The 253787-nt window shown below is 42.0% G+C and overlaps 2 protein-coding genes across 6 annotated transcripts; both read right to left on the bottom strand.

Moving 5' to 3' along the window:
• Positions 1-17103: 17103 nt before the first annotated feature.
• Positions 17104-212101, bottom strand: LRP6 (LDL receptor related protein 6). Of its 2 annotated transcripts, XM_074936305.1 has the most exons (23): positions 211812-212100; positions 199453-199846; positions 118209-118406; positions 99828-100024; positions 98906-99037; positions 88603-88999; positions 87348-87519; positions 65531-65747; positions 64233-64522; positions 61696-61922; positions 58273-58457; positions 57477-57803; positions 47617-47819; positions 45393-45604; positions 43804-43994; positions 37055-37264; positions 35403-35528; positions 33020-33256; positions 29890-30000; positions 27825-28055; positions 26321-26457; positions 25003-25100; positions 17104-20161 (listed from the first exon to the last, which is right to left on the bottom strand). In XM_074936305.1, the coding sequence occupies exons 1-23, from the start codon at positions 211864-211866 to the stop codon at positions 19870-19872; spliced, it is 4839 nt and encodes a 1612-aa protein (XP_074792406.1). In that variant the 5' UTR covers positions 211867-212100; the 3' UTR covers positions 17104-19869. The 2 variants fall into 2 exon arrangements, with proteins under 2 accessions (XP_074792406.1, XP_074792415.1); XM_074936314.1 differs by lacking the exon at positions 29890-30000 and having other exon boundaries at positions 211812-212101.
• A 13914-nt stretch (positions 212102-226015) lies between these two features.
• On the bottom strand, positions 226016-251242 carry MANSC1 (MANSC domain containing 1). Of its 4 annotated transcripts, none has more exons than XM_074948957.1 (5): positions 241353-241389; positions 240576-240618; positions 235372-235686; positions 234245-234385; positions 226016-227343 (listed from the first exon to the last, which is right to left on the bottom strand). In XM_074948957.1, exons 3-5 carry the CDS (start codon positions 235592-235594, stop codon positions 226514-226516), a joined length of 1194 nt encoding a protein of 397 aa, XP_074805058.1. In that variant the 5' UTR covers positions 235595-235686; positions 240576-240618; positions 241353-241389; the 3' UTR covers positions 226016-226513. The 4 variants fall into 4 exon arrangements, with proteins under 4 accessions (XP_074805058.1, XP_074805077.1, XP_074805068.1 ...); XM_074948976.1 differs by lacking the exon at positions 241353-241389 and adding an exon at positions 241263-241279; XM_074948967.1 differs by lacking the exons at positions 240576-240618; positions 241353-241389 and adding an exon at positions 251150-251242.
• Positions 251243-253787: the final 2545 nt, after the last annotated feature.

Below are 253787 nucleotides of genomic sequence, written 5' to 3'. Positions count from 1 at the left end.
GAAGTGCAATCTATGCAACCTAGGGCTCTGTGCTCCAAAATTTGCTATCTGCATAACATCATGTGATCACACCTCTCCTACCCACCCATCTCCTTTTCCTGTGTGGGCGGAGAGCTCTCCTCGTGTTTCAGTGGTTGGCAAATCAGCAGGATAAAAAAAGAGAACTATAATGAATTACTGGGGGGAAAGAAACTCAATAGACCCCATTGCCTGAAAAGAGGATGTACTGGCTAGACCTAGCTCCATAAAAAGGCTCATGATCTGGAACAAGTGTTGGGTTAAAAGTTCACAGCTAATTGAAAAGAGAGAGAGAGACACACAACGCCCCACACCTGCATAAATCCAGCTGTGAGCATTAGGAGGCTTTGTGTAGGTGATGTGCTATACATTGCAATTACATCAAAAGCACAAAGGGGGAACGGGGGACCTTATCCTGACTGGGGTTACTGTAATAAAAATATTAAATACTAATCAACCAAAGCTCACGTTGGAGAGTCCGACCATACAGAGTTCTGCCACGTCCCATGACTTTCTCACAGTGGGCACAAGCTGCAGCCACAACTGAAGAAATTTCACTACTCCGATCTGGACAGTCACCCATGAAGTGTCTTGTTTTCTGTGGTGTTTAATGCCCCTAAAGTGTGTGAGTGGCAGCACTGATGCTGAAAAAGTGCGTTCCTACTTGACCCAGCACCATCTCCTCTAATGGCCCTGCTATACCTCACCCACAGGAGCGGTGGAAAATATCACAAAGGTTGCTCTGGCTATTTGCATAGCGCAGATAGAGGTAGGGATGCTGTTATGAGGAAAGGGCTGGACTGCAAGTGTCTCTAGGTGACTTGAATTTGCCATTGCCCAGCTCCTCTGCTCATACAAAAACTACCTCCTCAGCAAGTCTCACCTAGCTTAGAGGCAGCATGATGAGCGCAGTGGTGAGCTGGAGCCGATTCGCGCGAACCAGTTGTTAAATTTTGAAGCCAGTTTAGAACCAGTTGTTAAAGGGGTAGCCGTCCCGCGTGAGCTCTCAGCTGGGGAGGCTCCCCTTAAGAATTTTTACTCACCCAGCAGCACAGCGGGCCTTCGGCAGCACTTCGGCGGCAGGTCCTTTAGTCGCTCGGTGCCGTCGGTGGCAATTCGGCGGCGGGTCCTTCACTCGCTCCGGGTCTTCAGCGGCGGGTCCTTCAGTGCCGCCGAAGACCCAGAGCGAGTGACGGACGTGCCGCCAAAGGCACGGAGCGACTAAAGGAACCGGTTCTTCAGCTTCTGGCAGCTCATCACTGGATGAGCCCCTATACCAGCAACAGGCTCAACTAGCCCCACCCCACTGTGCCTGCAACCAATGCCAAGCCTGGAGGCGGAATAAAAGTAGAGAGGCTGGCCCAGTTCAGGGCTGACTGGCTAGGAAGGAGCTCTGCCTGAAGGGAGCTTTGCTTGTAGCTGTTCCCAAGCCTGAAGGAAAAGGCAGGAAGGCCCCATGGGAGAACTAGTGGGCAGCCCAGTATTAAGGTGGGTTTGCTTTTTGTTTTAGAAAATTTTGGGGCTAAGCCCCTCCACACCTTTTCCCACTCCCACCCAGAAGAGGTAGGACTGAAGGCACAACTACCCCATGGGCTAAAGACCACCTCAGTGGACACTGGAGAGATTTCTCTCCCCATGGTCACATCCCAGTCCATAAGGGGATGCTGCTCCAGCCACAGGCAGGGCACACAGAGAGGCAGAGTGGGTGAGAAAGCGGATTTTTTTTTCTGCTAACTGACTGCCCCCATGGAAAACAAGTGCCAAAAACATCCTGCTCAGCATTAAATGAATTCAGGTGCCCACTGTTTTCTGTCTGTATTTACCATGTGGTTAAAAAAAATCCCTGGAGATTTCAAGAAGCTGAGGCCTGGTCTGCACTTAAAACTTAGCATCACCTAGCTACACTGCTCAGGGCTAGGAAAAATTTCACTCCCCTAGTGCCATAGGTAGGTCGACTTAACCCCCTTTCCCCCTCCGTGTAGATACCAATAGGTCAATGTAAGAATTCTTCTGTCAATCAAGCTACCGCCTCTCTGAGAGGAAGATTATCTACAGCGATGGAAGAACCCCTTCTGTCGCTGTAGAGAAGTATTTATACTAGCGGGCTCGAGTGGCACAGCTGCGGTGTTATGGCGGTGCTGCTATAGTGTAGACACACCCTGAGTCTGGTTGGCTGTGGCCTTTGTCATTGTTTGTTAGTTAAACTTGTGACTTTATGGCTGGGATGAAAGCCCTAGAGCCTGAGGGGGTCTCTGTCCAAAACACAGGGAAAGCAGGGACAGGCTGTGTGTCAGGCCTTTCTGTCAGCAGCTGGGAGAGCAAAGAACGTGCTATAGGGCGGGGACACGTTAACTTCCCTAGGCATGATCACGTTGCAGTTCTAGAGAGAAGGTGGGGGTGTCCTTGTGAGTGCCCTTCTCTAGCAGAGCTGCAGGCCACTAGGAGGAGCCAAATCCAGTCTTTCTGCACCCCAGTGTTGCCAAACCCCAAATTAAAAAAACATGTTAGCACTCCTCCCATGCCACAAAAATCATGGGATGTTCTTTCCGGTTATTTTTTAAAGTTCGGTTCTTTGTATTTGCCTTCTGGATCTTGATCCCCTTGGGTGTGCTTGTGGAAAAAACCCATAAGGACTAGGAACTCTTTTAATGAGAGAGCTGTGATTCTCATGCAACCACAAGACTCCAGGAGCTCAGGGCAAATATTGTGAGACTCATGATAAAATCACAAGAGTTGGTAACACTCACTCCTATTCTGTAGTAAATGTGCTGGAGTGTTTTAGGGGTGGTGTAACCAGGGAGTTGGGGAAAGGGTTTCATTACTCCAGCCATATTTTTTGAACTACTTATTTAGGAAGTTTTTACAAGTTTCCACATCCTTGCCCTATATGTATCAGAAACAAAACAAGCGTTACAAGTTAGCTTTCATTTAAAGAGACATTATAGCAAAATATAATCAGATCTTTCTGTTTAACAGGGTGTCACCATATTACAGAATAGACATCATTACAAAACCCATGTCATTTTTCTAGTGACTATTAAATTGAGTGAAATCTCCATGCACATTTAAGAGAGCAGGTATGTCTATCAAATGTTAATATTCAAATATATTGGACAGGTTGCTGGGCAGGTTTTGGCAGGTGAATGTATTTTGACTACATAAAAGGGAAAAAAAAAGGTAAGCAAATATCTGTCTATCCAACTTCTGTTTACTTTGCTGGGTCCGCAATTGGTGTGTTAATTTTTCCATAACCACAAGCTCCCATTTTTGGGGAACAATTTCTCAATGGTTGGGCTATTTTTCTTTTTCAAATGAGAGGCGGGCAATAGCCAAGCAGCTACTAGGAGATGAGAGATGAATCTCTTGATTTCCTTTTGTGTGACCATTTCCACTAAGAATCCCCAGGAGGATTACCAAGGGAGCATTTGGTAATATATATCCAACCATTTGTGATCTTTGTTTAGGGATTGCATCCTAATACTCTCTAATGACTGGAGACATCCATCATATATGCATAAAATCTCCTCTTTCATCACAATTTCTCCAGCATTTATCACCATTCTATCTCTCTCTATATCTTAATCTGACTGGTGTGAGGTGCTATTGGAAATAGTATCTTAAAGATATTTTCTTTTATTGTGCTACAGGCAGAGGTTACTGGTCCTCCTTTCCAAATCAATCCCCATTTCTCTGGGGTAATTTGTCTATCCCATCCTTTTCCTAGTGTGTCGTATATAGACCGATATAAATTAGCTGTAATTTTTTTGTTTCCTAGCTGACCAGACAATCGCTTCTATTGAAGTCATCTTTCTGTCTAAAACAAGTTTTCTAGAAAGTTGAGGTACGTTGCACCTGACTTGAAAGTCCTGGTACCAGGGGAGTGTGTGCCAGGTTTAAGTTAGTTTTGATCTCTCAATAAGTTAGAAAGGTTTCTTTACTGAATAGCTGGCCAACTGTGTATTCCAAGGCTCCCCCAATCTTTGAAGCTCCCTGGTTCACGCTTTGGCTTAAGAACTGGATTATTTGCAATGGGTGTCATCAGTGAGGGAAAAGAACTGATCTTATCTCTAGTTCTATCCCAAACCCACCAAGTAGCCTTTGCTAAAGGATCTGTGTAAACTCCTGGAGGGATGTGATTTTATTTTTTTAATTAATCCATGGCAGCCTAGTAATGTTTACATTGCCATGATTTTCTTGTTCAATAAAGACCCAGTGTTTGTCTGAATTAGACCACCCCAATCCATCACCATTTTGAGCTGGCTGTCCTCTCTGAATATTTGGAATGGTACTCCAGCCATATATAAACAACTATAAAATAAACACACTGCAAACAGGGATTCTGATGCTTCCCAGAGAAGCCCAGGGTTATGAGGCACCTTGCTACCACTTGCCCGCAGCATGAGGGAGCCTTGTCTATGCCTGACAAGGGTCAGCTCCCCAATTCCACCAGCCACAGGCAACACAAGCCCTCCCCTCTCAGCCTAAGTAGGCTCTGCTGTCCCTTTGCAGGTTAATGACAGGCACTGTCCAAGAACCGCCCTGGCGTATCCACCATCTGTTCCATGGGACAGCTGCTGTATTCACAGAGTCCCTGCTCCTGTTGGAAATGTATCCTTCAGCTTCCTAGATAGACCTCAGATCACTGCTCTGCTTAGCACACAGCACTTAGATATCTATTTAACAAAGAACAGAGATGCCAGTGAGAGCAAGTAGAAATGTTGGAAACAAATGGCTACATATTAAATAAAATCCTAACGTGCTTTCTAGAGCCTAGACAATTAACAAGATAGTCTCATCTCTAATCAGGTATTGCTCACCAGCGCTTTTCATCCAGGCAGTCTGTGATCCCTTGATCATGAGACAAGCCATGCTGTCACTTTGTCCCCTAGGTGTTTCCTGGCATTTTTCTGATATACCAGACCAACCCTTTGATCTTGTTCCCTCCTCCTGTAGATTTTGGGCTCTCTTGTCAATTTTGCAGTCTTGATTACCTGGTGGCTCAGTATGCAGACATGCTTACCTTGGAAGCCACACAAAACACGACCAGACAGAGATAAGCATTTACTACCCCCTGCTTGAATGGAACCTGTCCAAGGCACATCACCTCCTGGTGAGCTGCCTTCAACTTCAAAACTTTAAGAACATAATTTTCACTATAGATGCATAACTTCTTTGGGAAATGTATACAGGGACAATATTAAAGATTATGATGACCAGTGGGCTACTGGCTGTCAGTAGAGACCTTACATGCCACCCTTTGGTGAGTTATTGTGCATATATGTGGCCCAGGGGATCCCTATAAAACTCCTTGTCCCACTGTACCTTCTGCCAGTGGCACAAAGAAGTTCCTGGGTCATAGCTGTTGCTGACAGGAACAGGACTAAAGTCAACAGAGATAATCTACCAACAGCAGCTCAGACAGGGTGGTGGCTCTTCTAGAGAATAGGGAAGCACTTACCAACTTCTCATGTCCTGGGGTAGCCACCTACATTTCAAGGGCAAAAGACAACTTTATGAAAAGGACTTATTATGCTACATTTGCCTTCAACCTCTTCCTTGTCCCCCAGTGTTTCATTAATGGGATACAAACGTATAGATTTATACCAGTGTAAGACCTTTGTATGATTACTACTGAAATATAGAACATTGTGTGTTCCACATTCATGTTAGCCCTACACTGTAGCAGTGACTGTGTATGTGAAGAACTACCCTCTACTGGATGCTATGTGGGAGCAGCTTACCACTGGGAGGTTGTCCAATGGAGGAGCAAAGTAGTAATTATTATAATTGATGATTGCTGAAGTAATAAGGGCTTGTGTATTTGGAGCAGAAAGTCCCATGTTTGGTTTCAATTTGTGACCATAAAGATCATGGATCAAACGTTCAAAAGTACCTAAGTGACTTAGGTGCCTAAATCTCAAAGACTTTCAATGAGATTTAGGCTCCCAAGGTGGCAGACATCCTCGATGGTATTTAGGCACTTAACTCCCATTGATTTAAATGCAGTAAGGCACCTATATGCCTTTGAGGTTCTGGCCCTACATCACTTTTAAAAATGAGACTCCACATGGCTAGGGTGAGCAACATAGAAGAGAGCTATGAAATAGTTTCCAGCTGCAATGGTATCATCTAGCCATGATCTCCTCTTGATTCCAGCAACTGTACCAACACAGTAGAAAGCTCAACACCTGTTCGCCATTCTCACCAGTCTTTATGCAGAGTAAGGTCAAGCCTACTTGTCCCACAAGCTTTATTTAAGCACAAAGAGCCCCTGTGGACCTGGGAAATGTGCTTTCTTTAAGTGAAAACCACTTACAAATTTCTAGTTGCCAAACTTGTTTTTTTATGTGTGCAACCCAAGCCCAAGCGTGAAATGATGCCTGTGGTTTTAATTAAGGCAAATGCAAGTCAGGAAAGACAATATCCCATTATTGCGCAGGGACCATAGTCTTTGTCATGTTGGACGCAGTTTCTGCATTCAGTTAAAGGAGGCAAATTAGGCCCTAGTGCCAGAAGGAAAACCAAATTGAGAGCCAGTTTCATGGACCAAAATTCAATGGGAGACCGGAAGAATTTATCATCTCCACAAAAACTTTGGAATACGCAGTGGAAACACACTTCAGAAATCCATGGAAAGGCTTTGAAGAAGAGTGACTCATGGTCACTTTGAAGATTCAGTTTTCTTCTTTCTTTCCATTTATGAAACAGGTTTTAAGAGTCCCACACCCTATTTTGCTCTAGTTGGGAATCCCAGTTGGTAGGTTCCCCCTTTATCACTACCTCAAAGGCCACAGAGACAGCTTTTCCTTGTAGCTTAGAAGTTGGGCCATTCAAGAATGACACAAAGCACGCCCTAGCTCCCCAAGTGTCCTGTGTCGCTAGCAGTAGGAAGAGTGATTGGGCAATCAGGGGTTGGGACCACATTAAAAATAGACCACAATTGGCCATACATCTACCCATGTGGAGTATTATTAGTCAACACATTTGCTATTGCCCAATATGCAATCCGGTTTGTAGCTAAAGTGCTTAACATGAAAGGAACATAGCTAATTACTTTATGGCCTAGGGTTGGGTCTCTAGTGTAGCTATTGACTTGTAAAGTTTGGAAGACTCAAAGGGTAGGTCTTCATTGCAAAAACAAGCAAACAAAAAACTTGGCAACAAGTCTTATAGCCTAGGGTCTACAGATTTGGGCTCGCAGGGCTCGTGCTATGGCACTAAGAATAGCACTGTAGACATTCCCGCAAAGACTCTGAGAGTCACCCTCTCGCTGGGTTTCAGAGCACAGGTGGGAACACTGACACTGATAATTTGAGCTCTGGAGTACAAGCCCCACGAGCTGCAGTCTGTAGACCCAGGCTCTGAGACTCAGTGCTGCGGGGCTGGGGTTTTTTTTGTCTTGTCTTGTTTTGTTTTTAAGTGTAGACATAGATCTTAGATATTGCAATGGTATGTTTTTGCTGTAATCCTTTCCTGGAAGATGGGGGTAACCATTTGTCAGTTTCTTTGCATACACATGGAAATAGAACAAGAGATAAAAACCATATAAACCCAATAACTCTATCCTTTGAAAAAACTGCAATGGAAATTAACACAAACACCGACAATGAAACACTAAGAGGCAGACTTAGATACAAATGGGGTATCTGCAGCTCTTGCTGGAGTCATATAAAATGGAATAAGTTACAGATGGAGAAAAAAACCCATCATTAAATACAGCCTCCTTGGAAGAACAAGACATGAGAGTCAACACACATTTTCAAGCTGTGGGGTGCAGCCAGGAATGGTTGGCGGGACGTGCCTTCTCCACCCCAGGTCACCTCAGTGGGACACCCAGTCTGTAGCGGAGTGTCAACATCTGCCACTGCCGTGCTGATTTCCACTCCCAGTAGTCTCTGCACCCAGTGCTAGCTCCGCCCCCACCCTGACAACCCAAGGCCAGAGGGGCAGGCATTGTGTCTAATTTTGTCTGATACATTGCAAGGCTAAGATTGAGAATATTGTAGTATCAGCAACACATGCAGCGTTAGGGCCAGGGTACAATTTTACTGTTAATATAACATGAATTTTATGTTAAAAGAGTTTTGGGGCTTGTGAGTAACACAGCATCTTTTCTGGATTTGATTTTCATAATGCTCCTCCTATTTTGCATATGAATGTTCCCTATTCCAGGGTAGCATTTTCACTCCTATCTGGCAGAAAAGCCTTTACAAACTTAGAGTGGGGAGCAGGAATAGAGTTGTCCAGAAATCATTCCAAACCTGAAATGGTCCCATGCTCAAAGAACATTAACATGCCTAAAAGCCTCCACAACTAGAACAGTCCAGTTTTTCATTATTTAAAAGTGGCTGTCAGCAGCACTGCAGTTAGGACACAGATTCTGCCAGTACACAGTTAAAGCAACAGCAGCTAATCATGTGAAATAGCAAGACAAATGCCAGGTAATGAAAAACAAATGTCAAAGGCTTAACTGGGTGTGCAGTAAGCAAGGTATCTTGCCTCTCCAGCCACAATAGTTCTACGGGTGATTTGCAGATTGCTTTTTACAGCCATAGTCAGAGGTGGGTTTGAGTGCTGATTTAAAGTTAATTTAGGAAAATTAATAATAAGGGCACAATGATTCCCCCTCCCCCTTTCATCTTTGTTCTGCTTTTAGGAGAGATGTAAAGTGCAGGATGATTCAAACATCAACAAAGGGGGGTTGGGGGGGATCAACCCCAAAGAACAAGGAGCAAAATGTTATCAGGAAAAAGCAACATCCCTTCCATTAGTCCCCCTCCACCCTGGGCATACACAGAGGGGAAGGTTTAGAGTCCACATTCTGCTCCAACTGAAAACCAAGAGCTTACCTCCCCAATCAGTGCAGTTTACCAAATACATTTCCTTGCCTAACCCCAGGCTGTGGGGGAATTTATAGAAGGGAAGGGGTACTGGAAGCAGCAGGGAAGAAAGTAGTCAGGACTCCCCTCTAGAATCTGAGGACTTAAGATGGTGGACCCGCAGCAGCCCTACTCATCGAGCCCTTGACAAGTGCTGATGAGGAAAAGAGAAAGTCCTAGCAGGACACACAGAAACATTGCCTTCCCAAGTCCCAGTATAGTTCCAATTCATATAAGCTGAGGTCTGGCTTATGCTCTTGGGTTTTATTTAGTTACTAAAGTTTAGCTGGGGTCAGTTCTTTTGTCCAAACAGCAGAGAAACCCCAGGATGTAGAGAGGTAGGTGCGCTGAGGGACTTCTCTCAGGCTTTTCACTGTGCCATAGGTGCCCTGCCTCCAGTCCCCAGATGCATGTCCCAAATTCCCCCTCCCCCCCGCTGTGCAGCACTTACAACCACTCCCTTCCATCACTGCACCTAGACCAGACCAGACCCCTTTCAACCCATAAACCCTTTTTCCACCCACCCACCTAACTAGTACCCTGACCTCCTCATACACACAACCACCAAAACCTGTTTTCAGCTTCCAAAGTGTGCTTGTGAGCTGGGTTTTTTTTTGGGGGGGGGGGGGGGGTAGGGAGAGGGGGTAAAATAGGAAAAGTACATCAATGGATGTCAAAGCATCTGATGCATCATGAGACGTTAACACATTTCATTTTCAGACAGCCCTGCTACCCACAGTAGGTGTTGCTTTCTGATCTTTTCTGCCTTTACTCTTTAATTCTTGGGATATTTGCATAAAAGCTGGATATTTATCTCCAGATGTCACCTGCTGCTCACTCCCCACCTGAAGTCAAATAACCCTGTTTGTATCATCATGCTCATTTCCACAGCAACCAACTGTGATTTCACAGACAGGACAATGATTGCTGCAGTTGAGGAATGAGCCACAAAAGCATATTAAACTCCTTAGGAAGCCAAGATCTGGTTTTCATTAAATACCGCAAGTAATAAGAATCAAGAGAAGTAAAATGCAGGAAAGACTGGGGGACAGCACTGAATAATCCCCTGAAAGCTGGGCCTATGTACTGTCTAAGTGAGACTACATCAGGGCTGACTTGCGCTTAGCAGGACAGGGACCAAATTGCTCCTCTGTTGAGGTACAAGGCTTACAACAACAAAGATTTCCCCCCCCCCCCCATCGCTTGATTATATCCCTCTATCTCTTCCTCTAGCCAGATCTCCACTCCAGTGTGTCCACAATGCTGCCACTATTGGTATGTTTAATTATTTGCAATACAGTAGCGCCCAGAGAGGCCAATGAGATCAGAGCCCCATTGTGCTATGCACTGCACATACCCATAGTGAGAGAGGCAGTCCCTCCTATCCTAAGGAGCTCACAGTCTAAACAGACGAGGCAGAGTAAGGCTGGGAGGGAGACCAGAATCCCAGAGAAGTGGCAGATAGATTAAAAAGTCCAGCTCTGATTTCTGGTCTGTATCGTATTACTCCACTCATCAGGTTATACAAGAAACTTGGCTGATTTCTTTCTCTTTTGAAAAAAGAAAAAGTGCAGGAAATGTTTCTGACTAGAGAACAGCTTCTCTCACTGAGTCATCATTGGGTCCCACATGTTGAAAGGAAAGGCTCTGTTCTGCCCTCATTTGCACAAGTGCACTGACTTATGGAACACAGCAGAACTGGGCACCACAGGTTCCCAAGGAGGGGTGAACAGTTCTCAGAACTCCTTTCAGAACAGCTCCTTTCTTTCATGCGCCTTTTCTCCCCTGCATTTTCAGGCCCTGTAACTTGCCAACATCTGTCCTTCCAGCTGAGAAAAGGTGGTGGGAACACTACCACCTATTTCTAGGGTGCCAACTTTAAATAAACGTGACAGACAAAGGTTGGAAGGGGAAACTGAGGCATGGGGAGGTGAAATGACTTGTCCAAGATTGCACAAAAGCCATGGACTTGAACCAATATCTCCCGTCAGTCCAGTGCCCTATCCACTCACTATGATGCCTCCCCATCATCTTTCCCACCTGCCTTTCACTCTGTCACACTCTTCTCTGAGCCCCTCCAATTGTCTGTCTTACTGTTAGAAACAAGCCGTCAATGCTCTGCACCCACTCTGCCCTGACCTGTAGCTCTGCCTTCGCTTCTGTCACATTCCTCCCTTTGGCCAGCTATCACCACCTTCTCCAGGCCCCCTATACCCAGAACCCCTCCTATCCAGTTGTCTTCCATCCTGTCCGCAGTCAAGTCTCACTCTACCATATTGCCTAGGAATTCATAACTAAAGGAAGAGCCTGAATGAGGAGCTGGGAGGTCTACTTACTGTAACCCTGAGCCTCTCTCATCCTACCCCCTCCCCACCGTTTGTTACTCCGACTTGCTGCAGCACAGCTAAAATTAGACTGGATGTTCTTTGGGGCAGAAACCAAGTGTCTTGTTGTGGGTGACTCCTAGCACACCAGTGGGTGCTGCCAATAGAATAAAGCTGGAAAGAAAGTGGGCTTGGCCTGGGGAAATGACGGGGGAGGAGGAGAGAAAGGGTAAGAGCTTTGACAATATTGGCAAATGTGGGGGGGGGGGGCACTTTATGGGATCCTCCCACTTACACCAACTTTAAGATCCTTCCCAGCCTCCAGACAACCAGGCTGCCCTGTTTTACTGCAGTGTGCCCCCACCCACCCATAGCCCTAAGAGCGCGGCTCAGATCCCAGCTGAATCTGAGCTAGACCCCAGCATGGAGCTTTCCAGTTCAAATATTTTACGTTCTTCCATGAGATGGAGTCTGTAGGGATGCAACCCCCCCTAAAAATTTGGAAAGACTACACTTGCTGCCACCACAGGTGCCTTCTAGTGCATGGGTGTGTGGAGAGGGCAAGGCAGGGCTCACATACAGAGGTCTGCAGCAGCTTAGCTTGGTTTTAAAGTCACTGAGCCAAACACGTATCTCGTGTAGGCCCCCAAGTTGCCAAACCAGGAAAAGCCAGGCATTCAAAGGAGCACATTTGTGTTAGAAATGTACAAAGTGTAATTTAGTTTCAAGCTCTGAGCTTTCCCTTACCTCGCTCTACTGGGCATGCTAGGATTCCTGTGCAATCTCCTGCCAGCTAGGTACAGAATTCCCCTGCTGAATTTAAAACAGGTTGAACAAGTTCAACAGCAACCGCATGAGAGAACACAGGATTTCACATTCCCAGCTTCTTAAAGAAGCACTGGCACGATTGGTGGAGCCCAAAATCTCATCGCTTACCCTTTCACAGCAGCCCAGGCCTCTTCTGCTCCCCCTCCCTCCCAGAGAGTGGTTTTCCCCCGCTCTCCTCTGATATAAAACCAGTTGCAGCATTCCAGCACTCGCACTCAGCTATGCACAATGCAAGAATCATAATTGCGCTAAGGAAACGGATCCATTTCAGGCTTCCCATGGGTCTTATCGGAGAGGCAGGAATATTTTTGGAAGTTATTTTTTACATCAGCCATCCCCAGTGCGCCTCGATTTCATCAGTCCTGCTATACTTTTGGAGGCTATAACTGGTGCAATGAAGAACCATGGTAGGGCTGCAGCAGATCCACAACTTCAACTAGTTTGTTGGCCTGCAATTGTCTTGCCTGCTTATTATTCGCCTCAAGAAGGGGCAGAGGGTGGCTTTAAAAAAAAAAAAGGCAACTCAGAAATGGCCCAGAGGAAATGCAGACCAGTTATTCTGGGATCTGCAGCCTGCCATGCCTCCCTGTGTTGTTTCCCTGTAAGAAATTACTTTTGGGAAGGCAGCTACATTTGTGCATCAAAGCACAACACAACTATTGTGTACATTAGCATACATGAGGGGTCACTAACCCCAACAGAATGTGAACGTTATAAAGTGTCTTCCATCACCACTGACTCAGCACAAGGGGCTGTCACCTTTCAGAGCACAGTCTCTTCTCAGGCTGTAGTAGTGATTTACTAGCCACTAAAGAGAGAGAAGCACAATACTCATCTGGCCCCACAGAGTGAAGGCATGGGTTCACAACAGAGCACAGAAGTTTGTTACGTAACTCCCCCAAACAAAATAACTTTGCACTGTCTTATCCAAGAATCTAACACCATTTTATAAACACTCATTTTCACAGTATTCCTGTAAGACTGGTAAATATTGCCCCCATTTTACATGAGGAAACTGAGGCACAAGAGAGGAGGTGACTTCCTCAAGATCACCTAATGTGGAAGAACTGGGAATAGAACTCTGGAGTCCGGCTATAGCTAATTCCACACTAGTCACACTAGGCCACTAGTTGGACTCATCGGGGATTGGGAAGGGGATTCCTAAGCCGGGTTTTAAAAGCTCACTACACGATGACTGTCCCCACACTTAGCAATCCTTTCCAAACCCACTTCTTTGGCATGGTATCAGGGGTTCTTTGTTTTGTTTTAAAAGTAACAGTAAGGTATTAAATCTGCCTATGTCCCTGATCCTACAAACACTTAATGTCAAGATTGGATATCTTTCAGAAAAGATATGCGCTAGCTCAGCTGGAAGTTATAGGCTTGATCCAGGAATCACTGGGTGAAATTCTATGGCATGCGTTGGGCAGGAGTCCTGATTACATGATCATAACCACCTCTTCTTGCCTTAAAATCTATGAACTCTAAGCAGAAGCAGTCCCCTGGAAGAGAGAGGAAGGATGGTCCAGTGACTAGGATGCTACTAACCTAGGACTTGGGAGCTCTGGGTTAATTCATTGCTTAACCACACACTTCCTGTGTGAACTTGGGCAAGTCACATAGCCTCTCTCTGTCTCAGTTCCCCATCTGGGACAATAGCACTGCCCTACCTCACAGGGGTGCTGTGAAGATATATACATTAAACATCATGAGGTGATCCAATATTATGGTGAGATGGGGTGAGGGGGAGAACAGGTAAGTACCTGAGAGAGATGGAGATTGACTGCAATGGAAGTCAATAGGACGACTTGACGTCAATGCAATTCTTTTTGGGTTTTAAATTAATCATATGCATTAGCATTTGCAAAATCTGGGCCTGTACAATTAGAGAGTTAAATTACATTCTGACATTTACTGGAAGCCAAACCTACCTCAGCTGTTACATTCCTTCCTCTTCTCCCACACAATGCAAAAAACTGAAGTTACTCTATTTTTTTCCACTCAGTTTTATTATAAAAATCAACATTTCATTTGTTACAACTCAGTTGATAGTAATAATTGAAAAGGGATTTTTGTACAAGGTTTATATACAGCTTAAAAGTAAAGCACTTTATTTTACAAAAAAAAAGTTAGTGAATGAGTGGATAGGGCTGACCAAATGTTGGCCATTATAATATAAATACATCCTTGCAAAGCACCATCGTACCAAAGTTGATGAACAAGAGACACCAGCTGGCTTTAAGACAATGACAAACAGTGATTAAAGCTTACAAAAAAGGATAAAAACAAATAAAAATAAAAAGATTTAAAATCTGAAAGCAGCACCAGATCCTTCACTTGCAAACAAGGCTTGTTCAGCTTAAGCCTGGTGGTATCCTCTTTACAAAAGATGCTTCTCTTTTCCCTTCTTGACTCTTAACAGTTTAGCTTAAGGCTACAGCTGCCTTAATGAGTCTTTCCCAGCTTTTCTTCATTTAAAAGATGGGGAAGTATGCAGGATAGCTCTTCAACAATCCCACCCCGCCAGGGTACTTTACTAAGATAACTTCTGGATGGAATCTAGTTGGCAATTGTGCCCTGCATAACTTTGGAGCTGGATTTCCCAGCTCCAATTAATTTTGCTTTAGCATCATTCAGAATCCATCAAGGTTTTCTTCCCTTATTTAAAAAATTACTAAAGAAATTTGCCCAACATTCTACAATTTCCAATAGCATTTGAACCATTAATGCTTAAAAAAAAGTTGAAATATTGTGTGCCTGCCTTGTACTTACTAGCTACAAGAACTATTCCTAATTCATTTTATTTATGCATACTCCACGTGGCAAATAAATTGAGGCTTACGTTTCAAGTGAAATTCCCCCAAAAGCAAGAAAATTCCAGGGTTAGAAAACCTGCTTTGCACAATAATTTAAAAATTACTTTTGCATTCAATAATCAGTAACACATTTACTGATTCTTTCTGGTAGAGGTAATCCACTATTTTTACATGGTGTGTGCAGAAAACAGAGATTCTGCCCGTAACTACGTCATGTGACCTTCACACTAGGGACAAATGTGACATGGAAAGTAACTGATTACTTTTCAGAATGAAATTTTTGAACTGCACCAACTGATCCAGGAATTTCAATTTTAGCATTTCCCTCTAGAATAGGAAAACTTAAAATTCATTCAGGTAATGTCTATCAAGCTGATAAGACTGGAAATACTCACGATAGTTGCCTTAAAAATAAAATTTAGATAGATTGGACATATTCAAAGAAGGGGGGGGGCAATAAAGCAGAACTCAGTTCGGGTGTGTAATTCATGCAATGGACCACTGATAGAAAGCATTCATCATAAAGGTAGGGGTAATGTACAACTTAGAGACCAGAAACCCAACCATCACCAAAACCCAACAATGCAGGAAATGAGATATTCTTCATGCGCCAGCAACGGAGTGTAATATCTGCTGGTACCAAGCAGCTTAAAGGTACACTCATTTATCAGTAAGTGAGGCCTGACAGACTGATTTCCGTGTAGCTGTAAAATACACAGAAAATTCTTACTAATTTGCATTAATTATCAAACTAATGATAATATATCACATAATGGAATTTTTCCTTTTTATTATCAAGTATGACAGAGCATTAGCTTCTTGTAGATATAGTAGTAAATGTTCTGTAGTATGTTCTGTAGATGCAATAAAGTCTAGGTAATATGAGAACACTACAAGCTGCCATTAGCTCTTTGCAGAGAGGCAGGGTGAGCCTTCTGGATTATTAATTATTATTGGTGGGAGTGGGGGAGGAGAAAGTTATTGGCTCTGTTGATCAGGCATCTTCACATTAGCAAAGCTCTGTGTACACACAAACAGAGTTATATTTGGGATTTAGAACACAGGAAATAGTAAATTACAGATCCCACAGCAAATCTCATCCTTTGGTATAAATTGGTTCAACTGCAACTTCTATATTACCAAGTTTCATTTAATGCCTTAATATGTATGTAGGTAGGCAGCTTGGCTGAATTTTGGATTCACGGAAACTAGAATTTTAAGGTTTTAAAATGCTATCAGTAGGAAATAGAATTAAAATGTCCCATCAAAGTAGTTCTTTGCATATAAATCTCCTGGCTTTTAAAAATATGAGGAAAAAAACCCATGTATGTTCCTTTTAGCATGCAACAGGATATGGCAGGTATACATTTGGAGAACCACAATTCAAACATGCAAAGCTACAGATAAGTGTAGTGACCAGAATGTACACCTAGGGAAAATTATACCCATGTTTACTGAAATGGGCTATGTGGTTTTTAAAAAGCTATACCTTTCCCTGCTCCCTCCAATTCAACAAGATGAATTTATTTCCATGTGCAGATATTCAGCTACAGACATTCTGATGCACAGGCAGGATAAATTACACATGGTGCACTTGAGGAAAATGCCCCACTGTATATGGCTCTGATTCAGGAAGGCACTTAAGAGAGCCTAAATTTAAGCATGCATGTCAATGGGACTACTTACGTGCATGCTTAATTTTCAGTATTGAAGCACCTTGCTGACTTGAAGCCAATGTTCAGTGGACTTAAAACTTCATTTCTCAGTCAATTTCAAAGTAGCAAAGCGCATGCTCCCTTATGTGGGATTAGAGACAGCACAAGAAATGTCTGGTTGATGGGAAAGGAAGAGAGAGAGATTGTTCAGTCTCTCTGTCAAATCAGTCCTTGGCTTATCCACCAGGAATGTTCCAACAAGGACGTTTTTGTAGTATGGACATCTACTTAATGGGAACTTCCTTAATCTTAAATCAATTTAAGATTTCCACTTTAGATTCATGTCAAATATCTATGATTGCAAATGTAGGTCTCAACTTTTCCAGCAAAATTCTTTGGTAAATCGGAACAGGAAAAGGAGCTCATCTCCCCAGTTGGTCTTCATCATCTGACAGTCCCCCCCACCCCCCCCCCCCATTAAAATAAAAGCAGCAGCAGCATATTTAAGTACATGCTGCACACAGTGAGAGCCACAGTTCAAATACATTTGGTCAAATTCTGCATTGACTTAAGTTCTCCCTCCCCCGCCCCGCTATTGACTTCAATGGAGTTGTATCTGGGTGCGAATACAAAATCTGGGCATTACTGTCCAAAGCCAGAGAGCTAATTCTTCTAAAACAAATCCCTCCAGTTGTCAAGTTTAACAAGCATGTTATCTGTAGAAAGTCCTTGTAAAAAGTCAGTCTCAAAGAGACAGTCTGACGCTCCCCGTAAGAGGATACCACAGCTTAAGTTGAACCACCTCAGAGTTTTTCAGACAAACAAATTGGCACACTGAAGCATTCTGCAAGTAGAGACCATTGACATCGCAGTACAAGCACTTGGACTGAGATATAACAATGCAATATTCTTCTGAGTTCATTAGTGCAAGTTTCCACATGTGAACCCCACACGGAATGCTGCACATTTAAAAATGTAAACAATGTAGAAGTCTCAATGCTGATCAGCACCCCAGCCTCTGCTCACCCTCTCCCGCTCTTCATATAAATGGATTGGATTTCCCTTTATAGCTCACAATACCTTCAATATCCATCCTACTGGAGACCACAAGCAAGTTTCTTCACCAACAGGAAGAGCCAAAACTTTCTTAGGTACCTAGAAGACAGCTCAAGGTATCAGCTGGGTTAATGTTTATGCAAAAGTTAGTGCACCTGACCCAAAGGTCAATTCCAATTGTCTGAGGATCATTCAGAATTTTTTTTTAAATACTTTGCTCAAAAGCTTCCTTGGATATCTTCAATTATTAGAAAGGTAAAGCAAGAATGCCAAACTTCATGGTTTCCCTTAAAGCTGAAACCGAAAGAGGCTCCAACAGTCGAGCTGAAATGCAGCACGGGCAAGAATCACTCAAAACTTCATGAAAAGTATGGGATTTAAAACTAGAATGTTTTTAGCCCGCATCTCTTAGTAGAAACTGACTTTAACAGAGCAGTCAACCCATCTGGCCCTTATGAAGAGTTATTACACCAATGCTGAGCCCCAGTACCTCAATGCAGGAGTCCCTCAGTATCCTTTGTGAGGAGAGGTAAGATTTAGGGTCTGAACTTTGGAGGTGCTCCTGAAACTCCATTAAAAGCCAATGGAAATAGCAGATTGGTAACACATCCCCAGATCAGATCCATTGTGAGCTCCACTTGTTCAGGCTGTTGAACTCAAACACTGCACTGGAGTCAGGAAGAGTTAAGAAGATCATATGTTGCTCTTCAGTTCATGCAAACTGTTTTTAAAATGAATGCATACTATCCCTTTCTAATTGCCAAAGAAGCTAAGGAGATACAAAAATACAGGATGCTAATATAAAGTGATTTGGTTCAGAATCTCTTAAAATCTGACATTCACAGTGGTTAATACTAAAGTATTAACGCATGCCACGCAAAAGAGGAGGTATGTAGAAATCATACGGAGAAGACCGGCTTACCTAACATGAACACAGCATGAACAGTTAATACAGTAGGGGAAACATTTCTAATGATCAAAATTCCATTTCTTATAGATTGTGTCCCATCCTCCCATCGACAATGTTTAAATGCTTCCTTACTAGGAAATAATATAAATATATATATATATAAATGATTTGTATACTGTGATATTAACTATACACTGAAAGTATTGCAAGGAAACAGGATTCATTTACAGTAAAACTAGTAATTATGGTTAAATTTATAGTTTATAAATATGTTGTCTATATTATATGTGGTATAAAAATACTTGACATTTTGTGGGCACTAAATCAAAACAATTTTTAAGGGACTAAAACGATTCAGGTATATCCATATTACCCTTGTCGATTACATGAGAATTGGGCTGACCTGGTACAAAATGGAACCCTACAGTATCAGCTGAATAAAGAAACCCAAAGCATAACCTGGCACTGCAACACAAGGCTAATAAAAAACAGAGGATGAATTTTCATTAGCCCAATTCTAGAAGTACTTTAAACAAAGAAATTTGATTTAACAAAATGGCTCTGGGGGGGAAAGCAGAGGATGCAGGGGTGGAAAATGCAAAACAAATTAAAGACATTTTTAAAAGTGTACCCAACAAAATTATTGAACTTCTAGAAATGGAGAAAGTTTTAAAATGGGGGGAGTGATGCAAATGTAGGCGAAAAAAATTCAGATGCATTTTAATTTTTAAAAAGTGTGTGACAATATTTTCTAATATTTCATTATATTTGCACACACATATATAATAAAATATTATAACACATATAGTCACTGCTATGATTGCTGTATTCCTGTAGAAAACAAAGCCCTTTGTGTAAGGTTAATATCTGTCCTGACTGTTTCTTCAAGTTTAACTTTCATTGCTGGCCCTCCATAGTTAATGTAGAGGTTATTTGGCTACTTCCAAGTATCTATGGTATGCTGCTCTGAGACGGACTTCTTTTTTAAACTTTTTTGGTATTGACGAACCCCACACTTTGCCTCACTGGACAGTGACGCGTCCTGGTCCTTCCATTTTCTCATGTGCTCGGTCACTTCACTGGATTAAGGCATGGTTTTTTTGTTTCGTTTGCAAAAATAAAAATTTTGTACAAATTTCTATTCTTTTATACAAAAATTTCTTCTTATGGCACAAGCAGCAGATGCTGTTTAAGAAAATATATAAATATCCTTTTTTCTTCTGTACAAATACCTCCAGTATTCCCCACCCCATTTCATAACTTTTAACTGTACACTGTCCTGCCTCCTCCCTCTCCAATAGCTCCCTCCCCCCTCCCTGGTATGGACAATTTGTATTTACACTTTTGTAGTGGAGGAAGTTAAGGAAGGGGGCGGAGGGGCCCTCATGAGGAGTCCGTGCAGGGGGATGGAGGCGGCGGGTAGAGGTGATGGGAATAGCTCCGTTCTGTGTATGGGGAGGGCGGACAGCTTTCATAGTTCTCCTCTGCCGAGAGGTACTGGCTCCTTGGCGTCGGTGGAGGGGGCACGGGCTCGGAATCATAGTTCAAATCACTGGTGTAGCCCTTAGTCACTGCTGTTGTGACCCGCCGGCTGGGGGCGTAGTCGCTGTCACAAACGTCTGTGCTGCAGGGCGTGGTGGGAGGTGCAAAATGCCGGTAGCTGTATGGCCTGTAGCTATGTAAGGAAATTCATAGCAAAGATGTCAGCACTTAGAGAAACTATAAGCCAAAGAGTCAGATAACAGAACACAGGACAGCTGTACTGCCTCAAAGGGAATGCTTATTAGCAGAGCTGTGATTTTTCAGAGTACTGGCAGCTCCAAAACGAGGCCCAAAAACCCCAACCCCACCTGTCTGGGCACAACCATCCCAAAATTTTTCAGAATTTTCGCAAATGGAAAAGCTGGAAATTAATTCATTTCATGTCAAAAGAAATGTTTTGTTTCACTTTTGGGCATCTACTTTTCTTGTCTAAATAAAAGCAAAGGAAATGGAAAGCTACATTAACAAGAGGACTTAATGTGCCATTCACAAAACCAAGGAGGAGGGGCTGGTGATGGAGGTACAGCTGGTGGTGCCCCAGCTTATACCCAATAGCCTAGTGGTTAGGGCAGTCACCTGGGATGTGGAAGAGCCAGGTTCCAGTCCCTGCTTCAGAGCAGGGACTGGAACCCAGGTCTCCCCTCCACCTCTGCCTTGTTTTTGTGAATGGTGTCCAAGTCCCCTAGAGAATCTAGCCAAAAAAATTGAAATGTTTCTTTTCAGAAATGTCAAAACAAACAGTTTTGACATCTTAATTTTTTTTCTTCAACTGAAACCACTTGCCAAAATCAGCATCAATTCATTAAATGTTTCAGTTGACCTGAGTCTGCATTTCTCAGCAAAAAATTTCAAATTTTTGCTCAGTCAAAATATGTTGCCCAGCTCCACTAATTAGCCATCAGCTTGGTCTAGACATCACAAAGCCTCAACCCTGGTCAAACAGGTACAAAAGGGGTGGGATTTGGGGGGTTTTAGAGGTTGGGGGAAACCAGAGTGTGTGGAGTAGATGTTCTATTTCCAGTATCCTCTGTTGATTAATTCGGCACTGGATCAGAGTCCACAGACAGAGAAGCTAGCTCATGTGACTGTTTTACTGCAGCCAGGAGAATCGTCTCCCTGAGCAGCTACTGTAGCTGCAGTTCCCATGTGCTGCTATCAGAAAGAAGTTCTGAAGTGGGTGCAAGAAAAGAATCAAGTTGCACATATAGAGGAGAGCGACTTCTATTGCCCAAGACACTGAGGCTGTAGCAGCCACTATTGTCAGCACCTCTGCCCCAAAATCAAGATGGCCTATTTCTCTAGGTCAGTGATTCTCAACCTTTCCAGATGACTGTACCCCTTTCAGGAGTCTGATTGATCTTGCGTACTCCCAAGTTTCACTTCACTTAAAAACAGACATAAAAATACAAAAGTGTGACAGCACAATACTACTGAAAAATTGCTTCATTGCTCATTTTGTCTGTATGAAATTTTAGTTCGTACTGATTTCGCTAGTGCATTTTATGTAGCTTACTGTAAACTAGGCAAATATCTAGAGGAGTTGATGTACCCCCTGGAAGATCTCTGTGTACCCCCAGTGGTACACACCCCTGGGTTGAAAACCACTGCTCGAGGTAATTGTCAGAATGTGAGGAAAGACAAGATGATCAGAAGCAGCAATAGGATATATTTTTGACTGGGAGAGAAAGTTCTAGAAACATCAAACCCAGCACCACATGCTCAGTATCATTAATGAGATTCAAATGTCACATCAGCTAACAGTGATCAGAATTATCGAAGCTGGTGCCAAGCTTTGATGTTGGTTTGCTTTCTAAGTTGCCAGTCCCTTTTATAGAGTTTTCATAAGGCCAGAAGGGACCACGAGTCTGACCTTCTGCAGAACACTGGCCATATCTTCTGTTAAAGGAGAATACATGATTTTTGAGCCCCAATAATTTATTATCCACAAGCCCATTACAGAGAACTTATTTCTGACAGAGATACACAACTCCCTCTGGTAGTCAACCAGTGCTGCTTGTGTGTCTGGGGTGGGGTGGGGTGGGGTAGTGTAGGGGGGCACGGCCTATAGACTTGGAAAGGTGCTCCTTTTCTTTCATTTGTGGTAAAAACCCAAATAAATTAAAACATAAAATTATTACAGCAAAGAGACTAAACGTCCATCTTCGGGGGAAGGGGAGGGTGTGCATTAACATTACATTAAATAAAAACAATGGGCAAAAGCTTACAAGTCTATAAACAACAACAACAACAAGTGAAATAGGCCATAGTTTAAAAAGGGAGAAAAAAGGAAATATGTAAAAGTTTAACAGTGAAACCCCCCTTTAGCCTCCCCCCCGACCCAAAACAACAAAAAACAAATAGGAAGAGGGTTAAAAAAGGATTTAAAAATTTAAATATAAATACATATTAAAAAAAAAAAAATCAGAAACACCTCATTGTGGAATCAGAAATAATTATGTTGTGCACAAGCTAGGCTATGTATCCACGGTATCTATACAACATTAGTCTCTCTTCTTCCTTTCCTAGGATTTGCTTGTCATCTTTCTCAAGATGGCAAGGCCCAAATGATATATTGTGTGCCAAACAAATTATTCATGCAGGAAACTTAAAATAGCATAAGACATACTCTTCTAGAGTGAATGGCTCTCTCACTATCTTTCTGGTGTAAATGATTTTCAGTAATAAAAGTAATGGGACACCAAGCTTATGCAAAACTTAAATAAATAAGTTTTGGACAAAAACTGAGTGATGTCCCTCAATGACACACATTTGAGAGGAACACTGCTAACATACTTGTTGCATTTTGTCTTAAATTTTTGGCCCCAATCCTTCAAACACTTATGCACATGCTTCAGTGGGACTACCTTTTCAGGGCCAACATACCAAGCAGATCGGACCTGGGGTAAAGATCTGCCAACTGAATGCTGAAGGCCTCTCACAGTCCAAGTACAACTTCCTGGAGAAAATGGTGAAGATGACCAACATCGATGTTCTCACCCATGTTGCAAATGAAAAAAAGACCCGTTGCTACAAAATCCATGGCTATAAACTCATAGCCAGCAATTACCACCCAAAATGGAGGCTGGCAATTTACATCAAGCAGGAGATCAACAAATATGTGGTTCTACCTCCTACATTGCACAAACTACCACCATCTCTGTGCGCATCGGCAAGCTAACCATCATCAATGTATATAAACCACCTGGTACACCATGGCCTCAACCAGCTCTGCAGAAGGTGCAGGACCTTGCTTATTTGTGGGCAGCTTTAAGTCACTACACACAATGAGGCTATGCTGCAAACAATCTTCCAGGCGAAGAACTGACACACTGGACTACAGCAAATGATATACGCCTCCTTTTTGATGCAAAACAGGAGGTCACTTTCCACTCTGCAAGATGGGGCAGAGGATATTGCCCTGACCTGACGTTCATCTCTAAAGAGGATACAGGGCACACCAACACCTATATGCCATGGATCATCCTCAGTGACTTCCTGAACACTCAGGACAGACCCATAATGGAATTCAAATCCCAGTTCTCTACCCAAAACTAGCGCCAGGCTGGAACTTTAAAAAAGCAGACTGGGCCACTTTCACTATGATTGTGGAAAACACCATCTCCCGCATTCCCCCTTTTGACCATTTTACTGCACTCCTAATCTCTGCCATGAAGAACAACATTCTCTGGGGACACAGGTATACTCCCAGCTGGACTGCAAAGAGCCACAAGCTCCTCCACAAATATGATGAGCGTAAAGACCTAAAAACTGGAAACGCCCTCCTGGTGTCACGGGATGCAGTAAGGCAGAAATGGTGGCTTGAATGCGTAGAAGGTCTAAACTTCACACGCTGGAGCAGACATGGCTGGAACATTTGGGGGCTGCAAATCCAACGCATGCTATTAGGCCACAGGTGAAAGCCAATGCCATCGCTGCTAAATGTTTGTGGACTTCAAAACAGCCAGCGAACAGACAGTAGTGCAGACAAGTCGAGCATCAGCTTCAGCTGATGATGTTCACAGGTGCTGCACTGTCCCAACGGTCTGGGCCATTCAGAAGTAAGGAGATCGATACTGCCAATGCAGCCACGAAACTGGGAAAAGCAGCAGGAAAAGATCGTATCTATCCTGAGTTTTTATATAACGTGGATCCACTGGCATGGAAATGGATGATGCAGCTTTTCACCAACATCCTGGTGACTGGTGAAATCCCCCAAGTGTGGAGAGAATCCAAGGTCATTTTCTAAAGCCTCTGCTGTGTGTATTAGCAAACATGGAACTTCCAGCTATCAGTTGAGATAGGGCTACGGCACGAGAACTTAGATGCACCAAAGATTACCCAGAACTTCCCATCTAGCAGGTTATGGATAACATATCCTAACATCAAGTGAAATCGCGAAAACCACTGTGGACCACACATGACCACCTCATGTCTCTGGATCTAGCCAGGGAATGGCAAAGTATCTGGACCGTATCTACCGTTCCAAACAAACACATTCACACTGACCCAACAAGCCGCCCTTTTAGTTTTGACCCGCCATGCGAACTTTGGACCACACTTAACTGCATCCGAACCACCCATGGGAGACGTGGCTACTAGATTAACAAAGACTCCCCATCACGCGACTATGCCGAGAACATCCAAACTATCAATCGCATCATAGCGCAGCCCCCCAAATATGGATTCAAAGGTAAACTGGATGATATCCATAATATCATGGGGGAGGGGAGGTTGAAATGGCTTATGGATCTACCACTGCATCTATAGCATGTTGCTCTGCAGATGGCATGTGCGAGACAGAGAGAGTAGGACTATGCATGTGATTAAAATTAAGCATCTGTATAACTGTTTGCAGGATCAGGGCCTTAGATTGTAAACTCTTTAGGGCAAGGACTGTCTTTTATTCTACGTTTGTACAGCACTTAGTACAATGAGGCTTTGATTCCAATTGAGGCTACTGTACTAAAAAATTACCTGTAGGATCTATGAGTGGAAGGACTGTTTGAAGAATAACCAAATTCCATGGTGTAATGTGAGCGTTCAGTAGCTGGTGATGGCGGAGGGTTCAAAATCTAAAAAAAAAAATAAAAATAAAGAGGCATCTTTTTAAACAGCCACAAAAAAACTTAAAGAGGAAGAAAAAATTAAATACAGCCATGATGCTATTCCTACCCAATATTAAAGAAAACACTAGTGTGTAGTTCATGCATTTCCTTCTTGTTAAGGCAAAGCTCAGTACTGTACCTAGACAAAGCCATGGCCCCTTCCCAGCATAAATTCCTCTCTATAATCTCAACATCCTGCGAACCTCGCTTGTATCCATTTCCATCTAGGCTATCACTAAGCTTGCCTCCTAAGCAGCTGACTACTGTTGCTATTTTGAAGCACTTAATGCTGAAAAGTAAACCCAAACCAGGCAATTCAAGACTAGATTGTCATCAGATATACCGCTATCCTAGGCAAACTGACGGATGACTGCCACAACCAGCTCGCTGTTTCCAGTATTGTTATTTTGCTGCCCCTTGTTCTTTATATGGCTGAATGGATTCTGACTCTTAGAGGAAAGAGGATATTTCAACTGTAGTGAAATAAATATCCTAGGGGGAGTAAGTTATGAGGCTTCCGACATCATGGTCAGCAGTTCAAATTCAGCCCACATTGATAACAATTCAATTTATCACCACCTGATGGGCTGTTTTGTGTGTTATATATGAAGTAGTTGGTAGTATCAGTTGCTACTGGAGGACAAGATTACTTAGGATCTAGACTCTAAAGTCTTTTGGGCATGAACCGTCTTTCTGTTCTGTGTTCTAACACAATGGGGTCCTGGTCCATGACTGCAGCTCCTAGGCGCTACGTTAACAGCATGAAAGCCACCATTGCAACTGGTTCTCCTGCAAGGACTGTGGATAGTAGACTCCCCTTTAGCGAGGATCCCTCCGTGCCAAATTGGAGGTGCCGCAGTGGCGTCAAAGGGGAGAAGTTTTTTCTGCCTGTGCTGTATCTGTTCTATAGTTTAGGGCTTTTACAGTCTCTAGGTCAATCAGTCCAACACCTTTCACCAGCACTAAATCTACTAACTTTTTTAGTTTAGCAAGACATTCCTCTGCAGCTTTGGAAGAGGGCATGCTGTACACACACATTTCCTTCCAGTTCACCCGCTCCATATTCAACCAACCAACCAGATTTGTTAGACTAGAAATCCAAAACAAAACCCTTGCCAAACAGCTAACCCCAGACATGCGTGCTGCTGCTGGACTGAAGGATACCCACGCATGGAAGTGCGACTTACTGGAGGGAAGTAAGTGCCCTTGGTGCTCGAAGAACTACTGGAGGATGCCCCCGTGACATGGGCTCTGTCGTAGGGAGGGCCGCTACTTCCGGCCATAATGCTGAGGGAGCTGATCACAGATTTACCACGAGACATTCCTAAAGAAGATGACAGACAGTATGTACATCAGTATTAAAATCTTTAAAGCAAAACTGAAGAAGGGATGGGGTTAAAGCTAAAATCTCTCTACAGGATACAGGCACTATAAACACATGACTCAAAAAATAAATAAAAAATAAAGCTGTCTGCATTAAACAATCCTAGTCTCCTTGAAGGAAAAGCAAAATGAAGTTACTCAGGGGATAAACATGTTGGCTTAACATTCTAGCCACTGAACTCAGGAACCTGGCACGGGGCTGCATGAAAGCTTGTGCAAAGAGAAATGGATTCCTTTCACTTGAATGGCTTTGAAAGGCTTAAGAGAGAAGGCACTTCAGCACTCTCTCTATACTCAAGAATAAAACATTAAACTGATTTTGCCTGTCTCATGCGTGCGAGAGGAAAGAGATTTTGTTCTTTCTTTTCCACATAGTGAGTTTTTGCAACAAAGTGAAAGGAGACTAGGAGGGAGGTCTGGCAGAAGGGGAAGATGCATGTGAATGCATTCCGGACTACAGCGAAAATTCTGCTCAAAGCTCCCTCTTATGAAAAGCAGCTCATTACAGGAAGGCAAAAGGGGCTGATGCATTGATATAACGCCATAACAGGTTTGCAAAAAGCATTTACAGGTACCTCTTTTGCTCCAGTTAGATCAAAATAAAGCAGCAAGAGTATGGATTTTATTAAAAAGACTTGGCACTGACTAATGACAGCTCATTATTTATAAAGAAACAGATACAGGAGTCATGCACATTAATTAAGACTAAATGCACTTTTGTGACCAGCCTTAGTTTCGTATCTCATCGGATAGATAAGGTTACAACATATGGCTGCTGTTTGCATAATGCTGTTTAAAAGGGTTTACAGAAATGAGGCCATAATTACTCCTGGTCATTAAAGATCCCGCAGAACTCTCCTTAAGCACACAATACAGGACATTTGTCCCCGAGACAGGGCAATTCCCAATCAACATGAGTGACTATACTCCATCTAAATTCCTGTTGATTTAATTCTATTTCCTGAGCCTACACTGCTGTGTAGAATTGTTGGTGCCATTACACTGGCCCCAGAAGAGGATGAATTTCAGTAGTAAAAGAAGTGATCCCCAGGTATGGGTATATACAGTTACCAGTAGTTCTGCTTCTTGTGGATGACTCTGTTAGAAATCAAACAACTGAGTAATACAATTTAGAGGGTTAAATCCTGTCTTCCGAGGGGCAGGTGCCCAGAATTATGTACCTGGTACAAACACCTACTTTGCTGGTGAGCATGCGCAGGAGCATGCATTATAACTATATAGTGCCATTAAGAGGCAGGATAAGGAAACCAGTGTAGTTTTAAAATGCTTAGACATCTTGTTACTTACCTGGGAGAGACCCTGACAGAGAGCTTGGGTGAGGCACATAACCAAGTGGTACGGAGGCTGGTCCATGCACCACATAGTCATTAGTCATTGTTTCCCCATCCCCCTTCATGCGTGGGCACAGCACCCTCTGGCAGATAAAGTACATTGCTCCAACCACAAAAACAGTGAGGATCACTCCAATGATTGAGCCTATGGTATTGTTGGCTTGTGGTGCTGGCTCCTCTGTTGTGTCTAAATGAGGAGAAGGGAAATCAGATTCTGTAACTTACTTTGTTAGGTCCAACCACTTCAGACATGCTAAGATTAGCATTCATGCCACTCTCCCCAAAACAAAAACTGGAAGTCTATGCTACTGAGCTTCCAAGCCACTTACAACAGCCTTCTAATTAAACATGCAGCGTGAACAAACGCCCACTAGGATGACATTTTTACCTGCAATTAAAGACAGCTACTTTTCACATTTGACCTAAGTAGCATATGAACCTAGGGCAAAAGCCAGTGTTCTAATTAATACCATTAACTCCCACTCCTCTGCTTCATGGCCCAGCATTCACTGATGCTAAATAGGAGAACCATGGAAGCAATGATCAACTGTGTCTTGTGGCATTTCTAAAGACACCTAACCTGCCCCATGTGCACTTCCCATTGATGGTAACAGCTACATCTGATCATCTGTCCTAGAAGTATCATCTCTGCAAGGCAGTGCCACCCTGAATTGTTATTACAAGCCCATCAGCAGTCAGACAGGGATACCATTCCTGAAGGTACTGGACCGTAAGCAGTGATATTTCCCAGAACAATGGACAACAACCTGACTATGCCTTGAGAATCTGTGAAGACAAGCAGGTATCAAAGCATTTACCTATTCTATTCAGTGTCTTATATCACACCTATCTCCATGGTATCTAAGTGGCTACTCTTCAATCCACATATCCTTGTTCCCTGAAGTCTGCACCAACCCTTTAACCAATCTCTTTGGCTCCCATATTTTTTCATCTCTGTAGATTCATTAGATAAGACCCTGTCCACATTGGAAGCAGAACAGAACTAGCTACAAACTTATCCCAGTGAATACATTGACCTAACTTCCCTCCTCCCTCATTACAAAGAATAGAGAAGATAGGAAATGGGCTCAGGTCAGTGTAACATGCTGTATGTGCACGTTTGTGATCGTGCCTTCTGGCATCTGGCCCACAGGGAGGATAAGGCACCTACTATTACTGCCAACAAAGGGAGATCTCATTTATCTCTGAAGTAGATTTAGGAGCTAAAGAATTAGGGGTCATTCTGGGTTTACATTTGTGTGTTTTTATTCATTAATTGTGTCTGTTATGTGCAGTACATCAATTGGTTACAATAGGTGAGGAGATTTCCCATTTAATATTTCTAATAATGTAACAATGATGCCAGTGAACTTTAAGGCTGAAATCTATTCTGTTTGGTGTGTAGCTTTTTTTCTAGGGCCCTGGAAGATTTCAAGGCAGGCACGCCCAAAGGATATTATATTCTATAAACCATAATCTGCAACTATAAACCAAGAAGAGAATTACATAGGCTTTAGGCACAAAGGAAACTTTTTAGCATATTTCTATGTGCAGAGACAGGAGCACTCCTAAGGTTCTTAAAGTACCTCTTGTGAATTCTATGGCTGAGAGAACCATGAAGCAGAGCAGAATGGTTACAACAGCCTCAGGACATTTTGAAGAGATTCTTATACCACAGAAGAATGCTTCCATCCATGCATACAAACATATTATTAAGCAAGAGTTCCAAATTTTTAAATTTTTTTTTAAAATATAAGGGGCAGAATTTAACTGTTTTGAATCTGAGACACATTATCGAATAATATATTTTTAACTCCAAAAAGAGCTACATGTCAATTAGCTCTTCCCATGATCCCCAGGCATGAATTATTGGGCAGCAGGTGAGGCAGGAACACCCACCTTAAAATTAATGCATGTGGCTTTAATATTGGGCTGTGAGAGCGAATCCTAACTCACTGAGGAGGTAAACAATCATCTTCACTTGCTGCAACCATGTCTCTGATTCCAGATTTTACACTTACAGCATCCTTGCTCATCGGAGCTGTCACTGCAGTCCAAGTTGTGATCACATTTCTTGTTTTTCCCAATGCACTGGCCACTGGCGCAGCGGAACTGATCGGTTAAACAAAGCACTGGAGGGGGGGTAAAATGTCCAGAAATGTTCAATGTCACATACTCAAGAAAACAAAGACAGGTGATCAGGTTCAGCAGGAGGGTAATACAGTGATAACCTGAGAATGTTGTTTCCTATTTGCAGGGTAGTAAATATAGTATCCTGGGCTGAATGAACTCAGAGGCAGAAGGCCACAGTGTTTATAGGAAATAAACCCAGGATAAAATTAACAGGAAGCACACAAGTTATAATTACTATTAACGTTATCCATTAAATATTTGAATTTTGAATGAGAGAAAAGAATTAAGTTATAAAAACTTGTCAAGCTGCTAAAAGATAAAGTTATTTCTTTTCAAAGAGGTTACAAATTCCTTCCAACACTCTCATCAGACCCTTCCTCCTCCTCCCTCTTTCCCCAGCCCTGCCTTTCCCTCCCTCTAGGTCAGCAAATTTCTAGACCATTGGACAAAATACTTTTGTTGACATTTACATTTTAAACCTGAAGTGGAAGACAGAGGAGGGGGCTGGAACTCTCCCAATTCAGAGTGTAAACATGCATATGTGACCATTAGTCTGGGGAGAAGGGCCCTCCAGTGAGGGAAAGGAGTTAAAAGGGTTTAATTTACAAACAGGTTTGCTGCGCTTGATATCATATTCTTTGCTTTTGTTATATTTTGCTCTGTTTCATGTAAGTTTGGGAGCTTTTTCTTTAGCTGAGATGAGCGACAAGTTGAACCAGAGGTTTTGTGGCTATCAATCAGCTTGAAAATTCAGGGTGTAGGAACCAGTTTAAGGCACAGCATTATGGCAGACTAACACAGTAGAAAGATATGTATAGTCATTGTGTGGTTCTGGAGAAAACTAAACTGAACAATAACTATCCAAATACCTGCACTCTAGGTAATAATGGCTGTCAACTGATCAAAGTACAACGTTTCATATACTGTATGGTTGTAAAATCACTGTACAGTGATTATGTAACTATCAATAAGCGTGCAAGGAATTGTAGGACTAGGGTGTGACAGAGTGACAATATCTTGTCATATCCCAAACAAACCTGACAGAATTAAGATAAACTTAATTCAATAAAGTTAAACCTTATTGAATTAGAGTTAGTATCTTTGGCGTACATTGTATTAAAAATGCAATGATGTATGTGCTATTGTAGAACTGAATGTATCTTTTCTAGTAGGGAGGGGGGAATGCTAGTGAACGTCCTCTTATCAGCTTTGAAAGCCATTGGGGAGATATGCATATACTAGTTCATACTAGACTCTCCAGAGACCAACAGACAAAGAAAAGACTTTTGGATAAAAAAAAACTGAGCTTAGGCTGACTCAGGGGTCTTCTTCCTGATCCAGCAAATGGACAGGAACACTGGTTCACAGAGGGGCCCCAATCCTCATTGGAGGATTGGAAGGCCTTGGCCTACTGAGGCCTCATAAACCTGTGTGGTTGTTCTGAAATGAAGCTCTGATGAACTTGTAACCACAAGGTAACCCCTAGGGTGGGGTGATGCCTGGTAAGCTTATTAGAAGGTTTGCAGGCTCTTTTATTGTTTTTAATATGATTTCTCTGTAACACTTTTTACCTTAAGAATAAAGCAGGCTTGCTTAGAAACAGCTGTGTGATCACTTAAATCTGTAGCAATCACTCTGCTATCTGTCTCTGAAGAGGAAGCAAGCAGATTGTCCTTGCTGGAAATGACATTATCCTTGCTGGAAATGATATAGTGAAGGTAGGGAACTGTGCAGCCTGGAAACATGCCAGGCAGAATGGAGTAAGACGTGGGTCTCTGCCCAGGAAGGCAACATCTAGGGAGCTGGAAGCTAGGAGTTGGATGCCCTGGTTGAACCACTGAGGGGAAATACAGGTACAGCTTCCCTGAATATTGACATATCGGAAATACTATTCTTATTTTCATTAGTAACTGGTGAGCTTTCTTTCTCACACTAATCAGACAGGACAACGCCATATCAGTATGATGTTTTTTAAACCACCTGAAACTTTGCAGCCAGAAGTTTCTCATCCTAGAGACAAGTTATCAACAGAATCAGAATCTAATGATATGAAAGACTGGATGGCGTGGCAGGACTAGAAGTGGATAGGGAGACTTTCATTCCAAACCAGTCAGCTTGTTGAAATCTGGCAGAGATCATTAGTTTCCTAAATCATTCCCAACTGAAGACTGGCTTGGGGCCTGCATTCTCAGCCCTCGTCCTAGCAACTGACTTTAAAGCAGTCCCTTCAGATTCAGAAGTTTTTAAGGCCTCAGAAGAGGAAACTGATTGAACGGATGTGCGAAAATGGCTATCCCCTCACGCTCAGCAGCCGCCCCTCCAGGCCGAGGCTGAGACATACTGTCAGGGCAGTCAGATGGAGGAGGACAACTTGCGTGTGTTACACTTGTTTTACTGACACAGGACTTCAGACTCCAAGCAACTTCCAACCAACATGAAAATTCATTTAATTTATAAAAAACCCTCTAAAACTACAAAAATTGGAGGCTGTTCACATTTGGCACACTAGTATCACTTCTTTGCATGCTGCCTTTTGTTGGAGTTTGCAGGTGGAGGACATCTCCAAAACTCTCTCATCCATCTGCATTCTCACCCATCCACACTCACACGCACTTTAAATTCCATTGTATTCAGATATTATATAATAAATTAATAGTAATCTCATTTTCCCAGTTTCCGTTAATCAATAAGAAGCATTCAAACAGCTCTCTCAGCATACAATTAAACACAAAACTAAGTCCAATGCTTTGAGATTTTTAGAGCTTGAAATAAAATATCATCTCATTCTTAAATGGCATCAGTAGACCTCAAAGTGCTTTACAAAGGAGGTCAGTTTCATTATCCCCATTTTACAGTTGCGGAAACTGAGACACAGACACTTGCCAAAGCTCACACAGCAAACAAGTGACGGAGCTGGGAATCACATCAAGATCTGCTGGCTCCTAATCTAGTGCTCTATCAACCAGGGACCAGATTTTAAAGGTATTTAGGTGCTTAACTCTCAAGCATCCACTATACCTTCACAGTTCTTTTCATCTGAGTTGTCCTGGCAATTTGCCTCTCCATTGCACCGGAAAATGCTGTCTATGCACTGTCCGCTTTCACACTGGAACTGGGAGTCTGAACAGACAGGGCAGTTCTTTTCATCACTATGGTCTTCGCATTCAGTGAATCCATCACAGCGCCAGGCCACTGGGATGCAGTCAATCTCCCCCGTGAAACAGGTGAATTGCTGAGGGGAGCATGTTGGGGGTTCTTTTAAAAAAAGGAAACAAAAACAAACCCAAAGGAACACATCAATAATCCATGTCTACAAGCAGCACATCTTAAAGGAGAGAGGTGGGAGAACCCAACTCTTTGACAAACATACTCCATGCAAGGTATTTTTCCCCCCCTCAGTGATTGGTGCAGCTCTGAGCTTCATATGCCAGAGTGCAGGCTCATGTAACTGGAGTACAGTCTGGCACAAAGAGAGGACGAAGAAACATATGCACGCAAAATTCAAAGGACAATTCTCCACCAGCACAGTATACCCTTCCCTTGTACTTCATTAAGTCTTCAAAGGTTTTCACTTGAAGTCAACACACAGAGAGTGTTTCTCTTCCTCTTTTTCCCCTTTCCCGCAATCCCACTGTGCGCACAAAAAACGGCTCGCTTTCTTTTTAATGTTCAACAATAATTGTATAGAAAACATTAAAAGGATATAATGTGCTGCAGATGGATGTGCTGTGACTCAATGTCTAGTTATGTGCCCTCTATAACTGTGTTCAGCCAAACTTGTTTTAAAAAGACAAAAAAATTGCTCCATCAAGTCAACTCCTGCTATCTCCACACAGCTGTTAGCAGTTATTTAACATTTACTACAGTAACTGTTAATCTTATGTAGTAAGCGTGCATTTTTTTAAAATTTTTTTTTTAAACGAAGAGGCCCTTTTTTGGCCTAACATTAAATTTGCACTCAGAAAATATCTGGATTATGTTAGTTCTTTTTCCACTGCGTGACCACATGTCGCCTTGCTGGCTACAGAATTGCTCAACAAATCCACTCAAAATGTCAACAGAGAATGAAGCTCCTGAGCTCTCTTCTACCTCCCTCCTTGAGCCAGCAGGACCTGGCCAGAGGGGCAGCATCTTCCATTGCTCTATAATGACTCTCCCCCTCCGCCTCCAGCTGCAGTTTCGAGTGGTGTGCATGGGATGACTTTGAAGATGGAAATGAAGAGGAAGGAAGGAAGGATAGATGGTACACAAAGCAGAAGACCCCAGAATCAGAACAATCGACAACAATTTGGGGAAACAATTTGCTATTTTAAAAATTCAGTGCAAGAATTGTTGATCCTCCACCTCTTGTTTTCAGCAGGAGAGAGGGAGTCTGTGTGTGAATTTAGCAGAGGCAAGAAGTTGACAAATCAGCACCCTAGAGATTAAAGTCCTCTGTTTAGCCACAGATCAGGTACAATGAAGGCAAAAGAGGTTCCAGTTCCCCTCACAGTACTCTGCCTAAATTCTCATCTAGAAGAGCCACCTCCAAGCCCCATGGGTTAGTCAGTCCTTGGCCTCCGCTGAGAATACCCCCAAGGGTGCTAATTACCCACCTCTAGGGTGGTGCCAAGGAGTAGACTGAAAAACTCATTTGTACTTCCTGTTTATACTTATTGCAGAATTATGAGCCCCTAAACTGAACCTGCCTGAGGTAGTTACGACAATTTTTTCTATCAAATGTTAATCAGGGCTTTGAGTCTTACTGTACCCACAATGATTTTTATTTTTCCAAGCCACTTAGGCACAGTTCACAAAAATAGTGCTCTGTGCTCCCTCTTTAGCAGCAGCTAATTTAAAAATACCTCTCGCCAAGAGCTGTGTGTTTAGCACTGGTGGTCCTGGGGAAGCCACACAAAAGTGTTGTAGTGTGCTTTAAAGTAGCAGGTTAAACAAAACCAGCTCGATTAATTTCAGCTGTTTTCAAAGCCACCTGTGTGTCAAATAGAAAATGTCATACTAACAAAGGTAGGGAGGGGGAAACAGCTCAGCTTTCTCAGATGGTATTACAAACCACTGAATAAAAAAAAAAAAAAAAACCTGAAATAACTCAGTGTCCTTTTAGTTACTAAGGACAATGGAAATCTATCTTGAAAAGCCTTCTTGCCTCAGAGTTAATTAATACCACTCACTGGGACAGGTTAGTTGTGGAGCTATTGAAGAGACCAAAATGGTATCCACATACTCGGTGTGGAAAAGCATTGTTCAAGACATCTTATGCAGGAAAGCTCATCCCCTCATGGCACTTACCTTTCCCCCTCCAGAACTTCTCCCAGATTGAAGCATGTGGCTAACATGAAGGCCATCCTAACCATATGTTAGGGGTTCAACTAAGGAAATGCAGACAACTGGAAGGACTTACCTCCACAGGATAGTTCATCCTGAAGTAGAACAAGGTGCACTGGACAAGAACACCGGGTTGTACCGTCACCCTTCACAATACAAATGTGCGAACACCCGCCATTATCTTGAGAACAAGGATGCTGTCCTGCAATTTATAAACAAGATCTTTACGCAATATAACCCCAAACCCACATGTCTGGTTGAGATTATTTAGAGAGAAGAAATTAATTAGTAAATCTTGGGTAAAAAATAATCCAGATTTACTTTTTCAGGCCCTGATCCCATAATAAGCTCAGATGGGGTAGATCCCCTGCAGTGGGGCTCCTCATGGACACAGGAGGTTCACCTGCATGGAGCTCATTACGACAATGGCCTGCCTCCCTTTCTCCCTTCCCAAATGGAAAACCTTCAGGACAAGCAGCTCCAGAGTATCTTTTTTCCTTCACAGACATTTATAATTATTTGTGATCTGAAGCATCATAAAAAAAAATCACGCAGTGCAACCTTTTAAAAACAGGAAACAAAACCTAAAGGTTTGTTTCTTGGGAAAGGTGGAATTAGTTCTGGAAGAATACAACAAAGGTGCCTAAAATTTAATACTGCACTCACTTGCTCTCTCTAAGCCAATAAAAAAAAAGCAAACTTTTCTGATTTACAAAGTCTGAAGTATTTGCACTGCCTCCAAAACTCAAATGAATATGATCTAGATAAATATGTCTTTTCATTTTAATGTTTAATAAGGATGCCCTGTTTCTTCTTGAAATTCTTGACAGATTTACTGTGATTAATGGCAAACAAAGCTAGTAGTCGTCTGCTTTAATTAATATCCCCAGACAGTTTCCTAAAAAAATTCTCCAGTTCAAAGCACACATCATACTTATGTTAACGTGATTGCTTCCTCTATGATGGCTGTGGCTCCACTTGGCTGCACCCATCCCCAGCCAACCCCCCATTCATTTCAAGTTAGGAAAAAGTTTGTGCTCTTGAAAAAAAAAGTTTAAAAACTATTTGAGTGTATTTACTCCTGGTGAAAAGGGCTGAAGTCCTCTAAACAGACAAAGCATGTGGCAGGCTAAGCTTAACTACTTCACCCCATGAATGTGCCACAACCCTGATCCAAAGGAACCTCCTCTAGGACTAAGATGGTATTTTAGTCTCTATATCCACTCAATCCTTAGTGTCTGTCATAGGACTACCTATAAGGTTGCCCATTAGGGTATGTCTACACTGGAGCTGAAAGGTGTAATTTCTACCTCAAGGAGACCTGCACTATATCATTCTGATCAGGATCAGAACTCAAGGCAGCTAGCCCCTCCAGGTGCTCGCACCACCATGGCTTCCCTTCTCTTTAGTGTGCCAGCTCAATCAGAGCTAAAGTAGGTATGTCTCCTCAAGCTGGGTATCACACCTTCCAGCACCAGTGTAGAGACATCCTCTGTGACAAAACGTGATAGTGGTTTTTGTGATGGTCTCCTGTCCACTGGGAGTTGTACTGAGAAAACTCCATACAGGCCCCTTATCAGCCTTTTGGCCACTACTGATCTGGGGTGGATTTAAATCAGTGACATCGGAAGAAATGTCTCCCTATGCCATTAATAATCCCCTGTTGCGCCACTTCCCACCCCAACCCCACACCCCCAATTGCTTCTTGCTAATGGGGATGGTACTTACTATATTCCTGGATGTTTAGTTCTTTAACTGCATGTATGTCGCTGAGCTGTGCAATACGAGCCTGGACTTTCGTACGTCCTTCTCGACCAGTCATGTCAATTTTTTCAATCATTTGTTGTTGCTTGTCAATCCAGTACAGCCAGTTTTCAAATACTGTCAGCCCAACGGGTTGCAAGATATTGGAGTCCTCTAAAACTATTCGATTTGCCCCTTTGGAAAGGAGGTTGTGGTTTAACAATTGGAAGAGACCAAGATATCATCATGAACACATTTTACATAGATGTAAATAAGCATATTACACACGCACACACGCACACAGTCATATGTCCTCAGTAGTTGTCTGGATTTAAATTCTGCAGCCAGATCCCCAATATACACAGTACACCAGCGCGGGGAGTGGAAGCTCCAAGGTAGCTTCAGGGAAATGCAAAAAAATGGAAGGTGTTTTTAATTTTATATTACAGTGAGTAGTATAGTGAGCATAGTACCACTTGTGTTACTTTGATATTAAATTCAGCTTTACGCTGACTCAACTTTTTCATTTTGTACTGCAAATTGTACTGTACTGATAACTCACAACTGCATTCTAGAAGCAGCTAGATGTTCCAACTGCTGGAAGGGTATAAGGCATAAGAACGGCAATACAGGGCCAGACCAATGGTCAATCTAGCCCAGCATGCTGTTTTCCGACAGTGGCCAATGTCAGATGCTTCAGAGTGAATGAACTGAACCAGTAATCACTGAGTTATCCATCCCATTGTCTACTCCCAGCTTCTGGCAATCAGAGGCTAGGGACACCCAGAGCATGGGATCGCATCCCTTACATTCTTAGCTAATAGCCATTGATGGATCTGTCCTCCATTAACTTATCTAATTTTTTAATAACCTCATTATAGTTTTGTGCCAGGGCTTGCCCGGGCTGAGCCCAGGCATCTCTAGGCTTGGTGGTTCATAGCCCCAGCATCTCTGGGCTTGTCGCATCAGTTATGAAAGTAAAAAAATTGCTTGAGCCCTGGCACCTCTTTCATTACAAATTAAGTACGGAGTGCATTGCGTGAAGTACTTCCGTTAGTTTGTTTTAAACCTGCTGCCTATTAATTTCAGGGGACCCCAGTTCTTGGGCATCATGAAGGGGTAAATAACTCGTCCTTATTCACTTTCACCATACCAGTCATGATTTTATAGACCTCTATCATATCCCCTCTTAGTCGTCTCTTTTCCATGCTGAACAGTACTATTCTTTTTAATCTCTCCTCATCCAGAACCTGTTCTATACGCAACCATTTTTGTTGCTCTTCTGTGTATCTTTTCCAATTCTAATATATATTTTTTGAAATGAGGTGAATAGAACTGCACACAATATTCAAGATGTGAGCGTACCATGGATTTATATAGAGGCAATATGATATTTTCTGTCTTATTATCTCTTTCTTTCCTAATGGTTCCTAACGTTCTGTTGGGATTAGGTTTTCCAATGTGCATTACTTAGCACTTATCAACACTGAAGTTCATCCACCATTTTGTTGCCCAGTGACCCAGTTTTGTGAAATCCCTTTGTAAATCTGCTTTGGATTTAACGGTCTTCAGTAATTTTGTATCATGTGCTAATTTTGCCACCCATTTACCCCTTTTCCCAGACCCTTTATGAATATGTTGAACAGCACTGGTCCCAGTACAGATTCCTAGGGGACACCACTATTTACCTCTCTCCATTCTGAAAACTGATCATTTATTCCTACCCTTTGTTTCCTGTCTTTTAACCAGTTACTGATCCAGGAGAGGACCTTCCCTCTTATCCCATGACTGCTTAGGTTACTTAAGAGCCTTTGGTGAGGGACCTTGTCAAATGCTGGTATACCATATCCACTTGATCACCCTTGTTTTTTGACCCCCTCAAAGATTCTAGTAGATTGGTGAGGCATGATTTCCCTTTACAAAAGCCATGTTGACTCTTCCCCCAACAAAGCGTGTTCATTTAAGTGTCTAATAATTCTGTTCTTTACTATAGTTTCAACCAATTTACCTGGTACTGAAGTTAGGCTTACCAGCCTGTAATTGCCAGGATTGCTTCTGGAGCCTTTTTTTAAATTTGGTGTCACATTAGCTATCCTCCAGTCATCTGGTACAGAAGCTGATTTAAATGATAGGTTACATACCACAGTTAGTAGTTCTGCAACTTCTCATTTGAGCCCCTTCAGAACTCTTGGGTGAATGCCATATGGTCCTAGTGAATTATTACTGTTAAATTTATCAATTTGTTCCAAAACCTCCTCAACTGACACCTCAATCTGGGACAGTTCCTCAGATCGGTCATCTAACAAGAATGGCTCAGGTGTGGGAATCTTCCTGCATCAGTGTTCACGGCAGAGGATGTGAAAGAATTCACTGAGCTTTTTCAGCAATGGCCGTATTTTCCTGGAGCACCCCTTTAGCACCTCGATTGTCCAGCGGCCCCACTGATTGTTTGGGAGGCTTCCTGCATCTGATGTACTTAAAATTTTTTTTGCTGGTAGTTTGAGTCTTTGGGTAGCTGCTCTTCAAATTCTTTTTTGGCCTGCCTAATTATATTTGCCTTGCCAGAATTTATGCTCATTTCTATTTTCCTCAGTAGGATTTAACTTGCAATTTTTAAAGGATGCATTTTTGCCTTTAACCACTACTTTTACTTTGTTGTTTAGCCATGGTAACATTTTTTTGATCTGCTTACTATGTTTTTTAATTTTAAAATATGTTTAATTTTATTTGAGTCTATTATGGTGTTTTTAAAACATTTCCATGCAACTTGCAAGCATTTCACTTTTGTGACTATACCTTCTAATTTCCATTTAACTAACGTCCTCATTTTTGTGTAGTTCCCCTTTATGAAGTTAAACGCTACTGTGGTGGGCTTCTTTGGTGTTTTCTCCCCCACAAGGATGTTAAATTTAATTACATTATGGTCGCTATTACCAAGTGGTTCAGCTATAAGGCAGTTTGGGGTTTTGGCTCTCATGAGGTGATTAAGACTTTTGGCAAAGAGGAGGGGAAGTACTTTTTTTCCCTAACCCTTCTGGAAAGAATCAATAGCAATTTTAAGTTTTGTGCATGGGCTTGAACTCTTCGGCCTTGTCTTCATCAGGGAAAAAAGGGGAGTTGTTCATTCATCACTAATATGATGTAAAATCCTAGTGAAGACAAGGCACTTTGTAGTTTTCACACTAGTTAGTAGGAAAATGTAAACCCTTGAAGACTATGGGGGAGTTTACTCAACCTGCAAACTAGTGTGAAAATTATAAATTGCCTTGCCTTCACTAGGTTTTTACTTTGCGTTAGTTACCATGTGTTAGTTAATTTGAATTAGGAATATACCCTTTTCCCCAGTGAAGACTCCCTCTCAGTTCTCTATATTAGCAACCCTCGGCAGCGACCAGGAGAAGCACATTAGCTGAATGTTTATGCTACAGTGACAATTATTTAACAGCACTGACTTTTAAATGGTCATTATTAGATTTCAGAGTTAAAATTCCATTCAGATGAAAGGGAGCACAGTTCATACTTGTCTCAGAGCTATTGCTGAAGATGGCCTGTAAACTTACTCTGTGCTACTTTACATTGACTTTTTACATTTATTTTCTTCACAACTCTAGGGCTAGAAACTTATATTTAAAAAAACCCGCAAAGCTTAGATTACACTGCACAATTATACTGTGAATTTGGTGACCTGTAAACAGATTTAGTGAATTTATTATGCCCTACACTTATACTTACTTTTACTCACACACACTCATCACAGGAACTAAAAGTATAGAGAACCCACAGCTGGAATGTTTGGATCCAAATCCAAACACTGCCAAACCTTCCAGGGTGTTCAGGTCATTTCTATCTAAAACTTAAAAAACAAAACAAAAACAAAACAAAAAACCCCTACAGCAGGTAATAGCTTGTGAACATGTTCAACTACACTATGCTTTGCAAAAAAAGTAATTGACATTTTTGAAAAAGACTAGTACAGTGAACCACCACATATAAAAGGAATGTGTGGCCAAGATTTGCTTTTGGGACCAAAAAGTTATCTATTATTATAATGCCTGAATGTTTTATTATTTCATGTTTATTAATATAAATATGTTTTGCATTTTTATAGGCTTTCATTAGATGCTCTCACAGTGCTTTACAGTAAGTTAAACTAATTATCATCTCCATTTTAAGATGGGTAAAGTGAGGCACAGATAAGTTAAGTAGCTTGCCTGATGTCTCATCGTGATTAGCTGATAGATTCTGGCCTGGTCTACACTTAAAACCTAGAGAGTGACTTTCCTACAGTCCACAGTGGTGTTAAAAATCCACATCCCTGAGCGCCGCAACTATGCTGACTCTTAACCCCCAGCACAGACACAGCTAGATCAATGGAAGAATGCGTCCATCAACCTAGCTACCCTTGCTCAGGGAGTAGGAGTTCCTACAATAACAGAAACCCCCCATCTTTCGCTGTAGTCTATGTCTACACTGTAAGGTTATGCTGGCATAGCTAAGGTGCCATAGCTATACTGCTACAGTGCCTGTAGTGTAGACGTGTGTTCTGACACAGCACCTAAGAATCCTCCCCCCGCGGCTTTAAAATACAGACAGCGCTTTCACTTCTTGATCTGGAGCTACACCAGTATTGAATTTGGCCCTAGGAAAGATGTTAATGGATTCTGTAGAAGGACATATCCAGCTTGATGCAGAAATTACCAGGGTGAGGTTCTATGGTGTGTGTAACGCAAGAGGTCAACTAGATGACCACAGCGGTCCCTTCTGGCCTTAAAATCTATGAGTATGAGTCATCTGTTGCGGGAACACTAGCTGTGAGATGCCAAGAAGGGGGTGGAGAGGCGCACAAAGGGAAGCGTGACTGTTACTGTCAACCTTTACAAAAATAAAAAAGTTTTACTTCTTTGGACAGAGTTCTTTTATGATCCAGTGAGGAGGTGGGGGATCTACATGACATTTCTCAACATATTGCACAAACTTTTAGCTTAAAAATCTCAGTCTCTTAAATGTACCTCAGTTTTTCACCCATATTTATGACTGAGATTAATTTACTATTTGTGACTAAACCAAGACCGTGATATTTATCCCTCATATAAATAAGAAATCCTAAAGTGAGGACCACAAAGTTCACAAAGCGTCCACTAGTCCCACCAGGATTGTCATAAAGGAAGATCCTAAAGGCTTAGAAATCCATGTTTGCTGCAGAATGAAACAAGACTAACAGGACTTCTTTCCTGCCATTACTTCCCTCCTACATGGGGGAAACAGACTGGAATAGCCATTTCAGACTAGCTGCCTGTGAGGACACACAGTTCCAGAATAAAAGTCAATGTATTCCAGAATAATTAGTGTGTGTCCAAAATAAACTAATTATTCTGGAATATACTGACCTTTTATTCCAAACTAGTGTCCACATAAGGAACTATTCCAGTCCATTTCCCTGTGTAGACAAGCCTTTACTCATGTGAGAAGTCCAATTGACTTCAATGGGATTTCTATTATTAGGACAACACAACTGGGCCCCAGGTATCTGTTGGGAGCATTCTCCTCTCTCCTATCCTATCACATATATGAAGCACGCGGTCTCTCTTTGTAAGAGTAGCAGCATCTGCAGACACAGGAAGCAAGAGAGTTTTTAAGAACACAATGCAGAAAAATTATGCTCTCAGTTTATAAAAAAAAGGCCTATTAATCAGCATTCTTTAACTAGCAATCTGTCTGAACAGATCGGATTTACACTGATAAATTGCTGTAACTTATCTTGCAGTGCAAATGTCTAAAGATGAGTGTTCTGGAAAAAAATTCTCCATGTTCATGGAAGGAATGGTGAGGTTTTAATAAACAATACAAAAATCTGATGACAGCTTTTTTTTTCTTAAAGTAAGATAATTTAAAAACAAAAGAGTAGGTTTATAATTTACACCAGCCTTCGACTTTGGTGTTCTAAAAATTGACATAACAGATGCAAAAGGAGAAACAAGGAACGAGTAAGTTTCAGATGTCAGTTAAAACCTGCAGATACTGAATCTGTGGTGGTCAAGGTCATCCAAGGATACATCATACCAAAATTTCAATGTTTTAATGCACTAAGTGTGGTCTACTGGTTATAACACCCGATTAAGAGTCAAGAGTTCTTTTTCTGGATCTTCCATTAACTTACCGTGTGTCATTGGGCAAACTGCATACACTTGCAACTGAAATAATACCACTTGTCCTATCATACAGACATGTTATGAAACGTAAATAGAAGACGGAAAGCAAATTGGTGTCGTTGGATGGAATGCACTACAGAATTCCAAAGCATTATTATATCATTAATGAGCATATATCAATGCAATACTTTACTACCAAATTCATTTAGTTTCCATCACCAGTCTCTACTCTTACTCTCATATCTCATACATGCATGCAGATGGGGGAACGGACATGCATCTGAAGTACAAGGACAGACATTGCAGGTATTACATAGTTTATGTTGCCACAGGCACAGAAATGGCCAGTGCATGCCGACTTAACCCTATAGCACAGATTTTTCACCAACTGTACACTTCCTGGTTTGCCTGACAGGTACTAGTACTCCAAAAAAGTGATGTCCATGAAAAAGAGCAGTGATTATTTGTGAACTGGCTTTGAGGGAGAAGCTAACCAAGGTCTTGAAACTAGAAACTGAAGTGAACAGCACTAATATTGAGCAACTAAGAGTGCAAATGAATTTCTAAACATAAGTTTTACTTTACCTGAAAGGTCACTGCTCTCAATTCTCCGGAGTTCTGAATCAGCCCAGAATAACTTGCTCAGCTGGCTGTCAAGGGCCAGGGCTATAGGTTTACTCAAGCCACTGAAAAAGAGGATCTCCCGTTCAGTTCCATCCAGTGCTGCCCTCTCGATTTTGGGTGACCTTTCCTGCAGATTAGTGAAATACATGTACCTGTAACAGGAATAGTTAGAGTCAAACAGATTCGTAAATTATGCAGGTTTTTATTAAATAACTTTTTTCCCTCTAACAATGTCTCAGAGAGACAAACATCCCTTCTCACTACTGTGTGAAGCGGGAGGGAGGAGGCAGCTATTTAAGACAATAACTGATTTGGGAGTAAAAAAACCACATTTTCAATGTCAGGCTAAACTGTCCCTTCCCTTTTGCAGGTGCTCTGTAGGGGTAGGAGGAAGGGAACACAGGATACCTGGGCCTAGTACACATGCAGGAAACAGGCTTGCTCTATCTCTCAGCACTCAGGTGTGCAAGGTGGGAGGAACTGACCATCTGTATAGGAGCTGTTTCTAGGCAGGATGGGGCCATGTCTCTTGCCCTGCATTTCACCAGGAGGCGTGTGAAGAGGGCAGGAACGTAACCAGAATTCTCCTATAGCTGGGGCCCAGAGCTCCCTGCACCCAGCCCCACACACTCCCCCTGCTGCTCCCCAATACCCAGTCCTGCACCCAGCTCCACACATACTCCCCTCCAGCTTCCTCACACTCAGCTCTGAGCTTTCCCAACTGCACCCAGCCCCATGGTCTCCCTGCCCTGAAAAGCACCATCCCCACCAGGAGCCAGGTGGTTTTGGGAGCTCCAGGCCCCATCCTTCTTCTGCATCTCTACTTCCCAGGAAGCCCCAAAAGCTTGGATCCAATCCTCCCCTCTCCTGGGGACTAGGAGTGTTGCCTACTCCACTTCTTCCTAGGGACTGGGGTGCCCATGAGTGCCCAAAGGACTGTAAAGGTGGGGTGGGGGTGAGGAACATGGAGTTGCAACACCCCTCAAATCTATGGGGCAGCTAAGCCAAATTTGAGTGAGTAATGTTGTGACCTGGTGCATGGGGTTGCAGTGTCACTCAAATATGGCCTGGCTGCCTCTCCTTCAGGACAGAGGGGTAGCTGTGCCAAATTTCTAGCTCCAGTCCAAGGCCAAGTGGGGTGGGGTGGGGACGGAGGGAGGGTGAGCCCTCTACCCCCCATTGCACCCATTTAAAGATGTATCAAGTCCTGCCCTGTATTGGGCTTCTCCCCTTCTATAACACAACACTACCACCCTCTAATGGCACCGCCTCTCCATCCCAACAAGGCTCAGCCTCAGGAAGGCCATAATTGAACCCTGCTAACCTTTACCAGTGAAATCCTGGCCCCAATTAAGTCAGTGGAAGAATTCCTATTGACTTCAATGGGCCAGTATTTTACACTAAGAATTTTAGAAGTCTCAACCTTCAGCACCAATGCAAAAGTTCCAAAGACACCTTTATTTTGATGAAGGGTAGCCAGAAGCTAGAAGATTTATTAATAGGATCTCCAGGCTGGATTTTCCCTACTGTTCCACATTACAACTACATACCCTTTCTCTGGGTTCACCACAATGGCCCGGGGCCTGTCGTCTTCTCCTTTCAGCACCACGCCCATCGGTCTCCCATCCAAGCGTGTCACATTAATCACATTAGTGGCTTCACAAGTCCAGTAGATGTAGCGGCTGTAGATGTCAATGCTCAGATCATAGGGCTGCATGTCCAGGTTCTGATTGGGAACCGGACTCGTCACCACAGTAAGGCTCTGGGAAATCACCAGAAGGATATTACATTCAGTGCATCACCTAGAACTGGATCCGCTGTATGTGAAATTCTTCAAAGTTAGAAAGAGGCCTCCAAAATATAATCCTAAACCAGGAACACATGTTCAGTTGTTTCTTGCTCTCTCGGTCCCTTGGTGAGCAACAGCAGAGTGAGCAGTGGACACAAAACATACCCTGGCAGATTTAGGGGGATGGAAATCATACCATTTGGTTGCAGCTCAGAAGAACTGATGTTGTTGTTGGGCTTTGTGGGGGTATCAAAGGTGGCTGGGGGAGTGGCACCGACACTCCCCAGTGCCAGGAGTTTTGAGAGGCTATGAACGCTGTATGACTGGCTGTACTATGCCTTAAAGGACAATTCTTGTCTGCTGAAAGTTTCTCTCTCAATTCACCAACCCAAAACAGATTACATTGGTTAAATCCCAACCACTCTAAGAGAGGAGACAGCTAGATCACTAAAGTCAAGGTTTCCACTTGGAAAGGCACTCTCTGGGCCTTGGCATGGCACAGTTTTGATGTTTCTCTTCCAATTCTATCTCATTCTCTTTTTCTTAAACTCCTTAGACAGTCCAGTTCCTCAGTACACAGACTAATGTGAATACAGAACACACAGCTCTCTACAACAGAAAGTCCATGTCACCAATAATCCCTAACCCTGAGCAGTCTATAGGATAGATCAGGAAAAGAAATGTTCAGGAGACCAGCTGATGGCTTGGACAACAGCTCTTGCATCAATCCTCCTCCATCATTTTCATCACATATGTGAGGAGGAAAAATCACATTAGGGAACCCTTGTAATTGGTAGAGGGGATATCTGCTAGCACTGGTCCTTGGTCTAGGTATGAAATTTAGCACTTTGGAATTTTCCCATTTTACTCCCTTCTGAGTTTTCCCTGTTTTTCCAAGTATTTCAACTACATGTAATCCCCCTTTCTGGCCCTCTTCAATGTATAGAAAATTATTATGCAGACATTATAATCTCTCCACAGATAAGATCGAAGTAGTCTTCCCTGTGACAAACATGATTTACCCCACCCAGACAACTTCATTAAAGACATATCGATCCAGCTGAAATTCCATGTATCACATCTTAGCCTCCGACAGTCTCTCTGGAAAGCCTGGAGTAAATTCAATGTGACATTCTGGGGACAAAGGTGCTCTGTAAAGTAGCTTGTCTTGCACTTTTGGAAAAGTTGTCAATCTTTTTTTTTTTGGCTTGTCACATCTTCCAAAGCACTTGGCCTAGAAACTGCACACTTGTTTTATTCTGCTGGTCCTGGAGAGATCTGACACTTTTGACCAGTTTTGGATGTTAAATTATTTAGACGTTCACAAAAAACATCCCTAAATAGGAGTGAAGGATGATCGAGCATTTCAACGGAATCCAACTCACATTTCCCACCCCCTCCTTAAGAAACTGCACTTTCTTTTAACAAAAAAAATTTATGTCTTCAATTCCCTGCCACCAAAAATAAATAAAAGATTTTAAAAGTCTGAGAATGAACAATTGTACAAGCCTTAATCAATTACTGTTACCTCACCCATCCTGCACCACGCTTTGTCTCCGGCCCCATCCATGCCTCCTCTCTGCTCCCCAATCATGTGCTCCCTTTCCATGCTGCTGGGACTCTTGCAACTCTGTTTCATGCCTCTCATCCAGAGTCCCACTGGTCTACTACCCCACTCTCCTCATGCCTACACCAGAATTCCCCAACTCCTAGACAGGAGTGGCATACCACCCCAAATCTCTTACCCTCAAGTCAGTGTACCTTCCCCGGTCATCTCTATTCCCCTGCACAGACTATTGCCCCTTCTGTATTTCCTACATGAATCCTACTATCCATTTCTACTGAGGTTCTCATCACCACCAGTTCAGACCAGCTACAGCGAACCTGGAGCTAGCAGGAAGTCTGTCCGTCTATATTATTTAAAATTTAATCATTGATTCGTATAAACAGTGCCTCATCTCTTTGCAATTCCTCTCACTGGATACCTGGCTGCCATCTTCTTGTGCCTTCCGGATAATGTTCTGCCGAGAGTCAATCCAGTAAAGTTGCTTATCTAGGGGGTCATAATCGATGGCCCGGACATTCCTGAGACTGTGGATAGGGAGTATGATATCTGGACTCTGTTGCTCATCTATCACCATGCGATTAATTGCGTTCTTCTGACTGAACAACAGGAAAGTTGTAGGAGCTTTAAAAAAAGGGGGAAACACACAGAGCAGAAACACCAGTTATCTATATACCCACTACTAACATTACTACACAAAAGCTATCAATACCTTACTTTCCCCTAGAACCCACCCCTTTCCTCCTTCCCACATATACACACATCTGCACAGACAGAGGTTTTTGGGGTTTTTTTAGGCTTTAAAGGCATCTTTTAAAATAAATTCTTATGTGTGGGGATGTAAAAAGCAAGGATAATTTCAAATGCAAAAAAAAAGAAAGAAAGAATATGGACACACTCTTTGAAATCATGACAAGATCCAGGTACTCAATTTAAAACACTTTTCCCAAGTCTCTTCACAGCATCCTTTTAGCCCAGTGGTCTTTCCTGCAATAAAGTTACAGTGCACTGTAGAACAAGGTCCAGCAGCCTCAGTAAAGTAGATCTCAAGCCTGGAAAGATCAGCAGGGGGACATTTCACCCACAGGGGGACATTTCACCTATAAACCAGGCGAGGCAACACCTGGGGGAGTGAGGTTCCAGAGAACATTCTCTGTCTTTATTATTTTAGGCATGTACTTTGAGTATTTTTTCTGGCTGCTGCTAAGAAAAAAGTTTCACTGGCATAAAAATATACTTTTCACACTGTTCAAAATTCTGACCTAGGTGCAAGTTATTTTTGCTTTCTGAAAAACCTGGATTTCCCCCCAAGCATTTCACCAGTGACTTTTTTCTACATTTAATCACTAATTAATAGAAGATAAGACAAAAGCAAACCAACCGCCCCCACCCCCCTACACACACACACAAAATTTGTTGTACGTATGTAGTATATAAACAGCAAAACACCACATTTGGAAAGGTCAAATCCCTTATTCATTAGATAAACCAGAATTTTAAGGGACACATGCAAAAGAGAAAGTTTTAGACCAAAACAAAGGAAGTTGTAACTGAAAGCATGCAAGCCTCCTTTCACAGTCAAATCCCTCTGCTCCCCCCTTCCAGAGACCCTTTGTCATTCTCAGAGATCCACTCAGTAAGAACTTCAAAAGGAAAGGTATTAAATAATTGTCTTCTTGATATCTGCAAACTCAGACTTCTCTAGCATTAGTATTATCCAAATGAATCGCTCATTGTATGTGGCGGTAGGGTAAATTTCCCATTTTAAGTCCCCCCATTCTCTGGAACTCAGTCTGGGTTTTGGAAAACATTTTTTATTCTCCAACGTAGTTTCTCCCAACAGTCATGTTTTAACTATATTTCTGGAAGGAACTGTAGGTGAAACACAGCAGCATCCCAGCTGGGGAACTGCTCTTGAAGCTTAATAATGTAGCGTTGGCTCTGAAAGTTTGAGTTCCCAGATCTCGTCGCAGCAGCATCTCCTTCCCATAATTAAAAGAATATGTGCACACATGTGCATTGTGGTCAACAAAGGGAGGAATTGGCCTCTAAACAGAATCTGTGCTAGAATAATGCTCAGAAACACATAACCAAGTAAAATAGGCAACAGAAAGTTAAAATGATCCATGCGCCAATTACAGAGGCCAAGAGAAAACTTAAATTACAAGCAGAAAAATCTAAGTCTCCAATTACCTACAAATGAGAAGTGGGAAATCTACCAGGGTTGAACATGGCTGAAAAGCTGTTAATGCCTAATGAAAGACTCTGAACCATACTATTTAGGAACAGTTCTACATCTTTATAACATAACATGTTTCCTGTATTTTTCTCGTTGCTTTGTAACGAAACATTTCCATGAAAACAGGATCTTTACGTGACTACTACTTATTTCTCGTCCGAAGACAAAATTCCCCGCTTATATCATCATAGTTATCACAACAACTATGTCAATTATTCTTTTGACATGCAGTGAAGGAGGACATGGTACAAAGATTTTGTTCGCATGCAAGTGGTCCCTTGTAATAAACAGAAAAGAAATAGTGAAAATGTGGAGTGTGCAAAGCAGAAATGTTTCCAAGAGGATGATTTTCAAAGTATTCCATGGAGGTGACATTCTCAGAATAAGTGACACCTGATTTGGGTTTAGTGCAGCAGTTAGATCTCTTTACTCATGCATAATGCAGATGAGATAATATCTGATTCTCTTAAGCCACTGACTAATCTGAATGACACCAGCAGAAACCATCCAAGCATCCTGGCAGTCAAAAATGGAGGTTACTTACCAGTAACTGGAGTTTCTTCAAGACGTGTGGTCCCTATCTGTGTTCCACACATTAGGTATGCATGCGCACTGTGTGCTTGAGTCCAAAAGTTTTTGCAAGCAGTGTCCATTGGCTCACACATGTGCTGTAACTCTCCTCATACTCCAAACCAAGTGCATAAAAGGTGATGCGGGCCAATGCCTTTCCAGTTTTCCATTCTTACAGCAGTTCAAACAATCCACAGCAGAGGGGATGGAGGGCAGGTAGTCGGGGACCACACATCTTGAATAGCATCCAGTTAACAGTAAGTAGCCTGCATTGCTTCCTCGAGTGATGGTCTCTATGTGTATTCCCCATGTGGGAGATTAACAAGCAGTGGTAAGCCAAGAGGTGGGTGCAAGGAGGCCAACGCTGACTGTACTACTGCTTTCCTCACAGCTGTCTGCATTTGACCAGACCGGAGTGTTATGTCTTGCAATGGTCTGCAAAGAGCTCCAATTAGCTGCCCTTCATACCTCTGGGAGGGGTACGTCTCTCAGCAATGCAGCCGAAATAACCTGCCCTCTAGTAGAATTAGCCCTCACCTGCTCCGGAGCGGGAATATAAGCTAGTTGGTAACAAAGGGTAACACAACTCGAGATCCATTTTGAATGTCTGTGTGTCTATGTAGCTTGACCCCTTGATCACTCTGCTACGAAAACAAATAGTTTAGGTGTCTTTTAACATCATTTGTTCTTTGCAGATAAAAGGCCAAAGCACTTGAGACACCAGAGAATGCAGTCATCTCCCTTCATCTGAGGCATGCAGTTTTGGAAAAGCTACCGGTAAATGGACTACCCGACTCATATGAAACTCAGAAGCTATTTTAGGAATGAATCTAGGGTGGGGTTATAACACGACCTTTTCTTTATAGAATGTAGCATACGGTGGGTCCACCATGAGCACTCCCAGCTCACTAACCCTTCTGGCTGACATTATGGCTATTAGAAAGGCCACCTTCATGGACAGGTGGGTCAGAGAACATGTGGCTAGAAGCTGAAAGGGGGAAGGGGAGCAAGCGAACAACAACAAAACAAAATTGAGGTTCCACTAAGGTCAGGGGTGAAAGTAAGTAGAGTGACTTACCGGTACTCTGGGGCCAGCTCTGGCCCCTGGAAGGGGCAGGGACTAGGGCAGAAGAGGGGTGGGGGGGTTGAGGGAGTCAGAGCCAGCCCCAGCCCGCCCTGTAAGGTAAGTGCCCCCCCACTGGGGTAGCAGCAACAGCCCGGGGCTCCAGAGGCTATTTAAAGGGCCCGGAGCGCCCCTCTTCTACCGCCCTTTAAACAGCCGCTGGAGCCCTGGGGAAGCGGCGGGGCTCCAGCGGTTATTTAAAGGACCAGGGCGGCAGAGACAGCTGGAGCCCCGGCCCTTTAAATAGCCCCTGGAGCCCCCGCTACCCCAGGGCTCCGGGGGCTATTTAAAGGGGCCGTGGCTCCCCTGCTTCTACCGCCCCAGTCCTTTAAATAGCTGCTGGAGCCCTGGAGTAGCGGCAGCAGGGCTCCACTGGCTATTTAAAGGGTCCGGGCGGTAGAAGCAGGGGAGCCTCAGGCCCTTTAAATAGCTGCTGGAGCCCTGCAGCTGCTACCCCAGGGCTCCAGCAGCGGGGCTCTGGAGGCAATTTAAAGGGCCTGGGGCTCCAGCCACTGCTGGGATTGCCCTCTGGGGAAGCCAGGCTGCCCCAGTACGGGTACACCGGCTCTTACCGGTACGCTGGACCGGGGCGTAGGAGCTTACTTTCACCTCTGACTAAGGTGCAAACTTCACCAATGGTGGAAAGGCTCCGAGACTCCTCTTCAGAAATCTAGTTGTGACAGGATCAGTGAATACTGTATGGTATTTAGAGAACAGAAATTACTGATCGCTACTAAATATACTCGCAGAGAATTGAGCATGAGACCTGAAGACTTAAGAATAAGTAGATACTCTAAGATAGGAAGGATCCCAGCAGATTTTGGACACAAGTTGCATTGGTGAGCCCAGGCGGAGAAATGCTTCCATTTTGCTTAGTAACAGCTTCTCACAGACTCTTTTCTGCTTTGGTTAAGGATGGATTGCACCCTTTTAGAACGAGTATTCTATTTCTGATGCCCATCCAAATACAAGGCCCTAAGTTGCAACAGTCCCAAGTTGGGATGCTAGGACTTGCCCTTATGCACTCAAAGTCCGGCACCCTGGGGATGTTCTTGGGTGGGTGAACTGAGGCCTTCAGCAGATTGTAAACCGAACTGTCTCAACCAGTTGGGTGCAAACAGGAAAACATAATCTCTGTCTTCATGAATCTTTGGTAGCACTAGTGGTGTCAAAGGCATACCCCAGGCAACCCTTCCATGACACCAGTAGGGCATCTTCTGTCAAGCCCTTGCCCAGGGCTACTCTGGAGAGGTACTGAGGAAGTTTCCTGTCCTCCCATGAGGTGAAAACGTCTGATGTCAGCATTCCTATTGGATGAAGACGTCATCAAGAACCAAATTATGAATCTCCCGTACGTGATGTGTGGAAAAATGTCTCCTCGAGCAGTCCACTGGGGAGTTTTGCACCCCCTGGTAAAGAAGCTGCCAATAGGAATATGCGATGGCTGATGCACCAGTTCCAAAGGGTGACTGCCTCTATGCACAAAGGGAGAGATCTCATTCTCCCTTGTTGTTTACATAAAATACTGTTGTCATGTTGTCCAACATTATTTGGACATGTCTGGATTGGATGACAGAGGAAGGAGTTACAGGCTCACGGGACCACCTGGAATTCTAGTAAACTAGTACTCCCAAAGAGTCCAGATGCTTTGTGCCATGTAATTACCCACGTGAGCATCCCAACTGAAGAGGAAAGCATCAGGATTGAGGATTGGCTCAGGGGTCAGTGTGAGGAAAGGGATCCCCAAACCTTCTCCACTTTTGTCCACCAGAGTTTGTTTAAAACTTTAGGCAGAACTGTCACCTCTGTTTATGTTGCCTTTCTTTGGTGAGTGAGTCCACAGAGAGAAAACAGGCAGTGAAAATAAAGCTTGGCAAACAGTGTCATGTGTGTGCATGAAGCCACATGACCGAGGAGGGAAAAGGCAAGTTCTGATTTATGTCCTGGTTCTGACAGTGATCTGATGTATGAGCACGCTCATGGCCTGAAACATCTTGAGAGGCAGATATGCTCTTGCCGCAGTCGAATCCAATATCACCCCTATAAAATTTATGAGACTCATGGGGGTCAACATGGATTTTCATGACTGATGCAGAAACCCAGGAAAGGCAGAAGGCTGAGCAGAACATTGGTTGCTTGCTAGACTTCCTTGTAGGAACCGCCCATCAGTAGCCAGTCATCAAGGTAGGGGAAGACTGTAAATCCCTCTCTTCTCATCCAAGGTGCCACTATTGAATAGACCTTAGTAAAGACCCTGTGTGCAGTAGCTAGCCCAAAGTGGGAGGGACTCTAAATTAGTAATGCTCATCGAAGAGGCACCTGAGGAACCTCTTGTGGGCTGGGTGGATGTCTATGTGAAAATGTATGTCTCATGTTGAGAGCCACGAACCATGTGTGCTCCTCTAATGTGGGAATTACGGATGCCAAGGAAATCATGTGGAATTTTAGTTTTCAAATGAACCTGTTCAACTGTCTCAGATCATGAATTGGCCTCCATCCCCCATTCTTCTTGTGGATGGAGAAGTAAGGGAGATAGAATCCCCTCTCTTGATGTTGAGGTGGAACCCTTTCTATGGCTCCCCTGAGAAGGGAGTTCACCTCTTGCCTCAGAATCGCCTCATGAGAATGGTCCGTGAAAAAGAACGAAGAAGGGGGTTTGTGGGTAGGAGGTACCAGAGACTCCATCAGCTAGCTGCCATGAATAATCTTTAATACCCATTTATCTGTAGTTAGGGCAGTTTTTGCCAAATGGGCTGTGGAAGCCTTTGAATATCAGAGCAGGGGAATGAAGCGGCATCAATAAAGGGACACAGGTCTCAACAGTCCCATGGAAAAAACCTCTTCACTTGGGGTTAGAGTATGATGTGGTAGTGAATGTTGCAGAGGCTGGGTTCCTGGGTCTATAAACCCTCTGTCTCTTGAGTGGTAGCTCCTGAGAACATTGGTGGTAAAATGGCTGAGGAGGTGGTCTTGCCCTATTAGCCCAGTTTATAGGGTTTTCTCTTAGGTGCAAGGATATAAATGCCTGTGAATCAAGTTTTGTCCTCAAGTCTTTGAGGAAACAGAGACACTCATCAGTCTTCTTGTGGAATAGGTTGATAGTATCAAAGGGCAGATCTTGGATGGTACTCTGCACCTCTGGGAAAACCTGAGGATCGTAACCACAAATCTCTCCTCATAACAATGGCCATAGCCATTCCCCTAGATGCAGTATAGTTGTGTCCACCACGGCCTGGAGGGAAATTCTGGCTATCAATCTGCCCTCATCCACTAAGGCCTGGAAGCAGGCCCTATGCCCCTCAGGGAATCTGAATTCCAAAACTTCTTATAATTAGTAAAATCTGATTTGGCCAAGAGGGCCTGATAATTTGAGATCCTGAACTGGAGGGAGGTGAAAGAAGACCCTTCTCCTTAGAAGGTTGAGTCGCTTGTGTCCCTTCTTACAGGGAGTAACCTTTGGGTGCTGTTACCTGGACCACTCTGTAGCCACCTGCACCACCAAAGCATCAGGACAAAAACTTTCCCCCCTTGGATGGAACAAAGCACTGCTTCTTAGCCCAATTAGGAGTGAGAGCACAAGAAACAGAAGTGTGGCAAATCATCTTTGCTGGATCCATGATAACGACCTTGTGATGGGGAGGGTCACTTGACTGGGACCAGATGGGTGCAGAACATCCAGCAAACTATGCTGAGGTTCCTGATCTCCCTCAAGCCGAATCTAACTCTGAAGCCACCCTGGGCATAAGCTTTTGATATTGTTTAAAGTCATCTGACAGGGATGGAGAAGATGGAGTAACTGCTTCATCTGATGAAGACGACGAGATTGCTACTGTAACCAGCTCACCTTCCCTTTCTGAATATGCTGACGGGGCCGGTTGTGGGTATCCGGGAAGTGGCAAATAGGATTCCTGCACCGATTCCAAGTGTCTAGGGTAGGGCTCCCATGATCCCCAATATTGCCAGTAGGATGGATCAACTGCCAAAGGAGAACCCCATGGCATGGGGTGGGGGAGCCTGTTTCTTGGCCAACTGTATCTGCCTGGAGGTCAGAACCATGATCTGCTGGGGCTCCTGTTTTGTGCCACCTTTGCCTGATGCTGCAAGGGCTAAGACTCATCCGAACAGAAAGCTGGATCCTTATCTCCAACAGAACCAACGGTACCACTGATTGAGCCTCAAGGCTGGCATGTGGGATGGGAGAATGACTCTGTCTCATCGGGACATGACTGTCTTCTTCTGGTGTACCAATGTCCCAGAATAAAGATGGTTCTGACAGGAGGGCTCAATGTGGATAGGGAAGAGCAAAGATGTCCGCTTCAGGGAGACGCAAGTCTGATTGTCCTGGGGTATGAGGAGAGTCCACAGGCAGAGCAGTCTGAACTAGAGCTTCCCTAGTCACTGTGGTACGTGTCGCTACAGGTACCGCTTTGACTCTAGAAGTGGATGGGAGCATCAGGAGCTGTTTATCCCAAGCCAATTGGATTGGGGTTTCATAGCCTTCTCCAGGAGATATTTTCTGAGTCTCAGTTCCAGACGCTCATGAATTCTGGGGGGAAAAGAGCAGCAGATGCTCACAGAAATATAAGCCTCACCCAGGCAGTAGAGGCAGTGCTGATGTTTGTCATTCACCGAAAAGGAGTGAAGGCAGGAAACACAATTTTTGAACCCTAGGTATAACCCCAGACTTCTCCAGGGAAAATAAAATGGGTGGGGAAACACTCACTACAGAAGAACCTCAGAGTTACGAACTGGTCAGCCACACCCCTCATTTGGAACCGGAAGTACACAATCAGGAAGCAGAGACCAAAAAAGGCAAATACTGTAATGGCAATTAAATGTAAACTGCTATAAAAAATTAAGGGAAAGGTTAAAAAAAAGACTTGACATGGTAAGGAAACCATTTCTGTGCTTGTTTCACTTAATTTAAGATACTTAAAAGCAGCATTTTTTTCCTGTGCAGTAAAGTTTCGAAGCTGTATTAAGTCAATTTTCAGTTGTAAACTTTTGAAAGAACCACCATAATGTTTTGTTCAGTTACAAACATTTCAGTGCAGAACCACCTCCATTCCTGAGGTGTTCATAACGCTGAGGTTCTACTGTATACTATAAAAACTACTAAAACTAATTATGTACAACATTTTACAGCAATGACGCAGTAAAAAAAAAAAAAGGGGGGGGGGGGGAGGAAATGAGGACACCAAAGATCTCGATTCAGACCACGCAGCCATAAGCAGGAGCTGAAGCGGTGTAGGCCTGCACCACTTTTCATGCCCTGGGTTTGGAGCATGAGAAAAGCTACAGCACATGTACAGGCCAATGGCCACTGCTTGCAAAAAAATTCTGGAGTCAAACACATGGTGCTCATGTGTGGAATACATGTAGGGACCATCATATGAAGAATTATGAGTGCTGCACTGGAAGCCACTTATTGAGAGAAAGATGAATTATTTGGCTAGAAACTAACTGTGGCCGGCCTAAGGGCCTTGTGGTTCACACACTGCACAACAATGAAAAAAACTGGGGGTTGGCTGCTTGCTGTCTCTACTGTGATCAGGAACTGGAAGTGCTGTGAAGGCAGCACCCTGGGGCCTCTTTTCTCACTCAAAAAAATGCCTTTAGCCACACTGGGGTGAGCTCTGAAGGAAGGTCTGTCCAGCACCCCTTCAAGCTGGAATATAAATCACAACTAAATTCACCTCCAACAACCTAAAACGCATCCAACATTCCAAAACATACACCAAAATCCCATTAATCCTCTATGCCTGGTAAATCTCAAAAAAATAAAAGGGGACATGAAGTAACTTTCATGGGCCAGCACAAAAGCAGAAGTGTTTCCAGCCTCTCTTCTTACCCAGCCTTATTCTGCTTGGCAGAATGAATAAAAAGGTTCACTGAAATTAATCCCGTTGCCAAGCTGTTGGCCTGGAATTTTTTTTTAAAATATCATAACTTTTACTCAATTGCCTGGTAGGATTTTAGTATGGTTAGAAAACAAAATCCAGCCAGTTTTATTGCCACATTCACACACACACACACACCCTCTGCCAGAACATCCTGCTTTAAAACTTTGTATTGGAACTGGAAAGGTTTTTAAATAACCTTTCAGTATCAAAGGTAGAAATGAGCCATGACTTGGCACATTATGTTCCTGCACCAAAGCAAATGGTCTCCTCTTTGTTGCTACTCAAAATAAATAGAGAAGAAATGAAAATGTTTCTTTTTTTTCCTAGTAAAATACTTTTATCTGTTACCAAATTGCATTTGCTTCCATAATTTATTCCCATTGGAACAACAAACATGGCATTCTTTTCCCTATGTCTCTAATTTGTCATTTGTGCTTAGGGCTTACCACTACAGGTCCTGTTGTCAGAATTCAAGGAATAGTGAGCTGGGCATCCACACACAAAACCACCAACTGGCACTGCCAAGCAAAGATGGGAGCAGTGCCCATTGCTAGATGCACATTCATTCCAGCCTGCCTGTCTTGAGGAATGGAAGACCAGGATATCCATCACATAATCCAAATGGCCTTGGATGATGGTCCGGTTCTGGCCACTGGTCTTGTTGGCTCGCTCAATGCTGCGCCGGCTCCAATCTGTCCAATAGATGTAATCCTGGTATTGAGTCAAGCCAAACGGGTGAGGCAAGTCATCAGCTATAACCTCACGGTCAAGGCCTGTTTTCAAAAAAGGGAGAGAGGAAAACAAGAAGAATTACTGGGGACAAACTGCGTTTTTCTAACAATGTGTTAGACATTGCTTCTTCGTGGATAGGTTAAAAAATGCAACAAAAAAAAATTAGTTTAAAAATCAGCTTCCACCAGGATTGCCAGTCTTCTGTAACAACCCGTCTGCAGCATGAGGCCCCTTCCTCATCTGTCTCTCTTTCACACATACGTCCTACTCTCATGCCTGATGCATACAATGGAGTGCACCTACTTTAAAAAAAATTTTTTTTTTAAATCAGTTCTGAGCGTATTAAATCTATGAGCTTTTTTGCAGTTTGGCTTTCCTACCACCTCTCCACAACAAATGCAGGTTATATTTTTTGCCGGACAGGACACTCCAAAAGCTATCAGTTGACAGCTTTGTCCTACATGTAACTAAAAATACACAGCTTGCACAGAAAAAGCAACAGCAGCTTACCTAGCATATTTGAAGATTCTATTAAGTTGGTATCTAGATCAGTCCAGTAAAGTCTTCTTTTTGCATAATCAATTGTTAGCCCATTAGCTCGCCCCACGTTTGGTACCAAAGTAGTACGTTCACTTCCATCCATGGCAGCTCGGTCAATCTTGGGCTTCCCACCCCACTCAGTCCAGTACATAAACCTGTATAAAAATGCCAGAAATTTCTCATTTATCTGATATAGAAGTTTTGTGCTGATGCAGACTCTTAACATTTCTTGCGAGTACATGAAAGGAAAAAACAACACAAAAGCAAGAAAAAAGGGAACAGAAAAATCAGAGTTACAAATTTAAGTGTTTTAATAAACACATTACATTAAATATTTTTCTCAAAATACAAGCTAGGAAATGAGTCAGACTTCCTTATACTGTTTTCAATAATATTTGCTCCATCCAAAGCTGGACCCTTACCAAGGACTTCCTTACTAGAGCCCTTCAGTCTTTAACTAGTTCACGTGTGTTAGCTAATAATAAACAGGATGGCATCTGGGTACATTAAATTGCACATTGTTCTTTATCAAAAATTGGTCCAAAGCACATTGCATGAGCAACAAAAATTGCCTTCTGCTTCTATTCAATCCTCCACTGAACACCAAACTAAATGTTTCTTTTAAAATAGGTGAGTGTGAGGATATTTCCTTTCTCCACTAATTTCCACACCAGAGATTGGTTTTATAGGTAGCAATGGACTAGACTATTTTCATGGTTGAAGTACCACAAAACTGTATGGTATTTCCATTCCACTCAGATATAGATACAAAGGATCACACACCTGCTTCTTGATGCCTCACTTGTTGCCAATGTGGAGTTATCAAGGATACAACAACATTTTACATACCAGTGTATGTTTTACTAAAGGATGTTATACTGTTTTAGGAAGGATTTTGTGGTGTGTATTTCTTGTGCAGACATTTGGTATCAGCAAGGCAAGTACACATCTTCCAAAATGTTATGACTACATAGTGTTTAAAATTTGAATATAACATAACTAGCCATATTAAACACCATTATCCCAGGTCATAACAACGTTCAGACAAACCTGATTTGCATCAACCCAACCTCTCCAGGGAGGGATAGGTTTCTGAAGTAACTGCCTGATGATCAAGGAAAAATGTTTCTTCCTTTGGCTGTCAGGGTACCTGAAAAGCTTTTCACCCAGTCAGATGCCCAGCACAGATCTAGTACAAATCTCCACAACAAAAAGGCCATGGGAAGTTTCATTTAAGTGATATGAAAGTTGCAATAACAATCTGGCATGCGTGGGGGGGGGGGGGGGGAAGAGGAGAGGAGAAGGAGGAGGAGGAAAGGAAATGGATTTGTTCCAGATCTAGTACTGGGTTGAGGCAGCTGACCACAAATGGGAACTAAGCTTAACTAATTTTGTGTGACAAAGTGGTGCTCTGCAGGACATTTTAAAGTTCTTCTCCCATGTACTCCCAACAAGCTGAATCGTAACAGATTGTCCAGAATGAAAGCTCAAGTATTCCTAATTGCAAATTTGAATCATGCAGAACAACACTGTATTCATTCAGATTGAGAGTCTCTGGCCTTGCAAACAGATCTCAGAGGCTTTCCACTGCAGTTGGGTAACGATACACTTCATCTCAGATACTGCTGAACCAAGGTAATGCTCTCACCCTCCTATGTATAGAATACAGATCATCTAAGTACTGTCATAGCGGTCACCACATAAGCATATATTATTGTTCTCTGGCATCACTGGATTGCAGCAGGGAGATGTGTTTCCATATGTATGATACCAAATTCTTTGTATTGCCTGCCATGGACTATGCTGACCCTAATATCTTGAACACACAACACCCAAAAAGGTTAGATAGGTAAGCTAAACTAAATAAGATCACTATGAGTGTGAAGTGATCTGACAGAATATGTTCTGGCCAAGATTATAAAGAAATGGATAGATAATGGATAGGTTCCTAAATACATAGGCTCATTATTCAAAGGGAGCTGCTGAGTTAGGTGTCTAAACATAGGATTAAGAAAAAAACCCACTTCTGAAAATCTTGGTGATTATTTATTGTTTTAAAAACAACAGGAGAGAATACAAGTAAAGCAACTTCACTGTCGGGGCCCAGTGTGAATTTAAGATGAGGAACTGAGAACCACTCTGGTCTACGTGTGTTTTGACAATATTTCTGGCCGGACAGCTATTAGAGCAAGGGAAAATGAGGAACTTTGCAGTAAATGAGAAATACTAGCTCTTGTGAATACCAGTGATGAAAAGGAGTCACAAACCTCAAGGTAAGTGGTAATTCCAGGGATTGAGCAGCTTTGAGGGACTACGTGGACACAGCATACTCCCAAAACATCTGGCTCAGATTTGCATATCACATCCGCAGATTTAGTTCTCTCCCACTTTGGATGAACATTTTTGGTATTTAGCAAACTTTAACTGCTATTTTTCAAGTGAAAGATGGTATGGAGAGGCAGCTCTACCTAGTGAATGGGAGCCTGGAAATCCTGAGACTTTCCAAGCTCCGCAGTGACTCAGTCTGGACTCGAACACATAATTCAGTGCCTGATTTTCAGAGTTCCTGAGCTCCTACAGTTCCAACTGAAGTCAGTGTAAACTGCGGGAATTCAGGGTGTTTGAAAACCAGACCCTAAATTGCTCTGTCTCAGTTTCCTCATCTGTAAAATTGGGGTAATACATAACTAGCGTCTCTCACGTGGATTTTGCAAGGAATAAATTAGTAAATGCTTGTAAAGCATTTCAAGGTTATAAAGTGCTATTTAGATGTTAAGTATTATGACCGTTTTTTTCTTATTACATTTTAATGTGATTGAGTCCATTTTCCTGGAGAAAAGAGTTCTCCCTTTATAAAATCTTACATTTTGGATTGGCAGATAGCGCATCCACGAAAACTGCTCTATTTCCCTCCCCTGCCTTCCAAACTTGTCCCTTCCCTCCAAAATAATTGCTCTCCTTATTCTCACACAGTGAGCTTCCCCTTCCCCTCAGAGGCAGAGCACATAATACCCTCACAACACCCTAATCTGTGATGAAGGGAGCTCCATTTTAAAAGGACAAATATTTTCAGAGCTTTCAGTGTGATGGACCTTTTCTAATTAACGAATTCCATAAACCCAAAGCTACTTCGATTTTATGATTAATTAAAAAACTAAATATAAATCCTTTTTTAATGAGCTTCTCTGATTTTTGTGAAGTATTCCTAATGATTATTCAAGGACATTAAGAGCACATTCCTCCAGCCCTTGTATTCTAAATTACTAGGTTATATTCCCCAAGCTGAGTTCTCTCAGGATTTATATACTGGTGCCTCATTAACATGCCCTACAGAAATTATGCATGTGTTATTTTTAAGAAGTTTGTAAACATAAAATTAAGTCAGCAAGTTACCCTTCAGCAGGGTCTAATGCCAGTGCCCGGGGGCTGTCCAGATCCTTCCACACCAATACTTGACGATGTTGTCCATCCAGCTTTGACACTTCAATACGATTTGTTCCGGTATCAGCCCAATAGAGGTTCTTCCCTAGCCAGTCTACTGCCATGCCTTCTGGGTAATCCAAGCCAAACTCCACCACATGTTCGAGTGCACTGCCGTTCATAAATGCCCTGCTGATAGTCTTCAGGGATACAATGATACACAGGCAAATTAGGAACTTTACCAGTCTGTCATTGGGGTTTGCATTTAAAAACTTTCAGATTTCAGGCATCTTGTAGAAAAGAAGTTCATACAATATGCTACTTACTCCTACAATTAACAATAAGGCCTATTCAAGAGTGTTCATTTACTATGCTCTATGAAAGGTCACTGAAGAAATAAATGGGTTGACTTTAGTTGGGTTCCATTAAGCAGTCTACATGCCACACTGACCTTAACAACTCACTGACAGCTTTGAGGAGAAAACATTTTGGAATTCTCAGGCTCATGCTGAAGCTTCTATGCTACAACGAGGAGCAATATTTTAGAGTCACAGAGACAGCATTTAAAGGCAAGAAGGGACCACCAGACCATCTAACCCAACCTCCTGTATATCACATGCCACTCCCCACCCAACCACTCCACGCCACATTATTAATTATGTTTATTATGGTAGTGCCCAAGGATCAATCAACAGCAGGGACCACTGTGGTAGGCACAATACAGATTAGTAGACAGTCCCTTCCCCGAAGAGCTTACAATCTAAATACACAAGACAGCACACAGGCTGGAGGGGGCAGGCGGGCAGAACACACAAGCACAGTGAACACTGTGATTGTGAGAAATGTCTTGTGTCAGTGCCATGATTTATTTTAAACAAGATCCTCATCTAAAAAGTTCAGAACAAATCATCACCCAAATGAAAACAATCAATGGCCAAGAAGTCAGTTAGCTCTGTAGTGCCAGTGTTTATGGATGTATGGTAAGCAACTAATTTAATTCTCCATTAAGAAGAGTTCTGATCTCTCTTTTGTCCAAAAGATTTCTCTCTCTTAACTCTCAACTTCATAGACCTTCCTATGACAACAGAGGCAGCCATAATTGTATAATATTTCACAGCTTAGCCATTCACTGGTATACAATTATGACCAAGAAGCCCGAAGATAACATATCTTTGCCAAGGGACAATGGTATGCAAACACTAGTTTCCTCCCATCCCTCACTCCTCATGTTTCTAACACTGCAGAAGTCAAAGTTCAATTCTGTTTGCTTACAGTTTGTGCGCTAGAACCAGTGATGTCACAAGAGTGTCCATAATTGGGAGTTCAGAGTCCCTTAATCCCTATCTACAATGCCCTTTCAAACCAACATTGGGAGCCATGTTTAATCTATTTCAACCACAGTTCAAGTTAAACCAGTTTCTACAACAGTTTGGCCAGCTTCCCTCTTGGAAACTCATTTTTAAGCTATGTTTTGAGCCCTTGTGTGCCCAACTCCTAAATTACAGAGTGCCGAACACAGCAAGTTATTGTGTAAGCCTTTATTTAAAAAATCCTGATATTTCCATTTCTGAATAAATTTACTCCTCCTGAAAATGAGTGTGTGAAACTAGACTGGTGGATATCGATGCTGAAACCTGTATACCATTTGTCTGCCTTATGCCTGTTTCTGATCTGCAATACTCCCCAATATTTCAGTCTCAACCGAATAATCTAGCTATTTCAGTATAACTTATCATTCATACCATATTTCACCTAATGTATGGTATCTTCATAACTAATGCATACTGAAGTAAGATTAACATCAGTTTCACTTCAGGCTCAAGTCACAGTTCCCTCCCACAATGTATTTGGCAAGATATCCATATTAAGTCCCCCAAATCTCCCTCAAAGTGGTGTTTTCCCCCAGTTTCAGTTTTCCACGAAATGATGACTTTTATCCTTGAAAATTCATTGTGTATGTGAAAAAACATACACCCATTGATTTAAAAAGAACACATCTGAATTTAGCCAGGATATGAAGACATTTTGTGTTGGGTCACGCTTTTCCCTCTGAACTAGAATTATGTAAAACTTATTTGTTGGTCAGTTCTTGAGTTTAAAGTGTTTTGAGAATGCAGCAATAGCAGGACTGCATGGGCGGAGAGTGAACCCTGGGCTCGGGGAGGCTAGCCAGCCAGCCCCTGGCCCAGCTTGTCCCTTCTACACGAGGCCCCACCCCTCCCACTCCCGCTTCCCCACAGGAGCACTGGGCTGGTGGTGCGCCCTCCCCGCCCCCGAACACTGGGCAGTGCGAGCACCAGTTCCAGCCACCAGGAGTCCCCGGCCCCACGCCGGGGTTCTCGCCACGGAGGAAGAGCCGCAGAGCCCCAGCGGGAAGCAGGAGGAGACCTGGGAGCGGAGCGTGGGCGGGACAACACAGGGCTGTTTGGGGAGGCACAGCCTCCCCCGGCCTTTGATACCTGCTGCCCACGCAGGACTGAACACTAGACAAAGACAACTCCTTCCTTTACCTTCAGCGAGATATCTGTCCAGTAAATCCGATTGTCTGTCACATCAAAATCCAGAGCAGAAGCTTCTTTGACTCCCGTAAGTGGGATGGCAACATTGTTGTTGTTGGTTTCCAAAGAGATTCGCCTGATATCTGCTCTCCGAGAAAAGAGCAGGAAAGCTTCTGGGACAATGCAAGTCCTCATATCACTGATGAGCTCTAAGCCTATGGGACAGGCGCAGCGAGGGCCCTGAGGTCTGTACAGACAGAGGTGGCTGCAACCACCATTGTCCTCTGCACAAGGGTTTGCACCTGCACATTCAGTAGAAGCAAAAAGAATTATTTGACATTGTCCTCCTTTTCAAGATAATTATCCTCAGACAGAAGTGCTAACTTTCTCCACAGTACATTGCACCACAATCTACCTCAGCCTTGTCCTATAGCAAATACCTTAAGAATGGAAACAGCTGCAGACTTCACACCCATTCAGACCACTAATAAAGAAGATTATTGTGATAGTTTTTTGTGTATGTTATGGAAGTCTGTCTATTAAGAGCTGCACCGACATCACCAAACACTCATTTCACACAGGCCAAACAGCTGGGAGGAGGCCTGCATTTGACACATGTAACTTAGTGCCCATTTAGACCAATCAGTGCACATGCAAAACCTGAGTCGCTCCTAGCTTTCGTGCAGACACAGAGAGCACAGTTCGTAGACAGGTTGTGAGATGAAGGCATATAGAACAGTCTTAGCTTTATTAACCAACCGTTGGTCCTAAAGAAATACAAATCAACACGTAACTAAACTGAATTCTGTACATGTTCTAATAAGGCCCGTCTACACTAGAAAATTAAGTCAGCCTAACCATGTCACTCAGGGGTGTGAAAAATCCACCCCCCTAAGTGGCGTAGTTAAGCGCACCTAAGTCCGTGCACAGACAGCACTAGGTCGACGGAAAAATTCTTCTACCACCCCTTGGGGAGGTGGATTACCCATGCCAATGGGAGAACGCCTTCTGTCGGAGTAGGCAGTGTCTACATGGAAGCAGTACAGCAGCGCAGCTGTAGCATTTGAAGAGCAGATGAGCCCTAAGATGACAACCAGGCTATCGAGCCCTCAAAGCCTGCAGAAGGTCATTGACGACACCGTTCCCTACTCTCACTAGCCGAGTTAAATACAACCACAGATTTTCTCTCTGTTCTTGTTTACACTGTGGGGTAGTGTCTTTACAGTGTGAAAGAAACCAGTTACCCCATTCAGCTGCTTCTGAAGCTGCTTTTCACACTTTTTGTCCAGATCTGATTTTCAGTCACTCACCAATGATCTGATGGACATTAGTAGCTTTCAGGCCCATTAGGTCAGGCAGTTGGTCTATGATGATTTCTCTTTCTGCTGTACGCTTATGCACTCGCTCAATGCTACGTCTTTGCCAATCGGTCCAATAGATGTAATCTCCCAGCAAAGTGAATCCAAAGATGTGAGGCAGCTTGTCCTCCACCAGAACTCTCCTGCTACTGCCATCTGCATTCATGACCTGTGCAGAAACAGAAACATTTGAATGAGAGAAACCCTGCCAATATGCACAATAATTTCTCCAGACAGCCCACAATTAATAACTAACTTTCAACACAAAATAAAAAAAACCAACAACTAAACTATCAGAAAGGCTTTTGGCAAATCCTCCATCCACAAACCCATGCAGGACCTGTACATCTAAGGCTATATCCTTATAAGCAAAATCCTGATAAACAGATCCTAAAGTGAGGTTATGACTCAGCAAATCCTATAGTAAGAACATGCAAGAACTGCTATGCTGGTTCAGACCAACGGTACATCCATCTCCAACGGTAGCCAGTACTAGAACTTCATGGGGAATAAACAGAACTGGACAGTTGGAGTGATCCACGCCATCTTCCCCGCTCCCAACTTCCGGCAGTCAGAGATTTAGGGTTGCCCCAAAAACAGGGTTACATCCCTGACCATCTTGGCTATCCTCCATTAACTTATCTAGTACTTTCTGAAACCCAGTTATACTTTTGGCCTTCACAACATCCCCGGGCAATGAGTTCCACAGGTTAATTGTGTGTTATGTGAAAAAGTACTTCCTCTTGTTTGTATTAAGTCTACTGCCTGTTAATTTAATCAGATCACCCCTGATTTTTGTATTGTGTTGAAAGAGTAAATAACACTTCCCTATTTACTTTTTCCACACCATTCATGACTTCACAAACCTCTATCACAGTGATGCCCAAACTTTTCCTCTCAGCCTCTTCCCCCTCCTTACCAGTAAAGGAATGTGTCCACGCCCCCCTGGGCCAGGAGCAGAGTCATGGCTAAGCAGGGGGCCAGGAGCAGGGCCTCAGCCAGGCACAGGGCCACAGCTAGGGCAGGGCCACGTGATGCTCCCTCCTCACTCTCGCATGGGGGTTGGCTGGGGCTCTGCCACGCTCCCCGGACATTCCTCCATGCTGCCCTAGGGGGCGCACCCTACAGTTTGGTGACCATTACTCTAGCATATCCCCCTTTAGTCATGTCTCTTCTCACTAAACAGCCCTAATCTTTTTAGTTCCTCCTTGTAATGAAGTCAGTCCATACCTGGATTATCTTTGCCGTCTTCTCTGAACCCTTTTTCCAGTTCCACTATGCCTTTTTGAGATGTGGCAACCAGAACTGGTTTTCAAGAACCAGAACTGGTATTCAAGATATCGGTATTTATATAGTGGCATGATATTTTCCATCTTATTTTCTACCCCTTTTCAATTAAACTTTTTGACTGCTGCTGCATATTGACCTGAAGTTTTCAGAGATCTATCCATGGTGACTCCAAGATCTTTCTTGAGTGGTAACAGCTATTTTAGAACCCATCATCATATATGTGTAGTTCGGGTTATTTTTCCAGATGTGCATTACTATACTTTGCATTTACCTGTGTTGAATTTTCTCTTTTTTTTTTGCCCAGTCACTCAGTTTTGTTTGGATTTAACGATCTTGAATATTTTTGTATCATTTGCAAACTCTGCCTCCTCAGTTTTCACTCCCTTTTTCAGATCACTAATGAATGCGTTGAACAGCACAGGTCCCAGTACCGATCCTTGAGGGACCCTGACGTTTACCTCTCACTGTTGTGAAAACTGACCATTTATTCAAATCCTTTGCTTCCTACATTTTAAACCACTTTATGATCCATGAGAAGACACTCTCTCTCTTATGCCATGACTACTTAGTTTACTTAAAAAAAACAGGAGTACTTTTGGCATCTTAGAGACTAACAAATTTATTAGAGCGTAAGCTTTCGTGGGCTACAGCCCAGTTCATTGGATGCATTGAATGGAACATATAGTAAGAAGATATATATACACATACAGAGAAGGTGGAAGTTGCCATACAAACAGTAAGAGGCTAATTAATTAAGATGAGCTATTATCACATCAGGAAAAAAAAAACTTTTGTAGTGATAAGCAAGATGGCCCATTTAGACAGTTGACAAGAAGGTGTGAGGATACCTAACATGTGGAAATAAATTCAATATGTGTAATGACCCAGCCATTCCCAGTCTCTATTCAAACCCAGGTTAATGGTATCTTGTTTGCATATTAATTCAAGCTCAGCAGTTTCTCGTTGGAGTCTGTTTTTGAAGCTTTTCTGCTGCAGAATTGCCACCCTTAAGTGTTTTACTGAGTGGCCAGAGAGATTGAAATGTTTTTGAATGTTATAATTCTTGACGTCTGATTTGTGTCCATTTATTCTTTTGTGTAGAGACTGTCCGGTTTGGCCAATATACATGGCAGAGGGGCATTGCTGGCACATGATGGCATATATCACATTGGTAGATGTGCAGGTGAACTAGCCCCTGATGGCATGGCTAATGTGATTCGGTCCTATGATGGTGTCACTTGAATAAATATGTGGACAGAGTTGGCATCGGGCTTTGTTGCAAGGATAGGTTCCTGGGTTAGTGTTTTTTTTTCTGGTATGTGGTTGCTGGAGAGTATTTGCTTCAGGCTGGGGGGCTGTCTGTAAGCGAGGACTGGTCTGTCTCCCAAGATCTTAAGAGCCTTTCATGAGGGACCTTGTCAAATGCTTTCTGAAAGCCCACGTATACTATATCACCTGGATCATCCTTATCCACACGCTTACAGATACCCTCAAATAATTCCAATAGATTGGTGAGGCATGACTTCCCTTTACAAAAGCTGCGCTGACTCTTTCTCAACTTACTGTGTTCACATATGTGCCTTATCATTCTGTTATTATAGGTTTGTTTGTTTGTTTGTTTGTTTTTTACCAATTTGCCCAATATTCAAGTTAGGCTTACCAGCCTCCAACTGCCAGGATTGCCTCCGGAGACATTTTTAAAATCACCACATTAGTTGCTATTTATTTTGTGATCCCAAACTAGGCATATCAGTCACACCTCCAGTCCTATACCTCCGATCTCCTTTCTATGTTATCTTTATTACTTTTCATTTTAAATGGGAGGGGTAGTGTGATCTGGAGAATGAATACAAGTTTAGAATGTCAGGAAGTCTTGGCTCAGCATATAGGCTAGTTAGCAGTCCCTTCTATGACAGCTTAGTCCAGCTCAGGACGAATGATAATATTCCACACAGCAGATTCTGCAAACTAGAGGGTTAGGGAGAACTAACTGTATCCATCATTTTAAATAACAAGCCATTTTTGTGTTCTTTACAACTAAGATCAACATCTTCTGAACAATAAAAATAATGTAAATCACTTGGTGACTTTGGTCAAGACACTTCAATTCTCTACCTCAGTTTCCCCGTTGCTAAAACTGTGTAATTCTTACCTTCCTCAAAGGGGCACTGGGAGGATTAACTAACCTTTGTACAGCATTTGACCATGTTAAAGCACTGGGTAAGTGCTAAATATTATTAGTAAATACTAAGTGATGGAGGTGGAAGGAAACTAATATTTTAAAAGACGTATTTCTATGTCAACGTAACAATCATGTTACAACATGATTTGATATGATTACTGAATTTTGTGCAAAGAGAAATCACTACTGAAATATACTGCATTTACTTTAAATATTTTTCCATTTGTTTTCAACAAATGAACATTTCAGGAAAGACTTTTCCTTTTACTTCCATGCCAAAATATTGCATAACTTGTAAAATTCATCCATCTTTCGGAAAACTTTATGAAGTATCCAGATAGCATTCTCATCCCTGCAACAGCTCAAAAAGCATCAACTTTTCTCCCCCTTCTAGAACCTACAGTGTTACCCAAGATCTTCTGACAAAACCGCCTTATTTTGGAACACTAGATTGGGGACAGCAGAAACTTCTGAATCACATTCACGTATTGTTTTAAATGGGCCCTGCGCATCCCTGGAAGAGCCCTGGGGGCTTCCTCTTCTCTCCATGACCCACCCTAAAGATGTGTGCAAAGACAACCTTCAGTGTCAGTCAACACCAATGCATTAACCAGGGGGGCCACTGTTTTGTGGTTAGAAAAACTTCCTAGCACTACGGGATTAGCAGCCTGCCTCTCTAGTGCACCATCCCCCCTTCCACTCCCACTTGCAATCCTCAGGGCAGTGGCGGCCAGGGTGAAGGGGGAAATGAAGAACAAAAAAAACCCAAATCTTTCTCGGCATAATGCAGAGCAGGCTAGTTATTTTTTTTTAAAAGGTAATTTCTAATATCTTCCATATTAAAAAAATTTTTCCAGCCACCACTTTGGACCACCACCATAGTCTCCAAACACATCTTTTTGATCAGAAGTGATTATGTCGCAAAACTTTCTGGTAATGCTCAATTTTCCCCATCCCACATTGAGTACCCAGTCCTGTGAGCCTTCCCTCCTTGGACAGAAATCCTTCTGAAAATAGAAGCTTTGTATGTTTGCTGGCTTGGAGGAATGGGCTTTAAATTTGTCTTAGAAGTAAATTCAAAATTACTCCATGAAATGGTCACATCAAAAAGTTTTAGCCCATTATTGTACACTGTATATTTACACCCACACACACACAGTGTCCACAAAAATAAGGTAGGCATTACATTTTACTTTGTGAAATTTATATTGCTACATGTATTAAGATTCTTTTGAAAGTACAATAAGCACATTTTTCCAAACCTAATTTTGTATTAAGGTACATTTACCAACCTAGGTCTACACCTTAAGCTTTTTACACCAATAACCAAATCCAAATGCTGCTCTTCTCATTACAGATCGTTTAATTTTTAGACTTCCTTTCGAAAACTGTGCTGTTATTCTACTTCAGAAACTTTCAACATCTGCTGACTTCCCCCATTTTTTCCTAGCTGCATGGTTCCCCGACATTCTTTTTTGACAAATGAGGTGCCTGAACAAAGATGCTTAACTGAAGAACCATGAAACTGCTCTAAAAAATGTCTGTAAGGCAAACTGTGACTAACACCTTTTGCTCAAGCCAACAGTCTCTCCAACCTTCAAGCCACTAGTCTCTCTAATCAGCGTGCAGAGCCCCCTTTTACAAAAATCTTCACTGGTAAAGAAAACATCTCCACCCTTTAAGTGAAACTCACCATCCACATTTTATCTTATCAGCATCTTGCTGACTTTCACAGTTGTTCTAATTCTCTGTGCTGACTTCACTTTTTTCCTCCCGAAGCCATAAAGATAAGCCACTTGTCTGTAACTAATTAATTCACAATAATTAGTGCTTGCTAAGCAGAACAGCCAGCTATGGGGCATGCCTAGACATAAACAGATCCTGTAAGTGGAAGTGACCAAATAAAATAAACAGTAGTCATCATTAAAATGTCACTAGTTACCAAAAGTAGCCACCACACTGCATTAGCTAAGCTACCACACTTTCACCCTGTACTTACAACAGAATACAATTGTGGTATTAGAGACGGTGTCCTGGGAACTGCTGGTAAAAGATTACTTAAAAAGCGTGCACTGTGAACTAAATGGAAGCTCACATAAGCTTTAAATGGCAAGCTATGCTATTAAAACAGAGCAATCTACCACACTTGTCATGAAAGGAAGGTGGGGAGGGGGCAGGGAGGAGAAGAGAAAGGAAACCATCACCTAGCCCTTTGTGAATTTCTGCTTTGGAGTGTTTAAGAAGATTACTTACCTGCAACTGGAGGTTCTTTGTGATGTGGGGCCCATATCTCTATTCCACTGTGGGTTACGCATGCGCACCATGCGCTGGGAGTCAGAAAATTTGAAAGTAGTGTCGATTGGTCTGCACATGTGCCCTGTCTTGCTTGGTGCTTCCGACAGAGGCAATAAAGGGCGAGACAGACCAACCACCTCTTCAGGTCCTTTTCTACTGTGAATAAGGGAGGGTGGGTATTGGAATATAGAGAGGGACCACACTTCTCAAAGAACCTCCAGGTACGGGTAAGTAACCTCCTCTGGTTCCTGGAGTGATGGTCCCTATTGCATTCCACTGTGTGTGACTGACAAGTAGTATCTAAGCAGGGGGAAGGCGTGAGGCTGAGGCTGGTAAGGTTGAATGGAAAACTGCCATCCAAAAGGAGGCATCAGCAGCTGAGTCCTGTACCAGGGCATAATGCCTGGTAATTGTGTGGACAGCGCTCCACGTGGCCAGTTTACAGGTATCTAGGAGGGGTACGTCCTGAAGAGACACTATGGTTGTTGCTTGAGCTCTAGTGTAGTGAACTCGTACCCCTGTAGGGGGAGGGAGGCTTGAGAGCTGATAGAGTAGAATGCAGCCAGAGACCCATTTGGAAATTCTCTAGGTGGAGATGGCATGCCCTCTGACTCTCTCCACTACAGTGACAAACAATCTCGGGGACTTCCTGATTGGTTTTGTTCTCTGTTGATAAAAGGCCAAGGCTTGTCATACGTTGACCGAGTGGAGTCTGTTATTCTAGAAATGTATGTGGTTTTGGGAAGAATACAGGTAAGTGAATGGATTGGTTAAGGTGAAATTCCATAACCACTTTAGGGATAAATTTGGGATGTAAGTTTAAAGAAACTTTATCTTTATGAAACATGGTTTATGGAGGGTCTGCCTTCGCCGACTCTCCTCACCGATGGGATTACAAAAAAGGTGACCTTCATGAAGAGGAGGGAGATGGAGCAAGTAGCAAAGGGCTCAAAGGGAGCACTTGTCAGTACCAAAAGAACAAGTTTCGAGTCCAATTGGGGTGCAATCTTTTGAGAAGGTGGCAAAGTTCTTATCAGGCCTTTCCAGAAGTCGGAACCGACTGGTTTGTGGTTGTGCGAAAATAGAGTAGCCCTCAGTAGGTTGATGGAATGCACTGACTGCTGCCAAGTAGACTATCATGGTACTGAGGGAGAAACCCGATGTCTTCAAAGTTAGAATATAGTGTAGGATGAGTGGAATATCCGTAGCTTCTGGTAGAACACCTCTTTGTTGTGTCCAGGACAAGAAATGTTTCCATTTAGCTAGGTCCCTAGTCAAGTCCTTTCTGCTATCAGAGAGGATCTCTCACAGGGCTGAGAAGCATGTACAGTCTAGGGATGGTGCCCATCCAAATACCACATCCTGAGCAGACATGCCAAACCCGTGGAGAAAAAAAAACGCAGAAATTGGGCTTGTTATTGGCTTGAGAGTTGCTTGTTGGCTAGTTTTTGGCTTGTAGCTTGTTGGGCTTGTAGTGTGTTGGTTGTTGCTGCTTCCTTCCCTTTTTTTTTTTTTTTTTTTAAAATCGGCTCCCGGCAAGCAGGGGAAAGGTGAGAAGAGAGTCGGGGTGCACAGCGGGCTCACCACAGTCCCAGATTTCACGCCAGGGGGATCTAGTCACAGAGTGTTGGGGTTCTTAGGGATTGGCTTGTTTTGGCCTGGTTTTGAAATGGGATTAGCTTGATTTTTGGCTTATTGTGAAAGTCAGGGTTTTTATTTACTGCATGAAAGTTGGCAACTGTGGTCCTGAGATGGAGTGGTCATGGTTTAGAGTGTTAGATCTTGCTGCTGTATTGGGTCAGGAGCTCGGGAAACATTGGCAGTGAAATTGGCAGACGAGACAACATGCACAGGAGGTTGGGGAACCAGAACTGTCTAGGCCAAAAAGGGGTGATCAGGATGACTGTTGCCCTGTACCGCCAGATCTTGCATAGCATTCACTGCAGGAGCGGCAGTGGAGACAAGGCATAGTTGAACAGCTCTGATCAGGAAAGAAGGAGAGCATCACCCTGGGAGCAGTAACCTAGGGCTCCTCTGGAGCAATAGGTGGTGCACATGTTGTTGGCCTGGGAAGCAAACATCACGTGAAAATGCCATGCAGCACTTGTCGTGATTTTCCCCACTTGCAGTCGATAGCAAAGTGCCTGCTGAGGGAGACAGAGTACATTCTGCTTCCCTAGAAGCTAGGCTGTAAATAGGGTGATCTGACTGCTGATGCACCGGTTCCAGAGATTGACTGCTTCTGCACACAGAGAGGCAGATCTTGCTCTGTCTTGCTTGTTGATGTAGAAAACCGTCACGGTGTTGGTCTGACATTATCAGGATATGGTGAGAGTGGATGAATGGAAGAAAAAATTCACATGCCTGCCTTCTCACCCTTAATTCCAGGGCACTGATGTGCATTCTGGACTCTAGAGTTGTCCATGTTCCTTGCACCGGGTGGTTGCCCACATGGGCTCCCCAACCTAGTAGGGACGCATCTATAATTATGACCTTGTTCAGTGAAGAGGAGAGAAAGGGGACCCCCACACATACATATGAAGATTTGTCCTTGGTGGGAACTGTCAGTGTGAGTTTTGTGGAATGATCGCTTGGAGAATAAACCAACTGTAGCCATGTTTGAAGGCAACAAAGGTGGAGACTTGCGAATGGAGTATCGTATGTGCACAAGGCCATGTGGCCAAGTAGGGACACAGTGACCAAGTAGTGACCTGAGGGTTGCTCAAGATGTGAGCTATATCATCATTCATGGTCTGGAACTTGTCTGTGGGCAAGTACACCCTTGCAGTGACAGAGTTCAGGGTTGCCTCAATGAAATCCAAAGATTGCAGGGGGTAAGAACAGATTTTTCAATGTTTACTCTGACTCCCAGTGAGGAAAGGAGGCAGAGCATTATAGAGGCTGACATACAGACTTCTTGGCATGATTTGGTGGTGAAGAGCCAGTCATTAAAGTATGGGAAAACAATGTCTGACATGAGCTGCTACCACTGAAAATATCTTGGTAAAGACTCTAGGGGTGGTAGCTATCCCAAAGGGTAGGACTCCGTATTGGAAATGGCTGGAGCCCATAAATCTGAGATATAGTCTGTGAGTGGGATAAATATTGATGTGAAAGGGACAGCAGTACCATTGGAGCCTAATGTTTCTGGCTTCTTGTCTTGCCTGTGGGACTTAGGACATCTTAAGTCCTCATGGGCTGAACTGGTGGATTTGCTTACAGGCACATCCGATTTCTTTGAAGTGGACTTAAAGTAAGACTTATTCCCTTGCTTATGAGGAGTGCTTCCTAACTTCCCAAGTAGGCCCTGCCATGGGGTGTGTGGGGCTGGATTCCCTGGCACCGGGGTTGGACTTTGCAGCAGAAGGCACGCTACTTGATGACTCAGGCCAATGTATGGAGTTGAGGGGGGGTTTCCAATCAGGGTCTCATTGCCTTCTCCATGAGATACTTGCGGAGATTAAACGCCCACCCTTCTTGGGTACGGCTGGGGAAGGACTGGCAAACACTGCACCAAGCCATGATATGAACTTCTCCCAAGCAGCAGAGACAGCACTGGTAGTCATCAGTGACTGAGAAGGACTGTGGACAGCAAGCGCAGAGTTTGAAGCCCAGAGTTCTGGGAATAGTCTGATACCCAAACAGAGTATGAGGGGTTCCCCCATAGCTTAATCTAAAGCTAAAAGATACTAAAAACTATTAAAATTATTAAATCTATTAAAGTTTATTAAGAACTATTCAAACCCAGGTCTTTCTCCTCCTCTGTTGCATCCAACTGATCAGACCCCAGTTTATAGCAAAAATTCTTGTTGCATGACCTTTCATTTTGTACTATTAAATTTCATCCCACTTCTCTTACTCCAGTTTTCAAGGTTGTCCAAATCTTCTTGTATGATATTCCAGTCCTCTTCCATATTGGCACTGCTTCCCATCTTTGTGCCATCCATAAATTTTATTACCAAACTCCTACTTTTTCTGCCAAGATCATTCATGAAAATGTTAAACAACACTGGTCCCAAGACTGATCCTTGAGGAACTCTACTAGTAACCTCCCTCCATCCTAGCAATTCACCTTTCAGTATGATCCGTTGTTGTCTTTTCTTTAACCAGTTCCTTACCCACCTTTTAATTCTCATATTAATCCCCATCTTCTCCAATTTAACTAATAATTGACAATGTGTGAAATCCATAGATTAGATCTACAGCATGACCTTTGTCTTGAAAATTGGTTATCTTCTCAAAGAAAGAGATCAGGTTACTGTGGCATGATCTACGTTTTGCAAAACTATGTTGTATTTTACCCCAATTACTATTTACCTCTATGTCCTTAACTACTCTTTCAAAATTTGTTCTCAGTTCTTGCATACAACTGAGGTCAAACTAAGAGGCCTGTCGTTTCCCAGATCACTTTTTCCCACCTTTCATAAAATATAGGTAACATATTTGCAATTCTCCAGTCATAGGGTATGACCCCTAAGTTTACAGAGTCATTGAAAATCCTTGCTATTGGGCTTGCAATTTAATGTATCAGTTCCTTTGATACTCTTGGATGGAGATTATCTGAGCCCCCAGATTCTGTCCCATTAAACTACTTGAGTTTGGCTTCCGCCTCAGATATGGTCATTTCTACTTCCACATCCTTGTTCCCATTAACCAGCCGGCCACTGCCCCCCAAACTCCTCATTATCCTTATTAAAAAGTGAGGCAAAGTATTCTTTTAAGTATTGGCCCATAGGTAGATTATCTTTAATCTCCACTCCCTCCTCTGTGTTTAGCAGTCCCACCTCTTTCCTTGTTTTCTTTTTATTTATACGGCTAAAGAACTTTTTACTAATTGTTTTAATTTCCATTGGAAGGTCCAACTTTGCTTGGCTTTTGGCAGTTTTCTCACTTTTCCCCCTATATTTTCTGAGTTCCAACAGGTAGCTTTTCTTGCTGATCCATCCCTTCTTCCATTCCTTGTAGGTTTTCTGCTTTCTCTTAATAACCTGTTTGAATGCTTGCTCATCCAGTTTAGTCTGTAATCTTTCCTCACGAATTTTTTCCCTTTGCTCAGGATGCAGGCCTCTGATAGTTTCTGCATCTTTGACTTCCAATAATTCCAAGCCTCCTCTACATTCAGATACTGAAGTTCTTCAGTACAGTCCACTTCCCTAACTAATTCCCTTAATTTTATACCATTTGCCGTTTTGAAATCAACCCTAGCTGCAGACCTATTTTTGTTTATCCTTCCATTTAGCAAGCATGTAGGACCATTAATCATCTCCTGATGCACAGAACTGAGATTCTCAGCACCATGCAGGACCTAGTGGATGGATCTGCAGCAATGAGTTCCCGAACTGTGGTGGGGAGACAGACAGCATGCTCATCCCTATTTTGGCACTAGCCCACCTTGCTACTGAGTACTTCAACAGAAAGGCTACTTTTCTATCGTTATGCAAGCAATGATGGATCACAGAGAATGCTTCATTGATATCTCACATTTTGAAGAACACAGGACTTAGAAAGCTCAGAAAGCTGCAAGCAGAAACATTCTTTCCCAACCGGCAGATTACCATCAGTGACGCTGAAATGCCCATGCTGATCCTGGAGGACTCAGCCTACCCCTTGCTCCCCTGGCTCATGAAGCTGGGCACTGGCCACCTTGACAGCACCAAGGAAAGATTCAACTACCGGCTCAGACTGGCTAGGCTGTGGAGGAGCCTCAAATAGGTCCTGGCTTGCGGCATGGTCGGAATCCCCCCCTCACTGTTCACAAAAGGGGCTTCTGTTTTGGGCTCCTCAAAGGTACCCATAGTGGTTTGCGGAGTGCTGGTGGGGTCTCTGCCAAATATGGCATGCAGGTCCGCGGCTCAGTACCTGATCTGCTGTTATGCTCCTAGGCCTGGTATCCCTGACAAAGTTCCTTCGCTTTCACGCGGCACTGCTGCTGCTCTCTGTCATACCCCTTTGCCCGCATCCCCTGTGCAATATGATCGTAGATGTCCATGTTTCTATGGTTGGTCCGTAGCTGTGCTTTCACAGCCTCTTCTCCCCACAGGCTAAGGAGATCCAATACTTGTGTATTCCAGGCAGAAACACACCTAGTCGTACATGATCTGTTGGGCAGCTGCACATAAGGGTGAGCTCCTAGGTGTGTAATCAGGATGAGGCACTCCACAAACATGTGGGAAGCTTAAGGGGTGGATGTGGCTTCTGGGCTCCATGACCCCAGGACAGTGGAGTTTAAAACTGTGGCCAGAATGGTCACTGTCACAGGGAACGGGGCATTGTGAGACAGCTGCTGAAAGACTGTTAGGGTCGAGTCAGGTCACGTAGTGTCTACACTCACATGATGTTGCCCTCATTAGGTCAACCATGGCTCTACGCCATTCAGGGAGATGGTTTTACTATACTGCTGTAAATGGATGCTTATGTCAGCTGGCGACAGATTTGAACATAGACACGCATACACAGACCTAACTTTGTAGTGTAGATCAGGCCTAAGTAACTTGCCCAAGATCACTCAGGAAGTCTGTAGCAGAGCAGGGAATAGAACCCAGGTCTCCCAAGTCCTAGGTGGGCAACAAGAAAACTTGGTTATTTAAGTGAACTTAACACTGGTGAAAAGGTGCTGGATTGGCAGTCCAGGTACAGCACTATGGCCGTGCAACCTTGCCCACACATGCCCCAATCCTCACCTGGAAGGGTGGGAGCATAAATCAGGTTCCATGCCCATTCAAACCATAACCACTCGGCAGAGACTGGCAAGAAGTGTTGTTAATTAGTGCCAACTGTGGTGAAGAAGTTTCTTAAAGGGCACATCTGTCTACAAAGAGCTGGAGTTAGAGCAGCAGTAATTCCATCGTGACCAAACAGACAGCAACATTTAGTTCCTACTGACCTTAGCTGGATTTCAAAAGGTTTTAAAAGGATCCCGATGTGTAATTCACAAAACAAAAAAGAACCAGAGTGATGCAGGGGGAAAAGCAAGAAGGGATGCTGGGGCGATGCATACATTCTATACAGAAGAGAGGAAAAAACAGTCATAAATCAACTCATTCTAGAGGATTTCAACATACACTCTTCAGACTGTGAAATTCAGAGAACAATCAGGTCACATGCTGATCTTCCTTGCATGTGTACTCCTCTGAGGGATCCCAAACTGGATTATTCAGCCAAACTGATAACCAGGCACTCTGAATCCCTGGTTAAGAAACCTGCCTTATAATCTGAACTAGTGTCTCCAGTGGTTTGTGCTGCTTTAACCACAGTGTGGTGTGGGTTTCACATTCTGAGGCCATTCTAAATACTTCAGACCACAGTGAGAATACAGGCTACAACAGGAAACAGATGTGGCTTAACCACAAACACTACCTTTACTGAAAGAGCGAGTAGTTCTATGAAAGGGGGGGAGGAGGAAATCACACACAAGAAATGCAAATGGTCTTTCCTCTGGGCAAGGGTCTTGCAAATCAGTCAAAGAAAACAATATCAATACAAAACTTCAAAAAAAATATAGCATGTTGAAAATAAAATTAATTAAAACAAAAAACAGTGGCCATATCTTAAGATGCTGATGACCAAACACGATGTGAATAATACATACAACTTAATCTCTCATAGTATTGTTTCCATCTGAAACCAAAAAACTTCAGAGTGGAATTTTGCACCAGAGCAATTTGTTCGGTGTCTCAATTTTTGCCAAATATTCTAGATGTAATTCACTTCTGAATACCAACAACAACGAAGTGATATAAGTGGGCTGATACAGTGACATTCCACTTCTGGCAGCGCTAGCTGACATTTGACTGGTGGTCTCAATCTAGTCAAAACACCTTGGCCATTTCATCAGTAAATTCCAGTCAGTTCCCATTAGAACAGGAAGGTTTGGCAAATCATTACTATGGTGTATTGGCAGAGTTATATGGGGGGACCCCAGTGAAGTGACCTTTCAGCATTTTCAGTATTATTTCTATTGTCATTCTGAAGATTACCTTAGCATCATTTCAGAACATGACTGAAAACACTCTTGGTGTTCGGTTCAGCTTACCTGATTTTGGGAGATTTTTGTATTAATTATTTCTGAAGAAAGGACAATGGTTTTAATGCTATGTACTGTGGTCACTTCATGAAATTAAAAAAAAGCATTTAATAGGCACCTTGTTGCTGTAAGAACAACAGCTTTAAAAATAATTCAAAAGAATATAAGACACCCCAACAACATTTCACACCAAGTTGTCCCTCCTCAAAAATGCCCTCCCACCCCAAAAACAAAACCAAAAATCCACATTCTAAATAATCAATATGCTACACACTCCCCTGGAAAATCTGGCACTGTCATAGGCAGCATACTGAGCGGGATGGATCATTGGTCTGACCTAGTATGGCCATTCTTAAATTCAGATTTGGCCAAGTTTGAAAGGCCTTACGCTCATCTTGATATAGTGTAGTTGTAGCCATGCTGGTCCCAGGATATTAGAGACACCAGGTGGGTGAGACAAGGTCTTTTATTGGATCAACTTCTGAAGATATTACCTCTCCCACCTTGTCACTCAACTTGATGGCATTTCAGAACACAATAACTTTTGAATGCCACATCTGATCAACTCCAATATGCCAGGGAATGTTCTACGCATCAATGGGCACAACCATATTGATTTGGGTGAAATTCAGGAGACAGGAAAAGGAAAACGGAGGACACACAAAGCCCCTGGCATCTGGTTGCAAACTTAGCAACTCCAACCACCTCTGTAACTGTCTATAGATCAAAGAACCAGCAGATGGCAGCCATTACCACCTTCCAGCATAACACACCCATCTCAGCTCTGCCCTTCCTCCCAACACGGTTTAAAATGTCGACACCCTGAATTACTTATCTCCCACACAGAAAGAACATAAATAAGAATGGTGGAGGTAAGGGGGAAAATGGGGGCACACAAAGAGCCCCTAGCATGGAAGCGAGAATGGGGAACCCTGGTATGGGGGAGAAAGTGACACGGAGAGCACACACAGCCCCTGCCATGGGGAGCTTGGGGGTTTCAGGAAATACAGTGGTCCAGGAAGGTGGCACACAAAGAGCTCGTCAGGGGTGAATGCAGGAATCCAAGGAGCCTCTAGTGTATGCAATGTGCCTATCTTACACAAGCAACGAAGTGTGACCCTCTAGTTCAGACATTTTAATTGTTGAGGTAGTTATTAGCTGGTCTAGCATGGGATCTGTACATGTATATACACAACAGTATGCAAAACTAATATCATTACTTAGTATGGATAATACTTATAATGTGATGGTAAAGAAGGCAAATTTGTAATAATTCTACTCAAGATCTAATTGTTCTTTCCATGTTAGGTGTTACAGAACCCACTTTTGCTCTCAGATAAAACACCGTAAGTGTATAACAAGGATATTGCCCAAAAACTTACTAAAATTATATCTTTTCTGCATTTCCTTTTCTATTACTGCAGACATCATAAACATAGCACTTAGAGAAGAGGAAAGTGATCAGGAACAGTCAGCATGGATTCACCAAGGACAAGTCATGCCTGACTAATCTAATTGCCTTCTATGACGAGATAACTGGTTCTGTGGATGAAGGGAAAGCAGTGGACGTGTTGTTCCTTGACTTTAGCAAAGCTTTTGACACAGTCTCCCACAGTATTCTTGCCAGCAAGTTAAAGAAGTATGGGCTGGATGAATGGACTATAAGGTTGATAGAAAGCTGGCTAGATTGTCGGGCTCAACGGGTAGTGATCAATGGCTCCATGTCTAGTTGGCAGCCGGTATCAAGTGGAATGCCCCAAGGGTCGGTTTTGTTCAATATCTTCATAAATGATCTGGAGGATGGTGTGGATTGCACCCTCAGCAAATTTGCAGATGACATTAAACTGGGAGGAGAGGTAGATACGCTGGAGGGTAGGGATAGGATACAAAGGGACCTAGACAAATCGGAGGATTGGGCCAAAAAAAATCTCAAGAGGTTCAACAAGGACAAGTGCAGAGTCCTGCACTTAGGACGGAAGAATCCCATGCACCGCTACAGACTAGGGACCGAATGGCTCAGCAGCAGCTCTGCAGAAAAGGACCTAGGAGTTACAGTGGACGAGAAGCTGGATATGAGTCAACAGTGTGCCCTTGTTGCCAAGAAGGCCAATGGCATTTTGGGATGTATAAGTAGGGGCATTGCCAGCAGATCGAGGGACGTAATCGTTCCCCTCTATTCGACACTGGTTAGGCCTCATCTGGAGTAGTGTGTCCAGTTTTGGGCCCCACACTACAAGAAGGATGTGGAAAAATTGGAAAGAGTCCAGTGGAGGGCAACAAAAATGATTAGGGGACTGGAACATGACTTATGAGGAGATGGGGATGTTTAGTCTATGGAAGACAAGAATGAGGGGGGATTTGATAGCTGCTTTCAACTACCTGAAAGGGGGTTCCAAAGAGGATGGCTCTAGACTGTTCTCAGTGGTAGCAGATGACAGAACAAGGAGTAATGGTCTCAAGTTGCAGTGGGGGAGATTTAGGTTGGATATTAGGAAAAACTTTTTCACTAGGAGGGTGGTGAAACACTGGAATGCGTTACCTAGGGAGGTGGTGGAATCTCCTTCCTTAGAAGTTTTTAAGGTCAGGCTTGACAAAGCCCTGGCTGGGATGATTTAATTGAGGATCGGTCCTGCTTTGAGCAGGGGGTCGGACTAGATGACCTCCTGAGGTCCCTTCCAACCCTGATATTCTATGATTCTATTCCACTTCTGTTATTGCATAAATTCACTCATTTCCCATCAGACAGCTTCTCCCAATGTATCAATTAAGCAGTGTCTCAAATCTAGCATTTTTAACACCCTAATTACTTTCATGGTGACAAATTGATTTCAGAAACAATGGATTGTGTTATCAATGGGATTGACTCAGGCCAAAGATACCCAAGTAAATAGGGGAAAAACAGCTTCTGTTTACAAACTTCCTGACAATCAACAATGACATCCTCTAGGAAATCTCAGTAATACAAAAGAAACTACATTTGGTAGTAAAGGATCAGACAGAAATTACAGTTGAAATGAAGGATAAACAGGGTTGAGAGCACAGTGACAACCTAAAAAATGTCAGAGAGAGAGAGGGGTAACATCTATATACAAATAAAAAGTTTTAAATGGGCAAATAAGTATTCCTGATAATGGAATAGAAACTTCAAGCATTCAACACTTCTAAAACATGGTGGAATGACCTCAAAGGGGTAATATATTACGTGGGCACAAACTACACAAGGATAGATTAGATTGTAGATATGGAGGGGGAGCACAACAACTTAAAGATTCCATGAAAACAACACACCAGAGTGGAAGGGACCATAAAGTTTGGATATAAATCCCAAATCATAAGAATAGGAATATATCTACTAGGGTTGTATTACCACACTTCAGAGAATGAAAGATATTAGGTTTGTAGTGTTGAGGGTGATCTGAGAGAGAATTTAAAGTTAATGAGGCAATAAAAATGGGTGATTTCAACCACCCACATATAAACTGGTCATATGGTTTAGAGTTCGTGGAACAGCTACTTCGAGAACACACAAGAGGAGAAGTTACTCTGGATTTAATCCTAAATCCAACATCCATCTCAGCTCAATGTGCAGCTGAGATGGAAACAGAAGAGTTCAGACACAAAATCCCTCAGCCCGTGGTGCTTCCTGCAGCCCCCATTGGCCTGGAATGGTGAACCACGGCCAGTGGGAGCTGCGACTGGCCAACCCTGCAGAAGCTGCAGGTAAACAAACTGGCCCAGCCCACCAGCAGCTTTCCCTGATGGGACGCGTGCCAAAGGTTGCCAATCCCGGATATAAAACAGTTTCTGTCTGGAGAAAAAAATTTCCCTGGAACCTAACCCCCGCTATTTAAATGAATTCTTATGGGAAATTGGATTCGCTTAACATTGTTTCGCTTAAAGTAGCATTTTTCAGGAACATAACTACAACGTTAAGCAAGGAGTTACTGTACATCTCTCATTTGTACAATATACCAGGGGCAGAATTAAGAGGCAAAGCGGTTTCAGATGTATGCTTCATCTGCATTTACTTCTAATATCTACAAGAGCTATTGGTTCTGTCTAAATGTAACTATACAAAAACATGTGTGTTCAACTTGGCAGGGAGTTGACTGTTTCTACCTCTCAATTTTCAGTGCTTTATTAAAAAGTGGGGGTTGAACAAAAGCAATCAAGCTTGTCTACGCATCAGTATTTCACAATATACAGATATATGAAACAAAGAATGTCTCAATACCATTTTTTTGAATGCTTGGAAAACAAAATTTTCTTATTAGGGTACTGATGAAATAGAGAGAGTGTTGTCATCAAAGGAAAATGTAGCCCTACAATTTCAGGATTAGAATGCAGAATGGAGCATTCTCCAGATGCCAAGCTTTTAATTCCCTGGTCATACACAATAAGGTCTTCTCTGTTCAAGACCTTTGTACCCCCCAAAAAAATCTTAATAGCTTCCATTTTCTGTTGCTCGATGAAGCTGTGTTCTGAAAGCATGTGTGTACTTATGCTGAAAAGAAGCAAGATATAAAAGACGTTCCCCATTAATCATCAGGGTTAGGGAAACTAATGCTAGGCATGATAAATAGAGTTGGGCATACAGAAACATTTCAAGTTAGAACTGCACTCAAAATCATTAGATAATGGTTGGATCTGTATGGGAAGCACACAGTCTTTGCTCAAAGCTGCCCCCCCCCCCCCGCCCTCTCCTCCAGTAGGTGTATGTTTGTTTCATCACTGGATTTGAGAAGAATGGAGAAAAGGAAGGAGGACTGATAAAAGATAACTGAAGCAAAAACACACTGAAAAATTGCAAGGAAACCAGCTGTATCAATCATCAGAGGGGTAGCCGCGTTAGTCTGGATCTGTAAAAGCAGCGAAGAGTCCTGTGGCACCTTATAGACTAACAGACGTATTGGAGCATAAGCTTTCGTGGGTGAATACCCACACACACTCTATACAATACAGGTTTTGCTGGCCATTTAAAATCCATCCTAGGTCTTAAAACAGGTAGCATACGTGTCCAGAAGACCGTATTCACTTGAGCAGGAAAACAAAAAAACAGTTCAACAGAGCAGATCATACATTTTTAACCTCATAGCACGGCAGGAAAATCCTTTAAACCTGTAGCAAGTCAATGAGAAATCTTCCCCACTGGTAAGCACAATAGCAGCCATCCATTTCAATAGAAGTTTATCAGCAGTGAAACCTGACCGAGATAAATGAGGAAGCTTTTGAGCCACACAGCCTGCTTCTGCCTGCTGCAGGCTGCCAGATAAAATGGGAACAAAAGCTCCCTGCTGCACCCCCTACCATTCTCCATTAACCCCTGCTGATGTTTTATCATCATCTGGGGGCTCCAGAAAAGCATAGCATGAATCAGTGCGTAAAAATAAATAATAGAGCACATATGTGGCACAAACATACCAGAAATCTGGCTTGCAGGAGACACTGACTTCTTTAGTGATGCAATAAGATTACTATTTGAGTAATGCCACACATTGAAAAACAAAAAAGCAAGCACTATTTAATGATTTTGTGTGGAAAATCTACTTGTATACAATAATGCGTAATCACACTGAAATGTCTCTTTGTCCATACACAAGGTCACTTATCAAGCAGGAGCAGGCTGAGTTTTCCTGACACCAGTTCCAAGTTCTACAATTAGACCATGCATAAGGCCCTTCATTTTCAGTTTTTATTTTTTAAAAGAACTTCACAGGAATTTATTAGTATTTATTCTAAAATTTTAAAAATGAGTGAAAAATAATTAAAAATTAAAAAGGAAGGGTATGGGCAAGGCAGGGCAGTAGAGTGACCACCTTTTCAGAAAGCAAAAGCAGGACACATGCAGGTGCCCTGCCCTCTGTGTGGTCCTGCCCCTCCTCTTCCTCCCAAGTCCCTACCTCCTGCTCCTCCTCTTCCCCCGAGGCCCCACCCCATGGGCTAGGCTGGAAGCTGGAGCAGGACTGTGTTAAGAGCCACCTAGGGAGTCCAGGCTGCTATGGGGAACCTCAGACCCTCCATCTGTCCTGGAGCAGCCTCTGGGGTGCACCGCCCAAGGGCAGGTGGAGGGTCTGGGACTCCAGGGCTCCCCACAGCAGCACAGGCTCCCTGGGTGGTTCTTACATGCCCAGCTCCGGCTTCTGGCCTGGCAGAGGCCTCAGGAGGGAGAGGAGGAGGAGCGGGGGGCAGGACCTCATGGTGAGGAGGGAGACTAAGGTCCACCTCTGCCCCTCCACCCTGCACCAGGAAGACGCAGGCATCACCCTGAGCCTCATACAGGCGCAGACCAGTGACGCAGGGAATCCAGGACAAATGCTGTCCCATAGACATTGAGCCCGGAACCAGGACTTGGGCTCTGCATTTCATGACTGTCCAGCCCATTTCAGGGTGGGTGGTCACCCTACAGAGCAGGAGGTATACTTACTACTCACAGGGGTTGGGGATGTGATGTACTTGTGATATAGCCTCGTCTCCTAGGACCCGGGCTCCCTGCCTGTCTCGCTCCCCAACTGCGCAGAGGAAGCAGAGAGGACTCCGGCACTTCAGCATGGCCAAGACAACAGTAGGCTACACCTTGGGAGTACTGACCCCCCCAACTCCCGCAGGGCATAGCCCTCTCCTGAACACAGCCTTTCAGAATAACGCCGTCCACTTCCTGGGGTCACACTGAAGGGTATGGGTCAGGATAGGGCTTTGTCCAGCAGGGAGCTCAGTACTCACAGAGTCTAATTGCTGGCTGGTACACAGTGGGGGAGAGAGATGGGCAGGGAGCTGGGTCCTGGCAGTCGAGACCACATGCACAAAGTGCCATCCACTTCCCCTGCAGGACAGAGCCCCCAACCCTGCCCCTGGCCATTTAGTGTGATCCCAGGAACCAGATAGGGCTACACTGAAAGGGCCAACAGGGGGCTCTCTCTGGGAAGTGGACAGGGTGCAGCCTTCTGCTCCCCTTTTGTGCCTGATCCCGTCCACTTCCGCCACAAAAAATTCCTGGGCCCTGAAAAAGCTAAAATTGGTGAAAACTGGGTAAAGCCCGAATACTGACTTTTTCAAAATCCAAGAATTTTTTTTTGGAGAAAAATCAATAAATACCGAAAACAGGCTACACAACAAATTTAATTCTGAGCTCCTTTTTTCTCTCCAAGGTTAAAGGATCATCTTATACTAAGGCTACACAAATAGTGGGGTTTGTTTACTTTTTTTAAACAGCAGAGATCTAGTAATCTCCTTAGCATATGTACCATTTTGGTGAAAATGGTATTTGATATTCAGTTGTTTACAGTCTCAAAGGCTTGTACATTAGACACAAAGAGAGAGCAAATTTAGCCCAAAATTAAAATGTATGAAAATTGGCCTATGGCAAATAGAAATGTTTCTTGTCCTCCCCTTTCCTCATTTTGCCCTTCACCGTTTCTTTTTTAAAAGAAATGAAAGGGGGAAGGAGAGAAACCTATTCCCCCTGCAATGTTTGAAACCCTTACAACATTGTGCTACGCAGATAAGAACTTGGAAATGAAATTGACTAGAAATATGTGAAAATGACTAATTTATTTTAAAACTGTCTGAATTGGAAAAAAAGCACAAATAGTAAAACGCACATATGTTTACATAATTTTTTCCTAATGTGTTATTACCAATGTAAGTAAGGAAATCTGTTTTTTTTTTAAACATATGGCTAAAGGTGTCCTTTTTAAACAAATCCTCCCAATAGCAACCCATCCCCACTCCCCAGACCTGGTTATTATTCCCAATTTATAGATAGAGAAACTGAAGAAGAGTAGTGAAGTGACTTGCCCAAGGCCACAGAGGAAGTCCCTGGGATTAGAATTAAAGAGTTCCTCATTCAGAGTAAATCCTCCACACCTATGCTGCCTCCTGAAGACCTTCATGGCAAATATATCAGTGTCTATAGCTAGACAAATGGAAGTTGCTCTATCGTCTTAACTGTGTAGAATTAATTAAAAATGCCATTAACAAACCTCAATTTTGTCTGTTTTCGCATCTCCCCAATATATTTTGCTTTCTGCATAATCCAGGGCCAGTCCATTTGGCCAGCCAAGCGAAGTATTCACCAGCACAACTCTGTCTGACCCATCTAATGCAGCCCTCTCAATCTTTGGAATTTCTCCCCAGTCAGTCCAATACATGTATCTGCAATGGAGAGCAGAAGAGAAGTTTAAAAATACTTTAAAACCAATGCTTTCAACATTAATGCAGCTCATCTCTAATACCCCCACACCAAAACTATGTGATCAGAAGACATACAACACAGACCAATGCATTTCTAGAACATGATTTCTATCACTGAGGTGGTAAAATTCAACTTGTGCAATATGTCCTCAATGGTGCTTATATGTGTAAATGCACTGGTCAGTTTAAACAGAATTCCCATAACAACCCGCTGCAATTCTCATAATTGTATAGCCATTTTTAACGAGCTTCAATTAATAGCCAGTTCTACTTAGTTACCCAAATCTGGAAACATGGGCAGAGACCAGAAAGAAATAAAGAGGACCAGTCAATTAATCAAAAAGTAGAAATAGTTCATTTGTCCCCATTTGGTAACTTGCAGATAATCCAGGTTTTTTAATTTCAAGCAAAAAGAGTATATGTAATATTCATGTTCCACTATCTGCACCGGTGTACATATAGGCATCAGTTCCTATTTTACTAGATTTTTGTTTGTGTTTTATATTCAGAGACAGGGTTGACTTTTTTAAAAATCTTTTTCAGCTAGAGATGTTCAAGCACAGTGTTAAACAAGAACTGACACTAATGGTTCAGATGTAATTTATTTAGTAATTCTGAGAAATTGCAAAATGAGAAACAGGAAAAGAATAGGAGGAAGAGGTTGAAAAAAACTAAAAAATTTTAACTTTGGAAACGTAAGACCTCCCGCAAATCAAATGGTATTAAAGATCACTTGTTCTTAAATTTTCAAATCAGTGTACATATATCTGCATAGCCCAGATCATGTTACAGTTAAAAGCCAGATGAGTGAAAGTGAGTTTAATATCATGATAAAAAAATTGGTATTATTTATACTCCTGAAAACAGACAGGCTTGAACTCCACTAGAAAGATCACTAGGGTTTGTATTTTTTGTTTGCCTTTTAAAGAGACCATAGTGTATTTGGCATCAGAGAGCTACAATGAATCTCTGCCATTGTTAAAGGGTACACATTACATTTCTGAATGATACAACTTTCTAAAACATTTATAAACACTTCCTTACCCAATCATGGGATCCAATACGATTGCTCTTGGTTCTTCCAAGTCTTCTGATATCAAGATCTTTCTCATAGTCCCGTTAAGTCTTGTCACTTCTATGCGATCAGTGCCGGTGTCAGTCCAATAAAGGTTTCGGGCAACCCAGTCCACAGCAATGCCATCGGGATGCGCAATCTGTGCCGTGACAACGAACTGGCTAGCTGATCCATCTATGAAAGAGCGGCGAATGGCCCTCACCTCATCATCAGTCCAATAGATGTATCCTTCCACGGGATCATAGTCAATAGCAATGGCATGACGGATGTCCTCTAGCTGCAAGACAATGTCTGTAAAATCCGGGGTATCCAAGGAAATGCGCCTCAAGTCCGTCCTCCGGGCTAGGAGCAGTAATTCGGTGGCACCTGAATACACCAAAACCAAACAAAAAAAAAATACCCTTAATTCAAAAATTGCACATGATAAATATGTAGATTCTTAGCAAGATTCTCAGCTGGTGCCAATTAGTGTGGCCCCACAGACTTCAGTGGTACTATGCAGATTGATTTGCACCTCTGGAGAATCTGGCTCAAACTTCTTCAGTGTGAATTTTGGATCCAGTGCTGAATGATTCAGAGGACATTTCCTGTAGAAATGGACTATTAAAATCTGCATGATATTAAGAAAATGTTGATGAATAGTGCCCTTTTGGTCCAACTTGAATTGTACATAGCATGTAAATTTTGCAAAGTTTAATATATTACAGTATGTTTTAGATACGTAGACTTGGCAAAATTAGATTTTTTTATATATAATTTCAATGGCTAATACCCGTTAATTTTTAAGGTTTTTTTAAGACTGAAAATGTAAATCGATAACAAAGCTGTGGAAAATTAAGGGAGGGTTTATAACTGTTACAATATAAATTGTCGACATCACATGTCAAAATATACAAGGTAAAATATGCTTAAATCAAATAAATAAACTCTCAAGCAGCATTTTCTTATTCTATCTGTAAATTTTAATCATCAATGGAAATACTTTTTCATCGGGGTGTGTGTATGGCGAAATCAATATTTACCGATATTTATCAATAAAAATTGAGTCCTTCCAAAAGCAGTGAAACCAAATCAACAAATCTGTTGTGACTATATTGGAACCAACAGTTGGCTACCCTCTGATAGATAACATATCTGGTGGCAATAGGGAAAAACCTTTTATTAAAAAAAAAAAGTGTGTTTAAACAGTGACATACCTATGAAACAAGCTAATATAAAACAATGAGAGTGACCCTCCTGTGAAATTCCTGTGTCAATCAACCTGGTTTGTTTAACGGGGGAAATGCATCATATTGCTGGGATTGACTCTCATGAAGCTGGATGGACTCTTCATTAACACATCTAATGAAAGAAGTCTGTATCAAGATGTGAAGACCACTACTACATAGGCTTACAAAGTCATGCTGAAATGAAGTGTACTGATGCCTTTACAACCTTTACATTTACAGAGGGAAAAAAAATCTGTTCATTTATGCTGTAGCTGATTTTTCCACGGAGTACAGCACAAGCTAGTGGTGAATTTGTCATTGTATCTGAAAATATTTTTATTTTCAATAATAATTTATTTTGCAGGATTTTAAAGTTTTTATCCTATGCCAATGAATTTCATTTTTATTTAAGATAAACCAACTTAACTGGAATGGGTGAGGTGATTTATCTATTTGGTAAGAGTCACCAGATGGGTTTAAGAGGATCACAAGCAGGGCTGGGTTTAGGGGGTAGAAAGCAGAGCAATTGCTTGGGCCCCAGAAAGCTAACGTACATGTTTCAGCCCTGAGCAGCGGCTGAAGCCCAAAGCCCTGAGCTTAAGGTAAGTGGCCGTAAGTTTTTCTAGTGCGGGGTGGGGGTCACACTTTACTGTCTGTTTGTTTTTTAAGTCCAAAGAGGGTCGCCAGCACAAAATGGTTGAGAAACACTGCTAAAGAAGATGGTGATTTTGAACAATAAAAGTTTAGAACATTAATACAAGTGTTCTTTCTTAAAAATGGACTAAAAAGACTGTAAAAAGAAAAAAGAAAAGGAGTACTTGTGGCACCCTAGAGACTAACCAGTTCATTTGAGCATGAGCTTTCGTGAGCTACAGCTCACCTCATCGGATGCATAGCATATCGTGGAAACTGCAGAAGACATTATATACATGGTCTCTGTGTGTATATAATGTCTTCTGCAGTTTCCACGATATGCTATGCATCCGATGAGGTGAGCTGTAGCTCACGAAAGCTCATGCTCAAATGAACTGGTTAGTCTCTAGGGTGCCACAAGTACTCCTTTTCTTTTTTCTTTTTGCGAATACAGACTAACACGGCTGTTACTCTAAAAAGACTGTTATACTCCATCCTAAACCATCGCGTTCTCGTTTAGAAATGTATGTATACATTTTTCAGCTATTTAGCTAGCAGAAAACTCTTCTTTTATGCATTATCCAATGTAGGTTTTCCCCATCCCGCAGCTATATTTTATGCCTTCTTTAAACTTTAACATGAGACTTAAACAAAAGAAAAAGAGACCAGGGTTACAAGGGTATGCTACACAGCAATTAAACACTCGCGGTTGGCCCACGTCAGCTGACTCAAGCTCAGGTTGCGAGGCTATAAATATACAGGGTAGATGTCCGGGCACAGGTTGGTGCCCAGGCTCTGGGACCCTCCCCCATCACAGAATCTGGAACCCAGGCTCCAGCCTGAGCCTGAACGTCTACACTGCAATTAAACAGCCCGAAAGACTGAGCCTGAGTCAGCTGACATAGGCCAGCTGCGGGTGTTTAATTGATGTGTAGAAATACACTATAAGTCCCATGATTACAAAAGTTAAAAAAAAGTAAGCAACCTTGTCACAGAAGTCTATTAACGTACTATATCCACAAAAAATAAATAAATAAATAAATAAATAAAATCTTGATTCGATGTCAAGGTCAAAACATACTTACATTGAATTACCATATATACAGTAATAGATGCACAAATAATCAATTTGCACCAACTACCTCAACTATTCATAGTCAATTAACAAAAGATTCTCCAATACAGCCTCATCAGAATCCACATCATCTTTTATCCAAGCTTCCATTTGACCTAAATTGTAGAAATCATCATCATCATCATCAACTGCAGTTAAAGTGGTAGGAATGCATTACCATCAGGTTTGCAGATGATCAAAAGAAGTCATATGAAGTATTTCAGATAGTAATTTTAATATGTAACTTTAAAAAACTTTCTTGGACATGGGTGAAAGTTATGATCATTTTGAAGAACTATTGCCAGTTTGCCAGAAAGACTTCAGCTGAGTAAAGTACTGTCTGTGCTGAAATTCACCCTTAAAATTGACAAATTGACCTTCTGATTGTTCTCAAATAAGCTCCATTTCAACACAGCATTGACAAAAGAAAAAAGAATTTTGTTTTGTCAAACAGACTGCAGGCTGGTCTCCACTGTAGAACATACATCGACATAGCTACATCTCTCAGGAGTGTGAAAAATCCATACCCCTGAGAGACGTAAACATACCGACCTAACCCCTGGTGTAGACAGTGGTATGTCTATGGAAGAATTTGTCTGTTGGCCTAGCTACTGCCTTTTGGGGAGAATTACCAGTGCCGACAGAAGTACCCCTCCCATCAACGGAAGTATTGTCTACACTGAAGTGCTACAGCGGGGCAGCTGTAGTGTTGCACATGTGCTGCCATAGCACTTTAAGTGTAGACATATCTGTGTCTCTAGGACCCGTGTCTCTAAGACCTCATTCAATATCAGGAAATTATTGGCTTTCAGTTAACCTATGTTGCACACCGGATCTTTGAGCTAAGAATTTCATGGTCTTTATCTAGGAGCATAGCAAACATTCCACTCATCAAACAAAACCAACCCCGCAAACATGGCCAATCAAGCAATAAAGAGTTAAAAATGTTCTTTAAAGCGATTATCCACACCTCTGTAAACAGACAACTTATCTGGCTAGTTATATCGCTTTTGAAAGCCATTCTGTTGGGAAAATGGGAATTGATTAGCAGAGAAGCACCTCATCAGAAGTTTAGGTTGAAGCGGTGTAACTTCAGATGATCTCAGCAGGCTCTCCTTGTCCTGACTAATACCAAAAGTAGTAAATCTCAGAGGTTGGAATATCTATAGGATGACCACTGGCCACATATCACCACCTTGGAACAAATAAGGGAAGACTCCAAACTAAAAACTAGACAAACTTGTACAAAACATCCGTTGAAAAGCCTCATATAACATTGGATTGTGAGGACTATGTTCAGAGGACTATGCAAGACATGTAGGTTGCGCAAGACATGAAGTTTTTAAATCTCAGTATTTTGTTAATTCAAATTCCAGAGGTCATTAAAAACAAACACACACACACAGGACTAACGTCCAGCTTCAAGACTCTGTACATACACCATCAATTTTCTAAGATAGTTACCCAGAATAGTTGCAGCTTGTAACTTTTGTCCTTTGACCCCACGGTAACGAAGTTTCACTTAAAATTTTTGCATTTTTGTTTTGCTTTGGTACAAGATTAAAAACAAAACCAAAACCAAAAAGCTTCTGCCTCCACCGGTGAACAATACAGGAAAAAATCATACCGGGTACACATACTTAAGAGGAAAAAATGCAGGAAAGAGGATTTCAGAGGATTGTGCGTGCCTGTGTATAGGGTTTCAAGTCATCATTTACTGGGGCACTGTAACTCCTTATGAATATATAAAATGGCTCATAACCCCACTACCACCATGACTTCAGTGGGAGAGGGGAACACACTGGAGCTACCAAATGTAATGTGCTTTTTTAATTCAAGTGTAACGGAACTATATTTAAAGTTAGCATTTAACAGAAAGCCAAAAATACTGAAGTAGTGCTATAAATTAAACAATCGGGCAGGTTTTGAAAATCAGGTCCTCAGATTACCATCTTGCTGATCTCCCATACAATTTATGAGAATTTTAGCACCCAATAGTTTATATACGATTAAAGTTGGAGACCAAGACCAACATTTAAAAAAAATATCTATCTGTCTATCCGGGTTCCTAAAGTTAGGTGTTCATGGGAACTCACTGGGTGCTCAGTTCTTTTTGAAAAGTCAAGCCACTTATTTAGGTGTCTAAATATGGACACAGAAGCCTTACTTTAGGGCACCCATGTTTGAAAACTTTAGCCTACTTTTATTAAGCAGTTTGAAAGCTGGCTTTGCAAGCTGGCAGTGCATTGTATTAGTTCTACTACTCCTAATATTTCTCTAGAAAGTCTCTACTAATAATCAAGTCTAATTTAAACACATGGGGGGAGGAAGAGAGATCTAGGAAAGAATGGGAAGAAGCAAGCGGATACTTGCAATGACATGACTTTAAAGTCACGTGTGTCACGACCTGCCACGCTTTACAATGAATTCCAGCTTTACAATAGTATAAACAAAGCATCTGCTTGTTGCCCTGGTGATGTGTACATTATTTTACTTTAAAACCATTGTTGGTCCCTCAGAATAACAGTATTTTCTTGGTATCGGTCCAGGACTATATAAATAACAAGACCCAGGCCTAGCACAAGTCTAATTCTCTCTCTGTGCCTTATCAAGCGTAAATAATGAATAAATTCTCAATACAATTATTACATATTTGATTAAACTTCCTGCTCCTAAAAATCTTTGCCTTGATTTTTATTCCATCCATTGTTGTACCTGTTGCTGTCAGTCTGCCCCTGCTACTACAGGAGGAGAGAAGAGATAGAACCCCAGCAAGATTTCTCATCTAGATGACAACAGCCTTGAATTTGCAGAGGAAAAGGAAGAAGTGTCCAGAAATTAATGGCAAATTTCTCTCTTGTTTAAAGGGAGGTGGGGAAAGGAACAATTTTAAAGTTAAGAATCTTGATATGTATAAGGAAATCTGGATTCGGGCTTTACAGGCTGTGGAGGCAGAGAATTTAGGAGTTTCAAGGGGTACTCTTAAACTGCAACAGAAAATACAGAGTTCTGGTAGCTGTCCTCAAGACAAGAAAAAAAAAGAAAAACAAACAGTATAAGGGTTGCTAGATATGGATGGGATAAAGAATGTCTCTTCTTGACAGTGAACAGGAAAACCAAAGCAAGATTCACAGTCAAAAAAAATATATATTTATTTATTTATTTATTAACAATGCTACATTAGAAAAATATTAGGTCTCCTCACTGAGTGAAAGCAACTACTGTAGTGTTTATTCCTTTCCAAGTGCCAACAGTTAAACTGTACTGGTGGTAGAAAAAGTGGGAAAGAAGAAGAAAATGTCTAGCGCACATAAGGACACAGAGTGCAAGTGAATGAATGGGGAGATCTTCCCAAGATAAACAAGAACGCAGTAGGCCTCTAAAAACAAACTCAAATTTTACCATTAAACAAAAAGAAATGTCAATCAAACAGCATATATACAGCCAGAGTGTCAATAGAATTAGGTTCATATGGATGCATGTCATACTGAAAAACACCCCAAAGTGCTTTACAGAACAGCAAGCTAAAGCATCAGTAGTTCAATGACAACGTAAGTAAAGTATACTGGCTGTAGCAGTTGCATGCTCAAAATAGCTCAGTTAGCCTTGGACATATCGATTGAGGAATTGCTGGCTGGCAACCGGGTCATTCTCCCTCTCTTTTCTTTGAGTAATAGGGATTTTTGAACTTTCACCCAGATGTTGGAGGAGTGTTAGCATTGGAAGTAAGCCAAAGTCCCAATTACATAACTGTTTTCTTTTGGAAGGGGAGTGGAAATTAAAAGTGACTGACCAGTCAGTATAATTAGTCATGAGGAGAATAACTAACTTTATCCCAGCTCATACATCAACCCTTCCTAAAATACTTTGGAGAGAAGTTTATGGAATCTACCCAAAACAGGAAAGGGGAAAAAAAAGAAAATGTATTGTTCTGAATAGTCAGAAAAAATGAAGTTCCTCTAAGGTGCGATTTAAAAAAACCCAAAACACTAGAAAACACACTTTGCTATAAACTGAAACTATTAAAAAATGCTAGTTGTCATGGAAACTGCTCAACGAGGGTCAGCCAGCCTCACCTTTGGCTGCAAGGTTCATCTGTCAATGCCAAACCACTGCAAACATGCACACAATAATCACCCTCCAAATCTTTCCTGTTCTGGCCAGCGCACTAATCTAACATTCCAGAAAAATAAGGATCTCTGCTTCTCAGAGGTATTCCTTTCAGTATGAAACAATTTATTATTTAGTTTCAGAGCTATCATGATTTTTGCTCAGACCACCACTAGAAGATAAAATTGCCTTGAAAGAAAGAGACATTGTCTCTCTCCTCATTTTCACTGCTTTTTAACTGGAAATCATCTTTTTTCCCAGCAAAGTCAAAAACATGTTACATTTCAAAACCTCATCTGAAACTTTAATTATTCAGCTTTTTTGGTTCTTTCAGCACAACTGAAATTTACTGAATGGATCTGGCTCACAGGGAAAAATTGATTTTTTTAATTCACTGTGTTCAGTTTCACTCTTTCCAGGACAGACACATTTAACAGGCCAACTGCAGAGTAAAAATGGAAAATCAATTTATTTCACTAATATCAGTAAGCAGCCTACAAGAGGAAGTCTACACATAAACAAGAACAGATTTACTTTTTAGATCCTTGGGAGTCCTGCTGGCCTGCTCTTTTTAACTGCAATGCCCCACAAAATTCACAATTTTGACATTTCACAACTACCAAAAGCAATTGAAGGCAACTTGGAGCTGGCCCTGTAGGGCTCAGGAAAGTCCTGCCTCCCTCACCCACAGCAGCCCCAAGTCTCTGTCACCTTCACCACCTCAAAGAAGGAGCACAATTGTCAAAGATACTTTTTTTTTTTATTATTATTATATAATCTCTGGGCAAAGCATAACAACTTTGAAAGCTGGACCATACCCCACACACAGGCCTTCCCTGGTTCCCTTTGGTCCTATCCTCCCCCAGCAAAAGTCTCTTAGCAACTGTGATTTACCAGAATGATGCGTACTGGGGCATTAGGTAAGCACAGTGGGACATCCTAGAATGTGAAACAAGGCTTGAGGTGTATATATTTTTACTTTGTTTTGCACTGACTACTCTAATCCTGTTTAGCAGTGGGGTATACAGCACGTATTGACTAAGGAAATGGATTTTCCATTTTTAATTTCCATTCCACCTCTTAAAAGGTGGGCTTGTTATTTTGGATCATTCAGAGAGTCAGGCAGAGTCATAGAGTTTAAGACCAGAGTGACCACCAGATCATCTCATCTGATCTCCTGTATATCAGAGGCCACAAAACACCACCCAGCCGCCTCCACACCGAACAACCATAATTAGATCAAAGTATTATAGCCCTCAGGAGACTAAACTATTGTGTGCCACAGGCAGAGAACAGGAGGAACACACAACTTGATATTGATATGATCATCTAAGTCTCTGTTGCACATACTCTACATATCACTTGCACAATGCTTTAAAGTGATTCTTAGTAAATAAAATCACTGATATATGAAGAGCTATGCTGTATGTCTGAACAGGAGCACACTAATGGTTCAGTATCTCATGTTCTTATGGAGAGAATGGAGTAAAAATTGACTCATCATGAACCAGACAAAGAAATAAGCTGATATATTTTATGGCTGTGAATATCCAGAATCTGATATCAGAATTTAAATTATATGAGATTTTTATTTATGAAAATAAATACTCTTCATCCACATGCCTCAGATAATTTATTTTGACAGGTAATAAAAACATTAGCTTGTTCATCATGGTAAGGGTGGGAAAGTAAATTTTTTGCATGGGCTGGCAATTCCTCATGACGATTTTGCAAGGCTGCTTTAGAATCTTTATGCTTTTTTGCTCTTCTATGTACAAGAGGCAATTTATTTTAATAAGGTTCTCACGGACACAACTAGCCATGTTAAACAATCAGGCGGAGTGAAATAGGAGGAGATAAGAGGAAACACTGAAGAGCAGCTGACAAGTCCTAGAAAATGTCTTATATTAAATATAAAAGGGAACGTTAATAAAATAAACATTTTTTTCAAATTATTCTATTTAAAATTAATTCTGCCTGTATCATTTTATGGGTTCCCCCCCCCCTTGCTAACTTTTCAGTGGGGAGAGAGTCTGCATGAAAAAAGGTTCTTTGTTTTACAAGAGTTAATTTGATCCTGATACTTACTCTTCAGCTGTTTGACATCAGGATCATTATAGCAATCCGATCCAATGTTAAAAATTATTTAGATTTTCAAACTTGAGTGCCTAAAGTTAGGCACCTGAATCTATATTTAGGCACTTTAGTAAACATCACTTGATTTTCAGGGAGGGGTGTTGAGCAGTCATATTTCCCTAACAAGTCAGCTAGACCTCTGGGTGCTCAACACCTCTGGAAATAATGCCACACTTATTTTAGTGCCTAAATATAGATTCAAGTGCCTAACTTTAAGCACATGATCTGAAAGTTTCAGCCTATGATGTTAGGTATGAATGGGGTAGGATAAGTGGCAGCATTAAAGAGATATTTTGCTTGGTTGGATCTCGAAGAAGGGATGAAAATATTTAATGTACAACAACAACAGAAGTGCTTTACAGACATTAATTCATTGAGGCCAGGTCTACACTACAGACTTACATCAGTAGAACTGTGCTGCTCAGGGGTGTGAAAAGTCCACATCCCTGAGCGTCAGAGTTATACCAACCTAACCTCCGGCATACAAAGGGGAGAGCTTCTCCGTCAATATAGCTCCCACCTCTCAGGGAGGTGGATTAACTGTACCGATGGGAGAAGCTCTCCCATCATCATAGGAGCGTCTTCACTTCAGCGTGACAGTGGTTCAGCTGCACCTATCCAGCGTTTTAGGTGTAGACCTGCCCTAAGAAGCAATATATGAGGTAGTTGTTACCTCCTTTTTTAAGAGATGAGGAAACCAAGGCTCAAAATGCTTGCCCAATGCCACACAGTCAATCAGTGGCGGTGCTGGGACTAGACCCCAAATCTTGTCTCCAGTACCTATTCTTTAGCCATGAGACCATGCCTTCTCTTTTAAAAAGTAGAGAGATGAACATATTAACAGAACACAATTAGAAGTTTTCCATGCATGTGCAAGTCTTCAGGGAACATTCCCTATAATGTATATCTGTATTGGAAAAGCATAAATCATTCTATCCTACTATTTCCCATAATAATATTTCCAACCCACGAGCCCCTTCATATGCATTATCCAATTAAATGGACAAACACCTTTCTTGCAGAAACTACATCAACTTTATTCCAAAATAATCTTTCAAAAACAAAGCCTACCATCTTTGCAGTTCTTTCCATTCTCAAGGAGTTTCACACCAGTGGGACAAGCACACTGATAAGAAGGCTTGATAGGAGACATCAAACACAAGTGGGAGCAGCCACCATTATTACTTCCACATGGGTTTGTAGCTGTTGAACATAAATCACACAGATTAATATTTTTCATAACAAATGACCTCGTCTCATGTGTCAGGAGGCACAAGGCTTTTTTAAGAGTCTGTGTTCGGAAAGCGGATAAAGGAGGAAATAATAAACACAGAACAAGTAAAAGTTAATTCCAATCATTAAGAGTGGATAATTATTGTACCCAACTGCAAAGACATTGCATATTTCCTTTCTTGAAAATGTGGCATTTGGCTCTACATAGGATTCTTGTTTCATGTGTGCTCTTATCAGTTTCACAAACTGCTCAGCACCAAAACAAGCAGCGGCATGTACAAAAATACAAAATGCAAGCAAGATAAATTCACTAAAAGGTTAAGATGGTGGTTACCCTACAAAGCTAGTCATGTTTAACACCATTAGCCACATTAACAATAGTTTCCATTCAGGAACATGGACTTCTCAGGTAATGCTCAAGAGAGAGAAAAAGTAAGTCCCCTGCTGTTTAAATCTCCAGCACACGGCCCCCTTAAAAATAAATAAATAAAAAGGAACACTGCACAGCATCACTATGGCAGGCAAGAGGAGGAGGAGGAGGGGTGAGATGTTTTATTAATGTTAAAGAACAACGTAAAGAATACTCAGTGTCCCTTTAGGTCTATTCCCAAGTCCCCTGCTTTGGAAACTGTTGCATCATAAAGCAAATGTAGCCATCCAGCTCTCACGTAATTTCCTCCTGTCCCCAAACAGAAAGGCATATCAGACTTCTACAGATCAGTTCCAACCTGCAGCTAGAAAAGAAACCAAGACTCCTTACCATTTGGCTGCCTCTGTTGACTGAAAACATGGATATCCATGGGAGAGAAAATGTTGGAATGTATTTCACGCAGGTCCTCCCCAGAATACTTGTTGCAAGCCAAAATAGAATGAGTGTTCCAGTCAGTCCAGTACAATGTGTCCCCAAACAAAGTCAAAGCAAAAGGATGTGGAAGAGAACCTTTAACCACTGCTTGCCTAATAGGGTACAAGGAGGAAAACACATGTTCACATATAATTAAAAGTACACTTTTGTTTTAAATTTTACGTTTAAAGTAGTATATCATCTATGAAAAGGTGTTACACTGATAGCACTGCTGAACAAAGCCTTCTGTTTATCCATGGGAAAGCGCATTAGCAATGGAGGGCAATTCACTTTCTATTGGCCAATCCGTTGATGCCAGAATGCCAACAGATGCCAGCTGTTCGGGGTATACAGCTCCACTAACAAAGCACTATAAAAGTGCCAAGGAGTAGTTACCTTTTCAAAGTGCTGCACAAACAGAGAGTTATACTGAAATTACACATTTCATTTCACACATGCCAAACGACCAATAAATAATTCAAGTCACTTCCAACCTTGACACAGATTTAGAATTGAAAGGGTTTGTGATCTATTACCAAGCCCCGGGGCCAACCATCTCTTCTAGGTTTACTATTATTTTCAACCATTAGAAGAATAGCTATTGTATCAAAAATTTAAATATTACAAAGTGTTTAACTACCAGAGTTCTATTTATCATCATTTATTTCATTAGATTGTTTTAATATTTATTAAAAGCAGGGCCATTAAGAGTCATCTATTGGCCACATTGCTATGACATCTCTTCTCACCCCAGTTTCCCCTTTTATGCGGTCCTTACCTATCCCCAAAATGAAGTACAAACATTGTGGAAGACAACATGTTCAGATTTCTGCTATGCTGAAATCAGTCATCAATGAATCTGGCCTCATGGGATTAAAACTAAGTATTTTGCAGTCTTTCTCCCTCACCCCAAAAGCAGCATGTTCTACCTCACCTCACACATACGAAACACTGTAGCTGACTTCCAAACACCCCCTTTACCCAGTGTTCTTCTGTTCTGAATGTTGTCAATTTTTAATACCTCTGCGCTTTTGCCATTCCTTCCTTCCTTGGTGCCACTATCTAGCTTCTGCTTAGAAAATGGATGAAGTAGGACTTAACAACAGAAATTGATACACATTTCCACTAGACATTCAGTTGCTGGCACAGGTCAAACTCATTTTGGCAAGCTGCATTTATTTAAGAGGACTACTAAAGTAAAGCAGACATCCTAAAAGATAGTTATGGAACCCCACTTCCCATGAATTCTGAAGACACATTTCTGACCAAAGATTAGAGCTTGAGGTACAGGCTCAGTTTCTTTGGGATCAGGATTTGTAAGATGTACAATGACCAGCCAGCCTCATTTCAGTCTTTTCTTGAGTGGAAAGGAGTTGCTGGTTGCATAACTTGAAGAAATATCCACACACTCCCTCCTAGACAGGAGTCAACAACTGAATGAGGGACAACAATATTCTCACTTTTCTGATCAGTGTTAAAAGCATAGCAGCAGGACAGTATTGTGAAGTATGAACATGTACTGGACCAGTGGCTCTTTGGATAAAGGACATTGCAATTTCTAGTACTTTCACTCTAGCACATTCAATTATTGATAAACTGTCTTTTAAAAACTGCTACTCTTCAATTTGCTAGAAAAACACGTTGATTCATTTAATGGTCATGTTTATGTTCCAACACCACACTAAATAAAATCTTCTATTTTCTTACATTTTGCAATAGGATCTCGGATATCAAACCATAACCGCTCTTTTACATGCCTTCATCTGGGTCAGACAGGTATTTATTAGCACCTAATTAAAATGAGGAAACTCAAGTTCACACATTGTGAGAGACTATTATAATGTAGGTTTCAGTTGAAATCCAACATTGTGACAATGAAGCTTGACCTACTGGAACTCCCAGAATAACGGAGTTTTAAAAAAATATATGCCAAATAGCCATTAAAAAGCTTTCAAGTCTGCGTAATTAGACACAAGTTTTAACAGGGTCATAATTTGTCCAAGTCTTTTAACATGATCATTAAAACAGCAGAATTCCAAGGTCTCACTGACTACCAACACCCCTCCCCCCCAAAAAAAACCAAAAAACAACAACAAAACCCCACACTGCTCTGAATACCCAAGGTCAAATTTTTCAAGAGCCCTTAGTGCGCACCTACAACTCAAGCCATATTTTTCAAGAGAGCTCAGTTCCCATTTAGGCACCGAAATAAAGTGCCCAGATTTTTAAACGTTCTCAGGTCCCAAGAGCCCTCAAAGAGAATATGTCATTGAGAACAATGGAAGATGCTGGGTGCAAAGCACTTTTGAAAATCTAACCCTTAACATGCAATGCATAAAGTGATTTGTGATCCTTATCTAAGCCTGACCCTATCTGGAAAGGTTCATAAAGACTAGGAAGCTACCACACTTGATTGCTCCATCAGTTATGTGATTATACTTAAATGTGTTTTTTTTTCTGTAGATAAAAGGACAGGTCATGGTGAAAAAGTCTTTAAACCTAAGTACACAGGTACTGGTTTCTGGTACTTCATTAAGCTAAGTAATAATATAACACTATGCTCCACTTCATGTAGTTTTCTGGACAGCAATTAGGAGATGTGGTGATAGTTCATTTTCAATCACCTAATCTAACTGGCATTTTATTCTCTCTAAACATGTTTTATGGGCCATATTAGCAAGTTTGCTCAAGAGTGGCTACACAATTTGCATCAGCAATGAAGTTGAGCTTCACTAAACGGACCTTCCTAAATCTGCCAGCTCTAGATTCTAATCAATGGGAGCTTTTTCTCTCTCTTTCTTTCTTTCTTTCGTGGAGAGGGATGGGAGGGAGGAGAGTGGAACCACAGAAAGCAGGGAAAGGAAGAGAAGTAATATAAAAGAAGCAATACTCCCTCTCGGGCTGCTATGAAGCAATTTTAAGTATGATCTGCATTAAGGGCTGAAAGGGTTTGGTGGGGAGGAAGGGGAGAAACTGGAGAGGAATAATTTTCATCTTGATTTACTAATTACGAACGGTGCCAGAGTGACAGTACTGGAGAGTGATGTTGTATAGTTAACTGCTGTGTACGGCTAACAGCAGTGCAAGCTTCCCACAACAGTCCTGCCAGTGTGCTTAACCACTAATGCAAATGAACCCCACTTAAGGGTAAAAGGGGAATAGGGTCTCCACCCCTCTGGTGAGACTGCCAACAAGGGCACCAATTATGAGGTAGGTGGTGTAACTGGATTGACAAGATCTGACAGCTGGCTGGTGGCAACTACTTTCAATCAGCCCATGCTCAATTTGAACAAATGATGTGAAGGCAAGATATTGTATATCCCATTATCATTCTACCAAGCTATTCAGTTCCCTCAAAGGCTTACAGTTTCATAGGCATAGTCAAATTACTGCCATAGCCAAATTACTACTTCTAGTCACAGGTATCAATAGAAATAAGAGCAGGAGAGTTGGGGATAAGAGAGCAGTTTTATTAGCCCTGTAGACCTCATGGAGATTTCTTAATCAACACATAATCATCAGATAAAAATATTTATAGAGAATAACTGGAGGTTCAGTCAAAATTAACATGAAAAATGTAACCACACAATTAAACTTCAAAAGCCGGAGGTAGTGTCAGGATGGATTAATTAAAATCACCTATTTTAATCATGATTTAAATTAGCAAGCAGGAAACCCTGATCTGAATCACTGATTTTTAAGCTTGCTTTGCATTTGTGCTTTTTAGTTATTTTCCTAAAAGAAGGTTAATTTTCATTGGTTGGTGATCATTAAAACATGATGATCCTCAACTAAATATAGCCATTACAGTAAATCTAGTCTCTCTTTTTGCTAACCAGGAGGCTCTACCACATCTATAGACATTTATTTAGTCTAATTTACACATATTCAGATTCTTAATTTGTCTTAATTCTTAATGTTTACATTTTTATATCGTCAGAAAATGGTGTGAAGCATTTCTTATTTACGAGGTGATTAATTTTTTTTACTTGTGATTTGTGACAAGCTCTATTTGGAGGGAAATTCAAACAATTAAAAATGCACAAAACCAGCATTTTAAAATAACTTTAATTGGTTAAATAAAGGAGGGTTATCAAAATATGTTTTGCATTTAAAACTAAGATGTATTGAGAAAGGAAGTAACATCTCCAGTTAACTAACTGAACTGACTTTTCCTGGTCACCATTGTGCTTCAAAATTTTAGAACTAATAGATCTCATCTTCTCAAACCTAGTTTTTAATACACAGATTGGAGGAGGAAATAAACTTTTCTGTTTTTTCAACTCCCATTTGTTTCTTAATTTTGAATGATCTAGTCACTGCACTGAAATAGCTGAACGAACAGAAATGAAGAAAATATTCCCTCTGAACCTACAGAAGAGGCTATTGCTACTAAAAGCCATTTTAGCACTTCAACTAACTCTGGTTCCAAGCGCTCAGCCAGTGACTTCCACCAGCTCAGTGGTTTGACTTCCTTTAACACTTGGCAGCAAATATGTACTACTTAATATTTTTTTAATTTAAATTTTAAAATTACTGTAAAGATTACAGTAGGCCTTACCACAGAATCTCCAATTTAATTGTAAATAGGTTTATTTAAAAAAAAATAAGCCTGTATTTAAACTTTTTAAAAGTCCAATTAAAAACATCATTTTTTAAAAAATCACCTTTTTATCCACCCTTCGCACCTTACTTTAAAAACATTTACAAACTATATACACTGTTTTAGTGGTGGGAGAAGAGACAGTGCACCTCTGTCAAGATGAATTTCTCTTGTGCTATGTATCACTGTTTCCTGACTATAGCCAGTTATATTATCAGCATGGTAATCAGTAAAATTAAAAACAGATTTTACCAAGAAGTCTGCTATTGCCTGAAGAAAATTTAGTTCAAGTTAAATGTATTTGCATTTATACTGTTGTTTAAGATGCCTATATAATACTTTGTGAGAAAGCAGGAAGAGAAAGGACTAAATACTTACTATATGTGGCTATACACATTTAAAACAAACTGAGTGAATAAAAAAAGATTGATGGCCAAGCATTTACCTATTGTATATTAAGAGCAACCAAAATTCTTGCCCTGTTGTGGAATGATTGTTTTTTGGTTTTATTAGGTCACCATATTGAGTACAAACATTTTTCCTACACATGATAAAAGTCCAAACTGTAAACGTGTAGGAAGTGGCCAGTTATACATCCCTATTCTTGATAGGTTGGCATTTCCCTAAAATCCTGTACAATATGCTGCCAACTCCCAAATCCAAGAACAGATTCAATTTAAGATGAAAAACATTTACAGACTTCCTTTAAAAAAAATGCACCAACTAAAACAGAGAATAAAGATGGGATTTTTCCAAAACTTAAAAGAGCAAACAATTAGACCAAAGGATGCTGCATTATACTAAATCTAACACTGTGGATCATCCACACCTCCTTATTCTAACTAAGCTTTCATGCCTCAGTAAATCCATTATTTCCTCTTTACATTAAAGAGGAAACTCATTCTACCTGAAAACTGTATTTCAATAAACCCAGAACATATGGGGTACTTTCAGCCATTGTATTTCTCTCAGCTGTTTATATTCCATCTCCACAGCACCAAGAACTTCATTCTTTTATCCATATTACATACAGAACTTATTAGCATACACTAATGGCTTCCAGCATGGTATAATACTGCAAAAATCAAAAAATTTCAGTCAGCTAAAGCAACGTTTTGTTTCAGTTCATCATTTCCACAATACAGAACATAAAGGGCTGTCTAGTAACACTATTGAAACAGAGTCAATACTGTTCTGAGCTAAAATTATAGGTCTCAAAAACTGAACAATGGAACTGCAGACTGAGATAATAAAGGCATAACTTACATGATGCAGCATCCAAAACTGAGGTACTCATAATCAATAATCATTGTTTAAAAATCTTGGTCAACATTTCTATATCAGCAATATGCAGCACATGGACAGAAGGTACAGTAGTTGGGTCCACTAGTCATGGAAGGTCTTTATCCCTAAAGTCTCTTCTCTTCATGTTCCATGTTGTAGGGGCCAATCTCAGTGGTAGAGAGTAAGAATTATCCTATGTACATTTAATTCCACCTTTCAAATGAAGATCCTGTACATATTACCATCTCCCAGCAGTTCCAGGATAGTAAAACTATCATTGTTTTGGTTTTTTGCAACTGAATTTCAAAAGCGAAAGGGGGAAAAAAAATGAAGTTATCCACACCACTGCCACATGCTAACAAAATAGCATATAGACACCCCATATTAAACAAGTAATCTTACAATACAATTTGTGTGAGAAATAGTTCTTCAAGTACAACACTTGACCTCTCCTGTCCGATAACTGAGTGAAGAGGGAGCAATCTTCTGTCCAGATGGGTTGATCTGATGGTGTAGAAATCCCACTTGGATGGCTGAGTGTTTCCACTGAACTGAGCTGCCTTACCAAATCTTTAATAACCTACCCAATTATCCAACAGAAGGTGAAATGGGCAAATTAAGTTGAACGTTTTAGTTCATTTACACCAAACAGGGACATTCCACTTTTATTTGAGTATTCATTACCCACTCAAAGGATTCCACACCAGGAATGTAAGTAATGAAATTGATGGCCTGCTAACTAGGAAATCACAGTTAATGATTTAAACAAAAAAGTCTCCACTATTTCAGCATAGCTACATTTCCTCAAAAACCTCTCAGTAGCATACCAATTAAAACATACAAGCACACAAACGTGCACACACACACAAAAATCCCGTCAGCTCAAAACGCTAACACCAGTCTGCAATATTTTGCTTTACTTGTTGCGTGGTGTGGATGAGGCACCTTCCTTTGTACCACAGGGCCTCCATAATCCCACACTGCCATGGTTTGGGCTTTCAGGCAGGTCAGGCCTTGCTTGCAACAAGATAAGTGTCTTGGACAGCTAAGAGGCAAATTTGCCATATTACTCTAAAGTGACAGCGGAATATTAAAGAAATAGAAATCCAATTTACAATCTGGAGGTTAAAGTTTTCTGATTAGCCATGAAATCAAGAACACAGTCTTTAGGGGTTACTGCTGGCCCATATTTACATTTGCTGGTTATTAGCCTATTGAAAACTATTACACCTCTGATACTATATACTGGATCTGTTTTGAATGAATGCTCATGGCTACATTTTTGTCACAGATTCCATTATTTTCAGGGTTTTTTTTTTTAAAAATCCCTACAGAAAGTTTTTGCACAGGTATTTTACTATATCAGTGATAGGTGGGAAGATGCCAAAATGTCATTCTTTTTAGTACATGAAAAGTATAATAGAAAACGTACAACAGCAACAGACTTGTATAAAACAAGTTAAACTCTGTCTTGTAGAGAATATTTGTCTGTCTACAGACCTGAAGAAGAGCTCTTTGTAAGCTCAAAAGTTTGCCTCTTTCACCAACAGAAGTTGGTTCAATAGAAGTATTACCTCACCCATCCTGTCTCCATAGTAGCTGTCTATAAAGTTATTTAATTATACCATAATCCTTAAAAAATGTCAGTTATATATCCATGACTCTCGACATTTTGGGCTATTTGCTTGTAGGTGGGTGTGATAAACAGTTTCAATGAGAATCCCAGGCCCTGACAAACTAAATCCTATTACAGTGGTCCCCAAATTATGGGGGAGGAATGTTCAGAGGGAAAGGGGTGCGGGCACCATGCAGCAAGTCTTGGGCTAACCTCCCATAGGGAGCAGGCAGGAAGAGCCACGCTTCCAGCCCCACGCCACCCCCAGACCAGTTCTCCGTTTAACCCCACAGTCTTGCTCTGCCTCCAGGCCTGGGCCATCGCCCTTGGGAGGTGAGGAGCACAGGAGTAGTTTGACTTCTATACTGGGTGGGCAGCTCCAGTCAGGCCAGCGAGGCCACACGTGGAAGGCAAAATTCTGCGCCTGCCCAAGGCTTGCAGTTTGGGGAAGAGGGAAGAGGAGCAACGCCCCCCCGCTTCCATCCCCAAACTACACCCATGGTGGGAAGAGAGTGCCATGCTCCAGCCCCGCTCTGCCCCCAGGCGTGGGCCAGCCCCCATGGGGGTAGGGAGAGCGCGCCAAGCTTCCAGCCCCACTCTGCCCCCAGACCAGCTCTGTCCGCTGCTCCATCCCCAGCCCAGCTCTGCTCTCATTCCCTCTCAGACCAGCTCAGCCCCTAGCCCAAGCTCCTCCCTATCCCCAGTTCTGCTCCCAGCTCTGCCTTTAACTCAAGCTCTGCTGCTTGGCTGTGCAGTAATGGGGGGGGACCGGGGTGCCACAGAGAGATTCCACTGATGGTAAGAAGGGGAAGGGAGGGGTGCGACTGGAAAAGTTTGTATACCAATGCTCTACAGAATATGGAAAGCTAATATTCTGTGGCCAACTTTCTCATGCCAGAAAACTGAACACCCTTGCCCCACCCACTACCCTGCCCCTTCCCTGAGATCCCGCCCCCTGCTCACTCCATCCCCCTTCCCTTGCTCTTCCCCCACCTGGCTCATGTGCTCATTTTCACTGCAAGGCCCAAACAGGCATATTTATTGTTTTGACAGAGGTACTATGCTAATTTCAGGTTATTTGTTACAGGATTCTAGAGCTGGCAGAAAAATAGTCAAAAAGGGTAATTTTTAAAACCTGAAATTTCACAAAGGTTGTCATGATTGTTTCCCTCCCCTCTTCCCATTTTTCATAACCAGCTCCATGTTTTTTGTTCGCTAAAGTTATTGTAATTTTATCTGTGAAATTAGGACCACACATACAAATACAAATCCATAAAGCACAACCATAGAAATGCACACTTGTCCAGATACCCATATAAATAAATCTGTTGAAACTGACTCCTACACCTATATGCAGATACACACGTGTATTCATGTCTACAACTCTATCATGCACGAACACATATACCTCCACATTATTTAATATTACAATTGTTGTTTAGTGCCTACAGACCACGAGTCTGAAACAAAGTTTATAATGTAGCTAGACAAAGGTTATGAAATGCACACACATATTTTATGTCATCAATTTTTTTGTGCGCAAGCCAGCAAAAGCAAAGAGTTAGGTCGCAAATTTTATTTACACAGGTAAACACACATGCAGCAATACATGCCCCTCCCTACACAAAGCCACACAGTCTCTTACACACATACAATACATGCACGCATACACTTGCCTACACAGAGGCACCCAGCCGGGAAGGGAGGAAGGTGGTCTGGAAGAGAAAAGATGGGGGAAGGTGGAGGGAAAGAGACCAAGGATGAGAGCAGGGTGGGGATGAAAGGGGGTAGTGAAGGAGACTGGGGGGAGGGGTATAAATGTGGGATGGATGGGGATGCGGAGGGAGGCCGAAGGGTATAGGTGCATGAGGATATGGGGTGCACAGAAGTATATAGGGACACAATGGGAGTGCAGCAGCGTATGGAGATGAATGAGGTGCAGAGCTGTGGGGGGTGAGGGACATGGGGGTGGCAACTCTGGGAGATGGAGAGGATGGGTGGGAGAGCACTGTAAGGGGCACAGGGCTGGGATGGGTAGGTGGGAGAGGCAGGGCTGGGATGGGACGGATGCAGTGAGGGAGATGGAGGTGCGGTGGGGTTGGGACAGGGAGGGATGCAGTGAGGGGATTGGGGGTGAAGCCCCATTTCCAGCACTCGGGGATACATACCTCGAACTTCTGGGTGCTAGCGATAGGGCGACAGACCGCAGTTCGCCGCAGGGCACGCGCTGCAGCTTGAGCCCAGCCACAGGAGGAGCATGAGGTGGAGAAGAGGGCCAGCAGCAACAGGAAAGGCGCGTGTCACGACCTCTCAATAGCTGCCTGCTAGGCACGCTAGTTTGTCCCCTGCCCTACCCCAGCCAATGGGAGCTGCACCTGCAGGCGGGGGGGGGAGGGGGAGGGCATCATGCGCACCCCACTGGCTGGCCACCCTATAGGTTAGGAACCGGACATGCCGGCTGCTTCCCGGGATCCGTAGAGGCTAACAGGGAGCCTGCCAGCCCCGCTGCACGGCACCACCAACCAGACAATCAACGGCCGGGTCAGCAGCATTGACTGGAGCCACCAGGATCCCTTTTTGACCAGGTGTTCCGGTCAAAAACTGGACACCTGGTCACCCTAGCTAATAGAGAGCAAGGCACTCAATAACAACACAGTGGTAACACCAAAAACCTGCCCAGTATACCCTAATTCCTCCAGGGATCATGTGGTTTCTTCTTCTGCCAAGGTAACAAAAGCTTATTTTAAAATAATTGAGAAAGTTAAATCATAGAATATCAGGGTTGAAAGGGACCTCAGGAGGTCATCTCGTCCAACCCCCAACTCAAAGCAGGACCAATCCCCAACGTGGTTTACAGAGGTCTTTCCCCAATACACCAACAGCTTTATTTATATATCATTATCATAGCTCAAACAGTGCTAATTACCTGACAAAGAGGGGAAACAAAGATTTTGGGGATATAAAACATTTTTTAAAAAATAAATACACAGTATTTCCATTACTTCTGCCTTTTTTTAAAACTACATCTGCCATGTGATACTTCCTTAAAGTCTCCATGGTAAAAAGCGCCTTAAGATACTGCATATTCAATCTTAAGTTTATTATACATTTTTAAAATGTATAATTTTGTAGCTGAACAAGATGTTTGACGCTGGACTGGAATCAGGACATGAAAGCCTTACCCTTGGAAACCAAAGGTGAAATAGTGGTTGAAAGTGAAATGATTCTGTTGGTCTCATTTCAGTGCACATCATAAAATTGCCTCAAAGTTCAGTTTGAGTCAAAGGACTCTGCTGAAGAGGAATTTGAGATGGAAATAGCATAGGATGTTGTGCTCAGGAATGAGGGATGCTGAAAGAACTACAGATAGAAGCACCTATTACAGTGGCAGTCCCATGTTTTTAACTCAATTTCCTCACTTTTGGGAGCACTAGATATTTTAGTATAATAGATATTTTTATCATGTATATTCATTTATCAGTCACGAAGATTAGAGAGTTTCTGCTATATTTTTACAAACTATTTCACGTAGAACTGAAAGTTCTATTTTTCTTACATAATTACTCTTAAAAAAGCTCTTTAAGCTTGCTCTAAGGAAATACTGTTAATACAATTCAGCTTTATTTTAAGAAACTTAATGAGACTTTTTAAAAAAACATTCCACAAGAAAATAGCAATATTTTTAAAATTAAATTTGATTTTTTTAGATTCAAGTAAAATTTGACTGATTATAATCCTGTATTCTTCGTTTGTATGGTTTTACGTTAAAACCACTGAGGTAACCATTGTTTATTTGTAAATATTCTTTATAAATATATTATTCTTTGTAAACATTTTCTAACAATTTTGCATTCCTGGGCTACTGGTACACAGCTGAGGTGGATGAAGGCACTGTCTGTTCAGCCTGACAATGCACAAAGGCCCCAAAAATATGCAGCCTGTTGTGATTTACTGCTTAACTAGAATCACTAGCATGTAAATGTTCACAAGTCCAGACATTTGGAAATTGCATCTCTGCTGCATCTTTCTGAAATAAAGTGCCCAGAGCACTTCTAGCAAGAGTTGGGGAATTAGCTCCAATTCATGCCCACCTACTCCCTCCCCTGCAATTTCAATTAGCCATGGTATTCTTCCCTTCCTCTTCTGAGTTGTCATGCAGTGTTAACACAGCTATTGACTTTTCACCCCATAGATGGCTCCATTTTAGTAGCTGAAGAAATTTTTAGCTTTTTAAAGACACATCACATAATTATACTGTATCCATAAATTATATGTACACAAGGATAAAAGGTTCTATTGTAAATGTCAGACTTCATATTTTTAACTTTTCAGCAAATCCACAACAACTAATCATCTGACAGACACACATGATTTCATGCTTGAAAGCAGACCCACAATGCTCAAATGCAAAATTAAAAACCCGGGAAACACTTACAAGACAGTTGCTGAAAGTATGTTTTCTTACAATGGCCTCTAAACCCATCTCATTAACACAAACGCTTCCTGAGGGACCATGTAAGTGCATTTCCCTTCAGCCAATAATGTGTTAACTTATTAATTAGAACTGCTGCTGCAGGGTAAAACAAGACAAAATTAATTCAAGAGCTGCCTTAGCAGGCCAACCTATCTCAGTACTCTACTCACAGGAGAGATGTCTGCAATTCAGTTTTGTTTAATTAGTCCCACAAAAAGCAACTGGTTCACTCTGATAAGGAGGATAAGAGCCTCAAAAAACAAAAACACTCCTTCCATAGGCCAATTTCATTTTCAAACTATTGTTTTTCCAATGTGAGAAATGGCTGTTTTAAAGAAGACTGTACATTCCTCTCTCTCGCTTGCAAACCAAGGACATTGAACATCAACTTCTGCACTACCATCCTTCATTCTAACAAACCCATCACTGAAGCAGTCAGGCCAATAAGTCCCGGGGCTGGATGACAATCATATATGATTACTTAAAATTTGCTGTTTGCGTTTTCTTACAAATGGAATCTCATATCACAAATTCAGTGGGAGAGTTTTACTATTTCAATAAATGGAAGGGAAGAAGCATTGCTAACATTGTCACAGGGCCTAATAATCATTTTTTATTCAGAAACTTGCAGGGTTTAGACGGAGCTCCTCTATCCCTCTTTCTAGTAAGCAATAAAACATTCACAAAAAGAAAAGGAGGACTTGTGGCACCTTAGAGACTAACCAATTTATTTGAGCATAAGCTTTCGTGAGCTACAGCTCAATTCATCGGATGCACGATGTAGCTCACGAAAGCTTATGCTTATGCTCAAATAAATTGGTTAGTCTCTAAGGTGCCACAAGTCCTCCTTTTCTTTTTGCGAATACAGACTAACACAGCTGTTACTCTGAAACCTGTCAATAAAACATTGAACATGATCTGTTGGTTTCTCCCTCCTCCTCCTCTCCGACCCTCACTTTCCCCTATCCCCAAAGGAGAAGCCAAGAAAGTGAGAAAGTAAGCTGTCATGGATGCACCATATTATTTATTGTCTTTCGCTGCTGACAAGCACAGTAGCCTGTTTAATTTAAATCCATATATTTTGATTGCTATTTAGTGCAAGAAATAGAAATGGCAGTTAGTCTAGAAGATAAAGAATAGAAACAAAGCAGCATATTTCCTACAATTTCTGGTATGTTCAACAACATCAAGATTTTTCTCTCTTTCACATATTACTACCACATCCTTCCCGCACCACTGTTGCCACACAGGGCAGAAACTCATCTACTTCATTCCTCTCTGCCGTTTGCTGTTGCTTCCATCTGCTCCGTGGTGGAGAGATCAACAGTTATGTCCTCCCTATTAGGGGTTATTCTTAAGGTTTCTCTTCGGCTCCCTCATTTTTTCACAGCAGTTAGTTTCCACATGGGAGTCTGTGCACTGGCATGCAGAGTAGATGCCCCAATTATATCCAGCACTTCCTTCCAATTTCAGTGGATATGAGCTGCTGGTTGGTGATTTCTCAGATCTCTTCATTGGTGATTAAATCTTTCCATCTAATGCCCAGAATCTTTTGTAGACACATTTTCAACAGTGTCTAGTTTTCTGACTAACATTTTGGTAAATCTCCAGCATTTGTGGCCATATGTTAATCCTGAGATTATGTCTGGGTCGAAAATTCTAAAGTTTTTTCTGATGCTGTATATGTTTGATTTCCATATGCTGTGAGTTTAATGAACTGTTCAACTTTCTTGATATCTGTGTCTTCTAATGTGATGTTGCTGCTTGACCTCTGGGTTTTGAGGACGTGTGTGTTAGCATAACTAATTTTGAACCCTGTTTGCATGCTCTTTTTCCGGATTATCTTTGTAGATCTTCAAGGCATTTCCCATCTACCCATGAATTACCAGTGTTTATGTTGCTAATACATTCCTTCAGTATCCAATTTATGGAAATGCTAATTAGAAGATCAACTAGAACACAGCTGTGTTTCATGCTAGTGTCCACTTTGAACCATTGTGCTGCCCAATTGTTCGCTCTTATAGAGTGCTTCGCCTCTCTATACATAATTGTAATGGTATTGGCAACTTTAGATGGGATTCCATAGAACTGAAGAACATTCCACAATATGTCTGTGCAGGCTCTCAAATTCCTTTTGAAAAATCAAAGAAATTGATTTTCTATATTTGTAATGTACACAAACAGTATATTAATTTGAGCTGTGTCTGAACCTCTAATACTTAGAGCTTTATCGATCAGAGACACTGGCTTTTCACATCCAATTTAGGTCATATTGCTTTCTAAATTCATGCCAAACCAAACCTCCATTTCCTTTGACTTGTTTGAAGCTCTTTTCTGGATTAATAGTATTTGGTATTATTACTAAACTCTCTCTCTTTCGTATGAAGTCTCATATTTGATCCTCCTTTCTTGGTAGATTCTTTGCTACAACACATGTATCTGCTGTTACCTTTGTCTTCTGCCTTATATTATGCAAGACTAAAAAGGCTGGAGGCAGATCTTTGTACTCTCATCCGCCTCCTCTGCAAAACTGACCAAATCTGAACAGATTCAGGACATTATATTTGCCAAACTATACAATTTTCGTAAAGCCAGTTGCTTCTGTTTATTGCTTCACTGGTTCTCCAGCTTACACATGAGCAAATATTTTCCCCCATGTAATACCACCATGCGGAAAACAAGCAGAGCGACTAGTAGCATTTTCTAGAGATCACAGATCCTAATTCAAGGGGAAGGAGGGGGTGGAAATTAGACTATTAAAAAATTATATATGAAATGTATTATATGTGATGCCTAGTTATGGATCTGAACACTGAGGTCATTTCTACCAAAGTGTCTGCACCCTGGTTACACAGCAATTAGTTACATGCTATACAAGTTCCGTTTTTTAAAGGGCCATATCCATCTCTACACCCCTTCATATTATACTATGAGTCCTCACTAACATCAGTAATTTAGAAATAAGGTTTGGGTCAGTGATGTTGTCTTTGCCCACCCAGTCTTCTGCTCTCCACTTTTGCAATGTCGTGGTATGTTTTGTATGTGCATGGATTTTAAAAGATGGCCTGCAAAAGAGGAAAAAATTGGATTTGTACCCTTTTTTAGGTCTGTGTGCATTTAAAGAAGGCCTCCCAAGTTTGTTTCCTTTCAAAGGTTGTTTTTTTGTTTTATTTCCTGCCTTTTTTTTTTTTTTTTTTTTTGATGTTAGAAATTCAGATCTTGGCTGAGGAAACTAAGAAAATGGTGACATCAAAAGAGCCAAGCTACTGAAAACTGAATAAACTAATGGTATGTTAACACTGGAAAAAGGTGTATTTTTAAAAACATGACTGGTAACATTAAAAAAACAACCTATTAATGCAGACAAGCCAAACTGTGGTTTAACACATTAGTTGGTCAAGATTAACCCTGGGAAGGAAAATAAGGAAGGAAAACCTTGACCAGTTAACACATTAAAACTACAGCATACTGCATCTATATTATGATTTTTAAATGGGTTAGCTAACATGTTTTAAAAACACACCTGTTTTGCCTAGTGTAGACAAAGGTCTAGAAGACAGAGAAGAAAAAAAAATTTAGAAAGAGCTGCTCTGCTCCTTGAACAAATCTTCCTCTTTTTCCATGATGAACGGGAATTGTAAAAAACACAGCACACCAGACACAGATGCCGACTATATTCTGAATGTTTACAGCTCCCTTATGTGACGAGGGAAAACCAGGTGCTGCAAAGAGTGGAGTACGCTTGTGACTGCTTAAGGCAGGTTATAAGCACCTGGTTCAGAAACAGTTGGGTTTTTTTGTTTTTTATTTTTCTTCAAATAAATACTAATTCCCTCCTAATTCCAACTATCATTTTAAGGTTAGCCAAAGGCAAGTAAGGGGATGAGTTCACTTACAATCTAAAGTTCACATGTGTTGCTGCACAGTAGACCATTAAGAAGAGAGATGCTGAAAACAAGCCTGCAGGAAAGAAATACTGAAAATGCAAAAGTGCCTGCAGGAACAGTGAGGTATCTGTGGAGCTGGAAGGACTGGGAATGATGGATAAGACACAGGGAAACTTGTGTTTGCACGTTAGGAAAGCACATACACACATATCAAATTGGATAGAGGTTAGTATTGATTTTGATCACTGGGTGCTTTAACAATGAACACTTACCATCACCAGATGTCTACATTATGCATAATTTCCCATGGGCCCTACCCAGACTATCTGTTCGAACCCAATGACTCCCACCCCCCACCGCTGCCATCCCCTTATTTTAGTATAGTTAATAAGCTTCTCCTCTTTCTCCCATCCAAATATGAGAGCATAAAACAGGTAATTCAAAAAATAAAGCAAGCTACATATTTACTCTGTTGGGCAAAAACTACAAGCTGGGTTTCAAGTGTGATCAAATCAGCTGTCATGTGTGAGTCTTTTGACAATTATACAAAGCTTGGTCATTTAAAAATTGGATGAGAAATCCACCTCTGGCATGTAACCTGTCGGGTGGCAAGCTGTCATTTTGTGCCCTTCATGTGGTCAGTTTCAGTCAAGATGAAGATTTTTAAGCACCCATCACTTAACTGGATTTAAGACCTCTCCTTTTTCATTAGAAGAGAGCTTTAACATCAATTTTTTTTTTAGCCAAAATTAGACTAACTGGAACATCCTCTGTTCCCTTCTTTGTTAATGATTTATATTAAAAAAAATTATATATCACAGACCCAAATAATTTTATACATCAGTTATTTTGCATTTTAAGGCATTTTACCTGATAATGTCATTTCTGCCCCTTTGCCCACCACTTTGGAGCCATTGGGCAGTCCTGCATTCTTAGAGACAGGAGTATCATCAGCTTCCAATTATTTTCCTTTTTCCCAGGCAACAATTCCAGAGTCATTTCAAAATCCACTTAAACTACAAACCTCATACCCAGCCTGGAATTATCTATACTAGTTAAATTATTTATAATAGTTGAAAAAAAAAAATTGTACGCAGCTGCTGCTATCCCTCAGACAAATGCTAATACAAAAATTCTGGATGAAACACTGAAACAAAGTTTTTTGTCCGTTAAGAGGCAGGTTTCAGGACATATGTGGCATAAGCCACCGAGCCAGCCATGTTGTGGTTTTATCCTCTGCTTTCTGGCAGGAAACCATGGATTACAAATAAATAACACATTAATACAGTGGATGTGTTTTATAAATGCTGCCTGTGTAACTAGCCACAAATTAAAATGAAAGGCCTAGATAGCAGATACTGAGGCTCTTTAAAGGGTCCAGTTATTTGACCATGAATTTATGTTCACACAGGAACAATTGCTAAATCACTAGGATGTCTGACAGAGAGTAACAAAGAAACCTTATTGATAAATAAACCAATTAGAAGCTATCACAGAAGGCTGCAAAAGAAAACGCCAAGACTTAATGTTGGACAGTATGAAGTATTTCCGTAAAACATCTCAGGAATAAGCTACATGGGGTACATTTTCATGGAGGATATCAGCGCACAGACCATCTCATTTGGTAAAGAAAAGCAACATCCTGCAAGCAAGCTAAGAGTGCATTCAGATAGTACCAAGTACGCCTCTACTTGAAAGGTAGCCCTGAATGTACCAGACATAGCTAAATCTATGACCCCCTTAACAGCACTGTTGTAGTAACACAATCAATTTAGCACCCACACATACATCCCTGAAAATGGTCTACCCTGTTCTTGCCATAAGTAACACCTTATCTGACTGAAAGAGAAGAAAAGACTGAAATATTTTCCCCCATGTTGTTTATTTGCTGCATTTGACAGGCCTCTGCTTAGAGACACAACCAGAAGGGCTAGAAATGTTTGTTTTTAGAGAATTGCAAGTTGAGATTCTGCCACATTTACCTGATGCAAGGACCCGGGGCTATCAGAAGAAGACCAAAGAGTGTGAGGCTTGCAATAAAATTGCGAGAGCTGACAGTACTGTCTTTAAGAAGAAATAATCCTTACAGCAAGCAGGGGCAGAAAATCCATTAAAAAAAAAAAAACAACAGGAAAATGTTACTGTAAAACCACATAAATTAACAGGGGTCCCTTTAAGGATCACTTCTTAGAAAAGCTACAAAAGCCTTTCTTCTGAATACAACAGATTAAGAACCATCCCCCAGTTTGAGTATCCATTCAAACCCCACCTGTAGTTTGTTTTTATTTTACTATTAGTTTGTTTGGAGCTTCATGAGTGCTAACATGGCAGTTTGACTGGTTCGAATCAGCTGCTATAGAGCTTATGTATTTATTAAACAGAGTCTGTTGAAAAACCATTGGATTTGCATATAAGTCATATTAAAATTTCTTACCGATGAGTTCCATCCAGGTTTGATTTGTGGATGAAGTTCAGTTTAGCATCTGCCCAATAAAGCTTCCATTCCTCATAATCCAAAGTCAATCCATTTGGCCAGTAAATATCTGTGTTTATTATAACGGAGCGGCTTGAACCATCCATCCCAGCACGTTCTATCTTTGGCACTTCTCCCCAATCTGTCCAATACATGAACCTATAATTTTTTTTAAAAAGAGAAGGATACAGATTATGTTCAAATCTACACTCTAATCACTGGAATTATATTCCAGTCAAGATGAAGGTTTAGTTGCTATTTTTCTAAAAGAGACTGAGTTCTCTTTCTCTGAAGCTATATTCTACAGGGCAATGTACCGACCTTCTGTGAAGCAGAACAAGCGTATCTAGGTTTTGCTTCTGTTTTTAACTAAAATCTCTCAAACATCATTCGATAGTGTAATTTGATATTACTCTTTTCAGGTTCTCTTCCCTCAGACTGCATGAGACATTTGGGGAAATTCTACACACATTATCTATAACCTATCAGCATCAAAATTAATCAGGGAAATTAGACAATGTGCACTGTCATAGAAAATAACTCCTTTAATATGGATCACAGAGAAGAGTGTGGTAGTGTAGGGATTGTGGGGGGACAGAAATTGTATGCAGTGGCAGAAAAATAGATATAATGGAGAGTTGTTTTCTTTCGGGTCTCTGTTTGTTTTTTGTGCTGGGAGAGCACTTCTGGCAGGGAAACTGCTTTTGTGAAAGAATGGATTTAGAGACAGACAACCAGCTGACATGTTTTTAAACCCAATTTAGCCTGTCTATATTGGGTGCCAAATCCAGATTTTAAAAAAAGAAATCACATTAAAGGCTCTAGGCTTTTTTCCTAGAGGAAATCATCTCTAGGCTGCGAAACTCTGTTTTAAAACACATTAACACACGTTAATACATACCTTTTTAAGCACTACTTAGGAAATCGTGTAAACCAGCGGTTCTCAAACTTTTGTACTCGTGACCCCCTTCACACAGAAAGTCTTTGAGTGCAACCCCCCCACATATAAATTAAACACACATTTGTATATATTTAACACCATTATAAATGCTGGAGGCAAAGCAGGGTTTGGGGTGGAAGCTGACAGCTTGTGACGCCCCAGGTAATAACCTTATGACCCCCTGAGGGGTCCCAACCCCCAGTTTGAGAACCCCTAGTGTAAACAAAGACATGTAAAAGCATGTTACCTGGTCATAGTTAACCCTAAGAGGAAACATATGGAAGTTAGATAAGGGAGGGGGGAGAGGGAAAGAGTATAATCAGAAAACTCTGCTCTTTTGCTGATGATAGGAGGAACTAACTCTACTCTTCTGGACTAGTAAAAGGACTTAGGAATAAACACTATTTTGTACGTAAAGGAACAACATATGGGGCAAGAACTTAAACAGGTGGATAAGAAAGCCAGGCAAAACATTGTGTCAACAAGGGAAAACTGCAGCTCTTGGACACTTGTAGCACTCAGAGGCACAATATGTCACTGTATGGTGCCCACATGTGAGAACAGGACATGGCCACCCATGCTTTAAACAAAAACAGACATGCAACATATTTAAGAAACATTTGCAGATGAAGTTCTCCTTGGCAAAGTTTGTTTTATTTATTTATTTCTATAAAGACTCAGGAAATTCCAAGTCATATTTTCTCTTAATCTATGTTTACAGACTCAAATGAGTGTTTAATACAATGTTATATCTACAGACAGACATGCACCACAAGCAACACAAATATTGTCCAATTCAGTCTCACATGATTCACTCTTTAAAAAGGGATTTTTCTACCTTAAACTTACACGCTGCATGGGGGTTTAGAGAGAATGCACAAAATTTCTCTAGACATGAATGAACACCATGAGGGAATGAGTTATCTGTCAAGAAGAAAATAAATCTAATCTTACTTTAGAAAAAGATTACTAAATAGCACCTTTGGCAGGTTATCTGGCCAACCGGCATGGTAAGGTGCAATTAGAAACTTGAAAAAGAAATTCAAGCAGTACTTCTACAAAAAGAAATAAAGCTGATTTAATAGTTTTTAAAGAGACACCCCTTCCCCCTCCCCCAGAGTCAAATATTTTCCAAAGGTTAACAGGTTCCAAGGTATTGACCACCCTGCCTGACCAACCCTTCAGGCTGAAACAGATAGCTCATTAGTTGCTATAATAGGCTCATTTCTTTCTCCCTTTCTCTCACCTTTTAAACAAAATGCAATTATTCAAGTAAAACCAGGTAAGGAAAGCTCAGTGACAAAATGAAAGTCCTCCAAGAATTCACAAACAGGCCCATTTCATTTGTCAGAATACATACACGCCCATGCATGCACAAATTCAGATTACGATTTTAGGACATTTCAAACCAGTTCCCTTGACCTTTGTTCAGTTTCTCTAATAGCTTTGTGTGTGTGGTTTTTGGAGGGGGGTGTGTGGGGGGGGGGGGAGGGGGTGGTGAGAAAACCTGGATTAGTGCTGGAAATGACCCACCTTGATTATCATGCGCATTATAAAGAGAGGTTTCAAAGAGGGATGGGCTATTACCAGCAGGAGAGTGAGTTTGTATGTGTGTCTGTGGGGGGGGAAGGGTGAGAAAACCTGGATTTGTGCTGGAAATGGCCCTCCTTGATGATCACTTTAGATAAGCTGTTACGAGCAGGACAGTGGGGTGGGAGGAAGTTTTGTTTCATGGTCTCTGTGTGTATATAATGTCTTCTGCAGTTTCCACAATATGCTATGCATCCGATGAAGTGAGCTGTAGCTCACAAAAGCTCATGCTCAAATAAACTGGTTAGTCTCTAAGGTGCCACAAGTACTCCTTTTCTTTTTTCTTTTTACGAATACAGACTAACACGGCTGTTACTCTGAAACCAGCTTTTAAACAGTCATCTGTTTGTTTTCTTCTCTATGGTTTGGAAGCCTGCAGGTTTTAGTCCCAGTTAAACTCGGTGGAGCCAGCAGATCCAGCACACCAGATGATGGCACAGAAAGAACATATGTAAGTGCTGTGCTTCATTTGGGAAAATCAAGAGACTTATCTTCACTGAATAGCGAGCAGAGGATTTTTCTCTCCTTCTGTCCACTTACAAAAATCTCTCACCCAAGCGTGGTGGTGCTTTCTACCTGGGCCAGCTGGTTACAGCCCAGGTTCCGCATTCATGTGGGCTGGTAACTCACTCTGCACAGTCAAGTGCAGACAGTCCTCTAGTTTCTTCCCACAATCCCGTGTGCTGGGAAGGAGAGACTATTTCTATCACAATTCACTGGGAAAGAATCAGAGTGGTCCACCTTAGTGCACCACAAAGATCTCTGGGATGAGCCCCCACAAGTCCTGGTGCCTCATATGAGTGAGTGCAATGCCAGGGTGAATGCAGCTGAGTGGACATATCTGTGTATGGCTTTGCAATGGAGGCTGCTCACCTCTTAAGTCAGGCCAACACAATGGCTCAGACTCCAGTGCACATCACCCAAATTAACTCTACCATGAAGAAATATTCACAATAACTTTGCTCACATAAAAACAACGAAAAGAAAGTGTGATGATTCACAAGACTACAGTCTAATATCTTCTATAGCTGCTTTAACATAAATCCCTTTTCCATCTTTAGGTGAAGTCAAGCTACACACAACTATTTCATTTCCATTCTTCTGGAGTGTTTACAGAATCAAGATTTTTATTTGATTAAATTGTGGCTGGTAACATAAACCATAGGGGGGAGGTGAAACAGGTATGTGGTTTTTTTAAGGACTTCGCTTTAAATTTCTGTAAAAGGCAACTATAGTATAGGAGATGTGTTTTTTATTTCACTACTGAAAGAAAATCTAAAAGAAGTTTTTTCTGTTAAATTATACCATCCACTTGTTATCATATGCTACTTAACTTCCATTATAGAATATGCCTTTTCCAAATTACTAATAACGAAGGCAAAGATTTTGTCATGGTTCTTTTTAGTAAAAGTCACACACAGGTCACGGGCAATAAACAAAAATTCACATTCACATAAGCCTGTGACCTGTCCCTGACTTTTACTAAAAATAAATGTGACAAAACGGGGCTGAGCCTGAGCCCTGCTGCAGGAAGGGAGTCCAGCGCCCGCCACCACTACAGCTGACAACTCCAGGGTCCCCTCTCTGGTGCCCATGGTGGGTGGGAGCTCTAGGGTCCCCCAGCTGCCCCTGGAGTTGGGGGGGGGTGGGGGAGAGGAGGAAGAGCCTCTCTCTGGCAGCTCAGAGCTCCAGGGCTGAAGCAGAAAGTGTCATGGAAGTCATGGATTCCGTGGCTTATGTGACCTCCGTGACATAATCTTAGCCTTACTCATAACTTGCTATAAAACTCAACTTTTGGACTGATGTTTCTCATGCCTGGCCTCAGCCCAAAGAGGGAAATTTGTAAACAAGTTTAACTGAAATCTGCGCCCCTGTTTTTGAGTTGTACAAGAAGGAAAAACAGATGGATTTCCAACTACACAAAAATGTTGAATATGCCTTTTTGCATATAGCTAACTTGGAAAAAATTTAAAGTACAGCTGTTTTTCAGAAGATTAGTAATCACTGAGAACTGGCCTCCAGTTCCTATGAAAAAAGTGAGAACAGTTTTAAGTATTGAACAGGTCAGTATTGCTCACGTGCTTTGGAACTTTTTGCCTTCATTCGGACCTATGACACTAACTACAACACAGCTTTATAGGTAACACAGGTGTGGAAGAACTTCTAGTTGACTCTTTTCTCACTGAAGTAACTACATACCGCAGCCTTTATGTGCTTTGAGGATGCAACAGGCACAGATTTCACTGCAGAAATGTGTGTGAGGTGTGTGAGCACCACTAGAGCAACAGAAATTTGTACTGTTTGCAAGCCCCAGGGTTGAAATCCTGGACCTCTTGAAATTAATGGTAAAATGCCAACAAATAGTTTCCTACCCTCCACCCAACATCACATCAGTTTGAAGGATGAAATCTGAGCCTGCTGTCTTTAATCTATGCTCAAATCTCACCCAAACACTAATCAAAATCACTTAACCATTTTGACTATGTCAGATGAAACGGAGACAAAACAGACTATAAAACTCATACACGCTAACAAAAATCATAAATTTGTGGGCAGATTTTTTTAAACTCAGACCCTTCCTCTCAATTTTAATCCAAAATCCCTTTAAGGAAAGAAGAGAAGATTGATTATCTGAACCATGGAAAATAGAAAGGTTCTTCGACCCATCTAATTCACTTGGATAGTTTGCTTGACTAAGGCCCAGAATTTTGTTGATAGCAATTTAAAAAAGCTTTTGCTTAGAAAGTTTACATCACCTGCAAAAATGCAAAGCAGCAGCAAGCCCCAGTTCTGCATTAAACAAGCACACCTTCAGCTCAGCCTAATTTGCAGTAATGGCTTGGGCAGAAATTAATTTAAGATCAAATTTTCAAACTCATCTGCCTGAAGTTGAGGACAACAGTAAAAGTGGCCGGGCTGTCAAAGGTTCTAAGCACTCAATTCCTGCTAAAGTTAATGGGAGTAGAGCGTGCTTAGCACTCTGAAAATCAGGCCACTTCATTTCAGGGGCTCAAATCTGGACTTGAGATACCTGCAGTTAGGCACCTATGAATAAAGAATTGAGCCTTTGTGTTTAAATCATGATATAAATGGCTATATTTGCATTGGGCCACCAGATGAATGGTATAGATAATGCCGTAACTACTGCAATTCAATGGTAATGAAAACAATCTTCCTCAAACTTGTTTACATAGTAAACCACTTACAAAAAAAAGTCTTAAAGCAACCCTCCCTCCCTCCCCCCACCCACAATCTCTCGATTTGCTTGCTTTCACCCAGACTAGGGTTAGCCTCATCCCCAAATACAAGTGTGGTTTCAACCAAGAAGCCTCAGTGAAGAAAAATCAAGACTGAATCACCTCCTTGGCCATTTTTAAATTATGATACAGAAAAAAACTAAACAGTTTCACATCAAATTCTTGGTCTCTGAATATAAAAGGAGGAAAAATGATTGCTCCATCATGCAACATTAAATGCAAAGCAGCTCTTACACCACTGAAAGTTAGTGTGTGTGCTTTTCTACTGGTGTTTCTTTTTTTCTTTCAGAACAATGATCACGTTCAACCTATTTGAATGAAAACAGCTTTTGCTCTCACAGCCCCTTTTCCTCTATGAATTTCAAAATGTTGTCATGATGATGTCACCCCCATGACATTTGCAGGTAACTAAATGAAGTCAAACACAAGGTTTTAACTATTGCAGATCTGAAAAGTAGTGAGGTCAGAGGAGGTAGTTCTTAAGGGAATATGCCAGCCTAATTAATGGTAGGTTTCAGAGTAGCAGCCATGTTAGTCTGTATTCGCAAAAAGAAAAGGAGTACTTGTGGCACCATAGAGACTAACAAATTTATTTGAGCATAAGCTTTCGTGAGCTACAGCTCACTTCATCGGATGCATTCAGTGGAAAATACAGTGGGGAGATTGTATTTTCCACTGAATGCATCCGATGAAGTGAGCTGTAGCTCACAAAAGCTTATGCTCAAATAAAGTTGTTAGTCTCTAAGGTGCCACAAGTACTCCTGTTCTTTTTATAAAGTAGTATGACTGACTAGAAGTTGGAGTGTGGAGCTGTTCAGCTGTAGCCCAGCAGTTTTAATATGTCCTAAGCTGGTAATGACCAAAAGAGATTACTAATCAAGGATACAGCAAATCAATTGATGTTCTCAATTCAGTCTCTGTAGATGGAGGGGGGAAAATAGGTAACAGGGTCCTTATTCCAAAAAGCTCACAAACCACACACTATAGGAAAAATATTTCAGGTATGCATAAGAAAGCATGCTGAAAACAAATGTCAAGATTAAATACTGTCATTAAACAGTTATTTATGACAGTGGACACACAAGGATGGAAATTCATCGCCATCCTCCACCAGCTTTGTAGCTCTCTAATGCCTTCCAATGGTGCTGCAGAATCTTCCACCCCTACTATCCACCCAGAAAACTAGGCCCCTGCTCAGAGTATCATTAAAATGACAGCCCACAGTGTCAGGTTCCAGAGTAGCAGCCGTGTTAATCTGTATCCGCAAAAAGAAAAGGAGGACTTGTGGCACCTTAGAGACTAACAAATTTATTTGAGCATAAGCTTTCGTGAGCTACAGCTCACTTCATCGGATGCATTCAGTGGAAAATTCAGTGGGGAGATTTATATACACAAAGAAGTTCCTCAGACCTTTTGTCAACTGCTGGAAATGGCCCACCTTGATTATCACTATAAAAGATTTTTTCCTCCCACCTCTCCTGCTGGTAATAGCTCACCTTACCTGATCACTCTTGTTACAGTGTGTATGGTAACACCCATTGTTTCATGTTCTCTGTGTATATAAATCTCCCCACTGTATTTTCCACTGAATGCATCCGATGAAGTGAGCTGTAGCTCACGAAAGCTTATGCTCAAATAAATTCGTTAGTCTCTAAGGTGCCACTAGCCCACACTGTGACACACACAACAGTCCCATTCAGTGATTGGAGATTCTGTACATGATACTTAACTGATTTTAAGCCAGTTAATTGGGACACCTCCCAGGCAACCATTTACCTTCCCCAATGTTATTCAGTGCAAAAAACAGCTGCTTGATTGGGACAGCCAATTATTTGGTATTGCCCTTCTCAGTGAATGCTTCAACTTTCCAATTATGCTAGTTTTGGTCCCTACGAACCTCTAAGCTCTGCAGGGACTGAGGCAGCTGAGAAGCTTGTAAAACCATTCCAGGCCCTGAACTAAAGCAACCCCTGTGGAGCTTATCAACTCTGGAGTGGTCCCTGCTCTCTATTTGGTTCCAGCCTCAGTACAACTGTTGCTCACCTAATAATGGAGCAATATGAAGCCAAGATGACGTGCCATCCACTGGGACCATCCAGATAAATGTACTGAAGCAGACAGGGGTTTCCAAAAAAAAAAAATAGTATAAAAATTACATATAATAAATATATGTTGGCTATTGAAGATACTGGAAGGTAGTGGCTCACTGGAATTTTCCTGTAAAGTAACTAACTTTGCAGAAGGAATTTTCACCCGCAAGCTCTGACAAAATAAATAATGGGAGATCATTCTGAATTTGCCATTGTATTAACAACCCAAGAGTATCAAATTTAAAAAAACCCAAACAACTTAAGGATCCATCTGAGTTTCCTGAGAACATATTTTTTAAAAACATAGAAAGAGAGCATCAAAAGAAAGTGGTAAATGCATATATGCAATGGATAAATTATTTTCAGACATCAGAAAGACTGTCAGTGTGAAATTTCTCAATTTACTGAAAGACTGAGGAAATCCTTTTATGCTCCCAAATGAAAAAAAAAACAACCAACAAAAAGCACTTAAGGTCAATAACATCTTCTCATTCCCCAGTTATTGCCATAAAAACAAAGGAACAACAAACAGTCCCTACAAGACACAGTCTGGATACAACAAAAGGCATTTTTAGCTACCTGAATAGTGCAGTTTTTTTAAGGCTCCATGCAAGCTGCAACTTCTTACTACGCTTACCAGTTAGGGGCACAGCTAGTTAAAATTACATATTGGACAAAATGAAAGCAACACAAAGAAGTTTACTGATATTTTCGTGCAAATCGAGTCATCTTCTTTCTGTTGATCTTAAAATTTCACATAGGGCTGAAGATGTCAGCATGCCTACCATGTGACAGTCATCCCCAGTGATGCAACTGGAGATGTTAGATTTTTCTTTCAGCTGCCATTCTCGGTCTCTGTAGCTGTAGTACCAAGACAACAAGATTTGGCCAGCAAAGTATAGAAGATAATGGGGAAAGAGGATATTTCACATCTCTAAGGCCTAGTCTAGGCAGAAAATGTTCATCAGTAGCCACAACTTACACGGGCCAAGAAGTGCTTTTGCCAATATAGCAAATGCCAGTTTCCTGAGCAAAATACACTGTACTTACTGGCAGAAGCACTTTTATGCTGGTATAGTTGTACTACTGGAAGCCCCAGAGTAGATGCAAAAGTATCAGTCAAACCCAAAAATACAAACAAACAAAAAAAAAAATCACACAACCCACCCCTAATCAACACTGCTAGATCATCAAGAGCTTCCAGTATCAATCTAATCTTAGGGCTTGTCTCCACTTACCGGGGGATCGACACTGCGGCAATCGATCCACTGGGGGTTGATTTAGCCGGTCTAGTGAAGACCCGCTAAATCGACTGCAAATCGCTCTCCCATCAACTCAAGTACTCCACCGGAACAAGAAGAGTAAGGGGAGTCAACAGGAGAGCATCTCCCGACATAGCATAAGCTACATAACTTAAAATTGTGTGGCTTAGATCCACTTTCACCCATACTGTTGACCTGCCCTTAGCTTCTTACTCTGAGAAATTGGTAAAGTGGGAGAGAGAAAAAACCATTATTTTTAATTAAATTACTTCCCTTTTAAAAATTTTATAAGCCTAGGAACTCCACTTTTGAAAAATCATTTAATCTAATACATTAAATGCTAATATACCAAACTAATGCTTTGCCTGTTTTTAAAAAACAAATACCTGATATAGTCATTATCCAAGTTAAAATATTACAACAGGTCAACCTGAAAACAGGAAATAACACAACAGTCCCATCTCCTATACAGAAAGAAATGACCAAGCTTGCAAAATCCACCCATATAAAACATGGATATCCAAAACAACTCAAATGTGCAGGTATTATATAATCGCTCTAGTTAAAAAATTCACTGGCTGTGTTACAAGAAAACCAGAGAGAAAGGGTTGCCTTTCATTCCCATCCAGACTTTAGTTGGAGTCCTTGAGAAGTAGTATTTGACACAGTAAGCAAACATGCTGATAGTGTTCAGAGACACATGCACGATTGGCCTTTTGGTTGCAGAACCCCGGGAATTAGCCAAAAAGAAAGAGGTGTATTGAACCGAAGCAGAACCAGTTCTTGCCGAGTGTTGACAAAGATGGCAGCTCCACTGTTTGAGCAGGTACAAAGGGCTTTTGCTCCAAGGACTTGCAAATTAACCTTTCCTGTCTGAACGCTGTCGCATACTAAAAGTCTGAGAAAATTCCTGTTTTTTAACCATGAAGATGTCTTTTTATTGTTGTTGTTGATTTTGAAGTGAGCAGGAAATAAAGCTAGTCAGAACTGCAGCATTTAAAAAAATGCATTTTAGAAAATCCACCTCTGTGTGAGTAGCCAAGCCAATAAGGAGATTATATGGTACCAAGGTTCAAAAAAGGGTAGCATAAAATCATAGAAATGTAGGGCTGGAAGGGACCTTGAGAGGTCACCTAGCCCAGCTTCCCATGGTCCAAATATATCTAGCTCATCCCTTTGTCTAACCTGTTATTAAAAAACTCCAACAATGGTGATTCTACACCCTCCCGTGGAAGCCGATTCCAGTACTTAACTACCATTATCATTAAAAAGTTGTCCTTAACATCCAACCTAAGTCTTCCTTTCTGCAGATTTAGTGGATTACTTCTTCTCCTACTTTCAGTGGACATGGAAAACAATGGATCACTATCCTCTTTGTAACAGCCCTCAACGTATTTGAAGACTCTTATCGGGTCCTCCCTCAGTCTTCTTTTCTCAAAACTAAACATGCCCAGTTTTTTAACCTTTCCTCACAGGTCACATTTCCTAAATCACATGTTTCCAGCTTGCAAAGCCACTCACTCAAATTTGGTCATGACGGAGGGGTGGCTCAGCCAAACCTGAGTGTCACTGCAACCCTGTGTGCCACGTTACAATGCCCAGAGCTGGGCCCAGCCCCATGGGACAGGAGCTGCTGCTGCAGAGTACAAAGCAGTCTCTTTCTCCAACTCCTCCCATCAACCTTCATCCCCTCCCCGGGGTTAGGGGGTGGGTGTGTGTGTGTGTGTGTGTGTGTGTGTGTGTGTGTGTGTGTGTGTGTGTATTTAAAACACATAAGTTTTAACTAAACAATTTAATACTGTACACAGCAATGATGATTGTGAAGCTTGGTTGAGGTGGTGAAGTCAGAGGGTGGGCTATTTCCCAGGGAATGCCTTACTGCTAAATGATGAACTAGCCCTCAGCTGAGCCCTCAAAGGTTAACACTTTGTTGTTAATGTAGCCTCACACTCTACAAGGCAGCATGAATGGAGAGACCGAGACACACACCGTGTGTGAGAGAGAGAGACCGAGACCAAGACACACACCGTGTGTGAGAGAGAGACAAGCATTGCTCCTTTAAGTATGCTGACCCCACTCTAAGTACACTGCCTTTTTAAGTATCAGAGGGGTAGCCGTGTTAGTCTGGATCTGTAAAAGCGGCAAAGAGTCCTGTGGCACCTTACAGACTAACAGACATATTGGAGCATAAGCTTTCGTGGGTGAATACCCACTTCCTTTTAAGTAGATCAGCAAATTGAGACAGTGGCTGCTGCTGGCAAGCTCCCTCCGTCCTGAGCTGTTGTGTCCCGCCCCCCGCACTCTGTGGAGATGGAGGGCAGGACACCCTCACATTAGCACCCCTCCCTGCACAGCAAGCAGGAGGCCTCCAGGAGCAGCTCTAAGGCAGAGGAGAGGAGCAGCACATGGCAGTTGGGGGAGGGACAGCTGAACTGCAGGCAATTGGTAGTCTGCTGGGCAGCTGCCGGACAGGGAATTTACGGGAGCGGGGAGCTGATAGGGGGGCTGCCGGTCCACCCTAGTTCCAAGCCCCCACCAGCTAGCTGCAAGGGGCTGCTCTTCCTACAAGCAGCGGACAAAGCAGGTGGCTGCCAAAAAACTTTATAAGGGAGCACTGCGCAACTTTAAACGAGAACGTTCCCTAATTGATCAGCAACGTGTAGTGGAAAAAATTAACCACGCGTTGTGTTTAGATTAAAACCAAGCCTGAGGCTCCTTTATTGATTACAAGTGTGTGGGGGGAGGCGGGTTATAGCTTTAAGTAGCTGCCCCCTGATGACAAGCACACACAGCTTTTTAAAGCTTAAAACCACAGACTAATTACACATACTTTTGTCTTAATTACCTTATTTGGAATATATTTGGAACAAGATTTTTCCTGTTATTGACAGGTTGTTCTTTTGTGGTTAATGTTTTTTAAGCTGTGCTGCTGCAATTGCCTTACAATGGAATTTTCCTCACTTTCTTTTTATGCTTCATGTACACAGTTAGCTTGACCAAAGTTTTAGGCCTACTTGGGTCCACTGAATTTTTTCTCCACAAATGTTAACAACGAAACAACATTAACTGGGACGACTTTAAGTGAGGAGTTACTGTACATGTAAAGATGGGTCACACAAAAAAAGGACAAATGCAGTTGGTGGGTCGCCTTAGTAAAAAGTTTGTGAACCACAGCCATCGGATGAATTTCATCAGACCCTGCCAACTAGAATACATGTAATTCATCTAAATATTTTTAACGTGTTCTTTCCCTATTCTGCCTTGAATTCCATACCTCATGTTGTTAGTATTGTATTAACTTATTTACACAAATTAACTTATTTAAAGAAGATCAAAGCAAAACAGACATTAAGCACTTCAGCCTTCTTGGTGCTCTGTTATTAGCTCTCCTTCCCTGCTAGGCAGTGGACCTGTATTATTTTAAACCACCACTGCACTACATTTGAATACCGGCTGCATGATGGCGATGCATACATCTCAGACATCTTTCTCAGCACTACAACTAGCTGTCTCTACAGGAATCACATAAAATGTAATACAATGGATCCTGAAAGCCAACGTGAACCTTAGTTTACATCAGTAGCAGGTAAACTGGCTGAAATAATAAAACCTAGATAACCAGGAAAAGGGACAAACTAGCAAAGTTTCTGTAAAGGAAAATTGTATTTATCCAATCTACTAGAATTCTTTGACCTTATCACAAAATAATGGATGAGGAAGAAAAAGCTGATACACTTTCTATAGACTTCAAAAAACAAACAAACCAACCAACCAAAAAAACCCCCCATACATACCCCAACAAACCACTGTCGAAGTTCTTCACAAGAGGTTATGGAAGAAACTAAGTAGTCATAGCTCATGAAGTGGATAACGGACAGAAAAACAGTAGGAATAAAAACCTTTTGCTACACCAAAAATTGATAACAGTTGCAAGAGCTCCAATGGTGACTAGTAGGATGGTTGGTGTTTAACATTAGTTACTTATTTTACTTTTTAAATCTTGTTCAGAATGTAGAACTTTTAAAAAAAATTATATGTAGCCATTAATGTATTAGCCAATAAAGGAATGCAGGGAAAAAATAGGCGTTTATCAGTTCAAGCATACTGCTGTTATTTGGCTTTTTCTGAGCACCAACAACAGGCTGGGAGCTATAAAAGATGTAGAAGACCAGGTCCTTGCCCAATGGGCTTATAAACAAAATTAGACAGACACGGTGGAATTGAAACACAACTTGCAAACATACAAGACACTTCTGTTCATGATGAAGCTTCCACCCTATAAGTTACCTGAAATAGTGTACATCTTTACAATTGTCCATCACTAAGTGAAACCAGGTTACCTGTTAACTGCCAGACAGTTGTCCATCTAGTCAATTCTCCTATTTCCAACAGTGATCAAAACCATATGTAAAAATCCTGAGAATCCTGCCCACAGGAATTTCTTTGCAGACTACCCTGCATCCTATCCGTTAGTGGTTAGTTTATGTGCTGAAGCTGGATCCTGCTATGCTCTTAAACAAAATGATATCATGTGACAATAAGTTCAATAGGTGAATTATACATAATGTAACCACGTATTATCAGTTTCAATTTATCCTTTTATTTCATTGGCTGTCTCCTTATTTTTGTAAGATGAGAGGATACACAGTCATGTCTGAGTTATCTTTATATATCGCTACCCCCAAAACCACATGAAGTTCACCTCTGCAATCAGTTTAAAAAAAAAGTAATTACTGAAATAATAATGAAGAATCAGCTCTTCAGTAATAAGAAAAGGAGTACTTGTGGCACCACAGAGACTAACCAATTTATTTGAGCATAAGCTTTCATGAGCTACAGCTCACTTCATCGGATGCATACTGTGGAAAATACAGAAGATGTTTGTGTTTATACACACAAATCATGAAACAAACATCTTCTGTATTTTCCACAGCATGCATCCGATGAAGTGAGCTGTAGCTCACGAAAGCTTATGCTCAAATAAATTGGTTAGTCTCTAAGGTGCCACAAGTACTCCTGTTCTTTTGCGAACACAGACTAACACGGCTGCTACTCTGAAACTCTTCAGTAATGACCAAATTCAGGAAAGGAATGGTTTAACTTTAAGCACATACTTAAAGTCTTTTCCTGAACTGGGGCCTTAATGAGAAAAAATTTAGAGCGTGCAGTAAATTACTCTTTTAAAAAAAAAATTAGTATCTGTACAGTAATTACACTGAGGAAGTGGTCAACAACCTGATACAACAGGTGAAAGGAGGAGGAGGGCAGGTCAGTTTGTGAAATACTGTATAAACTTTGACAAATGCTTAAGATTCAACACTGCCAATCAAGTAATCTGCATATTCATTTGAGGGGAAAAAATAACCACACAGAAAGGACTGAATTGTTGGCTGCCTAAGTGCGTGGTTGAGAGCTGAACAAAAGCCAACAGACGTGCTTTATAGAGCTGAAGAGAAAGCTTGCCCAGCTTTTCAGAGTCATTCCCCATAGAAGATAAAGTGGAAAGCATCTGGGAAACGGAGACAGAAATATGAGCTGAAATTGAAAATTAAATCACTTTCCTTCCCCCTCTTTTGTCCACAATAGACTTAGAGCTCGGTTGAATCCTTGAAATAAAAACTAAAATTGTCTTTCAACATATCCAATATAAAAACTCCCCTCTATAAACAAGGCAATATAATTCTGCCATTTCAAATAGTATTGGGCCGGAACGCAGCACACAATCAGCAGCCAACACACAACTTCTCCATCCCTCTCCTCCAGAGAAAACAGTCTTCATTATTTAATCATACTGTTTCTTCTGCTTCAGGGGGGCAGAAGCTGAGAGTTCTGCATTAAAAAAGCCATAAAAATTGATGCGTTTCTCTTGTCCCTTTTCCTTCCTATACCACAACATTGCATTTCAATTTACTGATCATACTTATCCTACGAGAATTACCATAGGCCTTGTTTATACTAGAAGGAGTTTACCAGTATAAGTTATACCAGCTCCTCTGGCACAATGAAACTCTCAACAATAAAATTAAAGCTCATTTGTGCAGGAGATAAAACTTAATCTGGGGGTGGTCTAAGAAGATGGAACTCCCCCAAGGACTGAGGACCATCACAAACTTCATCACTTTCCATTACAGGTGCAAGGTACATTTGTTTGACTTTGCCTTCTCTGACATAAACACATAGCAAAAGGTGCATTTATTCAAACAACTAAATCTGGACATTCCACTGCATAGGCTGCTCCCTTTGAGGAGAGGATAGGAGAACAAACAGCACGTCAGATGTAAGGTTAGGTTGCTCAATGAACTATTGGAAGGTGCTCCGATATTATGGAAATGAGTGCAGCATCAGAACCTATACAGAATCAAACGGAAAACCCTCCTCGTGTAGACACAGCTTATACCACATGTACAAATAAAATCACCTATTCCAGAAAGACAATTCTACATTTACACTAATGGCAAATGAAAAATACTATTTTTTTTAAAACAATCACATTCATTACTAGCTTTATTATACCAGCAAAAGTGTTTGTGTAGACCTGGCCTAATTGTAACAACATTTCAACATCTTAAAATCTTAATTCAAGGTCACAAATGAGTTGCTTGCTTTCAACTTTGCCACATTTTGTCATGTGTTCCCATATCGGTCAACATCTACTCGGGGGGGGGGGGGGATTCAGAGCTAGAACAGCAGGGGTCTACAGTAAGGAAGAAGAAAGAACAAAAGGTAGGTAAGGGCAATAATTCTTAGCTGTTAATTTGGTCTCCTGGAATACTAATTTATCCCAGACCTCTCTCTGATAGGCAAGGGAGACAGTATAACTGATGTCAAATTACAGTACATGTAAAATACCTGTTAAACTTTATTTTAAAAACCTCCTGAGGGAGTCTGGTATCACTAAATCAAGAAAGAAATTTTACCTTTCTCTGGTACATTATTTTATATGCAATACATACAAAATTTCCCAAAGCAGTAGAGAAACCTCCAAGGAGGAACCAGTGCTTAACTCACTGCTCTGAATTTGTAATTGTATTGGTTTATTACAGCAAGAGCATATGTAGTCTTTTCCTTTATCAGAGTACAAGCTTTCGCCTGTGTTCATTTAGAACAGCGGTCACCAACCCGTCGATCCTGGGGACTCTCCCATCGATCACAATCTCCGGAAGTGGCCAGCGTGCCCCCACAGCTCCCATTGGCCAGGAATGGGGAACTGTGGCTAATGAGAGCTTTGGGGGCAGTACCTGCAGAGAGGGGCAGCACACAGAGGCACGCTGGCCCCTTCCGGGAGCGACGTGGGGCCAGGGCAAGCAGGGAGCCTTCCTTAGCCTCACTGTGCCACGGACCGGGAACCGCCCACAGAAGGCAGCACCCCAATCCCCAGCATTGCGCACCCTCTCATAGCCAGCACCCCGTACCTCCTCCTGCACCCCGAACCCCATCCCTGTACCCCAAGCCCCTGCCCTAGCCCTGACCCTCCTCCAAGAGCCAGCACCCTGCACCCCCTCCTGTACCCTAACCCCCTGCCCCAGGCTCAGCTCAGACCTCCTCCCACACTGCACACCCCTTGGCCTCAGCCTAGAGCCCGCATGAACCCCAAACTCCTGCCCCAGCCCGGTGAAAGTGAGTGAGGGTGGTGCAGAGCGAGCGACAGAGAGAGGGGGGATGGAGTGAGCGGGGCGGGGTCTCGGGGAAGGGGTGGAGTAGATCATGGGTTGCCCTTAAATTCAAAAAGTGATCTTGGGTGTAAAAAGGTTGGAGACCACTGATTTCGAAGGAGGCCTGATGGAAACCTCAGGTTGTTCTTGGCTACCTCTAAATCCTCTCTATATTCTGGAGGGGATTACTTCGTTAGACAAACCTAGGTCTTGTGTCTTCGAACTGTTGACTAGGCGACAGAACTCTCCTTCCCTCAACCATGCCTCCCTCCGAACTGCTAAGATAGGCCACAGAATTCCCTAGAAGTATTTGTCATAGAACAAACTCTAGGTTTTAGACATTTTCAAAGGACTGTAGTATTTCTTCCACAATCTCCACTTTCTCTACATATAACAATTCTCCAAAAAGTATAGCCTGGTGAGCTGAACTTTGGATGCCATTTACATCAAGGGTCTTTTCTTGGTTGAAAATAAGTATGGTATGATAAGATACAAAAGGAGAATTCAATTAGTGTCTTCATTAGGCAAGTGGAGAATCGGCAACATTTGTACTAACTCTGTATTAGCATCCCCACTTGCAGACAGACTTCCCTTATTTTCTGTCACTACCAGACTAGCATGCCTACTGCACCAGTTACATATGGCTGGTTACAAGGAAAATCCTAATGCTTTAAAGGATTTTTTGAGCAATTATTCAGCTGTATGATTTAATGGACTCTCCCCCTGCTCTGGAATCATAGTTTGTGTTTTTCAGCAGAACCAGGATCACTTGCAACAGAAGTTGACAAAGTAGCCAGCTCCATGTCAATACCTTTTCTTGATTTAACTTTTCATTTCCTGCATCCGTGGAAGAACTAGTAATGCACTGATGATGTGGTTTTGGAAAATCCTTGGAAAATTAGTTCCCTGGAAAATAAGATTCAGTTTTGGCTTACGACATTGTTGAGCCCTGTCAATTGCCCTCAAAAAGCAGGATCAGAATAAGATTCTCTTTCATGCTCTATGTATTTGGTTTATCCCAGCACTTCAATCAGAACACAACACGCTAGCTTAGTCAGGATCTTGAATTATGCGTCTTCTGACCAAAAAAGTTGCTTCTCCAGACTAGGGTTTATCTGTAATGGTGGACCACACATACAGATACCTTGTTTAGAAAAACATGGCAACTCTAGAGAGGAGTTGCTGAGACACTGACTCATAGCACTGTCTACACAGAGTTAGGTCAGTATAACTACGTCGCTCAGGAGTGTGGAAAATCCACACCCCCGAACGACGTCGTTATACTGATATAAGTTGGTAGTGTTGACTAAGCCTTAACAAGGAAAAAATATCCAGCTTTCACCAGCACACCGGTTTAAACCAGAGAAAACCGATAACACAAGCATGACTAGATTCCACTCTCCGTCCCCTCCAATATTTTTTTACCTCACTGAATCCAGCTAAAACTAAGGTCTTCATAATGAATCAGAGGAAATACTTAAATAATATTGTTGATAAATTCAACATTAAAATATCAAGTGCATATGCAAGGTACACAAATTTAAGAGACAACTCCCCAAAATACAGAAAGTTGTAAACTATTTACTCAAACATCAGTAGGAGCAATATGCACAGTACAGTTCTGCAGTGCCAAATCTGGGTCACCAGGCTGAACCAAATGTAAGGAATGTTGGAAGAAGAGCCGATTTATGAGAAGCAGTAATGCAAGTGATCATCATGTTTGGTTTGGTTTGCAGTTTGGTTACCAACAAAGAAAAACTATACTTCCTTCTTCTAAATTGACTTCCAGCCAAATCCTTTATATCACTAACTAACTAAGCTCCTCAGACACAAGTTAAGTATTTATCCCATTAGTTAAAAAAAAGGGATAATGAATAACAGAAAGTTTAAGAAATTTGCCCAAGACCTCTGTCAGGGCCAAGAATAAAATCCAGATAATCTAGCTCCAAGTCCTTTTTTCAAGCAAATGGTTGTCTTCAACTACAGTTTTCTTCTTCTTTAATCATGTAGCGCACAACCCACTAGGAAATGACACCTAGACCCTTGGCTCCTTTCGTATTAGAATAATAGCACAAGTAAGGCCCCGTTATTACCTATCCAAAGCCATCTGATATCCAAGAGGAAAAAAGGAACAGAAAACATCAAAGAGAAAAATCCGTGTTGCCAATTCATGGTTTTATTGCAAGACTCGTGATATTTGCTGTTATACTGAAAACTCTCATTCCTGAAGACATGTGGTTATGTGATAATCTCATTTTCGTTTAAATAAAATTAAGTTTCTAGTCCTCTTTGTTGCAGAGAAAAACTTCAAAATGTAACTTGGATAAGATGCACACACCAGGCTCAAAAACTAGAAAGCAAATATAAAAAGGTCAATTTTATTTTTAACTCATGATTTTAAATACACTCATGTTTTCCGACTATTCGGAGGTGGCAATAAAAAAAGGGAACAGAACTTTCTTTGCTTTTCTGCTCCTTGTTTTAAATTGTTAAAGCAAACAGCACTGGGCACTGCAAACAGACTAAAAGCTTACATTAGAAATGGCACTACATTCTACTACAGCCACATTTCCATTATTTATGTGCACCTGGGAGTCAAAGGTTAAAATCAATTCAGACAACCTGAAAACCAAGCCATGATCATAGTGCCTTGAGAGCATCATATAGGTCAGTCACCCGCTCTTCCAGTAAGCTCCACCACCACCTAATCATGCATACTGCATACAAATCCACTTCTCAAGACAGAGATGCAATGAAGGCGAACCAAATCTCACTACTCTCATCACCACTCCCCAAGCCCAGGTAGGCCCCACTCACAAGACACATTCTAACAGGGAACAAAGAAAAATCTCTACCAAGCTACACAGAAGAAAACAAAATCCAGTATGCATCCAATGACATGTAAACAAAAAAGATTGTCAATTTAAATCTGAGTTTGCTACTGAATAGCTAGAAAAATGCTGCTCATTTGCTACTAACTTACGCTGGATAAAACCATTCTGTTTCATTAAAAAAAGCCCATTTTCTAAACTAGAAAAGAGCATACTTCTCCTTTCCTTCACTAAATATATTTTACATATAGAATACACACACAGAATCAAGACACACACCATATTTGAGCAGAAATAATGCAAAGCAATTTAATTTAATTTTGATCACAAATTGTGAAGAAAAACTAATACTTGAAAGTGACATGAAGGCTCTAGGTAAGGCCTCGTCTACGCTACATGGTTAAGCCAACATAAGATGCCTTGCACTGACCCAGCTATGGAAGTGTCTTCACTTAAATTTGGCTCCCACTGACATACGTGCCTCTCTGTGCTGATTTAGGGCTTGGCTACACTTACATTTTATAGCGCTCTAACTTGCTCAGGGGTGTGAAAAATCACCCTGACTGCAGCAAGTCAAAGCGCTTTAAAGCGCTTGTGTAAACCGCTCCCAGCGTTCGGAGCTAATCCCCTCGTGGAGGTGGATTACCAGGAGCACTGGGAGACCTCTCTCCCAGCGCCTGCGCGCAACCACACACACACTTCAAAGTGCTGCCACGGGAGCACTTTGAAGTTTCCAGCGTAGCCATGCCCTTAGTAACACTATTTCCCCGAGTGGCATAGAGTCACAGTTGATGTAATTAGGTCGACGCAGATACAGTGCAGACACTACATTGCTTACCTCAACCGTTACTGGCTTTCAGGAGCCATTCCACAATGACCCACCCTGATAATAAAATCAATACAAGTGCTAATGACCAACACAATGTGCTAAGTGTGCACACACAAGGGATTAAAACTGCAGTGGCTCTATGCCGATATAAATTAGGTCGACATTTTTGTAATGTAGATATGGCCTAAGATCAAGCATAGCTGAAGAACGAGAAGAGTTCATTTACAGAGCACTAATGTAAAGAACTAGTTCAATTCCTAGGTCTGGTTCCTACACAGATATATATTGTTGGCACCTGCAGATTACACATCTTGTTACAGGTTTCAGAGTGGTAGCTGTGTTAGTCTGTACCAGCAAAAACCAGGAATCCTTGTTAGTCTCTAAAGGTGCCACATCTTGTTTAAAATCTTCAAAGAACTGGATGGTTAAGAACTGATTGGAAATTCCACGGTGGTGCTATCTAGAACTTTTAACTATTTAGAAAACAATATATTTGTATACTATACTATCAATATGGTTCTGTTGGTGGCATATTTCCCTCTGAGTCAGCAGGTCCCTGCTCTATGCTCATATCCAATGCATGCACTGAATTTCCTGAAGGCGATAAAGACTCAAAAGTTCAATAATTATCTTCAGATAAACCATGGAGGTCTAGCTGTCTTCAGTCCATCTTTCATAGCTGCAGAAATACAACTTTATGGGGATTTCTTTTTAAAATAAAATAATCCCAGTGTCCAGTTCAATAATCCTTTTTCTAAATAAAACCGGTTCAAATGTACACAATCATAGGCAAGCTTTTGCCACATTCTGAGTATATAATGGCTACAACGTTTGTCTACATTGTCACCAGGCTAGCATTTACCTTCATAAAACAGGTATCTGACAGATGCAGAATGGTCTGACAGAAAATATGGGCTTCTGATTGCTGAGACCTACAGGTTTGTTCTTCTCCCTTTCACCAGCATGTACACTTAATTCCCACTCCGCAGAGCGCCCCTGTTCTCTAGCACCCAACCCCCACTTCCTCATGCACACACGTATGCTCCAAGCATCTGAAGCTATAACTGTTTCCTTAGGGCTGCCTTTGTGTATGTGACTTTCATACACATGAATTTATTTTTAGCTTTGGTTTTGTTCTTGGGCCAATGTAATAGTTTAACTCAGTGCAACTCAATATAGTCAGAAGAACTTGGAAGTAATGTTCAACTTGCATGTTTCAACATTCTCCCAGCCTCCCACGAAAAAGAACAGAGCATTCAGAGGAAAGATTGAGAAGTTCAGGCCAGCAATGCTTTTAAATCTGCAATTCACAATGCCACAAGAGAGCAAATAATGTAACTGCTCATCTGAAGCTGGAATCAGCATTTTTATCAGATCTGTAGACTGGTGATCTGTAGACTCTTTTAAACTTTTTAGTGCCAAGATGGTTCCTCCCCACTCTCCATGCAGTCTTTATATTTCCATCATACTTTGTCTCCTCCACTCTTCCCAATATCACTTTGATGGGGGAACTGAGGAAAACCCATGTTCATGCTGACGCCTGCAACTTGCTCTAACAAAATGTTTTGTGCTCATACACAACAGCGCCAGTGAGTTTTATGTCGAAAGATCAACATACTAGATGCTGAATAAATTAAATGGCTTCTACGTGCTGTCCTGAAATATAACATGTCAATCACAAGATCAGACATCTGGGTCACTGAAAATTCCAAGCTAGGGGCGAAGGATACAAGACATTTCTCCAGCATTTCCTGTAAATTACTGCTACATAGAATCATAGGTCTGGAAGGAACCTCAAGAGGTCATCTAGTCCAGTCCCCTGCACTCATGGCAGGACAAGGTATTATCTAGACCAGAGGTGGGCAAACTATGGCCCGTGGGTCACATCCAGCCCGCAGGACCCTCCTGCCCAGCCCCTCAGTTCCTGGCCTGGGAGGCTACCCCCGGCCCTTCCCCTGCTATTTCCCCTCTCCTGCAGCCGCAGCGCACCGCGCCACCGGCTCAACACTCTGGGAGGCCGGGCAGCGCAGTTGCAGAGCCGCAGCCTGACCCGGTGCATTGGCTGGCGCAGCTGTAGCTCCGCCAGCCACCGGTACTCCACGCAGCGCAGTAAGGGGGCAGGAGGGGTGGATAGGGGGCAGGGGAGTTCGGGGGCTGTGGTCAGGGGCAGGGAACAGGGGATTGGATGGGGCAAGGGTCCTGGGGCATGGGGGGCAGTCAGGAATGAGAGGGGGGTTGGATGGGGCGGGAGTCCCAGGGGAGCCGTCAGGGGGCGAGAAGCAGGAAGGAGTTGGATAGGAGGCAGGGGCCGGGCCACGCCTGGCTGTTTGGGGGAAGACACAGCCTCCCCTAACCGGCCCTCCATACAATTTTGGAAACCCGATGCGGCCCTCGGGCCAAAAAGTTTGCCCACCCCCGATCTAGACAAAACACCAACCAGGGATGGTCTAACCTGCTCTTAAAAATCTCCAATGACTCAGATTCCACAATCTCCTTAGGCTGTTTATTCCTGAGCTTAATCATCCTGAAAATTAGGAAATTTTTCCTAATGTCCAACCTAAACTAGCCTTGCTGCAATATAAACCCATTGCTTCTTGTCCTAACCTCAGAGATTAAGGAGAACAATTTTTCTCCCTCCTTAGAATCATAGAATATCAGGGTTGGAAGGGACCTCAGGAGGTCATCTAGTCCAACCCCCTGCTCAAAGCAGGACCAATCCCCAATCAAATCATCCCAGCCAAGGCTTTGTCAAGCCTGACGTTAAAAACTTCCAAGGAAGGAGATTCTACCACCTCCCTAGGCAACGCATTCCAGTGTTTCACCACCCTCCTAGTGAAAAAGTTTTTCCTAATATCCAACCTAAACCTCCCTCCCCTTCTTGTAACAACCTTTTATGTGCTTGAAAACTATCATGTTTTCACTACCCCCCTTGGTATTCTCTTCTCCAGACTTAAACTCAATTTTTTCAATGTTTTTAATAATTTTTGTTCCTCTTCTCTGGACTTTCTCCAATTTGTCCACATCTTTCCCGAAATGTGGCACCCAGAACTGGAAACAATGCTCCAGTTGAGGCCTAATCAGTATGGAGTAGAGCGAACGAATTACTTCTCATGTCTTGCTTACAACACTCCTGCTAATACATCCCAGAACCATGTTTGGTTGTTTGGTTGTTTTGGGGCGCAACAGTGCTAAACTGTTCATTCATATTTAGTTTGTGACCCACTATGACTCCCAGATCCCTTTCCGCAATACTCCTTCCAAAGCAGTCATTTCCCATTTTGTATGTATGCAACTGATTGTTCCTTCCTAAGTAAAGTACTTTGCATTTGTCCTTCTTGAATTTCATACTATTTATTTCAGACCATTTTCCAATTTGTCCAGATCATTTTGAATTTTAATCTTATCCTCCAAAACCCTTGCAACCCCTCCCAGTTTGGTATCTCCACAAACCTCATAAGTGTACTCTCTCTCTCTGCCATTCTCTAAATCATTGATGAAAATATTGAACAGAACCAGACCAAGAACTGATCCCTACGGGCCCCCACCCGATACGCCCTTCCAGCTTGACTGTAAACCACTGATATAACCTACTCTCTGGGAACGGTTTTGCCACCAGTTTTGCAGACACCTTGTAGGAGTTCCATCTAGACTGTATTTTCCTCGTTTGTTCATGAGAAGGTCATGCAAGACAGTATCAAAACCCTTACTTAGGTCAAGATATACCCCATCTACTGGCTCCCCTCTATCCACAAGGCTTGTTACCCTGTCAAAGGAAGCTATTTGGTTGGTTTGACACAATTTGTTCTTGATAAATCCATGCTATTACTTATCACTTTATTGTCTTCTAGGTGTTTGCAAACTGATTACTTAACTATTTGTTCCATTATCTTTTCGGGTACTGAAGTTAAACTGACTGGTCTGTAATTCCCCAGGCTGTCTTTATTTCCCTTTTTATAGATGGGCACTATTTTTGCCCTTTTCCAGTCCTCTGGAATCTCTCCCATCATCTGTGACTTTTTGAAGATGATCGCTAATGGCTCAGATATCTCCTCAGTCAGCTCCTTGAGTATTCTAGGACGTATTTCATCAGGCCCTGGCGACTTGAAGACTTCTATCTTGTCTAAGGGCATGGCTACATTGGAAACTTCAAGGTGCTGTTGCGGGAGCGCTCCCGCGGCAGCGCTTTGAAGTGTGATCACGCGCGAGTGCTGGGAGAGAGCTCTCCCAGCGCTCCTGGTAATCCACCTCCACGAGGGGATTAGCTCCCAGCGCTCAGAGCCTGTTTACACTAGCGCTTTAAAGCGCTCTGACTTGCTGCGCTCAGGGGGATGATTTTTCACCCCCCTGAGCCAGCAAGTTAGAGCGCTATAAAAGGTAAGAAGTGTAGCCAAGCCCTAAGACTGGTAGCCGTGTTAGTATGTATCAATAAAAACAACGAGGAGTACTTGTGGCTTAGTATTCCCTATTTTAGCCTCTGATCCTACCTCATTTTCACTGGCATTCACTCTGTTAGATGGCCAATTGCTACTAACCTTTTTGGTGAAAACAAACAAAAAAGTCATTTAGCACTTCTGCTATTTCCACATTTTCTGTTACCGTTCCGCCCCGACTCCCTGCCCCCACCCCCATTGAGTAATGGGCCTACCCTGTCCTTGGTCTTCCTCTTGCTTCTAACGTATTTATAGTATGTTTTCTTGTTACCCTTTGTGTGTCTAGCTAGTTTAATCTTGTTTTGTGCCTTATCCTTTATAATTTTGTCCCTACATACTTGTACTATTTACAGGGTGCATAAAAATCAGTGATTTTTTTTTTTTAAAAAGATCAGATTTTTTAATTTAAATCGGAATTTTTTGATAAAATGCTTTTTGAGGAAAAAACACCTATCTAAAGATATTTTTAATTAAGATACATTGTAGCTCAAAGATATCTCATCATGGAATAGGGATTATAAATTGCAATTCTACAGTATGAAACAATATATTTAGGTAATGTTTAAGAGAAGTTTTGTAAATGAGTTCCAACAGTTCATGGACTAGGGACGCAATCTTATGGGGTTCCACAGGCTTCTGTATAGATTATTTAGGTTAATCTTTCTATCTATCCAAAAAGTGACAGTGTTCAGTCTAGAAGATACCATCACAGATGCTTAGTTTTGCAGTTCTCAAACCACGGATTTGTGTCTCCAGAAGTAACATGCTTCTTAACAGCAAACAATGTTTTTTAAATAAATAAATATAGAGAGGTGAGAAATAACAGACCTCAACCCTATTGTCCCTCTGCAAATTTGTGTACCCAGAGTCAATCCCTTACCTCTCTCTAAAAGTGCAACGTTTCAAAAAGTTCAATGAATAGAAGATTGTTGGGGACGGAATAGATCTGGACAAGGAGAAGTCTGGAGATAAATGTGAGAAGCGAAGGACATATGCTTGTTTTATAAAAATACTATATGTTTGCTGTTGAAGAATTATATCCAGAATACTTAACAGTGTTGTTTTAGTTAAATAAAATAATTTAAATGTCTGTTTGGTGATGTTCTCCTCCTAATAAGAGCATGGTAAGAAAATCCTCCAAATATTAATGATTAACCTGTTGAATTGGAGATAGTTCACCTCCCAATAACTTCATAAATATCTGCTTCAATTACTTTTGGTAAATGAAATAACCAACCAACCATTCATTTTCTGATGTACCTTTAAAATTAATCTGAAAGTTTTCAAAATAAATCACTGTTTAAAAATGTATAGTGTGTACCTTCTAAAAACGAAACCTACATCTATCTCTGACCTGTGAAGAATATGTATTAAGGTTATAACAACCAACAAGAATGCACTTTTATGCAGAAAATCATGATTAAATCGAGTGTTCCTAACTAGTGATTTAAATCATGATTTAAATTAATTTGATTTAAATCAAATCCACCCTGGTTATTTATATTCATCCTTTGTAATTTGATCTTGTTTCCACTTTTTGTACAACTCTTTTGAGTTTCAGATCATTGGGGATCTCCTGGCTAAGCCAGGGTGGTCTCTTGTTATACTTCCTATCTTTCCTATGCAGTGGGATAGTTTGCTCTTGTGCCCTTAAAAATGTCTCTTCGAAAAACTGCCAACTTTTTTGAATTGTTTTTCCCCTTAGACTTGCTTCCCATGGGATTTTACCTATCAACTCTCTGAGTTTGCTAAAATCTGTCTTCTTGAAATCCATTATTTTATTGTGCTGTTTTCCCTCCTACCATTCCTTAGAACAGGGGTGGGCAGACTTTTTGGCCTGAGGGCCACATCGGGGTTCTGAAACTGTAGGGAGGGCCGGGTAGGGAAGACTGTATCTCCCCAAACAGCCTAGCCCCTGCCCCGTATCCACCCCCTCCCACTTCCTGCCTCCTGACTGCCCCCCTCAGAACTCCTGACCCATCCAACCCCCTCTGCTCCTTGTCCCCTTACTGTCCCCACCCCCATCCAACCCCCCCCATCCCCTGACTGCCCCACCCCCTATCCACAGTCCCGCCTCCCGAACGGGCCCCCCAGGACTCCCACACCTACCCCTGTTCCTCCCCCCGACCGCCCCCCCTGAACCTCCACCCCTCCAACCACCCCCTGCTCCCTGACCCTTAACTGCCCCCCAGGATCCCCTGCCCTTATCCAACCCCCTCACTATGCCACTCAGAGCACCAGGACTGGCAGCCGTGCCGCCCAGCAGGAGCCAGCCATGCCGCCGCGCAGTCTAGAGCATTGGGGCAGGCTGGCGGCTCTCGCAGCCACGCTGCCCAGAGCACTGGCAGCATGGTGAGCTGAGGCTGCGGGGCAGGGGGTAAAAGAGGGGAGGGGCCGTGAGCTCAAGGGCCGGGCAGGACGGTCACACGGTCCAGATGTGGCCCATGAGCTGTAGTTTGCCCACCTCTGCCTTAGAATCACGAACTCTACCATTTCATGATCACTCTCACCCAACCTGCCTTCCACTTACAAAATTCTCAACCAGTTCCTCCCTATTTGTCAAGATCAAACCTAGAACAGCCTTTCCCCAGTAGCTTTTTTCCACCTTCTGAAATAAAAAAAAAAAAAAGGAATGTCTCCAAGACATTCCAAGAACTTTTTGGATAATCTGTTCCCGCTGTATTATTTTTCCAGCAGAAGTTCCCCAATCACCACCAAGCCCTGTGCTTTGGATGATTTTGTTACTTGTTTTAAAAAAAGGCTCAGCCATCTCTTGTTCCTGGTTAGGTGGTCTGTAGTAGACCCCTACCATGACATCATCCTTGTTTTTTACCTCTTATCTTTACCCAGAGACTTTCAACAAGTCTGTCTAATAGTACTTTATTGTAACAACAGAAGCTAGAGGACTCAGAAGTACTGTGCAAAGGGCTGTAAAAATAGACAGTAAAGTGAAAGACCCTGTCCTAAATGGTTTATAATTTAGGTTAATGATTAGAGCCAACAGGCGGATGAAATAAATGGATGAAGGTGAGGGAATGGGAAGACAAGGTAGTAAGTTTTCATGTAGACTTGTGTGCACAAAGCAGTTCCCACCACCCACCAATTGTTAACTGGCAGTGTTCTGTAGGCGTCACAGCAGAACTAAGTCATAAGGAAAGATCTCACAGAGAACAAAGGTAGAAACTGTAGACTTTATGGAGGAGTTTGTACCACGTATAAGGGTTAGCATGGGAAAAAGCACGAAGGGGTTCACGGAAGAACTGGAACAGGCAGAGTAGTCTGGAAGCACTAGTGGAACAAAGGTGGTAGCTGAAGATGTGATAATGCCTTAAAACTGAGGACAAGAAGTTTAAATTTGATGTAGTAGAGAAAGGATTCCGAGGTGGAAGCAGCAAGCAAAAGGATGGAATTTTGAATGGAGTCCAGCTGGGCAAAACCGCAGTTGTCAAAACCAGAATGAGGATCTGAATGAGAGCTTCAGGAGACGAGACATAGAGAAGGCTGAGTCTTGGAGATATTATGTAGGTAAATGTGGCCACATTTATCATTATTCCAGATAAAGTCATCCCTCCCTACAGAAATCCATCTCAATAAGCTATACAGATAAACACACATTTATACAAGTGTAACTGCATCCATTTTGGGGGCAGCACCAACTTAACTGTATCTATTTCTAAATCAATATAGGTAAACTGGTACAAAAACTGTGCTTAGACTGCTCTGAAGACTGATCTGTAAACTGTTGACTTCCCATCTTATTCTTAACATTCAGACTAGATAGATTTCAAACTACCCATTTCCTAGAGTTTAGCTTGCATCAAGACATCTGTTTAAAGGTCAAAAGTTCCCTAAAATTGACATGCTTACTCAGATTTCTTTGAAATTTGGTGTGCCTCAAGAGGGTGCAGACAAGGGTTAGCGACCTAAATTTGGAGTCATCTGAGCCAGGGCTTCCAGAAATGTAAGCCCTGAAAAAATAATTTAAAAAAAAAAAAGCCACACATTTCTAGGTGGAGGGTTTCTTGCCCAGAGCTAGAGATCTGATGCAAGTCAAAATGGTCTCAGGGCAGGTCTACACTTAAAATGCTGCTTAACTGCACTGCTTAAATGAAGACTCCTACGCTGACAGGAAAGAACTTTCCCATTGACATAATTAATCCACCTCACCAAGAGGTGATAGTTATGTCAAGAGGTGAAGCTCTCCCACCAATATACTGCTCTCTACAGGTTCCCCAGTTATAGCGCCCCCCCCCCCAAAAAAAACAAAACGTTTCTTTCTGCTGCCTTGTACTGTTAAAGTGAAAGGTACTAATGACTGGACGAAACAGACACCTCAGTGAGTTTGATTGCTGTGAACTACCTTTCAATTAACACAACTAAGGATAAGTTAATCAGAAGCTAGAAGTTGGCTACAGTTTGAGAGTCATCGGTGCCAGTTTTATTTTGAGGGGATTGTAATCAAGGTATTGGGGGGTGGGCAAATTAGACATGTGAATGCTTCCCGGGGCAGGGAAGGATATTATGGAGGAATGGGGAAGAGGGGTTTGGGGCTGCAGCAAAAGGAGGGGGATAAATGGGGATGGGATAAATGGTCCCCTCCTTGCATCCCATGTGAGCCAGGATCTGGGGAAGTCCTGAACCTTTGAGTGGGAAGAGCTGAGAACGGACACACTTCATGCATCTCACAGGCTCTAAAGCACTCAGAAGAAAGATGAGAACATCTGCTGAGATGAATGGAGCAGTTCACACATCTCAGAGCTCTTGTTTCAGGTTGTATTCATCTCTATGGTGTTCTCATTCAGCTGAGAACATCACATTGAGATGAATGGGCCACTTTGCCCATGTCAAGGTCTCCTAAGTTGCAGAGGGATGTGCAGAGATGCCCTTTCCCTCCATCCTTCCTGTTTAAAGGATAACCCTTCTAAGTGTCCTAAGATCCATACACTTGCCAGGATTTTCTTGAAATCTGTTAGCAGACTAAGGTTAATGATCCACATTTGGGGTCATTTGAGCAAGGGGTTGCAGAGATATAAGCCCTGAAGTAAATAGCCATTTTTCAAAAGCCTATTGGGGTGGGAAGAGGAGAGAGGAAGAGAGCTAGAGATCAAAGTATTGCTGTGATGAGGATCAAAATGGTCTCAGTTGGTCAATTTTTACCCAAAGTAGTGAACAGCATCCACTAAGTCCTTGGGGGACCCAAACTGAGAACAGTATTTAAGAACATGTTCACTTTCTTTACTTATAGCCATCTGCAGTCCAGAAGGTTTACAGCGTGCATGCACCAATAAAGGAAAACCCCATAAGAGCGTTTCTATGCAGCCACTTTACGGTTGCCTGGGTAGTTTGAGGGAACGTTTCAACAGCATTGCACATACTATTGCTGGATCTTGGGGCAGATTCAAGTGGTGTTGCAGAATGCTGAGCTGGGCAAAACTCAAAACACTGGAAAACCAGGAAATGCCCCAATATGCTCCATTAACACACACAGCTTCACTGTGCCAACCCCATAGTTCACCTCCTTTTACTCTCACGCACAGGTTTCCGTGAGCAAAAGGCAAACACTCACACTTAGCCAAGTCCTGAGAAAGAATACAAAATGTCTACAATTTAAGAATCATTTCACAATCCCTAACACTTGGGCAGGATCTACACTAGGAAATTAGATCATTATAACTACATCGTTCAGGGGTGTGAAAAATCCACACTCCTGAGTGATACAGTTAAATGACCTAATCCCCAGTGTGGACAGCACTAGGTCGATGGGAGAATTCTCCCATCAACCTAGCTACTGCCTCTTGAGGAGGCTAGAGTATCTACACCAGCGGGAGACGTTCTTCTGTCAGCACAGGTAGTATCTTCACTGAAGTGTTACAGCAGCACAGCTGCATCAGTGCCCTTACTCACAGCATACCACCTCAACCTACACATTCACTTATCATTAAAGCATTAGAATCCTGTCATATTCCACCTGTTATGTGCTATATTGGAGCAGTGCTGATTGAGGGCAGAGTTAAGGGTGCATGGGAAATTCTATATTTCCTGGGTTTCAGAACCTTGAGTTTTGCTCAGCTCAACATTCTACAAAGAGACAACATACCACCAAACAACCCTAATTCTGCATTAGCATAGTTTTTTACATTGAATTACACATGACTTGAGTTTGCGTACGTTACTTCCATACAGGAATCATGCAAGCTTGAAGAGCAACATATTTAGTGCAAATTACACACACACTTTCAATTAACTGAGTTTGCTCTCAATTTAATTTATTCCTTTCATATTAGGTGACATTTAGCCTGTCCATTCCACTGCTCTGCTCCAGATGACAATATTTTCTTTTATTGTAATCATGGATAGTAATCCCTTCGTGGTAGTTATGCAGTTTTACCACGACTTTTAACTGACCTATTGACAATTACTATTAAATTACCCTCCTCTGAACTGAATACAACTGTGACAGAATGGATCTCTAGTTATGCAAATTACTTTTAAAAAAGGAGTGATTTAATACAGAGGTTTATTCTAGTTAGATAGAAATATGCAGTTAGTGTAAGTGGAAAATAAGCCATAGAGTCTAGATAAAACGCATGTGCAGAAAAGTGAGAAGCGTAGTAGGGACGCCAGTTTTCTTCACCCCTTTTGCCACATTAATCCTTCCCAATACAACACACTACTACATCAAACACCCACAACTAGCTGTATTGTGCGGGGGTAATCCGATAAAGGGACGTATGGAGAAGGGCAAAGTTGCACTACATAGTTTGTCATTTAGGATAGCTGTGGTAATGGTAAGGTGTGTACATGGGGGTGGAAAAGTAGACTGCATGAACGGTTAGGAATCTTAATTCTTTATTTCCTTGTTTTGTTGGTTGGAATAAATTTACTCTGAAGTTGTTAGGAGTGCTATGCACATATGCTTTTTGGGTACTAATATGGAAGAGATTAATTTTTGAGCCAGGGCAGGCAGGCGGACGAGGGGGAAAGAGAGAAAACTTGTTGCATGTCTCTTGACTACTCGACAGACCAGGGGAAAATTTATGGGGAGGGACTGAGCTGTGTAATGGGTGTATTTTGCTCATTCAGGAGACCAGGAAAATGTATCCATGCTTACTTGAAAATTTCCTTTCTTCAAATAATAAGGTCCACAAATCTATTACATTAGGTACTACAGCCTGTTTGAACTTGTGAGCAGAACTAGATGCGTCAGTCACAGGAAGCAAAGGAATGCCCCACCACCAGAAGTTCCCTCTGAGGATTTCCACAGCCAGCATAATCCCATTCTACTTTCCTAAATTACGGATTGTGTTAACTATACTTTGAATAAAAGGCACAACAAATTTCCTACGTAGAGCATGGTGATAATTTCCCCCAAACAAAAAGTACAACTGAATCTTTGTATGTCAGTTTCCATTTCTTTTCTGCATGATCTGGTTAACTCCAGAATCCGCCCGATCTGTGGACCTTATTACCCGAAGAAAGGATGTTTTGAAGGTATGCCCAGACAAATCTTTCTGTTCTGTGTCATGCTAAGGTCCACAGGTCGATAACAATGGGATTTTCAAAAAGGCATGCCTCCAAGGTGAGAAAGCAGGATCATCCTTTAAATTTGGACACCCAAAATGAAGTAAACTTTGTATCCTCTATCTTCCCTGGGGCACTGAAGCCCGGAGAAGGGTTCTGCTGAAAAATGGCATCATCAAAAGATTGGATAACAAAGTGGGTCAATTTATGTACGGATGGCCACCTTGCAGATCTCAATACAGTAGACACGCTTCTCTGTCCTCAGTCTGTCAGTGCTCCTACAGATTGGCCTTTGATGCTTGACAGAAGGAAGAATATTTCCTGAATTTATTTTGGAAATGAATGCTCTGATACTTGTTATGGCTACTTGTCTGGATTAAAACTATAATACTGAGTCTCATCCGAGCAAGCTCCCAACTTCATTAATTCATCTGACTGGAAACAGTAGTGATTGGGAAGGCTACTTTAATGGCTAGGCAGCATGACACCTGCCACAGGAGTGCAATGGGGGTAGTGTTGTAAGGACCAGGATGAGTGTCCCAGGTTATGTCTGTAGATTTCAGCCTCAAGCAAAGAAGCATCTAATGTCTGGGTTCGTACAAAACTTTATTTTCTTGAACATGTTGATAATATTATACTACAGACACTCAACCTTTTCGCTTGGACCCTCCCATACACGCACATTAAGGCCCTTCTGGAGAGTCGCAAGGCTATACAGTAGAACCTCAGAGCTATGAACTTCCTGGTCAACCACACACCTCATTTGGAACCGGAAGTATGCAATCAGGCAGCAGCAGAGACCCCCCCCCCCCGCCAAAAAAAAAAAAAAAGCAAATATAGTAAAGTTCTGTGTTAAAATGTAAACTACTGCATGAATAAAGGGAACATTTTAAAAAAAATTTGACAAGGTAAGGAAACTGTTTCTGTGCTTGCTTCATTTAAATTAAGATGGTTAAAAGCAGCATTTTTCTCCTGCATAGTAATGTTTCAAAGCTGTATTAAGTCAATGTTCAGTTGTAAACTTTTGAAAGAACAACCGTAATGTTTTATTCAGAGTTATGAACAACCTCCAGTCCTGAGGTGTTTGTAACTCTGAGGTTCTACTGTACTTCACTCATTTAACATGGTAGTTAAACTATGGTCTTTGCTCGAACCAGTAAAACAAGTTGTATTGATAATTGCTCTGAAGTATCCATTTTGTACCTGCGTTGTCCTGGATGGAGGACTGTTGTCTGCAACAGGAGACCTTCTCGACTAGAGACATAAGAAGGCCCAAGAATACCACCTACCTCTAATACACTGCTTTTATCTGTAAATCTCAAAGCACTTTACAGGCCTGAGAGCCATAGCCTCTTCAGCCAGAAAAGATTAAAATGGTGTAATTACTGCTTTTTCCTACTTATCTTTTCATGGTTCTGGGAAACAGTGGAAGAAGTGGGAAGGCACAACGCTGAGACCTTGCCTGGCTTTGCAAGAGATCATTAATCACCTCACATCCTGGGACCTGATACATTGAGAGGACACAGAGCACTTTATTGCTGTTTCCAGATGCAAAGAGGTCAATCACCAGCCCACTATACTGATTTACAATGAATAGACACAATGAATACTCTGCTTAATCTTACTTATGCCATTTAAGCCTTACTGTGCATCTTCCCCTTGATAGGCAGTGCACACAGAGATAGGAAACCTGGCTCGGCCCAGGACAGGAGAAGTTGATTTTCTTTCTAAAGTAAGGGTGATTACGTTCTTGCTAATTCATTTATGAAAATCCCATCACATACATTGGCTGTCACAACCAGAATCTGTTTCCATGAAAAGAAGAGGGCTCCAAGACCTGCATAAATGATTGCGTTTCAGGAGGTGGATGCTCTGTGCTCTCGCTCTTTCTGCTCACCATTCCCTGGATGGAACTGGGACTTGAAGGAGCCCTCCCCATTATTCCCAGCTGGCATCTGACATTAGAAATCACACGTAAATCCCTTTGAAAAATCTGATTCTCTGCATTCACCAGTGGAGGGAGGGAGACTATACAATTGGGCCCTTGGCCTCTGCCAACAGATGAGATAGGGAAGGGATAACAAATTACTGGAGAAGGCTCGCATGAACTCCAATTCACTGGAGCATGACCACGCATGAAATCAACAGCATCCAATAAGACCTGACTTTTTGTTTTGGTGACATCATTTGTTCTTCTGTTAACAGTCTTCTGAGGAGAAACCTTGTACCGAATAGGATTCATCCTCAGCCCAGCCACATCTAAACCAGGATTCCCACTAGTATTACTAGCAGGGTCAGCAGCAGTGGAATTTTTTTCTTCTAAAAATCCCTTGTGTAGATAAGGGCCTCATCCTTACGGTCACCATGTCATCAGCGAACAAACTATCAGGTAGCCCCAGAATATTCTCTAGCACCCAGTAGCAAGAGGTTTCCAATGTAACTGAGATGCACTGAAGTTGCTGAAGCCATGGCACATGGCTCTAGTGATCTTTATGGTGGATTTAACGTCGCTCAGATTTAGGACAGACTGAGTCCCGCTCCCTCTTTTTAGGAAAAAAAACAAACAGTTACCTTCTCGTAACTGTTGTTCTTCGAGATGTGTTGTTCACGTCCATTCCACATTAGGTGTGCGCACGCTGCGTGCATGAGCATCGGAAATTTCCCCCCTAGCAGCTCCCGTCGGGCCAGTGGGGGACCCCTGAGTGGCACCACTGCGTCGTGCATATATACCCCCTGCCGCCTGACCCCTTCTGGTTCCTTCTTGCCAGTGACTCAGACAGAGGGGTAGGAGGGTGGGTGGTGGAATGGACGTGAACAACATCTTGAAGAACAACAGTTACGAGAAGGTAAGTAACCATTTTTTCTTCTTCGAGTGCTTGTTCACGTGCATTCCACAAGCTTACCTCTGGAGGAGGGTAGGAGTCACGGAACAACTGACTGGAGGACCGCTCTGCCAACTGCCGCATCCTCTCTGGCCTGCTGGTTGACCGCGTAGTGGATTGTGAAGGTGTACACAGAGGACCAGGTGGCTGCTCTGCAGATCTCCTGGATAGGGACCTGTGCCAGGAAAGCCGTGGAAGTCGCTTGCGCCCTGGTCGAGCGGGCTGTGACCGCGAGGGCCAAAATACCTGCGAGCTCAGATGCAGCTTGTAATCCAAGGCGAGATCCGCTGCGCCGACACCAGGAGGCCTTTCATCCTCTTGGCTACGGCCACAAACAGCTGCGCAGATTTACGAAAGAGCTTGGTGGAAAAGGCACTCCAAACAGAACTCCAGCGCTCGACTGATATCCAGGGTGTGTGGGCTGTGGTGAGTCGGGTCCGTATGGGGTTTTGGAAAAAACATCGGCTGACAAATGTCCTGGCCCAAATGGAATTGTGAGACAACCTTAGAGAGGAACTTGGGGTGCAGTCGGAGCTGCACCTTATCCTTGTGAAACACTGAATACGGTGGCTCAGAGGTGAGAGCCCTCAGCTCAGACACCCTTCTGGCTGAGGTAATGGCCAACAGAAATGCCACCTACCAGGAAAGGTGGAGGAAGGAGCAGGTAGTGAGGGGCTCGAAAGGGGGTCCCATAAGTTTAGAGAGGACCAAGTTAAGGTTCCAAGGAGGGACTGTGGGGGCGTGAGTATGGAAACTTCTTCTCCAGTCCTTTAAGGAACCGTCCCACCACTGGGTGGGAAAACACCGGGCCCCCCAAAAACCCCAGATGGAAGGCGGAGATGGCTACCAGGTGTACTCTGAGTGAGGACGGGGCAAGCCCCTGCTGGTTGAGGTGCAGGAGGTACTCTAGGCTTGCACCGGGGCTTGGCACGGCTGCACCTGTCACGGCTCACACCAAGACAAGAACCTTTTCCACTTGGCCATATAGGTAGCCCTGGTAGAGGGCTTCCTACTGCAAAGCAGAATCTGCTGCACAGGAAGGGAGCACTGGCTCTCCAAGGCATTTAGCCACAGAGCTTCCATGCCATAAGGTGTAATGATTGCAGGTCGGGGTGGAGAAGCCGCCCGCCGTCCTGCATGATGAGGTCCCGGTGTATGGGGCAGGACTACCAGGGCCTCCACCAACAGCTCTAGGAGCGCTGTGTACCAATGCTGGCGGGGCCACGCCGGGGCAATGAGGACCGCCACTGCCCTGTCCCTGCGTACCTTGAGCAGGACCTTGTGTACCAAGGGGAGCGGGGGAAAGGCATACATCAAGCCTCCTCCCCACGGGATCGCAAACGCATCTGCAACTGAGCCCGGGTTGTGGCCCTGGAGCGAGCAGAACCGTGGCCACTGGGCATTGCCCCTGGTGGCAAACAGGTCTACCTGGGGAAACCCCCACCTGCAAAAGAGCGAAAGCACGACATCTACTCTGAGCATCCACTCGTGCACGCGATACGACCTGCTGAGGTAGTCCGCCAGCTCGTTTCACACCCCCGGGAGATACGACGCCTCGAGGTGAATGGCGTGGACTATACAAAAGTCTCAGAGAAGCAGAGCCTCGCGACAGAGCGGCGAGGAACGGGCTCCGCCCTGCTTGTTTATATAAAACATGGCAGTAGTGTTGTCTGTCAGAACTGTCACGCTGTGACCACTCAGAGTGGCATGAAAGGTCTGGCCGGCTAGACAAACCACGCTGAGCACCTTCACAGTGATATGGAGCAATCGCTCTGCTCCGGACCACAAGCCCCGAGTCCCCCAGGTGAGCCCCCCATCCGTAGTCTGACACGTCCGTCACCAGCGTGAGGTCCGGTTGCGGGGCGGCAAAGGGGATGCCTTTGCAAACCACAGGCTGGGACTGCCACCACAGCAGGGAGTCCAGCATGTCCCTTGGGGCTCTCACTACCAAGTCCGGGGGTCCCTGCCTGGGCAGTACACACGAGCGAGCCATGCCTGTATAGTCCTAAATCTCAGTCTGGCATGCCTGACCATGTGTGTGCATGCTGCCATGTGGCCCAGCAGCCACAGGCAGCACCTGGCCGTTGTCGTTTGAAACTGGGACAGGGAAGCCACTGCTTGCTGGACAGCTCGGAATCGGGATACCAGAAGGCTTGCCCTGGCCTGCACCTTGTCCAGGACCGCCCCTATGAATTCCACTCTCTACGTGGGCACAAGAATGGACTTGAGGACGTTGACCAGGAGCCCCAGCTCGCGGAACAATCTTAGTTCCTGCACTTAGCCCTGCACTTCTACTTCAGACTGAGACGCCAAAAGCCAGTCGTCGAGGTATGGGTAAACCCAGATCCTCTGCCTCCGTAAGGCGGCCGCCACCACCGCCATGCATTTTGTGAACACCCGTGGGGCCGCAGCTAGACCAAAAGGGAGAACTGCAAACTGGTAATGTTCTTGGCCCACGGTGAAGCGCAGGAACCGCCGATGAGCTGGGTGGATGACGATATGAAAGTATGCGTCCTTCACGTCGAGGAAAGGGATGATGGTGCCCAGAGAGACCATGCAGAACCGAGCCTTGACCAGGAACTTGTTGAGCCCGTGCAGGTCTAAAATGGGACGAAGGCCCCCTTTGGCCTTGGGGATGAGGAAGTACCAGGAGTAGAAACCTTTCCCCCTTTAGGCCGTGCGGCACCGCCTCTACCGCCCCCCACCTCTAGCAGCAAGCAAACCTCCTTCTCTAGGAGATGCTCGTGAGAGGGGTCCCTGAAGAGGGATGGGGAAGGGGGGTTGGGGGAGGGTGGAGGGAAGAGAATTGCAGCAAGTACCAGTTCCGTACCATGCGCAAGACCCAACAGTCAGACGTAATGCTAGACCATGCAAGGGAGAAATGGGACAGGCGGTTCAGGAAACAAAGGATGGATCCGGTGACTGGTCTGGTAAGCTGTACACGAGCGCACCTTCAAAAGCCTGGCTTAGTGCCCGGCTGGGATTTGTGCTGACCGTGGTTCTGACCCGGCGCACGATTGTTGTTATTATTGCACCGTCGCCGGTTATCCCTGCCTCGTCTACAGTAAGGCTCATGCCTATGACGAGGCTAGTACTGGCACTGAGGGGGAGGCTGCAGCTTAAAGGGCTTCCTCTGCGTCACTGGGGTGTGCATTCCCAGCGACTTAAGCGTAGCCCTCGAGTCCTTGAGGCTATGCAGCCTCGTGTCTGTCTGGTCCGAAAAGAGCCCGGACCCTTCAAAAGGGAAGTCCTGAAGCGTATTCTGGACCTCAGGCAGCAGGCCGGACTCCTGAAGCCACGCCGAGCGCCTCATGACCACCCCTGACGCAACTGTTCTGGCCGCCGCATCTGCTGAATCCAGAGAGACCTGGAGAGATGTCTTAGCTACTGCCTTGCCCTTGTCCACCTGGGCTGTAAACTCCTGTTGGGAACCTTGCGGGAGGTTGTCCTTAAAAACTTTCCCACGGCCGCCCAGGAGTTAAAATTATGCCTGTTGAGGATAGCCTCCTGGTTAGCAATCCTCAACTGAAGGCCCCCTGACGAGTACACCTTTCTGCCAAAAAGGTCCAGGTGTTTTGCCTCCTTGGCTTAGGGGCTAGGCCTGTTGTCCATGGCGCTCCCTTTCGTTCACCACTGAGACCACCAGGGAGCATGGACTTGGGTGGCAGAACAAGAATTCGTAGCCCTTTGATGGGGCAAAGTATTTGCGCTCCACACCTTTGGCCGTTGGAGCGCTGGAGGCCGGGGTCTGCCATATAGTCTTATAATTCGATTGGATGGTCTTAATGAGCAGGAGCGCTGTTCTAGATGGACCTTCAGGGCTCAAAATGTCCACCATGGGGTCCTCTTGCTCAACAGTCTCCTTGGCCTGCAACCCCAAGTTCGACCCTACGCAGTAGCTCCCGGTGGGCTCTGTGGTCTACGGGTGGAGGGCTGGCCACTGCTGTACCCACCACCGCCTCATCCGGAGAGGACGAGGTTAGCAGCTGCTCAACCCCCTCTGGCTGGTCCTCCTGCTCCCCTTCTCCCATGGGAGGGGCCTCCGACTCAGGCCAGGGCGGGAGACCTCGGGGTGGCACCGGACTCAGTGCTGGTCTCTCCAATTTAACCTGGGGGGATGCTGGAGGCCTGGATACTGTAGCTTCCTGCGCCGTAGGGCGTCGGTGCGAGGACCGGGACCCGCTGCACCGAGTAGCTCACCCTGGACGGGGCACCTTGGCACTGTTGACAGGCCCAAGGAGTCCAGAAGGGCCAATGACCTGGCGGCCCCCATTGGGGGTGCCAACCTGTCTGAGGGTCCCTGCTGTCTAGAGCCCGGTGTGAGTAACTGTAATGGCCTGAGTCGGAGCTGGACTGCGGCGATGCCGACCGCGAAGGCCACAGCGGTGCCGACGATCTGTGCTGGTGGGAGGTCGACGAGCAGCTCCTAACCAAACGGGAGCGGGACCGGTACCGATATCCCCAGGACTGGGATCTGAACCAGGACCAGCGCCGGCATTCCCAGGAGCGGGATCGGCGTCTGTGGGAGTCCTCCAGCGAGGGCCATCTAGACTCCTCCTGGTGCCAGTCTCTAGTTGGCGCTGGAGAGCGTTGTGCCTCTTCCATTACTTCCTCACATCAACCCACCCCCAGTACCGTGACTTCCTTCTGAGCCGCGGGTAACTGGTAGTCCGCAGACGTAGAGCACGACCGGGACCAACTCCAGGAGCAATGCTGGGATGATGTCCTCGAATGGCACACCATTGCCAGCTTACCCCTCAACGGCACACGTGGCATGGGTGCCGAAGGATTCTCCCTGTATGGAAGGGGGCTTGTCGCCGACAGCTCAATGAGGTCCTTCACTGCCTCAAAGGTGCCAGGCTTGGAGGGCTGATCCAGTAAGTCCTCGAGCCCATCATCCGCACTGAGCTCACTTAGGCCTGGGCTTGGTGGGACTTGTGGTGCTGAAGCGGCGTTCCTGCTCTTATTGGTGCTCAGGGCCTTGGAAGGCGCTGGCCTCCTATGCGGGGAACGTCCATGCCTTCCTTTTGACTACACCTTGGGCTGCACCGGGGAGGATGAGCGGTGCCAGGGCCTAGTCTGGCATTCTGGGGCCGACAGCTTTCGGTGTTTAGCTGGTGTTGGGTCTCTCGACAGCTCTGGGGCACTACGCACCGAGGAAGGCAGAGCCGACGTCAGGTGCTCCAGTCCCCATGGCTGCAATGCAGCTTCCATCAACAGCTGCTTCAAACAAAAGTCTCTTTCTTTCTTTGTTCTTGGCCTAAAAGCCTTGCAAATCTTACACCGCTCAGTTTGATGCTCTTCCTCCAGGCAACGTAGACACGAGCCGTGGGGGTCACTAACTGGCATAGGCTTGCGGCACGTGGCACAAGCCTTAGACCCGTGGGCCTGCGGCATGGCCCATGGCGGATGCTGGAAGATTCCAAGCACCTAATCACTTAAGTGTCCACAACAAAGGTATGCTAACTAACTGATAACGGCTATCTATGAGAAAGGCTAAGGGACTGTTCTCATACGAGGGGGGGGGGGGGGTTGTTCCAATGCCCCCACAGATTGTAAGAAGGAACCAGAGGGGGTTGGGCAGAAGTGGTATATATGCACGGCGCCACTCAGGGGCCCCCGCCGGCCCAACAGGAGCCACTAAGGGAAAAAGTTTCCAACACTTGTGCACGCTGCGTGCACACACCTAATGTGGAATGGACGTGAACAAGCACTTGAAGAACAAGAAGAATTTAAAGTGAGAGACATTAGAATCTTTTGAGTAGGACGACCGCTTCCTTCTTGGTTTCTGAACTGTGAATACCACAATCTTAGGTCCACTACAGCTTCTGTAGAAAAAACTGCTCTGTGGGACAGCCACACCCGTTTTCTACTTCTCTAAACCTAGGCTGAACAGGGGCAAATTTAAATGACGATTTCATATGAAGAGGAAGGTCTCTCTTTTTTTCTTTTTTTAGAAAAGAAATAATAAGCTAATAAGCTTGAAATTGAAAGTTATTATAAACAACAAGAAAAACATTTAAATCACGGGTTCTTAACCTGCGGCTCAATCAGCACAGAGCTGTGGCCCATGTGAAATCCTCAGCAGCTTTCCTCAACATTTGTACATGTGATCCAAGGTCTAGAGTAGAAATTGCCACTACCCACCACCAAGTCCCCTGCACTCAAACACTTTTCACATTTAATCATGGCAGCAGGAATAGCAAAATATATGGAACATCTTTGGCAAGGAATATGGGGAAGGCCGGGGGCTGGTCTACATTGGGAATTTACATGGGCACAGCTGCGTCACTCAGGAGGATGAAAAATTCACACTCCTGATAGACTTAGCTATGCAAACCGAAACCACAATGTAGACAGCACTAGGTCAGAGGTTCTCAAACTGGCAGGCAGGACGGACGCCCTGGGTGGACACGGAATGTATTCAGGGGGTGGGGGGCAGGTGAAAAGGCAGAGCGTAGAGTGGCAGCTGCTGTGTGGGCATCCAACTCCAAAGGCAGCGTCACCGCCAGCAGCATCACAGAAGTAAGGGTGCCATGGTACGGTATTGCCACCCATACTTCTGCACTACTTCTGGGTGGCAGGAAAGCTATATAATATATACTTAAATGGCTCTGTTTGAATCAGTGCCTTACTGTTTTTAATATTTAGTGAGTTGTATGTAGATCTTTTAAAATTGGTATATATACTTGTGTGATGGAGGTGGGGGGGAGGAGGACACGTAAACTACTACAGACACAGAAGAGGGGCGTGATCAAATAGTATTAAGAACCACTGCACTAGGTAAACAGAAGAATTCTTCAGTCGACCTAGCTACTGCCTTTCAGGGAAGTGGATTACCTACGCCCACAGGAGAATCCCTCCTGTTGGCATATGTAGCGTCCATGCTGAAGCGCTGCAGTCACACACCTATAGCATCTTCAGTATAGACATACCCTGGATAACTAACAGATCTTGCTAAAGCTATTTGTACACTGAAGCAGTAATCACAGCAGTACTGCTGAAGACAGTGTCTCCCACTCTGTTCATTTGATTAAGCCTCCACTAGAAACACAGTTTGAAGTCTGTACTATCTAGTTAATTGATGACAGCAAAAACCCATGGTCTGCAAGCTTAACATTGCCGACTGAAAATATTTGGAGGTGAGGAAGAAGAGGAAAATACAAAATGAAATAATCCTCAAAAGTTTCAAGAATGATATTCTACCCATCACAAAGTGAGAGAATACATTACACATTTTAAGTTAAGTTATCAAAAAAGCAAGAAAAATGCCTATACAGTGCAAATATGAACTGCTCTCTGGTTTTCTCAAATTGAGTTGACAGGAAGGGATTTTTGCTTTTGGAATAGGGAGGTATATCTGGATAAAAATTTAGACAAACGTTTTCAAGACTAAAATCCTATTCCATCAGGAAGTTCTCTTACCCCGTTACCAAGAACGACGTAAGAACATAAGAACGGCCATACTGGGTCAGACCAAAGGTCCATCTAGCCCAGTATCCTGTCTTCCAACAGTGACCAATGCCAGATGCCCCAGAGGGAATGAATAGAACAGGGAATCATCAAGCGATCCATCCCGTCGCCCATTCCCAGCTTCTGGCAAACAGAGGCTACGGACACCATCCCTGTTCATCCTGGCTAATAGCCATTGATGGGCCCATCCTCCATGAATTTATCTAGTTCTTTTCTGAACCCTGTTATAGTCTTGGCCTTCACAACATCCTCTGACAAGGAGTTCCACAGGTTGATTCTGCATTTTGTGAAAAAATACTTCCTTTTGTTTTAACCCTGCTGCCTATTAATTTCATTTGGTGGCCCGTCTTGTGTTATGAGGAGTAAACAACACTTCCTTATTTACTTTCTCCACACCAGTCAGGATTTTATAATACCAGTTTAGAATTAGTTGAAAGCATTTTAAGAGTTCAATTTAAATTTTTCACCTTTTATGTGGCTTATTTAATTCATCTCAGACAATGAAATTAAAAACAGATCAGATTCTCTTGCTGCGGACAGAGAATTTTAATTTCTGGTTCATTGGCCCCATGTTTTTTTATTTAGGCTTCCAGCACAGCAGCAGAATGCTTAAGTCCCAAACTCTCTAAATTAATGGAGGTTTGTTTGTTCTTCTAATTATCCTAAAAGCTTTAATCCATACTGGGGTTTGTAAAATTTACTTGCCTCCTTTCCCACTAAAAGAGTAGCCTAAAATGTTTGACAAATATAAACTGTTAAAGCGAGCATGGGATAGGACAAATGCTACGTGATCTTTTAAACACAAAAACAAAGCAGGATCAGTGTTCGTCCATCTTAGGTGTTGTTCAAACAGAAGAGAAGACTCCAGGCCCTTTCTCAACTTGTAGCTGAAGAAATAAAACAAAACATAGTTCTGTGCTTATGTAACAACATTGCATACTGTACATCAGCAGACCTTTACATGTTTTACAAAAGGTAAATCCCCATTATCCCCATTTTACAACAAAGGAAGGAACAGACAGGTTAAGTGATTTGCCTAAGATCATCCAGTCAGTGAGTTGCGGAACCAGTAACAAAACCTCAGTCACCTAAATTTAAAAACCTTGTGGCAAGAGCAAATGTTTGCTCAATAATATACAAAACATGCATCCCACTCAACTAATGTGACAATGTAGCCTGCCTCAAAACAAAAACCTCTACATTATAGCAAATATGTTCTCACCATAAAAACTGTACCAATCGTTCAGTATGACAAACCCCCACTCAGAGAACTATCAGTATTTAAGTGACTAGTATAAAGTTCTCTGCTATAGTCTGCATGTAATTATTGTTTTCAATGCCTGCCTGAAAAGTCAAACTTTATTAGATTATATTAACACAGTATACAAATGATGAAACCTAACTGCACTCTTTGTTCCACATTTTGATCTTACCTGTATTAAACATTCATTGACATTTTAAGGATGACTGTGTAGTCTATCTGCCTATTATATAGTATCATGGTCTGACTTGCTTCTGAACACGGGAGCTAAGTTTTCATTACAATAAGAGTCACACAGGGCAACTTGCCTTTTGAGAGCTCCCCTGTTTGCAATTATATTCTGGTCCTAAAAGTGGTTTGACAGGTTTTACTTTAAATTAAATACCATTTGACCCTGAACTTAATTATCTAGTAACTAGCTCCCTGCTCCAGGGTGTACTTAAACCTTTATTACACAGAACCTGACATCTGATGACCTTACAGGTGACAAACCATCAATTAAATCCTCTGCTGTGCAATTGCCCATTTTAGACATAGCACCATTCTGCAAAATCCTTAGAGACAGACAAATGCTATACTTTATAAACAGGGTCCTGCGTACTCCATGGCAACAAACCCTAAATCCTGAATCATCAATAATGTATTCGATTACTATAAAATATCCTCAAATCCTGCCCACAAACATAGCCCATTGCAGAAAATACTCAGCTTTGTAAAATTAAATGGTTTATGATTTTTAGGAGAGCTTTTTCCACTATGGTCTCCAGGTGGCCCAGCTCTCCTTACTCAGCCTTAGTTCCTGTGACATCACCTCAGTAGAACTGAGACACAAAACCAAAATGTTGGCTGTCTAGCTGCAGCAAAATCGTAAATTCCACTGCACAAATGCTGAATTATGTGACATGAAAAAAAAAAGCCAAGTTTCACAGCCCCAGAATCACAGAGTCCATGGGGCCCAGATTCAGACAGAATCAGTTTGCATCTCCTACAGCTATTGTTTCAAGCTATCTTCAGGATCGGTAGTTGGTCTACCCTCTGTTCCTATTTTCAAGGTTCTCTCTACAACCAAAAGGGCTAAAAGCAATTTTTAAAAGCTGAAATTCTGGAGCAAGGGGTAAACTCTGTTGTATTACAGAAATACATAAGACCCTACCTATAAACAAAGATAACTATTTAAATACTTTTTATTAACACATTCACAGTCACCTACAAAGCACTGTAGTATTAGAAAGAAAACAATTTTATAACCAAATACATTAATCATGACCATGGAAATCTGAAGTCATGTAAGGTATTTTTCTGAAGACACCAATAAAACAACGTTGACGGCACTATTCAGCTCACTTCTATTTATATGTTTTGGCCACTCTTGCAAGTACTCCTCCATGAATATGGTTTTCAAGATGTGTACAGGAAAAAAATATAAGTACTTCTCTAAATAAAACTTCTCTTCAATAAACTATGGAATGTGTGCCAAGTGAGGAAGGGACACAAGATTAGAATGCACTTAGTATTTACATTACAGGATACAAAATAAAAAGATGAAACTTTTTAAAGTGGCCTGCAACATATGGAGGGGGGTGGAGAATGGATTGATGCCTTTTATGATGTACAAAGTTGATTACATCTTCCTTTCTGGCCCTCCTCAACAAAAAATAATAATAAATAATAATAATAATATTCTACTTCTTTTCTATTTCTCTGACTGTATCAGGATTATTAAATCTGGTCTTCCAGGGCGCATCCTCTGGTAAAACATGGGAAGTCTCATTTTCCCCTTTGCAGGTCATATTTACCAAAGGCCACGCCCTATACTTAAAACATACCCCAGCATAGCTTATGTCTCTTGGTGAAATAGTATAAGCTATACCAGCAAAAACATTTAAGCCAATATACATTTCCTATACACTAGAAGGGTTTGCCAGAATAGTTGTCCCAGCAAAACTTTTCTAGTGTAGATGAGATCAGAGTTAGTCCTCCATTCACATGTGGATGGCTAATATAGTACAGGATGCAACTAAGGTGAAAATGAAAATAAATGGTAAGATATATACTAAGAGGAGCTGAAATCAGGTGATACGAGCTTTTGAAAGATAGTGTTCCACAGACCTATTTCTGCTAAAAAACTAGTTACCCATTTTAGACAAAGTTGTGCTGCTTTCTGCATCAATTGTTCTGACTGCACACACAAGTTAGTTCTTGAAGTAAATTTCAAATGTTTTAAATTCTAAACTCAAAAAATGACCCATGAAGGAAATGTTGCTAGTTAAAGTACACAATGTCTTGGGTAAATAAAGAGAGACATTAAAAGCACGGAGACAGCACTGGGCATGGCTATTCTTGCCAATAGTTTCTACTGCCAAAATATTGAAATAAGGTGTTGCAATAAAATGACTCCAAAACAGGGCACGTACATTGCAAAACAACCTCCATATGCATACGTGGAGATTGCAGTGGATCACAAATTACAAGTCACATTAATATTAACTTACTTAAATGATTTCTTGTCAATGCATGGAAGTACAAATACTTTAAAATAGGATTGGAAACGTCTTTTTTTACATCAAAGAATAATTCTGAAGAAGCGTGTGCACATCCCGGAGGGGTGGGGGGAAAGGGAATATAGGTTTTTAGTGTCAAGAGGCTGGTATTTTGATATAATAAAGCCTGAAATCTTTCATACTGATGGTTCATCTAACGCTGGCACTGGCCTCAAGCTGGTATTCCATTTCTAGCTCAGCTACCTCAGAGATCCAAGTTCCCTAGGGCAGTGGTCTCCAAACTTTTTTGATCGCGCACCCCATCAGTAAAAATTTTTGAGCACGCACCCCCAATATATGTATATTTATTTATGTATGTATAAATTATACACATGTACTACTGTACTAATATATTGTGTAAATTATAAAACACACAAAAACTAGAAATTAGAAAATGATGAGAAAGATGAAAAACAATATTTTTAAATAATATTTATTTTATTTATTAACGGTACAAAAAACCTTTTTGTGCTCACTAAAAAAATTAATATTTTTAGTGAGAGCAATGTGATTGAATATGCTTTATTATTTTTGAAAATCTTGGTTTAACACTTTGTGATACAGCAGGCGCTCAGGGTGGGGTGCGGGGTCTGGGAGGAAGTTAGGGTGCGGGAGGGTGCTCAGGGTGGAGGTGCGGGAGGAGGCTCAGGGCTGGGGCAGGGAGGAGGTGCAGAGCACTTACCTGGGGGGAGCTCCTTTTTGGTGCAGGGGGTGTGCAGGTGGCAATGCGCAGCGCAGCACCACTCCCACAGCCACGATTCTGGGAGCCGCAATTCTGGGAGCTGCCCCCACCCTGGCAGGCAGGGCCACCTGGAACGTAGGGGCTTTAGGGCCCTGGGCTAAGGGGGCCCCGGAACTCTGGCCTGCAGCTCTAAAGACCCTTTCGGAATGCTGCCCTGAGAGCATGGGCCGGAGGACTCAGGAGGAGCAGGGGCAGCCACGCAGCCAGCGGCTGGAGAGAAGAGGCGCTTTCCCCTTCAAAGCGCCACTTCTCTCCGGCCAGCTTTGAAGGGGAAAGTGCCGCTTCTTTCTGGCCACTGGCTGCGTGGCTGCCCCTGCTCCTCCAGGGGCCGGAGGACTCAGGGCTGCCCCCTTTTCCCCCCCGCCTCCGGCGGTGCTCCCCCTGCCATACTACCCTTTTGCTCCAGCGGCACTCCTCCTGTTGCGTCCCCCAATCAATCGTCTTGCGCACCCCACTTTGGAGACCACTACTCTAGGGTACCCACCAGCAGATAACAGGGATTGGTTGTGTTGCATCTCTTTCTTTTCTACTCTATGCCAAATTAAATAAAATCCCAAGAATCAAGCAGACATAGCTAGATTACATTATACAAAAAGCATAGCTAGCTACGCTCTAAGCTTAGTTGCAGAGGGGGAAAATCGTGACTCATCTTGCAGAGCAGTTCACCATAGTCCCTGTTTGGGAAGAAAAGAAGCCACTGCAGAATTCCTACATTCTCCTGTAGAGGATGGAGGGGATGAAGCTCTACGTCCCACACTAGCTAGCACAGCTATGCATGTCTGATGGGAAAGTACACTGATCCACGTATTGATCCAACAAAGGGTACTTCCCCTTCACAGCAAGAGAACGGGAAGCAGAATGATTATAAGGCACAATCTGCTTCCTGGTATGCTCAAGCACAACAATACAGAAGGGACCATGAGAGATCACTTGCACTGAGGCAGGACCAAATATACCTAGACCCTCCTTGACAGATGTTTGCCTAACTGGTTATTAAAAACCTACCATGACAGGGATTCCAAAACCTCCCCTGGAAGCATATTCCAGTGCTTAACTGTCCTTATAATTAGGAAGTTTTTCCCAATATCTGACCTAATTCTCCCTTGGTGCAGATTAAGCCTATTACTTTTTGTCCTAAGTTCAGCAGGTTTGGAAAACAATTGATCGCTGTTACCTCCTCATAAGAAGCTCTTAACATATGTGAAGACTTACCAGGTTCCCCCTCAGTCATCTTTTCTCAAGACTAAACATAGATTTTAAAAAAAATTGGGTTTCTTCATCATTCATGTTGGTATCCTCTGGATACTCTCCAATTTGTCCACATCTTTCTTAAAACTGTGGTACCCCAAACCGGACATAATGCTCTCTGCGGCCTCACCATGCTTTGAGCAGAACAATTACCTGCGTCTTAGATACAAACATTCCTGTTAATACATTCTAAAATATTAGTTTTTTACAACTGTATCACATTGTTGACTCATTCAATTTGTGATGCACTACAGTTCCCAGATTAGGAGTGGCCAACCTGATCCTGAAAAGGAGCCAGAATTTACCAATATACATTGCCAAAGAGTCACAATAATACGTCCGCAGGCCCCATTAGCTCCCCCCTGCTCCCAGCGTCTCCCCCCCAACCAGCAGCCCCGCCAATCAGCCCCTTCCCTTCCCTCCCAATCAGCTGTTTCGTCGCATGCAGGAGGCTCTGGGTGGGAAGGGGAGGAACAAGGGCATGGCAGGCTCAAAGGAGGGGACGGGAAGGGGTGGAGTGGAGGCAGGGCCTGTGGTTGAGCAGTGAGCACCCCCCGGACATTGGAAAGTTGGCGCCTGTAGCTCTAGCCCCGGAGCCGGTGCCTATACAAAGAAGTAATAGAAGTAACTTCTGAAAAGCCGCATGTGGCTCCGGAGCCACAGGTTGGCCACCCCGTCCCGGATCCTTTACAGCAGTTCTGCTGTCTAGCCAGTTATTCCCCATTTTGTAGTTGTGAATTTGATTTTTCCTTCCAGAGTGAAGTGCTTTGTACTTGCCTTTACTGAATTTCATTTTGTTGATTTTAGACCAATGCTGCAATATGTCCTTTTGAATTCTAATCCCGTCCTCCAAAGTGCTTGCTCTCAACTTATTGTCATCTGTAAATTTTATAAGCATACTCTTTAAAGCATACGTCCATTGATGAAAATATTTACTAGTACTGGACCCAAGACAGACCCACTGAGGAACCCCACTAAATAAGTCTCCCCAGTTGGACACCAAACCATTGATAACTCTGAGTATTATCTTTCAACCAGTTGTGCACACACTTTATAGTAAACATAGTAACAGTAATTTATAGACCACATTTCCCTAGTTCGCTTATGAGATTCTCATAAGCGATTGTGTCAAAAGCCTTACTAAAAATCAAGATATATCATGTCTAGAGTTTCTCCCCTCGTCCAGCAAACCTCTCAAAGAAAGAAATTAGGTTGGTTTGGCATGATTTGTTCTTGACAAATCCATGCTGGCTATTCCTTATAACCCTATTACCCTCTAGGCTCTTACAAATTGATTGTTTAATAATTTGTTCCAGTATTTTTCCAATATTAAAGTTAGGCTGACCAGTCTATAACTTCCTGGGTCCTCTTTGTTCCTCCTCTTAAAGCTAGGTAAACATAGTACCTTTCTCCTGTCCTTTGGGACATCACCCATCCTCTATAAGGTCTCAAAGATAATCACTAATGGTTCCAAGATTGCTTCAGCCTGTTCCTTAAGTAATGTAGGGTGAATTTTATCAGGCCCTGCTCACTTGAATAAAACCACCTTATCTAAATATTCTTTAACAAAATCTCTCTCTATTTTGGTTTGCTTTCGTTCCACCTTGTTGTTAATATTAATTGTGTTAAGTATCTGGTCTGGTCAATTTACCTCTTTAGTGAAAACTGAAACAAAACAGGCATTGAACACCTCAGCTTTCGTGATGTCACACATTCTCTCTCCTTCCCCATTAAGCTGAGGACCTACACTTTCCTTCATCTTTCTCTTGATCCTAATGTATTTACACAACCTCTTATTCCCTTTTATGTCCCTCACTAGGTGTAACTCATGCTGTCCCTATGTGCTCATGCTATTTTTTGACTCATCCTTAGCTATTTGTTCATGTTTCCACTTTTGGCGGGGGTGGGGAGGAGGGGGTAGGATTCTGTTTTGATTTTCAGGTAATTGAAAAGCTCCTGCTGGAGCCATATTGGCTTCTTGCTACTCTTCCCATCTTTCCTTCGCATCAGGACAGTTTGCCTGTGGCAAGGCCATGATTCATCCAGTGTAGGAATTATGCCAGATGAAAGAACGAATGTATTAGAAATCACTCTCGTGCTGTTACCAGACTTTTTTTTAAAAAAAACAAAAAACAATCCATCAGTGCCAGAATCATGCCTGCTACCTGAAACATACCTACTTAGTCCAGTGGTTGACAGCACATCTTGGGGTTTGTTTTTTCTAATGCTTTGGTATTATCAGAGTTTAAAAGCTCATTTTGCGCAAGAGTGTAGTTAGAAATTACAACATTAATACATTTGTGGCCAATTTGGGGATGCACTCTCTCTCTCTCTACAAGCAACCAGAACTTCAACAGCAGTTCAGCATAAGTTAGCATGTGGTCCTTGTTTATCTCAACTAGTTCTTGTGTCTTGAAGGGTAAATTCATCACAGCTTGTACAAATTCACCTATTAATGTGATCTCTGAACACTCAAGGCCTATTACATGCTATGATGGAGTCCAAACCAAAATTCAAACATTGAGAAGTGACCACTGTTTATTGTTATATTTATAACCAGTAGTGCCCAGAAGCCTCAAATCAGGATACAGCAAGACATTTCATACCCTAAAGAGCTCAGTCTTGAATCTCTCTCCATACAGGTCCACTTCAGCAGCTAATGGGAGCTATCTCAACATTTATGGCTTGTCTTTGGTTATCAAAACCGTTATCTTAACATGTCTGCATACAGATGGACAATAATATCTACTTAACACATCTAAAAAAAGCTAAGAAAAATGTCAACAAAAAGTGGATTTTTCCAGCATGAAAAATACAATTAGTTCCTCTCATCCCATAAACCCATAGAAATACCTTTCCTAGAGAAGGCCATCTTTCTAACCACAAACTCTGAACTCTGCCTTATTTTTTCACTTAAGGAAGAGAGAGACTTCATGGAATGTCTTTAAAACTAGATTAAATACTGTCTTCAGTTCACTCTGCACTGTTTTGGCCACATCAGAGTCACCAGTACCCAGGGATATTTTGTACAATTAAAAAAAAAACAACCTTGATATTTCTTTTCTGTTTAGCTGTGTCATTTGTGCAGTACATTTAGCCATAGGAAGTCCTCAGTCTTCCAGGTAGGTATTTGTCTAAAATGAATACATTTACTTTTGTTCACTTTTTTCTGTGAAATGTCCCAACAGAGCAGATAAAAACTGATGGGTTTTATTTAAATTGGGTTATTTAAATTAAATATAGGGTTTTTTAAATTAATGTATTTAAAATTAAATTTGAAATGGACAACCTATACTTAAGGCCTAAACTTATATTAAATTAATTTAAATGTAATACAAAACATAATATTAAGCAGTACATATTTTCTGCCAAATTTTAAAGAGAGTCAAACCACTGAGGAACTAGTGGAAGTCACTGGCTAAGCACCAGGACAGAGTACATGGTGGCCAGAAACAATTAGTTCAATTCACTAACTACAGAAAATACTTCCTTTGTTTAGTAAGTTAGCTAGTTTTCAATGAAAATCATTTTTGAAAAACTTTTTAAGTATCTAACACACATTCAGTAGACTTACTGAATAAACTAATTTATAATACTGTTTTTACCCATTTTTAATTTATTTGAATTTCCATCCAAATAGAACTTGACACAAAACATAAGAAATTAATCTAGTAAATAAGAAATGCATCATTCACCATTTGCTAACTTAACAAAAAATGTAAAAATTAGTAATCTAAATAAGTGTAAATTAAGCTATACAATTGCTTCATAAATGCGTAGACATACAGTGCATCCTCCTGGTGAGCAAAAAGAACCACCCAATTTAGTGCAAAGGCTATATTTGCAAATCAACATGCTTTAATGGTTACCAACAAACGAATGACAATCAACCTTTCTTTATGAAAATTACTAAAAAGCAGAAGTTGATTATTTAAATCCAGGTTTCCTGTTTGCTGATGCAAATCATGACTAGTCACTTTGATTTAAACCAACCCATCCTGATTCCTTAAATGAGTAACCGCATTGAGTGAATATCTCCAGTGACTTCCAACTGGACTGCAAATCTCTTGCAGCTTTGAGCTTGTGTCAAAATCTGAATGACACCAAAAAAACATGTCTTCAAGTACACTGTATCACCATTTTTGTGGTTGTCCAGTGCCTAGCACAATGGGACCCAAATCACAATGGGGCTGGGACCTCTAGATGCTAGTGTAATGCAAGTTACTAATAAAATTTTAAAAGATGCCCAGAAGGCAACGATGCATACGCATCTCGGGGGTGGAAGAGTGGGGGGAATGAAAATTGCTTCAGGGGTCAGAAAATTTACTCATTTATGGAGTCAATTATGCTACTTGCTAGAGTATGGGGTTGAGAAACAGATCTGACACAGCTCCATGTGACTAGTTAATTGGCCAAAGTAATGAGCTGAGGCAAAGCAGACATCACTACTCAATAAATCTTATTCCAGCTGCTGGGTGTTACTCTCCTGTTTGGGAGAATGAAAATTACAGGTGGATTTAAAGCTTGTCAATTGCTCAGTCACATTGTCAATTTAAAACCCTGAACTGTGTGTAAAAATAAAGCACAACTCTAACAACATTAACAAAACCAGACTATAGATGCCAGAATTTAGTGCCATACTCATTCCGGAAGAGCAGTCTAAAAAGGAAAAACCAAGTCACAGAGTATCTTCAAAGTCAGTCATAAAAAGGCCAACTGTTCCCATACTCGTTTCTACCAAGGAGCCCGTGCTGTTCCATCAGAGAAATGTTAGTCATTTCAGACAGCCATTTCACATGTGTTGGACATGCTGTTTTCTCTAGTCTCTCCATGTAACCCTTTTGACTGCAGTCAAATCAAAGGAAACTCATCTAGAAGCTATGGAGAGAGATGAAAATGGTAAACCTCCAAAGCAAACTTTGGACAGACAGATATTAATGTGCAAAAGAGGGGGCAACAAGTCAACTTTTCATAAATAAGAAATTAAGTTTGGAATCTCTCTATATAATAACTAGTTCTAACTCATTCTCCAGCTAGTGCATTCTTCAAATTCGCACCTGTATTCCCTAGTATCAATCAGATTTGGTGCATGCAGGAATAGGGCAGAATGATCTAAATCAGTGGTCATTGACTGGTCAATCCTGGTGCCTCTGCCAATCGATTGCGATATCTAGGCTGCTAAAAGTCCGGTGGCGCAGAGGGGCTCAGGCAGGCTGCCTGCCTGCTGTGGCCCCATGCGGCTCCCAGAAGCGGCTGGCTGCTGGCACTTCTCTGCAGCCCGTAGAAGGAGGAGGGGGTGAGACACGGCTCCACGCGCAGCCCCCAGCACCGCCCCCACAGCTCCCAGTGGCTGGGAGCTGCAGGGGTGGCACTTGCAGGCGCGGACAGCGCCCGGAGACCTGCTTCCCCCTTCCCCATAAGTGGCCGCTGAGATGTGCCAGCAGCCAGCCACTTCCAGGAGCGGTGTAGGGCCACGGCAGGCAGGCAGCCTGCCTGAGCCCCGCTGCGCCACCAGCTGGGAGCCACCTGTGCTGAGCGCCTCCCAGCCAGAGCTTGTACCTCGCACCCCCTCTTGCACCCCAGCTCGGAGCCCCCTCCTGCACCAAACTCCCTCCCACAGCCCGCATTCCCTCCCGCACCAGCCCTGAGCCCACACTCAAACTCCCTCCCAGAGCCTGGACCCCTCACTCCCTCCCACACCCCTGGGGAGGAGCCTAAGGGAAGGAAAGGGGCAGATTCTGAGTTCATCTTAAATTCAAAAGGTGATCTTGTGGGTAAAAAGATTGGAGACCACTGATCTATCTAGATATATTAATACTAAAAACATTTACCAGGGAAAAAAAAAAAAAAAAATATATATATATATATATATATATATATATATATATATATATATATAAAATTAAATTCTCTTGTATACTCTTTACCAGTTGAAGATTAGACACTGCTGGAGTATTAACATTAAATGGCTATGTGAAGAGAACTTTTTAACATCAGCTGGATCTTGTGTTAAAGAAACAATCATTTCAGTTACCCCAACACTGCTCTAATGAGATAACAGCTTCTATTACTTGTGATTTTGTCCTCCTTGCCTTTATGGTGTGCCACAACGAAACTCAAAGAAAAAACCCTGGATTTCTGATGCAACATTCCAAAAATTATCTTTAATCTTCTTTGGAAAATAGAACTTCAGACCTAAAAATCAAATATAAAAAAACCACATCCCCATAAAAAAGATTTAACTTTGACAAAGAATTTACATTGCATATTTTTCCTTGGAAAACAGAGTAAAGCCAACTTCAGAATCTAAAATTCTAGTCTAGAAGGAAGGGGTGTGTATGCAAGGTCCAGGAGAAGAAAAATGCAAGATGATTTAGGAAAAAAAAGATTTAAAAGATTTCAACAAGCTTTTGCATATTAAATAGAAAACTTCAAAAAAAAAAAAAAAAGCATTTGCAGCTTCAAAAATATATTTCCTAGGAAAAGAGAAAGGATTTTTCTAACTGCTTGTGAACAGTTAATACAACTAATTTTTCCATTTCTTGTTTACAACTTTAGGACAAGTGGAAACTTAAAAGGAGCTTCCAAGTTTTACCTCTTGCACAATGTGTCTCTATAAAATTCTGAAGCTGGTATAGAAGTAGAGTGAACACAGCAGAAATACACTATTCTTATATGAACATCCAGCATAAATTAGGAATGCAAGATTAGCAAAAAAACAAAAACAAAAAGCCCACAAAGTATGTTTAGGTTTAGAGATGGAGGAGTCTGAGGACAAACCTTTAATGAACAGGCCCCTACAGTGAAATTCTTTCGTCCACAATAAGGCTCTTAAATAAATAGCCTGATTTTTGAGGGGGCTGAGCATCCCGCAACTCCCATTAGTTCAGAAATATTCTCTCTAGTATATTTTCTAGTACTTTTTCCTGAGTCAAGTTTTAGTATCCCACCACAGTAGGGCTTCCACCACCATCTAACCGATCTCAATCTCTGGAGGCTTTTTGTAATATGATAAAATTTCATTTCTTAGTTTCATTCCATTTCTCCCTACTTATACCTACTCCCTAAAAAAAAGACCAAATTTTTCCCCCATCCTCCATGTTTACGCCCTTCAAAGTATTCATACGTAATTATTTCCTCTCTTAATTACTGCTTATCAATCTTTCCAGCCTCCCAGGCCTGCTCCTAAGTGATTTGTCGTCTTCCTGTAAATTTCCCCTTGTTTGCCAATATCTTTCTGAATTCAACACAATATGCTAGGTATGGTGCCCACCATATCAAGAAAGGGATTTTCTTTCACGTCTTTGCCTTGATGATTCTCCCCATCCAACTAAAAATCTAAGTAGCAGTTGTTTGTTTTAAAATGGCAGGCAGCTATAGCACTGAGAGGTGCTGAGCACTCCGGCTTCATTCCAGCAGAGCATTTAAGCACATGTTTAACTTTAAGCAAGTGAGTAATTCCTCTGAATGAATCAATGAATGTGTGCACTCAAAATTAAGCATGTGCTTAAGTGCTTTGCTGGATTGGGGTCAGAGCGCCTTCCATATTATGGGCTCAATCCTCCAATGAACCAGATTCCTCCCCTCCCCCATTTTTTTTTTAAAAACAGGTATAAAATATTGGTTTGGCTTAGAACTAGACTATTTCTGTAACAGGTATTCAGAATAATCAATGTTATTATAGGTATCTGCAGGAACAAGATGTCTTCATAATGGAGTGAAAAATGCGTATACTGGAAAACTCCACGCACACAAAAATTTCAGATATCAACATTAAAAAACACAAAAGAGTCTGTAAAAACCTCAAAACACCCAGAAACCAAAGAGGAAAGGGAAGGGAAAGAGGAAGAGAGAAGCAGGGGTAGTAGGGTGAGAGAAGGGAAGCACAAAACAACACCCTAATACAGTCACTTCTCTCATCCAAACCTTAGCTTAGGGTTTGTCTACACTGGCCAGTTTCTGTGCAGTAAAGCAGCTTTTTGCGCTCAAACTGCAGGTGTGTGTACACACTGCTATGCCACTTTATGCGCAGAAACTCCTCAGTTGCAGCACTGCAAAAAAACCACCGCAACAAAAGTCATAAGGCTATTTGCTTTCTGTGCAGTAATTGGCCTCCAGAGCAGTCCCATAATGCCTCAAGTGACCACTCTGCTCACTGTTTTGAACTCAGCTGCCCTGGAGACATGCGCCCCTTCGGGTGACCAGATGTCCCGATTTTATAGGGACAGTCCCAATATGATTTGGGGTTTTATCTTATATAGTTGCCTATTACCACCCCCTCCCCCCACCCTGAAGTGCCGATTTTTCACACCTGCTCTCTGGTCACCCTAGCGCCCCTCCCCTTTCAAAGAACTGTTTCTGACAGTCCTTGCATGCTGTGCTGATCTGCTCCAGGACACAAAGCAAACCATTAATTCGGAATGCTCCTGCTGTGGAACACAGAGGCAAGTGCAGGGACGGCAGGTTTGTAGAAATTTTGGTGGTGCCCAGAACCCCCAGAAACCATACACCCCCCCGCAAACTCCCCACACACACCTGCCTAAGGCTCTGGGAGGGAGTTTGGGTGCTGGGTGCAGGAGGGGTGGGTGTGCAGGCTCTGGGAGGGAGTTTGGGGACAAAAGTAGGTGCAGGGGAAGGGTGGGAGTGCAAGAAGGAGTTAGGGGGAGGGGGTGCAGGATGGGGTGAGGGGTGCAGGCTCTGGGAGGGAGTTTGGAGGCAAGGGGGGTGGCGGTGCAGGAGGAAATTTGGGGACCGAAGGGTTGTTTGTGGAGGGGATGTGGGTGCAGGCTCTGGAAGTGGATGGGGGGGGGGGTTCGATCCTTACCTGGTGCACCCCCTCCGGCAGGAGCTCCTAGGCAGGGCAGGCCGGGACTCCTCACACTGCTGTCTCCAGGCATCGCCCCTGCAGCTTCTCATTGGCCGCAGGAGCGTTTGGGGAGGGGGCAGCGTGCAGCAGCACAACCCCCTCACATGGGCTGCCAGCAGCCACGTGGAATGAGCGCGCAGGGAGCCGCTCAGACCCGCTGCGCTGCTGCGTGGCAGTGGGAACCCCCAGGCTGTTTTAAAATTGCCCAGGGGCGGCAGGTGGGGCCAGGGAAGCGCGGGGAGAGTGAGTGAGTGAGCGTGCGCGTGTGCGCGGGGGGGGGAGGAGGGGGGGGACTTTGCTGGAGTTGGGCCCCTGGGACAGGAATATTCCTGGTGCCTGGGCACCACGGGCCCATAGAACTCGCCGCCCATGGGCAGGTGTGTGAATGAGAGAGAGGGGGTCAAGGCAGGTGTGGGGGGGGCAGGTGTGTGTGTGTAGGTAGGCAGGTGAGGGGGGCTTCCCCCTCCCCCAGAACTGGTTGCTTCCTGCCGCTGTCTGAATTTACAAGACAGACAGCATGCTGACACACACTCTGTCCCCCAAAACACACTGTCTCTCTCCCCCACCTCCATACAGACATACACACTCCCTGTCACATACTCCTCTCTCCCCCCCCCCCCCCCACCAATTCAGTTGAAAAGCAGCTGGCAATGTAGTAGGATGCCCATGGAACAATGGGATTGGGAAACCTGCATCATGTGATGCTGGGCCTGCCCCATGGGGCATTGCAAACCCTTCCAAAGCACCTTGCAGCCAGTTGCACAGTGGGATAGTTACCACAATACACTGCTGTCTTTGCCGTTGCAAGAGCTGCTAAAGTGGATGCACTCCAGTGTCACGGAGCACAGCGTGGACACACAACAGCGGTTTAATAAAAGCGGTATAATTTGTGGCTCAGAAACTTGCCAGTGTAGACATACCCTCAGCCTGTGCACCAACACAGCTACCACTACCACTGCTGACTCCAAGCTCAGAATGTCAACACTGAGTTCTTAAGGGAGCTTTTTTAATGCTGTTTGTAATAGGGATAAAGGAGATGGGCGAGGTGGTTTTGGAGATTTACAAACCATCTGGAAAGAAAAGAGAAAAAAAAGGGAGGCGGTCCAAAAGTATGCAAATATGTGTATCTGTCCTCTATTTTGATATTTTAGAGACACACAACCACCAATTTTTTCACAGCCTCTGATGAGAATTCCAGCTCAAACTGTTTCAACTTTAGATTACTACCAGTTGTTCGCACACGGTCAGGCTTCAAAAAGGGGAAGACTGACAGAGGCAAAGAACTTAAATAGGAACCAGAGCTCTACAAAGTCAATATTCCCACTCTATTCCAAGGACTGCCCTTTTGCCTCCATAGTCCGAATCCAACTCTCATTGAAGGAAATGGTGTAACTCCTGTTGACTTCTATGGTGTTTAATGCCTCATGCAGATAAGTAGCAGCATTAAACTCTGACAGGGTTTGATAATGTCCCCTTGTCACATCAACCTTCTGCCTCCATGTCAGGTCAAGCTGGGCACCCAAGAAAAAAAAAAAAAAAAAAAACATGGATGCAGCAAAATTTACTAGCATTTTTGAACCTGTATTTTTTGGTTACCTGTCAGAGGATCAGATCTCTTTACAAACTTCAGTAATTAACTCAATGTGCACATGAGGTAAGTGGATATCATCTCTGTTTTATAGATGGGAAAACAGAGAATGTAAGAGAACTGCCTGCAGTTACAAAGGTCAGCAAGTAGAGGTGGGAACAGAACCCAACTTTCTTGACTTTCACACTTGTGGTTTATCCATAAAGCCATCCTTCACCTACTTATAGAAGGTGGAAATTACAGTGGGCTAGATCCTTCAATTGTGTAAACTGATGTAGCTACATTGAGTTTAATGGAGCTAAACCAATTTGCAACAGCTGAGGATCTGTCCAGGAATGCATAATTGGTTCATTTTTATGTGAAAAATTTATCTTTTGTTTGCCAACAATGAATTCCTGTCAAATCTCACTATTAAACTGCATATTTATAGTACCATAGACTGTTTAAACACAAATTTGGTCTTTAGTTATAAGCCACTGATTGGTACTATGTAATTTGTTAAGTATGAATGCTTTTAGTGGCTATGAATAATGACCAAACCTTTAATTAAACAAATCTCTTATTTCACCATTGACTGTTCAGCCAAGCAGTTTTCAGTCTGCCAGCAAGATAACAGGTGCTGGCTTGAACCCTGTATATGCCAATAATTTTTCTCATCCATATAATTATAATCACTTGCATGATTTAGGGGCCAATGGAAATTCCCGTTCAGCACCTACAAAGACAAATTTCCAGTACATACAAAGAAGAACTACACTTAGCATAGCAACCTACATCTAGCAAAACAACAATCTCTTAGGCTTATTTTAAGAGACTTACTGTGTTTTCACCTTCTCTAATGTTCTAACTTGTCTCAGACAACCACAATAAGGTGGCAAATTGCTTAATCAAGTATATATGATGAAAATCAACACAGAAAATGTATACTTTATGCAACTATGGAACTTCTGTGAGTGATCTTCTAATTAAGAGAAGTATGAAACGTAATGAAGAACGTAAAAATTTTGGAAACACAAACATTTAAAAAACTAGGTCAATAACCAGCTGAAAACGAGAGTCAGAATTATGATAGATGGATGGCATCTTTTATTCTAACTGTACCCTCCAAAAAAAACACTCCACAGATTTTAAGTAACAGAAAGATTAAGGAAGAGATGGAAACTTCTTATGCTGTTGTGTTTTCAGAGACAAGCTGTTCAATACGCCAAAACAAAAATAAAGTAGGAAAAAACATGCCTGGTGAATGCATTGCAAGACAGCGAGACAGTTCCTTTAATTTCAGTACCACTTTTAACAACATGTAAAAGTTGAGATAGTGCTTATCATTTAAGTTAAATTTAAAAAATAATTTCACACTTACACAGTTTAATTTGGAAACTAGCATTGATTTAACTTTTTAGTTGCACAATCTCACATCTTCACTGTTCCTTGCTTACAGTGAGAGAAAACGTAATGCTTTCTTCCCCTCCTACCCAACACACAAAAGGTACTTTATGCTGAAACACAGAAATTAAGATAGGTTTCAGCGTAGCAGCCATGTTAGTCTGTATTCGCAAAAAGAAAAGGAGGACTTTTGGCACCTTAGAGACTAACCAATTTATTTGAGCATAAGCTTTCGTGACCTACGGCATCACTGTATGCATCCGATGAAGAGAGCTGTAGCTCATGAAAGCTTATGCTCAAATAAATTTGCTAGTCTCTAAGGTGCCACAAGTCGTCCTTTTCTTTCTGAGAAATTAAGATGTAATAGTAAAAAGTGTCAAGAAACCCCTGGGAAATGAAAATGTAAAGTAGGTGTTAAGAAGGAAGGAGAGAGAGGGAGGAGAAATCACATAGTCCCACAGAATGTTGACAGTTTTTAATACGGGAAAAGAAGAAAAAGGGTTTTTGAACAAAAGCATTAAGGTTCACACAATGTGCCACTATTGTCTTTAGGTTATTATTCAACAATACTAGTGAAAAACGTTTCCATTGTTTAATGTTTCTAGTTTAAGGTTACATCTAGGTTATGTTCTTTGCACATTTTAGGTTGAAGATGCAATTATTTTTAGAATTACTGCTAATTTAAGCTTTAGGATACTGCTCGGACCTAGAACAGCATTATTGATCTATCGGAAGTAACTCTGCTCCCAGGGACCATGTGGATTTTTGCTATTTTTGAACACCCACAACTGTGCTAGGTGCATTACAGAAAGCATGTAACAGACACATCCCACCCCGAAGAGCTTGACAGCAAACTGGGATTTTCATCATATTGGTTTTATTGAGGTGGATACAACATCAGACTTTTAAAACAAATGAACTTCCCCCAAAAGAAAAACAAAAGTGGTTCATCCTTCTCTGCTGCATTTTCTACAGCACGTATCAAAAGTGTGGTTTAGGTGTTTGTTTGGCCAATGCAGAACAGTTACCCTATTAAATGTGTTATCTGTAATTTTAATTTAAAATCCAGAGAAGATTTTAAAAACCCATTACTCAAATTACACACACCCGAGGAAAAGGCAGGAATGGTCATTTTATTGTGACATACCAGGAACAACTGAACTCCCCTCACACTCTGCAAGTAAGGCCAGGTCTACGCTACAAACTTTTGCGGGTACAGATGTCAGCAGGGCTGCGATGAAGTGTGATTTGTGATAGACATAGCTGTGCTGACAGAACCTCCCAGTGCAGATGCAGTTATACTAAACACTGCACTTTTGCTGGGATAGCTTATTATGCTTGGGAGGAGGGGAAAGCTGAATGAACTATACCAGCAAAAAAATGCCTATACCTGCAAAGGGCTGCTAGTGCAGCCCTGGCCTAACAAATCCTACTCTTAAGGATTGCCCCTTTCCATTCACAGCTGGCAAGAATACTTTGTCCTCTCACGTCAGACAGGTTGGCATGTCCAACCTCCAGGCTTGATGACTAACACTCTGTACGTAGGAATGAAAAGCTGGCCTTTTATAAACAAACAAACAAACCACACACAACCCTGCAACTGCTCCAAAGCACCGCAGCCCATCTCCATAGCCAGAGAAAGCGTAGCACCTCAGCGCTCACGCTCTTTGTTGCCTCCCTAATGAATATCAGGCCAGACTGTACCAGGCCAGACTGAACATTTCTGTCCTCCTCTACAACCTCTCCGTGCAATCACGGCTTAGATTACATGAAAGAACCACTTTACACTGCGTAATCATGAGCTCCCAAAACAGCTACTTTTCACTGGAAAAAACTCAACTATTAAACTGAAATGTGAGACTCACACATGCAAGAGACAGACCTTTCTCACCGTGTCTTCACGGCTGAGATAATGCAGGCTCTCACCCGGGTGCTGCCTCTAATCTCCCTCCTGTCCACACATGAAAACTTCTCCTCCGAGTTTGGTGGTTCCTTCAACCCAGGCTCGCCTGCCTTGGCCAGGGGTATGGATGAGAGCTGGGTTCCCACTTTCACTCAGGCTGGTAACCCACCACTTTGGAATGAGGACACCGCTAAATCACTTGAGTGCTGACAGCTCTCCAGTGCCACCCCAAAATTCCCCCCCACCCTCAGTGTGCCCAGAAAAACAGACAAAGCTTTCCACAATTCACTGGGAAAGAATCAAAGCTTACTGCAGCTCACAGACCCATGGAACATGGCCTGAGAGCTCCCAGTGACACACACAGTTGAGCGCAGCACCAGTGAGGACACAGCCGTTTTGCAGCGTGGCCACTCACACCTGGGCTGGCTCACCTGGATGCCGCTAACTCTGCAGTGAAGACATACTCTCAGGCCTTGTTTACACTACAAAATTCAGTCCACCTACATTAGGTTGACAGCCACCACAGTAATTACTACAGTTTTTCATGTCCACAGTAGGGTGATGCACGTCCTCATCAGGCACACTTGCACCAACTTAAGTGGGCCAGGGTGGGGGACTTACAGCCCAAGCTATCAGCCCCGCTCAGGGCTCACAGCCAGAGGCCCACCGCCCCAGGCTGTCTGCTCCAGCTGTCAGCCCCACGCAGGGCTGACAGCCAACAGGTGAAGTAAGTAACACAGTGTCCACTCAGACAAAACGTCACCCTAACTACATCAACTTAAGCACTATACCTATCATGGAGGTGGAGTTATTAGGTCAGTGTAGTGGGCAATTTACATCGGCAGAAGCAACATTGTAGCATACATGCTTACAGAAGTAAGTCGATGTAAGCTGCCTTCCTTTGACCTAACTATAGAGTAGACCAGGCCACAATAAACGATTCACAAAAAAGCAGTTCGTTCCTCGAAGAGTTAGGGATATCTATGAACAAAATGCAAAACTCAATTTAGACCAAGTCCTCTCACAATCTCCCCCCCCCCCCCCGAGAGAGAGATGGGAAGAGATGGGGCAGGTTGGGAGAGACACATGTAGGCTTCCTAAGTTTTTAAAGGTGACCCAACAACATGGTGATGGGCACAGCATAAGAACCTGGGTTACATAAGTGTGTATATTCTGATTATCCTTAATAATGATGGTGGCAAAAAAGTAAACAAGGGAATCTCGATGGAACAGGACATTAGTAGAAACAAAAAGTAGTGGTGGTAAATCCTGTGAGGTAAATAGAAAGGAGCATAAACACTGCCAAATTAAATGTAAAAATGTAATAAGAAAAGCCAAAAAGGAGTTTGAAGAACAGCTAGCCAAAAACTAAAAAGTAATAAAATGTTTTTTAAGTACATCAGAAGCAGGAAGCCTGCTAAACAACCAGTGGGGCCCCTGGATGATCGAGATACGAAAGGAACACTTAAAGACAATGAAGTCATCATAGAGAAACTAAATGAATTCTCTGCCTCAGTCTTCACGGCTGAGGACGTTAGGGAGATTCTCAAATCTGAGCCGTCTTTTGTAGGTGACAAGTCTGAGGAAGTGTCACTAGAGGTGGTTTTGGAATTAATTGAGAAACTTAACAGTAACAAGTCACCAGGACCTGATGGCATTCACCCAAGCGTTCTGAAAGAGCTCAAATGTGAAATTGCGGAACTATTAACTATGGTTTGTAACCTGTCCTTTAAATCAGCTACTGTACCCAATGACGGAAGATAGCTAATGTAACACCAATATTTAAATAGGGCTCTAGAGGTGATCCTGGCAATTACAGACCGCTAAGTCTATCATCGGTACTGGGCAAATTAGTTGAAACAACAGTAAAGAATAAAATTGTCAGACACATAGAACACAAATTGTTTCACAAAAGTCAGCATGGTTTCTGTAAAGAGAAATCATGTCTTACTAGTCTACTACAGTTTTTTGAAGGGGTCAAACATGTGGACAAGGGGGATCCAGTGGACATAGTATACTTAGATTTCCAGAAAGCCTTTGACAAGGTCCCTCACCAAAGGTTCTTATGTAAATAAGTTGTCATGGGATAAGAGGGAAGATCCTTTCATGGACTGAGAACTGGTTAATAGTCAGGGAAGAAAGGGTAGGAATAAATGGTAAATTTTCAGAATGGAGAGGGGTAACTAGTGGTGTTCCCTAAGGGTTAATCCTATTCAACTTATTCATACATGATCTGGAAAAATTGGTAAACAGTGAGGTGGCAAAGTTTGCAGATGATATTAAACTGCTCAAGATAGTTAAGACCAAAGCAGACTGAAGAACTTCAAAAAGATCTCACAAAACTATGATTGGCCAACAAAATTGCAAATGAAATTTAATGTGGATAAATGTAAAGTAATGCACATTGGAAAAAATAACTCCAACTTTACATACAAAATGATGGGGGCTAATTTAGCTACAACTAATCAAGAGAAAGATCTTGGAGTCATCATGGATAGTTCTCTGAAGACTTCCACGCAGTGTGCAGCAGCAGTCAAAAAAGCAAACGGAACGTTAGGAATCATTAAAAAACGGATAGAGAATAAGACAGAGAATATCTTATTGCCCTTGTATAAATCCATGGTACGCCCACATCTTGAATACTGCTTAAAGATGTGGTCCCCCTCATCTCAGAAAAGATACATTGGCATTAGAAAAGGTTCAGAAAAGGGCAACTAAAATGATTAGGGGTTTAGAACGGGTCCCATATGAGGAGAGATTAAATAGGCTAGGACTTTTCAGCTTGAAAAAGAGGAGACTAAGAGTGGATGTGAAAGAGGTATATAAAATCATGAGTGGTGTGGAAAAAGTGAATAAGGAAAAGTTATTTACGTGTTCCCATAATATAAGAACTAGGGGCCATCAAATGAAATTAATGGGCAGCAGGTTTAACACAAATAAAAGGAAGTTCTTCTTCACACAGCGCAGTCAACCTGTGGAGCTCCTTGCCTGAGGAGGTTGTGAAGGCTAGGACTATAACAAGGTTTAAAAGAGAACTGGATAAATTCATGGAGATTAAGTCCATTAATGGCTATTAGCCAGGATGGGTAAGGAATGGTGTCCCCAGCCTCTGTTTGTCAGAGGGTGGAGATGGATGGCAGGAGAGAGATCACTTGATCATTATCTGTTAGGTTCACTCCCTCTGGGGCACCTGGCATTGGCCACTGTCAGTAGACAGGATACTGGGCTGGATGGACCTTTGGTCTGACCCAGTATGGCCATTCTTATGTTCTTAATGGGGAAAATGTTTACCAAAAAGGGAGGACAAAAAAATTTGAGAATCAAATGCTAATTTTTAAAGCATCTAGAAGGATATTACAGACAGTAAGAACAGAAAATACCTCCAAATCTATCAAAAAAGTAGTTGATGCAGTCCTTTAAAAATAATTTTCTAAATTTACAACGGGTTGCACTCATACACTTTAGGACTGATTTACAAAACTGTCTGAATTGTGGTGAGCCATATATATATAAGGTAGCCAACTAGGTGGAACTGTAAAACTAGAGGTTTTCTGGTCAAACTCCCCCTCCTCGCCACAAAAAAACAAACAAAAAAAAACCAAGCTCACCATACACCCTGGCTTTTTGACCAAAACAATTTTTTTTTGGCTGAAAATGTAGGAAGCTGAAGTTAGTCCCTTATTCCTAGATCTGTATTAATAAATCAGTGTAAGATTAATTTTTTTTTTTTACACAAATGTCACCACACATGAGTGACTGCATTTTATAACAATTTATATTAATTATGGTTTATTCAAATAATTAACTTTCAAATAAGGACCTAGGTTTTCACTGGCTGTGACAAAATACTTCTTGGGTCACCCCAAGTGACACATCCCTATAATCATGAAGTAGCTGGGACAAGTCACTCCCTAATCCACAGCTTTGGTTCTGTACAATTTACTGCTACCTCACTCCCATCCCAACTTCCCTTTTGCATGTGGCATTTGAATAAGGAACTGGGTTTTGACTAACTGTATCTAAGAAAATGTGTCTTGGGGTCATCAGGAGACTGTTTGCGCTACCTAGGACATGCCGCTTCCTGACTCAAAGCTTCGTTCTTGAGCAATAATATAGCCACATGTCACAGCCATACCCCATTTCTCCTTTGTAAATGGTATTTTAATAAGGAACTGGGTTTGAAGTGACTGTATATGACAAAATGTATCTCAGGTGACCCCAACTGACATACCAGTGACCTTTATGGAGAGACAAGGCTATGCAACTCCCAGAGCTGAAGCCTCATTTCTGGGCAAAACTATGCAAAATACTGTACCCCGATTTCTATTTTGTATTTTCCTTGTTAGACAACCTAGAATATACATGTAAAAATCAATCAATAACAGTCTTCAACCAATTTGTTCAACTCCAGCTGTAATATTTTCACAGAAATTATATGGATGATTAGAAATTAAGATGTTTGTAAAAAACCCTAGTTTCTTCTTGGACAAATTAAGAGGAAAATAGCTAAATTTATCATTTTTAAAAAATGTTGGTACAAATAATAAAATAGTTATCAATAGTGTTGTGCCTTTTGCTCATTACACAACAAAAATAATGAAGAAACAAAATGAGCACAGCTGGCGCCGACATAATTACATACAAACGTGCCAGGTCTAGCTTAATGCATACTGCTGCTTTTCGTCATTTCTGATGGCTTCTAAAAACACAGAACAACATGTGTGCTACAAAGGACTTAAACAGATACGAGCCTGTTCCCATACACTACAATTACTTGAACCAGTGAGGGTCTTTAGTGTTGCTGTGAGCAACAACAGCAAGGTGGCTTAGTACGCTTCCCTTCTCAAGGGATTTGGAGAACTCTCTAGTTGGGGTACCTCCACTTCCATCCTTTCCTTTTTAATTCTAAATCCCCATCACAGACATGCCAGTGACCAAGTTTAGGAAACACACAAAATGGTTCCCTGTGTTGTATGTTATCCCAACAATGTAGTCCCTGTAATGTACAGCATCTGTGCTTTAATAAACTGCTGCTTACACAAATAATTGTTGTGAACTTTATTGAGCTAAGGGGTCACACGCTTCCTAGCTGAGTAGGCTGAGCTCACTGCATGCAACATGAGCTCCTTGCATCACTGCATTCCTACCCCCACAAACTCCCTCAGTCCCCTCCCATCCTCCTCTATTTCAGGCACTGCCTGCAACTCCCCTCACTCTCGCCCCTCCCCCGCACAGGGTTTTGTGTCCCCTTTCCTCCCAAACCGGGGTCCCCCATTCTCCCCTCCATTTCAACAGTTCTGTGTGCACCCCCATCTTCCCCAAAACTCTCCAGTCTACCCATGGCAGGGGCTCTATGTCCCCTACATTCCAAGGTCCCCCATTCTCCCCCACTCCCACAGCAGAGGATTCCCCCCTCCAAGCAGCCAGGGACCATATGCGCCCTCCCCTCCCCTGCCCTGCCCTCCTCTCCCCCCCCCCGTCCCCCTTCCCTCCTCCACTACTATTTCTTCTTTCTGTTTAGGAGATAAATCACTGAGGGTGTCAACATGATAAACTGCATTGGGAGAACAAGCAGAGAGGAGATGGAAGTACTGTTGTGCTGGAAGGCGTTAACTGGAGCCATCAGTTTTTTGATCTATATACAACTGCTTGAAAACTATGGCTGTGTTAAAAAGCTGGCAAGGCAGAATGTCTCTCCCATTTCGCCGCCTTTCTGCTTGACAATTTTACCCAAAATCAAGAGGGTTTTGGTCACTGATGCCTAGAACATTCCCAAAAATTCAGGATGTGGCATTTTCTTTTCTGCATCGCTATTATTAATTTTATCATCTCCACCTAGTATTAAGCCATTACCATTGCTAACTTTTCTTTTGTTCCTAATATGCTTTTAAAAACTCTATCTTGGTGTCCTTAGCCCTATTAGCCATGAATTTTTCCCTGACATCTGTAGACTCCCTTATCAATTTTCCACATTTCATAATATCTAATCTATATGGATTTCTATTTATTTCCTTTTCCATATGTTATATATTGCTCTATTATTATTTCTAATCACTGCCTTCACCTCACCACTGAGCCAAAGTGCAATTTTAGCCAGATGTTGGCCTCTTTCTCAATTGTGGCCATCCAATAAATTCTTCTTTAAGACTTCCCAATCTTCCTTCACATTTTTCTATCTAACGTTTTCCTCTCAATAAATTTTGCTCATAATTTTGCCCAGCTTTGGGAAATTAGTCCTTCTGAAGTGAAGAGTACATATGTTACTGGTTTGGACTGTCCACTGTTTCCTCCTACTGACTCTAAGCAGGGCATGGTCATTGGCCTGTAGTCAACCACCAACTTCCAGTCCAGTGATGAATTCATCTTCATGAGGTCCAAAAGAGAGAGTTACCTCCTGTTGGGTGCAATACCTTTTTAAATTAGAAAATTATCTATAACTTTTAGAAACTCTAATGACATTTTATTGCTGGCTGCATGAGACCTCCAACATGTGTCTTTCATACTGAATTCCCCTGTGACACAATCATTTTTCTTTCCACACATTACAGACAGGGTGTTTAATGAGTAACTCATCCTGTTCTCTGGTTTGATTCAGTGGTCTGTAATAGACACTCACCAATACCCTCTTCTGGGTGTTGTTAGTTAGCACTCTGATCTATATGCTTCAAGAGCCTGAGTCATCAATAACCCTAAAACAGATAATGGTGTCTTTAATGTTCGGTGCCATCACCATGCCACTTTTACGCACTCCATTCTTCCTAAACAAGTTATAAACCATGGGCGACAGGTATAATAGGCCAGGGAAGGCTAAGCCTCCCCTACTCCAAGCCCTGGCCCCGCCCATGCTGCGCCATCTCCTCCAAGTTGGCCGTAGCTCAGCTCTGGCCAGAGGCCAGCAGGTGGCAGGTGCTGCTGGGTGGCCTGGTGCTGGGGCCAGCCATGAACTGTTGTCAGCCGGGTGCCAGGACCTGGCTGGTGGCCCGGGGCTGGTCAGCCGTGGGGAGGCCTCAGGGCTGGGTGGGGAGGGCAGTGGAGGGGGCTCAGGGCTCTGGTGGGTGGGCTCAGGAGGAAGGGGCAGGGCCACATGGCTAGCCTCCTGGGGGGGGGGGTGGCCTCACATGCCACCCATAGTTATAACAAATAATTTTAACATTCCAATCATGTGAGTCATCCCACCAGATTTCAGTAATGACAATTATATAAAATTTCTCCTCACTGAAAATTTCCAGCTCCTCTTGCTTATTACCCAGACTCTCAGCATTGGTAGTATAAGCAAGTGAGAAACTTATTCTCTTCACATGCTTTGTTACTTTAGTTTAGCAGTTCTCAAACTGTGGGATCCCAAAGCCGGTTGCAATACCATTTTAATGGGTTCGCTGGGGCTGGCATTAGACTTGCTGGGGCCACAGCCAAAGCCCGAGCCCCACCACCCAGGGCTAAACCCAAAGCCTGAGGGCTTCAGCACTGGGTGGTGGTGTTCAGGTTACAGGCCCCCCACCTGTGGCTGAAGCCCTTGGGCTTTGGCTTTGGTCCCCCCCACCCGGGGTGGTAGGGATTGGGCTTTGGTCCCTACTCCCAGCATAGTGTTGCAATTTTTCTTGTCAGAAGGGGGTCACGGTGCAACAAAGTTTGAGAACCCCTGCTTTAGTTCAATTTGTGACATGATGAATTTGAGCTTGAACCAAGTTACTGTAATGCCCTCCTAACTGCTCCAGCTAGTCTCCAACAAAGATGATCATTCCCCACATCACCTCACCTGTTGGCTACATTAGTACAGCCCAATATTCTAGAATCCAAAACCCCCAGCCTCACACCAGTCACATAGCCAATAGTCCTGACCCTGTGACTAGTTGCTTCACACGCCAAGGGCGACTAGTCAGGTATGTCCCCTGTAGCTTTCTGTTCCCTTCCTCCAGAGATAAGTAAGGAAAAACCTGACTCGTTCAATATCTGGTAATGTTTTGATACTTCTAGCCTTGCTGACTGCCTCCTGGCTCTCTTTCTCTGTCGTCCACAAATTACCAGTCCACTTCTTTGATAGTGACTCTCTATTTCACTTATTGCTGATCCTTCCCATTGTAGTACCTATGGTAAGAACTTCCCAAGCTGGTTGCCCAAGCAGCCTTCATTTTCTCAGAAGCTGAGCAGTGTTGAAACCTGGGTTTTCAGACCATGTATCTTCTCCTCCACTATGGTCACCAGCTTGCACTTCATACATCAGAAATCTTTTCCATATTCTGGTAGAAAGGACAACATAGAACATCAAAGGTAAGTCACAGTTGTTCCCTTGTTGTCCATATGTGTTACCTGGTGTACAGCCATACCTAAAACAGCAATTACATTCTCTCTCTAAACTCCCTCCAAAACTCCTATTTTCTGCTCCTGTTCATCTGGCAACTGATTAATATACCGATCAGACTTGCTACTCAGCTCCACACCCATACTAAAGGGAAGGCTTAACCACTCGGACTTTAAACACTGCTTCTGTTGAAATATCCAAAGGTCACAGCCACATGGCCCTCAGTGGAAGAAACAGACCTGCTTCACCTGGCTGGCTGTCCATGGACCCACAGTCCAGCCGCACCACTGTCACAAAGAACAAGCAAGAGGCCAAACACACCACTCAACAAGTCCCTCTACCACCAAGCACAGGATCTGCAGCTTCTCCCTCTGAAACATCCCTGTTTGCTACTCCTCTTGCCTTGCTAAAGGGGGCATGTGTTTTAGGAGGAAGGAAAGATGGCGGCATGGGCCACAACTTTTTACAAAGAGAAGGGGCCAGGGAGTGACTTGTCCAAGCTAATTCAGAACAATCTAATGGTCACAGGGACTTTTTTTATGTCACCCTGGGCTCTCTGCTCCCCACTGCCTGGAGCCCAGCTGCCCTAAGGCAGCTGGGAGCCTGGGGGGAGGGGGGGGGAGGGAGAGGCAGGCTCCCAGGGAGCCAAAAGCCTGGGGTGCATCCAGGCTCTTGGCAGGGAATTGCATGTGGAGCTAAGAGCCCAGGCTCTCAGCCCCTGCCCCCCCACACACACTGTCCCTCTTACGTCAATGGAAGAACTCCTGGTGAGGATGCGCACCACCGATAAGAGGGCAGTGCGGACATGAAACACCGCAGTAATTACTACGTTAGGTCTACTTAGCTTTCTAGTGTAGACATGCCCCTATTGTTCTTACAGTTACGATGTGTTTCCTGAGATTTAATCTAAATCTGCTATACTGTAGTTTGAACCCATTGCCTCTTGTCCTGCCCTCCAGGGCAAATGAGAACAACTCTTCATCTTTTTTTGTGGCAGCCTTTCAAATATCTGAAGACTTATCATATCCTTCCTCCCCCCCCCCCATCGCCTCTTTTACAAACTAAACATACTCAGTTCCTTCAGCCTTTGCTCAGAGGGCTTACATTCCATCCCTCTGATCATCTTTGTCGCTTGCCTTTGGATCATTACCAGTTTCTCTACATCCTTTCTATACAATCAATGACCAAAACTGGACACAGTACTCCAGTGCCGACTAGAGCAATACTATCACCTCCCGTGACTTGCATGCTATGCCTCTGTTAATGCAACCTAAAATTGCATTTGCTTTTTTTGCAACAGAAATGCATTGCTGGCTCATGTTCAGGCTGTGATCCCTCAACTCCCAGATCCCTCTCAGCAGTGCTGCTGCCAAGCCAGTTTCCCCCCATTCTGTACTTGTGCATTTGTTTTTTCTTCCTTAAGAGTGGCACCTCACATTTGCCTTTGTTGAATTTCATTTTGTTGTTTATAGCCCAGTTCTCCAATTTACCAAGATCCCTCTGAATTTTAGCTCCATCTTCCAAAGTACTGGCAACCTCCCTTAGCTTTGTGTCCTCTGCAAACTTGATCAGTATGCTCCCTTTACCTATATCCAGATCATTAATAAAGATGTTAAACAATACTGGACTCAGAACAGATCCCTGTGGAACCCAACTAGAGACTTCTCTCCAATCCAACATCATTCCATTAATAGTTACCCTTTTGTTTGTGATTGTTTAACCAATTATGTAGCCACTTAAAGGTAGTTCTGTCGAGCCCACATTTCTCCAGCTTACTTTACAGAGTGGCATGTGGGACTGTGTCTAACGGCTTGCCGAAGTCCAGGTATATTATGACCACCGGATTCCCCCATCCACCAAATCAATTACCCTGTCAAAGAAGGAAATCAAGCTGGCTTGACATGATTTCATCCTGGTAAATCCATGCTGGCTGCTAATGATCACCCCTTCATCCTCCAGGTATTTGCAAACTAAATGTTTTATACAGTGCTCTAGTAGCTTCCCAGGTATCGAAGTTAGCCCGACTAGTCTATAGTTTCCCGGCTCCTCCTTTTTAAAGATGGGTACTATATTAGTCCTTCAGTCTTCCAGGATCTCTCTCGTCATTCACACATTTGTAAATATTAATGCCCGTGGCGCCGAGATTTCTTCTGCTAATTCTGTCAGTACGCTTTACTAAATCATGTTAGTTAAAACTTGTTCACCAACACATTCTAAAAATTCAACCTGTCTTCATAGTCTAGACTTCCCTCAGAAGTTAGTTGTAACTGTAGGGATTGAAAGCAGGAAAAAAACATGAGCATGAGCACGTGCATACCACCAGGGGCAATTTATGCAGAACAGAAATTACTATTTTGGTTTAAATATTTAACCTAAGTTATTGAGCAAACACTGCATGTAAACATCTCAAGTTTGTATTAACTTTTATGCTCAGTTGACAGTTATTTTATTAATTTATAAAGCCCTTATCACCACAGCAACTAGGTGCACTGAATGCAAAACATTTCAAACAAGTTATTTTGAAGGTGACTTTATTTGATAACTAGTCTTAACCCAAAGGCCTTTAGAACCAAAACCCAATCCGCACATGAAACGAAATATGTGGGCTTTACACCATCTTGCACGTTTTCTGGGAGGAGATACATGGATATGCGCAGATTTGAGCAGGTAATAAGGAAGGGAATTCATCTTAAAATGTCTAAAGTAGTATTAAATTACTGTATTGTACTGATTTATAACAACTGTGTACAATGATTTGCTAGTAAAAGTCAGATTTTTTAAAACTACAAAAGCAAGTTATCATCCACACCCCTCTATATTTTATATTGGGAAATTGAGTTGCTTTTTAAAAAAGCGATCTTCAAGGTCTGAACAATAAAATTGGTTCTTTTCTTCTAAAGAGTTTAGTGTATAGTGACCTAGAAACATTCTGGCAATTGACTAGAAATCAGAGGCAACACAAAACCAACAAGCATGTAGCCTGTGCTACACTGGCAACACACCACCTTCTGAAATACTGAACTTCCACAAGTCAAGAAAACAGAAGCACTTCTACCAGGCCATACTCAGGTTTCTGGGACTTGTGATCCTACGATGCCCAGCAGATTTGCCTAACTAGAGAGCCACAGACCGCTGCACACCTAATATGAGAGAGAGAGAGAGACACACACACACACACACACACACGAAGCTGCTGTCTGTGATGGTGTTGGCAGCAGAAGGGGGTGCCAGAAATTGCCCTGCCTTCAGCAATTGGGGAGAGGGGGATGGTAGAGAGTGGGGGGAGGAGTAATGGGGGTCAGGGATGGGTACAACAGATATGGGACTCAGAGGGCGGCTTCAGACATCCTCCAGCCTCTTCATTCAGAGCTGCTGTTCCCTTTATCCTCCATCTAGTTACTCATTTGCACATTGGAGCCTAACTTTACATTCCTATTGTAGAAAACCTTGGCTTCTGTGTGTATAAAAAAGTTCAGTTTGTTATTGTATTGAAAGTCTAAATAACTTTTCATTGTTAACATGAAAACAATTTTTGTTTTCGAGTTTCAAAAATGTTATGCCACTCAGAAAAAAGTTTTGAATAAAAATAATTTTAACCCCGATGAAGCAAATGTTTATATACACGCTTAACTTTAAGGACATAGGCTATGAGACTAGTCATGCAAATAAAGTTACATACATGCATAAGGGCTTGTCTACACGTGGAGTTATTTCTGAATAAACTCCATGTGTGGACATTTTTATTCCAGATGAAGGCCACCTTTTTTCCAAATTAATTTACTCCACCCCTTTGGAAGTGGATTAATCTAAATCAGAAAAAGGTTCTCTTATTCCACTTTATTTGACTTGTACCTTCTTGCAATAGTCACTTTGTCCTTGTCGCTGAGGTGACAGATCTTGTAAACGTACATGTATGCCTAGTCTTCACTAGAAAAATTAATCCAGTTAAAGCTATTACGAGGTTTAGAAAACACTTTGCTCATGCATACCAAAAATTACTACTTCAGTTAAAATGTTTAGTTCTAACTTCTTGAACAAGCACTACATTGAAACATCATGTATTTTATTACGTAGTCCTGTTGTAGCTGTGCTGGTCCCAGGATATTTGAGAGACAAGATGGGTGAGATACTATCTTTTATTGGATCAACTTCTGTTGACGTAAGAGATAAACTTTTCAGTTTACACAGAGCTCTTCTTCAGGTTTGATTTCTGTACTCTGTCTATTGGTATATTACTACATTTATGTAGCCCTTTTCTCCCCAGGGGAATGACTCCAATAACCAAATCAATAAGATATAAATAATGGATTTAAAACACTTGATTTTTAAATAAATCACTGATTTAAATCAGGTTAAGGCTTTATAAAACTAATTTGAAAATGTGCTACTGCAATTTTAAATTAAAAAATAAATGCTGAGTTTTGTGTGTCGATGCCCCTACTGGTAGTATATCTTTATGAAATTTACTGCACTGCTAAAAACAAAAACACAAACATTTTAACATTTAAGATCCTAATCTTGCAAACATTAATTTGTAGAGAAACCCTTAAAGTTATTCTGAATATGGGAGAGTATAAATTTAAAGCAGAATAGGTATTCTGGAATAACACTAATATAAACCAGGCATACATGTTCATTGGCAAGTTCTATCACCTCAGTGACAGAACCAAAATGACGGTTATAAAGAAGATACAATACAAAAAAAAAAAAGTCCAGAATGTATTACCAATGGGTAGCTGGCCACTTAACAAAATCCCAAGGAAACTAGTAAAAATCATAGTCTATACTAGCTTTTATGGCATGTGATCTATACCATATGTAGAGAGTAACACTGTAGTCAAACATAATTTAGGTCAATAAAAAGGAACACATGTTATAACTGGAGAAGTATCATATGCAAATTGGAGCATGAGAAAAATCACTCCCTTTCTCCAGAGGAGGTTTAAACTTAAGAGCTTCCCCCAACACCTTATAGCTAGAAATCAACCTACATTGTCATGAAAAACAGTATATTATTATTCTTTGTACTCTAATGTCACCCATTAATTGAAAAGCCTTTATAATGTGAACTGATTACAGAGTTTTACTTGAGAGTTTATTCACTAGCAATTATTTTAACTCTAGAGTTATCTGAATTAAAAAACTACCACTGAAATGTAAGACATTAGTCAGAGCTTCCAGCGGACACTTAAAGTTCCTTTTCACCTCACAGTATACCTAGAAGTGAGGAAAGCTAGCTGGTCTTGGTAGCACTTTTCTTGAGACTATATGGAGTGTTGATTTTTTGTGTTATAAAAAACTAAACAACTTTGTTTACACTGAAACATTTTTACACATTATCATCAGCTGCACGTTATCATCTGCAGCACCGCTATTAGGAACAGCTTAAGTTTTAATGCAGGTCAGACAAAACACGTAGTTACAGAAAGGGCGACTTGGGACTTGGTCAGAGAATCTTCTGAAACAATATTGAAAACTCCCACTGATTTCAAATGACTAGAACATCCATTTCCCCTCCCTCTGAGCCACACATACACAGGAGTTTATTCCACTGCCAGAAGGATGAACAGTAACTGTGTCAAATAATAAATTGCAGCATGTGAAACGAAAACCTTAAGCCATGCCCCAATGTTTACACAATTGGCTAGCAAGATCGCTACACATTTTAAGTTATGCTGGCTTTCTTTAAGTAAAAATGCCAAGTTAAAAAAAAATATATATATATATATATATATATATATATATATATATATATATATATATATATATATATTCATCCCCATGTATAAACTACCAATAAAATACCATAAAATTAGGAGGTTTGGCAGTGACAGTGGCAGTTACCCCATCCATTTATTTTCCCATCATCTCCACCACTGCGGTGACACACCCTACAAGAGCATGCCATTCCCCAGATTGGTCAACACAGCTTTGGGGAGAACAATGGCTGACGACAATACAAAGAGCGTCATGCAAAAGTTCTTACTGGCCTGAAAAACTAGGGCAACTGGGGGTAGGGGAGATTTGTTTTGAGAACTGTGGTTAAAAAAATCAAGAATCCTGTTACAATTTAACTTCTATTAAATGGGCCACTGCCAAGAAGTCATGATGCAACGGCTAAATTAAATTAAATTGCTTTAACTGCACACATTCAATGTAGTCCTTTTGTTTTTTAATATAGCAAATGTATAAACACCTTTCACTACCTAATTCAGCTTGACCAGAAAGCCAGAATGGTTCACAACACTGCCAGAGAAAATTTTTAAAAAAGGTTTTGAAACAAACTCAGCTAAAAATCAGAAACTTGTTATATGTGCCGCTTTATATTAGATGGATTTATTAATGTTACGAAAATGGTCATTATGCATTAAACTGATTTTTTTCATTAAGCCCTGTGTAATTGCCAAGATATTTTTCTTTTTAAATTGAAAACATTTACAGATTATTTAATTTGGAGTAACAAACAACTGTGTGTAAAAAAAGAGAGAGAGGCTGAAATTCCAAAGAGAAGAGACCGTTTTGTTTTTCAAGTTCTAGATTTTACTATTAGGCTGCTGTTCTTAGTCCTCTTTGCTGCTGGTTCCACACACCAGCTGATGGGCACTAATATAAAACTCCCAGACAGCACATTGGTACTTCTATCTATGCAGTAATAAATTAATAAATGAAGGGTGGATAAAAATCAATGTTTTAAATAAAAAAAAATCCAATTTTTTTTAAAATCAGATTTTTTGATAAAATACTTTTTGACAAAGAAACCTATCTAAAGATAGTTTTAATTAAGATCACTATAGCTGAAAGATATCTCATCATGGAATAGGGATTATAAATTCTAATTTATAGTATGAGACAATATATTCATGTAATGTTTAAGAAAAGCTTTGTAAACGAGTTCCAACAGTTCATGGATTAGTGACCCAATCTTCGGGGGTTTCACAGGCTTCTGTATAGATTATTTAGGTTAATCTTTCTATCGTCCCTTGGCCCACGCCGCTTCCTGCGGCCCCCATTGGCCTGGAGTGGCGAACTGCGTCCAGTGGGAGCCGCAATCAGCCAAACCTGCGGATGCGGCAGGTAAACAAACCGATCCGGCCCGCCACAGGCTTTCCCTGAACAAGCGACGGACCGGCTTTGAGAACCACTGGTCTAGAAGATACCATCAGAGATGCTTAGGTTTGCAGTTCTCAAACCACGGATTTGCGTTTCCAGAGGTAAGCAAAAATGTTTATTAATAAATAAATAAAAGGTGAGAAACAACAGACCTCAAATCTATTGTCCCTCTGCAAATTTGTGTACACAGAGTCAATCCCTTACCTCTCTCTAAACGTGCAAAGTTTCAAAAAGTTCAACAAATAGAAGATTGTTGGGGGCAGAATAGATCTGGACAAGGAGAAGAACTCTGGAGATAAATGTGAGAAACAAGGGACATATGCTTGTTTTGTTAAAATATTATAGATTTGCTGTTGAAGAAAAAAATCCAGAATACTTAACAGTGTTGTTTTAGTTAAATAAAACAATTTAAATGTCTGTTTGGTGATGTTCTCCTCCTAATACAGCATAGCAAGAAAATTCTTCAAATATTAATGATTAACCTGTTGAATTGGAGATAGTTCACCTCCCAATAACTTCATAAATATCTGCTTCAATTACCTTTGGTAAACGAAATAACCAAACATTCATTTTCTGATATAGCTTTAAAACTAATCTGAAAAGTTTTAAAAATAAATCACTGTTCAAAAATGCATAGTGTGTATCTTCTAAAAATGAAACCTACATCTATCTCCGACTAGTGAAGAATATGTATTAAGGTTACATCAACCAACAAGAATGCACTTTTATGAAGAAAACCATGATTAAATCGAGTCTTCCTGACTAGTGATTTAAATCATGATTTAAATCAATTTGATTTAAATCAAATCCACTCTGAATAAATGCTACTGAAACAGAAAAGATAGTTTTCGTACTTTCTGTATTCCCATCCCTGTGCTGATGCCACACATCCTTAATGCTCAAGAGAAAGTTTTGACATATGATCAGCTTGCAAAAATGGCATCTCTCTTCAATGGATTTTAAGCAGACAAAACTGCATTCCAAATTTGATTAAAAAGTGAAAGAATAAAATTACTGCTAACGTTTTTTCAGATTTTTAGACTGATCAATCTTTTAAATATTAAATAAACCACCAGGAAGCATGTCCTTTATTTCACAACTTACACTAGTAACTAAGTTGTATCGATAAATCTCATCAGGGACAGTTTTATTGGAGAGTTAGAAGAGAGAATATTCCTTTATATTTAAAGCTCAATCTTTGAAAGGGTTCTTGTCTTGAACTTGTACTGACAAGAACTGTAGTAAGATTTGGAAATGTTTTCTTGCCTTTCAATTACATGAAGATTTAAACTAAAAATTGAAAGATTGTGATCAGAGAATAAACTATTAATTAGGAATCTGACTTTTGGAAAGATTATGGAAAGCGCTTTTGCTCATCTATAGTGGATTGTCCTGTTATTGCTTATTTTTGGTTAAATGGACCCCCCCAAAAGTGTATACTACTGCATTAGATTTATCTTTGGCTCCTTCAATTTTTTTCTTTTTACAGCTCTACTCTCAGGTAAACCTTGTGAGAAAGTACAATAATCTACATACTCATCCAATTCTAGCCACCAAGAATGTTATTGTGCATACTTGGAAATTATGTACTCCTCTTGCAAAGCCCAAGTGGCTTGCTAAAGTTTGGTTTCTATTAGTTATGGACAAAATTTCTCTTCTGTTACAAAACAAATTGCTAAACTTGATTGCCGCATGGACACTATCTTTGGCTAGGTCAACAGAAACCACACTGACCTTGACAAGCCAAAAAAGCTTCCTAATTCTGTTTTTATACAAATTTCATTCCTGATGTTCTGCATATGAATTTTAACTATTTTTATAAAGAAAAACACTAATGTGATGTAGTGCAACCAACTGCTGGCAAACCTATCCCAAACATATTTGCCTTATTTTTCCCCTTCTCTTTTTTGGGTGGGCTTTATATTTTCATTTGCTTCCTTCAGTATTTTTATTGTTTTAGGGTTGTATGTAACTGATGTATTACGTTTACTGTTTCAGTGTCAGAGTTTAAAAACTTTCAAAGCAATTGGTGGGCAGGGAGGAGAACTCCATCTCCTTTTTGCTGTTTACGGTTGCGTCCATTTATTTCTAAACCTGTTGATATATGCATGTGGACTGTGGAGGAAGTACTTTTATTCTTATTATATCTTGTCCATAAGCCTCTCAAAATTATATGGGGAAAACTTGAAAAACATTGTATTACAATTTATCTATGAAGTTTAGTAACTGAATATGACAGCACATTTTACTATATAGACTCCTGTACTTGAAAACCAAACTATGCCTTCAAATAAACTAAAAATGAGATTGCCTCTCTTTAAATTGTAATATGGCTATAAGGACAAATTCAGAACTAGCAACCAAAGCATCCAACATTCTACCTAACAATACCGCCAGACATCTGAAACTGAGAAAGGTGTTGGCAGAGACCCTTTTATAAAAGCACCCTCTGTCGGTCTTCTTAATATTGCAGATACAGGTGAACTTTCTTGCTCAGATAAAAACACACTTTTATTTGTAAGCTACTCTACATAATAGACCCTATTCAAATTTTTAAGAAAAAGAAGGTTGGATTAAGTGGGCCACTAGGTTATTGCACCAGCCTTTCATTTCTGGAGACCATCAGGTTTTAGAAAGATCACCACAAGCAACCATGCATTTCGTGGTCGCATCCTAAATTACAGTGGACATTCATCTACATCACAAAAACTACCATTGAATTTAGCATGCTTGATGGCCACCGTTTAGGGAGAGGCCCCCGAAGGGAATTAACAGAGAGTACTGCAAGTCATGACTAAGGTCCACTACCAGACCTTGAAATGGGAGTTGAAGAAGAAGAAAGCTTGTACTATGCCTAGCCTGAGCCAGTTCTACTGTATCATTGTTTTTATTACAACAGAATTTCCCAACAGCACTGGGGTCAGATGTTTGCAATAAATGTATTTTCTAATTGAGTGCTGAAACCTCTCTCTCAACATTATCATTATGTTTTTTCTCACTTATTACGATGTTAACATTATATTGTAACAAATGCTGAGCAGAGACAAAAAAAAAAGTTATACAGCTCACAGCAGCAATACAGTATATTACAGCTCCATAGGCAGGTGCTGGCTTTACAAACAGACTGCATCTGTTTTCACGTTAATCAGAACCAAACGAATTATCCTCTGCATTGCTACTAGAACAACAAGAATAGTTTCTTCTCACACTGTTTGCTTCCACATCTGATGTTTTTAAACAGAGACAGTTGGTTGTTCAGACAGCAAGCCACCGCGCACATACACAAAAAAACCCAACAATACTACTGATTATTATTTTCACATCTCACAGCAAGTGCAAGAAAAACAAGACCACCAGCTGGTATGCAAACTGGCTTAGGACAGTACCATATTTAAAGGTCACAGCATAACCGAGAATATTCAGATCTCTTTAATAAGCATGGTGAATTTCAATAACTAATGACCAAGACATGCCAAAGATTTAAAAAAAACAAAACCCAAAGACTTACCCTCTTGCAGGATCTAAGGCTATTGCTCTGGGCTGATCCAATTCTTGCCAAAATAAAACTTTTCTCAAAGATCCGTCTAAATTGGAAACTTCAATCCGATTTGTTTCAGAATCTGTCCAGTATAGTTTCTCTCCCAGCCAATCGCATGCCAGCCCGTCAGGTGACAAAAGCCCAGAAATGACCACATTCTGTATACTCCCAGTTTTGTTAAATTCTGTTCGTTTAATGGCTTCTTCGCTTACATCACTCCAGTATATCAACCCGCGGACAAATACAAAGTCCACTGCGGCTGCATCTTCCAAACCACCCACTACAACTGTAGCATTCTCTTTCCCATTTTCAGCATCCACCAATCGCAGATCACGTCGGTTTGCATACAGCAGCAGCGGGGCAGCTTTAGGTGGGGGGGAAAAATGACACACATTAATGTAAGTCAGGCTATTACAATTTAAGGCAGTAGTAGTTTCACAGACATGGTATAAAAGGGCTAATTCAATTACTCCAGAAAAGGCAGCCTTTGGAAGTTAACTAGATAACCTGAAGTCACAGTTTCAAATCTCAGCAAGATCCTCTCAGCTCTTTCAAAGGAGACAAATTACTAACATACCGCTCACTATCCTACGGTGTGTGTAGTTCAGATAAGATGTTCAAAAAAAGAAAACAGGTCTCAATACATTCATTGAAGAACACATGGACACCTTTTCCTAGGAGAGCAGTGTTCAAACAGTATCTGAAGGGGAAACTGAGGCCAGTGTGCTGTGCACCATTTGCTCACCTGCTGCTGCCCTGCAATCTAAAGTCGGCTCCTTTTTAACAGTGTTGCACATACACACTGTGAAGCAGCTTGGAATGAAAGACATTATATAAAATGTTAATTAGTACTAAAGCGAGGGGAAAAAGCAGGGCTACAAAAACTGCATGAAGTCTTCCTTCAAACTGAGGCCCACCATGCCGTGTTTAGTTATCTGATCAAATGTCTTTTTTACACATGCCTAGTTTGCCTACCACATACTTATACCGACTGCAGAAACAACTTTCATATGTAACCCACAAATAAAACTACTGAAAGGTAGTAACCATGAAAAGAGATATTTTAAAAGTAACACATCTATTTAATTATACTCAACCACCAGTAGTATCACATGGCATCATGAACATTCCAGCATCATTTGCACTGCAATGGAAGTTAGTAAGAACAGGTTTTTAAAACAGAGAAACACCACAAACGAAATCTCCTTTTAAACTGCTATCACAAAATGGAACTAGCCTTCTCTATGATTGCTAAGGTACTATTGTGATGAGGGCACATAAAATACCTAGCTAGACACGGAGGTTGGCCCTCTAAACATACTCATGTACATGCCATTATATCATTGCTATCAACTTAACAAAAAACTGTAGACTTACCTATAGCTGTCAGTTCTCTCTACAAGCTAAAGTAACCTGTTAGGTCACCAGAGAGAGGCCTGCATTAATGGAGTCAAAAACTGCACATGGTTTGATGACGGCCATTGTTTCTGTATAGGTCTGAAGAGTCTTACAAAGAGAGCACACTTGTTTCTAGAAATTAGACAGTTCTTATATAAAAGGCTTACACTGAGACTAGAAATCTAAGTGCCTGTTAAATCAATTTACACTTTAAAATGTCGCCTCAGAAGTTCAGCTTTCTCAAGACTATTCATTGCATTTGTACCATACCATGTCCTTCAGAAACTCATATGGGGAGCGGGGGCGGGAGGGGACAGAATAGAAAATAAATTTTTGTTCTGTGTCATTCTGTGTCAGGAACCATATATAAAAGTGTTCCAATTTTTTAAAAAAAATAAAATTTAAACTTAGTTTTTAAAATTTTGTTTAGGTTCATTTTATAAACACTGCATAAAAATTCCCCTCACATCCAATCATTTAGATCTCCTCATAACATTGAGTGTTTTTTTCTAACAAAGTCGATTTCAAACTTAACATCTTTATCTACCCACATTATTGATTTACAGCAAAACATTTAGTGCAGGCATAGTACTTCTATGGGAGTTGAGGCGGCATTTTTACAGAATCAGAGGGGAACCCCATTTTAAGTAACAAATTTGTTACTTTATCTTTCTACCTTCTTTTCTCTCCCCCGCAAAAAAGCCTAAAAAATTAATTTTAATGATTTAAAAGATGGTTTCCAAAACTTTACGTCTCAAGTTGCTTAGACAGGTCACAAGAAGTCACATACCAAAAAAAAAAAAAAAAAAAGATATTTTCCAAAAAAGTTATTCAACACTCTGAAAATGATAAATGGGAATGAGCAAAATAATTGTGTGTTCCTGTGAGGTTACCACGTAAACTGAGAAGTTTAGCTAGTGGTACAGTGCAGTATATAAGTGCGTATAGCAGACTGACAGAACCATTTCTAATAAGATAGTATGCACCGTGTTTGAATAAGGCAAATCCAGGCACAAACAAGTACAAGCTCCATTATTATGTACAACACGGAGGGAGAGTACCCAGGCACACAGCATGCACTGAATTGGAACACCAGGCATGTCAAGGGTAATCACGAAGGCACTGCTGAGTCTAACACCATTGTATTGCATAGTTTTTCATTCTTTGTGGGACCTCAGTTCTGGCGGAGGAATGATTCTGAAAGATGTCCTTTTTGCAAAGTGAATTCGAATTACACTTCAGAATGAAATTTGACTACAAGCATGACACACAGTTTTACATAGACTGATTCAAAACCACAACTTGTAGTGCATTCTGCAGGGCTGGCTGCTGAGAGTATTAAACCTTCCAAGTTGTTGTGACATTTAGAAACCAGGCATCCATGAGTGAACAATAAATCTGAGGAATTTTTTTTTCCCTGAGAAAACCTGAAGCTTTGAATAAGTCAACAAGACCTGATCACTCAAACTGGCAGCATCAATAGGAAATGCCCTTTAAGCATCTTATTGAGTACCCATTTGAATTAGACAGCATTGGAGAGGGAAAACTTGTTGCAAAAAAATTCATCTTTCCCTGTGTAACTGACATGGGGTTTGTTTGGTTCTTTTAGGGACATAGGATCTGAGGAAGCAATCACACTGAAAAGCATGCCTTTGTTCAAATAACACTGTTCTGTGCTTTATTGAAGACATGGCAGATGATGTCCAAGTGGAACTGCTTTGAGAACGCAAAAATAGCAGTAACTACTTCTCAATTCAACTTGATAAGTCAGCCAGTGTATGTGTGCGCGTGCGTGCATGCATGCTTTGATTATTTGCAAGTTACGTTTCTGATAGTTCTATTGAACACTTGCTGTAGCTAATGTGCAAAAACAATGTTTGTGATACTACAGCAAATAGTCAGAGATTTCTGCAGTAATGGGCACAGTGTTTTGCAATCTGCCTGTCTGGAGCCATTCGACAACTGGTAAGAATAGTGGTCCGATCACATCAATGCAAATCATTACACCTACCAACTTATGGCTTCACTGTTTCGTACACAATCTTTTTGCCAGCAAGGAAATAGCTGAAAACCCACACCTAATCCTTCATGAAGCTGTAAAAGCAATGCATTTAATTAAAGGTGCGCCAATGAATTTGGGTTTCTGTACACTGCTCTGTGATATGGGTTTCCCTTACTATTAACTCCTCTTTCATACTGACATGAAGGGAAAATGGTTACAAGGTTTGAATCATGAACAAACCTGCAAGTTTTCCTCAATTTTTAGCTCTTCCCCTTTGCTGACACTTTCAATGACTTATCCAAGTGCAAAGAAGAAACCAAATGGTTTCCTCTTCTTTCAGATTTTGAAGGAGCTATAAATTCAGAAGTTAGCATGTCAGAAGTTAGCATGTCCAACCCAGCTGTTCAGCTATTCTCCTAATGACCCACAGAAGAGAAAGATGTCATTGACTTGACAGCATAGATTGGACCACTTCAAGACAAACTGAGAGGGATAAGACTGCAACTGACTTTTGCTGAAAGAGAAAATACAGAGCTTTCGTAACATCACATTGTTATCCTCACTTCTCTGCAACTCAGCATTCTCTTCAATAGTAATGAAAAAAAGTATCTATCACCCGATAGTCCAAAGTTACTTCATTTCAGTATACTTCCCAGTTAAACTTAGCGCACAGCACCTTTTGTCAGCTCATCCACCACACTGAATGCTGCGAATTTGAAGGTTGGTCTTCCTTTACTACTGAAATTCATTTACACAGCTTCACAATTCTTAATTTTTGTACAGTTACATAGTTTCTGTGCAACACAGGAGGACCATCTTTGACCACTTGCTGAAGCACACACCAGAGATTGGCATGTAGATTAACAAAAGTCAAAACAAAATGTACATTTAAAATGTACAAGTTTAAAATTAGCTTTCGGTAAATCAAAACTGTAAATCACCAATCCAAAGATTACATTTCAATGCCTCAAAAGCTTTAAATTTGCTGTGGCGTTAACTTAGGGAACGGAATTTCTACTCCAAATGAACAGATAGAGGTTTTGGAGGTGGGAAGGGAGGAATCTACTTGAGTAATTATGATAACTAGCAACTTTATTTTTTTTAAGTTATTGATCAACTAATGTAATGCAGGTCCAACTGTACTTCCAAGGCACCCATACAAATCAGTTTACACATCAAATGTGACAAAATATGTAAAAAGATTAACAGATAAGAAATAATCCTACAAAAACAATTTTATAAAACACATAATTCACATCTGTCTCTTTTCAGATTAAGCACTACAGTTCAAACCCAGTTTTGAGAAGTTTTAAATATTGCATCTATTTATAAGCTTTGCTCTTTTGCATGGTATACGGTATGATTATTAAACCTCAGTTAAGTTGCTGCCTTATAATAACATCACTGATTTTCCACATGGACATCATAAAGTGGATACAAGGCTTCCCAAGTAAACCGTGTTCTATTCTGAATGGGTTACTTTCTCCATTAATCCATTTTTGCATAAGAAGATACTTGGATTTCCACAATGAATTAAAAATAACTGAGTACAAATTATTTTATTCCTTGATCTATCTATCTATACAGTGAAAGAAAAGAAGCTGAAATTCAGAATAATCATAAGTTTTTGCTACTTTTTACATGCAGTCAGTTTCCAGAATTTGGCCAACAATGGCCAGGACTACAGCAAATAAATTACACTCCCTCTAAGTATTTTGAATCTTTGACAACTGAGGGCAACTAGGGAAAAAGTTTGTTGCTAGAAAGCAACCAAAGTATAATAAATAAAGATGATAATATGAAGCAAATTCCCCCCCCCCCTTTTTTTTTTGGCAGCAGGCAATGAGGAGAAGAGGCTGAAGGGGAAAATTATGTTTCCTTTTATTAATTCACATTTCTATTTGAATAGTGGGAAAAATAGTTTGGCTAAGTGACAGAATTATTATTAGTAGAATTATTCATGTAGTTAGTTAATTAAGACTGTAGATTTCCCTTCTCTCCTCTCTGAGATGAATTTCAAATTTGACACACAGTGCTTACACATGGCCCTCAAACAGAATTAAAACGATATCGTCATTTCTGTTACATTGATTTAATTGTAATACAGAGTAATTCTATTTGGGTAATATAATCCCATAACAAACAAAAAAAATCTTTGCAGATGTTGCCATTTTCCATATCCACATATATAAAAGCATTCATTATTAGCACATCAGAAGCCAGTGAATATTCTATCTTTAAAATATAATAAATAATAATCTATGTTAAAACTTTGGGGACTTCTCCCAAAATTAATACAGAAAGTTTAACTAAAAGAATGTTAATAACTAAACTAGAGTTTAAATGGGATAATCCCAAATGCATATTATTAATCCAGTGGGGAAAAAAAATGGTACAGTATTCACACACTCTCCCCTCAGATTTTTAGGTTTGACTCCATTTCAAAGATGCTTTAGGGTCCTGCCAACTGACTTGAAATGCACAGCCTTATATTTTAAACAGTAGCTAATTAATCACTGTAAAAAGAAAAACAAATTTTAGTAAGTAAAACACACAAGGACATAATGGAAAGGAGAAAACAATTATGACAAGCTAATTTCTAATGCAAATACCACCATTTTAGTCAAACTGAGCTCGGCCCACTTGGAGCAAATAGCTAATCTTCTCACACTGTGAATTCCTTTCCATAAATATTTATAAACTACAGGAGCATTTGGACAGTTAAATTAAGTCTTTATTAGTGTGTTAATTTGCCTGCCAAGTATAAATAGCTTTTTCCTATTTAATTTTTAGGGCAGTCATCACCCAGCATTTATATAATTGTAGATGCAATGTTTTCCCCCCCCCGAACACCTGGAAAATTGTACTTTTACAGAACTATGCTGCCTCTTCATTTATACTGGCAAACAATTATGCAACGCTGGTTAAACTGCTCAATATGTGGAATAGGTTGTGTAAATACTGGTAGTTATTTAAGAGGAGAATGAATGCTCTTTTCACCCAAATCAACTATTAGTAATAACCAGGCAAAGAACAGAGACAATCCCAAAAAGGCTTGTCTACAGTTGGCACAAAAGAATAATAAATAACCATCACATGCCACCACTGGACAACGCCACACTTGTACAAACGCTTGTGTCCTACACACAACAGCCATCCAACGTGTGCTGCAAGCACAAAGGGCTTGTCTACACTGACACTTTACAGCGCTGCAACTTTCTTGCTCATGGGATGTGAAAAAACACCCCCCAAGGGCTGCAAGTTTCAGCGCCATGAAGTGCCAGTGTAGACAGTGCCCCAGGACTGGTAGAACTCTCTCCCAGCGCTGGTAACTATTCCCCTCGTGGGGTGGCTTTTTTAGAGCGCTCTCCCAGCGCTATGCCGTGACTACACAAGCCATGTTAAAGTGCTGCCGTGGCAGCGCTTTAACACTGCCAGTGAAGACGTGCCCTAAGTCAATGGCTGGGACAAGTGGCTTAGCTGGGCTTTAGATGAACAAGTGTCGTCTGCCTGATGTGAACAGGAAGCCACCATCAGTGCAGCTGCATTCCTTCATTTCACAGTAAGCACCCTGCATCAGGCATCCATGGGGTAAACATCTGTGGTTACAGGAAATCCCTTACCAGTGTTTTAACTTGCAGCAATAGCTGGATATTAAAGCATGTCCCTGATGTGCTACCTCACGTAAACTGCAGATAACTTGCTAAATTCTATGCTACCATCTGTTTCCAAGAGCTGTATTCATGGAATCCTTCAAGCTGGCCCACAGTTGATGAGGGCCCCCTGCTAGAACTATCAGTCTGTTCAGGTGCAGCACCCCTCTGTACATAAAGGTAACAAGGCAGTTTGCCAAATTGGGAGTGGTCCTGTACAAGGCCAGGGATAACAGCTGCATTTCTGGTGCCAATCCAAAATCCTCTCTCTCATGTATGAGAAACTGGACTCTCTTGGAGAACAACCCACCAGCAAGCCAACTCACATAATTAACATTTGCCAGGAAGCTAATGAGGATGAATATGCCGGGGACAAAGAGGACAGTGTTGAAGTCTAAAGACTGGCTGCCAGAGAAAACGGATGGTGACAGATCAGGAGATGAGTGTCTGACTGTGTCTCTCTCTCATATGCGCACACAGTGTACTATACACTACTTGACTTCAAATGAAGAAGTAAATATAGCGATGAGTGCACTGAGGTGGATTGCTTCAAGCGGGCACATATGGGATGCAATATTACCAGAAGGTTGGAAATACTTGTCAGAAAGGGTGGAAATTCTCTGATTCCCAGAAGCATGTGAGTAAGAACTCCAGCAGAGGAACATTCCTGAGCTGCTATCCTCCAGCTGAAAAATTTGCACAACTGCAACAAAACCCCCAGCCCAACCTGCTGTCCCTGCAGTCAGATTTTCACTTCCAGCTAAAACTCAACAAGAGAAGAACAAAGATCCCTTACTGGAAGGTAACGGAGGAGGGAAACCTGAAGATTATTAATGTCACTCTGAACAATATTTCTGTAAGCTATTATGATTACATTAAGTTCTTCAGTTGAATAGTTTTACAGTACACAGGTGGATACAAGTACTGCATCACCTTCATGAACCACTGACAAAGTAAATTACAACAAGAACAGGAGTACTTGTGGCACCTTAGAGGCTAACAAATGTATTAAAGCATTAATATTAAATAATAATAAATATTTATTTATTAATGTTCTAATAAATTTGTTAGTCTCTAAGGTGCCACAAGTTCTTTTTGCGGCTACAGACTAACATGGCTGCTACTCTGAAACCTGTAAATTACAACTTTATCCAAAAAAAAAAAATACCAGCAAACTGCATCATATTTGAACACACTTTGCCATAATGCTACTTTATATTTTGCTCCCAGCCACAGGTGCTATAATCACCTTCCTAATACTTTATTTAAAAAAAACTTTCAGTGATGATTTAATGAGGATGAGGGATACAACTGTGGAAATTACTGTATTAATGATGGCATTTACCAAACCTTAGATCATGCTGGTTTCAGAAAGCTCTCAGCTGAAATATGGCAATGACAAAGGCAAACCAAATGAAAACTATGGCATGCACAATGCCAGACTGATCTCTAAGGAATGATACAAAGCCAATTAAAAATGGGCTATCTTTTATACATACGGGGATTAAGGGACAGGGGGGCATGTATTGTGATAAACTGGAGGAGGATCCTCTAAGGTCTAATCTCCAACACTGGGGCTCCAGGTCTCAAGAAACTCTTTATCTGAAGACTCGATGAAGCTCCCATTGGAACTCTTCAATGCTGCTCTAAGACCCCACCTAGTTGTTTCAGAACAGAACAGGATACAGTATACCTCTTCCCCCTCTCTGCTCCCAGCATGCTGTTTAACAGCACCTTTAGTCTCTATTAGCCCAAGGAGCCTGGAACCTGCTAGCATTTCTAAATTAAAAACAAGAGAGTCTTTACACAATGGTACCACTGGACAATTTTTTTTTTTTAAACAAGTTTTTTGAGCACATTAGGAGTTTGTCAAAATATCAATTACCCAACAGGCATTTCCACTCCTTCAAGGACTGATTCTAAATACAGGACAGCGGCAGGTCTGTCCAACACAATGTCATGATAAATTTGCACAAATACAATTTATAAGCTTCCTAGTCAATCAATTCTTGATGCACTCCTTAACTCTCTTACTGATCAGTGATAATTAGGAAGTTTTCCCCCAGAAGGGAAGAAGAGGTAAGCCATCAGTTCCTGCAGAATCTAACCTGTTCTTTTGTAAAAGAGAAGTTAAGTTTCTAGCACCTATGACTGAGGTAACTTTGCAAATGTAAACCCGTGTGGTGTCATTTTCCTTCGTTAACAGAGAGGCCTACTGCCCACCACTTTGCTCCCAAGCAGCAGCGGAGCCTCTAAAAGATTCTGACCAGTTTCACTGCTACTATTAAAAATACTCTGGGCAACTGTGAAGCTGACATGAATCAGCTCAACCTCACTCCTCTATGCCCTGGGGAAAACTCCAAGCAGCAGCAACAGCAGGCACTGTTGATGTTCAGAAAAGAAGAAGCTCCAATCCCAAAAATAAAACCCAAAGCTGGAGGAGGCATACATTAGCAGTGACTGCACTAGCAGTCAGGAGGTTCTGGGACAGTGGTCTACTCTCCCTCACACCCTTCCAGCACCAGAATAGGTCAAAGGCCAACATGAAAGATGGGAGTCTTTTAGCAGGATCCAGGGACATCTCCCCCTTATGAACACCACCATTCTCCCCGCCAGCTGGTAGTGGGACCAAGGTTTCACCACTGGAGAGGCCCCACATATTATGTATCAACCTCTGGCTAATAGGTGCTTAGTATACTTTTCCCATGATCATGAGGGTATAATTTGCTAATTAACTGGATCTTGCATTTAAATGTTACTGGTGTTAATCCAGCCAAGACTGATAAACAAATGATCAAAAATTCCTACTGTCACCTGGCTAATCTTTGTGATACATCAGTGGTTTCTTTGCAGTTTATCATGGTCAAATATCCAAATCAAAGATTAGCATCAAAATGTGGCATCTTTAAGTAATACTCTTAGAAGACAGAATGCTGCAAAATAAGAATGAACTTCAGTTCCATTCTTGTGTATAAAGGAGGGGCTTCAGTCTCCAGCACTGTCAGCTTGGCACATTTCACAGCACCTAATTCGCAAACCAAGAAGTAAACATATGCACAAAAAACTTCACCCTTACTCGTGTAAAAACGTAGTCTTACTTCAGACAATATTCTACGTGGGCACAGCTTGCCTTTGCCTCATTAAAGGGCTGCTGACACCTCCTGGAAATTGAACACATTCTGTTCAGAACCAATTCTGCTTGCATATCATGTACCTTCTTTATTACAAAAGACATATGCATAAAAATATTATCTTTGTTTCCTCCGAGTTCAGCTGCTCCTGCTGCTTATCCCAACCTGAAGTAACAATTAACTGCAGTGGAAATTACTGTAATGTCACAGATAGAAGATTATGATTTCAGGTGGAGGAAACAAACAGCAGGAGCAGATGAACTCTAAAGAAACAAAGATGCTGTTTTGATGCAAATATACTCAGCAAAAGATAGAGAGAAGAGAGAAAAAATGACAATCCAGAATGGTTTATAAACTGAATGTCTTTCAAAGTTTCCTACAAAGCATCAGCGGGTCTGTGAAGACTTGCAAAGAATATATAACTAAGAGCTGACTGATTTGGAAAAATGACAGTCATGGCGCCAATATCCCACTGACTTGTATACTCTTGCTCAAAGGCAACTTAAGGAAAAAAACAGAAGAATATCTGGTTTAAGGCAACAATTAGTGCTAGATGAATTTTTATTAAGGAAATGTATGGTTATTAAATAATAAAGTGTACTGCTCAAAATACATTATTTTTTCTCCTTGCCCGAGATCCAGTTACTGAAAATTGAACTTTACAGCCACAAGTGGAGTATGAAATGTTATGTAGCCCATTTAAATAAGTAGTATACTTACATTTCTCCAACAGGATGCAATATGGCAAACAGATGCATAGAAAGGGGGAGAGAGGGAGGGAAAAGAGATCTTTCCTCTTCCAGAGCAGTGAGCAACTGACTATCAAGCTCTTCCTCCAACCCAAATCCCCTTCCCCCAAGCTCCCATCAAAACAAATTAATGGTTGCAAGCCAATTTTTAAATCAGAATGTGATTACTTTTTTCTGATATATCAAAGAATCCCTTCCCTCATTAACTTTGGAAAAGGACAGTGATGTGATGGATATAAACACAGGTCTCTTCCTCCCCAAAAAAAGATTTTAAACAAGTAGAAACGGTTACTGTAATCAAATTTACAGCATACAAAACCTTCAGTTATCTTTTTGTTCTCTGCAATACAGGAAATTGAGGGGAGGGAGAAATTAAATTTTATATTATATTGTATTAAAAACACTGAATGCCATTTGGCAGTTCTTTATTTTGAATCCCTGATTTGAAAAATATATCAATATTCATTCCATATATATTAGCCAAGTCTATCAACATCCTTTACAATCAGCCCTCTAAAACACAAACTTCTCTCAAGTCCCAGACTGAACCCAATACGGATCAGAAGAGTGTTATTCTTTTTGCCAAAAGAATGAGGAGTCTGGTGGCACCTTAAAGACTAACTGATTTATTTGGGCATAAACTTTTGTGGGTAAAAAAAAAAAAAAAAAACCCACTTCTTCAAATGCATGGATTCTTCTTGCCAACTGTGCACTTATTCCGGTGCATATAAAATCCAATGAAACGCTAGATTATTACATACACTTTTTTCAGTGAAGTGTACAGGACTTCAATTATCTCTAAGCATTTCCCCTAGTGGATAGGCCCAGGGGGCGACCAAAACAAAAAAACAACAAACCAACACACCCACCCACCGCGATGTTTTAATGCTTTGCTCTTTGAAACGCTGCCCAGAAGCTCCTCACCCCTCTGCCTAACCCATCCTGGATTACGTGCAAGGAGAATTGCAAACCCTGAACTTTTTTTTTTTTTTAAGTTTGCAAAAACAAAAATATATATAGATTTTTTTTTTTTAAGAAGACTCCTGAGCACGCAGGATGAACAGAAATAACTCCAGCCACCCCCACACAAACATCACGAAGCCCAGAGAATATTCGCCACCAGGTGATTTTCTCCGAAAGCGACTCGGGGGCTGCACAAGCCCGTGCCGTGCCTCCCAGCCGCCCCGGCCAGCGCAGGGCTTGCCCGCGGCGCTGCGGGAAGTTCGCTCGGGGAGGAAGGCTGGCTCCACGGCACTGCACAGAGCGGGGCTGCCCCTTCTCCTGGGCCCCTCTCCCCCTCCCCGGCGGCCAGGCCTGGCCTCTCCCCCGGCCGCGCGCGCGGAACGTGGCCACGGGCAGCGACCCCCGCAACTTCCCCCCCCGCCCGCCCGCTCACCTCGCACCAGGGCGCAGAAACTGCAGAGAAGTAGGCTCCGCAGCGCGGGCCCCATCTTCCCTCTCTGCTCGCTCGCTCACCGGCGGGGGGGTGGCGGCGGCGGCGGCGCTGCTGGCGGGGGAGAGCAGCAGCAGCACCTCTGCTGCCAGTTCATACTTCCAGGCGGGGGGGAGCAGCTGCAGGTCCCCCCCGCTCTCCTCCGGCTGCCTGGCTCTAGCAGGCGGCTGGTCCCTTTGCACCGGCCGCGCAAACGCGCCCGTCCATGCTGCTGCTGCTGCCGCCGCCGCCGCCTCCGTGCAAAGGCGGCCGCAATTCCCCCATCCAACCCCTCGGCCAGCCTCAGCCGCCGCCGCCGCCTCCTCCTCCTGTGCACAGCGGCGCAGGGATACACGCCCCCCCTTCCCCGGCTCAGCAGCAGCCGCCGCCCCCTCCCTCGGACGGCTCCCCACGCCCCAATGCAGCGCCCTCCTCCGGTGCCAGCGCTCGCACAAAGCCCGCCGCGCGCCGCCCCCCGACAAAGGCAGGCGGGGCGAGCCCGAGCCGAGCCGGGCGGCGCTTTGCCCAGGCACCGTGCCCGGGGAGGGACGCTCCACCAGCCCCTATCGCATTCCGATGGGACTATTTTCCTTTCCCTCCTCCCTCTTTTTTGGGAAGGGGGGGTGCGAGGCGGTTGTCGATACAACACTGGACCTGGGAGGGCCGGACCTACTTTCAGCCACAGAGCAAGAGCGAAGAGCAGGAGCACAAAGGAAACTCACAGCTGCTGCTTCAGGTGAAGGCAGCCCTGGCTCCGGCAGGCTACGTGCTAGCAGCTCGGGAGAAGCTGCGGGAGACAAGCAGAAGGGCCCGTGCCTCTTTCCTTTTTAATTTCCTTTGTCTAACCACTGCAGCAAGGCATTAACCACACACTGTGAATGAATCAGTACTAATGGCCCTTGAACCAGCTGGATATGCAGGGATCTCCACGATAAACTTATGGGACCAACCCTGCACTCCTTACACAGCAAAACTTCCACTGACTTCAGAGAGAGTTTTGCCTAAAGACTGCAGCGTCCTTCAAAAAAATCCTTTCAATCCCACATCAGCCAACCCCCAAAATAAAATTTCTGCCAGTCACGCAACTGGGTGGAATAATATTGACATTTAAATATTTATCAGTCTCATAGGCTTTTCCTGATGTGGCCTCCTGATTGAATTAGAAACCCCCTAGGGGAATGGCTGAGTCATGTAATATTAAAGTATCAGTATCCCTAGAAAAAGTTGAGCAGCATTGTAAAATGAAGCTACAGTGTGGGGTCGCTATGGGCTGCAAAGGAATTTTTTTTTTAAATCTTTCCCAGTGCAAAAATGTTATTTATTCTTTGTAACAGAACTTTGCTGCTTAATTCGTGTAATGATGCATGTCTCATTTCCCAAAAGTCACTAAGGGTTTTTTTTGTCCCCTTCACTGAATCAATGCAATAAACAGTTTTGAACAAAAATAAACACAAACATAAAAACACACAGTCAACATTTCACATTTAAATGTAACAATAAACACTTCCCAAATGATAGCCACTTAAGCACCCCCCTTCTATGTCAACTACTATAAACAGATTTTTAAATATTTAGTAATTCACTCCTAGAAGCTTTTAAAAAAAAAGTTTATTTCCCTACATATTTTGCTCTTTCCTAGTTGAAAACATTGAATGAAAGTTTTCTTGCATTTCCATGGCTTCTTTCATCCGCTTTACAAACTCCACTTAATGATTTGTACTAAGAGACATAAATACCACTTTGCCCACCAAGGAATGCAGCAGCTGTTTAATAGCACACAGACACAATACGCAACAGCTTAGGGCAGGAGTTGAGAGAAATACCATATTAAATTTAAAGGGTCATATTATTCTCAGATCTACTACAAACACAGGAAAAATAACCCTTCCAATTTCATAGTTTACTTTGTTCTTTCCTGGTGATCATTTATAGTAGGATGTCAGCACCGGAGACAGACTAGGGTATGGGCCTTATAGATCCTTGCCTAGGGCCCCAGTTTCTTGAGTCTTGCGATTACATCAGAATCTCAGCTTTCATTTAAAAAAAACAAAAAGAAAAGAAAAATGCATTGTAAGTTTCTCAGCCATATGGTTGCAAAGAAAAGCTACAACATTTAAACAAGAGTCAAACCAAAGCAACAATATCTCTCCATCTGCAACACTAGCTCTGAGAGATGTGAACTGCCTCATTCATCCCAATGGTGATGGAACTTCAAGACCCACTGGTCTGGGAGACTCCACCGACATCACCTCCAGCGGTGGACTCAGTGAGGCGCAGCTACCAAGTTGATTTCCCCAGCTGCTAGTGTAAATATTGGGAGGTCCCCTGCCTACCTGGGGCTTGGAGAGGACGCCCCATTACTACTCCTGGGGAAATATGGAAGACTCATGTTGCTCTCTCTGCCTCTCAGCTAAGAGACATGGCCTTCCCTACTTCTGCCATTCCATCTGGGGGATGGGCCCACAGGGGGGCCCATGTCATGATGTATCTAGGCACTGAATTCCCTTAAATCCAGCCCCAGTCAGCACAGTTACCTGAGGCAAGAGCCTGCAGGGGAAACATAAAATTATTTAAGCTGTACCAGAAAAATGACAATAATTTTTACAATATAATGTAAATTGTAAAATCAGTGTTGTATAACAGTGATTAGCCTTTTAACACAAGTATCTAGAGTCTGTGATGAATTCCCTATCATAATCACATAAAGTAGAGCTGAGAAAACCCTCAACCTGAGAGCTATCAAGCCTGACCCCCTGAAGCATGCAACACATTTCCCTACATTATTCCCTCTAGTATCTTATCTAATCTTTTGCTGGTGAAACTCCAGTGTCTTGACTACTGCTCTTGGGAGTCTGATCCCCTACCTAATTGCTCTCACTCTTAAAGACATCTTCCCTGAGGTCCAGGCTAGTATTTATTTATTTATTAATAAATTACTAGTATTAATAGTATTTATTTTTAGTATTAAAACTTTACAGCATTCCATGTCTTCACCCTGTCATTGTAATGCAAGTCTTCTCCTTTCCTGATATTATTTCCTTGAAGGTACTTAATGAATGTTATTGGCTTCCTCTAACTCAGCTTAGCCTTTTGTTCCCACAAGTATCAAGTCAGATCCTTCAATCTCTTTTCATCAATGCTATCATATCTAGTCCTATTCTGAACCTACTCCCCACCCTCTGCATTTTTCTTCTTATAATACAGAGGCCAGAACTGTGTGCAATATTCTAGGTGCAGTAGTACCAGGATAATATAAGAAAGGCAAGGTAAGTGAGGTAAAATCTTGTATTGGACTAACTTCTGTTGGTGAAATGGACTTGCTTCCAATCTTCCTCAGGAAGAGCTCTGTGAAGCTCAAAAACTTTTCCCTCGACCAACGGAAGCTGGTAAAAGATATTGGTTCACCTAGCGTGTCTTTCTCATATCCCAGGACCAACATGGCTACTACAACAATGTAAAGACAGTAAAACAAACAAAAAACCAAATTGCTTTACTTGCAATTCATATGCACAGAAATTAGTTTTTCAGATGGACCACAAAAGGAAGTAGGTAAGACAAATGGCCTCACCTACACCTGCAGGTCTGTCATACTGTTTATAGTATGTTACTTGATTTGAGCTCAGAGTCAGAATAAAATAAAGGGGAGTGGGAAAAGGGTACATTTTGAATTTTAATAGGGATTCCTCATGTTAATTAACGTTTAATCACTGCCTCAAAGTAGAATTTCTGGGTCACAGATTCAAAAACAGTCCAAGACCCCCAATCCTGCAAAGAGATCTGTGCAGGCTAGCAGGCTCTTACACCAACACAAAGTCCTGATTAAATCAGTGGGATCCTTGTAAGACTGGGGCCCAAGTCAGTAGTGATCAAAAGCAATTAATGGATTATGATTGCCCAGCAAATGAGTTTGTGGCTACCACATCACAGAAACCACCATCAGAATTGAATTCTTTGCTGATTGTCTCAATGAGTCCAAGAATTCAGTGGGCACGGTGGGTGAAATTCTGCCTCATTGAAGTCTATGGCAAAACTCCCACCCACTTCAGTGGGGCCAGGATTTCACCCCAAGACTCTAGCTCACCCCTAGAAGTAGGACCACAAAGGCAAGGCTGAGGCACAATAGTTTGGGGGGATAGAGCATTATTTAGGGAAGCCTTATGCTGCTGTTGCCAGTGTTGTAGCTGATACTGTTCAGTGCATTAACAGAAGACATTGGCTTTCAGTGCTGTCAGTCTGACACTTTTCCCAAGCCCTAAACTCACTGTTTAAAAAGAAACAGATTTAATTCTTATCCTCCCTAACCCTAAGCCCAACCCCTATTCAAGTATAAGTGCATTTACCATCATTTCATGATAAATCTTTGGGAAGAGGTTTGCCATGAGGCTCTCTTCTGAAATTAAACGGCTCTTTAAAGTGGGGCTACTTCAACAACCAAGTAGAAAGGGGTTACATTATCTTGTGAATAATTAGGGTCAACATTAATGGGAGATATTTTGTCCCTTACCACCTCCCCCATGCCATAGGGAGGTGCCTTCAACTTTTCAACAGGAAATGGGAAGCTCACAAATAGATTTCTTTGGATTGAGAGAGAGAACATTTTGGTTTTCTTTGTTTCTAAAGCACCACCTCCACTCGTGATCCTGAGAGGTCCTCTCAGAGCAATCCTCCTCATCTCCTCTCTTCTTCAGATAAACCTTGAGATGAGAAAAACTAGAAGCATCTCTCTTCAGAGCCCATCAGTGCCACTGCTGTTACCAGAGGGGGCCATTTACACAGCAAAGCAAGTAATTCATCTCCATCTACAGAACCCATTCCTTGTGGCAGATCATATAGCAAATAGGGACTTGAAGGGACTATCAAAGTTTCTGCTCTCTCCTTACATCCTGTTCGTTCTCATCTTATTTTTTTCACTGATTCTTTTTTACCCTTCCCCATTACCAGAAAAGGTGGCGGATTGCTCAGCCTCTATTTGCATCTCCAGATAACCAAACCAGAAGTGCCCTCCCACAGCCAAGCACTGCAACCAAAGCAATAGCTTGGACTGTGCCTGAGCCCACCACAGCCATATATATATATAAATCTCTGTAGAATTTCTATTGAAGTGTCATATATATAAGCCACTTCAATAGAAATTCTACGGGGATACCCTGAGAGTAGGGATGGAAGCCTTCAAGGACCTGCCCATCACCTTACTTGCAGCGGGGGGGGGGGGGGGGGGGGCAGGGGGTAGGGAAGGAAGAGCATATTTGTAATGGTGGCCTGGGTGGATCTGAGATCATGTGATATACCCAGCCCCCACCCCCCGCTCCTTTCCTCTCCTCCCCTCCTCTAACTCTCAAGTTTGAAAATTCTCTGCCCCCCACCCTCAGAGCATGCTTCCATTGTAGTGCTTTCAGCTCCCCACATGCAGGATTCTGATCCCAGATTTACACTACCCTTTGGACTACAGGGCAGGCCCAATATTTATTAATGTTTAGCATGCCTAAATTTCAAAGCCAAATTATGAAAATGTCATTTGAGAAAGTTACAGTTTTAGTATGTTTAAGTATTTTAATGCTGCATGGATGAGTTAAAACATCCTTTTCAAAGGGATCACATTTTACACTGAAATGCACTGAAGCATTGTTTTGTTTTAGTTTGCTAAAAACTTTCAAAAACAGGCAGCATATGGGCCCCATTAAGTCTAATGTGCATGCATTTTAAAGCAACAACAATTTTAAAATACTTCCTTTTCAGAACACTTTCATGGAGTTCAATATTTTGCAATACGTATCCTCAGTTTTTACCAATTAAGCGTTGCATTGCAGCCTTTGAAGCTTAAGAATTAGCTATTAGTAAAACACTGTACGTGTTGTTCACACTATTTTAGTCACAGGAATTGGTGGCCCAAGTTTATGGCTATGGTTAAGAAAGGGAAGTCACCATTTCAGGGAGTAGTTAAACACACAACAACTTTCATATGGCGGCTTTCATTCCTGATGGGCCTTAAAAACTAAGAAATACAAGCTGTACGCAGGGAACATCTCATCTAACCCTAGCAACACAGCCACTTCTGGGATGAAATGCAATAGTTAACAGTGCACAGAAACTCTCTCGTTTTATCCAGTTCAAATTGCAGAGGGAATGTAGCTAATCAGAACCTAATCACTCAAACTGGAACTCAGCCAGGATACCAGGGCTACCACCTTACCTCTCAAGAAAATTACTTTGAGATTTTCAGTAGCAGTTTCTCATCAGGGGCTTGGGCTTTTTACCTCCATTCTACATCTGTAGGGTAGCACTACAGTACCCCTAAAATCAAGCTGAGTCTTTGGTTCAGTACAGATTCACGGGAGGAAAGCGTACCCCCTACTGGCTCACCAACACCATTACCTGCTGTGCCTCACATCTCACACAGTCCATATCTGCTTAGATTGTGAGGCAGGATCACAAATAAAGAGAAGATATTGGAGCCGTTCATATTTAAAGAGATGCCAAGATCTTCCTCAACTCAGTGCTTTGTATCCAGTGATAAAAATCAAAGAAAGAACTATGGCGCATTCTCGATGAACCCCCATTAGCATTAACAGGGATTTTTGTAAGCTAAGTTTATACACTTGGCAATGCCCAGTTGCCACCATTGCTGAACACCATAGGTTTTTATTTTATTTATTTTGGTGTGTCCCAGATCCTGTAAGGGAAACTTATAGGAAACATATGTCCCCAGTTTATCTTAGGCATATAAAATACTAGTGTGTACATTGTGGCTATATGCTATCTCATATTTGTTCCATTAAGGCAAATTCCTTAACACTTTTTTTTCTGTTTTTACTGAAGGGCACATACTCTAAATGCTGATAATAAAGATAAAGTTTAAAATTATTGTTGCCCACATCTTAACCGAGCATAACTAATGAAAACCCTGTTTAATTGATATAATTTTGGACATTTGTGAGGCTGAGTGAAATGGAAACTGAATCTGCATTTTCCCCTCTCAACTGGCAGCATTGTTAAGTGCAGGGTGTACCATAACAACCTACATCTCTTCCATGCCATAAGGGAAAGCTGACATGTAGACAGAGGACAGCAAAAAGTTAGAGACACAAATTCAGCCTTGGTATAAACTGACACTTTGACTTCAAAGGCAGTTACAACTGCTTACAACGGAATTAAACTGGGCCCTTAAGTTTGCACTGATTGTGTATATAATGATTTCCACCGTTTTACAGACTGTAACTCATTCTTTGTAAGATGAGAGGGCGGGAGAAGCAATTATATATAGTTGAAGACTCATTTGCTGTTTTTCCATGTCCATTAGTTTCTTTGAATAATTTCCTTGGGCACTGATGAAGGTTGTTCAAGTACAGCTGGGGATAAAACAAAGACAAGTAACATAGGAGACACTAAAAGAGACCCCCAAACGGTATTAATTATAAGAGTCACCCATGCTATAAAGGTATTAATATAGAACTGGTGCATTCAGTTTTGGAATAAATAGATTTTGTTTTCTTTTAAGGAAAAATAAGTTATTACAGCAAGAACATCCATTCTGTCTCTCTCCCCCAGCCCATAAATAGTACTTGGTCACATGAGTCCTTGTAATTCAGAAGACTGAGTTATGCCTGAGTAGCCTTGACTTGTAAAGCCTCTTCCAATGCCTTTACCAGTGTCAGGGCTTTGCAGTTAATGCAACTTGTACTAATTTTTCCTTACTACAATTGTGAAAAATCTAATACCTTTAGAATGATCTGAAAAGAGCTTACACAGAACAAAATCCCCGTTTAATCTTGGCATATTAAGAGATCTTTTCTTTGAACAATACATTTAAAATGCTATTTCCCCCCACCCCCAAACATTTTTTTAAGCAGAGCTCCAAAAGAAGAAAAGAAAAAGGTAGAAATTCAGAGCCACATATTCATTTGTGGTTTATGAATCTTGGCACTTTAAATTGCCAGAATTGTTAATGAACCTATGGGTTTCCTATGACACATTGTGGCAATAAATCATTACCTTGTTTACCAAAATGTGTCAAGTTCCATGGGATTATGTTAAAAAACAATGGAAGGCCCAGGACCAAACCTCTTTAATGGAGAAAAAGAAGTATGAGTGAAATGTCACACAAAATCTATTTTATTCAGTCACTGCCCCAGCCTACCCTTCACATATACATATACCATATACTCCCAATTTGCTTGTGTTAAAAAAATATTAAGGCATGTGCTTGCTCCCTTTTTCTATATTTGATCTTCCTGACTGGGTGATCGTTGTACCGGCAGCCTGTGTAGTTACAGACCCAGCTATTGCCACAAGTCTGTTTCTGTGCAACATTTACATACCTACTATGAAGCTGATAAGTCTCTCTCTCTTGAACAATTGCACTATAGATACTTAAATAAGCACAAAACATATGAGGTCTGAGTCTACATAGTTGGTGGACCCCAGTTGCAGTGGCATACCACTGCCAATAAGGAACAAAGCCTGATTTCACTAAATCGAACTTTAATTTCAGTGGGCCCAGAGTTTGGCTGCAAATACACTGGGACATTAAAATTATGAGTGCAATTATTGAGAGGAAAAACACCCTTCGCTCCCATTGACTTCAGTGGGAGTGGAAGGTCCTCAGTACATTACAACCTTCCCCCCAGGCCCCTACATGTGAATTATCCATTAACTAGCTTCATTAAATACAACTTATATAAGCCATCTCAGAAGACCTCTATTTTAGAGCCCTGTGATCCAAGTCCTTCTTCTCCTTTTGGTACAATATTCAAAACATGAAAGACCCATAAAAAGAATACCAAACACAAATTAAGGGCATATTCACAAGATTACGCAATAACTATTTAGGGACTTTTTTCTGCCAATCAGATGCAGTTGTCAATTTTCCATGAATAAAACAAACAAAAAAGATTTGTAATCAAAGTATCATGCTTTATGTTCACACTGGGCTGCCTACCCTCTCATTTACTCTCAGTGTAAATGGGAGTCTGGTGCAGGAAACGAGGAGTGCATGTGCCCCCTAATCAGTGTTTAAATTGATGGCAATAGGGAATTCCATACAAAGAACAAGCGGGGAAATTTACAGCTGAGCTGAATTTGAGACAAGAAATTTAGGTTCAGACAAGATTTGGCCATTATAACTATACTTCACAGCCAATTATTTTTGACCTTTTCCAAAACAAACAGTCCTCAATAAGGACGACAAATAGCATATGGCACATCTGAACATTTTCCAAAAACAGTGATTGAGTTATTGGAGTATGAAAAAATAAAACGCATCTGTACTATTTATTTCATGCCTTGAAACAAAACAAGAGAAACACTGCCATAGTTGGCTAATCAGAAACAGTTGGGAAGATTGTCTTTGGAGTCTTCCAAAAATTTCACTGCTGGATTGAGAAATCGTGTCCTCCTTAAGGCAATCATTTTGAAAAGTTATGACACACAGTGGAGGGCCTTGGCTTGGGGCCATGAATTATCTGCATGTGGGACTCCAACTGACATAATTGGAAGATGCATACACAAAGACAGAGCAGCACATGACCATTTCAATAAAAGGGCCATCTTATCCTTAACTGCTCATGATGCAAGAAGAGAATTTAGCGGCAATGGGAGCTGGTCATAGATGGAAACAACAGGCCCATTAGAAAGAGCAACTAGGAAAACTCACTCAAAACACACACCAAATATCTTCCCTAATACCATTCAGCAGGAATGCCCTAAATCATCACATCCGATGAAGTGAGCTGTAGCTCACGAAAGCTTATGCTCAAATAAATTGGTTAGTCTCTAAGGTGCCACAAGTACTCCTTTTCTTTTTGCGAATACAGACTAACACGGCTGTTACTCTGAAACCTAAATAAAGGTTCTTCTAACACCTCCCTAACCCCAGAACAGATAGAACCTTGTGAGAGTATTAAAGTAGAAGGCATTGTAAAGGCACTGTAAAATGCACAATCTACAAGTTTGGACAGTGTCCATGAAATATAGAATAGCCGGAGTAGGCACAGAAAAAAGCTGTTCCTTTTCCCTGTTACTCTTCAACATTATACTAGATCTTCCACCATAAAGATCAGGTTCCACTGTGAAGTAGCAGATATCAAAATTTCATACCGGAATGAGCTGTATTTGATAGAGGCAAACTGCATCTTTGGTTGCTCACTAACATTAAGGATGCGACTCCCAATCTGCTAAAAATCGGTCAGTCAGTAATTACTGTAGAGACAAAGTAAAACTAAGAATGACTCTAAAGTCAGGCACCTAATAACAAACGTCTTTCCTGTGCCAATCTCATCTGATCTTTCAGCCAGGTTAAACAGAGTACCTCGGCATCTGAATCACCCCAGACCTATTAAAAAGTACCTATCCTTAACACGGAGGACTTGTCTTCTGTGGGACTATGCGTGAGCAAATGGATTACAAGAATCTAGCCCCCAATCTCTTCAATTTGTGCTGAACAGCAAAAAAATTATTTTCTTGCTCATTTCATTTTAAGGAAGTACTGAGTGCGCAAGATTAACCAATAACTATTTAGGGACTTTTTTCTGACAATCTGATGCAGTTGTCAATTTTCTATGAATAAAATGAAGAAAGACAAAAAAAAAGTGGGTGATCAAAGTATCCTGCTGCTATGGTCACACTGGGCCTGACTACCCACTCATTTACACCAATGTAAATATGGAATAATGCGACTGAAGTCAATGGTATCACAAAAGGTTAAAGGAGGGAAAAGCAGAACAAGTGGTTTTAACTTGCGAGCTTTAAATCTTTTTTCTCACTGAACCAATATACTATTTTACAGAGGATAATACAGTACATTATAGATGTACTGAAACTGGAAAAGAATATTTAATCCAGATTATAAATGAAGAATACAGTAGTGGGTGTTGTGATGGATGGCTACACCTGAATTTATGGTCTGAATATTAATATCCTTATGAATTACATATGATATAAAACTCCAGGGTGAGCTAAAGATTTTCTATAGACAATGACTTCCTGAAGGTCAAAAAGGAGGGCTCTAGAAAGAACAATTTTAGGCATGCTCCAAGAATGTAGACAGAAGACAATATAGTGGGAGACGAACACCACAAGGGGCATACAACACAGATGAACTTGCATATAGAGGAACATGCCTTTCAAGGTAGGTGCAGACCTTTGGGGAGACAAGAAGAGCTGGTTTTCCCAGAGCAACTGGCTACAAACTGAGAGATGAGAAAAACTATTCTTATGTGAGGAAGAGTAACCAGAAAGCATCCACAAACCTGGCAGTGTCATGTTCACAGAAGTGACTTGAAGGGCCTGTATTCCATGCTCTAAGAGATACCACCAATGTCAGGAATGCTGATGTGTTAATACTATCAATAATTCTTTCTAGTTGGAGGGGAGGGGGGAAATCCTTCACATCATTGACATCTGGTGTTTGCTGCAAGCTGTAAATTACAGATTAGAGAAAAAGGAAGCAAACTAAGAGTTTTCTGATTGCCTTTCCATGTCATTCTACACTCTTTTTTAGTTGGTGACTGGAAGTTTCTTATTACACAGCAATATTACTAAAGTACCAAGGTTTCATACTTGGCACAAGGTCATACTGAAATTATGAGCATCTGAATTACTAGCCTATGAAACCATACAATATTGAACTCCCAATAGTTTGAAGTGTGGTTTTCCTGCCCCCAAACAGACCTGGAGCGCTGGAGTGTAATTTTCTTTTTTGATCGTTTGCATTGGTGATCACACAACTAGGTTTTCAATTTGCCTTTTTATATGGGACCCTACAAAATTTTTGTGTGCCAGTCTATCTAACTTGATGATTTTTTAAAAACACATCTTATTTATGTTCTGCATAATAAAAAATAATAATAATAATGTGAAACACTCCTAGAGACTAGGGTAATTACTACATTTCTTATGTGATTCAAGTCAATCAGTTTTTGACTCTGTGCTGCAACATAACCTGAGATGTGCTAAAGAGTCCCAGAAGTACACAGATTATCATGTCATAGTGGCTGATAACTCTTCATATGGCTCTGGTATTGTTTTCCTATATTAAAATTAATGTATTGTCAACAAACCCAACTTATTTTCTCACCGACTTCTACTGCTCCCTGATCTGTTCATTCCTTGAACTGTCTGCTGAAGTATGTTACAGGTTGGCAATTTCATAACAAGAAGTGGGGGAGCACATGTCATATTTTAGGAGCATGCAGTGCAAAAAGAAAGCAGTCCATAAAAATCTATGATGAAAAAGTACAATATAAATATAATGTATTTTGTTTGTTCATTTGTTTGTTTGCTTGTTTAAACAGCTGCTCTGCCTCACACATTTACCCTTTCTGAGGTCCAGGAAAATAAATTAAGTCTGAAAAATGCATATTACTAAGAAGAATACGTTATTTATGCAATTAAAATGTGATTAAAGCAAATCCTCTCTCACCCATGAAGTATTAACATTTTTCAATTTAATAAACTATTTAATAAAGTGATGTTGCCCTCTAGTGTTGAAGTGTAGCTTCAAAATACTTTTGAAATAGAAGAACGATTCATACAAGTTATCCAATGGCTTCTCTTTTGTACCTGGAACAAAATGAATCTGGTAGACTACAAGCAGTTTTTAGAAACTAAGAATTTTTAAAATAAATTGTTCCACTTCTTGCAGAAATCTCAACTCTGTTTCCTTACCAAATTGGTCACTGCATCATTTCACGTGCATCTTATTTCCATGCTTCTACTGTTAAAATGTCAAATGTCTGTTTACTATCTCATTTAGATGCAATGTTTTAAGATTGTATTTTTAGTTACATTTACCTACCACATGGGCCAGAGCCAGCCTTGGACAATGCATACCGTGTCTGCCAACTATCAGCTTCCTTCAAAGAGAAGGCTATCTCAATTAACACCCCCTCCCCACCTGCCTCCAACAACCTCCTTACTACAGTAGAGACTCACAATGGAAATTTCATGGCTTTAGACAGCCGCTCCAGCAAGTGAGCTAAAAGGGAGCCTCCTTCTGGCCCAGACAGTAAAAGCTAAGCTCTTTCCACAGCATGTGTATGAGTAAATTGTCTGGCACTAAGAGATATGCAAATAGGGATTATTATTAGACTAAATACATAGGATGTATTAACAAGGTCTGTGTCAGCATATTCAAGACTTCCCACAAATACTGACTGTCCTTTTAAAAGGAACATAGTCAACTTCAAATCTAGTCAGCCATCTTAAGAAGAAACTTAGAAGTAGTTTCAGGCACTACTGCTGCTCCCATGTCCCTCTGACTATATTTATCATTTCACAGACACATTTTGCAAAAATGTTTCCCCCCCATATTCCTTGCTAAGAGTCTCATATACTGGAAAAAATAAACTGATTGCAGACAGAGTGTTTTCAACTACACAAAGCGAGCTGATAAAATTGAAATGCTGTTCTCGCTCTAATGTTTTTCATTTACCATAATCTAAGGCAGTGGTTTTCAAACTTTGGGTCACGACCCGGTACTGGGTCACGAAATGCAAGGCACTGGGTCGTGCCAGCCAGTAAAAACTAGTAGTCCCTACCTGTTCTGACACCGCGCTGCGCCCCGGAGGCGGCCAGCAGCAGGTCCGTCTCCTAAGCAGGGGGGCACGGGTCTCCACGAGCTGCCCCCGCCCAGAGCATCGGCTCTGCACTCCCATTGGCTAAGAACCAGCCATTGGGAGCTGGAAGAGCGGTGCCTGTGGGCAAGATCCTAGGAGCCGGATCTGCTGCTGGCTGCTTCTGGGGCACAGTGCAGTCCACGGTGCCAGGACAGGCGGGAAGCCTGCCTCTGCACCCCAGCTGCACCACTGACTGGGAGCCACCGGAGATAAGCACGCACCTTATGCTCTTTGGTTAGGTGTTGAGTCATACCAACTTAGGGATAGGGCAGAATCTTTTACAGGCAGAAGCCAAGTCACCCGGTCATGCTTTTGTCCTGAAGAAACTTGAATGCAGCTTGCTTTACTTTGCAATGACAAAGCAGGTTCTCTCTCTGACATTTACGGCAAAACTCAGAAGTCAGAGATTAGTATCCCTATGGAAGTGGCAGTGGCAGGACCCATGCCTTTAAGCGGTGGAATAGAAGACAAATGGTGTTAGGTGCCTTAACCTTTCATTTCCTTGATTTTATATCACGTAGGTTTATGTGCGTAGCACCCTTCACTCTTACACCATGAAGTTTTGCATATGAATGATTTCTTTTTAAAGTGTCCCTCTATGGCATGAGGCAATGTATTAAATAGGACTGTCAGGCAAACAGTAGTGTTTACACACTGTTTAACAGATATTTTTGTGCAAAATAGTAACAGAATAGGGGGATGGGCTGTACAGATGCACAAAATAAGTTTTGTTCACAACCTAATCAAGGTGTAGAATATTATGTTAGGATCTTGATCTTTTATTTTAAATCTAAAAACATCTCTGCTTAACTTAGACAGTGTTTGTTTATTTTATGATTTTGCAGTTAAATAAATGTTACTCCGCAATTCAGGGTGTACTTTTTTCGCAGGGGGCGGGGCGAAGACCATATCAACAGCTGCTTGCCCCTTTCCCACCTGCAGCTAAGAGAGAACACACCCTCCTCAAGGATTTCAGCACTGCAGTTCAGTTTCAGGCTACAGCTGCTAACAAAGACTGCACTTCTTACCAATGTATTGTTTCAATTTCCCCTCCCATCACACGTCAGCATACATTCCATTGATCAAGTAATCTAGCCTATTATAACGTCTTCTCTGAAGAGATTGAGACATCCTTCTGCCTATTAGCGCAATAACTAATAGCAAAGACACTATCCCAAAAAGTAAAGCTGCTATGAGACCACTTTTGTCACCAGATTGAGGGGCATGCTTGCTTTTTGGATCATCATCTAATAGGTAGGCTTCTGAATCAAGCTGCCTATTATCCTGGTGCATATTTTGAAAAGGAGTCAAGGAATCCTTACTAAGCAAAGCACCAACTGACAAAGAAAAGAGAGCGATGCTGCTAGTACTGTCTGCAGAGGTGGCTATTGGCTTGATCGTGGTGGCAGATGTTCTTAGCCTTGCAAATTCTGTAGCAGTTCTGGAATTTGAGACCAGGTGGTCAGGTGTGGTAAAAGCAGTGGTGGTAGGAATCTGAGTGCTAGTGGTTGTGGTTTTGGGTACCGCGCTACTGACAGTGGTAGGAAGCATGGTAGGCGGTGGTGGAGAGGAGGTGCTGAACTGAAAAGTATGAGCAGCCCTTGTAGGCAACAGCTCAGTTAGCTTTTGTTTTGGGAAATAATCTAAGGTCTCAGGATGTTTTTTCTCTTGGCCTTCAGGAACCTGTGTGTGCGATTCAGTCTTAACTAAATCTTCTTCTATATGGTCAATGAGTTCAGACATCTGAGAAGTAACTGATTTCTGCAAAGCAGCAGTATGATTCAGGTGACCTGCCTGACTGGGAAGGTCAAAGCGAGCTGCTTGTGAAGAAAGAGAGTTTCCATTGGTGTTGTAATTTGCAAGCTGTGAGTCCAGAATCTGTATACCTAAAAATAGAAAGAAAATATATAAATTAATTATTCAATCCACTTTAGCAATCAAATGCTTCCTCTGCCTACTGCTTCTTCTGAATCCAATAGAGAATCACAAAAGGGACCCACCCCGAAAAGAAACAACTAAACTGCCTGGGGTATCATGATTTTCTCCTATATTTTTTTTTTAAATCACTCAAGTGTTTGGCAATAGGCATATTAAAATTACAGTTGTCATAGCACAAATTGATACTCCATCTCCAAAGCCTAAAAGTATCAGGCTGGATTCTTCACAGTCTTACAACTCATGTAAGCATTTACCTCTGTGTAAAGCAAGCATTTGATTTGGTAGTGTTCTGCACTCACATTGCACATGTTTAAATGCTTATACAGAGATGCAAGGCTGTGAAGAATCAGGCCAGTCATCTTCAAAACATTCTTAGTCTCTGCCAACCAGAGAAGCAGAAGTTACCAAGTCACACTTGTATTCGTCAATTTTGCATAGATCGATCTAAAGTACTTATAAGGTCCCTGTTGCTTCAGTATCTGGATGCCTCACAATCTTTTAATATTATTATCCTCACAATGTAATTATCCTGTGAGGTAGGGAAGTACCATTAACTTCATTTTACACAGGCACAAAAAGGTTCAGTGACTTGCAAGAAGTCTCACAGGAAGTCTATGGAGGAGCATGAACTTCAACCCAGCTCTCCCGAGACTCAGGCTAGTGTCCTAACTACTGGACCATCCAGAATTAATTTTCTTACAAACCCGCTTCACTCCACTTAGTTTCTCTGTGTACCTGCCTGCAATACTTTTATTTTTTTTTAATCCATGCAGATGAGACAGGCTTAGGGGTAACCTGGGGACATCCATCTACAAAGAGGATAGAGAATTCAGTCCTTGATCTCTCTGGGAAGAAGGAGGAACACTGCATTGTTACAACTGTATTGCATCAGGGATTGAATGGAGCCTCTACAGTTTACAAGCACCTCTCTGATTGAAGTATCTGCCTGACTCAGGGTTCAACAGTGTACCTGGAACAAATTAAAATGCTGAGGTGTTACACTGGCACTGAACGAATTTAAATATCTTAATATCTTGCAGGCATAGCTTGAAGGATGCAGGATATGCCTATTGAAAACAAAAGTTGTACATGCATATACATATGGAATTTGTGACTACACTAGTGGAAGACCCATGTTCCCACATCACATCCTGAAATCTGCTCATTGCAAATGCATTCCACTTGCTCTGACTGGGTTTATCAATCCTGTCTATCAAACAGAGGGACTGTCACATGGATTCCCAGCCCTACCTCCACGCTGTGAGCAGAGCAAGGAGATATTCCAACTTAGCAGCCAGGTAGGAGAGTTCCACCCATCCAACCCTATACCTGTAGAAAGTAAGGAAAGCCACCCTAATACCCAGTAACTAGGAGACAGAAGAACCCTCTCCATCCCAGAAGCTAAGAAGAACAGAAAGAATGGATCTCAGAAGTGTGACACATAGGGATTTCTACTGTGGCAAGCAATTGCTATTACGAGTGTAACAAATCCCCACATTCTCCAAAACATCCTGCCAAGTTCCTACACAACAAACTGACTTGTTGAACAGCCTGGGTCTCCACTCTTTTACTAAGAGAAAGGTACCCCCATGAGAGCCATCATGACGGGAAGTGGATGAAGAGTTGTTAGAAATGAGGAGGGGCAGGGTCCATCGTAAGTAGTTGACTAAAATGTTCACCTTTCCTCTGAAGTTAAATTGAATCGGTTTCTAAGCAGCACAGTGCATAGCAGCTATGTTAAAACTATTAACTGGAGTCTGGTAGCAAAATATGCACAGTTTGTCATGATAAAAGCTGCATACAAACTCACATTATTGACAAAGATTCCATTATGTTAAGATACTGTATATAGATCCTATGCAAAAAAAACCCCTAACACTTTGGTGAGTAATAGTTCTTGGGAAGACTAACTAACTGGCACACCTCCTTTGTTCACATCATCCAATAGCCAGTTGAATTTACCATTGGGTGTGGTGCTTCACCCTTATTCACTGTATTACCTCTAAGTACTGGAGGGTTGACCAGATACGAAATTCCTAAGCAAACAAGAAACCACACACCCCCAACACTTAGATAACCTAGAATTAATGGTGAAAGAATCTGACTCTTCCTTCAATTGAAAAATCTCTAAGAAATGGATTTTCTCTCTGAGAAAAGTTAAGTGATAAGACAACCATGTTAAGGTTCCACTTTACAAGATCACCATAACATTAAAGTATGTAAATATTTGGGTGACCTTCACTGTATACCTTTAATTTTCCCCTGCCACCTGACAGCAGCCAGAAACTAAGATAAACAAGTTGACTCACAGGCTCACCTCATCAGTGATTGCCCTAGTATCCCTAATGTAAAACTACATGAAGGGTGTACACTCTTGCTTCCCTCAGAATTTCCCCCAATATATCTTGATTTTGACCAGCAACATCTCTGCTCTTAAGAGCAAAATTGTGCAATACACACAAAATAAGTACCAAACTGAGATCACCTGACGCGTAAGTCAGGATTTGACCTCAGGCTAGTGCACTAACCCTGTGTATTCATAGATATTTAGGTCAGAAGGGACCATTATGATCATCTAGTCTGACCTCCTGCACAACGCAGGCCACAGAATTTCACCCTTCCTTAGCAACAGGTCTTTGCAAGAGAACAGACAGGAAGAAGACGAGAAACTGAATATATGGAGAATTTAGAAGGAGAGTACACTGCTAAGTAGCTTACACTCAGATTTCGCCTGCCTTAAAATTGATATAATTAGATACATATAGGACTTCTGAAAAAAGAAGTGGCGGATTTAAAATATACAATTCATGGTCTCTTCTGTCTCAACTGGAAGCCCCTTTATGCAGAGTGCTGTGCTAACTTCCATTATATTGGGTCACAAGGAAGGAAAAAAACTTCACAGTTAATTCAATTAATTGAAATGGAAAGACCACCTACCCCAGCTGCTGTGGTACAAGTTGGGAAATATATTTTAGGTTTCTAGAAGGGACATTAAGCAGCATAGAGCAAAAAAACAGTTATGTTGTAAACTGGAATGCAATAACTTTTTAAAGAAACTTCCATTTAAAACCATAATCAGAACGAGAAAATCCTTGTTATATACCAGTTTGTTACCACATGGCCTTTTCACAATCTATCCAACAGACACCAAAAAACTCCCAGAGTCTTCCAAGAACAAGTTATTGATTTTTCTGCAAGCTTTACTCAGTAGTCAGAAAGGGATTTCTACATAATTTGATATTTTATTATTTAACATGCACCACAAACTCAAAGGTCAAAATCTAGATGGTCAAAATCCAACAGTTTCCTCAGTTCCAAGTGCGTTACCTCTGAGACAAAGAATTTGCCCAACAATACAGCAGATGTGGTCAGATAAACCACCATTCTCTTCTCATTCCAAACAAAGGAGTGTGGGACTGAACCCCACTTGTAGAACCCATGCTTTTAGACAAGCTCCCAAAATAGAACAATGATGCAGTGTTCATGTAAATTGGGTTGCGCAACCTGCAGGTTATCAAGTTCACTCCCTCAAATAACCGTCAGAAAACTGCAGTGTGTGTGGAATTTATGCTGTGGGAAACAGTTTGGTTGGCTGACAAAGAATGATCTCATCACCCTACTTGAATCTCCCCACCTTCTTCCACAAAGCCAACAGATGTACCTGAACACTCTTGGATGTACTATCAGGAAACAGACAGTTATTGCAGCCAGAGTCTGACTAATCACACCCTATATTTTGGGGGTTAAAAAACAAAAAAGTCAGCCTTATTTCCTCATTTTCATTTTAGATTGTAAACTCCCAACTGCAGGGGCCTTGTCTTCTTAAGAAATTGTCACGTGCTAGGGACACTAGTGGCATTATAATAGAATAAATAATCTTGCTATTGAAGGAAGACAGAGAAAGCAGTACACAAGCCACTATTTAAAAAATATAAAAGAAGAGTATTCTACAGGACCATTCTCAAATAGTCCATCTGCTAAACTACCTTAGAGGTCATCTCCTTGATGGAACTCTCATTTGGAACATAGACAACATGTTCCATACAGATAATCAATCGTGATATTGGTGGATACTTACTGAGAATACCCATAGAATCCCATCAATATCACGATTGATTATCTGTATGGAACATGTTGTCTATGTTCCAAATGAGAGTGTGAGAGGCAGAGCAGAAACCCCAAGTAGTTTTTCAGGAATAGCTTTTGTGGCTGGAAACAGAAGATAAAGACATCTCCTGAATCACAAATGGGTTCTGTGGTGGCTGAGCTGGAAAAATCAAGTTTGCACTGAATAAAGCTGCTTCAATATTTGAGTATTTTTCTTTATCACTAATATGTGTAACCTTGTGCACATTTCTATCTGAAAAAACAAACTTAAAAGGTTTGTCACAAGAAGTGGGCTAGGCTTCTTGGTAACTACCTTTGAAAATCTTATCAGCAATGTAGGCTTAAGGTAAATGAGCTCACATACGTCATTTTCATAAATCAATGTGACCAGGAGCCAGAAAAACAGCACAATTGAAAACAAATGGGTATAACTCAGCAATTGCACTTTGGCAAATCAAGAGCCCAGCACAGTCACATGTTCCATTCCCTCTTTCATTCCTCTACATACTCCTGGGGGAGAAAAGAGTGGGAGAAGAGTGATAAAAGTTAGATAATAAATTAATTACTTGGACTCTTCTGTTTTTGCACCCTAGGAGTTTAAGCCATTTGTTCCTTCCCCTACCCTGGTTTCCTGGTGTTGTCACAGCAAATGCGCCCGAACAGTTTCTGAAAAAGTTATGCGGATGACTCTGACAGACAGCATGCTTTCCCTCACCAGCCAATTCCTTCCCAGGAGAAAGTTACCTCTTCAGTAAGCTCAGCCTTTGGGAGATATCTGAGAGAGAGGAAAAACTCCAGTATATTTAAAACACTTGTGTTCTCTGCAAAATGAGCCATACTGAAACCACCATATAAACTCCCTTGCGAGAGGACAGTCTAATTGTCAATTTGTTATTTGAAGAGTGCAGTCAGATAAGGTACCAGTGTAGAAGTATATTTTGAGAGACAAGGTGTGTGAGGTATCTTTTAGTGGACCAAATACTGTCAGTGAAAGAACCAAGCTTTCAAGCTACTCAGAGCTCGTCTTCATTACCTCACCCACCTTGTCTCTCCAATATGCTGGAACTGACATGGCTACCACTACACTGCAAAGTATATTTTGGTCAGCTTGCTACATCTTAATAGCGGACCTTAGTACAGCTAACGTATTAGCACCAAAAAGTGCACAGCACATTAGACACGACAAGAAATTCCTGAGTTCTAAGTCTTCTCTAAACCTTGCTACTGACATGCAGTTTGGCCTTGGGTAATAAGTCCCTTTGCATCTCTGCTTCAGTTTCTCTACCTGGAAAAAGAGGAATATTACTACTTTTGTTTACTTACTAACCTTGCAGAGATGTAATGAAGATTAATATTTGTAGAGTGCTTTCTATAACTAAGTATTTATATGCCCCTCAGCCACCACAATATGATCCCTTCAAATATGTAAAGTGCTACAAGGGTGCTAAATTTCTACTGCTTCTGTAATATTCAATATACCCACAAGGAATTTCTCCCAAACATACAGAATGTGTCAAAACGGAAGAATCTTTTTAAGCACACACAAACTGTATTATTTAGGAATAAATCCCTGCCTTAAAGAGCTTACAGTCTAAACAGAAAGCATAGATATGAAAGACTGGAGAGGAGATATATTTTCCTGACATATTAATATTAACTATGTCTCACATTGTCATGGTATGACGGGGTGGGCTTGTTTTGTTTTTTTAAAGAGGGAAAGAATATAAAAGATTTTGAAGTCTAATAAAGGGGGGGGGGCAATCATAGAATCATAGAATCATAGAATATCAGGGTTGGAAGGGACCCCAGAAGGTCATCTAGTCCAACCCCCTGCTCGAAGCAGGACCAATTCCCAGTTAAATCATCCCAGCCAGGGCTTTGTCAAGCCTGACCTTAAAAACCTCTAAGGAAGGAGATTCTACCACCTCCCGAGGTAACGCATTCCAGTGTTTCACCACCCTCTTAGTGAAAAAGTTTTTCCTAATATCCAATCTAAACCTCCCCCATTGCAACTTGAGACCATTACTCCTCGTTCTGTCATCTGCTACCATTGAGAACAGTCTAGAGCCATCCTCTTTGGAACCCCCTTTCAGGTAGTTGAAAGCAGCTATCAAATCCCCCCTCATTCTTCTCTTCTGCAGACTAAACAATCCCAGCTCCCTCAGCCTCTCCTCATAAGTCATGTGCTCTAGACCCCTAATCATTTTTGTTGCCCTTCGCTGGACTCTCTCCAATTTATCCACATCCTTCTTGTAGTGTGGGGCCCAAAACTGGACACAGTACTCCAGATGAGGCCTCACCAGTGTCGAATAGAGGGGAACGATCACATCCCTCGATCTGCTGGCTATGCCCCTACTTATACATCCCAAAATGCCATTGGCCTTCTTGGCAACAAGGGCACACTGTTGACTCATATCCAGCTTCTCGTCCACTGTCACCCCTAGGTCCTTTTCCGCAGAACTGCTGCCTAGCCATTTGGGATGCATCATGGGAGATGCAGTCCACATGAGAAGCCAGGTCCATAAAGAAGAAAGGGGGTATAAGGCACCCAAAACTATAACTCCCATGAAGTACTATGGTAGCATTTCCAAAACGAAATTTTCAGTTTTCAGCTGATCGTTTTCAGTTTTAATTTTTGCTGATAAATCAAAACATTTCTGACCAACTCTAATGCAAACACACATCAGTAAGGCACATGAGTATAAACAAAGTCAATGATCAGTTGATTTTAGTATTGTTTACCTCTATTTATCCTGTAGCTCACGAGTCCTTTTAATGGTTTCATTGGACAAGCTTCCTTACTAGGGCAGTAAAACAGGTAGCAGTTTGGATGCTGGCTTATCCTTCGAGCATCAAAAATCATCAAATTACATTGCCTGTCTCCTAAAAAAGGATAATATATTATATACTTTAGCAGCAAGAAGTGTTGTATCTGCCTCTTTTATGGCAATAAGCTCTGCTTAGCTTGACTAAAATCCTCCAGATCAGTATGAAGGGAAAAGAATGAATATATCACATTCTGCAGGAAATATAGTTATGGGGATTAATATATATAACTAGATACCTACAAGCCAAAAGCTTATCTGCAAGATGTTGCCCATCCTTCTACGTGCCAATGAGGTCTAGCAGAAATAGTAGGATAAGCCTCCCCTCACCCACCTGCTGGGATTCCTACCAAGGTGCTGTTGCCCTCAGATCAGATCTGGGGACACCATTTTTCATATGAGCCTTTGGCTCAAAGGCATCTGATAAATTTGAAAAACCCCTAATTTCTTTGAATGACTGAGAGAAGATTTCACCATCCCCACAGCCTCCTGACTCTTTCTGCTGTTTGATTCACTGTTAACACTGTGAAGCTGCTATCTGTAGCTATAGTTCATTCTGGCTTGATGGAAAGGAAAGATCCCAGAAGAGTTTAAGCATTTTATTTTTAGCTACTCATATGTAACATAAAACAATCCATTGTTTCTTTTTATTCTGTCTACTGGACTCACAAAGTTATGGCTTTTACATCTTGGAGTGGATGGTGAGGGCGAGGGGGAAGGGCTTAAAACCATTGTGCATACCAAACGTTCAAGATACATGCAATAATTGCTCAGACTAATACATATTGCTAGGACTTAATCACTAAAATCTCATTTCATTGGCTAAAAGGTTTAGCAAAACAGACCAATATTCACAATATCTCGTTAGTCTTGGTGTGAAAGGAGAGAGATATTCACATTTAGTGCTGAAAGAAGAAAGGAAATGCAGAATGTCCTGGTTCTTCCCCTTTGAGGGCTGACACCAGCTCATCCTATCCCAGCCCATTACAAGCATGTCATAAGCAATGATAGAGAAGAACAGAGATCAAGGGAGTATAAGTTTACCCGATATGTTTTTTTCTAAGCAGCAAACATTAATACAAGCTTCCCGAGTTGGTGTATATATTGGCTCAGTCCCTCTGATGCCTTTTGAGAGAGATCGCATCATATCAATGACAACATTTTCCATCTTCTCTAGAGAGCAATCTTGACTTAGGGATGGCCCAGGTATCATGTAACACATGATTAGAAATGTGCAAGTAGACCACCAAGTTATGCTGATGGACATTTTTACTTAGGCGCCTTCTTCTTCAGTCAGGAACAGCGATGAACTCTTGGTGTTTAACTTCAAGATAATCTCATTTCAAGAAGAATGCATATCTGTGGGGAAAAATAAAGAATGGCTTCCTTTAGTCAAAATAAAGTTTTCAACAACTTTTAAGAGCCTTTTGTACTAGTAGGAAATTGTTGGTCTTTTTTTTTTAAAAGTTTATATTACATATTTGATGCAAAGTTACTTACTTCCTGTCATAAATATAAAGGGAAGGGTAACAAACTTTATGTATACAGTAATATAAAATCCCTCTTGGAGAATCCCCTTACCTGTAAGGAGTTAATCAGTTCAATTAACCTAGTTGGCACCTGACCAGAAGGACCAATGGGGAAAGAAGATACTTTCAAATCTGTAGGGGAAGGCTTTGTTTTTGTGCTCTGTGTGTGTTCTCTCCAAGACAAAGAGAGAGACCAAGCAAGTAACCCAGCTCCTACTGAAATGATACATCTAATATTACAGAAATAGCAAGTAATAGCAAGGAATACGTTAGATTATCTTCTGTTTTAGCTTGTGAATTTTCCCTGTGCTAAGAGGGAGGTTTATCCCTTTATTTTTTTGTAACTTTGAAGTTTTGCCTAGGGGGGAATCCTCAGTGTTTTAAGTCTTATTACCCTGTAAAATTACCTTCCATCCTGATTTTAGAGGTGCTTTTTTTAAGGAATCTGATTGGTTTTTAGTGTCCTAAAAACCCAGGGGTCTCGTCTGTGCTCACCTTGTTTACCTATCTGGTTGGTAGATTATTCTCAAGCCTCCCCAAGAAAGGGGGTGAAGTGGCTTGGGGGAATATTTTGGGGAAACAGGAACTCCAAGTGGTCCTTTTCCTGAATCTTTGTCTAACTCACTTGGTGGTGGCAGCAGTACTCATCCAAGGACAAGGAAGGATTTGTGCCTTGGGGAAGTTTTTAACCTAAGCTGATAGAAATAAGCTTAGGGGGTCTTTCATGTGGGTCCCCACATCTGTACCCCAAAAGTCACAGTGGGAAGGGGAACCCTGACACTTCCCAACATACTTGGCATTTAAGATATTTTAGCATTTCCCAATTAAAAACATTGCTACTCTTTTCAAATGAAAAAGGGTGGTGAATACAGCACACAAGAATCTCTCTGAGGTATTTATATGGCCCCTATCATAATATCTGAGTGGCTCTTAATCTTTAATGTATTTTCATTACATACCTATAAGGTAGGAAACTGCTATTATCCCCATTTTACAGAGGGGGAACGGCAGAGAAGGCATAAGGGACTTGTCCACAGTCACACAGGAAGTCTACATCAGCCCTGGGAATACATATTGGAATCCTCTTCCCTACTTTTTCAACCAAGATGCCCAAGGACATAAAAAGAGTAACAAAGCGGATCAGTGCAAACACTGGAAACAGGTGATTTGGGGGAGTGCTATTGAGAGAGACAGCCCTTCTTACATAACCAAGCTCCTGCTCAGATCTGCAAGAGGGTCAATAGAGTAAAAATAGTTACATAGATTCCAAGGCCAGAAGGGACCACTGTGATCATCTAGTCTGACCTCCTGTATAACACAAGCCATAGAACTTCCCTACAATAATTCATAGAGGGTATTTTTTCAAAAAACATCCAGTGTTGATTTTAAAATGGTCAGTGATGGAGAATCCACCACGACTCTTGGTAAGTTGTTCCAAAGATTAATTACTCTCACTGTTAAAAATGTACACATTGTTTCCATTCTGAATTTCTCTAGGTTCAGCTTCCAGCCATTGAATTGTGTTATACCTTTCTCTTCTAGATTAAAGAGCCCATTATTAACTATTTGTTTCCCACGTAGATCCTTACAGACTGTAATCAAGTCACGCCTTCACTTTTTCTTTGTTAAGATAAATAGACTGAGCTCAGCGTGTCTATTATTAAGAGGCAGGTTTTCTAATCCTTTAATCATTTTCTTGGCTCTTCTCTGAAGCCTCTCCAATTTACCAAGATCTTCTTGAATTGTGGACACCAGAACTGGACACAGTATTCTAGCAATAGTTGTGCCAGCATCAAATATAGAGGGAAAACAACCTCTCTAGCGTTACTTGAGATTCCCCTGTTTATGTATTCAAGGATTGCATTAGACCTTTTCGCCACAGCATCATACAGGGAGCTCATATTTAGCTGAATATCCACCATAACTCCACTGGCAGTTTTGTCAAGCAAAATAGTGGTTTCAGTAACTTTTTTAATGGATAGGCATCCACACCACAAAAAGCACCATCGAATCTAGCAGTGCCAGCGGCACTCTCAGTAGTCTGGCTAAGATCTGAATAGCTCATGGAGACTAAATGACCTCCAGGTGCCAAGGGCAGGGACAACACAGAAGAAGCTTGCAACGTTATTGCCTGTGCTCTACCTGTCTAGTAATTAGAAGGATACAGATCTCAGGATACTTAAGTCTTATACCTTAAGACTGGAGGATAGGTAATGTGATGCCAATTTTTTAAAAAGGCTCCAAAGGCGATATGGCAATTACAGGCCTGTAAGCCTAACGTCAGTACTGGGCAAACTAGTTGAAACTGCAGTAAAGAACAGAATTGTCAGACACATAGATGAGCATGATTTGTTGGGGGAAGAGTCAACATAGTTTTGTAAAGGGACATCATGCCTCACCAATCTACTAGAATTCTTTGAGGGGGCTCAATAAACATGTGGACAAGGGTGAGCCAGTGGATATAGTGTCTTAGATTTTCAGAAACCCTTTGAAAAGATCAGAGCCATCCTGTCTATAGGACGGACAGGGGAACTGTCCTGGGCCCTGAGCTTTGGGGTGCATGGGGGGGCAGGGCAGCCCAGAGGCCTAGTGGGGGGGCTGGCGCTAGCAGCAGGGGTTGGGCCCAGGCCCCACACTCACTGGCCCAGGCATTTATTTCTTTTTCTTGCCTGCAGCCGCCCGGGCTTGGGCTCAGTCTCTGCAGCAGCAGTGAGTAACCTGACCCCAGCCCACTCTGCTGGCTCCCAGCATCACCTGCCACAGCATGGTCCTAGTGTCCCCCAACCACTAGGGCCAGGGCAGGCTGAACCTGACCCTGCCCTTCTGCCTCAGACGGACCCTTCCCTTTTCCGGTAGGACCCTCCACCAGCACAGGCATCCCCTCGCCCCTAGCACAGGTGAGTGCCGGTCAGTAGTCTCCAACATCCCTCACCCATCGCCCAGCCCTGGTGTCCTGCCAGTGCCCCACACCTCCCCCTTGCACTGCCCTTTCTCCCCTCTCCCAGCCTGACCTCCAGGCCAGGGCCAGCCCTTATCACCCCCCGCCTCAGGGTCCTCCTTGCCTTTCAGCTCTCCAGCCTTGGGGTCCCCCTCCCTGCAGTACCACCCACCAGGAACTAGGATCCTCCATCCATCTGCTTTTCTGCCTCCCCTCCCCCTCCCAGCCCCCAGAGAAATCAGATCTTAGAACCCCTCCTCCATGCTGGAGGGTCCTGGGGTCCCCCAGCACAGCACACATATATGCTGTCCAAGAGCCACGCAGTTCCCGAGACATGGGCTCTCAGTGTTGCAAATGTGTAATTAAATTTTAAAAAATCCACCGAGGGTAGCGAGACCATATGCACCTGGGAAGTAAGTTTGCTGCAAGGAAGTCCAGGAAGGTGAATTTCAGAATGTAAGCGGTGTGACACTGATCGTGATCGGTGAGGGTTTTTTTAATTTATATGAACTTTATTGTAAAAAAAAATATTTAACCTGTGGCCAGCAGCTGCCCTTGAAGTTCACTGTAACCAGATTTCACCGGTATAAAAAATGTTAAGGGTGGCCACAAACAGGCTAATTTGCCCCAGGCTCCGCACCCAGCTAGGGACGGCCCTGGACAAGGTCCCTCACCAAAGGCTCTTAAGCAAAGTAAGCTGTTATGGGATAAGAGGGAAGGTCCTCTCATGGATAAGTAACTGGTTAAAAGACAGAAAACAAAGGGTAGGAATAAATGGTCATTTTCAGAATGGAGAGAGGTAAAAAGTGGGGTTCTCCAGGGGTCTGTACTGGGACCAGTCCTGTTCAACATATTCATAAATGATCTGGAAAAAGGGATAAACAGTGAAGTTTCAAAAACTGCAGATGATACAAAACTACTCAAGATAGTTAAGTCCAAAGCAGGCTGCAAAGAGTTACACAGGGAACTCACAAAAGCGGGTGACTGCGCAACAAAATGGCAGATGAACATAAATGTTGCTAAATGCAAAGTAATGTATACTGGAAAATATAATCCTAACTGTACATATAAAATGATGGTGTCTACATTAGCTGTTCCCACTCAAGAAAGTGATCTTGGAGTCATTGTGGATAGTTCTTTGAAAACATCCACTCAGTGTGCAGTCAAAAAAGCAAACAATGTTGGGAATCATTAAGAAAGGGATAGGTAATAAAACAGAAAATATCATATTGCCTCTATATAAATCCATGGTACGCCCACAGCTTGAATACTGTGTGAAGATGTGGTCACCCCATCTCAAAAAAGATATACTGGAATTGAAAAAGGTTCAGAAAAGGGCAACAAAAATGATTAGCGGTATGGAAGCGCTTCCATATGAGGAGAGATTAACAAGATTGGGACTTTTCATCTTGGAAAAGAGACGACTAAGGGGGAATATGATAGAGGTCTATAAAATCATTACTGGTATGGAGAAAGTAAATAAGAAAGTGTTATTTACTCCTTCTCATAACACAAGAACTAGGGGTCACCAAATGAAATCAATAGGCAGCAGGGTAAAACAAACAAAAGGAAGTATTTCTTCACACAACGCACAATCAACCTGTGGAACTGTTTGCCGGAGGATGTTGTGAAGGCCAAGACTATAACAGGGCTCAAAAAAGAACTAGATAAGTTCATGGAGGATAGGTCCATCAATGGCTATCAGCTAGGATGGGGAATGGGGGGGCTCTGTTACCAGAATTTGGGAATGGACGATTAGGGATGGATCGCTTGAAGATTACCTGTTCTGTTCATTCCCTCCTCTGAAGCACTTGGCATTGGCCACTGTTGGAAGACAGGATACTGGGTTAGATGGATCCTTGGTCTGACCCAGTATGGCCATTCTTGTGTTCTTTCATGAACACAAACTTAAAGAGTTAAAATTATTTTGAAGTCCTGCAAAGATATGGGAAGTAGCCTCTGTATACAAACAAACAACAGTGAGTTCCTCCTGCCCTATCTCAGTCCTCCCACCCGTAAAAAAGGAGCAAGATTATTTTTGATGTCCCTAGTTTAAGGGAACACTCATTGCCCTTTAAAGCAAACTGGGCAACTTGTTGAAAACTACATAACTAAACAGAAGGCGGAGCAGCGCTGCTTACAGGGCCATCTGCCAGGAAAAACAGGTTCCCCATCCCGCATATGTGGGTGGGGCAGAGGGGCACAATAATCCCTGGGGCGGTCACAAGAAGCTGCGTTTGCTGTTATGTTTTCAGGGAGCCCGAGTCCTGAATCAAAGCCGGGGGGCAGGGAAGGAGATTACACATGCACGCAGAAAGGAGAGGAAACGGCTGCTGGGACAGGAAAGGGAGGGGGAGAGGATTAAGGCACCAATTAACAAGACCCCTCTTCTAAAAGACTTGCAACGCGTTTTCCCTTTCGCAGCTCGCGGTCAGGCTCCCCAGTGTGCGGAGCCTGGTCAACAGGACCTGGCTGCCCCCCGGATCTCTCGCTCCTGCCCCCAAGGAGTAGCCGCTGCTGAGAGCCCCCCTCGCGCGGCTCTCTCCAGACAGCCTTACCGGCAAGAGACGTCCCGCGCAGGGGGCAGCGCTGCCCAGGGCGGCTGCCGCAGCCGCGGGAAGGAGCTTTGCTTTCAGGCGCCTCCGGGTCCGGGAGGGAGGAGGCAGAGCTGCTGCGGGCAGGGGCGGGCTGAGCTGTGTGACTTTGAGGTCTGTGTGATCCCGGACGCTTGAAAGCAAACTCATGTGCTTAGCTCGACTCCAGTGTCTAGACTTCTTGATCCCAATGGGGCTACTCCTCAGTCCCCTGCTCGCAAATCCTCAATGAGGCTCCAAATGATTGGCATAAGAATGAGATTTGTTTATTTTTTAAACAGCAACCGTTTCTGGGGTCTTTTTATTTGCCTCCTGGTTTTGAGCCTTCAGGGTTCACATGCTTTTCTCTGCAACCATGAGAGTTAAAAACCTACTCTCTCCCCCCACCCTTGAAAGCTGACAATCTTACCTAATAACATGACTCCAGGCAGAGGTGCTGGAACAATTTGTATAGTGGGAGGACTGATGAGAGCCATTGAACCAAATGGTAAACCCCGTATGTGATGGAAACCACTTTAAGTCAGGGGATGCAGCAGCACCCATAGTTCCAGCACCTATAACTCCAGGATCTGGGTCTTTCAGAAAAATACCAAATATCTAGAAACTCCAGAGACTTGGCAATGCTGAGTCATATGTTTGCAGGATCAGGGCCTCTATCACCTTTGCTAGATGGGCTGGAGGCACCTGTGTTGTCAGGAGTGTAAAACAAACATTGGTCATTACACAGTATCTGATCTGCCACCACATCCAGATCCATAAACCACTGAACTTCCCAAATAAGACAAAAAGAAAAATTTCCTCCTTCCAAAAACAGAGAAAATTCTTCCTGGCACTTAAATGCCAACACAGGTCAGTCAAGTTATAATTTGCTCTAATTATCTCTCTCACAAATGCAGATGAGGGGCAATACAAAAGGTGTAAAGTTATCATGGAATCATAGAAATATAGGGCCTGAAGGGACCACTCTATTCCTACTTGAGATTCCCCTATTTAAGGATTGCATTAGCTCTTTTGGCCACAGCGTCACACTGGGAGCTCGTGTTCAGCTGATTATCCACCAGAACCCCATATCTTTTTCAGAGTCACTGCCTCTCTGGATACAGTCTCCCATCATCTAAAAGTGTGGCCTACATTCTTTGTTCCTAGATGTATAATTTATGTTCAACCATATTAAAAAGCACGTTGTTTGCTTATGCCCAGTTCACCAAGCAATCCAGATCCCTCTGTATCAGTGACCTGTCTTCCTTGTTATTTACCACTCTCCCAGTTTTTGTGTCCCTTGCAAACTTTATCAGTGATAATTTTTTTGTTTTCCTCCAGGTCATTAATAAAAATATTAACTACTGTAGGACCAAGAACTGACCCCTACAGGACCCCAGTAGAAATATACCCATTCTGTGATGATTTCTCATTTATAATTAAATTTTGAGACATATCAGTTAGCCAGCTTTTGACACATTTAATGTGTGCCGTGTTCATTTTATATATTTCTAGATTCTTAATCAGAATGTCATGTGGTACCAAGCCAAATGCCTTACAAAAGTCTAAGTATATAACATCAACACTATTATCTTTATTAACCAAACTTGTAATCTCATCAAAAAAGGTATCAAGTTAGTTAGACACAAACCCATGTTGATTGGCATTAATTATATTACCCTCCTTTAAGGCTTTATTAATCAAGTCCCATAACAACTGATCCATTATGTTGCCTGCAATTGATGTCAGACTTGCAGGCCTATAATAACTCAGATCATCCTGTCTACCCTTTCAAAATATTGGCACAATATTAGCTTTCTTATAATCTTCTAGAACTTTCCCGGTATTCCAAGACTTATTGAAAATAAACATTAACGGTCTCTGAGCCCCTCAGCCAGCTCTTTTAAAATTCTTGGACATTATCAGGTTGTCCTATCAGTCTTCTGTTCCCAAGATTAATATGCCCAGGTGTTTTTAACCTTTCCTCATAGGTCACATTTTCTAAACTTTTCATCACCGTTGTTCTCCTCTGGACTCACTGCAATTTATGCACATCTTTCCTAAAGTGTGCCACTCAGAATTGGACATAGCACTCCAGCTGAGGCCTCTCCAGTGCCAAGTAGAGCAGGGCAATTACCTCATGTCTTACAAATAACACTCCTGTTGACACCCTAGGATGTGTGACACTGGTAGACATGCTGCCAGCTCTTGTCAAGGCTGTTGGTGTCAGCGAGCATTGATAAATTCATAGCTGGAAACCAGACGCGCTCACCTATATGTTAGTATTGTTCAAGATAGGGGTTTGACTTATAAACATGTGTTTAGTGTTTAGACTCTGTAAAATGCTTGTAAATTGCTGCATACATTAATCTTACTTGTAATGTCTGTATCCAATAAGGCAGGGGTTCTCAAACTTCACTGCACCACAATGCCCCTTCTGACGACAAAAATTACTATATGACCCCAGGAGGGGGGACTGAAGCCTTAGCCCTCCCAAGCCCCCACCGGGGGTGTCAGGGGGCCAAAGCCAAAGGGCTTCAACTCTGGGTGGGAGGGCCTGTAACATGAGCCCTACCGCCCAGGGATGAAGCTGAAGCCTGAGCCCTACAGGCTTCAGCTTTGGCCCCAGGCAGTGGGGCTCAGGCTTTGGCTTCGGCCCCTGGCTCCAGCAAGCCTAATGCCAGCCCTGGCAACCCTATGAAAACAGCACTTTGAGGTCCGGACCCAAAGTTTGAGAACCACTGCCATAAGGTAATATGTAAGTTTTGCTTTATAACTGTAAAAACGCCTGCTCTTAACTTGTGAACCAAGGCAGGGGAAATGGTTCCCTTGCCCATCAAGGACTATCAAAACTAAGTGGGCCATTGTGAAACATCACAATATAAAGACTGGGTTGACGCCCCCTCACACCCATGAAGGTGCTACGTACAAGGAAGCTTGTCCCATCAGCTTGAATTCTGGAAGAAGAAAATAAAGACAGCTGACATGAAAATTCTTGATCTCTTTGCTGTTTGGACTCTCACAGGGCTGGAGCTATGAAATAGAAGCAGAGATCCCCAGGGTCAAGGGTTGGCCCTAAAAGACATTCAGTGCTGACAAATTAATACTACGGTTCTGTCATCTTTTGGAACCACAGACTGTAACTCATTTATATATATATGTTGCCTCCTTTAACCTTTAAATAATTCTCTCATTTCTTTTTCCTAGTTAATATATTCTTAGTTAGTTTACTATAGGATTGGCTACAAGCATTCTCTTTGGTGTGAGATATGAGGTACAAATTGACCTAGGGTAAGTGACTGGTCTCTTGCAACTGGAAGCAACCTGAATCCTTTGTGATCTTTGATATGTGGGAACCACTATAAACTAAATCCAGCTCATTTGGGTGGCAAGATAGACGGGAATGCCCAAGGGGACTGTCTGTGAATCCATGGCATGATTGTTATAGTACTTCAGGAGTTCACATTTGTTACTGGGTTGGTGAAATGGAATTACAGAGCATACAACCAGTTTGAGGTGTATGTCCTGCTTTTGACTGTCTACCCTGAGCTTGGCATTCGTGGTCGTGAACCACTCCAGATAGCGTGACAGAATATTAGCTTTTTTCCCAACTGTATCACATTGTTGACTCATATTCAATTTCTGATCCACTATTCCGCCCAGATACTTTTCAGCAGTGCTATCATTTGGCTGGTCATTCCTCATTTTGTAGTTGTGCATTTGGTTTCTCTTTCCTAAGTGTAGTAGGCTGGTTCGGCATGATTTATTCTTGACAAATCCATACTGGCTATTCCTTAGAATCCTATTATCCTCTAGGTGCTTACAAACTGATTGTTTAATAATTTATTACAGTATCTCTCCAGGTATCAAAGTTAGGCTGACGGATCTATAATTCCCTGGGCTCCCTTGGTTCCCCTTGTTGAAAGCTAGATGCTGTGCCCTACCTTTGAAAATAACAAAGAAAAATCAAACAAGTTATTCTGAGTTTTATCCATTCAACTGAATGCCACATTGACCAATGTAAAAGAGGGGTGAACTGAGCAGCACTAGTTGGAAATGGTATTGAGAACATACATACATATATATATATATATATATAAGAATGATCATGACAAGTGATGATCATATAAAAATGTCAGTGTTTTTTATTACTATTAATAATCATCTTTATTATGGTAGAGTGTAAGGGCCAACCAAGAGTGGGGCCTCATTGTGCTAGTTACTGTACAACCACAGAATAGTAGACGGTCTCTGTGCCAAAGAGATTACAATCTAGATAGACAAGACGGATACAGGGTGATATCACTAAATCCCCATGGCATGGCTTTCAAAGATGCTCACATGCAGCAGCTCCCCATGTCACAGAAGCCCTCATTATGCAAACTGCTCCGTGCGGCTGGATCCCTTTGCCTGTGAAAAGCAGGTTGCAGGATCAGAGCGTAAGGTCCTGATCCTATAAACACTTACATATGTGCTTAACTTTAGCACCAGGAGTAGTCCCAGGGAAATCATAGGACAGCTAAGTGCAAGCATAAGTGTTTGCAGGACTGGGGCCTTATTTAGGTGCCTATATGTGGACATAGGATTCTAACTGTAGACAACCTATTTTGAATGGCCTCAGTGCAGACGCTATTAATGTTTTCCATATGGAATGATTTCTTCCCCTCCCCTTTATTTTTAGGACAGCACGAGCACCCTGAAGAAGCCCAGAAGGAGTGTAAGTTTTGTCCTCATTAACGCGTGCTACCTACACAGTTTACTGCTTGGTAAGGGCCCTGCTCTTGAAAACTGCTGTACATAGGCAGAATCCTGTGGCAAACAGAGCCCCACTCATGTGGCCCACCCTCTTCCTCAGACCAGCTTGCAAGAAAAGGGCCTAAGGGCTCAATCCTGCAAGGTATGTAATGCAACGGGAGTTTAAGACACTGGGCACCTCGTAGAAACACCACAGGATTTGGCCCAGAATTAGAGCAAACCTTGCTTTGTGAGCTGGCTGCTAATTGGTCAGTGGGGCAAATGCAACTTGCTGGTGTGACCCCCAAGCAACTCTGTATTCTTTCCATACACAATATGTGCAACATCTGCCTCGTGCGATATCATTTAAAAACTAACAACACACTCATCGTCAGTATTCTTGTGTAATGTATGTACAAAATGCATATTCAGAGTTATGAACATAAACTGAAATTATGAGTACAATGTGTTTACCAGACAAGTCTGGGGAACGGGGAACTGGTTTCTCAAAGACAAAGGACAAGCCGACGTCTCTAGCCAGGTGTCAAAGCTGATTGGCAATCACTGGTCAAGTGACCATTCTTTTGCAAAGAACGGGGGCAAGAACAGATCAACCTGCATTTTAGCAAACAACAACATGGAACCTCTTTCACCATAAGACTCCATGTCTCTGTCCTCACAGCTGGAACAAACTTTATGTAGGGGTAACCCTCAGGAAAATGCATTTAAATGGGTGACTGGACTATAAAAGTGAGGGGCAAAACACCCTAGGTTATCTCTCGCTCTCTCTCTTTCATCTAAGAAGACAAAGGAACCAGCCCTTTGACTTTGAGGGAGATCCTGACCTGAGAATTTGGTCAGCCATGTTGCTGGGAACCAATGGTAAGGATTTGACCTTGAACCAAGTCTAGCTTGTTAAGTTTTAGCTATTAGGAAGTGTTTTATCTTTATTTTTCTTGTAATCACTTCAGACTTTAATACCTTATACTTGTACTCACTTAAAATCTCTCTCTTTGTAGTTAAATACATTTGTTTTATTTTTTTAATCTAAACTAATTCAGTGTTGTGTTTAAACTGAACAGTTTGGTAATTCCAATTAAAGCAGCAAACTGTTGAATATTGACCCATTCAGGAGCAACGGACCTTTAATATCTGAACTGTCCAGGAGAGGGCAGGGAAGTGCAGAACACATGTTTTTGGGAAAATTTGGGACTGGGAGTATGTTGGGGTCATCTTCTTGCAAGCGGTAACCAAGGCTGGTGGAAGCCAGAGTGTGACTGGAGTGCTGCTGACAGGTCAGAGTTGCTGGACAGTGCCACAGTTACACACAGATACACAGGGTGTGACCTACATGCTGTTAGGCCAATGGTTTTTAACCTGTGGTCTGCAGACCCCTGGGAGACCACAGACGATCTCAAAAATTTCTAAAGGGGTTTGCAACTCCATTTGAAAATGTTTAGGGGTCCACAATTGAAAAAAGGTTGAAAACCACTGTGTTAGGCTGTTTGTGAATGGCCCTGGTTGGGAGCTACAACAGCAAAGTACTGTGAGGCACCCAAGGTTGTGGGGGAGGCAGTGACACAGCCCTCACTGGTCTGGACTGCACCCCAGAATGTGACAGCTGAGTAGGACTGAAATCTGTACACTCCAGGTATGACTACATTAGAAATGCTACAGTGGCGCAGCTTTAGTGCTGTCATGTCAACACTACAGTGACAGAAGAGATTCTTCCACCACTCTAGTACATCCATTTGTCCAGGAGACAATAGCTAGGTTGATGGAAGAATTCTTCCATCGGTATTTACACCAGGGCTTAGGTCATCTTAATTACATTGCACAGGGCATGACATTTTTCACAGCCCGGAGTGATGTAGTTAAGCCAACCTAACTTGGTAGTGTAGACCAGACCTGACTAACAGATTTGTTTGCACCTTCCCCTACCAGTAGATTGACTGTAGTCTGACAGAGTAGACTTGCCATTACATTTACAGTACAATCAACAAAACAGAGGGTGAAGCTCAGTGACTAAGACCCCAAGTATTTTGACAGTAAGCAGACATACCTATGTCCGACATCCCAGGAATGAGCTAATCTAGGCAGACAGCCTGTACATTATGCCACAGCATGCAATTGTTTTTTTTCATAGGAGCAACATTGCTTAGGAAGACTGGCCAATTTTTAGTTCTTCATTAGGATTTTTATTAACAAACTGCTAGACATTTCTGCCTCACCAGTACCCTATTTTGTCTTCCTTTCAGAGGCAGCCTTGAGTTCAAAGAGGTACTGACACGTAGTTTAAATCCCAGATTTTACATCCTGGACCTTTAAAATGGTTAAAGCTGAAAAGTGGAAAACAGAAAATCTGCAGTTTAGTCTTGCTTCTGCTAGAGACTTGCTGTGGGACTTAAAGCAAGTAATGTAAACCTCTCTGTACCTCAGTCTCCACATCTATGAAATAAGAATGTTGCTACTTACTTCCCTGATATGTGTAGCACACTTTGAGATCCTTGGATGGAATTAATGCAACACTGGCAGCAGCCATGCAACCTGCCTCATGCTGCCTTACCAAAGTGCCGCATTCCTTGTCATGGATGGAAGGCTAATTTATCCTCTATGCCCATTCAATCCTTGTCCTTTTTTTTTTTTGAGACAGCCAGCGACGGGCTTTTATGTGGACACCTATGTAGTAGTTAGATCGAACCTGCTGACTCATTTCACATTAAATGGGCCATCAAATAGCCATGAGATGGAAATGTGGTTTAGTCATTAGTTGACCTGAGTCAAAAATGAATGAATCATCTACAGATGATAAAATATATATTCCATTAACATACCCACAGGGAGCATCCTGACCTCTACTTTGCACAAGGACCTGCAGCTGTTGACCAGCTAACTAGTTGGGGAGATGGAAATAACATGACACTGTTTTTAGTGCATTTAGTTTAAGTCCCTACTACAAAAAGTTCTTGGCCAAGACGTCAAGGTCAGATTACGAGCAGGACTCCAGCTCCTCAAAGCTCCTTCTGGCTATTGCCAGGCAGATTCAATAAAATGCAACTGATTTGGGTTAGAAAGCAAAAAATTTTAGTAGAGGCAGAACTGATTTTATAGAGATGTGTATATATACACAGAGACCTACAGACTAAATTCCTGTATTAATGCATGAAATACATACAACATATGTGACAAAAGTGGAAATTTGCCTTCGCTGTCTTTCTAACATGCCCCAACCATGAACTGGAGGAGCAAGAGAACAGTTTAATCTCCATAGCCAGTTCAATTCTTGCCCTTTTTACTGTTGTTGTGAAAGAAATGTTTGAATACATGACCTGAGCGTACCCTAAATGCTCAAGTACTAGAAGACAAAGAAAAAGAACCTCAGATTCATAATTTGTTTTAAGTCACATAATTTTAAGCCAATATGATTTCGGGAGGGGCCAACTCATGATTTTTGAATGCTTTGAGTTGGCAACAATACCTACTTCTTAGATGACTCTGCCTCATGGTAGAGCTTCTGTCTGTAATCTTACACAGTCCCTCCTGGGTACCTTCCGGTTAAAGATTTAAGTAAACAGTTTACATATCCTCACGCATCTACTGCCTTTTATTATTTTCAAACTTCTTATAGGGAGAGTGAAAAAATAAAATCAAAACTATATCATAAGAGAATATTTGACTTTGTTCCTTTAAATTGTTTGGTTCTTGGTAATAAACATATCAGATCTGTATATTCTATATGTAGATATATAAAAAGGGATATGTACTTTCAAAAGCATTATCTTAGCCAGCAGTTGAAAGGATGCTGAGGAGCAATTGTCTTGTCTCCAAACTATTAGCAAAATACAAAACCAAAATAATTTGCACACCTAATATATTTTAAAGTATGAACACAGGTTTATTTTATTTAAAAAGCTTACAAAGAACAAATTTTTAATTACTTCTTTCCTTTTTCAAGTACAAACCCTCATATATTCAACACATATACTAGTATTTAGTCAATCAAATTTAGAGAGATGATAACACATCTCAAAAATCACATTTTTAAAATTAAAAAAGAAAAGAGAGGAGTAGGATTTTGGAGAGGAGAAATACCATACTGTTATATTTAAAGGAAACTATCTGTTTATCGAGAGAGAGATATGTCTATCCATATATACACAAACATTAAGCAGAAAAAGATCCTTAATGTTACCTGTAATTAATGTACAGGTCTCATCTATAATAAAATCAATATTCTGCCCAAATAAGGGTTATTATAACATGATCACCATAAAAACAAAATAATTATACGGTTCACAGAAATAAAAAGTGCGAAACTGAATCAAGCTAATTTAAGAATTTGCCTGAGCTCTATTATGTTACATTACATTATCTCATATGTTAATTAGGCCCTGATTTTCCAAAGATTTACACACATGCTTAACTTTGCACACTATGAGTAGTCTCAATGAGATCACATGTGATTTTTTTAAGCACATGGGTAAGTGTTTGAAGGATCAGAACTCATGATTGTCATCACTTTGCTAAGGATGGCACTGCGCCAACAATCATTTGTTTGATTTCCCACTCAAAGAATTATATGGCTTTAAAATTACTTAAGAAAAAAACTGTATTCATAATTACAAATTCCACTGTAAAACTAGTTACATTATTATTAGATTGCAAAAACACTATGGGCTTGTCTACAGGGCAAGTTGCTGCGCAGCAAGCCAAGGTATCCCTCTTCTATAGTTCAGCACCCACTCTAGACTTCTGGCTCCCCAGCAATTGCCTTTCTTGGGAGGAAAACTGCATCTCTCTCCCTTCTAACTAGGGTATTATAAGGCTGAACAGTTCCCTGCCTTCACTGTGTTATTCCCCAGCAAAGTGAGGCTGCCTAACCATTCCTGTTTTACTTATTCCGCAAAGACAGTAAACAGTGTAATTATCATAGTTAATCTACCACACTGCTCTTTCTAAGCAAACACATTTATTCTTAAGGTAAAAGCATTAAAGAAACAATATATTAAAACTAATCAAAGAACCGAGACAGAGGCTAATAAGCTTACCAGAGATCACCCCCTCACTCTGACAAGACCTCTTGCTGATCATCAGTCTTCAAACCCTATACAGGGTTTCCCTGTGGTCACCAGTTCACGACAGCTTCAGCTCAGAACAAACACCCAGCCTGGGCCAAATCCTTCCAACCCTTCCCTAAGGACTGGGGACCCCCGTGCATCAGATGTCCGGTTGGATGGTTTGCTTGACCACAAAGAAGACCCGAATCAGTTTAAACTCAGGCTATTTATCCAAAAATCTTTGCTTTGTCTGTTGGTCTCCAGAGAATCCAGTCTGACCAGTATATGTGAGCCTCTCTCCAGGTGGGCATACCTCTCTGGAGGTGTTATAAGCTTAATGAACTTGCCTACCCTCTGTCCCCCGTCATTCTTTTTAGTTCCTGGAGTAGCACTGGTCCCCCTTGTTCCCTGGGAATTATACAAAATCCCTGGCCCTGGTCAATGATATCCCTGGACAATGATACATCAACTTAATTCAGAAAGGTTTGTCCAGGATATTGCAGGAAATTGCCATACCTGTCACATGGTCAGTGCAATCAAAGTCCCAGAAACTGCACACCAGGACTTTCATTGTGCTGTAGCAGTGTCCGCTGGCACACTGCTGATTCATATCCTGGCTTGCCGTGCAGTAACTTGCTGTGTACACAAATCCTACAGTTTATGACTGAGAAGTGATCCAGGCACGCTCATCTGGGGAATAATTAGGTGCTGCTGAGCTAAGATAAAACTCAGAACTTTACAAAGAGGCTGGGCTTCACACTTACGATAAGCTTGGGCTGGGCTAGGAGCCAGCACAGGGAATGCTGGAGATGGAAGAGTTGGTCTGTTTATATTATTTTGTGTTTATAGATAGTCCTGTTTTGCAAGTTTTATGAAGGGAATGTGTCCAGGGACACTGAGGGGGTTTTGTTGCTGTTTTAATTGTGCTAGATACAAAAACAATAAACCTGAAAACTTCAAAGAGGATTTTTTCATTTTGCTTAACCTAAGCCTCCTATGAACTTTCTATCTGGCTGTTATTATCTCAGCCCTGTCACAATGATAAATATGGAGTGCTGCTTCCTGCATGTTGGAGCTGATTAGTTATTTATCACAGAAAGATGTTACTTGTTTTTTAAGAGATGGGTACTAAATTTCATAGTGTCAACAAAAAGAATTAAAAATATAAAATCAGAAAAAGAAGGTGATTTTCTATTTAGTTGTTAGTTATTAAGATGTTCAGGATACACATTTAGGCTCTAATCCCATCATTGTCACCAGTGATTTTAAAATAAGAAAAATGTTTGCAGCTGATTTCCCCAAAAACATTTGTATACATTGAAAAATTAATAAGTACACCTCACTGACAAATTGCACATGGATTAATGCTACTCTTAGAGTTTTTTTCTGAAAAATCACGTGGGCATATTCATTGCTCTCTCAGAAGTGCATCCGATGAAGTGAGCTGTAGCTCACAAAAGCTTATGCTCAAATAAATTTGTTAGTCTCTAAGGTGCCACAAGTACTCCTTTTCTTTTTTCAGAAATGAGGGACAATTTAAAATGATGACTAAATGATATTTAAAATGTTTCATTGAAACACACTAATAACAAATTCATCATAAGGTCCTGATCACTTATGCATGTGTTTAATTTGACTACTATTGATGGGACTGGTTAGGAGTTAAGCGTGTGTTTCCGGGCTTGGGGCATAAGAGGGAGAGATTTAGGCTCTGATCCTGTAAATGCATACTCACATGTGTAAGTTTACTCATAGGAGTAACCCCATGGAGGCCTATGGAATCAACGTCCAGATTAAATGAATCCAGAGTCTTCCCATTTTTAGGAAACATTTCCAAATCTTCCTCTTTGATAAAGTCTTTCCATATCGCAAGAATGGCAGTCACAACACCAATACCCTTTACTACTCATCCCTCCTGAAACAGACCCCAAATGAACAAACAGACCACATAAACCAACAAATAACCCGCTCCCAAGGAAGGGTTTTTTTCCCCCCTCAAAGGAAGATGCTGTGAAGTCTAGCAGGGACTTTGCTCTTGCTAATCTATTTCACATAGATGGTGCTCAGATGGTAAGGTGATGGGTGGTGGCAGTATAAAACCCTTAGATATTAGCTTAGAAGATAACGTTTGCACTTCACGATCCAAGAGACACTGACAAGGTTTTCATCTCGGGGCCAAAAGACCAAACCCATCAAGACACTTGACCATAGTCTTTAATAGGCCGAGAAACAACTTACACTTGATCTTAGCTCCACGGAGCCAAGAAGCATATGCATAAATGTCTGCAGGATCAGGGCCCAGGGATGTTCAATACTCCAGTATACTCCAGCTCCCCCAGGTCTTTCCTTTCTCATTTTAGTTAGCAGGTTAAAAAGCTCCTTTATTTTCCTTTTCCAGTCCTCTCCCCTTTCTCCTTCCCTTTTCTCGCTCAGTGCCTTTGGCAGGCGAGATGCTCGTTATCGCTATTTTCCTGCTCATAAGCTCTCCCCCCAACAAAAAACAGCCCAGGGTAAGGTTAATAATACTGCTGTATGTTGGGAGGCAGTGCAGCTGGCCCTTTAAAACTGAGCCACCGGGCTCCCCCTCCACCCATCTACTGCATGGGCGAGGCCTCCTCCTGACCCAGGA

This window comes from Natator depressus, chromosome 1 (genome assembly GCF_965152275.1).
Source record: "Natator depressus isolate rNatDep1 chromosome 1, rNatDep2.hap1, whole genome shotgun sequence".
NCBI lineage: Eukaryota > Metazoa > Chordata > Testudines > Cheloniidae > Natator > Natator depressus.
This window is presented reverse-complemented; position numbering and strand designations above follow the sequence as displayed.

Bases quoted from the DNA above. Each gene is read 5' to 3' on its own strand.
- MANSC1 (XM_074948967.1), bottom strand. From the start codon at position 235,594: ATGTCCATCAGCATAACTTGGTGGTCTACTTGCACATTTCTAATCATG. The intron at 234,386-235,371 runs GTAAACTTATAC...ATCCTTTTTTAG, and splicing joins CTTAGAAAAAAACATATCGG to GAGACAGGCAATGTAATTTG. The intron at 227,344-234,244 runs GTAAACAATACT...TTCTATTTTTAG, and splicing joins GAGCTACAGGATAAATAGAG to GTATACAGATTCTGGACTCA.
- LRP6 (XM_074936305.1), bottom strand. From the start codon at position 211,866: ATGGGGCCCGCGCTGCGGAGCCTACTTCTCTGCAGTTTCTGCGCCCTG. The intron at 99,038-99,827 runs GTAAGGAGTCTT...TATGTTCAACAG, and splicing joins TCAACAGAGGCAGCCAAATG to CTACAAACCCATGTGGAAGT. The intron at 47,820-57,476 runs GTAAGCCCTAAG...CTTTTTTTAAAG, and splicing joins TGACAACAGGACCTGTAGTG to CTCCTACAACTTTCCTGTTG.